The sequence below is a fragment of the Bos indicus x Bos taurus genome, chromosome 9 (genome assembly GCF_003369695.1).
Source record: "Bos indicus x Bos taurus breed Angus x Brahman F1 hybrid chromosome 9, Bos_hybrid_MaternalHap_v2.0, whole genome shotgun sequence".
NCBI classification, from domain to species: domain Eukaryota; kingdom Metazoa; phylum Chordata; class Mammalia; order Artiodactyla; family Bovidae; genus Bos; species Bos indicus x Bos taurus.
This window is the reverse complement of record NC_040084.1, coordinates 31714316-32002673: the sequence shown is the minus strand read 5'-3', so window position 1 is coordinate 32002673 and position 288358 is coordinate 31714316. Positions and strand designations below refer to the sequence as shown.

The 288358-nt window shown below is 39.7% G+C and overlaps 1 protein-coding gene across 1 annotated transcript; it reads right to left on the bottom strand.

The window, feature by feature from the left end:
* Window positions 1-56909: 56909 nt before the first annotated feature.
* On the bottom strand, window positions 56910-230224 carry MAN1A1 (mannosidase alpha class 1A member 1). Its single transcript, XM_027551103.1, has 13 exons — window positions 229956-230224; window positions 228873-229743; window positions 184031-184127; window positions 181006-181121; window positions 166469-166549; window positions 129814-129908; window positions 83623-83746; window positions 81684-81777; window positions 73867-73982; window positions 66927-67146; window positions 65775-65947; window positions 60397-60512; window positions 56910-59588 (listed from the first exon to the last, which is right to left on the bottom strand). The coding sequence occupies exons 2-13, from the start codon at window positions 229494-229496 to the stop codon at window positions 59462-59464; spliced, it is 1983 nt and encodes a 660-aa protein (XP_027406904.1). The 5' UTR covers window positions 229497-229743; window positions 229956-230224; the 3' UTR covers window positions 56910-59461.
* Between the last annotated feature and the right edge of the window lie 58134 nt (window positions 230225-288358).

The following is a 288358-nucleotide window of genomic DNA, read 5'->3' as shown; positions in this document are numbered from 1 at the left end:
TTAGCATCATTCCTTCCAAAGAACACCCAGGGCTGATCTCCTTCAGAATGGACTGGTTGGATCTCCTTGCAGTCCAAGGGACTCTCAAGAGTCTTCTCCAACACCACAGTTCAAAAGCATCAATTCTTCAGTGCTCAGCCTTCTTCACAATCCAACTCTCACATCCATACATGACCACAGGAAAAACCATAGCCTTGACCGGACGGACCTTTGTTAGCAAAGTAATGTCTCTGCTTTTGAATATGCTATCTAGGTTGGTCATAACTTTCCTTCCAAGGAGTAAGCGTCTTTTAATTTCATGGCTGCAGTCACCATCTGCAGTGATTTTGGAGCCAGGAAAAATAAAGTCTGACACTGTTTGCACTGTTTCCCCATCTATTTCCCATGAAGTGATGGGACCAGATGCCATGATCTTCATTTTCTGAATGTTGAGTGTTAAGCCAACTTTTTCACTCTCCACTTTCACTTTCATCAAGAGGCTTTTTAGTTCCTCTTTACTTTCTGCCATAAGGGTGGTGTCAAATGCGTATCTGAGGTTATTGATATTTCTCCTGGCAATCTTAATTCCAGCTTGTGCTTCTTCCAGCCCAGCGTTTCTCATGATGTACTCTGCATATAAGTTAAATAAGCAGGGTGACAATATACAGCCTTGACGAACTCCTTTTCCTATTTGGAACCAGTCTGTTGTTCTATGTCCAGTTTCGACTGTTGCTTCCTGACCTGCATATAGGTTTATCAAGAGGCAGGTCAGGTGGTCTGGTATTCCCACCTCTTTCAGAATTTTCCACAGTTTATTGTGATCCACACAGTCAAAAGCTTTGGCATAGTCAATAAAGCAGAAATACATGTTTTTCTGGAACTCTCTTGCTTTTTCCATGATCCAGCGGATGTTGGCAATTTGATCTCTGGTTCCTCTGCCTTTTCTAAAACCAGCTTGAACATCTGGAAGTTCATGGTTCACGTATTGCTGAAGCCTGGCTCGGAGAATTTTGAGCATTACTTTACTAACATGTGAGATGAGTGCAATTGTGTGGTAGTTTGAGCATTCTTTGGCATTGCCTTTCTTTGGGATTGGAATGAAAACTGACCTTTTCAGTCCTGTGGCCACTGCTAAGTTTTCCAAATTTGCTGGCATATTGAGTGCAGCACTTTCACAGCATCATCTTTCAGGATTTGAAATAGCTCAATTGGAATTGCATCACCTCCACTAGCTTTATTCATAGTGGTGCTTTCTAAGGCCCACTTGACTTCACATTCCAGGATGTCTGGCTCTAGGTCAGTGATCACACCATCGTGATGATCTGGGTCGTGAAGATCTTTTTTGTACAGTTCTTCTGTGTATTCTTGCCACCTCTTCTTAATATCTTCTGCTTCTGTTTGGTCCATACCATTTCTGTCCTTTATCGAGCCCATCTTTGCATGAAATGTTCCCTTGGTATCTCTAATTTTCTTGAAGAGATCTCTAGTCTTTCCCATTCTGTTGTTTTCCTCTATTTCTTTGCATTGATCGCTGAGGAAGGCTTTCTTATCTCTTTTTGCTATTCTTTGTACTCCCCATCAAATTTGGGGGGATTCAAATAAAGTGGTACTTAGGGAAATTTATATTAAGAAGAATCAGGTTTCAAAATTAGTAAGTTAAATATCTATCTTAGGAAGTTTAAAAAAAGAACAAGAGAATAAAGTGAAAGAAAAAAGTAATGCAATTTTAGAAGAAAATGATGAAATAGAAAAATAAACAAACATACAACAGGGAAATCGACATAGTCTCTAAACTGATTTTTTGAAAAAGAATACAAAAACAAACTTCTGTGAAAATTAAGGGAAAAAGGGAGAGTAGTCTCAAAATAAATGGGATGAACAAAAAAAATGCTATGACTAAAAATGTCAAAGTCATGAGAAAAGTAAATTATTTTACAAACTGGATGAAAATATTTCTTATAGAAATACAAATTGTAAAATATATTTCAAGAAGAATTAGAGAACCTGAATAGTCTTATAACCATTAAAGAAACGAAATAGTTAAAAACCTTTGCACAGAGCAATTTTGATCTTCAGATAATTCCAGTCTTCCCCAACCCTTTCAGAGACCAGAAATGGAGGGAAATACTCCCCAACTTATTTTATGAAGCCAAGATTATCTTGATGTCAAATCTAGACAAAAAGATTACAAGCAAAATGGAAACCCAGAAAACCCTGAAATAAGCCAATCTCAATCATGACCACAAATACAAATTCTGAACAAAATTTATATTAGCAAATTGAATCTGAAAATGCACAAAGATAGTACATTACGATCAAAATGTCTTCATCCCATAAATGTAATTATCAGTTTACTTGTAAATTGTCTACGGCCTCATAAACAATAGAGAAAAATCAGATGATTACTCCAATTGATGCAGAAGAAACATTAGAAAAACTTGATATTCACTTAGATTAGAAAAATTGGAAAACTGAAAATAGTCACTGTCATAGCTTGAGTTTCTCAGGAAGAAGTGTCTGAGATAGAGGTTAACATGGAGGAAACTGATTAGGGAGTGTTCCCAAGGTTAGGATCTTTGGAAGAGAAAGTAGGAAGTAAGACTGGGCAGAGAAGGGAGAAGTCAGGCTGCAGTGTAGACTCAGGGAAAGCTTCACCCAACCCTAAAGAGAGTGCTGGAATGAGGGTAGCCCTTTGGAGTCGATTTGACTTGGGGTGATAGGTGGGCCTTTATACCTTGTGTCAACCAGCCACCCAAGGTGAGCTACCCCAGGAAGTGGATGTGATGTGGGCAGTTTACTCTCTTTAGCTGAAGAAGGTTGACGGTCCAGGGCTGTTTGCCAGTAGTACCGCCAGCTGCTGGAAGAATTACTTCAGCTCAGAAAAGAGGGACCTCAGAGGTACATCACAGAGTCTGTTACAGGCATGTACAAAAAGCCTACAGCAGATGCCACAGTTAATGTTAAAATGTGGAAAGCATTGCCTTCAAGATGAGAAACAAGACAAGGAAAACCATTATTACCACTTCTGTTTAGCACTGTGTGATGAGACAGGATAAACAGAAGGTTTAAGGATTAAAACGGAAATAAAATGAATATTGTTGTAGCCACACATTCCGGGAAACAAACTCACTCAGAAGGACCATGCAGATGGAGTGCAGTTTATAACACCGGTGGGCCCAAGGCAGAGTCTCCTCTTAGCCAAGGACCCCGACCGTTTTTGTGAAAACCTTATATACCCTAAGTGTACTTGCCCAAACCCACCTCCCCAAATTTCTTGAAACTAGTCTGGACAAGGTAAAAGAGAGATACGATCAAAGTTAACCCATGATTCATGTGTCACAAGACTAGATAAACAGTGAACGTTTATCAATAGGCCTGTGGTCATATCCCGATAAATATAATGGAATTTACAACTTTGTTCTGTTGCAGAGATAATTAGCGTATTCTTTTAGGCAATGGAGAGTCCAAGTACAAGTCCCGAGGCTCTTTTATCGGGGGGTCTGGTTTTCCATTGGTATGCCACTTCTATAGACACCGGGCACAAAGTTCAGAGTCCATTGGGAGGGTGACCATGCGTGTAGCCTAATGTTCGCAGCCTGGCCTAAGATGGAGTCCAACTCTGTCTGTTTCCTCCTTCAATATGATTTGCAGGTGATATGATTGTCTATGAAGAAAATAACCTACAAATGAATTATAACAATAAAAAGCTTGTCAGCACTCACTCCTGGATGCAAAGCAAATGTATATAAATGTGTATACATACATGTGTTGATGCCATTTTTATAGACAATTATTTAGAAAACCTTATTCATAAATGGTATTTACAATGGCATAGAAATATAATAACTTGAAATAAATCTAACAAAAATGTGTGATACTGAAGAATATGTTAAATAAATATATGATGTTTATGGCTAGTACTCTGTTCTATAAAGATTTCAAATCTTCCCCAATTGATCTATAGATATGAAACTCCAATAAGCAAAAATACTGCTGTGTTGTTTGTGGAATTTGACAAGCTGATTTAAAAATTTACAGGGAAGCATGAAAGACCAAGGAAAATGAAAAGTGGAAAGACTTGCATTACTGGATAAAATGACTTATTATCAGATTATATTATTAAGAATAGGATGTTGATGCAGGATGAGATAAATTGACAAGCAAAACCGAGTGAAACAGAGTCAAGAAGGAAACTCCCATATACGCACATATAGAAACTGGATTTTCACAGATCACTGGGAAAGAGTAGATTATTTTGTTAATGGCCTAAGGACGATTTGGTTCCCATACACTTTTAAAAACCTGAAAATTGAGTCTAATCTTGTATCATAAGGTCAATCTAGGTGTTAAAGACAATGTAAAAGGCACAACCTTACAGTTTTAGAAATAGTGTATAGGGAATACATGAAAAATCTTTAGTAAATAAAGTTTCTTAAAGAAGACACAAAAGTGAAAATTATGCAGGAAAAGATGAATACACTCAAGTACATTAAAAATGAGGGTTCAGATAGTCAAAGACACAATAAACAACCCCAAAATCAGAAAATTAAAAAAACCCAAAACTAGGAGATGATATTTGCAACCTTTATTAACAAAAATTTAGTATCTGAAATATATATAAAAACTTTGAAAAAAATAAGGAAAGGCAAACCAACACAAAAATGGAGAAAACATGTGAGACAGATACTTAAACAGAAAAGGAATACAAGAAGTTCAGAACCATAGGAGAATGTGTTAACCTCATTAGTAACAGCATATTGAAAAGCAGAGACATTAGTTTGTCAACAAAGGTCCATCTAGTCAAGGCTATGGTTTTTCCAGTAGTCATGTATGGATGTGAGAGTTGGACTATAAAGAAAGCTGAGCAATGAAGAATTGATGCTTTTGAACTGTGGTGTTGGAGAAGACTCTTGAGAGTCCCTTGGAGTGCAAGGAGATCCAACCAGTCCATCCTAAAGGAGATCAGTCCTGGGTGTTCATTGATGCTGAAGTTGAAACTCCAGTACTTTGGCCACCTCATGTGAAGAACTGACTCATTGGAAAAGACCCTGATGCTGGGAAAGATTGAAGGTGGGAGGAGAATGGAACGACAGAGGGTGAGATGGTTGGATGGCATCACCGAGTCAATGGACATGAGTTTGGGTGGACTCCGGGAGTTGGTGATGGACAGGGAGGCCTGGCGTGCTGTGGTTCATGGGGTCACAAAGAGTCGGACACAACTGAGCGACTGAACTGAATAGGGAAATACAAACCAAAACCAAAATAAACCATGTGAATTACATTTTCCTTTGCTTCTAGACTTAGTAAACACTTACTATCTCAAAGTTTCTGTGGGTGAGGAATTTGAGAGTGGCTTAGCTAGGTGATTCTTGCTTAGGATGTGTCATGAGGTCTGACTCAAGAAATTAGTGAGACAAGGATATCATACATCCAGGGAATATAGCCAATATTTTATAATAACTATGAATGGAGTACAACCTTAAAAAGTTATGAATCACTATGTTGTACATCTGAGACTTACATAACATTGTAAATCAACCATATGTCAATTAAAAAAAAAGAGATCATTTAAAAAGATTTAAATGATCCTCATAAAATTGCCAAACATGACTGTTGGCCAAAAAAAAAGAGTAACTTTTAGATGTATTGATATCTACCTAGGACTTGTTCATTAAACCCACCTGTCTGAGTACTGTGACTTGATTGGGGTTTTCTTTAAGTCACTCCTGAAGCACTGTGATGGCTTTGTCTAACATTAATAGATTTTTTAAAATGATATGTCTTGGGGTATGGCTATGAATAAAGGGGAGAATCTGTTGCTATTGCAAACCAATTATGGAAGCGACTTAAAAAGAAAATCTGAATTGTAACTCTGTTTCTATTTATGTAAAATACTGTCCTTACCTTTCAGTCTGTAGCTGATGTGCACAGACACAGTGGTGGCTCTCGGGTTGCTGTTCTGCCATCTTCCTGTCTCCTTCAGTCCCTCCACGTGGGTATGAACTTCAATGATACAATGGGGCATTTAACAGAGATTGCTCTGTGCAATGCTGTATTTAGTGTTTCTATTTTAATTTTTCTAGGATGTGAATTTATATGAAAATAAAATGCATAATAAAAGAAAAAAGAAAAGAAAGAAAGTAGCTGAGCTGTAGTCTTCTAAAGGCTCGACTGGGACTAGAAGGTCTGCTTCCAAGGTGGCTCACACACATGGCTAGCAAACTGATGTTGGCTGTTGCCGTGGGGAGAAACTGCTTGAGCATCCTTACAACATGGCAGCTGGCTTCTCTCAGAGAAAATGATCTAAAACAAAGGAAAGTCAAACTGTGATGTCCTTTGTGATCTTTCCTCAGAAATCATAGTTCACCATTTTTGCAATATCGTAGTGTTTACAGAGAAGTCTACTTTTAAGACCAGAGATTTATAAATAACCCATAAAAGGATAAACAAATTATGGTATACTTATCAAGCAGAAAATGATATAGTAATGTAAAATGAATGAACCAAGGTACATGCTTCAGTTTTAAGTAATCTAAAAACAATATTGAACAAAAGATGCAAGTCACAAGGAATACGCGCAATATATTCTTTCGAGACCATACATATGAGATGAAACTATCAAGAAAACAAGAGAATGAATGAACAATATAAAATATAGACTGGTGGCTACTTCTGTGGGAAAGGGATCAGGAATTCAAAAGGGGGTTTTGGTAATGTCCCATTTCTCAAAGGACATGGTTCTTTAAATTCTACTGATACATTTTATACAGTCCTTTTGTAAAAAGGACATGTTTCACAATAAAAATGCAAATTAAAGTGTTCTTAAAAATAATTTTAAATGTCAGGGCTATTTCAGTGAGCAAACAAATTGTTCTTAAATATTCATCATTACACATCAAGCATCTCCCCAGCCTCCATGCCTCTTTATCAAAAGAGAAAAGTATAAATGCATCAAGCCCCTCAAGGAGGACCAAGTTTCCTCAATTCGCAAATGTTACCACAAAAGTCATGGTAATTTGCCCCCAGAGCTCCCTCTGATTCATTGTCTGGCTCCACATCTTTGATGTGGGTTTTCAGGAGAACACTAAAATAGACTGAGAATAATAAGCCCAAATTCAACTTCATGCAAAAGAAAAATTAGAATTTGACTAAAATTGATGTCCTAGGTGGATTCTTTTATTCCTCAGGTCTGTGACATCATGCCATTTTAATTTTAAAATGTATATACATATATGACTTGGACATCCCTGGTTGCTCAGTGGGTAAGAATCTGTCTGCCAAGGCAGGGGATGAGTTCAATCCTTGGTCTGAGAAGATTCCACGTGCCTCAGAGCAACCAAGTCCATGTGCGACAACTCCTGAAACCCAAGTGCCTGGAGCTTGTACTCTGCAACAAGAGAAGCCACCACAGTGAGAAGCCCAGCAGAGCAACGAAGAGCAGCCCCCGCTCACTGGAACTAGAGAAAGCCCACGCACAGCAACGAAGACCCAGCACAGCCAACGATAAAAGGAAAAAAAAAAAAGAAGCAACCCCAAACATATATGATCCTCTTTATTCTCACTGTTTTGTAAATATTTCAGAATAGAAATTTCATCAACTCCAGATGAGTTACCCAGATGGCCCTAAATATTAGGGTTCTCTTGTTGATTAAAAAAAAATCAGAAGACTATTTCCAGAAACATAGTACATTTTCCTATAGTACATTAATCACTAAACTCTTTTTTAAAATGACATTCTTTCCAAACCATGAGTAGCTTTCAAAGTGCATGCATTTTAGTTGTATAATTATACAAAAATAATTCATTGGCATTAAGATAAGATCAACAGCACAGATTTGACAGACCCACGTATCTGTCAGAGTTTCACGGTTGCAAGCAACCAAAACCAATGCTGACTAGTTAAAACTAGAAAGTAATTTATTGTGAGGATATTGGGTGTCACCAAAGTGAAGATATAATTGACCAAGCAGACTTTGGAAATGGCAGGATTTAGTGTAGCTCCAAGAATCTAGACAGTAGAAACTATTAGGCAGTATTTTTCCCCAGGTATTATCATCAAAATAAATTAGCTCCAGGTCTTCTCTGGTGGTTCAGTGGTGAAGAATCCACCTGTCAATGCAGGAGCTGCTGCTGCTGCTGCTAAGTCGCTTCAGTCGTGTCCGACTCTGTGTGACCCCATAGACGGCAGCCCACCAGCCTCCCCCGTCCCTGGGATTCTCCAGGCAAGAACACTAGAGTGGGTTGCCATTTCTTTCTCCAATGCATGAAAGTGAAAAGTGAAAGGGAAGTCACTCAGTCGTGTCTTAGCGACCCCATGGACTGCAGCCTACCAGGCTCCTCCATCTATGGGATTTTCCAGGCAAGAGTACTGGAGTGGGGTGCCATTGCCTTCTCCACAATGCAGGAGACACAGGTTCAATTCCTGATCTGGGAAGATCTCACATGCAGTGGGGCAACTAATCCCGTGCACCACAACTACTGAATCTGTGCTCTAGAGCCCACTTGCCTCAGCTACTGAAGCCCATGCACCCTGCAGCCCGTGCTCTGCAACGAGAAGCCACCACAGTGAGAAACTCGTGCACTGCAACTAGAGAGTGGCCCAGGGAGCAACGAAGACCCAGCACAGCCAAAATAAATAAGATAATAAAATGAAAAAAAAATTTAGCTCCAATATATTCCAGTCCTTATGTCACTGTGCTCAATTTTCACATTTCTGTGATAATCTGGTCTGGGCCACTTCTTGGCAGTAGAAAATATGGCATAATTGACAATTCCACTCAGGCTGCTGCAGTCAAAAGTTTGGGGTGGTAGTGGGAAAAGATTTGGTAGTACCCAAAGTAAAATCAGGTGCTGTTACTAAAAGAACAGGGGGTATTGATGCTGAGCTGGCAAATAGCAGATATCCACTATAACCCTCTTAACAGAAATTAATTTTGCTGTAATCTTCTTATCCAGAACCACTGCACAATTTAAATTAATGCTATAAACATTTGCGCATTGTCTTAGTCTGCTTGGACTGCCACAGAACATAAATAAATAAATGCAATAGATAGGGTGGCTTACACAACAGAAATTAATTTTCTCACAGTTTTGGAGGTTAGAAGTCTGGGTGCCAGTATGGTTGGCTTCTGTGGAGAGATCTCTTCCTGCTTCCTGCTTGCAGATGGTCACCTTTTCCCTGTGTACTCACATGGTCCTTCCTGTCTCTTTATCTTAAGGCCACCAATCCTATCAGATTGGAACCCCATCTTTATGACTCCATGCAATCTTGTCTTTTTTTCCCTTGACCTAGAAAGTTTCAGTTCATTTTAGCAGTTACTATTTAGGAGTGTTAGTGAAATGATTCTGTTATTAAAAAAGTTGTGAACCTACTATATGATGGGTACCATGGGGTTGTGCAAATAAGTAGAAAGTAGATAATTATGTCTTAATAGTCCTATCTCCCGGAGAAGGCAATGGCACCCCACTCCAGTCCTCCTGCCTGGAAAATCCCATGGACGGAGGAGCCTGGTGGGCTGCAGTCAATGCGGTCACTAAGAGTCGGACACGACTGAGCGACTTCCCTTTCACTTTTCACTTTCATGCATTGGAGAAGGAAATGGCAACCCACTCCAGTGTTCTTGCCTGGAGAATCCCAGGGACGGGGGAGCCTGGTGGGCTGCCGTCTATGGGGTCGCACAGAGTCCGACACGACTGAAGCGACTTAGCAGCAGCAGCAGTCCTATCTCCAAATACAGTCATACTGAGGGTTGGGGCTTCAACATATAAATTTTATGGAGACACAATAGTTTTTTGGCAGATACCACTATGGGATTCACGATTTGCTAACTCACTTTGATAGTCTTCTTGTCCTCACGCAAAATTTGATTGTAAATTCTGGTGAACTCGTGCTGTTTTCTAAGTAATCTGTCAGAGGTTTGTGGGAAACCCTGCTTCTGCTCTTTCTGGACCAGGAAGCACTGTGCTCAAAGCCAGAGTCTCGTGTCTACCGTCCATATGCCGGACTGAGTCCATTACTTTTCTGCGCTTCCGCGCTGGAGCACTCTCTGCTCCGGTCTTGGTACTACTTTCTCTCCTGTTTTTCGAGAGGCCATGTGGAGTCGTGGAAAGATGTGGAAATCGGAACACCTGTGTCTATTCCTAGCTCCAGCACTTCAAGCTGTGTGACTTCAGGGAAATCACTTACCTTCAGGAAATTCATCTGTGCCACAAATGTGCCTTGCTTTCCTACTTGCAAATCTGCGGCTAGGTGTTGAGAAGTCAGAGATACATGCTATGAAGGAAAATGTGGGATGCCGTGAGAGCGTGTGGGCGGGGTGAGGAGCGAACAATGAATCTGGTGGTGTATAGGCTGCAGAAGGCTTCCTGGAAATGATAACAAAAATGCAGGATGAGCAGGAGTTACCTAGGAGCAGGCTGGGGGCATTGTGGGAGAGGGAACACTCAAGACACAGGGACCAGCATGAGTGCAGCCCCTGAGGCCGGAGGGACCGGGCACGCTGAACTTCTGACTGGTCAGAGAGAGAGCCGGCAGGAGTGATGTCTGGTGAGCCTGGGCAGGCAGGCAGGGGCAAGAGTAGGGAGCTGCCAGGCTGCTGGAGATTCTGTTCTCTATTCCAGGACCTGGTGGGAAGCGAGGAGAGTAAAGGACACTCCTGTGTGTGTTTTCAAAAGATCCCTTAGTCTAGAATATGGCCGAGTATTGAGAGAGGAGCATGGACGTCCCTGGTGGCTCAGACAATAAAGAATCTGCCTGCAAAGCAAGAGACCAGGTTCTATCCCTGATTTGGGAAGATCCCTTGGAGAAGGGAATGGCAACCCACTCCAGTACTCTTGCCTGGAGAATCCCCTAGACAGAGGAGCCTGGCAGGCTTCAGTCCATGGGTTCGCAAAGAGTTGGATGCGACTGAGAGGCTAACGCTAAGAGGTGGCTGAGGCAAGATTAGTGAAGCAGCTGGGGAGGATGGTGGTTTGGAAAAGAATGGGGAGAGTAGAGATAAGCGTACTAGTCATTTCTTTCCATTTTCAATATATACATGTTTAGCTGCACCGGCTCTTAGTTGCAGCATGTGGGATCTAGTTCCCCGACTAGGGATCGAACCTTGACCCCCTGCATTGGAAGCTTGGAATCTTGACCACCTGGAAGTCTCAACCTGTTAAGTCATTTCTAAACAAGGTTACTATTTAAGTTACCTGTGAATTATATAATACTACCCGATTGGCCCAGAGTGATGTTTACTGAGTAATACATTCAGCATATATTGAACTAAACACTTCTCTAGGTGCTGAGGACATAACAGTGAACAAAACACAGAATTTGACCTCTTACAGCTTTTTGCTAGTAAAATGGCTTGCAGTCTACTGAGGTTGTTATAGAGTCCAAACGAGATATGTAAACTACCCAAATGTGAATGCTTACCTTGGAATCTCCAGTTCACAGCTTCTAGAGAATACTGGTTTTCAGCTTTTTCCCAGTATTAGTTTACTATGGTTGCTGTAACACATTACCACAAATCAGAGGCTTAAAACACCACGCATTCGTTACCCTCAGTTCTGGAGGTCAGAAACCTGAAATGCATCTCAGTGGGCTCAAACCAGGGCAGGGATGAGTCCCTTCTGGAGGCTCCTTGGGAAGAATCTGTTTCCTTGCCTTTCCCAGCTTCCAGAAACTGCCTGCACTCCTGGCTCCGGCCCTCCCATCTACTTGCCTACAATGGCCAGTCTTGTCTTCCTCACACCCCACCACTCTGGCTCTCGCCCGCCTTCCTGTCTTTGACATGTAAGGATTCTTATCAGGATTCTTGTGATTGCATTGGGCCCAGCTGGAGAATCCAGGAAACTGGCTCCATCTGAAGATCCTTCACTTAATTACATTTGAGAAGTCCCTTCCATCACATAAGGTGCTGGGGGTCAGGACGTGGACACCTTTGGCAGTGATTGTTATTCTGCTGACCCCACTCCCAGTGCAGTTACGGTCTGTCCAAGTCATGACATGGAATCACGTTTTCTCATCTCTCTTGTTGGTGACATCCCCAGGGTGTTATGGAACAGTAAAGTGAATCACAGGGACAACCACGTTGGTTCAGTCCCTTTTTCCTGTGTCTGAGAGGTTTAGAGAATCGTGGAGGTTCCCTCTTTACAAGAGAATCTAGTGTCAAAACCCCAGGCCTCGCCCGTGCAGCTGGGGAGGATGGCTGAGCGGGTGGTTCCTAGTTATCTCAGCTGTCTTGCTGCTCTCAGACTATTCCTGACAGTATCCGGAAATCTTTTAACTGTGAGTGGTCTATCGAGCACAATGTCCTTCCTACAGGGTTACTAGTGGGGGAAAAAACAACACTCTCAAGAATGTACCCTGATGGTGGCTCAGGTGGTAAAGAATCTGCATGCAAGGCAGAAGACCCAGGTTCAATCCCTGGGTCGGGAAGATCCCCTGGAGAAGGGAATGGCAATTCTAGTACTCTTGCCTGGAGAATCCCATGGACAGAGAAGCCTGGCTGGCTACAGTCCATAGGGTCACAAAGAGTTGGACCCAACTGAGCGACTAACACACACAAAGAATATGCCCTGACACATTTTACAGCACAGAGGTAGGAAAAGATTTAGTTAATTAAGAAAAGTTCTGGAACTTGTTTCCTTAAGGAGGAAGCGATTCTAACCCAATTCCTTAAAGAATTACACTTTCCCACAATGCTGCTATTAAGGGATGAGGAAAACACCCCAGGAGATTTTTATGACCCATTTAAAACTAAATTTATTGGCATTTCTTCATCAGGGACCAGGCTGTAATTTTATAAATCTTTCCCATGGCTGTTAGAGGAGCAGCTCTGAAAAAGAAATAAAGGGTTAAGTTAAAAAAAGGTTAAGTTCAAATTCTCTCTCTTTTTTTTCCTTCAAGAAAATGACTAGGGTTTCCTGATTCCAAGTAAGAAACTGCCAACTCAGTAACAGCAAGTGAACAGTTACCCGCTTCAAATGCATGTGTTGTCAGAGGTGGGAGTGAGGGCTGGGTCTGCCGCAGTGCCCAGCAGGGTCCTTGGCTGCACTTTGCAGGCAGTTTGATTTGGATCCTCAGCTCCCATGAGTTAGAGGGTATAAGGGCCAGCAGTAGAGAGTGTTTCAAATATGTGGATGAAAAGGGCTTGAGACGGAGGATGGGTACTAGAGTGGTGCCAGAAATCAAGGCCATTATCCAAAGGAAAACAAGTCCATCTGCCCTGTGAGTTGTCCCCGGTGTGACAAGGGATGGGAGCTGACAGTGGAAAGGTGCTGAGATAGAGGGCAGGAAAATGAACTTTCTGGGCCCATGTCTGGTTTTGTTTTTTTGTTTTTGTTTTTTTTTGGCTGTCATGGGTCTTAGTTGTGGCATGTGGGATCTAGTTCCCTGTCCAGGGATTGAACCCAGGTCTCCTGCATCGGGAGGGTGGAGTCTTAGCCACTGGAACAGCAGGGAAGTCCCCCAGCCCCATGTCTTTATTGCTTGCCATACACCACACTCATGGGTCCTCTGGTCAGATTTGCTTCTTCAGTAAACAAGATTCTTCATTTTCCCCGGCCTCTGAGAAGGCCCGTGGGAGAAGCAGACAAATAAATTTCAGGAGGGACGTCTTTGAAGGACAAAACCACGAGAGGCCCGCAATCCCCACTATCCACTTTCCTGGACTCACAGTGCCCGTCTTTCTTCCTTTCTCAGCCCCTGTCTGAACCCCGCTCTCTGCTTTCTTTCGGTCCTTGTAATCGCATCATCTCGTCCGCGCCTTTCAGCGGCTGGCCGGCCTCTGCTCCCCGAGCGGCGATATCGGTTCTCAGGGGCACCAGCCGGAGAACAGACGCTGCCTCTGCTGGGAGCTGAGTCTCCTTTCCCACACTCCAGGCAGGGAAGTGGGTGAAAGGGAGGTGAGGAAGGGCCTCTCTTTCGTTTTCAAAACCCTGGCATCAAACCCTGCTAGGATTTCCATGCGGTACTTCCTCGTGCATTGTGGACTGCAGCCTATGTCCTTTCTATTTAAGCTAGAATTGATTCACTAGGTAATGAATGGAAAACTCCTCCCCAGGCTTCCCAGAGAAATGACATACGCTATTAGTAGCATTCAGCAAGCTTTTACAACTGGAGATAAGCTACCCCGACGTTCTGTCTGTCTCGATGTGTAAAAGCCAGGGCTTCTTCACCTGACCTCAGGTGGGTGACAGGGTCAGAGGAAAATGTGGCCGTTTGTGGCTCTGATTCCCAGCTTGGGTTTGTTCCTGTGGGGTATTGGTCTCGTTCTTTCACTAGAAAGCCAGGGCATGTTAAAACCAACTAGACCCAGAGAGCATGAAAAACACACTTTAAAATTCTGACTTTGCTTCAGGGCTTCCCATGTGGCGTAGGGGAAAGAACCTGTCTGCCAATGCAGGAGATGTAAGAGATGTGGGCTCGATTCCTGGTTTGGGAAGGTCCTCTGGAGGAAGGCATGGCAACCCACTCCAGTATTCTTACCTGAGAATCCCATGGACAGAGAAACTGGCGGGCTACGGTCCATAGGATTGCAGAGTCGGACATGACTGCAGTGACTCAGTATGCTTGTTAGGGTTTAGCAACCTGCCTAGTCAAATCGCCCTGGTGTTGATCTTAAAGCAAAACTGCCTCTGTAAGTAAATTGCCAGGTGGACCTGTCCAGGCAGCTGAGGAGTTTGTGTCACGGTGTCTGTCGAAATTGCTGTCTGCTGCAGTTTCGACAGTCAGGTGTGGGGTGGGCCCACCTGACTGTAGGGCAGCTGAGCTGTTGAATGGGGGAGATCAGCTGAACTCCTTTAGAAGTCTAGCTCAGGACCCCAGACTTGCATATCTGGAAGAGTCTATGTGATAGATTTATCAATAGCCCCTTTTTTCAGTAGATGAGCTCAGAAAAATTTTAAGTGAAATCTTTTATTATTATTGTGGCTGGTTGTTCAGTCACTCAGTCGTGTCTGACTCTTTGCGAGGGCATGGACTGCACAGCATGCCAGGCTCTTTGTCCTTTCCCATCTCCCAGAGTTTGCTCAAACTCATGTCCATTGAGTCGTTGAGGCCATCCAACCATCTCATCCCTCTGTTGCCCTCTTCTCCTGCCCTCAGTCTTTCCCCGCATCAGGGTCCTTTCCAATGAGTTGGCTCTTCACATCAGGTGGCCAAAGTACTGGAGCTTCAGCTTCGGTGTCAGTCCTTCCAGTGAATATTCAGGGTTGATTTCCTTTAGAGTTACCTGGTTTGATCTCTTTGCCATCCAAGGGATTCTCAAGAGTCTTCTCCAGTTCAAAAGCATCAATTCTTTGGTGCTCGGCCGTTATTATGGCTCATATAGTTTCATTTAAGGAGTTATTTTCATAGTCTCATTTAAGGAATCACATAACAAATCCTTTATAAACACAAATAATCATCCCTTAATTGTACTTCTAGAATTGCTGATTTTCATATGTTGGAAAATGGTTATTCCTCTAGAGAACAAGTTTCAGGGGTAAGTAAGCTGTTTAGCAGCAATATAGTTATTTAAAGTACCGAGAGTGAATAATTTCTGTTCCTTCTCTCAGTAAATCTGTTTTGTGTGTCTCAGCTTGAAGAACGTTGCAGAGAACACAGACAAACATCTGAAGATAATATATCAGCTAGGCAGCCTAAGCTCCTCTGGGGTGCAGTATTTAAGGAGGTGGTGACAATTAGATAAGCCAGGGAAGGACATGATGACCTTGCAGTCTCTATAGTCTTGCTTTCCAAGAGTGTCCAGGCACAACATTTTTGCCTGTCCTTTGGGACAAGGGGGGCAATGCAAAGCAGCAGAGAGTGTATTCTTCAGAGATCCAAAGATACAGAAAATACAAAGTGTGAAGACCAGACTTGATCTCCTGTCCACCCTTAATGTTCTTCCTTCTCCTAGGGATGAAAATTACATTGAACATTTAACAACACATAGCAAAGGCAGTTCCAGTTAGAACCAGAGGGGCACTCAATAAGCAAGAATGAACTCAGCAGTCCAGACCAAGAGGCAAAGGGAGAAGGAACTCCTTGCAGTCAGAAGACACACAAGCTAAATCTCAGCTTAGACATGATACTCCCACCCAGTATGATTCTTCAGTATTTACAAAATGCACTGAATGCTCACAGAGATCCTGGAGGCTAGCTGTTGGGGGTTGAATTGTCTTCCTGAAGGTAATGTTGAAGTCCTGGCCCTAGTACCTGTGTACGTGTGTATGTATATATGTATGTGAAAGTCACTCAGTTGTGTTCAGCTCTTTGAAATCCCATGGACTGTACCCTGCCAGGCAACTCCATCCATGGGATTTTCCAGACAAGAATACTTGAGTGGGTTGCCATTTCCTTCTCCAGGGGATCTTCCCACCCAGGGATCAGACCCAGGTCTCCCACAATGCAGGCAGACTCTTTACTGTCTGAGCCACCAGGGAAGTCCTAGTACATGTGAGTGGGACCTTATTTGGAAATAGGGTCTTTGCATGTATAATTAATTTAAGATGATGTCATAGTGGATTAGAATGGGCCCTAATCCAGTGACTGGTATCCTTGTAAAATGGGGAAAATTTAGACACACAGAGAGGAGAGAATGTCATGTAAAGACACAGACACACAAGGCAAGACAGCCATGTGATAAAGGAGTCGGGTGACAATGGATGCCGCTGAAAGTCACGGAGGCCAGGATTGCTAGCGACCACCAGGAGCCAGGGGGCAGACATGGAACACACTCCCCCTCTGAGCTACCGAGAAGGAAGCAGCCTTGCTGACACCTTGATTTTGGACTTTATAGCATCCAGAATGATGAAAGAATACATGCTTGTGGTTTTAGGGCATCCAGTTTACAGTACTTGGTTATGGTATCCCTGAGAAACTAATACTGTGGGTGACGTATTACCAGTTGTATGAAAAAAAAACAAACACATATTTCAGAGATGTTAAGAAACATACCCAACATTATATAGTCAGTAGGAGGTTAGTATGGGCTTTCCTGGTGGCTCAGTTGGTAAAGAATCCACCCACAATGCGGGAGACCTGGGTTCGATCCCTGGGTTGGGAAGATCACCTGGAGGAGGGCGTGGGAACTCACTGCAGTATTCTTGCCTGAAGAATCCCATGGACAAAGGGGCCTAGTGGGCTACAGTCCATGTGGTCCCAAAGAGCCTGACATTACTGAGCGACTAAGCACAGCATAGCACAGGGAGTTAGAATGGAAACTTAAAACCCAGATTTATGACTTTCAGTCCTCGGCCCTTCCCTCAACACAGCCTCTGAAACAACTGACATGAAGGTGCATAAAAAAGAGATGTGTAGATATTTCATTTCTGGCTATATACTCAAAAGTATTGAAAGCAAAGTCACAAAGTGACACTCACACACCTGTACTTATGGCAGCATTACAATGGCTAAAAGGTGAAAGCAGCCATAGTGTTCATTGATGGATGAATAGATGAGCAAAACAACGGACTAAAAGCAGCCATAGTGTTCATTGATGGATGAATAGATGAGCAAAACAACGGACTAAAAGCAGCCATAGTGTTCATTGATGGATGAATAGATGAGCAAAACAACGGACTATTATTCAGCCTTAGAGCACAACAAAATTCTGACTTACAGTACAACATAGATGAGGCATCCCAGGTGGCTCACTGGTAAAGAATCCACCTGCCAGTGCAGGAGATGTAGATGTGGATTTGACCCCTAGGTAGGGAAGATCCCCTGGAGAATGGGTACTCCACTCTAGTATTCTTGCCTGGAAAACCCCATGGGCAGTGGAGCCTAGCAGGCTATAGTCCATGGGGTCTCAAAAGAATCAGACACGATTTAGCATGCAGGCACATACCATAACATGGATGAACCTGGGGACATTTTGCTAACAGAAGTAAGTGGATCACATAAGGACGAACACTGTATGATCCCACTTATATGAGGGATCTACAGCAGTCAGATCCCTCGAGACAGAAGTAGAAGCCCGGCTGCCAGAGGCTGAGGGAAGGGGGCGGAGGGGAGTTGTTTAATAGGTATAGAGTTCAGTTTTACAAGATAGATGGAGTTCTGGAGATTGGTATTACAACAAGTAAATGTACTTAACACTCCTGCACTATACACTTAAAAATGATTATATGGTAAATTTTATGTGTATTTTACCACAATTTAAAAAGAGGGAGGGAGCATATTTTGATAACAGGATTGTTAGATTGGATTTTCTGTGAGCAGGCAGCCAGATTGGAAGGGCTGGTTTCTTCCCTCAAGAAAATATTGCTTCTACCTGGGTAGCTTAGCTGGTAAAGAATCCGCCTGCAATGCAGGAGACTCTGGTTTGATTTCTGGGTTGGGAAGATCCCCTGAAGAAGGGATAGGCTACCCATTCCAATATTCTTGGGCTTCCCTGGTCGCTCAGAGGGTAAAGAATCCACCTGCAATGCAGGAGACCTGGGTTGAGAAGATCCCCTGGAGGAGGGCTTGGCAACCCACTCCAGTATTCTTGCCTGGAGCATCACCATGCACAGAAGAGCCTGGTGGGCTACAGTCCATTGGTAGCAAACTACTGAGTTACTAAGCACGCACTGCCTAGGCCGTCCACCCTAAGGGAGGCTTCAAATAAGGGGGAGTCACCTGCCTTCCTCCAAGAGGCCTGGAAGCCCACCTTCTGAGGGTGCCGGCCTCACCCTGCAGGTCTGTGCAGGTGCTGGTTATCCGCTCCCGAGACTTCCAGGGTTACGTTCTTCTCTCAGAAGACTTGCACATCCTCAATTTGTTAGTAGGATGGGGATTTTCATTGCTCTGCTTCCTGATTTTGCTGGTTTGTGGTGTAGAAGGGAGGTGTGGGGGTTCTTTGCATGGTTTGTTTCCTTTGCGGTCCTTGCTAACAGAGCTGTGGCCCAGGGCTGAGAGATGGCCTCGGTGCCGTTTCCTGGATGGGAGCCGAGGGCTGAGCTGCTCTGAGCGCCTGGGTGGTGGCCCTTGGCCTGTGGGGGGCGCTCTAGATGGGTGGTACATGCCTCTATTTCGCCTGTGCCTTCACTTGTGTTTGTGTCATTGAGATACATATTTACAGTCTGATTCGCTTAGCATTTCTTCTGAGAATTTAAGGGGCAGGATTTAAGGGGCAAAATTTAAGGTCTATCACATGCAGACAGATAAGCATCACAATATTAGTACACGTGTTGGTTCCTCTGCATCCAGTCCTCAGCATTTATTTTCCACACTCCTCTGCTGACCTCTAAGGATGACCTGTCCAGTGCTCCCCTTGCCCTCTGGCTTCCAGTTGGGTTTAGCCCCCAGGAAACACTGGAAGGGGATGACAGGCAGGAAGAGAGTCCATTCACGCTAGGTATTTATTCTGTCTGCGCCCTCACTGCCCGACCATGGCTGAATTCCTCCACTAAGGCCACAGCTCCCACTGGGGGCAGAGTGGGGTGACCTTTCTTGGCTTTGGAGCGCCCAAAGATCCAAGAACAGCCTCCTCCTAATGACAAAACTCGGAGAAGGCAATGGCACCCTTCAGTACTCTTGCCTGGAAAATCCCATGGACGGAGGAGCCTGGTAGGCTACAGTCCATGGGGTAGCAAAGAGTTGGACACGACTGAGTGACTTCACTTTCACTTTTCATTTTCATGCATTGGAGAAGGAAATGGCAACCCGCTCCAGTGTTCTTGCCTGGAGAATCCCAGGGACGGGGGAGCCTGGTGGGCTGCCGTCTACGGGGTCGCACAGAGTCGGACACGACTGAAGCGACTTAGCAGCAGCAGTAGCAGCAGCAATGACAAAACGAAAACATTCTAGTTGTGAGTTTGATGTCCTGTATTCAAGAGAAAGCAGTCTGTGGGCTAGAGGGAATACAACGCCTCCAAAACAGTGGCACACTCTTCTCGAGAGAATTTAAACAAGAGCCAGTTTTACAGAGTGTTAGAAAAAGCAACTTGGAAACAGGGCATGATTGGCTGGGGTTACATATCTGACCTTATTCAGAAAGGTCAGGGGAATAGGACATAAGTGTAGAGTCCAGATTGGCTTGGCGTTTGGGGATTGGATGACGGCTACACTGCATTATGGGTACACGGAAGTCCAGGCACATCTCCATCAACAGCTCTATTACTGGTCTCTTACATGACTCCTTTGGGTACCATCTAATTCCTGCTGAGACTCTGCCTGATACAGTGGTGTCAGGAGAAAACAAGAATATTATCACTGAGAACCAAGGGGCTGGGAAAGAGCAGGTAATATAAAAAGCTCAAATCAAAAGTTGATTGATATACTTTGGTTCTCTGACTCACCCACTGGAATTTTTAACATGAAAGGCCTAGCAGCTGCATTGACGAGGTCAACTGCATTTCTAGGACATCAAATATAGTTTCTCACCAAGATAGAGAAGGACCCCAAACTCTCATAGAGGAACCAAGATAACCCTATGGAACCGTGGCAGGCTCTGTTTCACGTCTCTTGCCTCCCTCAGCTGCCCACAGGATGAGCCGCCCTACCACTATCAGCCCCACTGCCAAAAACACCACTGCCACTTCCTCCTCTTGAAGCTTAAGTTTCTTTCAAGTTCCTCATCTGATCCTGACTAAGACAGCAAGTATTCTGACTCTGGGTACATTTCCTCTCTGCCGCTGCCTGTCTACGTGGCAGTCCAGCAGCCCACCCCTGCTCTGCCTCCAATGGTCTTCTCAGTCCTGACTTCCCTCTCCCCAGCACACACTATTGCTGCATCTATCAGACAGAGGACCAGCCGGCCCTGCTCTCACAAGCCCCCCAACACAACTGTCCATCAGTCAGTCTCCCTGCCAGGCCTGGCTCTAGCTGAATTTTGGAAGACACTGAGAAGGGACCACATGATGGCACTAGAAAGCTGCCAATGCTCTCACAGAGTTGGCAACTGCATAGCTCCAGGGAGTCGGGATCTGGGCTTTTCTGTTTTTGTGAATGTCACAAAACTGAAAACTGGTAATGGTCAACAGCCTCCGGAAAATCTTAATATTGTTTCACCAAGCACTCTTCCTAATCAATGGTTATTGGTGTTTGACACTTGCCAAACGTCAACCCTCCTTCCTCAGCACGCAGCCACACTGCCCAAGGCTCTCTTCTCTTTGCACTCAATGCATTTCCATCCTAAATAGCCAGCCAGTTGCTATGAACCCAAAATTACACACACAGAGATGTAAGAAAGATTAAAATGTCTCACCTAAGCATGACTGAACTGTTCTCTCCTTTTGTTTTGATTCATGATTATGCTACATAGTTAGATGTCTTTTCCCTTTACACAAACAGAGCTGGGCAAACAAGCACAAATGAAAACTGCCCACATTGGGAAAAATCCCTTGGCTGCCCCCGGCTGATTAGTCATTACATATTTACATAACACAGGCAAGGTTACCGGAGTAATCATACAAACATTTGCTAGTTTCCTGTACCTTCCCTGGCTGATTCAGATTCTTAGGAATCGAGATGTGCTCTGTGCATGCTTTTAAAAACAGCAATGGTGAGATTTACTTGGACGTCTTCTGTTTTAACGTGACTGACTGACAGCCTAACGTTCTCTGAGCTCTGTATCAAAGACAGTGAAGCAGGATGGGGGGAGTGGAATATATCTCTAGGATCTAGATGGAGGAAGGGAAAAGACTGAATCCTGGCTCGGTTCTTCCTTTGCAACCTTTGCCAAATGTTCTGTTTCTTTGACCTTTAATTTGCTTATCTGTGAACTGGGGTAAAGAATATTTGACTTCTGGAGTTGTTTGGGGGGATTAAATGAGATGAGGCAAATATGCACAGAAGGTACTCAATCATTTGGAGCTATTAATAGTATTCCTGTGATTCGGCTAGAAGATCACAGATCCTAACCTACGGTCAAGCGGCTGAAAGGTCAGGAGACGGCCTTGTGCTCCTCCCGAAATGCCCCGTGGTGATGAAGAGCATGATCTTTTGAGTCAGAAGGTCTGGATTTAAATTGTGGTTCTGCCATTTGTGCAGCAGATGAATTCGGCAAAGGTAAAATAAGAAGCTTTTCAAGCCTCAGTGTCACAGTTTGTAATTGTAACAATCATAGCACTGAACAAGATAATCCCTGTATTGTGGATTGAGTTGTGTTCCCTGAAAAGATGCTGAAGTCCTAATTCTCAGGACCTGCCACAGTGACCTTATTTAGTGACAGTGTCTTTGCAGATGGTCAACTTAAGATGAGGTCATTCAGTTCATTTCAGTTCAGTTCAGTCGCTCAGTCGTGTCCGACTCTTTGTGACCCCATGGACTGCAGCACACCAGGCCTCCCTGTCCACCACCAACTCCCGGAGTTCACTCAAACTCATGTCCATTGAGTTGGTGATACCATCCAACCATCTCATCCTCTGTTGTCCTCTTCTCCTCCCGCCTTCAATCTTTCCCAGCATCAGGGTCTTTTCCAATGAGTCAGTTCTTCTAATCAGGTGGCCAAAGTATTGGAGTTTCAGCTTCAACATCAGTCCTTCCAATGAATATTCAGGACTGATTTCCTTTAGGATGAACTGGTTGGATCTCCTTGCAGTCCAGGGGATTCTCAAGAGTCTTCTTCAACACCATGGTTCAAAAGCATCAGTTCTTTGGTGCTCAGCTTTCTTTATAACCCAACTCTCACATCCATACATGACTCCTGGAAAAACCATAGTTTTGACTACACATTAGGGTCATTAGGACAGGCCTTAATCCAATACAACTGATGTTCTTACAGAAAGTGGACATTTGAATCCAGAAAGAAGCTCACACACGGAGAACACCATGTGAGGAGGAAGAGATCAGGGGGATGCACCTACGAGTCAAGGAACGCCAAAGGTTGCCAGCAAACCACCAGGAGCTAGGAGAGAGGCATGGACAGATTCTCCTTCACAGCTCTGGGTAGGAACCAACCCTGCTGAAACCTTCATCTCAAGCTTCCAGCCTCCAGGGCTGTGAGATGCTAAATTTCTGTTAAGCCAGCCAGTTTGTGGTACTTCATTGCAGTAGCCCCTGCCCCCCACAAACTAACACAGTGTGTATGCACTAACCCAGTGGTGGGTACCTCACAAGCATTCGATACATCTTAGATATTATTGCTGTGGTTGTTGGCTAAGGACATGTCTTACCTTTTCTAACATTAGTTCCTTTGCACAAAAATATTCCCAGCTGGTCTCCCCTGCTTGGTTTCTAGAACATGCATTTTATTGTGATGTTTAAACACGTACAGAAAGGAATATACAAATGCAGATTTCAATCAAGCTGTTGTTTGGATTTTTAAAACATGTAAGCACCATGAACAGAGCTTCATTAAATAGAAAGCCCAGGGTATAAAGAATGATTTTATACAGGGTGAGGGTGGAACCAGAAAGCATCCCTGATTAAATTGTGAGGCATTTTGGCAGGTGTCAGGCCCGTGGCCAGCAACAGACAGATCAGCGGCTCAGTGAGAATGAGGCATCTCGACTTGCTATTCACACGTTTCCAGGGAGTGGAAATTCACTTCATGAAAAATACAAGATTCCTAGCGGGGCTCCTCAGTGGCTGTTTTATTTTACACTTGTCCTGTGACAGCACGATAGAAGCAGTTTTATTCTCTCATTTCTTGGTATGACCTGTCTTGCTGATGACAACTACTCAGGAGTCTTGACTGATCTGACCTGTGACTTGATTTTGTATCTTGGCATTTAAACTGTATCTAAAACCACGTACATAGCACAGAAGCTCACACAGTTTCTTACTCACTGTTCAACAATATGTATGTGCTGGAAGAATATGAACTGCAAAAATAAATATGTATTTTACCAATACTTGATTCTTGACCTTAAAGATCATTAGGATGGTCTCACTGGAAACACACTATAAAAGTTTCAGGTGGAAAGCATCGATGGTCTGTCTTTCCAGAGACATTAGAATTACAAGCGTTCTCTTCCTCTCATACATGCAATGTACAAACAATCCCTAGAAATGAACTGTCTGGAGTATTTTATTTCTTAATTAATCCAGTTTTGCTATTTGGTATAAATAGGATGATGTTCAGGCTGAATGAAAGAATAGGAAAGTTTAGGGAATACAATCCAAGGAGGAGTTTTAACTCCCTCCACATCTGCTGCTGTATTTTGCTTTAAATTAGATTTTAAAATTAATTTAATTTTTCATTTGAAACAGCTCAGCTTTCCCTCACCCCTTTCTTTTTTCATTCTATAGCTGGTCCTCCTGTCTGTGTCCCCTTGGAGGACAAATACTACTTTCTCCATCACCTGATAGTTCTTTTCCCATCTATTTTTTTTTATCATTTACCTACATTTCAATAAGAAGAGCATGACATTAGAAATAGGCTTATTGGAATATAAAAAAGATAAAATTCTCCCCCACTATGTTAGAAATTCCAGTCCATAACTCACCTGTTTCTGAAAGCACTGCCTGTTTTCCCATGCAAATACTCAAGGTAACACAATATTACACAACTCGACACACCTTCACCTTAGTTTCCTCATGTGGGAAACTGAGACTCACCACGAGGATAACTATGTCCCAGAGCTATTGCTGAAGATCGTATTTTCATGTATTTATTGATAAATACTCAGTTTTCCACCAAGCAAGATTTTTATCTGCTGACCACACATATAATACAAGAAAATAATGGTAAAATAAAATTAAGGAGCCAGAAACAAAGACGAAATAAGGATATTACATATGATAGTAGAAAGTCAAGATTGAGTCAGGAAAAATATGTTGGGGGTGGGCGGGCTGGGCCACCTAGTTTCTGTAATTAAGCTTTATTTATTTTAATTAATTAATTTTATTTTTTGGGCTGCACAGCATGTGAGACCTTAGTTTCCCTACCAAAGATCAAACCCCTGTGCCCTGCAGTGGAAGCACAGTCTAAACTGCTGGACTGCCAGGGAAATCCCTGAAATTAAGCTTTAAATACAACTTAGATTCTTGAGAATTCATGGGTTAAGGATCAGTTATATGCTCTTTATGATCACAGAGACGATAAGGGTTTTAAGAGATGACACGTGGAACTTGAATGTCCTTAGCCCCAATAGCATGTGATGCAATGAGGTCATGTTTTCGTAAATAATTCACATTCCCGTAACTTCTGGTTGTTGATATTAGCCCCTTATCTTCCACTTACTGCTCTACTTCCTGCATCTCTATGCTTCCTCCAGTCACCCTTGCAAACAGTAACAACAACAGCATATAAAATAAGAACCACAAAACACAACTCGTCACATGGTGGAAGGGATGAGGGACCTCTCTGGGGTCTCTTTTATAAAGGATGCTAATCTCATTCTTTTATAAAGGATGCTAATTTCAACTCATTCAGTTGTGAATGTGACTGGTGATGGAGGCAAGGTCCGATGCTGGAAAGAGCAATATTGCATAGGAACCTGGAATGTTAGGTCCATGAATCAATGCAAATTGGAAGTGATCACACAGGAGATGGCAAGAGTGAATGTCGACATTCTAGAAATCAGCGAACTAAAATGGACTGGAATGGGTGAATTTAACTCAGATGACCATTATATCTACTACTGTGGGCAAGAATCCCTTAGAAAAGACGGAGTGGCCATCATAGTCAACAAAAGAGTCCGAAATGCAGTACTTGGATGCAATCTCAAAAACGACAGAATGATCTCTGTTCATCTCCAAGGCAAACCATTCAATATCACGGTAACCCAAGTCTATGCCCCGACCAATAACGCTGAAGAAGCTGAAGTTGAATGGTTCTGTGAAGACCTACAAGACCTTCTAAAATTAACACCTCCAAAAGATGTCCTTTTCATACAGGGGACTGGAATGCAAAAGTAGGAAGTCAAGAAACACCTGAAGTACTAGGCAAATTTGGCCTTGGAGTACAGAATGAAGTAGGGCAAAGGCTAACAGACTTCTGCCAAGAGAATGCACTGGCCACAGCAAACACCCTATTCCGACAGCACAAGAGAAGACTCTACAAGTGGACATCACCAGATGGTCAACACCGAAATCAGATTGATTTCAATTGATTATATTCTTTGCAGGCAAAGATGGAGAAGCTCTATACAGTCAGCAAAAACAAGACTGGGAGCTGACTGTGGCTCAGATCCTTATTGCCAAATTCAGACTTAAATTGAAGAAAGTAAGGAAAACCACTAGACCGTTCAAGTATGACCTAGATCAAATCCCTAATGATAATACAGTAGAAGTGAGAAATAGATTCAAGGGACTAGATCTGATAGACAGAGTATCTGATGAACTATGGATGGAGGTCCGTGCCATTGTGCAGTGCCCAGGTCCAGCCCCGGTGGATCCAGGGAATTCGAAGCAGGGACGGCGTCGGCGAGGATCAGGAAACAATTGCTTAATTACACGTTAATTAAGGATATAAAGGGTAATAGATAAGGATAGCTCAATGGGAAAATTTAGTGGAGAAAAGAGGCTGAATAATTCAGCCAGAAGGTGAGAGAAAGAACGACATGGGGAGACCAAGCTTCTGTGAACAAGGCCCGCACTTATTTTTCAAAGCAGTTTTTATACCTTAAGTTATGCATAGAGGATAATGGGGGAAGGGGTAGAGTCATGCAGTAAGCCAGGCTTTCTTCCTGCAAACTTATCATATGCAAAAGTTTAGGTGATTTGCATCATCTTCTGGCCCAGAGGCCTGTTAACATTTTAAGACCCTTTCTTCAGAAAACTTATTTTTCTCTAAAGGTGATTAGTCAGGGGCCACCCTCCAAAAGCATTAGATACAGTTGCATTCCTATAGGGCAAAGGTGTGGTGGGCTATAACAAGAAAAAGAATTAACTCAAGGGTCCAAGGTTACAAACATTAAAGCTACTACTTACACCAATTATATTAATCAATACACTGCCAGGGACACAGCAGGTAAGGGATATGGAAACTTAGCAGCAAACATTGGCCCAACAAGTGAAAAACCCTTCACCAATATAATTTCTAATCAATCTTTTAACTGCTCAAAGGAATCTGTATTCACACAGTTTAGAACATCTCAAGCCTCTCACGGTTGTGAACTAAAACACTCTTGTCACGCCCAGGAACTTTATTAACTGGAGCTGTAATTTAACTCTTTTTCGGAGAGAGGTGGTGGGGGACAGCCCCCTGTAAAGTCAGAGGTGTAGGTGAGAGCACAAAGCAGCAAAGTAGGCAGACTCTGGTTTTTGGGGGTAGATGCTCAAGAGTTTCCAGGGGGACTCCTGAGGCTCGATCCCGCCTTTGTGTATGCTGAGCCTCCTTCCTCATGACCTTTGCCATGGGCGGAGTTCTCACGCTGGCTCCTTGCAGTACAGGAGACAGGGAGCAAGACCATCCCCAAGAAAAAGAAATTCAAAAAAGCAAAATGGCTGTCTGAGAAGGCTTTAAAAATAGCTGTGAAAAGAAGAGAAGCAAAAAGCAAAGGAGAAAAGGAAAGATATACCCATTTGAATGCAGAGTTCCAAAGAATAGCAAGAAGAGATAAGAAAGCCTTCCTCAGCGATCAATGCAAAGAAATAGAGGAAAACAACAGAATGGAAAAGACTAGAGATCTCTTCAAGAAAATTAGAGATACTAAGGGAACATTTCATGCAAAGATGGGCTCAATAAAGGACAGAAATGGTAGGAACATAACAGAAGCAGAAGATATTAAGAAGAGTTGGCAAGAATACACAGAAAAGATCTTCATGACCCAGATAATTACGATGGTGTGATCACTCACCTAGAGCCAGACATTCTGCAATGTGAAGTCAAATGGGCCTTAGGAAGCATCACTACGAACAAAGCTAGTGGAGGTGATGGAATTCCAGTGGAGCTATTTCAAATCCTGAAAGATGATGCTGTGAAAGTGCTACACTCAATATGCCAGCAAATTTGGACAACTCAGCAGCGGCCACAGGACTGGAAAAGGTCCGTTTTCATTCTAATCCCAAAGAAAGGTAATGCCAAAGAATGCTCAAACTACCACACAATTGTACTCATCTCACATTCTAGTAAAGTAATGCTCAAAATTCTCCAAGCCAGACTTCAACAATACATGAACTGTGAATTTCCAGATGTTCAAACTGGTTTTAGAAAAGGCAGAGGAACCAGAGATCAAATTGCCAACATCTGCTGGATTATCGAAAAAGCAAGAGAGTTCCAGAAAAACATCTATTTCTGCTTTATTGACTATGCCAAAGCCTTTGACTGTGTGGATCACAATAAACTGTGGAAAATTCTGAAAGAGATGGGAATACCAGACCACCTGACCTGCCTCTTGAAAAACCTATATGCAAGTCAGGAAGCAACAGTTAGAAGTGGACATGGAACAACAGACTGGTTCCAAACAGAAAAAGGAGTACATCAAGGCTGTATATTGTCACCCTGCTTATTTAACTTATATGCAGAGTACATCATGAGAAACGCTGGGCTGGAAGAAGCATAAGCTGGAATCAAGATTGCTGGGAGAAATATCAATAACCTCAGATATGCATAAGGACATCACCCTTATGGCAGAAAGTGAAGAGGAACTAAAAAGCCTCTTGATGAAAGTGAAAGTGGAGAGTGAAAAAGTTGGCTTAAAGCTCAACATTCAGAAAATGAAGATCATGGCATCTGGTCCCATTACTTCATGGGAAATAGATGGAGAAACAGTGGAAACAGTGGCAGATTTCATTTTGCGGGGCTGGCTCCCAAATCACTGCAGATGGTGATTGCAGCCATGAAGTAAAAAGACGCTTACTACTTGGAAGAAAAGTTATGACCAACCTAGACAGCATATTAAAAACCAGAGACATTACTTTGTCAACAAAGGTCCGTCTAGTCAAGGCTACGGATTTTCCCAGTGATCATGTATGGATGTGAGAGTTGGACTATAAAGAAAGCTGAGTGCCAAAGAATTGATGCTTTTGAACTGTAGTGTTGGAGAAGACTCTTGTGAGTCCTTTGGACCGCAAGGCAATCCAACCAGTCTATCCTAAAGGAAATCAGTCCTGAATGTTCATTGGAAGGACTGATGTTGAAGCTGGAACTCCAATACTTTGGCTACCTGATGCGAACAGCTGACTCATTTGAAAAGACCTTGACACTGGGAAAGATCGAAGGTGAGAGGAGAAGGGGACGACAGAGGATGGATGGTTGGATGGCATCACCAACTCAATGGACATGGGTCTGAGTAAACTCTGGGAATTAATGATGGACAGGGAAGCCTGGCTTGCTGCAGTCCACGGGGTCACTAAGAGTCAGACACAACTGAGCAACTGAACTGAAACTGAATCTCATTCATGAATGCGCCATCCTCATGATCAAGCACCTCTCAAAGATCCCACATACTAATACCATGACAGGATTTCAACATTTGAATTTTTGGGGAACAAAAACATTCCATCCATGGCAGTGGCAGACTCCTCTGTTGGCAGTGAGTTGGGTACAGACATGGAGAACTCAGATCTCTTTTTTTGTTTTGTTTTCAATTAAAAATGGACTCTAAGTTGCCTTTTGAACACAGTTGAAACCCCTAGCATAGGAGGGATGATAAAACAGTGAGGGAAGTAACATAAGCCAAAGTGGGGTGGGAGAGAGGGGAACCATGAGGAGTTAACCTGAATTTGGGCTGAAGACTGGGTTCCTGACCAAGAGTCAGTTAGGCTTTCTTTCTTTTTTTCTTGGGAGATCTCACACTGCATCCTATGCCTCCTCAGGAGAGTGTTAGTCCTATGCTAGGTATCATCATCTATTAATCTGTCTCTCTCTGGATTCTGGCGTTGCCTGAGAGGAGACTTTTTGTTTTGTCTTTACCTGAGTAACGCTAATTCCTAGTAGCTTCTTAGCTACAAGAGGGCAGGGAATATATTTTGCTATCTTCTCTATCCCCTGCTCAGTCTCCAATAAATATTTGCTGCATGAATAAATAAATTACTCAGCAAATTTTAGGGATTAATAAATATTTATTCAACTAATGAATCATTCGTGGAAATTAAATCATGCTCTGCTGTGCTAAGTTGCTTCAGTCATGTCTGACTTTTTGCAACCCTTTGGACTGCCAGGCTTCTCTGTCCATGGGGTTCTCCAAGCAAGAATACTGGAGTGGGTTGCCATGCCCTCCTCCAGGGGATCTTCCTGGCTCAGGGATAGAACCCACGTCTCCTGCGACTCCTGCATTTACCATTGAGCCACTGGGGAAGCCCAAATTAAATCATATTTTCATGCAATAAGGGAGTTAACTGCTTTGAGACACATTAAATATATCCTGTGTTAATTGATTCTTTTATCCACTTAAAATCTCTAGTCTTGTCTTTAGGTTTTCCTTATTGTACAAGTAATATGTATCCCAGACTGAAAACCTAGGAAACACAGAAAATATAAATGATACAGAATCCTCCCACATAAAATTAAGAACTGTTAATATAGCTTATTCGTACAGCACACTTAGTTTTTTATTCTGCTTTTTACTTAATCATATTTTCCTTCATTGTCAAATCTTTTGGGTTAACATCCTTTTTAATGGCTATGCAATATTCTGACTAATTGATGTGCCTTATTTTATTTAGCTATTTCTCTTATTCTAATGTAGGTCAGTTTTTATTTTTCACTATTATAAATAACATTGCAAAGAAGACCGAATATAAATTCCAGTCTGCATTTCTGATTATGTGCTTAGAAGTAAACACTAGGACTTTCTGCCTTTTATTAGTGACCTTGGGTAAGCGGAAACATTGTTACCAGCTGTTAGTCTGCAGACGGTTCTTTCTTCAGGATAGAGACCCAATGATTCCTATTCCTCTAGCCTGTGACTACCCTACTGAACTGTATCGTTGCCGCAGCCATGTTTACAATGCTCTGCCACCCCACCCCTCCCCTCCAGGGCTGTCTGAATGCTCTGGACATTTCCTTAACATCCACAAAAGGGTTTTGAAAAACCTGAGACTGATGGGGTCATTCAGGAGTATGCTCTTCAGGACAGAAAGGATGAAGGTAAGGACATTTTTGTGACGGCATTCAGTCACCCTGAGCACCTACTGACCTCACCGATCTTCTGCATTTATGCCCCTTGTCACCCTCTGAAGACTACTTTGGACTCTAGCGTGAACTCAAGGACATGGTGATTCTGTCAACAGTGTGTGGCAGCAGCTCTCATTAGAAGACCAGATGGGTGCACCTTAGCCCCAACATTACATAAAGAATGCCAGTCTCCATAGCAGCAGAGGCAGCTTACCTTGACTGTCCCTAGGTAGCCTTGTTGTGGCTAAGACCTGAGTAGCTACAGTAGATTTTTAAACTGGACTGAACAGAAATTGCCACGAGGCTGAAGACACAGAGCTGGTTCTGGTCCCCAGCTCCACACTGGGGCAGCTCCTGTGTCAATCCCTAGGACTGGCCTATGATCTCCAGCTGCATAAGAGGCCACAGCTATTGGCACATGATGGCCCTCAAGACGGTCATGGGTCAGGAGAGGGTCAAGAGGGTTAGAAGGCTAAGTGCCCACCTCTGCTTTTAGACATTTTCTGGGTTACCATTCCCTGGTGGCTCAGTGAGAAAAGACTCTGCCTGCAACGCCGGAGACCTAGGTTTGATCCCTGAGTCAGGAAGATTCCCTTGGAGAAGGAAATGGCAACTCACTCTGGTATTCTTGCCAGAGAACCCCATGGACAGAGGAGTCTGGTGGGCTATGGTCCGTAGAGTCATAGAGAGTCAGATATAAATTAGCGACTAAACCACCATCACCGATACCTGAGCGATTGGCTGGTCCAGAAGAAAGGAAATCCTTAGAAAGTCAGGGGAACTGTGGTCATGTGTTGGAAAGCTGCATATCCCAGGTATGAGAGAGGCAGAGAGGCAAGGACAGCGTGGGAAACATGGTCAAGGGAGGGTGCAGGTAACTGTCAGTATGCCCAAGTCCATAGCCAACTACTTCATTCGTCTACTACTGAAATTTCTGGTTTTAGAACAAAAGAAACATTCGATCTGGAAATAGATGACAGGCAGGATTAAAGCAGACACTTATGAATTAACAGCATGAACTTTTAAACCGGTGATACACACACTTAACTGGTAGCCCAAACACTGTGGTTTAAAAAACATATCACGTGGCCAACAACCCTTGCCAATATATTTTTACAAGGTGGTTAATACTGCCAACACTCTGTGATGTTGAGCCAAATTACTCTGGAGTATTGTGCAGAGCATGATGCTGTGTTTTTGTGACATACTGGATACCCAGGGAGCAATCGCTATAACTCAAGAATATGTCCATGGGGCCAGAAGGCACTGGTAGGATCCAGGCCCTCATGTAGAGCATCTCAGCTCCCTACCTTTGATGGTGGCGGGGGTGGAGAGTTAGGCTGAGTGAGACATCTTCCTCAGAGGCAGGGAAACCAAGACCTGGTGTTGGTTTATTAAAACCCCAAGCATGTATCTCATAACTAGAATTGGGAACTTCTCCCAGCCTAACGTTTGCCTTAGTGTGTGATACCTGTTAAGGAGCCAGTGATATTTTCCAAGAAACAGTATGAGCGCTGGCTGGAGCTCCGCTTGCAGGAGCCTGGAGCAGGTCTCCTTGAGGTCATCGATCTGCACACAGGCCCAGAATCCACCAAATGCTCACCACATCCATGGCCAGGCCAGACCTGCTGCTGCCTTAAAGGGTACCTTCCTCACCAGTGCTGCTTCCCCCACTTCCAACGGGACCGACTTCCTGTCTGACCAGAGCTCCTCTGGATTCCCTGAAGTTCAGTCAAGCTGCCTAATGAGGATGCCATGGTTCAGTCTGTATTTCAGTACAGGAGATGCCAAGGCCTGCGAGTTTGGCTAAGATTCTCCTGGTAACCAAACCAGATAAGAGCTAAGAGGCTGCTGAGTGGGCAGATGGGTTGTTTACACTTGGCTCTTTTCAGAGGTTCTCTGCAGAGCTGGCTCTTGCCTTATTGTGCAGACATGGTCTCCCAGGGCTGGCAGAGATGGGCAGACCAGAGCTGGGTGAAGGCATGGAGAGTTCTCGGGGTTTAGCAACCACACAGACCATTAACATAAGCATCTAGCACTTGCCTTGGAGCATGGAGTATGTGCGCCCTAGCTATTCATTGCAAGAAGACAGCAATGTTCTCAACAGCGGGTAACTTTAAGGGAGAGGGAGAGAGGATGTATTTTTCATACAAACAGTAGTTCTTTTCCCTGCAGCAACCATCCTCCCTACCCCGACCTTCACCCTCTGCAAGAAGGATAATATGGAATATGTAATGGGAAAACACTTCCCTTTCCTTTTCTTCTCCAGTAGTTTTTCTGCCATCAAGACTAAGCTGTGATGGGAACTTTCCTGGTGGTGCAGTGGTTAAGACTCTGCACTCCCAATGCAGGGGGCTGGGGTGTGATCCCTGGTCAGGGAACTAGATCCTACTTGCTGTAACTAAGAGTTGGAGTGCTGTAACTAAAGATGCTGTGTGCAGCAACGAAGACCTGGTGCAGCCAAATGAATGAATGAACAAAAAAATTTTTTTTTGAAAAATAAAGATAGACTAAGCTGGGATGCAAAATGGCTGTCTGGAAGGCCTTACAAATAGCTGTGAAAAGAGAAGCAAAAAGCAAAGGAGAAAAGGAAAGATATAAGCATCTGAATGCAGAATTCCAAAGAATAGCAAGAAGAGAGAAGAAAGCCTTCCTCAGTGATCAATGCAAAGAAATAGAGGAAAACAACAGAATGGGAAAGACTAGAAATCTCTTCAAGAAAATTAGAGATACCAAGGGAACATTTGATGCAAAGATGGTCTTGATAAAGGACAGAAGTGGTATGGACCTAAAAGAAGCAGAAGATACTAAGAAGAGGTGGCAAGAATACACAGAAGAACTGTACAAAAAAGATCTCCACGACCAAGATAATCACGATGGTGTGATCACTCACCTAGAGCCAGACATCCTGGAATGTGAAGTCAAGTGGGCGTTTGGAAGCATCACTACGAACAAAGCTAGTGGAGGTGATGGAATTCCAGTTGAGCTCTTTCAAATCCTGAAAGATGATGCTGTGAAAGTGCTGCACTCAATATGCCAACAAATTTGGAAAACTCAGCAGTGGCCACAGACTGGAAAAGGTCAGTTTTCATCCCAATCCCAAAGAAAGGCAATGCCAAAGAATGCTCAAACTACCGCACAATTGTACTCATCTCACATGCTAGTAAAGTGGTGCTCAAAATTCTCCAAGCCAGGCTTCAGCAATACATGAACCGTGAACTTCCAGATGTTCAAGCTGGTTCTAGAAAAGGCAGATGAAATTGCCAATATCCACTGGATCATGGAAAAAGCAAGAGTTCCAGAAAAACTTCTATTTCTTCTTTATTGATTATGGCCAAAGCCTTTGACTGTGTGGATCACAATAAACTGTGGAAAATTCTGAACGAGATGGAAATACCAGACCACCTGACCTGCCTCTTGAGAAACCTATATGCAGGTCAGGAAGCAACAGTCAGAACTGTACATGGAACAACAGACTGGTTCCAAATAGGAAAAGGAGTATGTTAAGGCTGTATATTGTCACCCTGCTTATTTAACTTCTATGCAGAGTACATCATGAGAAATGCTGGGCTGGAAGAAGCACAAGCTGGAATCAAGATTGCCGGGAGAAATATCAATAACCTCAGATATGCAGATGACACCACCCTTATGGCAGAAAGTGAAGAGGAACTCAAAAGCCTCTTGATGAAAGTGAAAGAGGATAGTGAAAAAGTTGGCTTAAAGCTCAACATTCAGAAAACAAAGATCATGGCATCTGGTCCCATCCCTTCATGGGAAATAGATGGGGAAACAGTGGAAACAGTGTCAGACTTTATTTTTGGGGGCTCCCAAATCACTGCAGATGGTGACTGCAGCCGTGAAATAAAAAGGCACTTACACCTTGGAAGGAAAGTTATGACCGACCTAGATAGCATATTCAAAAGCAGAGACATTACTTTGCCAACAAAGGTCTGTCTAGTCAAGGCTATGGTTTTTCCAGTGGTCATGTATGGATGTGAGAGTTGGACTGTGAAGAAGGCTGAGCACCGAAGAATTGATGCTTTTGAACTGTGGTGTTGGAGAAGACTCTTGAGAGTCCCTTGCACTCCAAGGAGATCCAACCAGTCCATTCTGAAGGAGATCAGCCCTGGGATTTCTTTGGAAGGAATGATGCTAAAGCTGAAACTCCAGTACTTTGGCCACCTCATGCGAAGAGTTGACTCATTGGAAAAGACTCTGATGCTGGGAGGGATTGGGGGCAGGAGGAGAAGGGGAGGACAGAGGATGAAATGGCTGGATGGCATCACCAACTCGATGGACATGAGTTTGGGTGAACTTCGGGAGTTGGTGATGGACAGGGAGGCCTGGTGTGCTGTGATTCATGGGGTCCCAAAGAGTCGGACATGACCGAGCGACTGAACTGAACTGAATTGAAGCTGGGATGACCTAATTGAGGAAGAAGCCCTGACTTGGAGGAAGTCATTGCCAGATGGAAAAAGGAGAGGAGAGAGCTCCTTCCTCCATGGGTGGGTTTGGAAATGACAGAGGACACGATGGGGAGGGCAAAGGTCGGCTGTGACAGTCTGGCCACCATCTGGTGCTGGTAGGTGAGGCTGCAGCGGCATCTCCCAGGTAGTAACAGACCTGGAACCCGCCTCATTGTCTCCCAGCCTAGCCCAGCTCCCTGTGATGAAATGTTCCCCCGGCCACTCTGGTTGGAAGCTGGAAACGCAGAATAAAAGAACAAAAATGGAGGGTGCCAGAACCCCGCAGTCTGTGCTTGCCATCTGTGAGTTTTCTGAGTGATTCTGCTTCCATCCTCCCTCCCCTCCAGGGGCAACTGACATTATTTTCATAGGCAGAGCTTCTCATATCCTGGCAGCCTTCTTTGGCTGCCAAAAATAAGAGTCTCAGGGTCGAGAAGCTTCCCCAGAGATCCGATCCGCTCAAGAAGGACTTTGTCTGCGGCTGACTACTCACGGGTTCTGGGGCAGAAATTGTTCCCGGTGAGGAGCTGAGAGTGTGATGTGCTGTCTGGGGGGTGGGGTGCGGTGGGGCGGGGGCGGGGGCGGCCTTACGCGTGATGTGGAGCTGGGCTTTTTCCTCGGCCACATCAGCCCAACATATGAAACCTTCAATGACCCCGCATTTCTCAGTGGAGAATGTTAAACTCTTTCCCCCACTTTCATCATGCTACTTAGTCTGGCCCCACCCTGCTTACGCAACTTGTTTTGTACTCACCCACCCTTAGCATCTCATCCTCTGTCCGGTCGCCCTGTTGGCCCTGTTCTTAGATAACTCATCTTCTGTAGACTCTCCCAGGTCTCCTCCTTTCTGATTACTGCTTGGCACACATTTCCTATACACTCTTCCAAAGCTCACTCTGGTCTCTGGTGTCAGTTTTGTCTCCCTCAGCTCGTTTAAAAATGCATCGAGGCCAGAGTCCCTGCCTAACTGCTCCGTATTAGTCAAAACAGACAAGGGCGAGATACAAGGTCTTGTATCTCTGAGCTAAGACCCAATTCTTGAGAGTTGTGACCTGCGTGGGGCAGGGAGGCACAGCGCGTTCTCAGAAGAGGAAGAGGAACAAGGCAGTGCTGGCCGCTGAGTGGGATGAACAATTCCTGGAAGTCAGTAACAGGCCCCTGGAACAGGACCTGTGGTGGCCACTCCTGCCCGCTCTGGTCGTTCCTAGTCTCTTCTCCCTCCAGGCGGTAAGGTAGGGCTAGAGAGGAAACCAAGGCCTGCGGTCCTGCTGGGAAGCAATCCACAGCACTTCACTGTGTTGGCTCCTCCCTGGAGGCGGAGGTCCGTGCGAAGGGGGGCACTTACTGCAAGAGATGGTGCTGTGGGAACCTGGCTTCGGTGGACTCCCATCCAAGCACTGCACCTCTGCGGTAGGAAGTGGGCGTTGCTCTCTCTTCATGTCAGCATTTCACCTCCTCTCATTGGCAGAATCCCAGAGGAGCCTGGTGGGCTGACGTCTATGGGGTGGCGCAGAGTTGGACACGACTGATGCGACTTAGCAGCAGCAGCAGCACTGTCAGTGAGCGGTGAGACATCAGCCAGAGGAACGATGACTAGTTCCCCCCTCCCCAGGAAGCGCCAGAGAGCGGCAGCCAAGCATGTCCTTCTGGGGAGGCCCCCACCTCCCTGCTTGTTGCCCCGTCTTCAGTCTGCCCCTCCTTCTCAGGGTGCTGCTGGTCCACACCTGCTTCACTCGTTAGTGTACCCAGTGGCACCCAATCAAGGGTCAGGCCCCCGACCCTGAGCTGCAGGATAGAACCCCACGCCCCAGTTCATGGCTTGGTCAGGCACGGGGGTGGAGGGGGGAGGGGACACCGGCCAGGGAAGGGGACGCCCCCTCCCCTGTGAACAAAAGTGCCTGCATTTCTGACTCTCTCCCTCCACCCTGGGTCTCCAGGCGGCCTGTGGTGAGCAGGAGCTTGGACTGCTAGCTGCAGGGTGGCTATGGAGGGTGGTGGTGGTGAAAATGTTCAAATTTGTTGCAAAAAATACACCTTGTTTTAAGATGTTTGCCCTCTGCTACTCTGCTATAGGGCACAGCTTCTATTTCCCAGCCCTGATTTTGGGCTCATTTGCACTAGCTTTCGGAGAAGGCAATGGCACCCCACTCCAGTACTCTTGCCTGGAGAATCCCATGGGCGGAGGAGCCTGGTGGGCTGCAGTCCATGGGGTTGCTAAGAGTCAGGTACAACTGAGAGACTTCACTTTAACTTTTCACTTTCATGCATTGGAGAAGGAAATGGCAACCCACTCCACTCCAGTGTTCTTGCCTGGAGAATCCCAGGGACGGGGGAGCCTCGTGGGCTGCCGTCTATGGGGTTGCACAGAGTCGGACACGACTGACATGACTTAGCAGCAGCACTAGCTTTGCTCCTGAGGTGAAAGAGGTGGAAGGAAATTCTTCTGATCTTAACGGAGCTCCACTTTGTGCTCTGCGGAGCCCTTCAGCCCTTATCGCGTTCTCACAGCCCTTCACAGAAGGCGTTTCATATCCATCACACTCAGGAGGAGATGAGCGCCGAGAGGAGGGGCTGGCTCTCACAGTGGTCTCCAAGCCCCCGCCTGCAGCCTCTCCTCTCTCTCGTGCCCTCATCCACTCCCCTCCTGGCCTGTCTCCTCACTGTTCCTTGACCTTCATGCCCTGTTGTATCTTTTTTTTTTCATTGTATCTTTTTTTAAAAAATATTTTTTATTGTGGTAAAAGTCACATAAATAAAACATACTATTTTCACCATATTTAACTGTACAGTTCAGGGGCATTAAGTACATTCGCACTGTGTAGCTCTCACCATTGTCCATCTCCTGCATTCTCCATCCTCCTAAACTGAAACTCTGTCCCCTTTAAACACTAATCCCCATTCCCCCATCCTCTGCCCCTCAGCCCCTGGCACTTACCAGTGTACTTCCTGACTATCAATTGGATTATTCTATTCTAGGTACCTCGTGTAATGGAGTCCAGTAGTATTTATCTGCACCTACTGTATGCTGGGATGCATTTTCCTCCTGTGTTATACAGTAGATTCTCATTGGTTATCTATTTTATACATACTAGTGTATATGTGTCATTCCCAGTCTCCCAAGTTATCTCCTCCCTCCTCCATTGTATCTTAAATCCTCTGCTCTAGCCAGTTGCTCTGCCTGGAACACTCTTCTCCTGGGTGACCCAAAAAACTCCCTAATTCTTCGTATCCTTCATGCTTTTCCACCAGTCTCCCGTTCTCCATGGTGGTCCACCCTGACCACTCGATCTTCATACTGCAACATGTACAGAAGGTATCATCCCCGGCTCTTGTGATGTCTTAGTCTTGTCCCATTTTTATATTTTCCTATCCTTCTCATCTTCTTCATGTTTTCCTATCCATCAGTTGCTAAATAGTGTCTGTTCTTTGTGACCCCATGAACTTCAGCATGCTAGGCTTCCCTGTCCTTCACTATCTCCTGGACTTCGCTCAAATTCATGTTCAATGAGTCAATGATGCCAACCAACCACCTCATCCTCTATTGTCTCCTTCTCCTCCTGCCCTCAGTCTTTCCCAGCAGCAGGGTTTTTTTCAGCGAGTCAGCTCTTCGCATCAGGTGGCCAAAGTATTAGAGCTTCAACTTTAGCATCAGTCCTTCCATTGAATATTCACAGCTGATTTCTTTTAGGATAGACTGGTTTGATCTTGCTGTCCAAGGGACTCTCAAGAATCTTCTCCAGCACCACAGTTCAAAAGCGTCAATTCTTCAGCGTTCAGCCTTCTTTATGGTCCAACTCTCACATCTGCACATGACCACTGGAAAAATCATAACTTTGACCAGATGGACCCCTGTCAGCAAAATGATATCTCTGCTTTTTAATATGTGGTCTAGGTTTATCACAGAGAAGGCAATGGCGCCCCACTCCAGTATTCTTGCCTGGAAAATCCCATGGATGGAGGAACCTGGAAGGCTGCAGTCCATGAGGTCGCTGAGGGTTGGGCACAACTGAGCGACTTCACTTTCACTTTTCACTTTCATGCATTGGAAAAGGAAATGGCAACCCACTCCAGTGTTCTTGCCTGGAGAATCCCAGGGATGAGGGAGCCTGGTGGGCTGCCGTCTCTGGGGTCGCACAGAGTCGGACACGACTGAATCAGCTTAGCAGCAGTAGCAGCAGCAGGTTTATCATAATTTCCTTATTTATGAAATTTATCATTTTCTGCTAGTGGCCTGTTTGTCCACTGCTGTCTCTGAAGTGCCTGGCATTGTGACTGGCAGGTGGCAGGCACTCAGTCCATGGCTGAGGAATCAATTTCATGAAAGGTCACCCTCGCCTGGATCTAGACAGAGACAGAGCTGGATTCGAACTCTAAGGGTGTGATCTTGCTCTTCCATCTCAGAACCCAAAGCCTGTCCAGGTGGAGAGCAGGCTATTGGCTGCTCAAGAGATGCCTGTTAACTGGATTTCCCCATCAGACTGCTACAGCAGGGATATCAGAGGCTGTGAACACAGGGCTTGGCCTTGTTTTTCCTGGTTGACAGGTTTGCTGGCATCCGGAGATGGTGGCACACTCCTGGTCACAGGGCACCAAGCTCTGTGGTCCTCAGGAATGTTCTGAATGAGCTCGTCCAAACAACATTAGCCGCTAGGCCCGTGCTGCGTGCTCAAGACACAAGCTCGCAATCTCTTCAAGTCAGACACCTGTCAAATCCAGAATTGCCTCCCAGCCTTGCTCGAAGGATTTGCTCTTTAAGAAATGATGGAGGGAAACAGCTGGGGCTTGCAAGGCATGAGCTGGAGGTATCAGGGCAGACAGAGCTAGAGAGGATGCGAGGAGAAGCCGGTGGAGCAGGGGCAGCAGGTATCTCCCGAGAGGCTGCTCTCTGGGCAGAAAGGCAGCTGAGCCTAGAGGGCTGCGATGCGACAATGGTTTTGTCGTTTTTGTTTTTAATGAGGGTCTGGGGATGGAGACTATGAAGAAACTCTATAACATGAGGGTAGACTTGGGTCGGTTGGGGTCCACCGGCTTAAAGGATGAAGACATCTTCCTGCTCATTTCATAATCAGTTTCCTCAGAACAGATTCTCCCCTGAATTCCATTTACCTGGTCCTTTTACTTGTTATGCTGTGGTTCTGGCTTCTATTTTCTTTTTTCTTGTTTTTGTTCCTGTTATTAGCTGACCTTGTTTATGTTGGCATTAAGGGCAGTTTTCTTCCTAATCTCAGTGGCTTGGTAATAGAAAGTTACACATGGTTTGGATTCTGGGTGAAAGGGAACATTTGTATTTATTCTCATACTTACTGGCTATGTTAGTGTTTCTAGGATAGCCCCAGAATTAATGTTTTAATGAACACTCCAACTGCTAGGAACACCATTCTGGAACATATTAACCCAGTCAGAGAACTGCCAGTTAGGCTGGTATTTGGTCAACAACAAGCATTTTCTTCCCCACAAAAGAGAGTAATGGAATTAATTTACCATTTCCTAGCTTATGGCATCTATCTCAACATAAATCTCTATATAGAGATCGATTGCACATATAACTATAAAACAGAGTATTGGGGGAAATATTATGATGAGGAAAATCAGAACAAAAGCACAAATCAGGCCTGGCTGATGACATACAGGCAACCAATACATGTTCTCAGGCACAGCATTTAGAAAATGGACTTAGGAACTTCCCTGGCGGTCTAGTGGTTAAGACTTTGCCTTCCAATGCAGGGGGTGTAGGTTCAATCCCTGGTCAGGGAGCTAAAATCCCACATGCCTGCAGCCAAAGGGCCAAAACACAGAACAGAAGCAATATTGTAACAAACCAATAGATTTTAAAAATGGCCCACATCAAAAAATCTTAAAAAAAGAAAATGGACTATAATGAAAATAAATCACCTCTCTATGACTTTTCATTGCAGATAATCTCAGTATTTGGAATGAGTGTGTCATTGTTTCAGTGAGTTCTGGGTAATTCTGGGTGATTTAGTCTTGCTCCCAGTGGATATACGTTTTCTGTTCACGAGTTACTTTATAACAGAAGTGCATCTTCGGATTGAGACTGTCACTTTTTGATGACCTAACAAGTAAATAAAATAGTTTTTAAAAATAGCATCCTGGTGACCTGAGAAAATCTGCTTGGCTTCCTAAAGGGTATAGCTTACCTGGATGCAGTTTGCCTCTGGCCCCAGACTGCCTTTCTAGCAGAGCACACAGGGTGTCGACACAGTAGCAACAGCCTTCTTCATATGAGCATCTCTTCCCTGGTATTCTCACTAAAGCTCCCAGATGAATAAAAAAGAGACTCAACTTCTTCACCATATGCTATCTGGGATCACAGAAGAAAACTGAACAATTTTAGCGGAATTCTCCAGATCCAAATAGTGCAGTGAACCGACACTTGAGAGCGCCTAGGTTAACCGAGCGACTTGTTTTTAACTTGTTAACTGTAGCATCTATCTACAACAGTGGTTTCTAGTCTTTTTCCGGTCACAGACTCTCTTTCTCCCACTTTGGGAATCTGGTTAAAGTTTTAGATTCTCATTTCTGAAAACTGCGCATGGAGGTATACCCTCATGTTTGGAAGTTCACGTTAGGCCATTTTAACGAAGACTTACATCAATTCTTTTTTCACTAACCGGAAGAAATCCAAGGAGGATTTCTGATTTTACAAAAAAAGACAGAAAGTGAAAATAGCATTCAGCACGTGTCTTGCAGTGAGCTGTTACAGAGGCAGCTCACACCTTGAGCAGCAACAATGTCACCCCAAGCTCCTTCCCTGGGAACCATGCTCAGCATCTCAGCAACCAGGCACCATAGCTTTGAACTGTGTCTGCGAGCATCTGGGCTTTATCTCAGTTTGTGTATCCATTAGCAAGATGCCTCCTAAGGTAATTGCTTCTTTGCTTACACCATTTTGGCGTACAGAAGGTTTTTCAGATAACAGGGAATCCTATACATTCACAGGCCCCATTCATAGACTCCTAGGCCAACAATTGCTCATCTGACACCATGCCAGAAATCTCTTGTGTTTATGTTCTTTGGTGTGCTCTCTAGAAATGTGCTAAAATTTGCTGTTTATATTGAAACATGTACACATACTAAATATATATATATATGAAGACACACACTTGAGAGTCCCTTGGATAGCAAGGAAATCAAACCAGTCAATCCTAAAGGAAATCAACCCTAAATATTCATTGGAAGCACTGATACTGAAGCTGAAGCTCCAATACTTTGGCCAATACTGATGCAAAGAGCCAACTCATTGGAAAACACCCTGATGCTCAGAAGGAGGGAAGGTACGAAGAGAAGGGGGCAACAGAGGATGAGATGGTTGCATGGCCTCAGCAACTCAATGGACATGAGTTTGAGCAAATTCTGGGAGATGGTAAAGGACAGGGAAGCCTGGTGTGTTGCAGTCCATGAGGTCACAAAGAGTTGGACATGACTTAGTGACTGAACAACAACAACATATATATATATATATATATATATATATATATATATACACACACACACATATATGACATTTTCTCTATTAGAATGAATAAATGAAATAATATATGAAAAGATTGATCATAAAAAGCCAAATTGAGAATGTTGATATTATTGTTATTATTATTTGAATTGGCCATTTAAAATTCAGCACTAAAACTTTAGCTTCATATTGCAGCAGGTGGTATCTTTTATGGAAACTGCTCTATGACCTTTTATATTCTTATAATCCAGACTGCCTCTTTATTTTTATTTCACTCTAATCAATTATTTAAAAAGTCATGACACACCTGCTCACCAGTCTTTGTGGGACAGGTACTTTTGGGGTGTGCACTGTATGTGAAGTATTTTTCATTCTGTGAAAAAAACCACTTCTCCATAGTACTTTGATGGGCCTGCACCTTACTGTAACTCCAATACAGGTCCTGACAAAAGCAATTAAATTCTGACCTGAATTAGAAATCTTATTAATTACACTTAATCGATCAGTTGCTTGTTTGTTTCGCTGATTTCTTGTTATAAACTGATTATAGACCATTAGTGTTCATTAATATACCAAATTAGATTTCACATCTTCTTCATTATACACTGGAAATAACACCAGTTCACACTTTGACAGGGTCTGTTAAAAAGAATGCCTGTTGTAGCCATACTCTCCTATGTGATTCTGGAAGTAGATAAACCACTCAAGAACAATTTATGAGCTGGCTAATTTTTTTTTTTTTTGCTCCTTGCCTTTAGCAGTAATATACAGCTTTGATATGGAGAGCCCTCAGGAGTGCTGTCTCAATGAAATTCTTAGAGTAGGGAGGAAAATAACTTATGAGAAGGATAACTTTATTCCAGCATATGTTTTATGGAGAGTGAGACTTTTACTTAACATTTGGGGAGGAGGGATACTGAATGGGGGGAACTGGGAGTTGGAGAAATACACAGAGAAGAGTAGGAAGAGAAACAATATTTCCTATTTTGAAAAATAGCATCTCAGTTCAGTAGAATCAAATTTGAACTAATGAACTCATGAAAAGCTTTTGTTAAAGAAAGACCTCTCAATATACACATTTGTTGAATACATGAAAGAGTGGGTGCCATCTGTAGATATGGACTGAATTTAGAAGGAAAAAAAACACAAAATTATATTTACAGTTAGTCCATTGGGGCTGCTATAATAGAATACCATGGACATTCGTTTCTCACAGTTCTGGGCTGTTTGAGATTCTGAAGATTCAATGTCTTATGAAGGCCCTCCTCCTGGTTCACAGATGACCTTGCTGCTGTGTCTTCCATTGGTAGGAGAGACGAGAAAGCTCTCTGAGGCTTGGGATCTCTTCTTATAAGGACACTTGCCCTTATAAGAGGTCATGAGGGGCTCCACCCTTATGACCTCATAACTTCTCAAAGCCCCACGTCCAAGTACTATTGTATTGGGAATTAGGTTTCAACATATGATTTGAGGGACACATATTCAGTCTATAGCACAAACTCATTTATTAGGTGCTTACTATATACTATGCGACTGCTAAGTCACTTCAGTTGTGTCCGACTCTGTGCGACCCCATAGACGGCAGCCCACCAGGCTCTCCTGTCCCTGGGATTCTCCAGGCAAGAACACTGGAGTGGGTTGCCATTTCCTTCTCCAATGCATGAAAGTGAAAGTGAAGTCACTCAGTCGTGTCCAACTCTGCGACCCCATGGACTGCAGCCCACCAGGCTCCTCCGTCCATGGGATTTTCCAGGCAAGAGTACTGGAGTGGGGTGCCATTGCCTTCTCCGATTATATACTATAAGCTAGAGTCAAAGATGAATATGCATCATTATAGTATTTTCTATAAAAAGGAAAACAAACCTTAAATATTGTTTTCTAGCAATCAATTTTGGACTTCAAAATTGTTTCAATTTATCACCTAGTACTAGATACTTGTCTTACCCAATGTCCTAAATTGGTATTTTGGTTGTTTCAACTTTTATAAATAATACAGAGTAGCAACTAACAGAGAAAATAATTAGCAAAATGAGAAAAACTCCACTCCCAATTCTGGAAAAAGAAAAAGACCAAAAGAACCTCCCAAAAAACTAAAACACTGTTCTACAACAAAATGATTAAACTTGGCAACAGTGAATGAGGATACTATTTTTTGACCAAATTATAATGCAGACTGGCCTTAATTGTTTTTGATAGATTGTTTTGGTGTAAATCACTAGTAGAGAGAGATGGACTGGCACAAATAACTGCAGTATAATGTAATAAGTACACCCATTTAGGCTTATCCAAGATGCCAATACATCAAAAAGAAAGAAGACAGGGTTAGAAAGGTTCACAGGTAACATTTGAACTGGACGTAGCAAAGGAGGCATTCCCATCTAAACCCAGCCAAGAATGCAGAGAAAAATACTCCAAAATGTCTCCAAATAATTTTTTTTTAAATCACAGGATTCTATGATGCTAAGTATTATTAATTTCTATCCTTTATCTCTAATTTCTTGAAGAGATCTCTAGACTTTCCCATTCTGTTGCTGCTTTTAGAAGAGGCAGAGGAAACAGAGATCAAATTGCCAACATCCGCTGGATCATCGAAAAAGCAAGAGACTTCCAGAAAAACATGTATTTCTGCTTTATTGACTATGCCAAAGCCTTTGACTGTGTGGATCACAATCAACTGTGGAAAATTCTGAAAGAGATGGAAATACCAGACCACCTGACCTGCCTCCTGAGAAACCTATATGCAAGTCAGGAAGCAAGAGTTAGAAGTGGACATGGAACAACAGACTGGTTCCAAATAGGAAAAGGAGTACGTTAAGGTTGTATATTGTCGCCCTTCTTATTTAACTTATATGCAGAGTACATCATGAGAAACGCTGGGCTGGAAGAAGCACAGCTGGAATCAAGATTGCTGGGAGAAATATCAATAACCTCAGATATGCAGATGACATCACCCTTATGGCAGAAAGTGAAGAGGAACTAAAAAGCCTCTTGATGAAAGTGAAAGAGGAGAGTGAAAAAGTTGGCTTAAAGCTCAACATTCAGAAAACGAAGATGATGACATCTGGTCCCATCACTTCATGGGAAATAGATGGGGAAACAGTGGAAACAGTATCAGACTTTATTTTTGGGGGCTCCCAAATCACTGCAGATGGTGACTGCAGCCATGAAATTAAAAGACGCTTACTCCTTGGAAGGAAAGTTATGACCGACCTAGACAGCATATTAAAAAGCAGAGACATTACTTTGCCAACAAAGGTCCATTTAGTCAAGGGTATGGTTTTTCCAGTGATCATGTATGGATGTGAGAGTTAGACTGTGAAGTAGGCTGAGCGCCAAAGAATTGATGCTTTTGAACTGTGGTGTTGGAGAAGACTCTTGAGAGTCCCTTGGACTGCAAGGAGATCCAACCAGTCCATCCTAAAGGAGACCAGTCCTGGGTGTTCATTGGAAGGACTGATGCTGAGGCTGAAACTCCAATACTTTGGCCACCTCATGCAAAGAGCTGACTCACTGGAAAAGACCCTGATGCTGGGAGGGATTGGGGGCAGGAGGAGAAGGGGACGACAGAGGATGAGATGGCTGGATGGCTTCACCAACTCGATGGACATGAGTTTGGGTGAACTCTGGGAGTTGGTGATGGACAGGGAGGCCTGGTGTGCTGTGATTCGTGGGGTCGCAAAGAGTCGGACACGACTGAGCGACTGAACTGAACTGAAGTATTATTAAACTAATAGAGTCAGTGTTTTGAAAAAAATCTAAGTTCTTTCTCTTGGAAGATCATTTAGCTTTCATCATTTTTATGTTCCACTAAGTAGGATATAAAACTAAGCTGATGTATATGGGTTGGCAGATAAAGGCTTAGAAAAGTGTTACTATTAGTCATGAGAAAATCTGGAGTTAAGATCAATTGTGATCCAAAGCAGGGTAGCCAAAGTTTAATCACTGACATCTGAAATGATCATTTTGATGGCCAAGCTTTTTTCAGGTTTTATTTCAGGTTCATCTGTCCCTCTATTCTCTGAGAACAGGTGCTTCATGGACTCACATATTTCCTTCTCTGAAGCCTATTCTTTGACTGAAAGCACATGCTAAACTTCTTGGATCTTTCATGGATAAGTAAATGTGACTTCTCACCAGCAAGTTCATCACTGAGATATGGAGGCTCAAAAATACATTCAATATTTTTGCTCTGCAGCTCAGGGAAGACTCATGGATTGTTGCCATCACGGCTTTCAATTTATTAGTTTCTAGCAGCTGGTAGTCATAAGGCTTATTTTTTTTCAATGAGGATCTCTCAAGCTAAGCGGAGGTTCCAAACGGTGAGTCTAGCTATAGCTAATTTGGTGACATTCACCTGTTTCCTCTCCTATCTATTCCTTGGGCTTCTTAAGGGTAACTCTGCATCTCAGGGAACTACAGTTCTCAGACTCCTTTGTTCTGTTTTCCTGGTAGTCTTGGTCGTCTTGGCCAATGGGAAGCATTGGTAAAAGACTGTGAAGTAGGAGAAAGGAAGAAGCCAGGGTATTTTCCTTTCATTGTGCTTCTAGCGCTGCCTAGCCATTGCTGTATCACCTTCATGATTCCAGCCTCTCCTGGACCATTCCTTCCCGCTGCGGTCTCGGCTTCTGCTGAGTCCTCCATTGCTGATCTAGCTCACGCTCTGGCCTTTTCTGCTCTCTTGCAGCATCACCTCCAGCTTGTGTCTTTCCTCCTCCTGCCCAGAGAGTGGCATATTGCAGTTGCTAATTTCTGAACTGCCATCAGAATTCACCATCCATTGTTTGATGTCTCAGCTCTTGTATCAGCAGTGTAACACGTTCTTCGTGTTAAATTTCTTCATTTTGAGACTGAGTGGTTTCTGGTTCCCTGGCTGACCCCACTTGTAATAATTACAAAGATAATGACCAGAGAAGAAACTGGAGGATTTCTCACTTTAAACAAATCTCTTCACAAGGTGATGCCTGCTTCTGAGAATCTAGGGATCTTGTATTGTAACCATGAGAATCACAGAAGAAAGAAGGTTTTGCCAACTTCCTTTGAGATGTGGGGCATATTAGCAGTTTCACCAAAGGTCTCAGGGAAGCTCCTAAAATGTACTGAGGAGCCACCAAGTAACCTCTGTACAGTGGAGCAGTAATTAACACTTGGTCTTGGATTTTTATCTCACGAGGTAAAATACAATCTCATTGCCAAACGGATTTTTTTTCTTGCTTCCAACTTTTTATAAAAATATCATGGGCAAAAAGGTAATACAGCATATATTTGTAGAGTAAGGGAGGAGTATGTATGTCTCATTTTTCCCTTCACACCTTTTACTCCAAAATAGAATAAAACGTTTATTTTACAGCGTATTCAAGACTCATTTTAAACAGAATAGCTTCTACAGTTAATCAATAGATAAAGACTCTGGAGAAGTCTTTGCTCTTGCTCAGACGCGCTGAATCTCCTATTTAAAGAATAAGCTGTGTACATGAGCCAAGAATGCTTTTTGGTTTGGCAGTCTTTATCTGATCTTTGGGAGAGGTTAAAAGCCCAGATACACAATGTGGAAATTTTGAAACTTCTCCTTAATGCACTCATCATTGTATGAAGACACAGAAAGAAAACTAAATCTATTCTATACCGTTTTTACAACAGAAAAATAAATCCAAGATCTTGTGAAAATTCATTATATTTATTTACCTTTCAATCATGTTTTTGATGTATTATATGCTTTTATCTAGTGTTTAAAAGAAATTGTGTATATTGATTGATAATAACGACAAAAGTCGCTTTCAGATTTTCAGGGACTGATTAATCTCTTTAAGATCTCTTGTTACTCTCCCTCTCGGTTATTTGCCCATTTATATTAGCACTTCCACCAGAAATAAGGAAGACAAGAAGATAAGGTTGATGACAGTGAAAATTCTAGCTAGCCATTCTGTCACCTGTTATTATCGCTGAAGACAGGCCAGCTTGCGAAAAGGAAGATGAACTTACTAGGAAGAATATAACAATGTCATTATTAAGGGATTTGCTTGACTCCTAAAATCCTTGATCCTATTTCTAGAGAGGATTACAAAAAGGCTGCAGTAGCTACAGAGGCGTTCTTCTTCCTTTACATCACTGACAGTGTCTCCCACGTGTTTCACTGACCAAAAGAAGGCAGTCTCAGATGTGTGAGCAGCCTTTAACTATGACGGCTCAAACAACAAAAAAAAACCCCATCCCCTCTAAAACAAAATAAACAAGCAAGCTTAATCCTAATGATGAGAGAGTATCTGGTGTGTCTGCTGATCTTACCAGCAGTGTGTAGTCCAGAATCAATTAAAATGGAGGAATACGGCTTGGGCTCCTGTGGGTTTTCCCTGAGACAACTGATATATTTTGAACATGCTAAGAGATGAGAAAACTGTCCTATCTTTGGTGAGTTTACTGTTGCAAGTACTGTGATGAGAATTTTCTAATGACAGATTATAATTAGGTATCTCAGTTAAGGTAAACATGAGATTACCCACTAAAAATAGAGTCCGCATTCAGTCTTGCAGAAAGAAGTACCACTTGGTGTTAGTAGGGCCTAGCAGAGGCTATGTTCTGTAGCAGGCAAACTTAAGATGAAAATTCTGTTTCTATCTTTTCAACAAAAGTTTGAGACTCTTCCTTCATAATACTTTGTTTGTATGTGCTGAGTTACTTCAGTTGTGTCTGACTCTGCTACCCTTTGGACTGTAGCTCTCCAGGCTCTTCTGGTCCGTGGGATTCTCCAGGCAAGAATATTGGAGTGGGTTGCCATGCCCTCCTCCAGGGGACCTTCCCGGCCCGGGGATCGAACCACTGTCTCTTATGTCTCCTGTACTGGCAGGTGGGTTCTTTACCACTAGTGCCACCAGGGAAGCTCTTAACACTTTGTTCAGTCTTTACTGTATGTTCTCTGAGTGCCTTCCAGTGCAGGATGGAAGGATGTAACCAGATTGAAGACAAATACATGCCAGATGCCACATTAAATCTTGTATTTTTATTCATTAATAAGCCACGGCAACTTCCTTTTAAAATCTTATATATTTTTGCATATTTGCCCCTTTTCTAGCCTCCAGCTCTGTTCAAGCAAGAAGCAAGTCTAACTTGCTCTCTGCAGAATCCCTAGGAACCCGGGATAGTGTCTGAAACACTCTGGGAGCTTAATGAATGTCTGTGGAATGAATGAGTAAAAAATAATGACCCAAGAGTGTGATGAATGTGAACAGGAGTTTGCATAAAGTCCTTTGGAGACTCACAAGAAGCAAGAACAAATTGGGGGAAGAGAGAGGCAGACAGGTTACAAACATGTAAATTGAGACTTAAAGGTGAGTAGACATTTTTCCAAGAAGAGTAGAATACAGACAGGGAGGGCCATTTCAGGTGGAGTCCAGAAAAGTGAAAGTCAGCAGGGGTGTGGCAGGGGAGGAGAGGGGAACTGCATGTACTTTGTTAGGCAGATTCTAGGGCAGAAACGCAAGCCCCTCTTTAGAAGTGCACAGTCTGCTTCACTGGTGGGGAGTACTAGATGAAAAGGCAAGTGTCACTCTGACATAATTCATGTCCTCAATGCTATAGAAACTCTCAGTTTCTTTTATTTTTTTTTATTTTTGAAGGTGGGGGACAGGTAACGGGACTCTCAATCAAAATCACTTTTGCATTTGTCTTTGAAAGGATGTGATTAGTTTTAAATTACTATAAGTACATTTCAAACATTTAAGCTGAGGAGCTTCCAGTTCAAGATGGGAGAGTAGAAGGATACGAGTGTTCATCTCTTCCTGCCAGAGCACCAAAATCACAACTAGCTGTTAAACCACCATTGACAGGAGGGTGCTAGAATCCACGAAAAAAAGATACCCCAGTCCAAAGACAAGAAGATGCAATGAGATGGTAGGAGGGGCACAATCACGAAAAAATCAGATCCCATAGTCACCGAGTGGGTGACCCACAGGCTGGAGAACAATAACACCAAAGAGGTTCTCCCACTGTGAAGGTTCTAGGCCCCAAGTCAGGCTTCCCAGCCTGGGGATCTGGCAAAGGGACTGGGAATCCCCAGGGAATCTGACCTTGAAAGCCAGCAGGGTTTGATGACAGGACTTCCACGGAACTGGGGGAAACAGATGTGACTTTTGGAGGGCACAAACATGTAAGCTGATCTTGGAAGCAATACTGGCTCTTTCAGAAATTATTTCAGCAATCCTTCCGAGTTCATTAAATTGATTTTGTTGGTTTCCAAAGCTACTTTTGGATGAAAACAAAACTATACTTCAATTTAAAAGCAGTTCTTAACTTGCAGTCACTGTTTTATTTTCATGGCATTATTTGAATACATCAATGACACAGCTGATAATAGTGCGCTTACTAGTGCGGCAGTCAAGCAGGTTGATCTCTATTTCTTTTCTTCTACAAATGCTGAAAGAAAACCGCCTGTTCTTTAATAAAAAGTATGTGGAAAAGTCAATTAGTGCAGCACACTGGTGTGAAGAAAGAGCTGGATATTTCTGTTCTCATCTTAGAAAATAAGAGCTAAACTCTGACCTTGGAAGATGAGCAATAACATGTGTTTGAAGCAGTCTGATTGAAGGACGGCATCCAAAGAAGCCTAGGGTAGTTGGAAACCGCAAGCAAAATAATAGCAAACGTGTTGTCATAACAAAACAAGCTGGAGGCTTCCCAAGGCAGAGGAGAGATGATTCTTTTGCAGGAGATGATTCTCTTTAGCTCTTTATAAAGCTAGAAATAGGGACTGGGATTCAGGGATTGAAGCATAATCCTACCAGGTACAGAGATAAGAACACATACATATGTGAGCTGTATTAGTCCTCATGATGTAGGTGTTATTATTCCCATTTTACGGATGAGAAAAGTAAGGTTTTGATGTCTCATAATTTGGGTGCGGTGGTCTCAAGTCCATGCATGGAACATTCCTTGCTTGTGTATTGCGTTTCCTGCTCCACCATCCACAAGAGACATTACTGAAGGTACAGCCTAGCTGCTCCACCTGGGCTGATCACTCCTCTCATTTTACAGATGAGGAAACTGAGATGTAAAGACTTGTTTCAAATCATACAGGAAGTTAATGCTATAGCCAAGTCTGGAACTCAGTTGTCTTGATTCTTAGTGAAATCTGCTTGCCACTGGCCCAACTATACCTATGTTCTTCTTCTCTACTGCATTATATAAAGAAAAGAGACTAGATGGATTTTTAGTGGTGGTATTTAAAATATATAAAATTTTGCAGCTCCTGGCCACAGTTCATTAAGTCACAAAGTTATCCATCTGGAAATAGATGGCAAGGTGACCAGTACTTAAAATGTACTTAGGGTTTATTTAACCAGTGAGGCTAATGTGCGGTATTGACTGGCAGGGTGGTGGTGAGGTTTTGCACAAAGAAGGAAGAGACAGTTTGCTAGTCCTTCTGTCACTTGCTAAATAGATGCCTTGGGTCCCAAGAGTCAAAGCTGCCATGCCCACGATACGGGGCCAACGGCACCGTGCCCGCCTTAAGAAGCTGGTGTGGTGGCTTCTCAGCTTAGTTCTAGGGCCGATTTGATGCTGTGTGTTTCTACTTTCTACCAACAACCACAAAAATTCAAAGTCAGGAACAAAGTTCCTAAAAATTCGGTGAATGAGAATCATCATTTCTCCTTGGAGAGTCAAAAAACAAAACAGAATAGAACAAGCAAAACAAAAAACTCTTAGGTGCCAGTCATTTTTTGGGAAAATGTTACTTGAAAATCTGTACATTTTATGGCCCTTTGTGCAGAATTATGAATTAATGTGTGTTCACAGCCTAAGGCCAAAATAACCCAGGATGTGGAAAAGTTGCTCTGCATCTATCCCTGTTCTTCTCTAGGCTTTCATGGTAATTTGCATTCACTGGGGAATTAAATGAATCTGTAACACAAGTTTACGTTAATTTATTAGTAAGTAATGTTTTAAGGGCATTCAAAGTGATCATAACAATGACAAGTCAAAAAAATCTTCGGTGATTAGCATTACAATGAATGTAAAAATAGGGCGGGTGGGAGGGGCAGAGGTGGGTGTGGATGGAAATGAAGGTGCTTTTCAGAGGTCATTTCCAAGAACATTTTATACATTTACTCGACACATGGCCCACTAGGAATTCTGTGTACTCTGCACAAGTGACAGCCATGTTAAAATTCAAGAAAAACAGAAGAAACAATTTAAGAATTGACTTTAAAAGCAGCTGTTGGGAGAAGAAAGCAAATGGAACAGTCATTGAATTAAAAATTGGGGTGATTGAAGTTAATACTTTTAAGATTCCTTCAATAAGAAAGCATTGTTTAAAAATCCAATATAAATCTGTTTCTCAAAGATTTAGGTGTATGGCTTACTACTTAGAAATGCTTTTGTAAAAGGATGAATCTATGTTTCCAAAGTGATCCAAATTTTGTTTCAGGTTGCTGTTGTGCTTAAACCTTGAAGTAGAAATAAAAATTCAGAAGGTACATAGGCTTGTCATGACTTGCTAATTAATTACTTCTTCTGCTATTTTAGGACTTCCACTTACTTATGACTTAAAATTGTGGCTCTTGACTTTAGAATGGATGGGAATTACAGAAAGAGCTCACTAAACGTGGATATTCCAGGCCACCCCTTAATTTTGATTTGCTTAGTTTAGACTAATGCTCTGGAATCTGCAGTTTAACAAGACTTACAAGAGATTCTGGCACAGGGGAACTGCAGCCGACACCTTGAGAAATACAGCCTTAGACCAGTTTCCAACAGTGAACTGAATTTACACCTTTATTTTGGAGTAGGCTGGTTGGATATAATGTACGCTCTCATATATTGTTCTTTCTTATAAGCATAAATCTTACTAAATCTCTGTGTCTGGTAGCAGAGCCAGGATAGAAAACAGTTCCTGACCTTGGGAGAATTTCCCAGTTTCCTCATATTTAAAATAAAAGAATTGGACTAAATGCTGTCTAGACTCCTATGTAGTTCTAATACTTTATGTGCATATCTTATGCCTGGCAAATATTTTGTAAAGGTTATGACTCATGTATTGGCCAATGTAGATGGAATGAACAAGAAGAAACAGAAATCAGTCTTGGGCCATTAAATCAGTTAAAAAGATTTAAAAAAAATTCTCTTCATCCCATTCTGAGTCCCCCCCAGATGTCAGGCACAACCTAAGGAGCTAGAATGGCAATTAGATATATTAACTCTAGGCTTAAATAAATTCAAAGAAAAAGATCTACATTGTTTTCTTAAAAATTTAAGCAGCAGTCTACATATAACTGGGCTTCCCTGGTGCTTAGTTCGGAGAAGGCAATGGCACCCCACTCCAGTACTCTTGTCTGGAAAATCCCATGGACGGAGGAGCCTGGAAGGCTGCAGTCTATTGGGTCACTGAGGGTCAGACACGACTGAACGACTTCACTTTCACTTTCATGCATTGGAGAGGAAATGGCAACCCACTCCAGTGTTCTTGCCTGGAGAATCCCAGGGGCGGGGGAGCCTGGTGGGCTGCCATCTATGGGGTTGCACAGAGTCGGACACGACGAAGTGACTTAGCAGCAGGTGCTTAGTTGGTAAAGAATCTGCCTGCAATACAGGAGACCTGGTTTTGATCCCTGGGTCAGGAAGATCCCCTGGACAAGGAAATGGCAACCCACTCCAGTATTCTTGCCTGGGAAATCCCTTGGGCAGAGGAGCCTGGAGGGGCTACAGTGAATAGGGTCACAGAGTCAGACACGACTTAGTGACTAAACCACCACCACCACCTACCTACACATAAGTATCAGAAATTAGATGTATTGATTGCCAAGTTGTCATCTCTGTATGGATGGTTGATATTAGTGTAAAAAAATAAATCATGCTTAGAATCTTTTTAAGTAATCCTGTCACCAACAGAGTAAACAAAACCAACATTTGTGTTACAAATAATTGAATTCAGAAGGTTCCCTTTTGATTAACTCTACATCAAGTAAAAAAAAAAAAACAATTTATTTGCTTGGTGCTATTGAAATAGGTTCTTTTTATGATATAGTGACTGGGAGATTAAGTTACAGAAAATAATAGTAGGCTATTCAAATAGAAACACTGAAAAAACTCAATATTGGAGAAATCATGACTTACACTTTTTTTGGTATGTATTTTACACAAGTCTAGATATACACAGTACCTTAATGATATAAATGTTGTAAAAAAACATCTGTTGGTTGAAGGTTATTCCAATCATAAATACTAATTTATTCTGTATTTCCCTAAAACTACTATGTGTGCTAAGTTGCTTCAGTTCTGTCCAACTCTTTGTGACCCCATGGACTGTAGCCTGCCAGGCTCCTCTGTCTATGGGATTCTTCAGTGTTCTCCAGAATACTGGAGTGAGTTGCCATGCCCTCTTCCAGTGGATCTTCCCAACCCACGGATCAAAGCCATGTCTCTCACATCTCCTGCACTGGCAGGCGGATTCATTACCACTAGTGCCACCTGGGATGCCCCAAAATTACTTTAGGGAGCAGTTTTAAAAACTGCCCATTCTTGTGATTAGTTATTTAAAACAATAGCAGGTAATACTGGTACTTAGTATTTTTTTTTTTTTAATGTACTACTTATTAAGACATTTGTAAATAGCTCTAGCAAAGCCTATGAATACAAGGTAGAATTTCATTCATTCATTCACCCGGTAACCAAGCATTCACTGTGTACACCAGGTATGAGGTGCCACTCCAGCACTGAAAACGGCAGGGGGAGAAAGACCCAATAAAGTAACTTTCTGTTCATATGGAGCTTAAATTCTAAGAGGTCAGGCAGACAACAGACACATAAGGAAAACAAATGTGTTACATAACAAATCTAAATAGAAAATAAAACAGAGTAAGGGGCAAAGGGTGACTGGGAATTTTATACTGATTTGTCAAGGAATCCACTCTGATAAGGTGCTAATTAAGCAGAGGCCTGAATGAAGTGAGGATGAGCCAGAAAAACATCTAGGAGAGATCTGGGCAGAGAGAACAGCACCCCAAATGTTTGAAACATTTTAAAAAGTACAACCTGAATCTGAAGAACCTAGCATTTTTTTTTTAATTTTATTTTTAAACTTTACAATATTGTATTGGTTTTGCCAAATATCAAAATGAATCCGCCACAGGTATACATGTGTTCCCCAACCTGAACCCTCCTCCCTCCTCCTTCCCCATACCATCCCTCTGGGTCGTCCCAGTGCACCAGCCCCAAGCATCCAATATCGTGCATCGAACCTGGACTGGCGACTCATTTCATATATGATATTATATGTATTTCAATGCCATTTTGGGGGTTCTCCTGTAGCTTAAGTTGTTCTGTTCTATTAAGCCTCTTTGACCACTCAAATCCTAGTGACCTCCTTCTGCTCTGAACATCTATAGCAGAATTTAACTTGTCATTTAACATGATGAAATGTTTTGTTTCACTGGTGGTGGTGGTGGGGTTTGATCTCAGTTGGATTGTCAACTGAAGAACGAGGACCACTGATGTCTCCCTGGTGGTCTGGTGGTTGACAGTCTGCCTGCTCAGGTGGGGGACACAGGTTTGATCCCTAGTCTGGGAACTGGGATCCTACATGTCTCAGGGCGACTGAGTCCCCATGCAACAACTACTGATCCCATGGGCCACAATTACCGAAACCTGTGCACCTAGAGCCCACGCTCCGCAACAAGAGAAGCCACTGCAATGAGAAGCCAGAGTACTGCACCTAGAGTTTTTTTTGCTTTTGCTCGCTGCAGCTAGAGAAAGCCCATGCGAGCAATGAACACCTAATGCAGCCAAAAATGAATACATAATAATTAAAAAAAAAAAAACCAAGAAACACACTTCATTTCTGATGCCAACTCCCTGTCTCTACTCCATGTGCCCTGGTGTTCAACATATGTCAGATTCTTAACAAAAGTATCTGATTAACCAAAGGTGGTTATGCAACATTATTTGCAATCTAAAATTTTTAATGGGAAAACTGTCCTTGTCACAATTCTCTGGGTATGGTATGGAATCACTGTTAGAATTTAATATGTCCATTTGCCATGGTACACACTCATCCCAAAACATCCAAAAGCTTACTTAAATGGAGAAAAACAGAACAAATGAGGAGATATATCAAAAGACTTTATTTACAATAGAGAAATTTTACAAATATAGTTTTTAAAAATTATGTGCCAATCTATTATGTTTCCCATAACATTAGAGATTTATATAAAGTTGAAAATGACACAGTGGATTTAAGTACAAATAAAAAACAATGGGAAGAACTACTGGTACACATGAAGGTGTCATGACAAACATCACTGAAGTTCTGTAAACTGCCATATAACTTACATGTGTGTCACACAATGTATACCAAACATGTGCAGAAACAAAATTAAGTGCTATTTTAATTATTCACCTTTTGGGATGTGAAAACATATGTAAACATAATTGCACAGTTTTTGCTGAAAATGAACAAAAGACAGCCTCTACCTAAGGACTTCAGTTGTTTAAAATAATTAACACAAAATATAACTTTAATTAAATTATATCACCATAATAGGAATCTCTTATTTTGCTTACATGATTGGTATTTTGGGTCCTAGGCTAAAAATATCCAAGTTCTAGAATTGAAATAACTTTGTTCTTGCTATTGGCTGGGCAGCATGTAGTACAATCTTCTTACCTATTTATATCAGAAAGGAAAAGGTTCATCATAGTACAGTCCTATGTGTTCATACAACCTGACTTTAATATCCTATCTGCTGCAGAAATACCTATCAGCGTGTGCTCTTTCAAATCAGATTGAAAAGCAAAGAAAATAAATTATTTTAAATTGCTAGTTCAAAGACATTCATATGAAAGTTATAATCTAAATACATATGGCCCAATTTTGATGAGAATCTTCTACGTTTGCCTTTAAGTTTTGGAAATAGCAATCATGATGTCCTAAAGGATCTTTTCCACTTACTAACTTTACTGATTTATTTTTTGACATATACCAACGAATAACATTGAAAAAAGGGGCAGGTCATATGCCTTTCAGACAATGGAAATCTTTTGAAAAGCTTTCAAAAGCTGAAATAGCTAAAACAACTCAGTCTATTGAGATCTAAGAAAATAACTGTCTTAAAAACTATTAGGCTGAAGCATATGAAATCACTGATACTGAGCAATTTTTAAACTACAAATGCCTTAATTTCATATGCTTCAACCTAATCTATGGGGTTGCACTGATCTATGTGACCGCTGTAGTTGAAAAGTACAGATGGTCAAAATCTCTGTACCTCAGTACATGCATCATCATATTAGCCCTTTCACAGGAATATATATAAAATATGAACCAATATGATAACCAAATCTATTTCTGGGAAAACGACTCATATCTCAAAAAATGTTTTGAAGAATCATTTAATTATAATTATTTTGATCTGCTACAGGACTGTAGAGGATTGGGAGTGTCCATTCCTATGCATTACTTCTAAGCGGAGATTGCTACATTGAACTTAACCAGACAAAATATACTATATCCTAATTTGGCCTAAAAGTTTAATAGATTTTTCCTCAATTGACCATGAATAGACACATTGCCAAAGATTCTCTGAGTTAAATCCTGCTTTCATAAACTGAAATGAATAATTTACTAAGTTTGAGAAAAGACCCTTTTCAAACCTGAAAAACCTAAACAAATGTAATAGTTTCTTTTTTTCAAGAAAAATACATTACAGATGAAATGCAAACAAAAAAACCATATGAAATACCCTCTTTCCAGAGAGTGAGCCCCGATTTCTTTACATATTCAGATAAAAGCAAAAGCTAACTCACTAAAAGTTATACAGTTTCCCTTTAAAAAATATAATTCGGTAATAGCAGAGCTCTGCAAAACTGAAAAGCTCACTTTGTTGTGTGGTGGAGAATGGAAGAAATTAACCAGTACATGATCCAGAGATGACACAGGGCATTTAAAATAAAATCTGAAAACTATTTCCCAAATTAGGAAACACTAATATAATTAACTGACAAAAATATACCGTGGATCTGATGAAATGAGGTCGACAGGAGATGATCCTTTGGGGATGATATTCTAATTTGAATTACAATGTGAGTAAAGTATTCTAGAAGATATTCTATCAAATAATGATAGACCCGCATAAGGACACTGTCACAGTTATAAGATCTGTCTCTGGTGGATAGACAAACCCGATTAACATGAAATTGAAAAGGAAAAAAGCTTTTTTTATTATTTAATTCATTATTATGGCTTTTTGCAACATGGCAAAACATTACAGCTTAAAGCAGACATCATCTCCTCATAGAGGAGGAAAAAGTTTTGCAGTCAAATCAAAATTGTAATTAAGAGATCATAGGTATACTGTTCTATTCAGTTTATTAAAAATAATACTACATCTTCATAAACTCTGGAGATAACAGATTACTTAAAAACAACAACAAAAAACCCTGTGATTCACTGGCTGAATAATAAAGGATACAGTAAGGAATTTAGGTCCATCTATATGTATGATAATAAACATAGAAGACTGCAAAACAATTTTAAAACTTAGAATAATCACAGATCTATTAATAAAAATTCATCATGTGCCTGATCACCAGAAAAAGAATTATTAAGGTATGCAGTGAAAGGAGTGGAGGAGAGTAAAATATAAAATGTCTTTTTATTTCCCATCGTCTTCAACTTTCTTTAAATTCCTAGAGAGTACAGGGAGAAGATGTGCCTCGGTGTTGAAGATCCAATGTTCCAGAGGAAGTAGATCGTCATCAGAAAATATTAAGTACAAATATCTGGAGAGAGAAACATGGGTATGTGAGGCCTGAGGGACCCGGTTATTCAGTGAAACCACAAAGACACAGAAAAACCACATCAGCGTCTCCCTTCCCCTTGTGGAGAAGTGTGGACAATAGTCAAGTATAGCAAAACCTTAAGAAGTACACTCGTTAATGCTGAGGAAAAGAAGCTGCTGTGTGCTTTGGTCCATGGACAAGAACCATACAAAGCAGTCCCAAGGGGCTCCCCTGGTGGCTCAGTAGTAAAGAATCTACCTGCCAACACAGGAGACACGAGTTCAATCCCTGACCGGGAAGATCCCACACTTGGAACATCTGAGCCTGTGCACCACAACTACTGAGCCTGTGCTCTGGAGCCTGGGAGCTGCAACTCGAGAGCCTGTGCTCTAGAGCCCTGAGCCCATGTGCTGCAAGGACTGAAGCCCAGGTGCCCGAGAGCTTGTGCTCTGCAACAAGAGAGGCCACCGCAATGAGAAGCCTGCTCACTGCAACCAGAGTGTAGCCCCTGCTCACCACAACTAGAGAAAAGCCTGTGCAGCAATGAAGACCCAGGACAGCCAAAAATAAAAAAAAAGGTAGTACATGTAAAAATGTTAACTTTAAAAAAAAAAAAAAGGGTAGTCCCAAGCCGCCGAACTTACACAATGATGAAAACACACCCACAGTTACTGCCATGCACGTAGAATGGATTTCAGAAGCAGTCATGCTTGGTATTATTTGAATGTGCTCATGATAAAGACAACTTTCAGAAAGAAGGTCTGTTCAGGTATCTCGGTCACACGCACTGAGAATAACTTTTACTTACTTCAGTGTCTCTGCCAGGAAGAAGCTCTGCTGCACATCATCGTAGCTCTCCTTGGTGAAGTAAACGTCCCTGAGGCCGGAGTAGCCTCCTTTCACCCTGCAGTGTTTCTCCAGGGCCTAACCCGCAAAGAGGAGGGGAAAAACGGTCACGTTTCAGGAAACTGGCTGTCACAGAGTTTTACTACCAGACTGTCACGTTTAAATAAAATAAGGACTTAAACTGACCGGCTGTGCCACCCCATGGACTGAGGCCCATCAGGCTTCTCTGTCCATGGGAGTCTCCAGGCAAGAATACTGGAGTGGGTTGCCATTCCCTTCTCCACTGGATCTTCCCGACCCAGGGATAGAGCCCAGGTAGGTCTCTTATGTCTACCTGCATTGGCAGGAGGCTTTTTTTTTTTTACCACTAGCGCCACCTGGGAAGCCCATGGACAGTATATCTCATCTAACTGGAAACATTTTTACATTTAATTTCAGAATAATTTTTAAACCATTTCATCTTATGGTCTAGAGCAAGATTCATCAAACTACAGACCACAAAGTACATCCAGCCTGCTTTTTGTTTTTGTAAATACAGTATTATGGAACCACAGACACACTCATTTATATATTGTGTATGGCCATTTTTTCACTACAGTGGCAGAGCTGAGTAAATGCTTATGGGCCCCAAGCCTAATTCTCTTTGGCTCTTACAGAAAGTTTGTTGACACCTGGTCTGGAAAAACTGTTAATGTCAACTGGGACTCTAAACCGCTGGTTGAGCGTGCTGGGCTGCTATGGTCATCAGAACTTCTTATCTTTAAAAAATCGATAGCAGAGCACTAATGAGTGATACTGGTGACTGACAGATATAAAAGGAGAAAATGAAAACCAGTGAAAAAAACACGGCTGGCATCTATTTCTGAAATATATTTTTCTTTTCTTTAGACTGAGATGGAAGAAGATGGGATTAAACCACTGGTAACTAACCAGAGAGAAAGGATCCTACATTCTTATCACTGACTGACTACAAGTTCGTATTATAGTCAGAGATGGGAAAAGATAAGGGATGGGCAGTGTGAGAATGAAAATTTAGGTAACAGAATTTTAAAATGACTTGCCTTCCATTGTGTCAGTTACTGCTAACCTGACTGCTCTTTGTATTGGATATCTGGATATTACACTGGTTTGCCTTACTGGTTACCAGGCACAATCATCTCCAGGAAGTTATTTTCTACTCACTACATCCTATTAATTTTAATAACTATATGGTAAAATAAAGATTCCCACTGTATACAAACTCTTACTGGAAATCTGGTTCTAATTCATAGAATGTTGACAAAAATAATAAAGTGTAAAACTAAGTCCCTTACAATGTTTAATGAGATAAAGGAAACATGAATAAGATCAAGTTATTCTTCAGGTTATTTTTCGGTTTTCTTCTATAGATCACAATCCTGTCCCTTTTTAAAAAAAAATTTGTATAATTATATTGCATTTTCCTCCTATTTAGCTAAACTACCAAGAAGCTACGGCATAGCTCTTGCCATATTAATTGAGAAAAATCTTCATCGGTGAGAAAAGGGTTTCGGAGGAAAGCATGGCTCTAAGAATGCGGAGCCTGGAAAAGGTGAGGTGGAAGGCGAAGGCAGGGAGCAGGAGTGTGGTGCTGAGCGATCCACTTCCATCTGCAGACACTGATAATGAGGATATTGATTCCACACCCTAGGGCTGGAGGGCAGAAGGGAGACAGCATTGGTCGGGAGAAAAAGCATTTAATTACCAGGTGAAAGAAAATCCAAGTGGCAGGCTACTTGAACATGTCTCCTAGTGTAGAACTTTTTAAAAGCCCTAGGGAACATAAGAACAATCAACTTAAAAAAAAAGCAGTTTCGATTATACTCTTAGTTTCAGACAAAGAACTAAATGGAGGGAAAGCCTGAAGAAAGGAACTTTCAGGTTCTATTATATTTTTCCTTCCTTCCTTTTTTGATAACTGTTCTGTCTGATAAAAAGTCAAATGCCAGATACATGGAGTAGGCCAAAAATTATTTGTAAAAAAGGGTAAAAAAATAAAAAGATTCAGAAGAAGTAGGTAAATTTGTTGTTATTGAACGTAATGAAATCCTATTTCCAGACATTTCCTTAAAAAGAAGAATTTATCCGCAAAACTTTTTCTTGATTTTTTCCCTTGAAGTTCTTTGGTACTGTGATAAACTAAAGAGAGGGCCAGGCATGATAAACAGCTAACCCTCCTTTCTACAGAAATTTCTGTATGATAATGCATTAGTTGCTCACTTGTGTCCAACTCTTTGCAACCCCATGGACTGTTCCGTCCGTGGGATTTTCCAGGCAAGAATACTGGAGTGGGTTGCCATTTCCTTCTCCAGGGCATCTTCCCGACCCAGGGATCAGAAATTTCTATAAGCTCCTTCTTCTGTTGTAGAAAAAAAGAGTTGTTTTGGGGGCTGGTGCTGCCCAAACAGTTTTCATCTTTTCAGTTCACTTCCACTCATTCTTTTCTCTCTCCCATGCCTAATGTGGTGAACCAGAGTAGTCAAGAACACAATCTGACATTTTAGAGGTGGAGGCTAAGTCCCAGCTCTAGACTTCCTCACTGTGGCCTCAGTTTTCTGGATCTAGGGAGCATCCTTTTTTTCAACATGAGGTTGTCCTGAGAATAGAACCAGAAGATGACACACTTACTATTATTAGCACAGTGCGGGCCTTTCAGAAGTTTAGAGAGGCCTGCCTGCATGCTAGGTCACTTTAGTCATGTCTGACTCCTTGTGGCCCTATGGACTGTATAGCCCATCAGGCTTCTCTGTCCATGGGGATTCTCCTGGCAAGAATACTGGAGTGGGTTGTCACGTCCTCCCTCCAGGGATCTTTCCAATCTGGGGATCAAACCCCAGGGATCTTTCCAACCCGGGGATCAAACCCATGCCTCTTATGTCTCAGGCATTGGTAGGTGGGTTCTTTACCGCTAGGGCCACCAGGGAAGCTTAGAGAGGCCTAGCTACTTTAATATTTTGACATTTTTGGTAAATTAAAAAGAAAAACAAGGCTGGGAGAAATGCCAAAGAGGCATTTTTAACTTTCAAAAAATAAAAAATCCCTCATGTCAAGTCTAAATTTTAAGACTTCAGAGATGTGAAGCTGGGGACGAGCAGCTCTCCTGGGTCCCCATGACAGTCCCTGGCTTTAGTTTCTTGACAGTGGAAGAGGCCACGTACCCAGGACGCTTAGTCTGATCAGAACACATCATTTCACTACAATCTTTGGGACTCTCAGCCTCTGGACATGGGTTCCTCCAAAAACAGAGCATGAGACATGGGCTGGATGCAGCGAGCTTTGCTTTTTACAGAGGTGACATCAGGAAGTGATTGAGCTGGTGGGAAAAGTGAAGTAAGGAAGGGAGGAGGGCCAGTGAAATACACACGGAGCAGGTCACAGCTGTGTGCATGGGGGCTCATTCCTGCCTGAAACCCTCTAAAGAGCCAAATAGAATGCTTCTCAGAATGATTCTTCGGAATAACTATTCTGGGATAGTGATGTATCAACTCCAAAACCTCAGTGGCCGAGGGCGGCCCTTGGGGCTGCAGCCTCCCACACGTCCCAGACCTCCGCCAGCTGCCTCAGAAGAGGCTCTGAGTCAGAACAGCTGAGAAGCACTGGCGCTGGGCAAGACAGGGCCAGCAGGCCAGGGTGTTGTCCACTGAAGCTGAAGCCAGGACACAGGGAGGGCCGATGGGACGGGACACAGCACAAAAGGAAGAGAAGGTGCTGCCGTACCTTCTGAGTCTATGATCTCCGTGGCTTTTCACAGAAGGCAAGAGGCCCCAGCACTACCACCCCCGACTACATTTCAAGTTCTAACAGAAGTTACCACAGGCAAAAAACGGGGATTCCTGTGTTGCGACACAAGCAAACAATCTGACATCATATGCTACGGTAAAAGGAGTCAACAGATAAAAACCCTAACACATCAAACCAACCTTCATACCCTACAGACAACTCCCTCCGCAAGAACCAAGCAAATCAAAGCTTTCTGCCCACACGACAAACTACCGTCATATGATTTTTTTTCACACTTTAACATGTCTAAAATTGGCATGTCATAATTTAATTGGTATTGTTGTATTTTCTTAATGGTATATAAAATAATGGTGTTTCTTATCAACTATGGTGTTTCATATTTGATGAAATGTTATTACTGAAATTTTTAATTTAAACTGGTACTTGCAAGTGAGTATTAACCTTAATTTCCTTGCTGGCCTACTGAAGACCAAAATAATTCCCAATTACCAAAGCTTAGCTGAATCTCAATTTTAATATACTTTTTATTCAGAGGAAAAAACATAAAGAAACTGGAATTACAACTGACTAACCATAATTAGAAAATTTTTCAAAAAAAAAAAGAGGCATAAAGAATTGCTATTACTTAAAATAACTGACAACTGGTGATAAGATACATACCAAATGAAAAGAGTAATAAGCAAGATTCATCAACAGCTTCCTAAGATATTAGTTAAATTTTACACAAAGGCAATGCTCATTTTAGATTTCCTAAGAGAAGTTATTCCTAATGGTTTTAAAAGCCAGCTAACTTTCTAACAAAGAGTGCTAGACAGTAAGAGAGTGTATGGATAATTAAAGCGTTTGCCAGTTCTTATCCCCTGAATTTCCTCCCACTCCTTCTGAAATAATAGCTCTTAAAATTAGACATTGTTTGATGCATATCTTAAGTGCACCTCCTCTGGCATTCAGCACACAAAGTGTTCAACAGATTAGTTCAGGAAGATTATACATCATATTCAGCAGGAAGAGATCCATGAAATGCCAGGATAATCCAAATAACACACTGGACAGATAGAAAGCTTACAGATATTCTGAGGATTCCGAGACCTGTGTTAGAATATTCATGTACAAAGTAGTTCTTCTATAGGTACTGTCTAAAAGTTAGATCTAAGTAGCTCATTTGCTCTAATTAAAAGCATATATTACCACTATGATGCTCAAAGACTAAAAGAAACAATCATACAGCGGTTTCTTGAAACATACAACAGGTAAGGGTGACTATTCCCAAGTTGCCAGACACCCTTTGTGGGATTAACTGGTCAATGTTTTTATAAACATGAGAACTTAATTTTATAATAGGTCTTTCCAGATTCTCCTTCAATACCAGAGGAGGTATATTTATATACAAAAAACAGAGCTGAAGGCAGGGATGTGGGATGACTTAACTGAAAACACTCAGTCTTGAATGGAAAGATGGCTGGTCAAAGCTTTAAGCTCTAAGAATCATAGGAGAGTTAATATACTAGATTGATAGGGATCACTGAGTATTTTTTCCACACACATATTCCCATAAGAAACACAAGCAAACTAAAACGTCACCTCCACAGCTTCCCAGGCCCATTTCCTGTACTTTGGATCATGAGTCAGTCGCCACATGTACATGTAAGTCTCAACAACTTCTGGCCGTAAGATGTAGTATTTCTCATTTTGCCTCGTAGCAATGGCTTCAACACCACCATCGAATCTGAAAGCTTCTGGTCCCAGTTTCACAACTAAAAGACATGCAGTGGGGGACAAGGGTTATTGTCTCTGACAATGCTTAGTGTCTATAACTTAAATGAAATTAAAAGATACTTTAGAACACTCAAGAGGGGTGCCAAAATGATCATTTTAAGGAATAGCTATAAACACTGTATAATAAGCAATGTTCAATATATATTTTTAATTTATCTACTGAAAATAGTACATTTAAGAAAGTGGTAATAATCCTTTACTTTCTTTCATTTTACCACCATTTACCGAGTCCTCACTGGGTCAGCGCGAAGCACCACCTTATTAGTGAGCTAAAAAATTAGTGTTTGAGAACTCTAAGTCATTATGGCATGAAGGTTATATAGTACTTGTGCATCAAACTTTCATAAGAAGGCAGCTAGACTCATCATATGGGGCTTCCCAGGTCGTGCCAGTGGTAAAGAACCTGCCTGCCAATGTGGGAGACTTAAGAGACATGGGTTTGATCCCTGAGTCTGAAATGTTCCCTGGAGGAGGGCATGGCAACCCCCTCCAGTATTCTTGCCTGGAGAATCTCATGGACAGAGGAGCCTGGGGTGAGTTACAGCCCACAGGGTTGCAGAGTCAGATACAAATGAAGGAACTTAGCATGCATGTAGATTCATTGTATATTTCATGCAGATTCTGGGAAGATTAATAATGGTTTATAACATACCAAATTTCTTCTGTATTAGGACAGGGACTCTAGCCCAATGTTATTTACATAAAGCAGGGTCAGTAAGATAGACTTGACCTTTTATGGCCTGGATTTTTGTTTATTGGTAAACTAAAAGTAAATGTTTTTATGTAGAAAAGCAATGCCTCTTAAAGTAAAAATGTAAATTCCTTTAAGATATTAATCATAATCATCAAATATTCACCAGGCACAGTGGATGTTTTTTTGATGGCAACAAATGGACAAAGTTACTTAATGAAATAAAAAAGCACAAAGACCATATATGAAGAGTAATAGGGACTCACAGGTGCGATTGTAAGATTCGTGACAGGTCCGGGCAATTTCAGCCCCAAGTTGAAGGTAGTGTTGGGTCATTCCTTCAGGAGCGTCGTCTGCCCCGAGTGCAAACATGCCTCCAGCAAAGCAGGTCAGGTGGCCCATCTTGTGTTCCAGGAGGCCCCCTTTCCACTCTGCGATGTAAGTCAGCCCGTTACGGGACTTCCGGATCAAGTGAGTCTCAATAGCCTGAAAATAATACTTATTTTCAACATTTTGTAATCTTTTCTCAGATTTATACTAAAAGAACATTGTGGCTCAGATGGTAAAGAGTCCATCTGCAATGCAGGAGACCAGGGTTCGATTCCTGGGTCAGGAATGTCCCCTGGAGAAGGGAATGGCAACCTACTCCAGTATTCTTGCCTGGAAAATCCCATGGACACAGGAGCCTGATGGGCTACAGTCCATGGGGTCGCAAACAGCTGGACACGACTGAGTAACTAACATATTCACTTTTACCACAACAGTATGTGTGTATATATATATATATATATATATATATAACAGAATAAAACCACTCACAATTTGAATTTGGTTCCATAAATACAACTCAACTTGAAATTTCATTTATTGCTCTTGTACATCTCCTCTAATCTATGCTTTGTTAGTTTGGTTCATTAGAATTAATGCTGTTGGGCCAGCCCCATAGGTTTTGCTTGGTTCCATGATCAAACACTTGTAGTCCTCAGACCAGAAAAGCTGTCTTCTTTTCAAAGACAGGCCACTGGTATAGTGTTGAGAGCTGCTTTAATGCATTTCCATTTTCAAAAATAACACAAAGCACTGGCTCAGCTCTGAATAATGAGGAGAGCATATTTGTATATAAAACCCAGGCTAGTGCTATTACTCTTCCTTTCTCTCCCTTAGGCTTGAAAGGGTGGCAAAACAGAGTGGAGAAAAAGGAGCTGTTCTTCGGTCAGTCAGATTTTGTGTATGTATGTGCTTAGTTGCTCAGTCGTGTCTGACTCTGCGATGCCATGGACACCAGGCTCTTCTATTCATGGAATTTTCCAGGCAAGAATACTATAGTGGGTTGTCATTTCCTATGCCAGGGGATCTTCCTGACCCAGGTATCAAACCAGTGTCTCTAAGATCTCCTGCACTGGCAGATAGATCTTTACCACTGCTTGGTCTGGGAAGCCCCAATTGCTCGGCTTCAAATTTCAGCACTGACACTTACTATCTGCAAACTTTGTGGGTAATTTGCTTACTGTATCTTTAAATCTCAGTATCCTTATCCATGAAATAGGAATAGTAGTATCCATTGAGAAAACTGCAACATTTTGTTTATAAAGCAGTCAATACAGTGATTCAGTTCAGTTCAGTTCAGTTCAGTCGCTCAGTCGTGTCTGACTCTTCACGACCCCATGAATCGCAGCACGCCAGGCCTCCCTGTCCATCACCATCTCCCGGAGTTCACTCAAACTCACGTCATCGAGTCGGTGATGGCATCTAGCCATCTCATCCTCTGTCGTCCCCTTCTCCTCCTGCCCCCAATCCCTCCCAGCATCAGGGTCTTTTCCAATGAGTCAACTCTTCGCATGAGGTGGCCAAAGTACTGGAGTTTCAGCTTTAGCATCATTCCTTCCAATGAACACCCAGGACTGATCTCCTTTAGAATGGACTGGTTGGATCTCCTTGCTCTCCAAGGGACTCTCAAGAGTCTTCTCCAGCACCACAGTTCAAAACCATCAATTCTTCGGCGTTCAGCTTTCTTCACAGTCCAACTCTCACATCCATACATGACCACTGGAAAAACCATAGCCTTGACTAGACAGACCTTTGTTGACAAAGTAATGTCTCTGCTTTTGAATACGCTATCTAGGTCGGTCATAACTTTCCTTCCAAGGAGTAAGCGTCTTTTAATTTCATGGCTGCAATCACCATCTGCAGTGATTTTGGAGCCCCCAAAAATAAAGTCTGACACTGTTTCCACTATTTCCCCATCCATTTCCCATGAAGTGATGGGACCAGATGCCATGATCTTCGTTTTCTGAATGTTGAGCTTTAAGCCAACTTTTTTACTCTCCTCTTTCATGTTCATCAAGAGGCTTTTTAGTTCCTCTTCACTTTCTGCCATAAGGGTGGTGTCATCTGCATATCTGAGGTGATTGATCTTTCTCCTGGCAATCTTGATTCCAGTTTGTGCTTCTTCCAGCCCAGCATTTCTCATGATGTACTCTGCATAGAAGTTAAATAAGCAGGGTGACAATATACAGCCTTGATGTACTCCTTTTCCTATTTGGAACCAGTCTGTTGTTCCATGTCCAGTTCTAACTGTTGTTTCCTGACTTGCATATAGGTTTCTCAAGAGGCAGGTCAGGTGGTCTGGTATTCCCATCTCTTTCAGAATTTTCCACAGTTTATTGTGATCCACACAGTCAATAAAGTTAATACTGAATTTTTTGGCATAGTCAATAAAGCAGAAATAGATGTTTTTCTGGAAGTCTCTTGCTTTTTCGATGATCCAGCAGATGTTGGCAATTTGATCTCTGGTTCCTCTGCCTTTTCTAAAACCAGCTTGAACATCTAGATTAGCACTTGATAAAAGCCATTTATTATCATCACATCACTACTGGTAACACATGAATTAAATTCCTCCCTAATAATTCTATTAAAAAGGATATTAATATATGATGAATAAGTTTTTTTTTAAAAGAAAAAAGGTCTTTAAATTTGGGAGAAATGATTTTACAAAAATGACTAAACATCTTTGGCTATTTCTGCCCCAGAACTGTTGATATTCTTCTGAGTATATAAACAAAATAAGCCTTATTAGAAAAAAACAAAGTTGTAGTATAAGGGCTTGGGATTACTATTTTTATTACTTAAATAGGAAATACCCCCCACACTCTCAATTATTAATACTTCTTGGAAGGAGAAGGGCTATGACTGTGTCTATAACTGTTAGAGTATCATCAAAAAAGAGATTTTAGGAAGCACATTTGAGAATACAGGCATACCTTTTTTTATTGTGCTTTGCTTTATTACACTTTGCAGATACTGTGTTTTCCACAAACTGAAGTTTTGCTGTGACCCTGTATTAAGAAAGTCTTCAGCATTGTTTTTCCAACAGCATTTGTTCTTTTCATGTCTCTGGGTCACATTTTGATAATTAGCAACACTTCAAACTTTTTCAGTATTATTATATTCATTATGGTGATTTGTATCCGTCACCTTTAATGTTACTATTATGATTCACTGAAGACTCAGATGATGGTTAGTATTTTTAACTAGAGTATATACATTGTTTGCTTTATACATACTGTTATTGTACACTTAATAGCCTAGAGTGTAGTGTAAATATAACTTTATATGCATGGGACAACCAAAAATTTCATGTGAGTTGCTTTACTATGTTACTTGCTTTATTGCAGTGGTCTGGAACTGAACCCACAATATCTCTGAGGCATGCCTGTAGTAGATACAGACAAAATTGTGATAGAGAAGAATGAATGAAAATGAATGCATAGGTAGATCAAACCTCTTTTACCTTTATTAGAAATAAACAAATGAAACCAAGATGGTAGGAAATAAATGAACACACTACTGTGCTCATTAACTGTGGTTAAGCTAATTTTATTGATGGTCTAGATATTACATTAATATTTCATTCTTATTTAATGCAACTGAACATCTTAGTTATTTACACTTCTCATAGCACAAATTGCAATAAAGTCCTTCAAGCAGATACTTGTTCATCATCCAAGAAATTATTCTTTCTACATGGCAAGAGTAATAGCTTTGAGCATGCATTAGAGAAACATTATTACCCTGTTATGGATCCTGAATAAAGTACTACATTATTTTTGGTATGATTCTGACCAAGTCACTATCTCTCAAAACAAACTACAGTGAAGTTTCAAGACTTTTGAAACAACGTTTGTGTGGCAATGGGAAAATGTAAATAAATATAAAGGAGGAAAAATTAGTCTTCAGTGGTTTTAAAATATGTTCTGTCAAACCTATAGAGAATTGATTAGGAAAAAATAAACTTGTATCTTTTGTGATTTCATCCTTCTATATTTGAAAAAAATTAGTTGGATGTGCCTCTAGAATCCTAAATGCCTAATATGTCACCTGTCCAGATCACTCCAATGGACTTTCTGGCAGCATGAGAATCTACCACCTTGGATTCTTAGTATGGCTTCCAGATGAGGCCACATTAACAGCCAGGTAAAAACTCAAAAGTATCTGTTATTAACACAATCCAAAGAAAACATGCCACTCTGGGATTAAATGATTTTCAAAAGGCACTAGAAGCTAAAGCTGATGGACTGCATGTCCAGTAAATTACCTGTCCAGAACAACACTGCAAGGGATCCTCTACTTCACAAAAATGATCTTTTAAAGTACAACCAGGCGGTGATAATGCTAAAGAACTTGCTCGCCAGTGCAGGAGATGTGAGACGCAGGTTCGATCCCTGGATCGGGAAGATCCCCTGGAGGAGGGCATGGCAAGCCACTCCAGTATTCTTGCCTGGAGAATCCCATGGACAGAGGAGGCTGGCGGGCTACAGTCCATAGTGGCACAGAGTCAGACACGACTGAAACGACTCGGCACGCATGCAAGCAGCAAAATGTAACCAGCACAAAGAAATTTTACTATGTAAGACGTGACTACTTCTTCAAATCAAAAGTGCAATTGTTCTAACTTTGCTTTCTAAGTTGAAAAACACAATATGGATTGAAAGTGTTTTTACTATTAAGAGAAAGAGGAAACACTTTGACTTCATTTGCTCTTAATGGATTTTCCTGTCAACGGTTTGTCTAAATACAATATGTTAAAAGCTGGGGGCGGGGGGCGGGGTATAGTTTTAGAAACCAAGGGAAAAGTATTTGAAAGAGTATTTTAAAGTTGTCTTTCCTGGAACATCAAGATCTTAGGGGGCCACTTTAAGATTAGAATAATTAAAATGTCTGCCAGGACAGTAATTAAAAATGATATAAGGGAAACCATACTGTATGGAGAACTCCCTGAGTTAAAACCTGAAACCTCACAGGAATGAAGAAAAAATAAATCTGGAAGAGGGCATATGGACCATATCCTAGTCTGCTTTTAATGTTTATCATGTGTCTTAAAGGCTGTGTGAAATGAAGGCCACAGCTCTAACTAAGGTGTCTGGTTCCAATATCTGAAATATTAAAGAGCTGTATCTGCTCTGTGTAGTAAAGTTCACTATTGACCTTGGAGGGAACCAATGTAATATTAAATCTAGAGAGAGGGGATATATGTATGCATATGGCTGATTCACTTCATCGTACAGCAGAAACTGACACAACACAGTAAAACAATTATATTCCAATTAAAAAGTGGTGATGGGAAAACTGGACAGCTACATGCAAGAGACTCAAACTGGACTACTTTTTCACACCATATATAAACATAAATTCAAAATGGATTAAAGACTTAAGAGTAAGATCTGAAACTATAAAGCTCCTAGAAGAAAATATTGGCAGTGCATTCTTTGACATTGGTCCTAGAACTATATATATATTTATATGACTTCCTTGGTGGCTCAAATGGTAAAGAATCTGCCTGCGATGCAGGAGACCTGGGTTCAATCTGTGGGTTGGGAATATCCCCTGAGAAGGGAATGGCTATCCACTCCAGTATTCTTGCCTGGAGAATTCCATATATCGTTTTTTGATCTGTCACCTTAGGGAAGGAAAATAAAAACAAACAAGGGAGACTACATCAAACTAAAGAGCTTTTGCACAGTGAAGGAAACTAACAACAACAGCAGAAAAAGAAAGGCCACCTACTAAATGGGCGAAGATATCTGAAAATGTATCTGATAAAGGATTAAACAAAATCCACAAACTCATACAACTCAACAAACAACCCAATTAAAGTGGACAGAAAACCTGAATAGACATTTTTCTGAAGAAGAGAGAATACAGAGAGATGGCCAACAATCACATGAAAAGATGCTCAACATCACTAATTATCAGGGAAATGCAAGTTAAAACCACAATGAGCTATCACCTCACACCTGTCAGAATGGCAATCATCAAAAAGACAACAAATAACAAATGCTGATGAGGATATGAAGAGAATATGGTTGATAATACTGTAATAACTTTGTATGGGGACAGATGGTTACTAGACTCACTGTGGGTGACAATTTCATAACATACACAAATGTCAAATCACTATATAGTACATTTGAGACTAATATAATATCATACATCAACTACATTTCACTTAAAAAAAAAAACTAAACTAACATAACATTGTTAATCAACTCAGATCAGATCAGATCAGTCACTCAGTCGTGTCCGACTCTTTGCGACCCCATGAATCGCAACTCCAATAGAAAATAAAAACACAAAAACTATTTAAGGAAACAAACATATTATATATTTACCTAACACACTATTTATTACACAGTAAATCAACAAATATTTGTTCCCCCTTATTCCTCTTCTATCACAAGGACCTTTGAAAACTATTAATAATCGTCCCTTACAGATTAGTTTGGTTAGTTCAGGTTTTTATTTCAAAGTACTGTCCATAATTAAATGGAAGTAGCCATTAGGACTGTCTGTAATTGTGGGTAATTTTAACTTACTTAATTTTTAGAATATAAATTCAGGATTTTACAATAATTTTAACTGTGACTTTAACAGGGAAGTCACACTTGTTGAAGAAAAATACCTCATTTTCAGATGTGTGAATCTTAACTGAGGTTTGAACCATGAAAAAACTTTTAACTGCCCTATTAGAACAAAACCATATCAAGTATGATTATTATTGGTATAATTATACTATCACATATTGAATTCTACCTAACTGAAAATATTTTGCAACCCACTCAGGTAGTATTTCATTTTTTCATTAAAGCTTGATTAATATGCAAGTTATAAGTTAGTTGAGTGCCAATAATGATTTAAATTTGTGTTTACCTTAATAGCATCAAAATACATTTTCTTAGCCTGGAGATCTGTCTTGTCAGACATTAACCATGCCTTTAGCAAATATTCATAAAAACTGTCTCCAAGTCCTCCAACTGATACATGATCTGCAAAGGAAATGAATTTTAGACTGATTCAGACTTTAATTCAGATAATGCAGTAAAATCACATCAGTTAAGTAGGATACAAAACCCTAAGTCAACAGCAAGTCAATGTTACATTTAAATTCCAACAAATCTGTTTTCAGAAAGATATTCTGAAATGAGCAGATGTGCTGTTAATTAATGTGATATACTTTAAATAATAACCAGTGTAGTTTTATAAGCATGCAGATAAAAAATAATCAACCCTAATTCTAAAATTCTGTTTCATTAGAAAAAATACTAAATTAAAATGTTTCATTATATATACAGAAATTTTAATTGCTTTATCTCTCAGTAAGATAATAAACCATGTCAAAGCTATGAGTATCATCATATCTTACAAAAAACCCCCAAAAACCTGGCCTGAAATATAACCAGAAACTCCTCAGTTTCTTCTAATTATTATTATTTGATAGCTTTTATAGTATTATCAATCTGAAGGGTCAAAATCCTTCAGGGGAGGCCAGTAAGAAAGAAGACAGGGTAGAAGTTTTTCTTCCTATACAGTCACTCTGTATCTGTGGGCTCCCTGTAAGTAGATCCAATCAACTGTGGATTGAATATACCGAAAAAAAAATTTGAGGAAGTTCCAAAGAGCAAAACTTGAACTTGCCATGCACAGCCAAATATTATTTTAATAGCATTACACATATTTACATAGCATTTCCATTGTATTACGTATTAAAGGTAGCGGGTAGTGCAGTGGTAAAAAATCTGCCTGCCAGCGCAGGAGACATGGATTTGATCCCTGGGTTGGGATGATCTCCTGCAGGAGGAAATGACAAACCACTCCAGTATTCTTGCTGGAAAACTCTTGTGGACAGAGGAGCCTTGTGGGCTACAGTCCATGGGATCACAAAGGCAGACATGACTGAGCAACTAAGCATGCATGTGCACACAGGTATTAAACACACTCTAGAGATGACAGGAGGATATGCAGAGGTTACTTGCATATACTATGCCATTTTATATAAGGGAATGAGATCTGTGAATTTTGGTATTGTGGAGTCCTGGAAGCTACACTCTACAGATAGGAAGGATGGAATGTACTTCATTCCTACAATCCCCCTCCACTGTCATTTATTATGCTAGATCCACTATGTATGTTATAAACAATCTTGTAACTTGCAGGTAGGTAATCCTCTTTAAAAGTGAGATAAGAGGCTTAGAGGAGCTAAATGAGATTTTTAACACTGGTAGGTGCCAGGTGACTCTCCAGCCCGCATAGGGTGTCAAATCTGTAATCACTCGTTCTCCAACATATACACCAATCATACGTATTCTTTTGCTTACTACTTGAATTAATACATTTTCCAAGCACATTTACCTATAAAAACAGAGACACAACTCTCTTTGAAAGGTCATTCCTAGAGTTCACAGACAATTTGAGCATTAATAATACAGTCTTATTTGGGAAATATGCATTTGAAGTTTCAAACCTTAAAACTAATTTTATGTATCTATTAAAAAAATCTTTTATTTGTTGACTTAGTTACAAAAAAGTAAACTGATTTTTATACCACTATCCAAACAATTTTCTCCTGAGTCCCACCCAACAATGAAACTTGGACATTGGGACCTAAAATTGAAGAGGTGATAAGAATGAACATACTATCTTTCCCTCCTCAACCTTATCTTAGCCTTGATCCCTACCTCACTAAGTGGCACCATCACACTTCCAGGTCTGCATAAGTCAGACATCAGATGGTCATTCTTTACTTCTCTCCCTCACTCCATATTCACTGAGTTACTGAACTCTACTAATTTTACCCCAAGGTATCTCTTGAGTCCATCCACTCCTTCCTGTCTTCACTAATACGATTTTGGCCTGAGCTACCACTATGCCTGAGTCTGCAATGGCAAATTATCTTGTCTCCTGCACTGTGACAGCATTTTGCTATTTAAACTAATTAAAAAATCAGTTCCTCAGCCATAGTCGTGCTCAAGAGCTACATGAGGCCTTGGTTACAGCACTGGAAGGAAGATACAGAACATTTCCACCATCACACAAAGTTCCAATGCCAGTGCCATTCCAATCTCTCCTCCACATTAATGCCAGAGCAACCCTTTTAACATGTGAATCGGATCACCCCTTTCTTGATGCCTTTAATGTTAAAGACTCAAATCCTGGGTGTTTGGAGACCAGGGAGGTCCTGCATGATCTCAACCCTCCCTATGTCATCAATCCTGCTCTCTACCCTCTCGATATATGGCCCTTCTTTTGGGTTTTCAAAACAATTAGACTCCTTCCCACCTCAAGGTCTCTCAAGGTATTGTTCTCTCTGCCTGAAGCGTGCTCCCTGACTCCTCTCCCCTTCCTTTAGTAATCCTTACTCACATTTCATGTATCAGACTACCCACTAGGCTCTCCATGCGCTTTCTCACAGCACACGTTTGCCACATCTGCACTTTCATAAAATGGTGAAATTTGTGTGTGTGTGTGTGTGTCTTCTCCATGAGATTATGGTTCAGGAGGGCAGGGACTAGACCTGTTATGCTTTCCAGTCCACGTCAACCCCTAAGAAGTATCTTGCACATAGTAGGTACTCCGTAAATAACGACAAACAAGGCCAAATTCTTTTAAGTTAATTTTATTAAGGACTACACCTATGAAGCCTAGAAGGGATATATTTTTAATGTGTGATTTTCTTTTGCAGAAAGCCCAGAATTACAGTTTAAGTTTTATTGTAAAATTAGTATTTTTATAATTCTAGGGTTGATTCTTAAAATAGCAGTTTGACATGACCTTTACAATTTCTTAAATAAACCGCCACAGAAACCTCTGACATTTACAAACTAAACGGACTAAGTACTATCTCATCAATAAGAAGCCTGTTGTTATAAACATGATCACAGGAGACAAATGCAAGCGATGCGTGGTAAAGCAAATCTCTGTTCAGTTACTTTCAAAATAACAGGGACTAAATGAAGTAATAGGAAATGATGGCCATGATTCAGACATGTCCTTCAGAGTTAAGGCAATAAGAGTTGAAAACTAACAGCCAGAAGCAGCTTCATTTTCTTCCCCCTTGGGTTATGATTCTATAATGGAGGAAGATGCAAGCTTGGGCATTTGGTGATTTTTTAAAAAAGGAAAAGGGTTTACATATTTGCTTTAATGCCAGTTAGTTTTCTATTTTTTTCACCTATAAAATTTTTATATTTAGAAAGAATCAAAATAAAGGAACATAAAGGACTATAGACGAGAAACAAGAAAAATTCTTTTTAAATAAGTTAGTATTTCACTCACTAAGCTCCCCCCCCATGTCTGGATGACTATTTGTGTTGGCAACAAAGTCCTGTGTAAACATCTTAGTGGCTGTAAGAGAGAACATGCCTCATTTTATCAGCAGGAAAGGACTGTCTATTAGAAGGAACATATATGGTATTCTTATTCCCAAATGCTCTAAACATAATGTGTATGACAGCCACTCAAATATTATGCTCTTCTATAAAAGGGGCAATTTATTCTTTTCAATAGGAATAGGTCCCAGAAAAGGATGTCTGCTACTTTAAAAGAGAAAAAAAAAAAATCAAAAGAATCAAGACAAAAAGGATTATATACTCAATATCTTAACCCTTTAATTTTACAGACTTCATCTGAATGTGAACTTCTCTCTTCAAAGCAATCCCCCAATGATGCTCATTACACCAGATTTTATATATAATACTGTGTTACTATATGTATATATAATAGGGTGTTACTAAACACACACAATGTTGTCTCTGTTAATTGAAGAAGGGTGACAGTTGTTCTGTTTATAGACATGGAACCCCATCTTTGGCCTCAACAGTCATGACATATTATTAATGATCAGGACTAGATGCTGCCTCTCAACCACAACTGAGGAGCAGGAGACAAATGGTTTGGAGAGGAAAAACAGAACCATTACTAAAAGCAGAGGCAGAAGGGGTTAGATTGGATACATACTGGATGAGTATTCACAAAATTCAAGTAAACTTCTACTAGCTGTAAGACACTGGGTTAACAAATATGACTAAGCCACTGTCCTCAAAAGTTCTGGATCCCTAGGAAGATGGAAATGTATATGAACCATTAGGAAAAGGACTGTGACAGGAAAGTACCCAGAGTGTTGGGATGGGGGAGGAAGATGGGGGCAAGCAGAGGAGGGGTGGGTGAACAATTCCCAACAGTGTCTTGAGGAAGGCCACGTAGAAAAAAGGGTGATTGAGTTGGCTCTTGGTAGAGTTAGAAAAACAGGAAAAGGGCTTGAGGGAAAAGGCACAAAAGCCAAGACCCAGATATGGCCAAGCAGAACTTGATTAATGAACAAAAAAAAGTGCATCTTCCTTGTGGCTGGAACATTGGATGGGGATGGGGGAAGAAAGGCAGGAGATGCATGAACCCTATTTGTTTTTCCATCAGGAAATTGGCCCATAAGCAATTCAATTACAAAGGGCCCTTTGTGCCAGGAAGCATGGACAAATATATAGTACACTGGTGACCCAAAAGGTGAAACTGAGATGTTCCAGAATAACTGACTCTTTTTGTCCTTCTTCATAGTGACCTCTGAATCCTACAACACAGGAAGGAGAGAGCAACTCACAGAGGCTTTTAACTTTTGAAATCTTTCATGAGGATAACTTTAAAAGTAGTTTTCCTTTCAGAGAATCATATCTAGTTATCTTGAATTGAGAAAGTTACTCAAGTTCTATTTTTCCAAAATATTATGGTGGCCCTCCCATTTTTAACCTCAGTATGCTTTAACACTCTTAAAAATGAATAAGCATGCTGAAGAATTTATTTATGTAATATCTATCAATATTTGGGCTTCCCAGGTGGTGCTAGTGGTAAAGAACCGACCTGCCAATGCAGGAGACACAAGAGGCATAGGTTCGATCCCTGGGTTGGGAAGATCCCCTGGAGGGCAGCCCACTCCAGTATTCTTGCCTGCAGAATCCCATGGACAGAAGAGCATGGCGGGCTACAGTCTATGCAGTAGAGTTGGACATGACTGAAGCAACTTAGCATGCATGCATATCAATATTTACCATATTGGAAATTAAAACAGAACTGAAAATATTTTATTAAAGTAATAACATACCCATTATGTTAATATATAGGCTTTTCAGAAGAATATGCTATATTTTACAAAAAAAAAAAAAAAAACAACTTAGTGGGCAGACACCGTTTTACATTTTTGCAAATCTCTTTTGCTGTACTAGAAGACAATTGGATTTCCATACCTGCTCTACATTCAATCTGTTGCTATGTGTTGTTCTGGCTGAAACATATGAAGAAAATGCAGCCTCACACATTTGTATAGTTGGAAAGCAAAGAGTATTTTGATAGTCTTTTCAGATAATAGCAGATAATTTTTTTGGTACTACAGCAAAACTTGACAAGTGGTTAAAGTTTCTAACAGTTACAATGTGGAGTCAGAAATCACATCAATGAATTTTTGCACTATTACATTAAAATCCACTGGGCCATCTTGCACTTTAAATGCACTTTTCCTCACACATGATTTTGCAACATCATGCATGGTCATTTGGGACATACTGGTTCCCTGAATTATGCACATCTTCCAGATGATGATACATTTGACTATATAGCATCACAAAAACCATAGTTGTTATATCATCACCAATCTTAGCAGAAGAATCTTTCAGTGTTGGTGAAAGGCATTAAGTTTATGGTGACATGTGCAAATGTTTCAAAATTCTAATTATAAGCTCAAGTTTTATCTTTGGTAGAGACACTCTTCATTATCCCTGAAGCAACATGCTCATTTTTGTGACATCTACCAATTACCCAAATAATCAATTTGTCTTCAGCACTTCTTTCAAGTAAAAATGATGACCCATGAAACAGCACGGCAGCTAGTTCAGCTTGCAACTCAAATCACAACACAAGTGCTTTTCTATGAGGTTTCTCATCATGAAACAGAAGCGTTTTGTGTCTTTTTCATTTAATCATACAGAATATTACAAGGATGTGATCTACTCAGTGATCGAGATTTACTAGAATCAGTAAATGTCTTGCTTCATTAACAGCATTCGTGAGTGAAAGTGGTATCTTTTTATTTGTTGTGGTTATCTGTAGTGAAGGACATAACCACAGGCAAATCTCATGTTACTGCTCTGCGTTTTACTGCCCTTTGCAGATACTGAGTTTGTTAGAAGTTGGAAGTTTGTGAAAACCCTGCATTCAGCAAGTCCGGCATCATTATTCCAACACCACTTGCTCACTTCCTGTCTCTGGAACACAGTTTGGTAATTTTCCAATATTTCTAAGTCTTTCACTACTATTATATTTTTTATGATCAACTGTGATCAGTGATCTTTGATGCTACTATGACTTGCTAAAGACTCAGAAAATGGCTAGCACTTTTTAGCAATAAAGCGTTTTTACATTAAGGAATGTATATTGCTTTTTAGATATAATATTGTACTATTGCAGGCTTAATGGACTGCAGTATAAACATGACTTTTATATGTACTGGGAAATAAAAAAATTTGTGTCACTTGCTTTATTGTGATATTTGATTTACTGCAGTGGCCTGAAACTGAGCCTGCAATGTTTCTGAGGTTTGCCTGTTAGGATCTGGTGTCTCTGACATGATTCTCACCATGGCTTCAGCAGTTTTACCCACTACTGCTTTTGCAACATAACTGCAAATGTCAACACAGTGGAAAGTGTTATTATAAAAATAGCTTTGATTGTGGAGATCCCCTGAGAGGTCCAAAGAACATCTAATGACCTAGCAGACCATGCTTAGGTTAAGTGGCAACCTTGATTGTGGAGTTATGATGTCAATGCCAAGCCTTCCACAGACATTACTAATGCAGACATAGATTTTAGCGCATTTTTTCCTACTAAATTATTCTTTAAGAAAAATACTTGTAAAGTAACAGTGAGGCATACTCATCTAATACCCTATTTAAATATAAAGAAAAAACTTGAGTAAAATCTCAAGGCGTCGCTAACATCCTTGGCACTGCCAGACATCTCACTTAGGACTCTTCATTTGCTTTCAGGTGCTGCTTAATCTACCACTGTTTTCCCCAATCAGCCTGAGAACATTTCTTTCAGCTACTCTGAGTCTTTATAGCCTTGGTCAAAGTCCCTAAGGATCTTAAGTGAGGGCTTCTAGCACAATACTTTCTCCTATGGTAAAGGTAGCTCTCCTGGCGAGAAGCCTTTATCTGCCACCTTAAAACTGACTAAAGAAAAGAACCCTGTTTGCTCCTTCAATTTCTCAGCCCTTAAAGATTCAGGCTCCGCTTTCATCCTGTAGCCAAGCAGAAAGAGAAAATGTTATGAAATAGAATGCTCTAACTACTCTGGGCAAATCCTGCTAGTCATTAGCACAAAGGAACACTTTTCTTATCTGCATAATCAGTTTTTTAGAGGCTATCATCCCTGCACTACCCTGACCAGATCTTCCCTTTCTGATTAACACCTTTAAATGTGCTTACAGATGATCAGGCTCACAGTTATGCATGAAAAATAAAACAATCTAGCTCCCCTGGTAACATTTATAGTCTGCCTTATGACAGAAGCTTATTTATGAAGGGAACTTTCCTCTTTTCTAAGGATTCTCCAACAAGATTTGGGCTATTTTGGTGTTCCTTTTCTCTGTTACTAGAACAGTGCTGGGTACTAAAAAGAGCTGAAACAAGGCTTAACTCTTGACTTACATTGAGCCCACTGTCCACTATTGGGATTCAGATAGTTAGGGTAAAGGCCTTCTGGTTTTTCCAGGTTGTTCAGTACTGTTCGAATATTCATTACCTACAACAGAAAATGAAATGTTACTATGAAAAATCTAAAGAAAAAAGTTTAGTGCCATTCTTCTCTTTCTTGATTACATTTTTTCCATGTTAGAATCAAAGTTGATTTAAATGATGCCGTATTAGAACAAAGATAGTTGCCACCAGCTTACAAATAATAACAGTAAGTGAATACAGTCACATTGATTACCATATGCAAGACACCATATAAAGAAGTAGAATGTATCAGTGGATATACTGGATAAACAAAGTCATTACTGTTTTGGAGTTTGCATCCAGTGGAGTGAGACAGCTAAGAAACAAATAAATACGTCAAGTGGTAATAAAAGCTATAAAAAATACAAAAGGGTAATGGGACACAGTGATAGGAGGTGGTGAGGCTGCATTCAGTTAGGGTGCTCTGGGAGGTTACTGGGAGAGTGTTTAAGCACAAATTTAAAAGAGTAAAAGAGGAAGTAGTGCAGAGCAATGGAAGAGTAAGTCCACAAAAGCCCTGAGAAGAGAGTGGGTTTGGCAAGACCACCGAGGCTGGAGGTGAGGAAGCAAAGGTAGCCAGACCCACACTGTGCAGGCTTCTCAAACCATATCTTAATCTGAGTAAGATGCAAAGCCACTGAAAACTTGTATTTTTACAGGATCAGTGTGACTGAGGGGTTAAGAGAGGACGTGGTAGTCAGACAAGCTACTGCACAGTCCAGGTGAGAGATGATGGGTCCCTGAACCAGGGTAAAGCACAGGGGATGGGACACAAAAGATGTCCTGATGGTTTGGACCTGAGGTTTATAAAAGAGAAGAACCATGATAACTTCAAGAGTCCTGGTCTGAGCCCTTGGGTAAACTTAGGTGTCTTTTCCCAGAGAGTAAAGACTAGGGTAGAGGCAGGTGTGAGGCATTTTAAGTGGGACTTGTCTGAGCGACCTCACAGTGAAGATGTTGAATAGGTACTTGGCTACAGAGCTTGGAGTTCAGGGGGCAGCTTGGGACTGGACTTACAAACGTGGAGGCAGTCAGCATACAGATAATACGTAAAGTCATGAGACTGGGGAGAATAACGGAGAGAGTGAGAGTAAGAAGAAGAGCCCCCAGTTTGAGTTCTGGGCTTTTCCAGTGTGTAGAGGTTGGGGTGATAAGGAGGATCCAACAGAAGAGACTGAGAAGAAAGCAACCTAGGGGAATACTGTGTGTCTGCCTCCAGGGCTAGAGAAAGCCTCCTGGAGAAGGAAGTGATCCAGTGCATCAACGCTGAGAGGGCGAGGAAGACGCAGAGGCGAGAAAGGCCACTGGACGTGGCAACAGGGTGGCTGGGACAAAAGCCGGGCAGGAAAGCGCTCCAGGGAGTGGGAGTCAGGCGGAGGAGACAACAGACGCAGACAGTGTGTCCAAGGGACTCTGCTGTAAAGGCGAGCAGACAAAGCGGGGTGAAAGCTAGATAAGGGCAGAGTGCTGGGGTGGTGAGTGTGTTTCTTGAAAATTAAAAATCAATTCAACTGCTACCTTGCATTTGTAAAACCGAGCTTAAAAAAGTCTTTCACGTGTGTGGGTCACGTAGTCCACAAAACACTATGTTTTTGAGAAAAAGGAAAAAATTCAGAGAGGTAAAGTTACTTACTGGAGGTGCAGAGAATCAGACATGTAATTCAGGCCCTCTTGCGCTGAGTTAGACAGTGCCATGAAACAGTGCTTTATAGTTTGGTTACAAGCAATGCTGCATGTAACAACATTTCATGAAGGCTCCATTAGACTTGGTTGTTCTTTCCCACATTCCATATGCCTAAATCTCCCCAGAGAGTATATTTTTTTCCTACAAGTACTCTTTTGCAATGCTGGGTTGACTGGAGAATCTCACCTTATCAGCAAAGATGGGGTTTCCTGATAAGTAGCTCAAGTGCATAAACTCCAAGTGCAGAGTTCCAAATTCTGCCAAAATACTGCTTCCTCCTGAGGCCCAGGGCCAGTTCCTTCCAATCCCACTACAGAAGAGAAGAGAGTGAAGAGTTATGGGTCAGACTAATTCCATGTTTTTGCAGCTCTAAGTAGTAGAAGCTAAAGAGACAGCTTTTGAATAACGGCATCTTAGCTAACAGATCACTTTATATATTTTAAAATATTCACTGCTCTTTTCCTTGGCTACTGGTTTCAAGCTTTGACCTTTATCTCCAAATGGAAAATTACTTTTGATGTAAGTCAGAAAGAAGTTGTTATGTGCTTGCTATTGATGAACAAATATTTTAGAAGGTATAGGTGCCACATAGAGATACACACCCATTCCAGTTAGAATATAAAACAAAATCAGACCAAGATACCCCCACCATGTTCCAGATCCCACATAAAGCCTTTCAACATTTTATTTAATACATAAAAGTCCAGAGGTTTTATAGATTTTACATATAATATTTTCTATAAAACATTATTCTTGGATATAAGACCCAACACTCATTCCAACCCACTTCAAACTTCCTCCCCATTTACTTGATGTCCTTTCTTATGTTTCCCTTCATACAATATTACCTATTCTCTAAGGCACTCATGTATTATTCCATGATCTAGTTAATTTATGCTCAAAAATTTCAACAAAATTATGTAATTCAAATCTGAAAGAGGTCAAATGGATACACTTAAAAAATGATTGCCTTGTGCCTTATCTTAGTGAAATGCTTTTTAGAAAGAGTTAGTCCCAAACATGCACTGACACAAATACGCATAAGTGACTCTTGAGACACGGTCATACCCTTGGGTATGGTTTATTTTTGGAAGGCTATTTAAAATGTCAAACACAGGTGATAATTCAAATAAAAAATAAAGCTAATGATTCTCCTGACCAATAGATTCCCTTCCAGAAACTGAAAATCCATATTTTGGTTTTCATTCAGGCTCACGTTTATTGTATGCCTAATATGCAGATGACACCACCCTTATGGCAGAAAGTGAAGAAGAACTAAAGAGCCTCTTGATGAAGGTGAAAGAGGAGAGTGAAAGAGTTGGCTTAAAGCTCAACATTCAGAAAACAAAGATCATGGCATCTGGTCCCATCACTTCATGGGAAATAGATGGGGAAACAGTGGAAACAGTGGCTGACTTTATTTTTCTGGGCTCCAAAATCACTGCAGATGGTGACTGCAGCCACGAAATTAAAAGACACTTACTCCTTAGAAGGAAAGTTATGACCAACCTAGACAGCATATTGAAAAGCAGAGACATTACTTTGTCAACAAAGGTCGTCTAGTCAAGGCTATGGTTTTTCCAGTAGTCATGTATGGATGTGAGAGTTGGACTATCAGATCAGATCAGATCAGATCAGTCGCTCAGTCGTGTCCGACTGTTTATGACCCCATGAACTGCAGCACGCCAGGCCTCCTTGTCCATCACCAACTCCCGGAGTTCACTCAGACTCACATCCATCGAGTCAGTGATGCCATCCAGCCATCTCATCCTCTGTCGTCCCCTTCTCCTCCTGCCCCCAATCCCTCCCAGCATCAGAGTCTTTTCCAATGAGTCAACTCTTCGCATGAGGTGGCCAAAGTACAGGAGTTTCAGCTTTAGCATCATTCCTTCCAAAGAAATCCCGGGGCTGATCTCCTTCAGAATGGACTGGTTGGATCTCCTTGCAGTCCAAGGGACTCTCAAGAGTCTTCTCCAACACCACAGTTCAAAAGCATCAATTCTTCGGTGCTCAGCCTTCTTCACAGTCCAACTCTCACATCCATACATGACCACAGGAAAAACCATAGCCTTGACTAGACAGACCTCTGTTGGCAAAGTAATGTCTCTGCTTTTGAATATGCTATCTAGGTTGGTCATAACTTTCCTTCCAAGGAGTAAGCGTCTTTTAATTTCATGGCTGCAGTCACCATTTGCAGTGATTTGGGAGCCCAGAAAAATAAAGTCTGACACTGTTTCCACTGTTTCCCCATCTATTTCCCATGAAGTGATGGGACTGGATGCCATGATCTTTGTTTTCTGAATGTTGAGCTTTAAGCCAACTTTTTCACTCTCCACTTTCACTTTCATCAAGAGGCTTTCTAGTTCCTCTTCACTTTCTGCCATAAGGGTGGTGTCATCTGCATATCTGAGGTTATTGATATTTCTCCCGGCAATCTTGATTCTAGCTTGTGTTTCTTCCAGTCCAGCGTTTCTCATGATGTACTCTGCATATAAGTTAAATAAACAGGGTGACAATACACAGCCTTGACGAACTCCTTTTCCTATTTGGAACCAGTCTCTTGTTCCATGTCCAGTTCTAGCTGTTGCTTCCTGACCTGCATACAAATTTCTCAAGAGGCAGATCAGGTGGTCTGGTATTCCCATCTCTTGAAGAATTTTCCACAGATTATTGTGATCCACACAGTCAAAGGCTTTGGCATAGTCAACACAGCAGAAATAGATGTTTTTCTGGAACTTTCTTGCTTTTTCCATGATCCAGTGGATGTTGGCAATTTGATCTCTGGTTCCTCTGCCTTTTCTAAAACCAGCTTGAACATCTGGAAGTTCACGGTTCACATATTGCTGAAGCCTGGCTTGGAGAATTTTGAGCATTAGTTTACTAGCATGTGAGATGAGTGCAATTGTGCAGTAGTTTGAGCATTCTTTGGTATTGCCTTTCTTTGGGATTGGAATGAAAACTGACCTTTTCCAGTCCTGTGGCCACTGCTGAGTTTTCCAAATTTGCTGGCATATTGAGCACAGCACTTTCACAGCATCATCTTTCAGGATTTGGAATAGCTCAACTGGAATTCCATCACCTCCACTAGCTTTGTTCGTAGTGATGCTTTCTAAGGCCCACTTGACTTCACATTCCAGGATGTCTGGCTCTAGGTCAGTGATCATACCATCGTGATTATCTGGGTCATGAAGATGTTTTTTGTACAGTTCTTCTGTGTATTCTTGCCATTTAAAGAAAGCTGAGTACAGAAGAATTGATGCTTTTGAACTGTGGTGTTGGAGAAGACTCTTGAGAGTCCCTTGGATGGCAAGGAAATCCAACCAGTCCATCCTAAAGGAAATCGGTCCTGAATATTCATTGGAAGGACTGATGCTGAGGCTGAAACTCCAATACTTTGGCCACCTGATGCAAAGAGCTGACTCACTGGAAAAGACCCTTATGCTGGGAAAAAGATTGAGGGCAGGAGGAGAAGGGGACGACAGAGGATGAGTTGGTTGGATGGCATCACTGACTCAATGGACATGGGTTTGGGTGAACTCCGGGAGTTGGTGATGGACAAGGAGGCCTGGTGTGCTGCAGTTCATGGGGTCGCAAAGAGTTGGACACGACTGAGCGACTGAACTGAACTCTTTGCCAGGGACTACAGTAGGACATTAGGTTCCAAGGATTTTTATAATGAAGAAATCACTCTTAACTGCCTTCTAGTATAATGGGAGAGAAAGACCTAAGCATAAATAATTCTAATCACATACGATAAGAGCCAAGTTAAATGTGTGGAGTGTTCTGAGAGCCCAGAGCCAGGACATGCAATCCAGCATGGTAGTGATCAAGATAGCTTCTTCAAGAAGAGTCTTGAGTTGATTCTTGAAGGGTAAGTAAGGAATAGTGAGGGAAGAATGGAGAGAGAATCCAGACAGTGAGAGACTCATAGCAGAAGGGCTAGCCAGGAACTGGAGGAAGCTCCAGAGATTGGTAAGTCGGGGGAGGGGAAGGCGGGAAGGAGAGAAGGCTACAAGGTTAAGTGGAAGCTGGCACCCAACTCCAGTACTCTTGCCTGGAAAATCCCATGGACGGAGGAGCCTGGTGGGCTGCGGTCCATGGGGTCGCACAGAGTCGGACAGGACTGAGTGACCTCACTTTCACTTTCATGCATTGGAGAAGGAAATGGCAACCCACTCCAGTGTTCTTGCCTGGAGAATCCCAGGGATTGGGGAGCCTGGTGGGCTGCCGTCTCTGGGGTCGCACAGAGTCGGACACGACTGAAGTGACTTAGCAGCAGCAGCAGCAAATCTTGGAGGCTAGAGAGCCTCTTGATGAGGGTGAAAGAGGACAGTGAAAAAGCTGGCTTAAAACTCAACATTCAAAAAACTAAGATCATGGCATCTGGTCCTACCACCTTATGGCAAATAGATGGGGAAAAAGTGGAAGCAGTGACAGATTTTATTTTCTTGGGCTCCAAAGTCATTGTGGACAGTGACTGCAACTATGAAATTAAAAGAAAGTTACTCCTTGGAAGGAAAGCTATGACAAGCATATTAAAAAGCAAAGAGATCCCTTTCTTGACAAAGGTCCGTCTAGTCAAAGCTGTGGTTTTTCCAGTAATCATGTATGAATGTTAAGAGTTGGACCATAAAGAAGGGTGAGTACTAAATTGATGCTTTCAAATTGTGGCGCTAGAGAAGGCTCTTGAGAGTCTCTTGGACTGCAAGGAAATCAAACCAGTCAATCCTAAAGGAGATCAACCCTGAATACTCATTGGAAGGACTGATGCTGAAGCTGAAGCTCCAATACTTTGGCCACCTGATGCAAAGAGCCGACTCACTGGAAAAAACCCTGATGCTGGGAAAGACTGAAGGCAGGAGAAGCGGGTGACAGAGGATGAGATGGCTTTGAGCAAACTCCAGGAGATAGTGAAGGACAGGGAAGCTTGGCATGCTGCAGTCCACAGGGTCACAAAGAGTCGGACACAACTCAGCAACTGATCAAAAACAGCACCTGGAGGCTTGTGGATTTGTCGCTTTCCTCTTTTTTTAGTTGGCTCCACTGACATACTGCTATTGGTGGGCCCTAGGTTTCCCACCTGCTTTGTTTTTCATCTTGGGCATTCACAACCCTGGGTAAACCCTTCTGTTCCGTCACTGCTTCTGCCGCAGGGCTTCTAAGGACACTCAGGAAAAGGAAAATAATGACGACAAACTGGTATCTGACACGGCATGCCTTCCTCTCATTCCGTTTCTTTTTAGAAAAATCTAGGTTTTGTTTCTAAAACATAGACTTATATAGTAAACCTAATAAAAAGAAATAAAAGACAGAGATCTGAAAATATTTATTTTAGAAAATGCCTTACATTTACTAACTTCTGGGACTAAGAGTCAGTTTTTATTTTCATGGTTGGCTTAGGTAAAAGGAATGGCCAGTCATCCAAATAGGATGAACAGCTACTTTCAAATTTTATTAACATATGGCAAATGCATAGAGTAATTGGTCATTAATTTGCTGTCATGACATATTATTTTTTTATTCTAACCGTTTCATCACTGACCAAAGTCAATAAGCCTATTTAGCAAAATTACAAATTTCCATGTTCCAGAGAATCTATAAAAAACAAAGCTACAAAACCAAGCAAGAGGGAACAATGACTCCATGCTAGAGAAGGAAGAGGACGGCACGTTTCCAGATCTTCAGGGACTGGTTCAAATTCAGGGTATCAGAGGGTGTGGGAGGGCACTCAGATGCAAAACGAGCAGTACAGGTTCTAAATAAAATTCAAATTACTTTTGTATGCAGGTATTTGCTCTCTGCTATTAATGTGGTTAATCAAGAGAATATCAGATACACACTGAAAATTTTTCAATGTGTTAAAAGATAAAGATTTTAAAAAGGGTTATACACACACACACACACACACACATATATGTTCTCTCCTTCTCTGTCTTTGCACTCATTCGTATCAGAAGGAAAACAGCACTGTATCACTAATTATATAGGAAGCAAAACATTAAAAGCACTAGCAAAGGATATGTCATATGAACAGAAAGGAAGCTGGGCTTCAAATGCATGTATTATGCTTATATGAAAGTACAGTTTTGGTTGCCATTCTTTCAACCTACAAAATTAATATATTTCAGTAAAATTATAAGATCAATGGTTACACTGGCTCTTAAATGTAAGTCCTGAAAGGGTTTCAAGAAGTCAGATAAGGCATCATTACATCTTTATATTAAGTAAGGTCAAAATGAATTTCATTTGAGAGCAAGGGATTTTAAATATCTTTAACTTTAGTTCTGTTGTCACAGTAAAGGAAATCATGTTCTTTATTTTTATTTTACAAGCACTAATATTTTAGAAAAGTGTTTTAAAGATAAAATAACAGTTTGTGCTCAGAAACTATAAATTCCATAAGGCAAGCATGAAAGGAAAGAATATTTAAATACTGCCAATCCTGTTATAGTGACTGCATATTAAGCCAAAATGATGACTCAGCATATGGAAATACATACACAGAAAGGCAATTAACATGATGTGAAGAGCTGCCAAGTGTTTGGTTCAAAGAATCCTAGAACAGAACTTCAAACTTTGGTATCATCCTCATTTCATTTATTTCTATTTCCTCCAATCTTCAGTTCTTCCATTTTAAATTGGAGTATTATTTAATACATGTGTCTCAACTTTTAATTTAAAACATCACAATTCTACAAAGGTAATAATTCTTTGAAAATAAAACATCACATCAGAAAATAACTGATTTTGGCAACCGCAATTAGAAACATGTCTTTTAAAAAACTGAGTTGCTATGATTCTTTTGAAAATGTGGATTACTGTTTTGTTGCTTTAGAGACTGTAATTTGAATGTAGTTTATTAGCAGCTGTAATATACTTCCTCATTTGACCGCACTCAAAAGCAAGAAGGTATAATTATTTACTGAACTTATAACTCTGATAAGCAATGGGCGTTATGTGGTTCCCTTCTCTCTCTTGGGAATAGTTAACAGCACCACAGAAAGGAAGTACAGTAGTAATGATGCTATTCTACTCACGTTTGAATCCTGTGAGATTCAACTCAAAAGAGATGTTAACTCTTTCGCCAGAGCTTATAATGAATCAAGTAGCCGGAGGATTGCTCAGGATTGATGGTATACCCCCTCAAATTAATCTTAAATCCAGGTACCTGAAGTTGTATGTTACAGTTACTTCCCAGACACAATTTAGAACATTAACAAATGCACCTGTTTTCTTAATATCATCAAATGTAACAAAGAATTTATAGACCTGAACAATTCTAAAAAACTGCCAGATGAATATACAAGCAAAACATTAAATAGTTATAAAGTCCTGCTACAGACTTTAAATTTACTCTTCCTTGCTGCCTGCTCTTCTTTATAAAATGGGAAATGGGCCAATAAAGAAATTTCTTGAGGATTCTTGCCTGAATAATTTCTGATTAGCTGATTAGTGAACAAACTCTTTCAAGTTCACAGTCCAAAATACAGCTTATTCCTTGGGGCTATAGAGTTAACAAGTTTTGGAAGAAAAAAAATTTCCCATGTTCTATATATCATGGTAAAGCTTTACTTATGTTTGCAAATGAAGGGGGCACACGAGGATATTTAATTCAGAACAGCAGACAATCCAATATTATTCCTTTTGGATTTTAGCACAAATTAGGAAAAAATAATTAGAAAGTTCATGATGATTGTTTCATTTAAATGTATTCCCAAAGCTAACTGATTTCGAGACTAAGCAATTTCAGCTTCACTTATTACAAATGCTTCCTTCCTGCAAAGGTTTGCACAGTGCTGATCTTTCAAGTTTCTAGCCTAAGACCTCATTAAGACTTGAACTACAATTCCAGGGACTAAGACTAGTCATGATTCCACTGTAGCTCATGCACAGAAGTTCTGATTGGGGAGCACTGATCTCCTTAGGGCTATCCTTCCAGGGAAAGCTGTCTTAAAGGGCAGTCACTTGACTGAATTAATTCATAATCCAATACTTAACTGTTTCTGAATAGTAGCATGTGGATTATACGGCTAAAGAATTTTCATACTTGAAATTTTTTAACCAAGGGCCCATCGTAACTTTTTAAAAATTATCCAGATCTTGTTCCACTTTGCAGGTATTTAGTTTAGACAGAATTGGAACTGAATAGCTATTATTTTAGTTTATTCTCACCCTCAATACTGCTATCCTTGTACTTGACTATCTTGGATTGGAGGATAAGCTCAGGGCTACAAAGACTGAGGTGTTAAGTCCTCTCTAATTCCATAACGAATTTGCTCTCGAGATTCAAATATGCTAAAACTCTGTTTTCCAGCTGCTCTTTGGGTAAGGCCCCCCTGCTAACCACTTTCAACAGACTGAAAATAAGCTGAATGTAGTTTCTTCCCCATTATGGGGCACATGGAATATCCTACCATTAGGTCAGGGAACCCCACCAAAAGGCAGTACTAATGAGAAAATATTCCAGTGACTTTAGGATGTGTGAGCATGCTCATATATTTACTTTATCATACTTAAAAAAAAAATCATATTCTACTTGTTTGCTTTAAATATACATTACATTTTTTTTTTCACAGACATTTCCCATGTCAATCAATGTACATCATTGTTGTTGTGGGGTATTGAATGCATAGTATCTGACTGAATGGATATATTCTACTTTACTTAAATATATACCTACTGACTCAATGGACACGAGTTTGAACAAATTCCGGGAGACAGTGAAGGACAGGGAAGGCTGGTGTACTGCAGTCCATGGGGTTGCAAAGAGTTGGACGTGACTGAGCAACTGAACAACAACAACCCCTACTGATGGATGCTGAAGCTAATTTATTTTTTATTTATGATTTTACCACTATAAGTAATTTGCTGGTAAGTGCAGACCTTTGATAAAGCTAACTTACTTTTACATAAAAAATGCTGACATCAATTCCAGCTGGAAGCTGTTAGCTTGTCTAAACTGCTAATGAGGATGGGCTTGGGAATGTATACTGGAGGCATATATGTCCACTGTTCACAGAGATATTTCTCCTTACCAAGTGGGCTCGTTACATACCATCACATTTGGTAGCTTCTAGAACTCTTGGGGTAGCTCAAATCCATTTGTTATAAATCCTCACATTAAGTCCTTTAAAATTGGAGTGGTGGAAGTTACAGACAAGGACTCCACATCCAGACACTTTTCTAATAAACCTCGGGGTGGAACAGAAGCATAGGATGTTCCATCTTCCAAATGGCAATTCACTAATAAAATTAATAGTTTGCCAGACATTCCTTTCCTTTGATTTCAGATATAATTATTCCACTACTGTAAGAGTTTAACATATAACATCATTCCAAGACATTACTTAAGATCCAAGACGACAGTCAGATTTGATTATGTTTGTTATAGTGGCCAAGTTGTGTCTGAGTCTTTGAGACCCTGTGAACTGCAGCACGCCACGCTTCCCTGTCTTTCACTATCTCGTGGAGTTTGCTCAAACTTATGTCTACTGAGTTGGTGATGTCATCCAACCGTCCCATCCTCTGCCACCCACTCCTCCTTCTGCCCTCAATCTTTCCCAGTATCAGGGTCTTTTCTAATAAGACAGCTCTTCACAACAGGTGGTTGGAGCTTCAGCTTAAGCATCAGTCCTTCCAATGAATATTCAGGGTTGATGTCCTTTAGGATTGACTGGTTTGATCTCCTTGCAGTCCAAGGGACTCTCAAGAGTCTTCTCCAGCACCACAATTTGAAAGCATCAATTCTTTGGTGTTCATTCTTCTTTATGGTCCAACTCTCACATCTGGTACATGACTACTGTGAAAAACCATAGCTTTAACTAGACGGACCTTTGTTGGCAAAGTAATGTCTCTGCTTTTTAATATGCTGTCTAGGTTCGTCATAGCTTTTCTTCCGAGGAGCAAGTGCCTTTTAATTTCATGGCTGCAGTCACCATCTGCAGTGATTTTGGAGCCCAAGAAAATAAAGTCCGCCACTGTTTCCACTTTTTCCCCATCTATTTGCCATGAAGAGATGGGACCAGATGCCATGATCTTAATTTTTTGAATGCTGAGTTTTAAGCCAGCTTTTTCACTCTCTTCTTTCCCCCTCATCCAGAAGTTCTTTAGTTCTTCACTTTCTGCCATCAGAGTGGTATCATCTGCGTATCTGAGGTTGTTGATATTTCACCCAGAAGTCTTGATTCCAGCTTGTGAATCATCCAGTCTGGCATTTCACATGATGTACTCTGCACAGAAGTTAAATAAGCAGGGTGACAATATATGGCCTTCACATACTTCTTTTCCAATTTTGAACCAGTCTGTTCTTTCATGGCCGGTTCTGTTGCTTCTTATCCTGTACACAGGTTTCTCAGGAGACAGGTAAGATGGTTTAGTATTCCCATCTCTTTAAGAATTTTCCACAGTTTGTTGTGATCTAGACAAAGGCTTTAGCATAGTCAGTGAAGCAGATGTTGTGTTGTAATTCCCTTGCTTTTCTATGATCCAGTGAATATTGGCAATCTGATCTCTGGTTCCCCTGCATTTTCTAAATCTATCTTGTACTTCCAGAAGTTCCTGGTTCACATACTGTTGAAGCTGAGCTTGAAGGATTTTGAACATTACCTTGAGAGCATGGGAAAAGAGTGCAATTGTATGGTAGTTGGAACATTCTTTGGCACTGCCCTCTCTTCTGCCTTGCATTGTATGGGTCTATGGCTCATCTTGGGGCTTCCCTTGTAGCTCAGCTGGTAAAGAATCTGCTTGCAGTGCAGGAAACCTGGGTTCAATCCCTGGGTTGGGAAGATCTCCTGGAGAAGGAAATGGCAACCCACTCCAGTATTCTTGCCTGGAAAATCTCAAGGACAGAGGAGCCTTGTGGGCTGCAGTCCATGGGGTTGCAGAGTCGGGCACGACTGAGTGACTAACACTTACTTATGGCTCATCTACAGATCAAGACAAATGAAATCAGTACAGACCCCAAGTCTTTGATTCTCTGTATGCTATACAATAGTCTCTTTCCATAACCAGAATGGCCAGGATTTCTCCCTTCTACTTGATTCTAAATCCTCAGGGAGACAGATTTTGCTTTATGCACCTGTGCAACCTCAAAGTCTAAGGCTCTGCCAAGAAAGAGAGGTGCTCAGTTCAAGTTTCATGTAATAAAATTGAAAAAAAAAAAAACAAACATTAGCTAAAGGGTGTTTTTATTGCCTCCTCCCCCTAATTTATATAATCCTACATTAGTGTCACCATACACCTGCCCTCTTAAAGCCAAGTTAAGAAAAAACATATTCGCTGGGTTAATCATATAGTTTTCTACTATATACTTGAGGTAGTCTGAGGTTGTGATTTCTAAGAACTTAGAGGTGAAATGAGGAAAGTATGGACAGTATGGTAAATTTTTATGAAGGCTAAATTTTATTCAATTTAATGACTTTTAAATTCTGAATCTATGACTTTCCTATTTTTGTGATGTTAAGCATGTCTTTTTCTTTCTAAATGGAATAATGATAGGAGGTAATTTTCCTTTTTGTTTTCTTGAGCATCTTTTTTTTTTTTTTAATGGAAAAAAAAAATGCTGGCAATGTAAGGCTGGTCTCTCAATAACTGGGGAAATTTTCCTCGGTCCATGAAAGCTAAAAATTTGGCACCACTAATTCTAAGATACAAAGCTACATAGCAATTACTACTGGAAAGCTATCAGTTACACCAACAAATGGATGACATCAAGGTAATCAGGGCTAATAATAACGCATTCTTTTAAGTAACATTAGGTAAATTTAGATATTTTTCTTACCATCTAATGGAAATCTAACTAGCCCAAAGAAACTAGATGGTTAGTTAAACTACTTTGTCATTTGAAATGGTAGTTTTCTTAGTTTTGAATTTTTACATAAGAAGTATCACACAAACAAAAATGTGTGTATAGCTTGTGGGAAGAACAGACAGACTATGGGATTACTCTGAACAGATGCTGGAGAATAAAGCTACCAGCTATTGCATTCTCATTTTCCTGCCTTCTGCCTACAACGTATGCTTCCAAGACTGTGGAAAACAGTGTTATGAAATAGTGTGGCAACTAGAGGTTTGAAAACACAAAGATAAGGAAAAATTATGACTAAAGAATAAAGAGGACAATAGAAATAAAGAGGAAGCATAAATTGTTGAGGAAAATTCAGCAATAAAGACAGATGTCCTCAACGGAACATTACCTACTACAATGAAATCAACGTCTGTTCTGTTCTGACTCTCACTGACATCCTTATATAAAATTGTGCTAAAGAATCATCTGTGTATAATTAGCTATATGCTGCCTGGTGACACGTTCTCTGTTATTTATTTTTCCGCATGCTGAAATTCATCTCTCTAACCAGAAAACAGAGAATAAGATCTACAGGGGGAAATAAAACTGTCTTTTTTTTTTTTTTTTAAACCACCACCACCCCTTCAAAGAGATACTCACATAGTAGAGGCCATAATTTGATGTTTGATGCATTTATATATTAGGGCAACAAATCCACTTCTAATATTACTGTAATCCAAATTCTGAAAGTATTCTGAGTAAGGTTTATTATAATTAAAATATTTTATATGTATTGACACTTTCAGTTTATGTTTACCTTTAATTTACAAGTGTGAATATTTTCAGTAATTAAGATTCTTTCTATTATAGGAAAAAAATACTAAAAGAAATGTAACTTATCTCCTAAAACCTTTCACAAAGTAAAAATAATCAAAATGGGTAAACTACATGCTCTGAACCGTTGGTAGTCTCCTAATGCTAATACGAACATTCACAAAATATTTCAAAATACTAAGCAAATAGTTGGTGGAACTTTGATAGTAAAACTGTTTCCCAGTAGAATATTCAAAATATGAGCACTGACAAACATAACTAACTTTTAAAATCTATAATGTGTGTTAGTTCTATAAAATGCCACAATGAACACATGAGTATAATATTTTGAGACCATCCAGTCATATTTATTTTACCATTAAGGAAATAATCAGATAAATGAGTGCCATCACAAAAATGTAGCTTTTGATAACTTTAATGTTAGAAAACATTATGAAATGCTAAAATGAAAATATTAAAATAGCATTTCAAAGTTAGAAATAATAGCCACTCTCATTTTATCTATTTCTGTAGTTGCTAAGTCATGTCCAACTCTTTGCAACCCCATCAACTGTAGCCTGCCAGGCTCCCCTGTTCAAGGGATTCTTCAGGCAAGAATACTGGTTGCTATGCCCTCTTCCAGAGGATCTTCCCAACCCAGGGATCAAACCCAGGTCTCCTGTATTTCAGGCAGATTCTTTACCATCTGAGCCACCAGGGAAGCCCAAGAATACTGGAGTGGGTGGCCTATCCCTTCTCCAGGGGATCTTCCCGACCCAGAAATGGTTAGGCTTTATATTTCATATAAGGTTCAGTGCAAACATGATGGCTCAGAGAATTTTACGTAATTAATAGGCCCCAAACACTGCTCTTTGGATCTTCCCTGTAACTCAGTTGGTAAACAATCTGCCTGCAATGCAGAAGACCCAGGTCAGGAAGACCCCCTGGAGAAGGAACTGGCAACCCACTCCAGTATTACTGCCTGGAGAATCCCATGGACAGAGGAGCCTGGCAGGCTATAGTCCATGGGGTTGCAAGAGTTGGACTTTGTGACTAAATCACAACCAAACACTGCTGTTCTTAACCCACTGAGGATAGGGTTTGGTGATGTTATGAAAAGAATATATAAGAAACAGAGGAATCTGGAATGAAAGGGGAGAGGCAAGACTTAGGACAATCTATATTAGACTAAGGTAAGACTAGACTTTTCAGGTAGATCTGGTCTGAAATGAGCTGTTGTGAAACAAAGCAATGAACTAGTAGGGGGGATTCCAGGGTTTTATGGATTGGGGTTACTCTTGGTACAAAATAAGTCTTAGAGTTCTGATGAGTGTCATCTTGTCCCGTGAATGCCAATTTAAAAACAATCACGATGTTTATGGTCTCTTCCCTGCCGCCCTCATTCAAAATGAAAATGCTCTCCTAAGGTCCTTGGGAAAAATGTACTTTCTTGGAATTTAAGATGACCTACTTCAGTTAAGAGTAGGATTCCAATGTGGAAAATGGCACAATTACCATGTAATGTTAAGCACCAAGAAGAGAATAAAACAAGCTGATGTGACAGAGTCTGATGGGGAGCCTTTTTAGATGAGTTTTTTGGGAAGAGCACGTTAAAGAGGAGATTTCCAAGTGCAGATGAGCAAGATAAAAATGAATCTGTCAGTGAGGACCTGGGAATGGTTTCTGCAGGTGCCCTAAACGGGGACATGACTCTGCAAAGTATGAAAACAGAGGTTGGTTGTGTGGCTGTGGTGACATGGACACTGGAGAGCTGACAGAGGGGCAGATCACCCAGGACTGGTAGGACAGAGCAAGCAGTGACTTATTCTAAGTGCAATGGGAACTCATTCTAGGGTTTTAAATAGGAAGTGATTTGCATTATTAAAGTTCACGCTGGACACTGTGGAAGAACGGACTATGGGAAAGCAAGACTGGAAGTAAGCGAGCAAGTGCAGGCATCCAGGCAAGATCAAGACGGTGGCCTGCACGGGTGCTGGCAGTGGCCACGGACAGACGTGGAGGGATTCAGGCTGTGTCTGAGGAAATGGATTTGGGGATGAGGGAAGACCAGAATTAAGGCAGATTTTTAATTTTTTGGCTTTAGCAGCTGAGGGAATATTGATGCCACTTAAGATGCAAAAGACTGATGTAGGAGCAGCCATGATAAAATATGAGCTCTCTTTTTCAGAGTTTGCTATAATAATCATCATTTATAATTAGAAGGACAAAGCCAAATTTGATCATTTTAACTTTCCTTTTTTAGTTTTTTTATAAAGATCAATTTACGCAATTTAAGGAACTTTTACAATGCTTTTTCTGAACTTTAAAAATTATGAAAATAACATGAATATGGCAAAAAATTGAAAACACAGAAAAGAATATGTAATCAAAACAAAATTTGCATCATTTTCTAAGTCATAATTCTAACGGACAGAAGAGCCTGGCAGGCTACAGTCATGTCTGACTCTTAGCGACCTCATGGACTGCAGCCTCCTATCAGGCTCCTCCATCCATGGCATTTTCCAGGCAAGAGTACTGGAGTGGGGTGCCATTGCCTTCTCCGACTGAATCCCTACCCCCTTGTAAATGTTTCCCACCTATCAATCTTAGTTTACCAGTGTCTTCCAACCGCATGCATACAAACATACAGATATATATCTATATAGATATATGTCTCTCAAGGATTTGTTCTTTTCAATAAAAGAGATTACTTTATATACACTATTTTGTGAGGTACCTGTCTTAATTAACAGCTTATCACAGACACTTTCTGGGATAATCATTTTTAACAGCTGCATAATAATATTCCATAAAATGGATAATCACATTTCATTAAGCCAGTCCTCTACTGATAAACAGGTAGAGCTCTTCAAATTTTTAAATACTGCAGTTATGCCATGTTAACCATCCATATTCATACTCATGCTTGTAGGAATAGCTTTTTACACATTAAGAAAACTTGCTTTTTATCTAGCATGTGTTTTGCTAATTTTTCCCCAAGTTGCTGTTTGTCATTTGATTTTGGCCATTTTTTTTGCTTTATTATTTTTATTTAGTAACATTTTCAATTTTCCCCCTATATATTTAATAAGTTCTAGCTTCTGTGCCCTATCTATAAAGTCTTCTCCCTCCAAAATTATGCTTTAAAAATCCTGAAAATCTGGGCAATAAATCCTTTTTTAAAAAAGTTAGATTCAACAGTGAAAACCAAAGTATTATTGTATATAAGTAAGAATAAAATTTACATTTTTTAACTATAAGTATTTTTGTTTCTTAGGTCATGTAATACTTTAAAAAAACTGTATTAGGCTCACCTGTTCAATAGTTTAGCTAATTATAGCTATTGAATATTTAAGTTTCTAAAGTTAATTTTCCTCAGTATTTTTTTGGATCCTACTGCAAATTTAGTGATTTATTTCTTCCTTATAGAGATTTAGTAGTTTCATCAATATTTCCTCATTAATAAAGAGAAAAAAAGCTGCATTTAAATGATAATGGAGAACACTTTATCCAGAACAACAACGGACAGGCTATAGATAAATCAGAAAATGGGCCACAAAATCTTTAAACCTTATGTATTTAGAGAATTTGCAGGTGTAACCATAGCCAAGGCCCTTAAACTCTCCAAGGCAGCCATCTTTTGCTTTTTAAAACAAAGTGACACCTGTGCAACCCACCTCCTATGATTTCAGTGCGATCACATGGGATAACACACATGAAAGTGCACAGAAAACACAGGGTTTAGCCCAGAAAAGTATTTTTATCTTTTGCATTAAGCAACTGACATTTAGCTAACCAAAAGAAATCTGTTTTGGGTTTTTTTCTCTTCAATTTTAGAGATATGTACTCAATAAAAATAAATTAACCAAATGTTCACTTGGAGATAGAAACTATAGCACAAGTAATAAGGAAACAAAATAAGGCATTTCCAAAACTTAAAAATGTAACCAATTACAACCATTAACACCCAACTTTCCTAAAGCAATTTAATTGCTGTAAAGCTACCGAATAAGCAGCACTTTAAGAAAGCTCTTATATGTTGCAAGTCCTCTAGAAAAAGGTAATTCCCAAAATATTTCCAGGAGTAAGAGACAACTGCACAGACCTATGACATATATATAAGAAAACACAACAATCCCTGAGTGATTCCTCCACCCCCACTCCAGCGCCAGCCAAAGGTGAGAAATCTTCATTCGTTCTGGACAGGCACAGTATATCCCTTGTGCAAGCTGGATAAATAATCAATCATGAGTCTTTAAGGAATCATTTTAAAAATTCACATATTTATAAATATCCATATACACAGCAAATTATTAGAATTATTCTCATAAACTATCCCCTGCCAAAATAGAACTTATACAACAACATCCATTTTAGAATGATTTCCAAAGCTTACCAGAAAAATCTTTCTTAGGCCCAAACTTGCTCATTATGCTAACTACTTTACTGTAGTAATGTGTAATGTCTGTGAAGCGTATTATGATTTCCAGAGCTGCCGATCTAATCAACTGTGAATCAGTGGGTTAAACCCACTAGAAAGTTTAAAGTTTAATTTTAAAGGGTAAAGATTTGATAACTCAAAAATTTGTTTTAATTGGCAAGTTTGAAGAGTCATTGGTATAAATAATTTTTTGAAGTTAACCTCAATTTTTAATTTAAAATTAAACTTACTTTCATTAAACTTAACTTTGCAAGCGAAATAGTTTAAATTTCATTCTTATTAGAAATATCTGTAAATAATGAAGCACTGCAACCAATGTCAAAAACAACAGTCTTTCACAGACTTTTATTTTTGACATTGGTTACACTGCTTCACAGACATATTGGTAATTCACACTTAAAAAAAACAAAAACAAAGGTATCAGACTAGAGGTAAATTCAGAGAAGAGAGAATGGCAAAAAGGAAGTGGTAATCAACTTCACCTGTGGAAAGCAGAAGAGACTCTGGTAATGCTACAATAAGATAATTAAATTTTTATTCACAGAAAAATGAAATAATATGAGGCTCCTAACTCATATCCTAAAAAGCTAAATGAGGTGCTGGCTGTAAAAATGACTTGAAAGCTTCATGTTATCAAATTGTAATTGTTCTGTTTATTCTAATTTTTAAAAAGTGGTCCTTACTTGTTTGTTTAAAAAAAAAATAAAAATAGGCAATGGGCGCTACCTTTAAATGAGGGCGGACTGGTAGGAGGTTGTTTATATAATTAAGTTAATCTTTACAACAACCACATAGGTAATATTACCTTACTGTTTACCAAAGGAAACTGGTAAGGTTAAGAGACTTCCCTAAGGCTTTCAGTTAAGTGGCAGGAATGGGTGGATTTCTAAGCCCATTTCTACAGCGTGTGTTCTACTCATTTCACATAATACATCATGTCATTTTTCATGCTGCTAAAGATGGTAGGGCCATGAAAATAAGTAAATAACCTGAGTCTAGGACAGCAAAAGGAATTTATTAAGTGAAAACTGAGGAATGACCAATCAGTATTCATTTATTTGAAACAAGATGGTGTTTTAAAAAAGAAAATACATACAAGACTGACTCATAATATACTTTTTCTTTAAATTAAAACTCCCCAGTACAAATATGCTATAGAGATAAAGAGAAAAATGATGCTGATATCTTGCAACAAAATAAAACAAGTTCAGTTTTTTAACGACTCCAAAATAAACTAAATGTCCAGGTCAATGACAGTTACTAGATCTATAAGCCTAATGCTTTGCCAAAATCTAAAAAGTCTTTTGGGCACGAAAAAATTTTTAATTTTTTTTAGGATCCAATTCTTAATGGCAATTTAGGGCATAATCTCTCTCTTTTAATGCATATTTTTGTTAGACATAAAAGGTTTCAAAATATTGAAAAGCATTAAAAATGAAAAGTTTGACTTTCAATTTGTGTCTCATCTCTTTTCCTATTCTCTTTCCTCCACAGAGAATCACTGTCTGTTGAATCACATTTACAGAAATTTTTTGCATATGCTAACAACTATGAATAAATATTCATTCCTTTTAACAGAAATAGGGCTTCCCCAGTAGCTCCTGGTAAACAATCTGCCTGCAATGCAGGAGACCCTGGTTCGATTCCTGGGTTGGGAAGATTCTCTGGAGAAGGGATAGGCTACCCACTCCAGTATTCTTGGGCTTCCATGGTGGCTCAGCTGGTAATGAATCCGCCTGCAACGTGGGACATCTGGGTTCGATCCCTGGGTTGGAAAGATCCCCTGGAGAAGGGAAGGCTACTCCAGTATTCTGGCCTGGGGGACATGACTGAGTTACTTTCACTTTTACTAAGACCATATTCTTGTTTCATATTTAGAATACTCACTGATCTACTTTTAAAACTTAATTCTTAACAAAAAAATTCCAATACAAAGACAAGGTAAAGCAAAAGTTCAATAAGCACTTAGATTTATCCGTATACCCACCACCTAGATTTAATACTATTAATATTCATATTATTATATTCGCTTTACTTACCTACCTATATGTAAGCATATTAGTATTCTTTTGGGGAATTATTTTAATGAAATTATAGATATCTAGTCACGAAATAGTTCAATATTCATCTCCAAAGAGTAGGGACATTTTTCTTCAAATCATGTAATGCCTAGTCATTATCCAATCTCATCAACAAACTGACCTCAGCAGGTAAAGAACCATTACTTTTTACGGAGCTCTTTTTGCCTGCAGTACTGCTGGCATAAGAGAAATATTACAGTCTTCATCTAATACCAAAAGTTTACAGTGTTTATTTTTCATTTTGGTTGTTGTTGTCACTTTATTTTTATTAGCACTTTTCATCTCTATTAAAAAAGTACTGTCTAAACGTCACTTTGACATTGACATAGGAAACTGTCCTCACCATATTTAGTCTTCTGCAGTTTGACATGCACAAAATTGCCTTAAAAATGTTATTTATATAATCATGGCTAACATCCTGAGCAGTGATACGAAGTGCAAAGGAGAAAGCCCAGTTGCTCTTGTGGCAGAATCTTCCTTCTCTCTGTTCCACAAATTCTCTACTCATTGACCTTGCAGGGACTTTATCTTATATTCTCAATTTATTAATCAATAGGAAGAGTGATTAGTGGTGGTGAAATCTCACAGCTCTGTGTATATATACTAAAAAACTTTGTATACTTTATATGGGTGAATTGTATGGTATGTAAACTGTATGTTCATTAAAGCAGTTTTAAAAAGAGAGGGAATACATATAAAATTCATTCTGAAGTATGTTCTAAACAGAATTAGTTCCCTAAAGTGAAATTTAGGATTTTTCTATGTATATTCTTAGTACTAAAAAAAGCCTAACAATTAAATGAACTAAAGTTCCTATTTATTCTATTATTTTGATTATGTAACCATATTACAACCATGATTCTTACAAATGTAGGCATAGTATGCGGAGACGGTTTATAAAAAAATATTGTTGTTTAGCTGCTAAGTTGTGTCTGACTCTTTGGGACCCTATGGACTGTAGCCCGCCAGGCTCCTCTGTCCATGGGATTTCCCAGGCAAGGATACTGGAGTGGGTTGCCATTTCCTTTTCCAGGGATCTTCCTGACGCAGGGATGTAACCTGAGTCTCCTGCATTGGCAGGCAGACTCTCTACTACTTAGCCACAAGGGGAGTCCATAAAAAAGTACAGTTAGAAACAATCTTTAAAGCTGTGTGACTTGAAGGGAAGTAAGTAATCTTACTTTCACAGGTAACACTGACAATTGGTACAATCATTCTGCATGGGTATTTGTAAAAATATATAAAAAATATTTATCATAGTCATACTCCCTAATAACTCCATTTCCAGAAACTTATCCTGAAGAAATAATTTTATTCTCAAGTATAAACACTTATATTCCCAAGTATAAATAAATGACTTGTATATTCAGGTACTATTTATACTAACGTAAGACTGAAATGTAGAGAAGGCAATGGCACCCCACTCCAGTACTCTTGCCTGGAAAATCCCATGGATGGGGGAGCCTGGTAGGCTGCAGTCCGTGGGGTCATGAAGAGTTGGACACAACTGAGCCACTTCACTCTCACTTTTCACTTTCATGCATTGGAGAAGGAGATGGCAACCCACTCCATTGTTCTTGCCTGGAGAATCCCAGGGACGGGGGAGCCTGGTGAGCTTCTGTCTATGGGGTTGCACAGAGTCGGACACGATTGAAGCGACTTAGTAGTAGTAGTAGTAGTAGTAAGACTGAAATGAGCTTGGCTATCTAACAACAAGAAAAAGTTTAAAAACTATAGAGGATCTTATAGTATGCAGCCACGTTGTTAAGAAAATGTTTAATAACATGGAGGACCCTTTCTAATATTTTTGTTTTAAATGAAAGGACTTTTGACTTCCAGTAATGGTGAAGGGAGTTGGTTGGCAAATCCTCCAGTAGGTAACAATTATAAAATCATGTTACCTATCTATCTATTAAAGGCACCAGAAAGTCACCAAAAGCAGGCTTAACATAAAAGAAAAGCTGACCACTGAAAGACACCACTGCAATGAGCTACGACTCAGGTTAGTGGCTTTTCCCCAGACCTCCTGAGGCCTCCCAGGTGGTGCAGTGGTAACGAATCCACCTGCCGATGCAGGAGATGTAAGAGACATGGGTTTGATTCCTGGGTCAGGAAGATCCTCTGGAGGAGGAAATGGCAACCCACTCCAGTATTCTTGCCTGGAAAATTCCATGGACAGAGGAGCCCGGTGGGCCGAGTTAAAAGTTGACAGAGCAGCTGAAAATGTGTGTGTTTGTGTGTGTCTCTGTGGGTGTGGGGGCACAGTCCACAGATGCCAAAGAGGATGTGGGACTAAAAATCTGAGTATACTGTCTGCCCAAATCCCTGTTGGACCACTAAATAAGATACCACTGGGTCACCAGGAAAACGGCTAACAGAAACCAGAGGAACATTTACCACTGAAAGGCAGAACTGCAATAGGTGAGATCTGTGAGTTTGTGGCTTTGTCTGACTCCTGAATCTATGCCTGACTTGGGAGGCAGAAAGCTAAAGCCTTACTGATTTCAAGTGTCAGAGGACAGAGATTACTGATGGCCTACCACAAACTTTGCCCCAAACCGTGACTGAATGCTAAATTGCACAGGTACAAGAAAGTTCCCCGGGAGGCCAGATTGAAAACAATAACATCTGGAAACTAAAAGAACTGAGCAGAAATCTCAGCTGTTGTACACTGCAGGGGAGACAGAGTTTATGGTTTGAATGCAAAGGAGCTAGCTGCTTACTAAACAACAAACTCATTCTCAGAAGGACATAAAATGTCAAAGGTCACATCCACAATATATAGTTCTTAACCAAAATTCACTAGATATGCAAAGAAATAGGAAAATATGATTCTTACTCAAAAGAAGGATCTAGATGCTGGATTTAGCAATGACTCCAAAGCAACTACTTAAATATATTCAAAGATTTAAAGAGAAACTTGCCAAAGAAATGGTCAGAAGAAACAGAAAACTTGAAATTATTAATAAAAATTCATCTGTCGAACAGAAAGAAGACGTCTAAACATATATTTCAGAGTCCAGAGGAGAACATTTAGAGGTCAAACAGAAGTGTAAAGGAGAGAAGAGTGGAAAAAATATCTGAAGAAATAATGATTGAAAACTTCCCAACTTTTTTGGAAAAGCATGATTTGCTAATCTAAAAAATGCATGGAAGACAAGCAGGATAAATACAAAGAAATCTACACCTAGCTAGGTATGTTAGGGTCAAACTTACACTAGCCAAAGATAAAGAGAAAAACTTAAGAGCAGTCAGAAAATAAACAGCAAATTACATACAGGGCAACAGTGACAAGGTAAGAGCTGACTTATTATCAGAATCAATGGAGGCCCCAAGCTGAAGGAATGATATTTAAAATGTTAGTAAGATTTGAAAAAGTAAAAATTCTATATCTGATGAAGCCTTTCTCCAAAGGTAAAAGAGAAATAGGTATTTTCAGATAAGAAACAGATTGTTTGTGGCCAGTAACAAAAACAAACAAACAAAACCTAATACTAACACTCAGTGATTATGAAGGGCCAACTATACTATGCCATTTTATGTAAAGGACCTGAGCATTTCAGATTTTGGTATCTGAGGAGGATGCCCTTGGATACCAAGAGCTGACTATATACTGTTGGAAAGTTCCTATATTTCACCTGAAATAGAATATTAACTCTAAGTAGACTGTAATCCTTAGAGCAATATACATTATATCTAGATACATAGATTATATACCAATATATAAAAATATATGTTCACATATAATAATACAGGAAAGGAGAAAAAGAGGGGCAGGGGACAGCATGCACTTCATAGGGACATCAGTTCCTCTGTCTTCACGTTCCACAGGGATGACATGCAGAACCCTGAGTGATGCTACACGTGGTTGGCTTGCATTCCTGTCAAGGCGCTTTAACCTGATAGCTTGCCCAACGTTTGCTCAAGAACAAGACATTATCTTTGCTATCTTGAACAGCAAAAACCACAACAAAACCATACAAACAGAACTTCCCACTACCCTAGAAGACATGTTAGATACTTTATCTTCTAAGGTTGTTGAAAACATCTTTGAAAACAGAGTCAGGAACAAAAACTGGTATGATTCAACAATTCCATCCCTAGGTATTTACCCTAAGAAAACTAAATGACATGTTCATGTAACGACTTGAACTTTCATAAACAGCTTTATGCATGATAACCAAACATGGGAAATATCACAAATGTCCATAAACTACAGAATGGATAAACCATAGTATATCCATAAGACACTATTCAGCAATCAAAAGGAACTATTATACACAGAATAATATTAATGAACCTCAAATACTATGCTATATGAAAGAAATGAGAAAAGAGCATTTATTGTATGATTCTCTTTGTATAAAATTCTAGAAAGGGCAAAAGTCATCTATGGTGACAGCAACATATCAGTGGTTGTTGATGATCAGATGAAGGGGAGTGATGACTGCAAAGGTCACAAGGAGAGTTTTATGAGTGATGAAATGCTGTATACCTTGATTGTGGTAGTTACAAAGTATATATATTTGTCCAAATTCATTGAAATTTATACTTAAAATGGGTACATTTTTGCCTATAAATTATATCTCAAAAAAGTACATGAAAAGGAAAAAGAACAAGGGAAAAAACTATATGATTTCAGTGCTGACTCCTTGAAAATGAGAACTGAATGATTTTTAAAGTATTTATTTACACTGGATTGAAGTTGTGAGTGAATATTTTATTTTTTCTGTATTTTCTCCAATTAATATAGTTTTTTTATAATAAGAGATAGGAAAATATATAGTTTATTAAAAAAACAGACTTACCAAAGATTATTTTACTAATTAAAAATGTTTAAAAATATGTTATCTAGAGAGAAAAACACCTATAATATTTCACTGCAGGTGGCACCTGCCAATGCAGAAGACACAAAAGACACAGGTTTGATCCTTGAAGTCAGGAAGATCCCCTGGAGAAGGAAGTGGCACCCCACTACAGGATTCTTGCCTGGAGAATCCCATGTGCAGAGGAGCCTGGTGGCCCATAGTCAGTCCATGGGGTCGCAAAAAGTCAGACACTGCTGAGCAACTGAGCACATGATATGAAACTAATGTTTAGAAAAAAATTTTCTAAATATGCAAAAATACCTATTGGACTAAAAAAGGAGACAAGAAAAACGGCCTGATTTTCTCACTCTTAGGTTAACATACTCAACTGAATGTTAAACAATGATGGAATACTAAACTTACTAGACTTGTGTAAGTGACATGGTCAGAGAGACCCTTGTAATATAGCGCTGGGGTAATTACTTATTGATTGTTTGCCAGCATATTTATCCCTTGATAACTTAATTGAAGAAAGTTTTATCTTTAGTTCAGAAGCAAAGAATCTGATTAACTTCATTCTAACACTACTGGTATTTCATGTGTTTACAATGAATCCAAAGCTTTGGTCAATAAAAATGATTACACTTTGAAAATATCATGATATTGTGGTATTGACTTAGGATTTTCTTTAATATATATTGATAATTCCCAAACAATTTTTAATGACACTTGTCATACCTTTTTTTTTTTTTTGCTGAGAAACTCAAACATCTTGACTGACCATTCAAAAATGCATCATGGAATAAATTATTAGCATACAAAAAGTAACTGTAATTCAGAAAAAGAGTTTCTGGAACAATACACCTTAAATTTTTCTTATAAAATAAGTCAGACTTTTTTGGGAAGCTCAGACTCTTAGAAAACTAATTGTTAAACTAATATCTTAGTTACAGGATTACTGGAAACTCAGAATAAATCTAAAGAGTTTTAAAAAACAAACATGGAGGCAATACTAAATTTTTTTTAAATACAAATACAGATGCTTGACCTACTCATAGATGAAAATGAAATATAGTTTGTATCAATCTTATACCTTTTAACCTCCAGGGTTCAAACCTCTCACTGAGGGCAAACATATGAGTCTGTTCCTTTTTAATTAGAAAGCATCATAAATATAAGCAATAAGGCTAATTTTCTACAGTGGGTACTTTTTGAGATTAAGATTTCATATTGCTAAACACATGTTACTTTCATTAGTAGTGAACATAAATGAATAGTACATGACATTTCAATTCATTTCCAAATATATTCTGGGCAATAAGTTTATTATACTAGAGTAATGATATATTTATCAAGATGACTATGTGAAGAACATGTAGCAACATTCATCTGAATCACTAATTTATGAAAGTGCATTCTGGAGACAGGAAATGTAGATCAGAAATGGCAATAGTTGTTCCGGATAAAAGAGGTTCCCAGTGGAAGAAGTCTGGGAAACAAAGTTATAAAAAAGCTTGAACCCCAGTAACGGCTCTGAGAAGTTTACAGTGAGGAAGGCTGTGTAACAGTGTTTACATTCACCTACAGAGCTGTTTTCTCTCCACAGATCACCTATTAATATCTCATGGGCATTTTATTCTGTGAAACACAGTTTGATATTACTATCAATACAACTTATCAATACATTCTGCTGTGCTGATATAAAAATATAAATTTCACAAATGTGGTTGAATTGCAAGCATTTTTGATTGATAATCAACAGCACACACACATTCTTTGAGGATAAGTGCTTTATCAATACCAGAAAAGAATGCTACATCTTTTATGAACCTTTCACTCCTTTTTATTCAGTCCTACTTCTCTGTCACATCCTCAACTCATGTAATTTCCTCTTCTTTATCTATTTTAAACATATGTAAGATGAACTGAAAAAGATACGCATATATTCCTGCACCTTCTGAGTTTAGGCTTTTGGTAGCAGGACTCATCCTAAGCTATAGCAGTTTTGAATCTGAACCCACTATGGTTGTTTCTTCTACAAATTAAATGAACAGGTTCCTTTTTTCAGTCTTCATTTTTGACTAACCGAAACAAATAAACAGAACTGAAAAATACAAATTCGCTAGTGGTATCAAACACAGGCTTTTTCTCTCACGTCAAGTCATTTTTGGTAGCAGTCCCTTGTAAACAATCTGATTTCACAGATTATTTCAACTGAATGGAAATCTTGGAGACTGCTGCTTGATGGCTAAACTAATGACAAAAGATCAAGTTTAAAATTGTTCCCAGCATTTTGAGGACTGGCAACCTACTCCAGTATCCTTGCCTGGAGAATTCCATGGACAGAGGAGCCTGGCAGGCAACAGTCCACAGGGTTGCAAAGACTTGGCCATGACTGAGTGACTAACACATGACTAACTGTGAACTTCCACATGAAGGCCTTCATAGGTTTGTGTTCTGGGGAAACCTTAAATACGAAAGAAGGAAAATATAGAGATCCCAAACCATCAGCTCCTGAAAGTGGGCATGATTTGGTCCTATGTTTTATGGCTTTCAAGACAAGGAGAGCAGTAAATCTAACTCAGCTAAGCTCAAACCCCATTATGTAGCTCATCCTGCTTAAAATCTTCAATGGCTTCTCACTGACATCAAGAGAAACATGAAACTCCCAAGAGGAGCCTGTTGTTGCTCCTTTCCAGATGCTGCTCTGGGTTCCAGGCAGCCTTGCCTGTGTTCTGCATCTCAGCCTTACCCTGCTCCTTCCTGACATGGAGATTCCCCATCATGGGCCCCACTGCCTGGAACGTCCACTCTTTCCTCTTCACCCACATTTCATCTACACATCCCCTTGTTCTCACCTTGAAAATCACTTCTTCAGGATAACTGTCTCTGATCTCCCTGAAATTTGATTGTGTTTTAGTGATTAATTAATGCTTGTTGGTCCCACAGACTGTAAATTCTGTTAAGCGTCACCAGGAATGTGTTTGTGTTTACCAATTCATCACTGGCACCTAGCCCAGGGTCTATAATGAAGAGGATGGTCACTTGATGATTGCTGAGTACGTGAGCAGGTTCCTTTAACTCACTGCAATGGAAGCACAGGTCCAGTTCCCAGACCACTTTCCTGGAGCAGCTTCTCTGCACCAGTGCTGCCCTGGTTGAATATAACTACAGTGACTATGACAAATATATAACTGGACCTCAGATAACAAGCACAAGAATATTTCTTGGACCACATGGTCCTTCTACTGATTCTACAATGCTATGCTTGCTCTGCACCAGCCTGCTTGCTTTCTTGTCTTGCCAAAGCATTACTGAACTTATTTTACCTGATCATGAACCCTTGAAACAGCCTATCAAAATGCTCATGAAAAGTAGAGTCTTACTGGATAAAGAAATAAGTGGTAGTTTTGAGTCTTAATTTTTCATATGAAAGGAGCCTATCCAGAGTTTAAAAGGCAAAGACAAGAGCAATGTTGTGCTGGATCACAGTCTGGGCACGGGACAGTGATTACCGGCGAGTGTCTGCCACACTGCACTGTGACACTCCACTTTGATCATTTCAGACGCACTGGGCCAGAGATTCATGCATATACATATTCTTAATAGAACTTACCTTCTACCTCATCTTCTAGTTAAAAATGCTTTCCCACTAAACAATTATGAAGAATATTTTTGCAAGGTGGTCTCTCTACTTTTTTCCACAGATTTTATGATTTTCTTAGAAACTGGAATATAATTGCTTCTGCTTTACAATGTTGTGTTAGTTTCTGTTGTGCAACATCATGAATCAGGCATACGTATACACATATCCCCTCTCTTTTGAGCTTTTAAAATCAGTCTAACTGAACCAAACATCTTCCATCCCATTCTTCTTATATCCTTGAAGTACGCAGATATAATTTAAATCCTTCCTAGGAGTCCTGTTTTCTGATCATGCCAGAATAAGAGAATCTAATCATTATATAGATAAATCACTGAACCTGGTATATCAGTTTTTAAGGTTTAGATGATGGGGTGGCCTCAATCTCTTCTCTAGCTATGTAAAACAGGAAAAAAAGCACACAGTGAAACACCATTTTGTAAAAAGCTGCCTACACTATTTTTCACTACATAATTAATGTCATATTTACACAATAGAGATTGACCAAAAAGACACTTTTGGTAATTATACCTCTATGCACCGTTTTTTGTTTTAGGGGAGGAAAATGATCATATTACTTCTTTGTTCACTCAGGAGCCTTCATCTCTATGCATTCAGTACACAAGCAGAACTATGAGAAACCTCACAACTAAGTGGTAAAGCTTGTATTTGAAGAAGGAAACAAAATGTTAGGAGAACAAAGAAAGGAATGTGATTAAACTTGTCCAGGGTGGGGAAGGGACAAGGTAGAAAGGAATAAAAAAAAAAAACTTCCACAGAACAAGTAACGTAACTGGGCCTTTAAAAACTGCAGACAGATGATCCATCAATCCCACTCTTGGGCATATACCTAGGCAAAAGTATAATTCGAAAAGATACATGCACCTCTATGCTTATGACAGCACTGTTTACAATAGCCAAGACTTGGAAACAACCTAAATGTCCATCAACAGATGACTGAACAAAGAAGATGCAGTACAGATATATAATGGGGTATTACTCAGCCATAAAAAGAATGAAAGAATGCCATTTGCAGCAACATGGATGGACCCAGGGATTATACTAAGTGAAGTAAGTCAGAAAGAGGAACATAAATACTGTATGACAGCATTTATATGTGGAATATAAAATACAACACAAATAAACATTATCTATGAAACAGAAACAGACTTACAGACATAGAGAATAGATGTGTGGTTGCCAAGGGGCAGAAAATGTGGGAGGAAGGACGGATTGGGAGTTTTGAGATTAGCAGATGCAAGCTAGTATATATAGAAAGGATAAACAACAAGATCCTACTGTATAACACAAGGAACTATATTCAGTATTCTGTGATGGAAGTCACAATGGAAAAGAATAAGAAAAATACACATATGTATAACTGAGTCACTTTCTTGTACAGCAAAAATTAACACAATATTGCTAATCAACAATATTTCAGTAAAATTTTTTAAATGGCAGAGTTTTGTTGAGGGTAAGAGGGCCCTTTCAGGCAAAGGGGAAATATACATAAACATGGGGGTTTGAAAGCACAATACCTATTTGAAGAAAAGCTCTACAGCTCTTGAAATTAAAAGATGCTTGCTCCTTGGAAGAAAAGCTATGACAAACCTCGACAGCATATTAAAAAGCAGAGATGTTACTTTGCCGACAAAGGTCTGTATAGTCAAAGCTATGGTTTTTCTAGTAGTCGTGTATGGATGTGAGAGTTGAACCATAAAGAAAGCTGAACACCAAAAAATTGATGCTTTTGAACTGTGGTATTGGAGAAGGCTCTTGAGAGTCCCTTGGACAGCAAGAAGATCCAACCAGTCAATCCTAAAGGAAATCAGTCCTGAATATTCATTGGAAAGACTGATGCTGAAGCTGCAGCTCCAATACTTTGGCCACCTGATAAGAAGAGCTGACTTATTGGGAAAGACCCTGATGCTGGGAAAGATTGAAGGAAGGAGGAAAAGGGGATTACAGAGGATGAGATGGTTGCATGGCATCACTAACTTGATGGACATGAGTTTGAGCAAGCTCTTGGAGTTGGTGATGGACAGGGAAGACTGGTGTGCTGCCGTGCATGGGGTCGCAATGAGTCAGACACGACTGAGTGACTGAATTGAACTGAATGGTTCTTGGGAAGCTGTTAAAGATTCTTGAGTAAGGGGAGAAAGTGTGGAGAGCAGATGGATAACAGTTTGAGAAGATTACTCTAGCTATGATACATAGATGCATGTACTCTAATTGGAGGGAAGAGAAACTGGCGGCCAGGAGAGTATTTCCAAACCCATTGCTCCAGACCAGAACTGAACTGACCGGGGGGTTGGTGGGGGTGGGGGTGGGGCAGGGATGAAATGAGAATGGGAAAGGAACCTGGCTGTGAGAGGGGTCAGAAATATTACAGAAATAGAGTACATAGGATCTGATGACAGACTAACTATCAGAATAAGTATTTCAAGATGTCCTCGGGATGAACTGAGGTTACCGGTATAACAAAAGGTCAGTCTGGAAGCGACACTGGTTTAGGGAAATAATGCAGATGACTTTCAACATTTAAGTTTAGGAGCTATCTGGCACTCAGCAGGATATAGGGATTACATTCTATCGGGAGGACTGGGCTAGAGATTTGGATCAAAGGATGGCTACTGCCACAAATTTAGGACTTAACAATAGAGTATCCAGATGTTTCTATCTAGAGAAGGCTCATAGGCAAGTATCATAACATCTCGATGGAGTGGGGAGGATGAGGTGTAAATAAATAGGTGGTGTGAAAGATGAAGAGGAAAAGACTGACGCCTTGAAGAGTCAATATAAGAGAGGATGCAAAGACCTCCCTCACTGCACAGAGGGCCTGGACACTGTACTGAAAGAGGCAGGAAGAGACTGAGCCACAGAAAAATGCTTTCACCCTTTCTACACCCCTAAGACTCTTAATGAACACAGTTCCAAATTCTGATTATTTTGACATTATCACAAAGATGAGGAGAACATACAGGAGAAGAGTAACTAAGATGGTAGAAGAGAAGAAAGTGTATTTGTAACAAAAAGGGTTGAAAAGAATTCAGGTTCTACATGAAAGACTTAAAAATATATTCCTGTAATTTATCAAAGTATGTCTTTCAGTTTTGATCCCACTTGCAAAATAATTTCTTTTTTTTGGGAAAAAAAGAAAAAAGAATACAGATTCTTTAAAAGAGGATAAAGGGAAGATTTACATAATCCTAGCTCTTACATCCAGATAAGAAAGATGCTATGCATATAATTTTTCATTTTAACTCTTTAGAAAGGAGATTATATTTGTTTACCTTTACTTTTATCTTTAAATAGTGAAAGTGAGTTTAACAAGAGATATAGTTCTAATAGTAGGGTACTGGTGAAATTTCATTCTGGGAGGTATGTGGAATTCTATCAGACCCAATGAATACATTTTTAATAGCCAGGAAGTACTCAATGATCAATACAGCACAAATAGACAAACATGGTGATAGCCTATAATGGTGGTAAAATATCAGGACAGTTTTCTATTCCCTGTCTTTCTGAAAGCGTAAAGTTATTTCTTTTTTCCTTAAAAAAAAAAAATTTTCTTTTTATTCCAATTGTTAACTATTTCAAAAAGAAATCTGAATTATAGAATTGGATATTTATGTCTGTGCCAGATTAGATTAAATCACATTAGTGAAAAATTTAAAACATACATCTATTTGGGACTCCTCTGTAGACTACAGAGAACTGCAGAAGCATAAGGCATTACTATTAGCTTGTCTGGTGGCCTATAGCTTATACACTCATAATTCCTCTTGCTTTCCATCTCCTTCCCTTTACATCTTTTCCTTTAGGATTAACATAATAATAAATGAATTTTGTAGCACCTTTAGTTTGAAAAGAGACCCTAGGCTTTACTGTCTTTGGAAAAACTTGAAAAAGCAAATGTATTATTCTTAATCGATCTATAAATTCCAATTTAAAAAATTTCTTTAAAAAACATAAACATGAAATCATTTCTCCTTATAATTCTCAGAAACTCACATGAGTGAATTCTGTAATTTGAAGCCCTTTGACTCTTGTAAAAATTTTGGATACTAGCACTATATCTGTTGCTCCTTTAAAAATACCACTCTTTGAGTACAGACTTACACCTTCAGCCGTTTTGTTGCATAGCTAATCAATATTAAAGATTCATGTCTTGAAGCACTTTCTGACCTATTTCATCTTAAAACCAATAACTCACCTAAAGAAAAGCTCTTGATCTAATTAATAACTTTTTCAGGCACACTTCCATGGTTGGCCCACTTTACAGTGGAGAAAATTAATACCACAAGATTATGCAGTCTTATAATATTTAGATCTAGTTAAAGTAATTTAGAACTTCTCTTGAAGCCAATTTTAAAAATATTCTCAAGAGTAATCTAAACAGGATCAAAGTCCACTTAATATATTAAGACAATATGCCCAATTATAAACTGCCAAATGATAAGACATTGGTCCAGGCTTGATAAAGGCAAATGACATTTAGATATTTATTGTTTATGGCAGCAGCCTTTGAAGCAGAATGCAAAACTCTTAATTAGAGTGCAGGAAGAAACTATCAAAGCTGCTGTTTCTAAATTTTTTATCTAAAAGAAAAAAGCTTTATTAAATTAAATATTCAGGTATCCACTATTCCCCTCCCTTGGTGCTTACGTAAAAGGTTTCATATAAAAGATATTCAGAGGTTTCCATAGAGACTCCAAAATGAGGAGAGGTCGGCAGTGGGTCCTTCGCTTGTTCTACAGCTTTCAGGGACTGTGGATGTAGTGGGATTTATCAGCACAGAATGTCACTGATGCAGTTAATTTTAAAATTCAAGATCTCTACACAGTAGAAAAATTATAATATCGTAACAGTTGGTAAAAGGATGGAAAGCGACCACACAAATATTCTGCACTAAACGAGATTTCTTTGATTGTCTTGAGGCAAAGTATTTAATTAAGAGTCAAAAGAAATGTGTCCCTATTTGCTGATGTTTTCTAGTATAAGTAGCTGTTTGTAGTTGCTACCTACCAGATAATTAAAAAACAGAAACAAAGAAAAATGGAAGAAAAGAAATAGAAAACATGCTTAACCTATCATTTGAAGATAAAAGTAACATTTGACATGAATAAAAAAAATCTGAATTTGAAAGCAAGTTTTTCTAAGAAAAGATCATTTTGAAATTGGATATTTATGAAAATATGCATGACTGTGACTCACCTTTAAAATTCATAAAAAATATATCAAATTTATACAAATTGATCAAAATTTGTGTCAAACTTGAGAATGGAATTTGCTATCCTGCTTTAGAATCTTCCAAAGGAAGAGTTCCAGAGGTTTTTCTTATTTTCTATTAGTTTGCAAGAAGAAATAATAAGAAAGACTGAAATTTTCCAGCAGAGTTACAAGAATATTCTTTGCATAATTAAAGAATAGGATTTAAAACAAGCATCATGTTTTTAGATCAGCCAATACCACACTTCTCTCATCAACACAACTTTAAATCTTTTCCATCTGGACAAAATTAAAACCAAGTTGAAATAAACACAGAACAAGAACTTTGAATCACTTACTGTATCACAAGCATTAAGTTGAATTAAAAAAAAATCATATGACTCACTAAAAACAAATAAAAATTTATTTCCTCATCTGTATTTTTTACAATTTTATTTTTTGGAGTGTTTTAAAGTGATCATGACATTAATATTCTGGTATTTGCATATAAAATTTATAAGTAAAAATACATGCTCTGGGGTAAGTGCTCAGAAATATATTACTGATAAGAGAGCAGAAAAGCTTAAAAACCATGGACTTATGGTACTGACATAATTGTGCAGTACAAAATTACATGTAAATAAATGGCTAAAAGTGATATATTTATATAGCATTCACATTAATTTTTCTCGTTAAGGAACCATAATTTTTATACCTCATGATGAATGAAACTGCCACAATTATAGCCCTTATTTTAGAGTATCTCATAACTTAAAGATAACCTTTCTTCAGCTGGGCAGTTCCACTGTGTACTTCCCTTTGTGATCCCAGATGATGACAATTATTATGAAGCCTTATAGTATTTCCCTTGTTTGAGGAATGGCAGAAAGTGAAGAGGAACTAGAAAGCCTCTTGATGAAAGTGAAAGAGGAGAGTGAAAAAGCTGGCTTAAAGCTCAACATTCAGAAAACGAAGATCATGGCATCTGGTCCCATCACTTCATGGGAAATAGATGGGGAAACAGTGGAAACAGTGTCAGACTTCTTTTTTGGGCTCCCAAATCACTGCAGATGGTGATTGCAGCCATGAAACTAAAAGACGCTTACTCCTTGGAAGGAAAGTTATGACCAATCTAGATAGCATATTCAAAAGCAGAGACGTTATTTTGCCAACAAAGGTCTGTCTAGTCAAGGCTATGGTTTTTCCTGTGGTCATGTATGGATGTGAGAGCCAAAGAATTGATGCTTTTGAACTGTGGTGTTGGAGAAGACTCTTGAGAGTCCCTTGGACTGCAAGGAGATCCAACCAGTCCATTCTAAAGGAGATCAGTCCTGGGTGTTCATTGGAAGCACTGATACTAAAGCTGAAACTCCAATACTTTGGCCATCTCATGTGAAGAGTTGACTCACTGGAGAAGACTCTGATGCTGGGAGGGATTGGGGACAGGAAGAGAAGGGGATGACAGGGATGAGATGGCTGGATGGCATCACCAACTTGATGGAGATGGGTTTGAGTAAACTCCAGGAGTTGGTGATGGACAGGGAGGCCTGGTGTGCCTGTGATTCATGGGGTCGCAAAGAGTCGGACACGACTGAGCGACTGAACTGAAGTGAACTGAACTGATGAGTTTTAAGGGATTCCCAGGGGACACTAGTGGTAAAGAACCTGCTTGCCAATTCAGGAGATATAAGAGACATGGGTTAGATCTCTGGGTCAGGAAGATCCCCCGGAGGAGGGCATGGCAACCCATTCCAGTATTCTTGCCTGGGAAATCCCATGGACAGAGGATTCTGAAAGGCTACAGTCCATGGGGTTACACAGAGTCAGACATGACTGAAGCAACTTAGCACACAGGCATGCATGAGTTCTGTGGGGAGAAGTCTCACCCAGGGAGCGGGTGAGCCGCCTGGGAACCCTCTTCCCAATCAGAACTCCAGATGTGCTGTGACACAGGACTTCCCAGTGCTGATTAAGTCTGGATGTTGGTCAAAACCCAATCTGGTGATGTATCCTCTATCTTCTGTTTGATCCATGGGTTGGGAAGATCCCCTGGAGAAGGGAAAAGGCTGCCCACTCCAGTATTCTGGCCTGGAGAATTCCATGGACTGTATAGTCCGTGGGGTCACAAAGAGTCAGACATGACCTACCAACTACACACACACAGATATACATATTATACTCACACACATAAAGAGACATACACTCGTTTACTTGAAAATCCATTCTTCTCTCCTAACTTAAACACAGGTGATATGGACAGCTACCATAAAGATGTCAGGGTTCTGAAATTCCATAATGATCCCCTCTTTTGTATCTAAAAGACCTCCAACTTCTCAAAAGTCTAAGGGCCTGTCATAAACATCCTTGTAAAATTGATACTATTTATTAATAGCATTTAAGAAATGAGAAAGCCAAGGCTGAGAGAAAGAAGAGATGTGATCCCATTATTTTTAAATAAAAGTTATACTCAGTAAACACAGCATCTTAAACATATAGTTTGATGTATTTTTGAGAAATAAATCACACTGTTAATGTAGCAGAATTGGGACTTATGTTCCTATTCCTTCTGCTGCCATTTTCTTACACACAATCAGCCAAGTTATAGAAACTGGCAGTGTCAGATACTAAAAAATTATGGCACATATGTAATTCATAATTCATTTATTTTCCAAAGTCCATTTGTAGAGTGCTGGCCCCCAAAAATCACTACTCTGACAGCAGTTTGGGACAGAGAGAGTGGGACAGGACATTCCCTAGCTCTCTAAGGAGAGAGGGTACCAACTCCAGGGTCTAGGCACAGAAAATACAAGTGAGAGAACACAAGAATGTATAACAGGTTTGTCCAAAGCATACAGAAGATCATTTATAAAATCATATGCTTTAAGGGTCTGGCAAGTAGATTCACTGACCTTTGAAAGAAATGCAGTCATATTTTAAAAGAAAGAAACACAAAAAATCCAAGCTCTTTGTACAGTGTATTCACACACAGCTATACGAATGATATCCACCTTAAAATAGCTTATGTAACTTTTATTGTACTTCCAGGGGGATAGAATAGATTTATGCTTAAAATTTTGGAAAAACTGCTCACTGATAAAGCCATTATAGTAATTGCACTGGGTCTGTTTATTAATTTGTCACAATTAAGTCAATAAGAGCTTTACTAATGTCCTATTACTTGATTAGTTTTGAAAGTGATTATCTTAAGAACTAGACTTAATTGGAAGCCTCTCAATTTACAAGGTACATTAAACTCTCAGTAGCATCTTAAGATTATTCAACATATGCAGGTCAATTACCAGTAATCACTGTTTTGTACAAATGTTCCATAAAAACTATAGCATGACATGACAAAGAGGGAAAGTGAGATTTAATTAATAATGCCAGACTCCAATTGACATTTCCAGGATAAAAGGGCAACATGAGCATTCATATAAAGTCTTCCTGAAAGTGGGTCTGTTACTAAAAATCAAATAATGGAAAGCTAGCAACTCTACACCTTATGGATGAAGATAATTTGTCATGATTGCTAAATCACCAAATTGCACTGCCTCTACTCATGCCCAGCTGCATATTAATTTCCAGATTAGTAAATTACAATTAATTCTTACTATTGCTCTACCACTTTTCCAGTTAATAAGAGAGACTTCAATTAATCAGTGTTCATCCCCATTTTCAGAACAGATTAACTACAGCTATTACTGCATAAGCAAGAAACCTGGAGTGGTTAATGTATTCACCAAGATTGTGAGGCCTTTAAAAACATTTTATATTGCCCTTCCAATTTTGACTCAAAGATTCAATGTGGTTAGTTGAATATTTACAATGACTACAATTATAAGGTCTAAGAAAGTACCTTGAGACCTAGGCTGATTTGCAAATACCTATTCAAACAATTTCATAACTTTTAAATTAAACTTTATTAGATATTTGAAAGGTCTACCCCACAGTAACAACATGAGCCTGGTCTTGAGATTCATCACAGGAAAACTGCTGCTTCATTAAAAACCTGGGATTGTAGCTCCTTGAGAAAACCATTCCACTGCTGACTTGTAAAGGCACCCTATGAATTATGTGTTCTGACTTGTTCCTAATCTAAGTTCTGTACACAGAATACATTTCAAATTGCCAAAGCTGATTTGCCACCAATTGTGTGAACACAGTGAACAAAGCTGAATCTGCAAAACACTAGTTCTGTGCATTTGAAAATCTTGAGATGAAAGGCGCTTTGAGTTTGTTGCATTCAAATAACTATAATTGCCCTTAAACAAAAATTTCCTGGTGTGTTAACCACTTAAATGGTGGGGATGCTATGGGGAAAGTCATGGTCATATTTAACCATCCAATTCCATGGATTTTGTGCCAAGAATCTATCTGCCTAAAATAGAAGAGTGAGGAAGGTCTCCTAACAGACTTCCTACATACCACAAGTCCTTTTTTAAAGGGTTTTAAGCAATCCTCTTAGGATAGATTGTCTCTAAATTGCCTACACATCACCTCTGATACATTTCTGGACTTTACGCATTTGCTGTAATTGAGCTTTAGAGGCAGGACATTATGAAAATATACAAAAAATATTTTTTCAATATCTAATCCACGCGTGCGTGCATGCTAAGTCACTTCTGCCATGTCTCATTCTCTGTGACCCTGTGGACTCATAGCCTGCCAGCCTCCTCTGTCTATGGGATTCTCAGGCGAGAATATTGGAATGGGTTGCCATGTCCTTCTCCAGGGGATCTTCCCGACCAACCCAGGGGTTGAACCTACATCTCTTACCATGGTGAGTAAGATAGCCAGTTTATTCCATTCACAGCTCATTTTTCTGTCCCTGTCCTACCAGAAGCACACAGAGGGGTCTATGGCAGATGTGGATTCATGGAGAAAGGGTGGGTGATGTGCAGAGGTTAGGAGGACTGTTAGCACCTGTGTTCAGAGGCAGATTACATCTGCTTCTTCCTCCAGTGAACAAAAGACACTGAAAACCCCATTTACCTGGGCATTAAGTTCAATTATGACCAGAGGAATGGGATAAAAGGGAACAGTCTGCCTACCTTTAGGCTCTTCAAATTCCGTCTGCCTCACGATGCATGACTAAGAAACAGCAAAGCATCTTTTGCTCAGGATTGCTCGTTCCTTAAGTCCCAAAAAAGAGGCTATACACAAAGTACATTTAAATTAAGTGCTGCCACCCTTACTGTCCACTTGCAACAAATAAATGCCTTGAGCTTGGTCAAGCCACTGAGTACCTGGCATGGACTTAGTGATCTGAAGCTTGCCAAGAGGATTAAATGATTCAGAAAAAGCCTAGATTCCCTCTTCCTCTGGTGGAAGGATAACCTTAGCCTCTTTTTTGTGGGTGTGGAATGTCCTCAGGTACAAGAACTGGTTGCCAGCTGCTGTTAATAAAGTTGCTTTGCCTTGAAGCAATGAGAAGGTTCTTCTTTTTACAGTTACCCTGAGGTCCTTAATTAAAAATGCCTTTTTTTTCTCCTTCTATGCTAAAATGGCCCAAATCTTGCTTTCTAGTCTTACGGGATTAAAAAATATATATTGCAAGGTGACAAAGGCGATGCAAACTCTTTTTTGGTAATTAATGTTTGGAATTAGCTGTTTTCTAGAAGAAGCAACAAACTGCTTGGGGATAAGTGAAAATACTGGGCAATTATTAACAAGAGTGAATTAATCATAGAACTCTTCCCCCCTCCTGATCCAACCCCTCACTTTCACCCTACGGAACTTTGGAATTGGCTGTCCCTCTGAGCAGCTCTGAGATTTAAGAATCTAAACAGCTTGGGCGTCTCAGTCAATTCTTCTATTACAGTGCTTCTCAAAGTGTGGTCCTAGGACCAGAAGCATCAATCAACCTCTGCATCAGCTGGGACCTGGTTGGTGTTGTTCAGTTGCCAAGTTGTGGTGACCCCATGGATTGCAGCATGCCATGCTTCCCTGTCCCTCACCACCTCCTGGAGTCTGCCCAAGTTCATGTCCACTGCATCAGTGATGACAATGTAAATTATCATACCCGACCAAAAACCTGCCCAATCACAAACTCTGTGGGTGAGGCCCAGCAACAAGAGTTTTAACAAGCCTTCTAAGCAATTCTTGAGGCTTCCCAGGTGGCTCAGTGGTAAAGAATCTGCCTGTGAATGCAGGAGACACAGGAGATGTGGGTTTGTTTCCTGGGTCAGGAAAATCCCCTGGAGGAGGAAATGGCAACCCATCCCAGTACTCTTGCCTGGAGAATCCCATGGATAGAGGAGCCTGGTGGGCTACAGTCTATAGGACTGCAAAGAACTGGATAAGACTGAGCATGTATGTATGCTAAGCAATTCATACAGACTCTAAATGTCGAGAATCATTGCTCTATTAGAGCTGGGTGTTTTCAAATCAATTGTCTATTTATTTCAATAGTTAAATTGGCCATCAATGGGGAAGGAAACGTTTCCAAAGGTAACTGAAAACAGAAATGAATCTATACTTAGGATAAAAATATTAGACTTCCAGCAGTGATTATCAACCCTAGATTAATAATGGAATGGCTGAAGAGCCTTAAAATATGCAAGGATCTTACTCCAAGCCAACTGAAACAGAATGGAGGATAGAGAGGTAGTGATGATATTTAAAAAATGCACAAGTTAGTGGAAAGCACAGGGAAGGCTGAGAATCACTGATAGAATATAACTACAGTAGTCAGACCCTTACTAGAAGTAGGACAGCCTAAGAACTAGAAAATAGGGTGATGTGGATGTTTCTAGCAAAAATATATATACATTTTTATAGACTCATGTCATATTAATTAAACACTAACTGGCATGTGGGACTTGGGAAAATAACATTACATTTTATTGGCTCACATGCTTCTTAAACCTCATAGGTTTAAGTTCCTCTTTCTAGTAGAGAAAATTCACCAATAAATATAATTTGAGAGAAGTATCTGGGTTTTGACCCTACAGGCTGATTCTAAAATAATTTTCAAAATAATATATGTTGGAGCATAAGGCCCCCACAATCCTACATGGACTATGGGGACACATTCTATCCACACTTCTAGCTGGTTCTACTAATACCAATTCCATTTCTGACCTAGAAAAATGGGACTTGAGTTTGAGAATGGATTAGAAGCACTGAATGACTTAAAAAACAGAAGATTACCATAAAAAGGCATCAAAACCAAGTCAGTTTTAGTTATATATTATTTTATTGCTCTATACACACACTATTTTATAATGAACATTTAGAACAAGGCCATAAATTAATAATTTAAATTTATATTTATTTTACAGCACTCTGCAATGACTAATCTTCTTTTACATATTAATTCACTAGATTTTCACAAAAAATGCCTTATGAGGTCATCAGGACAGATACTATTATTGTGGCTATTTTAGTTTTACTTATGAGAAGAGAAACTCAATTAAGTGAATTATCCAAGGCCAACCTGGTGCAAAGAACTGACACATTTGAAAAGACCCTGATGCTGGGAAAGACTGAAGGCAGGAGGAGAAGGGGACGATAGAGGATGAGATGGTTGGATGGCATCACCGACTCGATGGACATGAGTTTGAGTAAGCTCCCGGAGTTGGTGATGGACAGGGAGGCTTGGCGTGCTGCAGTCCATGGGGTTGCAAAGAGTCAGACACGACTGAGCGACTGAATTGAACTGAACTGAACTGAAGAGCTATCCTGACAATCTTAACAAGTAGCAACTTTAACTTTGATATTTTGATGTCTGATATTAGTAACTTTATGCATGTAAGTTTCAAACCTCAAAATATGGTTATTTTTATTTCCAGAAGAGTTCAGTTCAGTCGCTCAGTCGCTCAGTCATGTCTGACTCCTTGTGACCCCATGAACCGCAGCACACCAGGCCTCCCTGTCCATCACCAACTCCCAGAGTTTACCCAAACCCATGTCCACTGAGTCAGTGATGCCATCCAACCATCTCATCTTCTGTCGTCCCCTTCTCCTCCTGCTCTCAATCTTTCCCAGCATCAGGGTCTTTTCAAATGAGTCAGCTCTTTGCATCAGGTGGCCAAAGTATTGGAGTTTCATCTTCAACATCAGTCCTTCCAATGAACACCCAGGACTGATCTCCTTTAGGATGGACTGGTTGGATCTCCTTGCAGCCCAAGGGACTCTCAAGAGTCTTCTTCAATACCACAATTCAAAAGCAGAAGAGTATAAATGGCCAAATGAATTAAAACAGATAAAAGAGGGAAACCCAATAAAATATCCAATCAGAAAAAATAAAAACATAGTTTAGCATAAATACTTGGAAAGACTAACTTCTTTTTTACTTTTCTAGAGTTAGTAAAACTTATTTTCGAATTCTTAACAGATCCATAAAACATATAAAAGATAAACTATAAGACATAGCTCTAATTTTATACTTAGGCTATATAACTGCTACAAAACATGTCTAGGATAACTAAGTACTATTTTGCTTCTTAGAATATTAGCAAATCATTAAATAAGTTTGATCTCCTCGGGGCAGAAAATTTGTTTCTTGATATTTTTTTAATATTTTTATTATGATGTTAAACTATAGAATTGTATTCTGCTTTATTTTAAAACAATATGCCTCTTTCAAATCTAAAACCAGATACTTTAAAAAATGGTTAGCAAATTTAAAAATGTAGATGTTTATATATTAATGTCAGGTAAAAATGCAGGGAGACATATGGAAAATACTTTTTAAAATATTTAACCTGATTAGTCTGTCTTTCATAGTTTGTGTCTATTAAAACTAATTATGATTTAATATTCAAGCATTTTATACCACCGAAGTATTAAGAAACCCCAAATGGGGGTTTATTACAATACACAAACTACCTACTTCACAAAGGATAATGTTTCACTATTAGAAAACATTAAGCTATGTACTATTCTTAATTAAGCCCCCATTTCTGTTAAAGTAAAGTAATTTGCAATTTAATTATTATAATACAAGCTAAAATGTAACTAATGACATAGTATACATTTGTGTTGGATAATTAGAGTAGTCAGTAAATAAAGCTTTACAAAGCAGGAAATAAAAACAGGTGAGGGAGTTATGGTTCCTTCATGGCCTTGCTTGGGCTTCCCTGGTGGCTCAGACAGTGAAGAAGCTGCCTGCGATGCAGGAGACCTGGGTTCAATCCCTGGATTGGGAAGCTCCCCTGGAGAAGGGAATGGCAGTCCATTCCAGTATTCTTGCCTGGAAAATTCCATGGACAGAGGAGCCTGGCAGGCTACAGTCCATGGGGTCACGAAGAGTTGGACACGACTGAGTGACTAACACATGTGGCCTTGCTTACTAATGAGAATTGGAGTAGAGATCAGTCACTTGGCAGCATGTTTCCCTGACGTGTGCAATAAAAGCACATGCTGTAGACAGATCTGCTAACCTAATATAACCACCAGGTGAGTGTCTGTTCAGGGAAATCCACAAAGAGAAACAACTGATGGAACAGTATAAACTAAAACTCACTCACAGGAAAGACAGAATAATCACTAGGAATACCCAGACTATATGCTCTGTGATATAAATGAGTAATGGGAATATTAAACATACTTTTTAAAAGTAAAAACACTCTTTAGAAAACTTCAAATGACTACATTTATTCTATTTAGGCTTAAATTATAACTAGAAATATGGAAATGGTGAAACATTTGATTTTACAAACCACAGAAGTGATTTTTCTTCTTTAGGTTGGGAAAAAAAAAAATGCATAGAGCCTCTTACTAGTAGTACTAACAAGATCAGACATCAGATTTTGACATTTTCACAGTAGCGAAATTGAGTTCTACCAAAATCTAATCTGTGAAAAAGGCAATGTTTTCCTTTTACCAGAGGTGTTACATAACGTACACATTTTCCTTCTACTACTGTACTGGTGAAACAAGCATGTTATTCTAATCAGGTACTGTGTGTAACACCCAGGTGTTTGTACAATCAAATTACCACTTACTATTAATTCATAATTTCAATTCACTTACAACTTCATATAGCAACTCTTGAATTAGGAATTTATTATAGATGTACCAGAAGAGATAATTAAAAACATTTTTTTTGTGTGTGAACAGATTTTTTGGGACAGACTTTCTCATGTAGGATATGCGTAAATTATTTAGATTCTCTGCTATTCTCAGTTTGCACAAATACTGAAATCTAATTTGGTTTATTGGTGTTTTGGCTCCAAATACATAAACCTCCCAAATTCAAAATACTGCTTGCTTTAAGTTCAAACTGATAAAACCTGCACACTAGAGGAATGTGAACAGATAATACCAGTAAATTCACATTTCTGTTAACCTATAGGTGCTGGCAAAGAGTAGCCTCCATAACTATTTTCAAAACTGACATGGAAGAGCAGAATTATGTTACAGACAGCATATTGTGGCTCTCCCATCATAATTATTGCCAAGAGTTTCAAAGCCAGTCAATAGTGAATAAGGAGCTGTTCTAAACAGCATTCTTGAACTCTTTTTTTCCTCTTAGCATCCTTCCATTGATATTTCCTAAGTTTAAGAAGGTAATTAAGAAAATATTATTTTGCCAGATATATTTTTCCCCACCTCTTTCGAAACTTCAGTAGTGACAGGTTTCAAAAAACTAGAAAATAAGCTCCAAACCTGCTGTCCCTCGTCCTCTGGCCCATACTGTGAAAATACAGAGATTCAGAGAAAACAGCAGATATGCACTGGGTGACATCAATAACACGTCCGGAAATGTAATTATTGCAGATTAATATCAAATGCTGGTTTGGTTCCCTAGAGAGAAAATTCTTCAAGACGATAAATCAAGCTGATTGGGCAAAGGGTAGGATGAATTTCAGTGGGTCGGTATTACTATTAATTTTGCCAAGGCTTATTGTGTAAATTGTGTTCTTGCCTGGAGAATCCCAGGGACAGGGGAGCCTGATGGGCTGCCGTCTATGGGGTCGCACAGAGTCGGACACGACTGAAGCGACTTAGCAGCAGCATTGTGTAAATTTGGGTAAGTCACTGCTATTTAGTAAATGAGATTGAGAGTGGATAAAATAATAAAAAATTCATACAGGTTGCCAGGAAGAAGTTAAGAGTGTTCCTGTCAGTTGTAAAATGGTTACCTAATTTCCTCTAGTTCAACATGAAAACATCATAGAATACACAAATGAAATGGCACATTATTTCTGACCCAAAATAATTTTCCTGTAATACTTAAAAATCAAATAAAAGTTCTAAAGTACAGTACTGTAAAATAATGTACAATACTGTAAATTTGAAATAAGGTCTGACAAAAAAAAGGTAAAACCCCAGTTAATGAATTTTCAGGAGATATAAAGATAACAAAGGATTCAGTACTGAATAGTTTTTAGAAATATTTCTTTATGTGTTGAAAAAATATCTCCACTGTACACAAAGGATAGATTTAACTAAGGAAAAAATCCTCTCGGCTGTAAAAATAAACACTATGTTAAATATGTTTTAAAAGAATCTAATTTCTTATGAGTATTTCAAGAGAGGGTAGAACTAATTAAATGATATCAGCACCTTATAATAACTGACTTAACTTTTGCAAAGATGTAGACCCACACCTCAATTAGTTTTAAGAGTCTTTATCTAATTCCATTATCTTCCACAAAGCAATAAGAACTACCTCTATAGCATCCTGGGCTTCCCAACAGCTCAACGGGTAAAGAATCTCCCTGTAACGCGGGAGACACAAGAGATGCAGGTTCAGTCTCTGGGTCAGGAAGAGGTCCTGGAGAAGGAAAGGGCAACCCACTCCAGTATTCTTGCCTAGGAAATCCCATGGACAGAGGAGCCTGGTGGGATACAGTCCATGGAGTCACAAAGAGTCAGACACAACTGGAGCAACTTAGTATGCATGTACACACTTAGAACCAGGTCTCTTGGGAACCAGTTAAGTCAGTGGGTTATTATGCCCATATCATTCCTCTCAGAGGGTGGGGAAAATACGTGTTAAATGTGCACGAGGTTTTCATAACTAGATCTTATTTCAAGCATTAGAGAAGTTTCTAGGTCTGAATACTATCTGTATACTATCTGAATACAAAGTCTGAGGATATGGACAGTATTATAGGTGATCCACATGAGCCAAATAAAAAGTTCACAGATCTCTAATACCATGCTGCTCAAGCCAAGCATATATACCCACTTCCACCTTAAGATACTGGAACATGTGCCATGATCCCCAAGCTAACAGAGAAAGCCGGAGGAACCCAAAGGGAAGAATGAATCCTGAGATATCACGTTATACAACAGAAAGCAACTTCAACTTAACATGGCCCAGGGTGTGAACTCTGCCCGTCTCATCACCTCAACACCTTGGCCTCTGCCCCAAACACACGCACGCACACATACAGAGACATACACACATAAAATTATAGATAGGTACAGGGTGATTTCAAGGTATAGATATAACATATAGACAAAGCGTGACATTTAACTGATACATTAGCCAATTAATTTCATGATTTTCCATGATTAATTGGAAGGAATTAATGTCACTAAAGGAAGGAATGTCACTAGAATAAATAATTAAGGAAAAATGTGCATTAATCTTGCCAAGTCGCCCTGTGCATCCTCTTGGCTTTTCTAACATAAGAAAGCCATTTAACTTTTGCCTATGAATCCATGCATCTGAGTACTCTGGCTCTACCATTTACACACGGCATGATGTTAGGCAAATAACTGTCTCTGTGACTCAAGTTCCTGATTAATGAAATGGATATAACAGTAGTACTGACTTTATTGGGTTGCTGTTAGGATTAAATGTGGTAAAGTGTCTACACAAAACTTCATATTTTATGATGACCAAACAGCTGTCATTATCATCATCACAAAGAGACACGTGCAATTACTTATTTATAGGGAAGAAGGAGTTAGAAGGAAGCTTAAGATAAAACTATTAACAAAATGCTCAGGCTATCATGAAAATTCAAACTATTAATACTTCCTGGGAGAATATGAAAAATTTGGTTAGCCCAAGTTTTTCTTGGGGCCCCATTCCTATGAACTTGGCATGCCAGGGTTCTCCACCCACATGGGATGAGGAGGATGGATTGATCTGGGTCAGTGGAGCAGTTCCCTTCCCTCCTTATAACTGTGGGTGAGCAGCCTCAGATGTACCCAGTCTCAGTTATACTTAGTTCATTGCGTGGTTGTTCCACATGTTGTATCTGCTGATCTACATCTTGTATTATGCTGATTGATCTACATGTTATATCTTGGCAATGTCTCTGACCAGCAGCTTAATTGATGGAAGTGATCTAGGAACTGGCTTCTTTTGAGAGTGAAAAGCTTTGATGATAAAGGGATGTTTTTGTAATTTATGGCGAGACAGTATCATTGACACAATGTCACCATGAAATAGTGAAAACCTTGAATCCTGTCTCATGCGGATGACTCTCTTGAGGTCATTTGATCTCACGATGGGAACCCATGAACACTGAAAAACACTAATAACTTCCAACACAAGGACATATGCCAAGACTCCCAATGGTGTCAGTCATCAATACCATTCAAGTAAATATCCATCTGGTGTCTGTTTGTTAGACCACAATCTTGACTATTTCAACTTAAAACACGTTGAAAATGAAGAGTTTTACCTTTTTATATTCAGCAATGCCCAAGGTATTCCAGAGGGTGTTTGAAATGCAGGTAGCAATTTTACCCCAAGTTCCACTGCTTTCTTTCGAAATATCTGAAAAGTTAAACAGTTAAGTAAGCTACTGTTGTAAGAAAAACAAAATGTGCTACTCTACTATCCCACATTGAGTACATTTCTAACTAACATTTAAAAAAAAAAGTGTTTCTGAAATTAATGGAATTACCCAGGAAAGTAAGAATGGTCCAGGGGCCACTGTGCTGTAGAGTATTTATTACCAATGCTGGTTGCACACTAGACTCATGTGAGGAGACCTGAATAATACTGACGTCTTGGTAGTGCTCCTGATGTTCTAATTTCTATGGCGTGGGGGCTCCCAGATCAGAACTTCTTAAAGCACCACCTGTGATGTCAAGTGATTCCAATGTGCATGCCCAGGGGAGAACTGCTGCTGCCGGTTAAGTCTTGGCCTGAAAATCCCAAGTTCTGGTCCTGTTCTGGTTTCACTTATTTACTAGGGTACAGAGAAGGGGGAAGTTGTAAAAAGATATATTATCTTACAAGTAATCTGTAAGTCCTCTTATCCCTCTGCAGTTTTAACTTCCTCTTATGGTTAAGTGCAGGTGATACGGAAAAGACAAAGTTAAAATAGGTACAAATTCTGCCCAGAATTTAGTAAAGAAGGCAATGTATGAACATAGATATCTGACACACAGATAAAATGAGAGCCTGACATAAAGTCATCTAAGAGTTCCGATGAGTTCAGCAAGGCTGCACGGCATTTAGATGAGGATTGTATGCAGCATGTAATGGGGGGTTCATAATTCCAGAGGCAGGCTGAGAAGGAGAGGGAGCACTGTGAAGGCATCAGTGTTAAGCACTGATGCAGGCAAGTGCGGGGCTGCAGAAGAAATGGACCAGGTCAGCTTCCCTGTCCAAAGCAAGAGGGAATACTGGTAAATGAGGTCTGGTATGCACAGCATGGGCCCAAATCACAAAGGGTCATAAATATAAGGCTAAGAATCTTACTCCATTAAAATGGAAAAATATTGAAAGTTTCGAGCAGCCAGTTCACTTGATCAGAACTGTGCTTTAGGAAGATTAAACGACATCCAGTCACAGTTTTAGATCCAAAGAAAAGCACCAATTTATTCACTGAAGGAAGGACCGCTACAGCGTTCCCTGCTCGAGCTGTGGCCACTAGCGGATGCCTTGTCCCTTCTCCTTGCCACGCTGTATGACTGAGTGTGGTGGGCTGGGAACTTACTATTTCTTCCTGTCTCTTCCTCAAACAAGAGAGATGTGAGAAAAGCTACGGGAACCCTGAAAAGCATGGACAATGAGCAAAGTCCTCTTCCAGCCTGAGAAGGGGTTCATTAAAGCCATGGTCAAAGAAGCCTCTTGTGGCTTCTCCAGAGGCAAGGGTTCCAGTCCTTGGAACTCCTGCTGCAAGACCTAAGCCCCCCACAGAGAAGTCTAGGCACTGGGGCTTCTGGACTGAGAAGAATCCAGTGATACCAATATTGATGCTGCTTCTGAAACCCTACTCTTTTGGAAACTAACTCCTACTCTGTAATGAAAGTTGAGAAAATAATGAGTTTTAATGTAAGAATTTGGCTGACAGTCAATCTAGATAAACTAGCATTCCTGGAATACAAATGAGGACAAAGACATTTGTGGTATATAAGGCACTAAAGAAATAGAGATATCATTTTCCCCATAAAATATTATTATAACTCTTTGAAGTAGACAATTTACTGTTTTAACAGCTGATAGTGAATGGAAGAAGAAGAGAAAGAAAATAAGCCAAAAGGTATATTCTTTCTTTCCAGTCTCTTAGTCTAGAGAATTCCAAGTTCTCTTCTGCTGTAAGGAATTATCCAATCACTGCCCAGCCATCTGCCAACTTTCTAGTTTCCACCCAACTTTTAAAACTGTTAATTAATTAACTCCTTTACAAGAAACTTACATAAGACTGGAAGTCAGACTTGTAATTAAAACACCATCATGGATATTATAGCCATATGGCTCGGGAGTTGAGGGCTCAGGCTTTGAAAACACAATGCCTGCGTTGGAATCTCAGTTCTCCTTCAAATTGGGTAATCTTGGGCAAACTGCTTAATCTACCTATGCCCAAACTTCCTCCTCTACAAAATGGGGGTGGCCATGTCCAAGGCCAACTTCCCTAGTTCCATCACTGACACTACTGTTCAGCCAGTCCCTGGGGCATGAGAGAGCACACATTCTGACTTTCATCATCCTTCGGTTATTAAACATCAACATCGAAGTTCCCAGAAACATCTCATCTATGGCTCATTCCCTTTCCGTGATGTGAACACAGTCCATATCTTCATTACCAGGGGCATGGCAGCAAAGAAGGTCTTCCTACCTAGGCTCCCATTCTCCAGGATTTCCCTTCCTATCAACATTAGCCTCTATCTATTTTACCATGTTTTTCTTTTTATCATGTGATTTTCTTATTCAAGAAACCATCATGATTCCCTCTGTTGTGTAAAACGTCAAGTCAAAAACTAACATACTGGCTAATCTACTGACCTCTATGAATCCGACCATCTATTATCTTCCGTTTTTACAAAGGCCATCCTGGCTCCAGCTTGAGTCTTCAGGGTCTCAAGTACTCATTCAAGTTCAGTCTACCTTAGTATCTTTAAAAAAATTTTTTTTTTCCTTCAGATCTAGTGAGATATAATTGACATACAACGTTGTGTTAAGTTTAAGATGTAACACGATTATTTGATACATGTAGATATTGTGAAACGATTCCATAATGAGGTCAGTTACTCTCATCCTCTTGCGTAACTATCTTCCCTATGCATGTATCATGCCAGTTTAATATATTTATTTACACGGTTTTCTCATCCTAAAACACGCAGTGCTGTCTCCAGTTGGCTAATCCAAACTCACCCATTCTCCAGGCCAAGGTATTTATTAACACCTTCAGTGAACTTCTACTTGACAACTGGCATCACCCAGTGCAGCATTTGATTACAGAAGCCAAGATCCAGATCTCTGTTTTCCTGTGTTACTCTCTTATATCCTCAAGTACTTTTCTTCTTCAAAAGTAGAGAAAAAAAATCTCCGTTTCTCCTTCACTACCTATTATACATATCCAACCCAAATTTGCTCACTTTGTATTAAATTTATTGATATCGCCACAGTATTCCTATGAGTAGTAGGTGGGAAGACATTTATAATCTTAGCTAATATACAGGAAGGAAACAGCAACCTTCCCCATTCCAAGGTTTTTGACTTTGCTGTTTTCCCTGGCAGTGATGCCCGTTTCCTAGCTCTTTGCATACCTGTTTCATCCTTAACTTCAGGAATCTGCTTGAAAGTCCCCTTTTAAGAGAAGTCTTTCTTAAAAACCCCACATAAAGCTGGCCATCCTCATCATTTATCATATCACCTTATTTCCATCCCACTATCACACTCTAATTATCTTATCTGCTTGCTGGTTGGTTGACTGACAACCCCACTAGATGTAAACATCATGAGGGCAGGACTTTTGTCTTGTTCCTCTTTGCTGTACGTATACACCTAGTATCCAGCAAAGTGGCTGGTCCTCAATGAATGTTCATTTAATAAAGGAAAGAATCAATCAAATATTAAATATATCTGGAGCACTCTAATGAGAAACCACTAATATTCTAGTGTCTGCAAAGTGTCTGTCCTATTCCATGAATTTCTATCATCTTCAATGTCTGCAAGTAATTATACCAAGTACTCTGCAGTCTCTATGTTGGGCACAATTACAAAATAGTTTTCGGATGAAAACATTAATTAACCTATTGATACTTTAAATGAAATCATATGTGAGCCTAAATTAATTCCAATTCTTAACGTTTGATTTGTTACCTCCTCTTGAGACATGAAGAGGTTAGTTACTTGGAGGAGGAATCCAGATTCTCAAAGAGAATATCTTTCTACCCAAAATGGTGACTAATAAAATTCCAATTTAGCTTACAAAATTAATACTGTTAAAAGAATGAAGGAGCAATGTCACAAATCATCGTAAACAGCAGTTTTTTTTTTTTTTAATTTTATTTTTAAACTTCACATAATTGTATTAGTTTTGCCAAATATCAAAATGAATCCACCACAGGTATACATGTGTTCCCCATCCTGAACCCTCCTCCCTCCTCCCTCCCCATACCATCCCTCTGGGTCGTCCCAGTGCACCAGCCCCAAGCATCCAGTATCGTGCATCGAACCTGGACTGGCATCTCGTTTCATACATGATATTTTACATGTTTCAATGCCATTCTCCCAAATCTTCCCACCCTCTCCCTCTCCCACAGAGTCCATAAGACTATTCTATACATCAGTGTCTCTTTTGCTGTAAACGGCAGTTTTAACTAGCACATTTTAGTTAATGTGCTCAAGAGTAAAGACCACAGAAAGCACACTAAATGGTACTTCAGTGTCTCTTCCCAGGGGGCAGGCATGATGGAGGGTGTGCTGGACCCAGGCCAGCACTAGGTCCAGGACGGGTTTTACTATGGTTCAGTAGAAGGCCTGGGCCTGCCACTTAACCATTTTCATCTCAGTTTCCCGAAATTGGAGAGCGGGGTTGGTAACTTCTAGTTTTGACTTATTCCTGAAAAAACTAGCATCAGAAGTCACAAAGCTAGTATTAAAATGAGACTGGCAAAAAAGCAAAACTATCATAATTTTTTAATAAAGATAGAAAGTATTAATGTGCCACCCAATTCTTAGTCTGTCTTGGTTTGTTGGTACTTACATTGGGTAGGGTGGATTTTATAAAGTTAAGAGGCAAAGATGAAAAATGACAGGTAATAAAATGTAATCTGTGCTGATAATAAAAGACATACTCTTTTTAAAAAAAAATGACCATTAAAACTAAATATGGCCTTGGGTAACTTTCAGCAATCAGCTTGAAACAGGCAGATATCTAATGACCCAAAAGGAATCTTCAAAAAGATTCTGCATTATAGAAACTCTGGTTACATTCACATCAAAAAAATTCAAAACTAATAAAATTTACTAGAAGGGTGGTAAAATATTATGAAATAGCTTCTGAAATAATCTTTCAAGCATGTAACTAACAAATAGATTTAAATAAAAACATTTATGGTCTAAAGTTAAGAATTTCAAAATAACTACATCCAAATTGTATATTTTCATTATACTTAAATAACATCATCACAGTCTTATTGCTAGAAAACTTCAGATTTCAGAATCTATCAAATAAAAACATTTATCTTTTTACTTTACCCTTACAGATAGGATTAGACAGGCTGTAAACAAGATGTATGGCTTTCTTTGCCTTTCTAGTTTGCAGATCCCTGAAGAACTGCACAAGGATATTTACACACCAGAGCAAATAAGGAAAGAAGAAATGAATAACAACAGACAGCTCTAGAAAGAACCAGTTTCAGTTCAGACATGCTTCGATTTGAAATGTACAATTAATATAAAAGCCTTTCTTTAAACGCTCCTGCTGAAAACTTCACTGTTAAAAGATCAAACACTAATTCCCCATTAGTACAAGCAGAGTTTACCTATTACTCATTTTTGCTACATAAAGCTTTCAGCACAAGATGCCGCTGATCTCATAAATATCTTTGGCTTAAAATAACTGAAATAACCCACATATCATTAGCTGAGTTGATTAACACATATAATATGGGCCAAATTTAATCACTCAACCAATAAGCTACTGTATTGAGCTACTCTGGCTTTTCAATTTAGAGTGGAACATGGAAAGGTTTAAATATTTGAATAAAGGTATAAAAATAGTTAATCCAGGAGAAATTTAGAGCTAAAAGGGACATCAAAGGTCATCTAGTTACATAATCTTGGCTTACAGATGAGGAAACTGAGGTTCAGAGAGGCCCCATTCCCCTAATTAAATGCTCCAAAGTGGGATGGTTTGGTGAGAACTGCAGCCAAGTGAATGCCAGTTTCATGCCATCCCAGATACATGTAATTCTTCTGATCTGGGGGGATCGCCCCTGTGAGTCCCTTATGTGTAAGTGTGTACACATCTTTCATTGCCTCTTTCTAATCTTTGCATTCTCTCTACAATTAAGCAAAACACTAAACTGAAGTTTTTCTAAATTAAACAAATTATTTGTTGTATTTGTCAAACTGTACTTTGAACTTCATTTTTAAAATTTATAAATTTAATTAGATTAAAATTGTTATCAACTGTTCTTTCTTCCCTGTGATTCAGTACAATTCAATTTTTAGCCTGTAGGCCATTAGATGAAGAAAGTATTCTTTACTTCTTCATTCTTCTGAACAATTAAAGCACTAACATCTTCCCAACTTGTTTACTGAAAATAACAAGGATATGCATACTAACCTACCAGTAATCACAGGTTATAATAAAGAAGAACCACAGGTTTTAACAGGTTATAATCACGGGTTAAAACAAAAAAGAATAACTCTATCTTAGACTTGACTTTCTAAAGCACAAAGTTTGAGTGAAAAGAAAAATTTTCTGATAAATTAAAAAAAATCTAGCCATAGAATGCTCTTACTGAACAGGCATTTTAGACTTGCAAGTGAAAGTCGCTTAGTCATGTCCGACTCTCTGCGACTGTACAGTCCATGGAATTCTCCAGGCCAGAATACTGGAGTGGGTAGCCGTTCCCTTCTCCAGGGGATCTTCCCAACCTAGGGATAGAGCGCAGGTCTCCCACATTGCAGGTGGATTCTTTACCAGCTGAGTCAGCTTTTAAAAGATCATTATCCTTATGAAATAATTAACAGCTAGTGAAACTTTTAAGTTTGCTTTTATACTATCCCCTTGTCAAAATGAAATAAATGTTAATAAATGAATTAACAAAATTGCATCCTGATACTGATTTTTTCCTGAAGGTTCAATCTCATTCTTTAGCATGGAAGATTTTACAAAGTTGAGAGAGCAAGATGAAAAATGGGGAGAAATATTGGGAAGAACTTCAGGGTATTGTTCAAGGTAGACATCACTAGCATCCATGTTGGCAGAAACCAATGCCACCTTACTCATAGAAGTAGTCCTGTATTTTTCTTGAGCATAAGCCACAGTCAAGGTGGCCTGGTAGCAGACACACTAAACAGGGCCTGAGTTCTAGCTCAGGGCTTACTACTTACCTGTTCTGTCACAGTAACGATGCGTCATTTCAATTCTCTAGTTTTTTTTTTTTTTTCCTTGTAAAATGCGGGCACTAGATAAGACACTTTCTAAGGTACTTTTCTGCTCCACAGGAAGTGGGTTTAAGACTTAAGAAGAACTTACTACATGCTTCTCAGTGTGGTAAGGGCGATAAAGGAGATACACAAGAAAAAATAAGATCCCTGATTCCAAGAAACTTATATCCAGAAAGGCAAGTCAGTTATATAAAACTAGATAAACATAAAATATACACCAGAAAACAACCGTATGAACCAACATAGAAATAGAGAATAAACTCAGTGATGAGAGACTTCACTTTCACTTTTCACTTTCATGCATTGGAGAAGGAAATGGCAACCCACTCCAGTGTTCTCGCCTGGAGAATCCCGGGGACGGCAGAGCCTGGTGGGCTGCCGTTTATGGGGTCGCACAGAGTCTGACACGACTGAAGCGACTTAGCAGCAGCAGCAGCAGCAGCAGGGGAATAAAAAAGAGAGACTGAGTTAGGTCATGGGGGAGAGTAAGACTGAAGATGGCACTTCTGTGGGTGCAGATGCGTATTCATTTGGGGGTTGGTATGTACATATTTGCGCACACTCTGGGTTAATATCGTGGAGGACGGGAAACACAGCAGAAGGGGAGAGGAAGGAGCCTGACTAGAGACGAAGATTAACAGGGTCTAGAACATGATAAGACAGAAACAGATGAAAGAAGGCAGGCTAATGACCTTAACTGTCAGGGACAGAAGTTAAGGCGCTGGTTAAAAGAGCACATCAGTTGGGTCAAGAAAGTCCCAACACTTCTGGTCTTGGTTCCTCCCATTTACAAGTGGAAGGACTTCTCAGTCATCAGGGTTCTGAGAGACGTGGCAGGGAGAAAGGCGGTGGTTCTCCCTGGGAGCTTTTCTTAGTTGTAAGGGCAAAGATACATTAAGTGACAACATTAAGAAACATTACAATGTCTGTCTGAAGGAAAGACCTTGAGAAGTAATTAGGGTCCTTTTAAAATAATGTTTTCTCAAGAAGAAAGTATACATGTGTTGTAGAGATAAATGTAGCAGGGACTGGGAAAGAGGAAAATAGAGTGATAATCAAAAGGTATATGTTCTAACATACATTCACTATGAAAGTTAAAAATGCACAGTAAAGGAGAAGAAAATCAATGGCTAGATAGTTCTCACACTTAGAATTATTGTGAGGTGTACAACAGATTGTGTTATCTAGATGTTCTAACTCCTAAAGCACTGGCCCAGGAACTGTTATAAATAACAGTATAACAGTCTGAGCCATTACACAGGGCTTAAAGATAGATTTCTGAGCTGATCTTTCCAACTCAATTTAAGTTTAAAATATGGGCAAGTTGCCAACAAAATGTTTTGAAAATACACAGTTTATTGTGTATTTAATATTATTTAATATTAGGTAAGCATGTCAAATAGTTTCTGGACTATTTGCATCAAGAAGGAAATTATGAAAACATGAACCCTATTCTGGTTATTATTTCTAAAAGAATTTGTGTGAACCATCACACAGAGGTTGTTAACATGTGATATCATAGTGTTAAAAGAGGAACTGTTTGGTTTACTATTATGTTTATAGGTAAACCTCACAAATCACTTGAAATATACAGAATCCAGGCTTAGAAACCTTTGCTTCAAAGAAAGAAAAGAGAAAGAAAATGAGAGCCTCACCAAGTAAATACATTGTGATTTCCTGGCATTTTTGAGTTATGAGGCATTCTCTGCTAGTGAGTTTCTCCAGATACTGAATCTTACTTCTAAGAGTATTGAAATAGTCATAGTTTAACCTTTTTGTCTCAGTTTTATAAACATGTTTATCTGCTCTTTTGATTTAGTGCAATTACACAAATCCTGTCTTGATGACTCAGCATCAGCATCACATGAGTTGGGGCTAGAAGATCTAATTCTTGGTCATCAGCTGACTGAGTTGTATGATCTTGAGCAGCAGTCCTTAACCTTTTTGGCACCAGGGACTGGTTTCATGGAAGAAAATTTTTCCACAGACTTGGGGAGGGGAGAGGAGGAGGGTGGTTTCAGCATAATTCAAGCCACATTACGTTTATCATGCACTTTATTTCTATTATTATTACATCAGCTCCACTTCAAATCATCAGGCATTAGATCCCAGAGGTTGGGGACCCCTGATTTCGAGAACTCACTTAACCCCCTCTCTGCCTTAGTTTCTAAGTATGTGAGTAAGGGATCATTCTTGCAAATCACAAGATGATTAAATATGATTAAATGCATAAGTGCTTTTTAAAGGGCATAATAGTTAACCATTATCATTGTTCTTTGCTATAAGACACTGGTTCCTTCAGGAAAATGGAAGCATATTAGACTTTTTGTCCACATACTAAATGGTCCAAAAAACTGCTGAGCTTTTATGTCTGCTTTCTATAACACTACTGTTTCTTTTGTTATTAGATATCCATTAATTACAATGAAGACTTCTCACTACAACAGCCTGCAACAGTAACTGTCTGCTTTCCCCTAAGTTGCAGACTAATTTTTGTAAACAGCTGTCTGTAGTAGGGCTTAAGGATAAGTCAAACATCTCTTCTTATGGTGTGGGGTGTGAATTTCAGGAAACATGCCCTCTTTGTCAGATGACTACATTTGAATTACTAACTCTACTGGTATGAAAAAGAATTAATTAGTATATTATTTAGGAGTAATAGTTTGCAAGTTTACAAAGTAAACTAAACACCCATATCTCCATAGATTTTGTTTTGCTTTTTGTTTAAAAAAAAGTGCAAAATGGAAGCCACTCCTTTTTCATTTTATCTAAGCAAATGTAAACCTATTTGGTTGTGCATCTATTCCCATTAATCGGGCGTTTTTTGATTTCTGCATGACCTGCCTTTATTTATTATACATGGATACCTCCACAGTACCTATGGGCACAGAGTTCATAATTTCATGTCAGTTGATTGATGAACATTTTAAGTTATCAAAAGGTACAAAATTTGGAAGCAGTGCTATTTTTGTCTTATGCTTGTGTCCCTCTAAGCAAGGTGATTAATTTCTTTTAACCTCAGTTTCCTTGTCTACAAAATAGAGACATATACAGTTGCATTCTAGAACTCAAGAGAATTTTTTTCCTATTCTTTTTCCCATGCCAAAACTAAAAATTTTAATTTTCTTATTATGCAATAAAACTATTCTCACTATTGAAAAATCATAAAATTAGACAAACAAAAAATAGAGCCCCATTAATCCTATCTGCAAAGAGTTGGACACGACTTAGTGACTGAATAACCACATTCCTATCCACCCAAACACAATTATTCTTAACATCTTAACTATCTCTCTTCTAAATGGAATTGATTGCATTTCTTTTGAGAAATGGCATCTTTCCATATACACTATTTTGTAATGTTTTAAATTCATCCTCAGCAACTAAATCAACATTAAATACATCATTCAACATCAGAGGTCAGCAAACATTTTCTGTAGAGTGTCAGATAGCATTTCAGGCAGGCACATATCTCATGTCGTGATTTTTAAAAATAATCTTTTAAAATGTAAAACCATTGTTAACTCTGGTAGTACAAATCAAGTCTCAGACTGAATTTGTGCTGTAGGTTGTTGACTTTTGTTTTATATCAGTGGATAGATCTCTGTATACAGGTGTATGGATATGTCAGAACTTAGATACAAGTCCCATATCATCTGACACTTAGGTTTCCACTGTCTAGATGTTGCCAACAGTAGTGAATAAACATCCCTGTACATACGTATCTGTATGCATGATTATTTCCTCAGGTTAAATATTTGAGTGTGGAATTTCTGGTCAGAGGGCATTTGCTCCTTCACTTACTCATTAACTCTAGCTGTAGGGTCAAAGCAGCCATAGACAAAGTGTAAATGAATGAGCATGTCTATAGTTTGCCAATCCCTGGATTATACTAACTTGATTGAAAGCATCAAGCATTAAACATTTTTCATTTAAATGAAGAGATTTAAAAATATATTCATATATCCTACTTCAGGACAACACTACTGTTTTTAATAGATCAGTGTTATATTCTTATAGTACCATAAATAATTCAATGAAATGTCTTGTATTAACAATAATCAGACCAGAATACAAAATGTCACATAACTCAATACTTTTCTTATTAGAAGACTTTTGAAAATATCAACTGAAATAATTCAGGACGCATTTCCTCTTTAAAATATGAGCATAAATAATAACACTACAAAACATAATTCATCTTGTGAACTGTGGTCACTCTTGTACTATGTGAATGTTTTTAAAAATAATTACACACATAGACACACACACACAGATACACACTTCAACACAGCTTAAACTTCCTAAATTATGAGCATTCAAAAAGGAACCTGTACTATAATTTTGACCTTTTAGAGATGTCAAGTCATTTATTCAACAAATATTTATTAAACGCCTATGAACTACATGTCAAGTTTCACAAGGTACTTGGAATACAAAACTAAACTTTGCTGTGGTCAGTGACTCAAACACTCGTTTTTGAAGAGTGATAGTCGAAAAATATTCAGAGGAGTATTTTCTGATATACAGGGAAGGCTAAAGTAATAACTTCTATTTCTTCTTCAAAAAAAATGAAGACATATTTTTAAAGGTATTAATGGCAGAGGCTGTGCTTCAAGAATGTCAAGCAGAGCAGAAGGCTATGGTCCTGCCTTAGCACATCCTCCACCTGTCTTTAGAGGAAAAACATTAGCCGAAGAATAAGCTTTACCAGAGAATTATGAAAATGCAAAAAGAAAGGAAAACAGTCAAAGGAGGCCAAATAAGAATAGTGTAGTCATTAAGCATAGTCAAGGACTTTTAGTATCTTCACAAAGGCTAATAATATTCCAAGCCATATCCTGTGAGTTGTCTTGTAAAGATACTGAAACCCCCAACAGGTGGAGGAGGTTAAGTACACGATGTCCAGACTGTGGCCATGACAGAAGATGCCACCATTACGAGAACTGGCCTCAAAGATAAGGAAACAAACTGACATTGGAACTGAAGATTAACTAAAAACAATCAAGATGACACTGGTCAAACCAGCATCTGCATGACCAATTTTTCAAGATCACTGTTAGAGCTGACTGTACTCTTTCTACATGTAGCCCCTCCCCCCTCCATCTATAAGAGCACTTGCCCATGATTTTTTGTTTTGTTGGTGGTGGGTTGAGGCAAGGCAGTTGGCTTTTGGGTAGGAGTCTGCCCTCCTCCCCAGTTGCTGGCATCCAAAATAAACTTTCCTTTCCAAATAAAAAAGAAAACGAAGACAAGTACAATACTGTTGTATTACTTCACAAAGTAATCAGACAAATCCTTGCCATTAGTCTGACCATGCAAAATTGGCAAAGGTATCAGATATATGGAAAAACTACAAAACTGTAGAGAAAGCTACCATTTAGGTGTTTTTGAAGATCTCAAATGCAGCTTTAGACCAAACTGAACACATACATTTGTGTGTGTGTGTGACTAGTCAACAACTTGAAGGTTATCATTTAGATGGGAATCACCTACAGGAGTTAAGAATTGACCTATTAGATCTGTAAAAAGAACTAGCTCCAATAGAAAACACTGAAATAGTCTTCTGTAGAGACTCATGGCGGAGAAGGCAATGGCACCCCACTCCAGTACTCCTGCCTGGAAAATCCCATGGGTGGAGGAGCCTGGTAGGCTGCAGTCCATGGGGTCGCTGGGAGTCGGACACGACTGAGCAACTTCACTTTCACTTTTCACTTTCATGCATTGGAGAAGGAAATGGCAACCCACTCCAGTGTTCTTGCCTGGAGAATCCCAGGGATGGGGGAGCCTGGTGGGCTGCCATCTATGGGATCACACAGAGTCGGACATGACTGAAGTGACTTAGCAGTAGCACTAGCAGAGACTCATAGACAGGGAAAGACTATATATCATTTATATGTGGAATGTTATAAAGCTGAACTCAGAGCAACAGAGGAAGCGGTCAGGTGGGATGATGGGAAAGTGGAAAAATGTTGATCAAAGGGCATATAAGATGAGTAAGTTCTGGAGGTCTAGCGTATGGTATGGTGATTATGGTTAACAACAGAATATTATTAATATATACTTGAAACAGGCTAAGAGAGTAGATCTTAAATATTCTCACCACAAAAAAGAAATGATAATTATGTGATGGAATGCAGGTGTTAACTAACCCTACTGTAGTAATCATTTTGCAATATATAAATGATCAAATCAACACTTTGTACATCTTAAATTTACACAATGTTATATGTCAGTTATATCTCAAAGAAGGTGGAAAACAAGTGAGACTTAAAGTTCTGAGAAAGCACAGTGGAGAAAACACGGCAGTCAAAAGATAAAAGAGGAATAAAGCAGTGCAGTTGAAGGGCCACGCAGTAGACCCACAGAATCAAGATGCAAAGGAAACGGAGTCAAGTTCATTTAACATTAAACAAAAGCAACCCACAAGAGTCAGACATGACTTAGTGACTAAACAACAACAAACAACAACACAGTGGGTTGAAACTTGACGTGAGAACAGTAGTAGTTCAGTTGCTAAGTCGTGTCCGACTCCTGCAACCCCACGGACCGTAGGCTACCAAGCTCCTCTGTCCATGGTATTCTCCAGGTAAGAATACTGGAGTGGTTTGCCATTTCCTGCTCCAGGGGATCTTCCTAATCCAGGGATCGAACCCAGGTCTTCTGCACTGCAGGCAGATTCTTCACCAACTGAGCTATGAGAGAAACCCAACATGAGAATAGATACATGTGTATGTGTGGCTGAGTTTCTTCACTGTTCACCTCAAGTTATCACAACATTGTTAACTGGCTACACCACAACACAAAATAAAAAGTTCAAAAGAAAAGCCAAAAAAACCAAAAATACTTGACATCTATGTCAAAAATTTCATCTGTAACAAAACAGTAAGAGTGGGACATTCTTGAGTCACTTATAAGGCAGTACTGTTGAAGACAAAAGACTGAGAATCCTAGGAAAAAACAAATGTCTCTTTTCAGTTCAGTTCAGTTGCTCAGTTGTGTCCAACTCTTTGCAACTCCATGAATCGCAGCACGCCAGGCCTCCCTGTCCATCACCAACTCCCAGAGTTCACTCAGACTCCCGTCCATGGAGTCAGTGATGCCATCCAGCCATCTCATCCTCTGTTGTCTCCTTTTCCTCCTGCCCCCATCCCTCCCAGCATCAGAGTCTTTTCCAATGAGTCAATCCTTCGCATGAGGTGGCCAAAGTACTGGAGTTTCAGCTTTAGCATAATTCCTTCCAAAGAAATCCCAGGACTGATATCCTTCAGAATGGACTGGTTGGATCTCCTCACAGTCCAAGGGACTCTCAAGAGTCTTCTCCAACACCACAGTTCAAAAGCATCAATTCTTTGGCGCTCAGCTTTCTTCACAGTCCAACTCTTACATCCATACATGTCCACAGGAAAAACCATAGCCTTGACTAGATGGACCTTTGTTGGCAAAGTAATGTCTCTGCTTTTCAATATGCTATCTAGGTTGGTCATAACTTTCCTTCCAAGGAGCAAGGTCTTTTAATTTCATGGCTAGTGTCACCATCTGCAGTGATTTTGGAGCCCCCCAAAATAAAGTCTGCCACTGTTTTCACTGTTTCCCCATCTATTTCCCATGAAGTGATGGGACCAGATGCCATGATCTTCGTTTTCTGAATGCTGAGCTTTAAGCCAACTTTTTCACTCTCCTCTCTCACTTTCATCAAGAGGCTTTGTAGTTCCTCTTCACTTTCCTGCCATAAGGGTGGTGTATTCTGCATATCTGAGGTGATTGATATTTCTCCCGGCAATCTTGATTCCAGCTTGTGCTTCTTCCAGCCCAGCGTTTCTCATGATGTACTCTGCATATAAGTTAAATAAGCAGGGTGACAATATACAGCCTTGACGTACTCCTTTTCCTGTTTGGAACCAGTCTGTTGTTCCATGTCCAGTTCTAACTGTTGCTTCCTGACTGATCTGCATATAGGTTTCTCAAGAGGCAGGTCAGGTGGTCTGGTATGCCCATCTCTTTCAGAATTTTCCACAGTTTATTGTGATCCACACAGTCAAAGGCTTTGGCATAGTCAATAAAGCAGAAGTAGATGTTTTTCTGGAACTCTCTTGCTTTTTTGATGATCCAGCGGATGTTGGCAATTTGATCTCTGGTTCCTCTGCCTTTTCTAAAACTAGTTTGAACATCTGGAAGTTCACGGTTCACATATTGCTGAAGCCTGGCTTGGAGAATTTTGAGCACCACTTTACTAGCATGTGAGATGAGCGCAATTGTGCGGTAGTTTGAACATTCTTTGGCATTGCCTTTCTTTGGGATTCGAATGAAAACTGACCTTTTCCAGTCCTGTGGTTACTGCTGAGTTTTCCAAATTTGCTGGCATATTGAGTGCAACACTTTCACAGTATCATCATTCAGGATTTGAAATAGCTCAATTGGAATTCCATCACCTCCACTAGCTTTGTTCGTAGTGATGCTTTCTAAGGCCCACTTGACTTCACATTCCAGGATGTCTGACTCTAGGTGACTCTTTTAAAGGGTTAGAAAACAGAAACTATTTCTTTTTTAGAGATAGACGAAGAAAAACAAAAATTCTGGCCAGGTCCAAAGATCTTGGACTTTGAGGAAATAAGCTTTCAAAAGGCTCTTAAAAAATCTTCATTATAAATTAGAGTAATGATAGAAATTAGTGTCACATATTCCACGGGGATTATGACAGGGTTCTTCTGTTTGCTTTATTCAACTAGAGTTGTCCCTAATATAAATGAAAACCCAAATAGCTTATGGTTCCTTTGATACGACGTTTGTCAGATTTCAGGAAAAAAGCTTTATTATAATTCTTTATCTTTACCAATTCTTTATCTACCAAATTAGGACACGGTTTCCTTACCAGTGCTGAAGGCCAAATTTGGATGTCTATTTTCTTAGTTGATTTTTTTTAAAAAGAGGAATCCTGTTAATTGCAAGGGGTCAGAGGTTCTCAAACCAGCAGCATTAGCATCACCTGGGAAAGGCAAATTAGCAGCCCTGCATTGAGATCTACAGAATCAGAAACTCTGATAGTGGGGCCCACAAATCTGCATTTTAATAAGGTTTCCTGGGAAATCTGATACATAGCACAGTTTAAGAAGCACTGACCTAGGTGAACTCAGGTAATTCAATAAGAATGGGAAATAAATTGATTGGAACGAATAATAAAAATATTTATTGCCATGGGTATGATGTACACTGTTTCTGTAGTGAACTAAGCAAAAAAATCTTTAATAATCTTCAAGTTTAGCAAATAGAAGAGGTATTAGGCCATGTGATGCTGAATCTGCAGTTTAACAGCCAACTCTCCATTTGCTGCTTGCCTGATATTTAAGAGCAAATGGGACAGCCAATTCCTAAACGAATAGCAGTCATCGCGGCATAATTTCAGTCTTATGTGCTTGCCACTGTGGTTTAGGAGCTTATTTTACTGTTAAGTCCTGTCTCTAAGTCACTTAATAGCATTAGAATGGAAAGACATGGTCAAATTTATGAGGCCAAGAATGAACCTCCTGTGAGTACTTTACACCACATTGAGAATCTAATTATTGGTTAACAACACAGCATTTATTAGTTTTCTCTCTCTTCATACAGACTCTGAGGCAAATCAGCACACAATAGTATTGTTTTAAAGAGCCATTTATATGTAAAATAGCTCTTGTATCTGTTTTTGGTAGTTCATAGGTTAAAAAAAATCCCCCTTTTAGGGTAAGACTGGTCATACAAGGTCAAACACGTTAGAAAACAATAAAACAACTATTTTCAACCATGAGAGCTATGCCAATACCGTAGATTTGAAATCACATAATTGAAAAGTGTTTGTAAAATAAGGCACAGTATATGAACAATGGGAAGAAGATTTACGTTCAGCTTTCTTAAGATATATTTTGGGCTTTTTTTCATTAAGGTTCTTAATAAGGAAATCAACAAGAAAGAAATGGAAACTAGTGGAACATATGTAAATATTTCTTGATGTCTAGATTCCTTAGAAAACCTGCAAAAGTTAAATATATAAATATTTTTAGGTTTCCTAAGGCCTTTCCAAAGGCTAGGCTTTACTTATCAACGATTGGTTAGAATGTAGAATTGGGGTGGAGGGATCAAACATACTGGGTTTGTGCTGGTTGAATAATTTCTTACATTTAAAACAATCACGATAAACATTTTTCACTAAAAAATACAAATACAGTTAAATAAAATAATCACACAGCTAATTATGATCATGGACCCCATGCATCTCAGTAGATCGCAAATCAGGTGTTTTAAGGCTACTCCTTTTCCTCATGAGTTGTTTTATTTCCTCCCCCCTTTTTTTCTTTTTTGCCTTCTTCCTCCTTTCCTAGATATCTTCCTCTTTTATAGCTCTTGCAATAATATATACTTACACTGTGAATCGATAACATTTCATGATAAAAAGAACATAAAGAGATTTCACCCCAACTACCTCTAACATGCTAACTGTAAGCAAATATGCAGACATAAATTATAAAATCTGAACAATGTGCTTTGTTTATATTTCTGTCCTGTAAGAAGTCATTTAAGTAGGATGAGAACCTCTGAGAAAACACATTTAGTAAGAACTCTCAAGTTCAGGGATGCTAGGATTGAGAAAGTTTAAGTAGGCTTTCAGCCATATGATTTCCCAAAGACTGATCTGCATAAATGACTTTGGCCAAGTAATAAACAGCTGATGCCTATGTAGAATTCACTATATTCCAGGGACTCTTCTGAATGTCTGCATTTACTAAGTTGCTCTATCCTTCCACAAGGCTTCTGAGGTGGGAAAGGTTATCATCCCTGATTATGTTCACACAATGCCAGCAAGAAGCAGAGAAACAGAGATTGGAATGCTACAGTCTGGTCCCAGAGTTTATGGTCTTGACCACTACTCCACACTGCTGAAACTAAATGTTGTTAACAATTCTGAACAAAAAGTAACATTTCTTGTAAAATGAGAAATGAATTAATTAAAAAATTGTTCAGTGTTCTCTATATATGTTATATCATAGTGAAAGTCATCAGTCGTGTCTATTTGCGACCCCATGGACTATATAGTCCATGGAATTCTCCAGGCCAGAATACTGGAGTGGGTAGCCTTTCCCTTTTCCAGAGGATCTTACAAACCCAGAGATCAAACCCAGGTCTCCAGCATTGTAGGTGGATTCTTTACCAGATGAGCCACAAGGGAAGCCCAAGAATACTTGAGTGGATAGCCTATCCCTTCTCTAACGAATCTTCCCAACCTAGGGATCAAACTGGGGTCTCCTGAATTGCAGGTGGATTCTTTACCAACTGAGTTATCAGAGAAGCCCTTATATCATAGTGCATCCTATTAAGTATATAATAAGTTTATGACTAGAAAATTTACTACCAAACCTAAAAGTGATAAATGAAAAACTGTTTTCAAGTTATTTGGACAATCTGTTTCATAAAGTAAAAAGATGAATGCTGTAAGTCAAAGTATCTGTTCAATCAGCACTTTAAGACAAGTATTATAGAATGAATATTTGTTGTTGTTATTTAGGAACCAAGTCATGTCCTACTCTTTGCAACCCCACAGACTGTAGCCCACCAGGCTCCTCTGTCCATGGGATTCTCCAGGCAAGAATACTGGAGTCTGTTGCCATTTCTTTCTCCAGGGGGTCTTCCCAACCCAAGCATTGAACCCGCCTACTGCATTGGCACAGAGAAGGCAATGGCACCCCACTCCAGTACTCTTGCCTGGAGAATCCCAGGGATGGGGGAACCTGGTGGGCTGCCATCTATGGGGTTGCACGGAGTTGGACACGACTGAAGTGACTTAGCAGCAGCAGCACTGCATTGGCAGGAGGGTTCTTTAACACTGAGCCACCAGGGAAGCCCATATAGAACATTGACATGTACTTTACACTTGGATTAGGCTTGTTTTATATGTGAAATATGATCTTTAATGTATACACATCAAGCTAATGCAAATACATTAAATATTCTTTCAAATAAAGAATATTCTTTCAATTAAGAAAGAGATCCAAAATAGATCCCAAGATTCAAAATTGATTCCATCAAGCTTTGACTGTTCTTCTGGGTAATCTCTTTTATTATTGATATGTTTTAAGCATATTTAAATTCCAAAGATACACAGAGGTGTATACACATCTTCCCACCCACAACATACATGCCTACAGAATGCATAACTAAAGACACACATCCTAGTAATTACCATCTAGGTCAAGAAACAGGGCTCTGTCAGCCCCACTAAAGGCCATCTACCTGTGTGCCTCGTCCCACCCATTACTCCTTCCCTCTCTCCAAAAGTAACCACATCCTGGCATTTATTCTTAACATTGATCAACCAAGAGTGCATCCTTAGACCCTATAGTCAGCCTTGCCCACTTAAAAAAAAAACAAACAAACTACTTAAAGGCCTCTTTTAAACCATAGGTTGCCTCTTTTCCCCTTTCATTTCTTTTAATTTATCTGGACAAATTTAAGTCATTGCAAACCTAGGAGCCTCACTCTGCACATCTATAGCGCAGTTCAATACATTCTTCTCACAGTGTTTCTGACAAATTACAAGCTGGATCCAGGGACTTGGTTCCTTTGACAAGGTTCTAGGTGATACGTTCTTTTATCAGGAGGTTTGTATGTGGTTTGCTTTCCTTTTGAGAAGTCAGCAGCTTTGATAATCATGGCCTGGATCCATTAACTCATGAGGAGTTGTAAAAATGGGTGTGCCTTCACCTTTATCATTTCATTTTCATTTATTAACAGAAATAATTTTATTAAGACACTTGGCTTATCTACCACCTGGTTTCCTGTGATACAGTTCACATAGGAAAGGTAAGTCAAAGGCTTGGTTCTTTTTACCAATTTTCATGGTAATAAATTGCTTTCCTTTCATTCTTTGAAGGTGACCAATTGTTTTTGATTTTTAATATCATTAAGAATTTACAAACTTAAACATATTTGGTGGGTATTAATCTGTTACATTTCTTATTTATACTGAAACTCAAAATGTCCATCTTTTGAAGGAGGGAGCCTCTTGTAAGTTGGCCCCTGTGTCCTTTTGACATTACTCTCGTAGTCTTTGTCCGTGTCTTTGTCACCTGGTTCGATGTTTCAGAATGATACTGTACGTTTTTTAGATTTCAGCCATTTCTCAGAAGCCCTGGTTAGTAAGGAATCAGAATTCAACACCCAGTCTGGGCATACTTCACTGTTTCCAGGCCTTTTCAGGGGATACACACACTTATTTATATATTTTAAGATAAAGTATCTCGTAAGTTCTTACCAATATTTTCAATTAAATTTCAGAGCTATGGTGTTTTTCTTTTTAACATTTTCATCATATAATTTACCCATTAAATTACACATTTCAGTGGCTTTAGTATAGTCATACTAAATTGATTCCCACAACAAATTTTAGAACATTTTTTATCACCCATCCTAAAGAAACACCATGTTCATTAGCAGTCACTCCTCATTTCCTCCAACCACTTCAGTCCTATGCAACCTCTAATCTACTTTCTGTCTCTATAGATTTGCCTACTTTTGACATTTCATAAAAATGGACTCATGATACACGCTCTTTGGCTGTCTGAAGCTTGTTGCTTGGTATATCCATCAGGAAGGGCTCTTGGAAGCAATACTTCCCAAGTTCCTGCATGAAGATAATAGTTTGTCAGTGCCCTTCACACCTGAAAAGTCAGTTTTGCTGGGTATAAACCCTTGTTTCTCATTCTTGCTACAGCTGCCAGAATTGCCTTTGAGTTTGTCATTAAAATGGGAGATTTGTTTATAACAAAAAGCAATCTGCATTCAAATTTTGCATAAGAAAGGAGTTAAGACTGTGGGTGTTCATAAGTAAAGAACCAGTGCATATTCCTCATTGTTTCTGTGTCTACAGCAGTTTACTGTTTTCCTTGCAGAGCTTCTCTAATTTTTAGCATCTCCCTTCCACTAACAACCAGCCAATTCATCTTCCATAGGACACAAGGTTTTTCCAGAGCATAAAGAGGCCAACTTTCCTATTTCTATTACACCCCCAGGTATTTACATATCTGGACAACCTAAGAAGCACAAATCTGTATTTCACCAGAAGGAGTTACTGAATTTATACCCCAAAACAAGAAGTTGTGAGTTATGAGGAGGAAACTTCTCCCACACACCCACTCCTCCAATTTACAACACTCTATGAACTTGAAAAATCCATGTTTCATAGTTCCAGAACACTGCATTTAGAGGATACTTAAAAGACATTTATTTCCCATTCCATAACAGCAAATTTAAGAAAAAAAAATCTGAAAGTGATAAAATGGCTTGTTCAAGGTGAGGCAACCACTAAACAGGGTCTGAGAAGCCAGGATTCCAGAGTCTAAGAGGAACGTTGCTTCCACTCCATATGAGCTACTTAAGTTCACTTGGTAGATGCCTCCAAAACAATGAATATTTCAAGTAGCCCCCTGTTTACAGATGGTTTACCTGTAGGCCCCAAATGTGGCAACTTTCCTGAGAAATACAATTTTAACTAATGAGAGCCTCAGATCATTACTCGGAAGTCTACTCCTATTATAGGGTCACAGGGAGTAGCTAATCCTCATAAATGGAAGGAGAGGCAGAGTTTTAGGGTGAGGAGAGAGTGAAGTGAAAGAAGACACTTGGCTTTTCATCACATCTATAAATTCTTCCAAACATTTTTTAAAAGTAAAGTATTTCAAAATATAGAAACTGCCAGTATCTGTGTACCCATAAGTAAGTTCTATCAATTCATATAGTCATATTTGCTTTGGATTTTAAAAAATAAAGGAAAATATTACAAATTTGAAATAGTTTCTAATTACCTTGGGTTTCCGTCATAAAGTGAGTTCTAGTTTTTGATTTGAGAAGTCTCACGAGTGTCTGGTAGTCTATACGCTCCCCTTTTTATAGTCACTTTCTTTATCTCACAGACAAGGTTTTCCTTTTTCCCTGGCTCATTACTGAACAGCTTTTCTCTTACTCTCTTCTTCAAGCAAGCATGCATGTTTTTGAAGTTTCTTAAGGATATTTACGCTGTAACAACAGGAAAAAGGCTCTCTGCTATGTCTTCCCTAATACCTTCTTTCAATTAGATCCTGTAGAGAAAGACAAAGTCACAGATTGAGCCAAATGCCTCAGTAGTTCCAGATTTCCTTCTATGTTAGTAATGAACACAAACTTTATTACTGAATCTATAATAATAATCACAAGTAATTCCACTCTTTTGACTTTTAAATGGTTGAGGATGGAAAATGCAAAGAGATTTTCCATGAATGTATTTTTTTAAGAGTATGAAATACTGTACATACTATTTTGTATCACTTTAGACAGGCGTGTGTAACAAAAAAGTTTGTTACTATAATCAGCTTTTGTCTTTTTAAACTGCTCTTGAAAATATAAAGATTAAGGATTGATGACCAATCTGTTTACTTAAACTTTGTGTCACCTCCATTTCCATGTGAGCTGAGGATGATACTAACATCTAATAGATGTTGCTGTAAATAAACCCACCATCTGAAATGGAAATCTATAAATTGACTATAAAGAAGGAAATTCAATTATCACTGAGTAAAGTCATTTTCTTTATGAAACAGATGTCAGAAAGGGAGAAAGGTGACTTTCAAGACTTCACAGGCTGGATTCTTATAAGAAAAGTTAAAAATATTCAAATTTTAAAAAAGGCTAGAACAACTGAATCCTGAGAAAGTCTAGGGGAAAAAGTTTGGTAAGGATTTTTTTCAAGTTTATTGCAATTTTCTTTTAATATTTTTCTGATCATAAGATTGCTACTAGTTCACTCTGAAAAATCTGATAAGAAAAACAAAAAGACATGGGAAAGATCATATAACAATTATAAGCAAATATTGTTTACATTTAAGAATAATTCCCTATGTAGTTATTCTATCTTTTTGTAGCTGAAAACAAACAAAAACACTACGTTCACAGATATAGAGAACAGAATAGTAGCTGCCAGAAATGGGTGAAGGGAATCAAAAACAATCATATACTTAGTAAATATTGTGTCTTGTTTTATTTATCAATATTTGTCTATGTCATCAAATAAATTAACAAGCATAAATTTTAATGGTTGCGCAACATGACATTATGTGAGCATTCCATGAACTGCTCCACCATTCTTTTACTGCTGGATATTGCAGACGTCTCTTCCTATTTTACTGTTTATATAAAATATATTCATTAACTGCTTTGGCATAATAAGATTACATTTTGGATTACTTCCTTTGGATAGATTCCCCAATGTTGAATAACTGGAATTAAATAAATACCTTTATAGTAAGGATCTTCTTCTATGCATAGTAGTTAATTGCTTTTTGGAGCAACCAAATCTAGTTACATTTCCTTCAGCAATGTTGAGCAAATTTTTATCCTATTCTCACCAAATTGGGTATTAACATGTTTTCAGTCTTTGCTAATTTGATAGGGAAGAAAGAGGGGGAGAAAGAAGTTGGAAGTGTTGCTACTTTATTGTGAGTGTTTATAAGGAGAATCAGTGATTATTCTGTATCTGTCTGGATATGTGGGTGGGGAGAAGGCATTGAACAGGTAAGCAAAACTAGAGGGAAGTGCATGCCAGGCAGTGGTGACATGAGACTGGCAATCTTTGAAAGCAGCAACTACCCATTTATCTGAGTACTAGCTAAACCCCATTATTTGAAGTAGCATCTTGAAATTCCATAATGGAATGAACTCCCAGGAAAAACTGGAGAAATGTCAGGTCCCTGGATCTAATCTTAGTTTAACTCAAGGGCCTGGTTTTGAGTCTTATCTTGTGACAACAGTTAACCTAATGGAAGGAAAACCTACTAGAAAATGGTTCACTGCATATCTTTAATGACTATGAGAAGTAGATATTTTAATCATTTTTTTGAAGTTACTTTTATGATATATGACAATAAATATGAGCTTTCCTTCTTCTCTTTGTCTAATATAAAAAGCAAATAGGCAATATTATTCCAAATTTTTATTCACAGTCAGGAGAAATTTATTAAAGTGCTCTCAACATATGGTAGATTTATGAGCTATTTCTAAGTTCTTTTTGGAATTCTCTAATTATATAAAAGCATTCCAATTGTATTGGTAAACCTTCACAATTTATGTGCTAATAAAGCCAAACTATTTTAATTTCATTTGAAATGACAATGTACTACCTTTTCCCCTCATATTTCTTTATCAAAAAATATGATTCAAAACTTGAAAGTAATTATTCTTTTTTCTAAATTGTATACATGTACATCATTCAGTGCTCTCAATTACTATGATTTTTAAAATATATTTTATTCTGAGGAAGAGGGTGAGAAAATGAAGAATAAAACCACAGAGAAGGAAATGAGAACGATAGCAACTCAAAGAACTATTTGGAAAAATTCAAGGACAAGTTTGTTTTGGAAAAAGACATGAATATGATGAATACATAATTTCAAATATGATTGGAATAATAAAAATCCGTTATAAACTCTTAAGTGTTACCATATCATAGCTTAGTTTTCATACATCAATTATTCCTTGTTGCTCAGAAAAGCAGAAGATTTCATGGGTTTCAGAAGATTGCAGCTGGCTCATTACATGTTGAACTGATAAGCAAGTAAATAAGAAAGGAAGACTGTGGTAACTCTGGATTTGGGAATAATATGTGGATAGGTCATTGTGCAGACAAATCAGGGTCTAATTCCAGTTCTCTCACTCACTATATGACTCAGGAATCAGCCAGTCAGACCTTCAGTGTAGCTACAATATGGAGTTTATGAAATCTCTCCAGTATCGATACTGTGTACCTGGCATACAATAACCCTAAGATAATGGTCTTACTACCACCATTATTATCACTACCACTGTCCTCCTCCTCTTCTCTGTTCCAAAGAAAAGAGAAAAATCTACTATAAACTCTGAATTCTTAGGTTCTTCTGTTTAGAATGTTATTTTCTCCCAATCTTCAATGGTGTCATTCCAATCTGAGCTCCATTTCATGCTAAAGCAGTCCTTCTTGTCCCATCCATCTCTGTCACTCTTTATCCCATGATTGAATTGTATTTTCCTCATAGCACTTACTGTTATCTGACAGTATACTGTGAACTTGTTTCATATTTTATCTCACTAGAATGCACATTTCACGAGAACAGGGATTTCATCTAATTTGTGCATCACTGAATCCTCCAGATATAAGAACACACTTTGGCACATAATAGATGCTCAAAATTATCAGAGCTGGCACGTAGTATTTGCTGAATAAAGATGTGAATCAAAAGCAACTAAACATGTTAATAACTGCAAGCCTGACAAGATGAAAGAGCTTTAAAGTTCACTATATCTAATTCTTCAGAGTTAAACTCCAGGTTAATATTATTCCGGGCTTCCCTGGTAGCTCAGATGGTAACAAAAAGTCTAGTTATAAAACACTATATAGTATTATATAGTTATAAAGACTAGATAGCAGAAACTCAACACACATACTATGGTTGTTATTTGAATTAATAGTTAAATCTAAATTGAATAATATGTGTACTTTCTACCTGACCAGAGGAAGTTCATGAGACACAGTGGTTTAAAAAAAACAATATTTAATAATTTTAATACCAAGTGAGCTGTAAGAATTGAAACACAGAAGTTAGCAGCAATTTGTACATTAGAGTAATTGTGGTTATTATTATATCAAGAACTTAAATATGTTAAAATAATATTAAACAAATAAATGCATTAACCAAACGGAACTTAGAAGAAAAGGTGACAATCTCTTTTGCTTATCTGTTCTAACCCTAACTGTATACCTAATGTCATGAATGAAAAACAAAAGTGTTTATAACAAAGAGCCGTGAGAAAATTCTTGGGTTCTCTGCCCTATCATTAAATATCTTGGATTTCCTCATTTTGCAGGACCCTGGAATTAGTCATTATTTGTACTGCTCCAGAAGAATTGGATAACTCAAATTAAAATAAAGATCAATTATTAAGTTAAAAACAAACATTATCCTCAAGGCTTAGGTTCTCTTTATTAACAATGGAAAAGAATTTTCAGCTAAATTATAAGATGAACTTCCAAATGCAAAATTAATGGTGGTATATCCAGAGAAGGGCTTCTCAAGTGGTACTAGTGGTAAAGAACCCATCTGCCAAAGCAGGAGACATAAGAGATGTGGGTGTGATCCCTGGATTGGGATACATGAGCAGATCTCTCTAGGAGAAACACTTCATGATGTAGCAGAAATGGCTGCAGTTACTAGGATAGTTAACCCTAAAATCTGTCAATGAACTATCTTCTAAAATGTTTTAAAGAAAAAACTTTAAAGAAATACATAAAACTATACATCTGCATCATAAAGTGGTAACACAAGAAAGCTTTTTAAATGAAATCTTCAAAAGACTTACTTCACACTCACTTGCTATACACTGAATGTTTCCTCTCCTCCCAAAATTCAAATGTGCAATCCTAATCCCTAATGCGATGATAATTTGGAGATAGGTGGAGGCTTTTGGAGGTGGTTTATGTCTTGAGAATAGAGCCCCCTTGGATGAGATTAGTGCCTTTATAAAAGATACCCTAAAGAGCTCTCTCAACCTTTCTGCCATGTGAGGATGCATAGAGAAGACGGCCATCTATGAAACAAGAAGCTGGCCATCAGGAGACACCAAAATCTTCTGGCACCTCGATCTTGGATTTCCCAGCCATCATAACTATGAGAAATAAATGTTTCTTGTTTATAAGCCACCTAGTTTATGATAATCTACCATACCATTATAGCAGCATGAATAGACTAAAGGAAATTCAAAATGAATTCACATCATTACAATTAAATTTACTATAGTTATCACAGACAAAATTTCATCTAGTTATAGCTGAAAAGAAATAGCTTAGCATAGGTACATAGTTGCATTAAATCTAACTAGTTAATATGCATTTGTTTACATTTCTACTGCCAACTCCAATCATCTGTACTAACTTAAGGCTCTACAGTCATGAATGTTTATCCAACAACCATATACTTAAATTTCATACTGCATGAATATTCTTCTCCTTTTTGTTTAAGTAGTGACCTTTGTTCAGTACACATTTCCATATGGATTTATAAATATTATGTAAAGTGTTTATATCTTAGGAAATTTAAAAATAGGTTCACTGATGCTTGGAAGGTTTTTTTCTTTTTAAGACCAGTTATGTTTTTCAATTAAAATACATTGCACAGGAAGCCATGCAGATAGTTTCTGGCAAAATCTCCTTAGTCACTCATCCTTGTGATGTCATCCTGGATTATGACATCACTCAAAACTGCCCTATTTTTTACATCTCTTATTTATACATTCTACTGTACAGCCTTAACTTCCAGAATATCTAGTTATTTGCTAAATTACTGCTACTACTGCTATCCTACTTCAACAAAACAGGCAATTTAATCAGTCGATTTTCTATCACTCATCTGATTTTTTTCATACTGTCTTAGATTTGTTCTTGGACTTCATGGTCTATAATTTTAATACTCTTTTTTGGACAATACCATATAAAATCCATGCCCTTTTTGGTGTGTCTGTCTCATCCGTCTAGCAAAACTCAACAAAAACAAACCAGCTACCTTCTCCATGCTTGTATCTGAACTGCTGAGTACTGCTGGAGAAACAAGTATCATACACCTGAGACTGATGCCACCATGAAGTCATGGTCTCCCACCAAGATGCTGTCCAGAAGCTCTACCATGTTTCTCTAGTCAGCCCTCTCTAGGATGACAATTTCAAAGTATACAAAGTCATCTGAAATGTCTATTCTCTCCTCGTGAACCTCAGCAACACTCTGATAATTCTTCATACAGTTAACAGGGACCATTGGATAATAAATATTTCATATGTTTGCCACCAAATCTGCCAAGGCACTCACACATATGCCTATCTTCTCCTCTATTCTCTCATACTGCAATGGAGGTGGAAACACTCTATAAATTTGTCCTCTGAATCCTCCCCTCCCCTACCTTCTTAAAGATCTCTTCAATCAAAATCAATTTGGATTATATGTTATTACTCTACCAAAAGTACTTTCAGTAGAGTTATCCGTGACCTCTATATAGCTATGTCCAAAGCTACTTTTCAGTCCTTAGACATCCTGCCCTAGCAGCAACCTTTGACACAACTGAATATTTACTCATTTTTCAAATATTACTTTCCCTTTGCTTCTGTGATAATCACATTTTATCGGTTTTCCTCTTACTTCTGGGATTACAACTTCCAACTTCTTAGTTCCTTTTCTAGCTCCTTTCTCTCACTAATGCCTACATGTTTAGGCTATCTCTTTTCAATCTATATATATTCTTAGCAGCCCCATTCCCTTCTATCCATTCAATTATCATTTAGCTGTTGATGACTCATAAGTCTGGGCTTCCCAGGGGGTGCAGCGGTAAAGAACCCGCTTGCTGATGCAGGAGATGCAGGAGAAGTGGGTTTGTTCCCTGGGTCAGGAAGATCCCCTGGAGTAGGAAATGGCAACCTACTCCAGTATTCTTACCTGGAAAATTCCATCCATGGTCAGAGGAGCCTGGAGGGTTACAGTCCTAGGGTCGCAGAGTCAGACATGACTGAGCACCCATGCATGACTCATAAGTTCAAGCCTAGAGCCTATTTCTAGCTCCTATGTTTGAGATCCCTAATGTCTGGCTGCTACTTGGTATCCTAAAGCTAGACTGTCCAACTTTGAAAGCCAGCTCTGCTATTTTGTATGCCCTTGGGTAAGTTACTCAACTCTCAGTGCTCTGTTTCTTCCTATATAAAATGAGGATAAAAACAATATCCACTCTTACTTTATAGGGCTCTTATAACATCTGGATTAATATTTGTCAGCAGAGACTACTTCCCTTGTTCACTGTTTCTGCAGCACCAAGTGCAGTGCCTCAAAGTAGGTATTCAATAGCATATGCTGATTCACTCAATACATGAACTCAACAGATGGTAAATTATCCCAATTCTCAGGAATTTTCTACCAGTCCCATTAAATTTAAAATTCTTTGCTATAGCTGCCTCATGATACCTTTCTAAAGGACATCATAGTAATTTCAAAAGAAAAAACATACACAGAAATATTCCTGGAAAAATATAGCATTTGTTTAAATCACACACATATATACACATACAAATTGAGTATTAGAAATCCATGTCAATATAATTCAGGCAATAAAAATGATACGAAGCACTGGTTTTAACAGGTATTGTAAATTATGAAATGATTCAACATAAATCTAAATGTAAACATATTACCTCATTTTTACATTAGGTTTTACAAAACAAGAAGTACCTGGCCTTATGAAACACTTTAACTGAAGAGAATAGTGGCTGGACGAAAAACATCAGGTCCACAAAGAGGGCTCAACACAGCAGGTGATGCCAAAGAGCAACGACCAGCTCACCCACCAGACAACTCAGGGCTGGTGACAGGTGCTTCTGTTCTATAAAGTACTTTACGTCTGTTTCTCAACTTTGCTGTTTGAAATTTGGAAAGTTAGACAAGTCTAGAATGATGTTTCTTAGAGAAACAGAATTTTTGCAGACATGTGCTAGAAGAGTAGCCTTTTACTTGAAAAGTTAGTGAAGATATGTATTCCTATCCCACGATGATTCCTATTCCTATCCCTATCTCTACTTATTACCCTAGGGCCACAGGATAGAAGTCTTTTCCTTGTGGTGCAGGCTAATTCCAGTTTGGGAACCCTTCAAAAAGGTCTCCTCCTCACAAATTCCTGTCTTCTTCTTCTCCTGGCAGTTGGGAAGGCTACACAGTTTAACCCAAGTCAGTGGCCACTGGGGCTGTCATTAACACGATTTACTCCAGGCAGGCAGAGGAACCAGAGATCAAATTGCCAACATTCGCTGCATCATTGAAAAAGCAAGAGAGTTCCAGAAAAACATCTATTTCTGCTTTATTGACTATGCCAAAGCCTTTGACTGTGTGGATCACAATCAACTGTGGAAAATTCTGAAAGAGATGGGCATACCAGACCACCTGACCTGCCTCTTGAGAAACCTATATGCAGGTCAGGAAGCAACAGTTAGAACTAGACATGGAACAACAGACTGGTTCCAAATAGGAAAAGGAGTACGTCAAGGCTGTATATTGTCACCCTGCTTATTTAACTTATATGCAGAGTACATCATGAGAAATGCTGGGCTGGAAGAAGCACAAGCTGGAATCAAGATTGCTGGGAGAAATATCAATAACCTCAGATATGCAGACAACACCACCCTTATGGCAGGAAACTGAAGAGGAACTAAAAAGCCTCTTGATGAAAGTGAGAGAGGAGAGTGAAAAAGTTGGCTTAAAGCTCAACATTCAGAAAACGAAGATGATGGCATCTGGTCCCATCACTTCATGGCAAATAGATGGGGAAACAGTGGAAACAGTGTCAGACTATTTTGGGGGGCTCCAAAATCACTGCAGATGGTGATTGCAGCCATGAAATTAAAAGATGCTTACTCCTTGGAAAGAAAGTTATGACCAACATAGATAGTATATTAAAGCAGATATTACTTTGCCAACAAAGGTCCATCTAGTCAAGGCTATGGTTTTTCCAGTGGTCATGTATGGATATGAGAGTTGGACTGTGAAGAAAGCTGAGTGCCGAAGAATTGATGAACTGTGGTGTTGGAGAAGACTCTTGAGAGTCCCTTGGACTGCAAGGAGATCCAACCAGTCTATCCTAACGAGACCAGTCCTGGGTGTTCACTGGAAGGACTGATGCTGAGGCTGGAACTCCAATACTTTGGCCACCTCATGCGGGGAGCTGACTCACTGGAAAAGACCCTGATGCTGGGAGGGATTGGGGGCAGGAGGAGAAGGGGACAACAGAGGATGAGATGGCTGGATGGCATCACTGACTCGATGGACGTGGGTCTCAGTGAACTCCGGGAGATGGTGATGGACAGGGAGGCCTGGCGTGCTGCGATTCACGGGGTCGCAGATTTGGACACAACTAAGCGACTGAATGACTGAACTGAACTGATGTGGTGGTAACACTGCATTCCCTCCCCCAACCCTTTAAGTTACAGTGACCAAGTGACTTGCTTTGGTCAATGAGAAGAGAGCTGAAGTAACAGGTGTTTTCCCAACAGCTGCATTAAAAGACAGTGTGTGGTTTTCTAGGTTTTCTTTTGCTACCTCCCCACCCTCCAACACCCTGACTCCTGTCTTGGCAAATGCAAATGACTCAGATGGCAGCTGGTCCATCTGTGTCTGGGCTCCAGGGGGAGGTTGACGAGAAGCAGAGTCGTGGGCAGACCATGTGGCATGCACCGGACAGAAAGTGGGTACAGCATATTCTTGTAAACCACTAGGATTTTTGAGGCTGTTATTGTATCATTCTAGTCTCTTCTAACTGATGTGAATTTGCAGCCCTATTTCATAAAGAAACAAGGTAATTTTCTGAGTTTCCCTCTCCTTTAGGTGCCAAGCCCTCTTGTTTGGTCTATCATCTTTATCAATCAGATGCAAATCTATACCAGCTTCGGGCATTTATATATTAGCCATGTATAAGTTTTGGAGCTGAAATTATTGGCACTCTGTGGAACTGCTTTCATGAATTACTGAGATAAAGTTCTCATAGCTAATAAAACTTCTGTGCTTTCAAAAACAATCATAAATACAGGATAGAGCTTTGTACAGAGTGAGACATATAGCAAACCCGAGTTAAGCAGTAGGGATGATTTCTATAACTCAATGCAGTACAAAAAAAGTAGTATTTTCATTTGACTAAAGTGTACATTATTTTAGAATCAATTCCACGTACTCCTAGATCCTTTTTAAAGTATAAAATAAACTTTCAATCTTAATAAAATATTCAACATGAAACGATTTAACTCATTAACCATGGAAACAATGACACATTTAAGCAAAATTACTGTCATCTAATATTATTTTGCTAAGTTAAACATTTTTAAATGAAAATATTACTTATTTAGTTTATCATACTTCTTTATTTTATAAAAGTTTCAATAGTAAATTAATATTTAAAGTATATGTAAGGAACATCACTAAATAAACTCTACAAAATTGATGTCTAGCCCCTGAGGCCACCCCAAATGCCTGAATCCTATTATGAGGAAAAGAAAATAAATTTTTCTACCACTATATTCACATTCTCAATCTTATTTCCCTCCTCCCCACTCCACAATCCTTCCCCCTTCTTTTAGGTTTACCCCCTTGATATTTTTAAAATTAGTGTTATTAGCTACTTCTCTTTTTCAGGAAGTTCTTTAGCAGTCTTTCCTACTGGTATGTCTGGAGCAGTGGATTTCTTTTGGTTAATTTGGTAAAACATTCTTTTGCTGCCTTCAAAATGAAGGCTATCTGAGTAAACCGATCTAATGTAAAAATCCATTATACGTGTTTCCCCAGTCTTGGAGCAGATGCCCTTGTTTCTTTTATTCACTGGAAGCTCATTCAATCTTTTTAGCTTTGATGAGTTGACTTTTTGTTTTTCTACTTCACATACTTAAACCATGTTAACTGAATGTTTCCTCTGAGAACAAAATACCTGGTCAGTACTAAATGTTCTCTCTCAATTTATAGTTTTTCAAATCAGGAAAAGCTTTCCTAAGTATTTTATTAAATTATCAGTTTCCACAGAGCTTGTATGTTTCCTCTGATCCTCTTACCCACCATAGTGAAATTATGTCCTTTTTTTTTTTAAACTCCCATTTTTTCTTCATACCCTTCCAACAGAGCCTGAATTTCCGGTTTAGAAATTATCTATATTTGGTCTTCATGGGATACAGAATTCAAGCCACATGGAAGACTCCTATCATATCCTCCCTTTCATTTCCCAAGAGCCTCACGGGGCCACATTAACTAAAACAGACAACTGACCTTTCTGATAGGGCTTTGCATCTTGACAAGGGTAGAGAAAATCAGTGATATTTATTATTCCTAGGATGTCCCAGAGTGATTGTTCAACTATAAAGATCCTCTCTGGCACCTTGAGAGTGTTAGGTTCAATTTGTTCTTCAGCCTTTTTCTACATGTCTGTGACACGACTGTATCCCATTAAATTAATTTTCTGCTCAACACAACCATCGATTTCTGTGGTAAAAGAAACAATAATATTTGATATAGTCATATGTGTTATTTTCTACATGTATCATTGTCTCTTGAAATGCCTTATTTTGCATTTGCCGATTTTCAGTGTCACTTTTGCTTTGTTACTCTTAATCAACATTTCCCAAAATTTGTTCTGGGAAACAATGTTTGTAACTCAGTGTTAGCAGATGTTACATTAAAAAAAAAAGAGTTTGTAGTTAAGTAAGTATGGGAAACACAAAGATAAATAAAATTAGTTTCTTTTTCTGTGACTTTGAATTTCTAAGAAAAAATATAGGATGTAGTTTTTCCTAATTTATTTTTAGAACGTACACAGATACAGATTTATTCTGCCATATCTAAGGTGATCTGTAGAATGTAATTTGGGGAATGGTATTGCAGAGGTTGCTATTTACTATCTTCAATACAGACTTTAGTTTCCCTCAAACTTGTAATAATACAGCAATGCTATCTCTTTTATTTTTAATACAATTTAGTGTTTGGTATTCATCTTATTCTTATCCCATTGGTTTGTACTTTTTGTGGTTATCTGTATTTCTTACATAGACTCTGGAAATCCTGTGACTTGGTTTTAAAAAAAATATTACAACATATTTTAACTGAGCTAGGGCATTTTAAGTTTTGAAAATGTATTTCATGTGTCTATTGTTCTTTTGGTAGGTTTAGAAATTCATTGACATTCTTCATTATTGCTCAGTGTTTCTAACTATAATTTTCCTGAGGTATGTAACCCAAAGCAGTGGTTCCTCTTCTGTTTTTGCAGCATAAATTTAAAAATCTTGAGCTTATATCAATGTAGGCCTATATACTTCTGAAGGTGATTTATAAGATGCTCTCAGAACACGCCTGAACCTCAGCGATGAAATGAGAATGTTAAATTATGGTGATTTAGCAGTCCCTCTATGAGATAATTTAGGAAGATGAATTTTCCTAGACTATCTTAGTAATACCTTGATCTACATAAAAGTGTGTAGCACAGAACTTTATTAACAATCAAAAACCAACTAATTCATAATGTGGCCATGTTGATGTTCTTTCTATTAAATGAATGCCTAATTTTTCATTTTGATATGGAGACAAATAGATCAAGCTCAGACTTATGGTAAATAATTTTTCCTTGATCCTATTCCTGTTATTGGTCAAATGAAAGGTAACTATCAGTGATGAGGTAACTGGTAGGAAAAAACAGGAGATAATGGTAAAACAGTCTAATACTAATTGTTTCTCATCTGGCAATCTCACTTTAAAGAATAAATATATTTATTGGTGATTATAGCTACATTATTCAAACTATAGGAATACTGAAAACAACCCAACTGTTCAACATTTAGGGAACAGTTAGCAAAAACGGTGGTGAGAAGATGAATCTTTAAGAACTAAAATTAAAAATATATTCTATATAAACACAAAAGTATATAAGAAAGGAAGTTAAGCTAAGTTAATTTTTATCATAAAATTAAAATACAGAAAATATAGATAAAATTAATACAATGTTTGCACATGGATAAGGACAAAGCATATATACTAAAAGAATAATTATTTTCAATGGAAGTGTTCTTTATGGTCTTTTGTTTACTACAGTTAGCTAAGCATAGAATTTTAAAATACTCTTACAAGGTCTTAGACAAATGATTTTATCCAGGCAAACTGTATCTGTGGGTATTATATTTTTATCAGTAAATAAATATGTCTCTAATAAGAATACTCATATATAGAAACAAACACATAAACTTAAGACACTGTTATGGGTGAAAAAGTACCCCAATTTATATGATAAATATTTAGAAGAAATACATAACTGCTTCTCTTTGCATGTTCTATTACCCTATCTGAGTCCAGATACAATGAAGTAGTCCTATTTCCTCCAAATTGTCTCACCCTCACAGAAATGATGACGAGAGTTAAAACCAAGTATGCCACATCAAAAGTAATGAGAATATGCAGACACTGGGTACGCAAAGACACAAATGCTAAAAGCAGAAATTTGTTCAGTAAAAAACCAGTAGCTAATTTTAAGTAGGAGTTTTTAAAATTATGGATTCCCTTGATTAGTGTTTAGAACATCCTAAACCAAAATGAACAACTGAAGTTATTTGGGACTGGAAAAAGGGAAGAAGAGGGATAACGAAGAACAGGATTTAACACAAAGAGGACACATTAAAAGGAATATAGAAGCCATCTATATACTTTGAAAACCTCTATGGTAGAATAAAATCTAAAGTGAAAGACAAGCTGTTTTGCTATTAGTAGGAAAGTACCTGAGAGACAGAAACAAAGGAACGCAGCCTTTCTCATTAAACGTTTATTGCTCTGCTTAAGCTTGTTTGAAGGAGCACAGAAACACATGGACCAGTATGCTAGGTCAGATCCACTCTTGCCCCAGCCAGACTGCTGAGACTAACACAAATCTGATTGATATGCAAATGAAATATGTGACTGTTTTTCCTTGATGTCAGCTTCTAACACTGTTGACATTAAAAGTGAGGTCCACTAATAACTCTTAGTGGACACTTAGGTTGTTATTCATAAAGTTGCCCAAAGCCTTTTGAGGAAATAGCATCTATGCTCTTCATGAGCATGATACAAAAATCTCTTCTTAATCTACTGATAAAAAGCAGCTAAAAATGAAAAATTTCTTCTTTGCCCTGAGCAGCAGATAATTAATGAAGCCTAACTTAGGAAGAGCTGCAAAACACTTTACAAGGACTTACTGGCCTACAGGACTTCTAACTGGGAAGCAGAATATCTCACTCATTTTCTTAAATACTAGTTTTTATATCTCACTTGCCAAGCTTTCTTTATTTCAATTTTTTTTTTTTTTATTAAGCTAACATTATACTAACATGTCTGATGGCTCAGTGGGTAAAGAATCTGCCTGAAATGCAGGAGGCATAGGAGACAGGGGTTCAATCCCTAGGCTGGGAAGATCGAAGGAAACGGCAATCCACTCCAGCATTCTTGCCTGGAGGATCCCATGGACAGAGGAGCCTGGGAGGCTACAGTTCATGGGGTCACAAAGAGTCAGACACGACTCAGTGACAGGGATATATACTAACGTTAAAATAATTTTTAAAGAAAGAAATCCACAAGCTTGCCACTCCACTAAACCTTATGACTTTGTCCATAGGCATATATAATTTGTAGTTTTAATCACACGATACGTAACCTAATAGAGCCAGGCTTTTTTACAGGCACTGTTTAACATTTTTCGACATGCATGTTCTGCTGAACTTTCCCAGTGTGCTCACTTAATTAGTATATGATAAAAGAGTTCAGTATATGCTAGAGGCCAATCAAAATGTGAAAATTTAATGGATACCACAAAAGCCATACAGAAAATATGATATTAAGACACTCATAATTCCCATTTATAAGCCACTTTCCATCTTACCTCTGCTCCAGACAGATAGTAGGCTGAGATTAGTCCACCAACAAAGCGTATATTTACTTCAAAAACAGAAACTTCAGCATTCTGTAGGAAACAGAATAAAGGATGTTCATATGTAAATGGTAGGATATAATCGAGAAAAATATCAGCATGAAAAGTGCATGAAATATTTAAATTTTCTTCAATCTTACATGCTTGCTCAGAGAAATTTATACACAAGAGGAAAAGCTTTGTCTTTTAACTGTGTCAAATATATGTAAATATTATAGATAATTTTGACTCTTAAAATAACAATTATAAAAATATTTATAAAATGAAGTTATTTCCTCTCTCTATTCAGCAGAGGTTCAGTTCAATCGCTCAGTCATGTCCAGCTCTTTGTGACCCCATGGAGTGCAGCACACCAGGCCTCCCTGTCCATCAACAACTCCCGGAGTTTACCCAAACTCATGTCCATTGAGTCAGTGATGCCATCCAACCATCTCATCCTCTGTCGTCCCCTTCTCTTCCTGCCTTCAATCTTTCCCAGCATCAGGGTCTTTTCAAAGGAGTCAGCTCTTTGCATCAGGTGGCAAAGTACTGGAGCTTCAGCTTCAACATCAGTCCTTTCAATGAACATCCAGAACTGATCTCCTTTAGGATGGACTGGTTGGATTCCCTTGTAGTCCAAGGGAGTCTCAAGAATGTTCTCCAACACCACAGTTCAAAAGCATCAATTCTTTGACGCTCAGCTTTCTTTACAGTCCAACTCTCACATCCATACATGACTACTAGAAAAACCATAGTCTTGACTAGACAGACTTTTGTTGGCAAAGTAATGTCTCTGCTGTCTAGGTTGGTCATAACTTTCCTTCCAAGGAGCAAGTGTCTTTTAATTTCATGGCTGCAGCCACCATCTGCAGTGATTTTGGAGCCCTCTAAAATAAAGTCAGCCACTGTTTCCACTGTTTCCCCATCTATTTGCCATAAAGTGATGGGTGCAGATATCATGATCTTAGTTTTCTGAATGCTGGGCTTTAAGCCAACTTTTTCACTCTCCTCTTTTACCTTCATCAAGAGGCTCTTTAGTAGAGGTTATAATACTCAATATTCTCTGTGCAGATGTGACAGGCTCAGGATATTCTATTATTCTGTTCTGTGTTCTTTTATTTTATTCATTTGCCTGTTTGGCCATAAGGGCTCTTTATACATTGGCTGGTAGTTCAACATCATTCTATAACTCTTCCTGCATCAGGATCTGAACTTGGAGCGGCTTGGGTTCTAATGCTGAATCTCAAATATACTGCTTTTGGTCTGGGATGGTCATATTTCTTTGAGAATAAGTTTCATCTCTAAGTAGAGGATTATATGTTGGACTTCCCAGGTGACTCAGTGGTAAAGAATAGTTCTGCCAGTGCAGGAGACGCAGGAGATGTGGGTTCGATCCCTGGATTGGAATGATGCCCTCGAGTAGGAAACGGCAACCCATTCCAGTATTCTTGCATGGAAAATCCCATGGACAGAGGAGCCTGGTGGGCTACAGTCCATAAGGTTGCAAAGAGTCAGACACAACTGAGTGACTGAGCAATAATATATGTTGAACCTTTTTAAATTAGCTCTTATATACACCAATAATAGCTTGCTTCTATTACTATTTACAAAGTACTATATCCTGCATTATAGTCATATAGTCTCTTTATATGACTAAGTCTTTTAATCCTCATACCAACTGTATGAAATAACTGCTATTCTTTTGTCCCTTTTACAAATGGAGAAACAAAATTATAGTGGTTATTGTGACTATTTTAAGGTCAGACAACTAGTATGTGGTTGAATCAGGATTTAAACTTGAGTACTCTGATTTGTGGTCTAGGGCTCTGTTTTCCTCATTCCTGTCACCTCACGTGATAATGCATCAGGTATCTTTGTTAATGGTCATATAATTCTGGCATATAGTTGGTAAATATCGCCAATAATCGTTTCATAATATTTGACTATTACATTCTATTATAGACAATTTAGCACAGCTAACCTACAATAGAAGTTAGATACACTTTGTTATCGAACCAAACTTTGGGTCTGCTTGCCCACACAACAAAGCCAATCTACTGATACTGGATTGCAGGGAAGGAAAGTACAGTGTTTACTGCACAATACTAATGAGAACAAGGGCAGCTCATGCTCAAAAGACCTGAACTCTCGATGGCTCTGAGGGAAGGGGTTTTAAAGGCAGTGTGACGGGGGGGGGGGGGGGGGGGACTGTAGGGTGCATGATCAGCTCATGCACCATTCTCAGGATTGGACGGCATCAAGGTAAAATTTCAAGCATCATCAATATTCTGGTTTCAACTAGACTAGGGTCTATGTGCTTACAGTCAGCAGTTTTCATCTGGGGTGGGTCTGTTTCCTGTAAAAATAACACAGGAATGTGTGCCAGGCCTTTACCTATATCTTTCAGGGAACTGGGAGTTCAGTGATTATGCTATGTGGCAGATTTATAATCTAAATTGCTACCAGGTTCCAGGCCCAATAGCTATTTTTTGTTTCTACATTTTCACATTTCCTAATCATTAACTCTTGAGCCAGCCTTTTGAGACTCAAGAGAGGCCTGGAAGACTAAAGCAAAAGTCTTTTGCTTCAAAGGATAGGGACACAGGGGCTTGTGTATTGTTTAAACTCCAAGCTTTTGTTAGCTTCTTTTCATGGTCATTGGGCCTACGTGATAATTGTTCACTTTTGCCTAACATCAAATCATTCACTGAAATCACAGAGGCTAATAGCAAACTAATATATGGAGTCAATGCCCAGCAGATGAGCTTAGTCACAATTTTTGGAGAAATTATTTCCTTTAACAAACATTTATTAAGCAACTACTATGTGCCAGGCACTGTCCTAGGTTCTAGGGACACAGCAATGAAATCTCAGGTCCTCAACTTATGGAGTCTACATTTTAGTGGGAGTCTACATTTTCAGGAAAAAAAGAATATGTATTTTCATTTAATTTCCACATGTTCTCTCTAAAAAGGTGTAAGGATCTCACAAATTAAAGCTAAGTAATTGCATAAGTTACAACTTTGTTTTTTTCTTGCAAAAGGAAGATCATGAAAATTACTTATAAGAGACAATAACTAGGTTAGAGTTAGGAAAAATCATCATAATATATGACTCTCTGGTGAGTTCATTTAGTTGTATTCCCTAATTTCTAATATGTACCTAATACCTAATTTGATTAGAGAACTTTACATAGTAATAGTTTATCTGTGATGTGTATCACTCTGAATGAGTATCATACAAATATTGGTAGAAGCTTTAATATTCCACAAAATTACTGATAGGGAAAAAGGAAGGAAATTATTAATTTATTTTTGCTCACACAGCCATACTTCTTATGTCTAAAGGTAATGTCTAATAATAAAATCTAATAAATAAAACCCTCAAATCTTATCACTCTCAATTTGTACTTGTGGTTTTAGTTTTTAAACCTAAGAATAGTCCTCCACATTTCTGCCTATTGAAGCATGTTGATTTTATATTCTTATTCTAGCTTTGGGTTCATTTGCTATACATTCTCTTTTCCTCCTTTGAAAACTTTGGATAACTGGGACTTTTCTATAAATATCTGATAAAAATTATTGCAAAGTAGAGGACTGAGCCATGTCAAACATCATCATAAATATATCTTCAGCAAGACATCAGTCACTTACAGGTTACAGCTGTTCAACCAGTTATTGATCCAGCAATGTGTTCTTAGAACCTAAATTCTATTTATCTTCCTCTGTCCGAAGATATTGAGAGATGGTTTTGCAAAGTGCCCTGCTCAAGGTCAGTGCTTTGTCTTTTGAATTTCTCAGATCTAATAGTTTGGTGAGCCCATCCAAGAAGCAAATCTGGCTTGTTAGTGAATCCATGCAGGTTCCTAGTTCCTTGTGTTCCTGTCATTGAAGATCTCATTCAGGAATGTCAAATCACCATTAGTCATACACAATAGTCATCATATTTACCTTCTTTTGAAAGCCAAAACTACATTTGAATTCCCAATATATAATTTTTTATCCTTTTTTCCCCCCAAAGTTAAATCCAACTTATGTGAAGCCTAAGTTTGAGAGCTTTTAACATTTGGGGTTATACTATGTTTTAGGTAAGAAGACTGAAATTTGCATACTTTAGGTCACTCTTTACAGATCTGTAGATGAAAAGGACTAAGAAGATAAAAACATAACATCTTGCTTGGCTATAGTGGGGGCAAAAGACTATAAAAACACTGCTCTAGAGGCAGAAAGACCTGGCATCGAAGGTTGGTTCAGGAGACAGCTAAATGTGAGATCCCAGGCAAACCACATATCCTGAGTCTTGGTTTTCTCATTTGTAAAAAGGGACCATGCACTTCTTACAGGGCACTATGAGTCCGTGCATTGCACACACTGCCTGGCACAGGTGAAAGTACCCAGTAAAGAGTTGCTGCCCTTACACTGCACAAACCTCAGCTGAAGTAAACCAATAAGGCCTAGCTTCCTCAGGGATGAATAGCAAATCAGAAACTGCAGAACCATAATCTTCTAAATACTAGAATGCAAACTGATCCTTTTGGGAGTCATGTCCCATACCCTTATAAGTGAGTTATGTTTCAAATCCTCTTTTTGAATATAGTATCCTGACCAAATTTCCTTTTGTGCTTAAAGTACTTTATACGATATCTGGATTTTCCAAAGTGAACTTCTACAATCTGTGGGTTTGAGGCCAACTTTATAAATGTCTTGATTCTAATTCACATGAAAATAATCTTATTAAATTTGAATGAAGATACGCATCCTATTAATATTAATGCAGCATCTTTTCAGATGCTCTAAAACTTCTCCAGTGATTCACCCTAATGACAGAAGAGGGGTCTGGGCAGGGAGAGAACAGTATGTGAAGGATGGGAGCCCCAAACAGCCTGCAACACTAAAATTTTGTGTGATTTATCTTAACAATGTAGATTTTGTAATCTCCTTCAATCCGTGTTTGGTTTTTTTTACATATGTAATCTTTAAAAAATTTAAAAAATGGGAGTATAAGTGCTTTAAATGTTGTGCTAGTTTCTTCTGTACAACATCATGAATCAGCTACATGTATCCATATATCCCCCTCCCTCTTGAGCCTTCCTCCCATCACCCGACCCCATCCCACCCCTCCACATCATCACAGAGCATCAAGCTGAGCTCCCTGTGCTATACAGAAGCTTGTGTTTATTTTAAATGAGATTAAATTCCTTAAATCTTTAAGTCAGGTCGCATTTCAGGAATACGCCCTACGTATCCTATGGTGTCTAGTACACAGTGAATGTACACGTGTGAGTGCCAGTTTGAGAAGTAGATCCAGTCTTTGTTTAAACTGCATGCACAATGGATGAGCAAGGGGAAGGTGGACATTTTCGGCTTAAAGCCTACCCACAAAACTATGTGGGCTGGAAAAACTGCTCTTTCACTTTGACTTTCCTCTACCAATAGCTGTTGAATCAAAGAACACACGTAACCATAATCACACATAAATTAAATAAGATATGTAGTATAATTAACTTTGCAACTAAAATCAAGAGGTAAAATCATGCAAAAACTAAGCTTCCCTACTAAAGTCTCATATTGCCCAGGATGTCTTAGACTGGTAATTTCCACATTAAGTTAACCCCTTTCCTTAGTATTGCTGTCCTCTGGCATACTAAGTATGTGTATATGTGCTTGCTATATACAAATATATATAGGGAAAGTCACTCAGTCGTGTATGACTCTATGCAACCCCATGGACTATACAGTCCATGTAATTCTCTAGGCCAGAATACTGGAGTGGGTAGCCTTTCCCTTCTCCAGGGGATCTTCCCAACCCAGGGATCAAACCCAGGTCTCCCGCATTGCAGGCGGATTCTTTACCAGCTGAGCTACAACGGAAGCCCTGCAGCTTAAGAGAAAGATAAAAAACGTCTGACACTTGCAGCCTATTTTCTCCGTTTGGGGGCCGCTAGCCTTCCTGCCTGTTATCCTCTCATTCTCCCCGTTTCTTTTACGAGAATTATGTTGCCAAGGGCAAGGGGTTTTGTTCTTGTTCCGTAACTGCTTCTGTGCTGATAAGGGGCGTCGTACCTAAATTGGTGAGGCAACATATTCTCCTAACCCTCATATTCAGGGTCTCTGATCCACATATATATATCAACCTCCTTCTACGAGACAGGATGGTATTTTAAATAACTCAAAGAAATTTATTAGGTGCATTTTTATAAGCAACTTATTCACTTTTATAAGCAAATTATAAGATGATAGATTTTAGTAAGTGAAATAACAGTCTTGACTATTTGAATAACAAATTAAGGTTGTAGAACAGATTCAGCCATGGATTTTGATTGAGGAATTATAGAGGCACACACTTTCCTTGATAGATATATTGCTCCTTTGCACCTTCAGGCTTTAAGATAATTATTTAGAATCAAATCTGCATCAAGTTTAAGGAACTCTCCTTAATTCTTAACTTATGTTCCATACAGCAGAACAGACTGGATTGCTTTAAACTGAAAAACACTTCTTAGGAAATAATTTTTATTTCCAGAAATATCTTAATTTTAAATATCTTAATCCTATTCTCTATTCCAATTATTAGAATTTTTTTTTTCAGACTAATTCTCTGAGCCCTAACATCAAAGAATACTTCTCTGCTAGCTATTCCTCTAAACTTCCTGTCAGTTTTCTATTCAATGAACTATAAGTAACGAACAAGCAAGTATTAATAACAGCTGCCCCAATACAAACCAATGCCATAACTGTTTAATAACAACTGCTCCACTACTAACATGTGCTAACCTAGAGAGCGTATTAAAAAGCAGAGACATCATTTTGCTGACACATTTCCATATAATCAAAACCATGGTTTTTCCAGTAGTCATGTATGGATGTGAGAGCCGAGAAGGCTCTCAGAGCCCAAGAAGGCTGAGTGCCGAGAAATTGATGCTTTCGAACTGTGGTGTTAGAGAAGACTCTTGAGAGTCCACTGGACAGAAAGGAGATTAAACTAGTCAATCCTAAAGGAAATCAACCCTGAATATTCGTTGGAAGCACAGGTGCTGAAGCTCCAGTACTTTGGCCACCTGATGTGAAGAGCTAACTCACTGGAAAAGTCGCTGATGCTGGAAAATACTGAGTAGAGGAGGAGAAGGGGGCAACAAAGGAGAGATGGTTGGATGGCATCATTGATTCAATGGGCATGAGTTTGAACAAACTCACAAAGATAGTGAAGGACAGAGAAGCCTGGCATGCTGCAGTCCACGGGGTCGCAAAGAGTCAGACAGACTGAGAAACTGAACAACTATGCTTCATCTTACTGAGAACCAGTGGAAACAGCATTATCCTTTTCAAGACAGGCAACTACCCATAAGCTTTGTCTATGTTTAGGCTTAGCATACACATTCATTTGTATGTGGTTCTTCAAAGTGTGTGTTGTAGTAACATCTTGAGGATTACATCTCCTCTTAATAGATTAAATTACAATATTAAACAGTATAGCTTAGTATAATATGTGTCTGAGCAGCTTTTAACTTCATGTTTAAGTAACATGATAGACCTCTTAAGATGAATAAAGTACAGTTCTTCGAGCAACAAAGATAGGCAAATCACCTTCTTCTCTCTGTTAATAGGTTAGTTTTACCAAGCAGGTCCAGAAAGGCCCTCAAGCAGCAGTCCACTCTATCACTGATTACTGACAGAGGGATCATAGCTCAGTATCCTCATAGCCAAAACTGAAATCATCTCCTTTGGCAGACAGTGATTAGCATTCAGAGAGAAAACACTGAACAGCTCCATTTGACAGGATAATTAACTCAGTTATCTACACCATCAGGACGTTAAGGCTGCTCGAAAACAGAGCTTTTATAAAAGCAATACTAAGGCAAAGGTCACTTCTCCTATACTCCATGTTATGGAGCTCTGGACCTAAGCCAAGAACTCATTCAGGCACTTGAAGAGATCCCAATTTGCTTCTTGAGGTCAACTTACAACCTTCAGATAGAGAACCCTACAGCTTATTTGCTAAAAGTAGGATGGCATTCCAATTGGGTAAGAGAATAATCTGGATCTTTAAAAATACAGTCACTGTTGCTACCAATACCTCTGTTATCTAAAACATATGGTGTTCATTACAATTAAAAAGCACAATTCAAGTGCTTGCCAAAGATCAGTCTCATTGTGTTGCTAGTTAGAGTCTGGAACAAGCTAATCATTAGCCTTTGTCATTCTCAAAGCTCATCCTCTCATACAGAGATATCACTTTACCTCAATGCAGAAAAAGGCTTTTTAATAATATTTTAGTATAGCTTTGATTTTTACTGAGGGTTTAATATAAGAAATTGTTATCTGGAGTAAATGTCTATGACATAGAATTCATTATGAAAGTCAGTTTTCAATATTCCTCATGGAAGGATCTAGGTGATCAATACTTTTTTAAAGTCACAGTAGAGAGGAGGAAGCAGAAGGCAATGGCAACCCACTCTGGTACTCTTGCCTGGAAAATTCCATGGACGGAGGAGCCTGGTAGGCTGCAGTCCATGGGGTCACTAAGAGTCGGACATGACTGAATGACTTCACTTTCACTTTTCACTTTCATGCATTGCAGAAGGAAATGGCAACCCACTCCAGTGTTCTTGCCTGGAGAATCCCAGGGACGGGGGAGCCTGGTGGGCTGCCATCTATGGGGTCGGACTCTGTCAGACTTAGCAGCAGCAGAAAGGAGGAAGTTCAGAACTGAATTTGCAAAGGCCTAAATATGAAACTCCTGATCATTTGTTCTTAGGTTAATGATCTTCCTGTATCAGGAGCCACCACAAACCTGTTCTGGAAGTAGGTTAGGTAAAAACAAGCATATCAATTGCACCTGAACTGCAGATCATTTCTAACTATTTAAAAATATGACACAGTGCAGCTACCCATGTTCCATGTCAGCTTCTCTCCTAGCTGAGGCTAGCAAAGTTTGTCAGTAAGTAGGACAAGGTAACAACACATCATTTCATTAATCTTTAGTGAATACCTATGGAATGATATATCCTAATGAGTACTGAGATATCAAGATTACATGCCTACTTTTGAGGGACTCAAATTCTTTGGCTGCCTATGTATTTTTCAACTCTTGGCATTTCCTTTCCACTAAAAACAGGGTCACTGGGTTAGGCAGATCTTATTAAAAAGCACAGCTCTTATCTGATGCATGATTTGGGGCAGATTAATTAGTTACCGCTTCATCTATAAAAATAGGGAAAACACCACTTACCCCCTGTAATGTGTCACAAAGACTAAATCAGGTAATCTATGAAAAAAATCACCTAGCATTAACACTCGGAGAAGGCAATGGCACCCCACTCCAGTACTCTTGCCTGGAAAATTCCATGGATGGAGGAGGCTGGTAGGCTGCAGTCCATGGGGTCGCGAAGAGTCAGACATGACTGAGTGACTTCACTTTCACTTTTCACTTTCATGCATTGGAGAAGGAAATGGCAACCCACTCCAGTGTTCTTGCCTGGAGAATCCCAGGGACGGGGAGGCCTCGTGGGCTGCCATCTCTGGGGTTGCACAGAGTCAGACACGACTGAAGCAACTTAGCAGCAGCAGCAGCAGCATTAATACTCTGTATGTCTCAGGACTCTTTAAATAGTAATTTCCTTTGTCCTTTCTTCATTTCCTAAAAAACCTGGCCTGAACTAGGTAATTTGACTATTATTCCTGCTAGACTATAAGCTTCATTAGGGTAAGAACTTGACAATTAAAAGGTAATTACTATAGCTATATTTAAAATGGATAACTAAAAAGAACCTACTGTATAGCACATGGAACTCTGTTCAATGTTACGTGGCAGCGTGGATGGGAGGGGAGTTTTGGGAAGAATGTATACATGTATATGTAAGGCTGAATGCCTTTGGGGGTTCACCTGAAAATATCACAACATTGTTAATGAGCTATTCTCCAATACAAACTAAAAAGTTTTAAAAAAGGTGATTAGTAATAATTAATACATGCATGAATTAATGAATGAGTAATGAATAGCCAAGGATCTGCTTTGGATCCCTTGTCTTAGGATTGCTTTGAACTAAAACCAGAAAACTCAGCCACCAGTCTACCCTTAACGTTTTCTGCCCAGACCTACGTGCCTTTAGAGAATTGGAATAAATACAAAGCTCTACCTGAAGCCCCTGCTCCTACAGATTATCTCAGTGATTTAAGTCAGTTGTTACAGCCATTTGTACTTTGTACTACCAAGTATGCAAATTCAATCAACTTGCTATGCCTTAATTAAAAGAAAATGAGTTTTGGTTAACGACAGTATAAACCAATAAAAGACATGTACTTTATACCTGTAAGTGATGCAAATTGAATATTTCACATATAAACAAATTTATTCTTGACTGTAAGATTTGTTTATACTCAGGAGCACCACAAGATAAAACAACTCTCAACAACAATGATTCTATTTCAGTTTCATTCTTATTTTTACCTTGCAATAAATTTGGATGCATTAACTTTTTTTTTGCATTACCTTTATACTGTCAATTAAAATACCTTATCAGGAAAAAGCATTAATTTGAAAACAAGCAATAATTTATTCAGGCTGGAATGACACTATACGTTATCCATAAAAATAAGTTTTCTGTCTCTGTTTAAGCTTTTCCAATTTCTCCTTCCTTTACATAAATGGAACAATGTTTTCAGCATTTTCAGAAAGAAAACTATAATTGCTGACACAATTGTCAGAATCTCTGGGTAGAATGACTGAATACAGGAAAGATTCTTTTATGGGACATAATAAAACCAACTAGAAGACTGTAAGCTGAAGCACTTTAAATCAATACAATTGTCCTGAATTTATATGTGTTATTAATTGTAATATGGGAAGTATTATCATTTGGATGTTACTGATAAACTTTTATATTTTTAAAGAAAAATATAGCAATACCCAAAGTTGTTGTTCAGTCACTCAGTTGTGTCCGACTCTTTGCAACCCCATGGATTGAATACTCAAAGAGAGAACTGCAAAAAATACATTTCAAGACCTCTCACATTAGGAACGGTAAAATAAACTGAAATTTGAGACCTGTGACTATGTTTTTAAAAGTATATTTTGAAGGGTATAGCCCAAGATTATCAATAACAGTTCTAAAATTATATTTTATATAAAAGTCTGTGAAGTCACTGAAGAAAATCTTACAGAAATACAAAAATACAATTTTAAAGAAACAAAGCACAGTATCTTAGGCATCATTCAACTGATAGTCTAATTCCTTTACCTGACAAGTAAAGAAGTCAAAGAATTTGCTCTTCATAAGTTCTAAATAGCCTGATATCCCCTATTAGATTCCTTTTGCCTCCTCACAGGCTCCTACGGTCCATGGAACACATTCATGTCACCTGGTCGTGGTCTGAGGCCCTCCAACTGCCTTCTGTTACCTTGACTATTACTGTGCGAGGCTTTTGTGCTTCATCCTTTTAAATAAATGATTCCAGAGTTTCTCAGACTGCCACTGGACATGAAAAGCAAGGAACTGCTGCAGTGTTTGGGGAAGCTTTGTGGCAGCAACGGCCTAAGTGCCAAACAAGGGACCTGGACACTCTTTAGGCCTAGGTCACTACAGTCTCCTCTCCTGCCTTCCATCATTAGACTCTGGAAGAATCTAGGTCTCATTCTCCTCCTTTTCTGGAAGAGAGGATGGGGAGGGAATACATTCTCCATTCTCTCCTCCATATATAGCTGAAGACATTCCATAGTTCTTTGCCGGTAGGTAGTTGAGTTTACTCAAAAATAACGTGGCAGGGCAAAAGTACTACTAAGAAAGAACTGCTGTTGTTGTTCAGTCGCTAAGTCGTATCCGACTCTTTCCAACACCATGGACTGAAGCACAACAGGCTTCCCTGTCCTTCACCATCTCCTGGTGTTTGCTCCAACTCATGTCCATGGAGTCAGTGATGCCATAGAACCATCTCATCCTCTGTCACCCACTTCTCCTCCTGCCCTCAATCTTTCCTAGCATCAGGGTCTTTTCCAATGAGTCAGCTCTTAGCATCAGGTGGCCACAGTATTGGAGCTTTAGCATCAGTCCTCCAATGATTATTCAGGGTTGATCTCCTTAAGGATTCATTGATTTGATCTCTTTGCTGTCCAAGGGATTCTCAAGAGTATTCTCCAGCACCACAGTTTGAAAGCATCAATTTTTTGGTGCTCAGCCTTCTTTGTGGTCCAACTTTCACATTCATATAGGACTACTGGAAAAATCCTCAGAAAGAAACCTTTTGGTTCATTGCCTTAATTTTTCACACTCAGGTCTATTGGTTACATCTGAGCTACCACAGGTCATATCCAACCAAAGAGCCATAGAACCTTACAAAATCACTCAATCCTTGAGCCTGTTTTTTCATATTTAAAATAAAAAGACAGAGCACATCAATTTCCAAGGTCCCTTTATGTTGGAATACTGTGTCTTTTATATTCTAAATTCAGTTACAGGCAGACTAAACACAGACTCATCTGATTATTCAACTCAGTGATTTCCAAAGTGGGGTATTTATGGCAATTAATTAGAGGAATAGGAATATGTTTTTAATTCAAAGAGGTAGGAAAAGGACTCAGTGTTATGCTGCCTTTAATACTCTGGATGGTGCTGGTGAGAAGAGCTCCACAATGCAGAGGAGTCAGCAGGGGGATAAAACTTTCTCTGTCCATTCTCAACATACAGCATGGTACTTGTGCCTAGTTATGGGGATTTACAGATATTAGCAAATGCTTAGCAGACAGAAAGAGGCTTACAAGAATTTCTGCAAAGTAATCTCAGATTAAAAATAATACAGTGAAATAAGTCAAATACCACATGATATCATTTATATGTGGAATCTAAAAAAGTGATACAAATGAACTTATGAATCAGAAACAGACTCACAGACATAGAAAACAAACTTCTGGTTATCAAAGGAGCAAGGGGGAGGGATAAACTAGGAATTTGGGATTAAGAGACACATATTACTGTATATAAAATAAACAAGGACCTACTGTATAGCTCAGGGAACTCTATTTAGTATTTTGTAATAAACGATAATGGAAAAGAATCTGGAAAAAAGTATGTGTGTGGGTATGTGTATGTAACTCAACTTAAAAAAATACCAATGATGCAAACATTAAGTGAATGACTAAAAATCACCAGGGCCAACTGTTCCTGTTCTGAAAACAAGTTCTTTGTTAATCTCATTACGAGGGTAAAGCAATGACTGTGGAATTAGATTTGCTCTGACAAGATGTAGTCCCAAACTATCATGAAATGTTCACTACCCATAATTATGAACCTTTTCCTTGATGTACAGTGGGTACTGAGGTTTATTAAAAATGATAGTATGTGGACAAAATTTTAAAACTATTTCATATAGAAATTGATAAAACTTTATATTGGGAATTCCCTGGCTATCCAGTGACTAGGACTCTGTGCAGCCACTGCAGTGGGCACAGGTTCGATCCCTGGTCTGGGTACTAAGATCCTGCAAGCCCCGTGATACAGCCAAAAAAATAGTTTATACTGATAAGGGTCTACAATCAACAAAGTTTAAAACCTTATTTATGGGAAAGTGGATGCAGCTGCTGCTGGATGCATGTGGTGTGATTAGATAAGCTACTTCACGGTGTTACTGACTCAGTATCCATTTTGTTCTGCCAAGTGGCTGGCAGGGGCTTTAAATTGACACTAGCCCCTCAGGCAAGAGTGTGCCCTTGAAAACAGCCCAAGGGTCACAAGCAAATGTCAGTTCCTGGTAGGACTCTGTCTTGTGATCATGTTTCCCCCACCACCAGGCCCGCCCTCTGTGTGCCCTTCAGAAAAGACGTTACTGGAGCCTACAAAGTTGGTTTGAATTGACCAATTCGGCCTTACCTTTGCACCCTGAAGCACTCAATCTACCCTCATAAAGGCATGTGCCCCAGGTCCTGTCTCTCTGTCTATACTCTGCCTTGACCTCCCTGTGTGGCCCCTGGAGGTGAGTCATGTACCTCTCCAGGACCTGTTAAGTAATAAACTTCTCTATTTTAATTTCTCTTATAGTCTTGCATTGAGCCGCAGCTTACCATACAACACCCTGGGTTCTAGCTAACAAAGCTTCCTCTAACAAAGCCGCAGTATTGCACCATGGCGCAGTGCAGAAGCACAAGGCTTTTGTGAGGTCACAGCTCTGAGTACAACTCTCTGTGTGGTCTAGATAAGCCCTGAGTCTCTGATTTCTAATCTGTAAAGGTGTGAAAATAATACTCATTTCTTGGGGGTGCTGTGGGACTTGAACAAGAATACTTGGCACGTGTGGGTCTTAATAAATATTAATTTCTTCATTCTTACTCTTAATTTGCCCCAAAAAACACAAAGACATGTATTTGTGTAGTAAGGGAGGGAAAGTTAAGAATATAGTACGATACTATTTAAAATTGCATTATTTGTTTCTGCTAGGGTACAACACAATAATTTACCCCACAGGAGAATTTGTCCACGTTAACTGAGATTTAAGAACTGAATAGGCAGCTTTTATTGAACTTACCACATTAAAATTTAGATTTTCTTCAACCCATGCTTGAGCCTCTTCAAATTCATCTTTCATATTCATAATAAAAAGTGTATCCAGGGCATCTACTATTGTTGCTCCTTGGATATTACCTGAAAATATCAGAAAAATACTTACTCAATAAACACCTTTGACAGATCCATATATCCACACTGAGCATACCTTGAAGAGGAAGTGAGTAATACTGAATTTATTAGTAAACAAGAATATTGAATACAGTCTAAAGTTCTTTCAGTGAAAGAAAATTTAAATGTTGAATCAAACCAAACTAAAAATTATCATAGACTATTAATTGGTACACTAATCTTTAAAGTCTTTTCTGAGTTGCAGAAAATAAATCTCTTAGAAATTTCATTTGTGATCACATTCTCTAGCAAGAAAAAGAAAAGACCTGAAACCAAGGAGCAATACACATATTAATTTTAATGTAATTACATCAAAGTGCACCTGCACAAAACTGTTTTAATTATAATTAGATCTAAAATTGTTTAGTGATAGCTCTAAGAAACCATTACTCAAAAATGGAATTCAACCCCCTCTCTGCAGCTCTGACTGATCCTAGCCTCTCCTTCCATGCCGTAGCCAGGCCTGACTCTCATTTATTTCCTCTCAACTCCCTCAACAGGAAGACTTTACATTGCTCTTTCACTCATCACTTTCTATCTCCCATTGTAACTACATATATGCATCTCCTTTTAGTCTGTGAAGTTCCTCAAAATAGAGAAGTCATGTCTTATTCACCTCCACATTCCATGCTAAAAGACTCGGTATGTTTTTAAGGCTTAACAATAAATTTAAAAATTGTCACTGTATTAACACAGAACTAAGCAATCTCTTCGATAAAGATTATGGCAATTTTACAACTAAATGATTTCTTAATGGTATGAACAACTTTCATAGAGATAAAAGCAAAACTGGAATTATTTTTTTTTAAAAGTTATAGTAAACAATAAAAAAATTAAGAACTCTGAGTCTGCATAAAGTGTCTGGGTTTCTCTCTTTATTTACCATCACCCATGTTAACTGGTCACCACGTCCTCAAAACATACTTTAGAATTATCTGAAACCACGTGTACTGCTACCACTCCAGGTTTGATTCTCTTCACCTCTAAAATGAGCTGCTGTGATGGACCAACCAGCCTTTTTCCCTACTCATCCAGTGCTCCCTAACTGTTCCTGCAATGTCCTTCTCCCTACCAGAGAGTCTACTGTTTTTCAGAACTTCCAATGATTATCTACTGAATCCACCCAGTCCAGTTCAGTTGCTCAGTTGTGTCTGAATCTTTGTAACCCCATGGACTGCAGCATGCCAGGCCTCCCTGTCCATCACTAAGTCCCGGAGTTTACTCAAACTTGTGTCCATCGAGTCAGTGACGCCATCCAACCATCTCATCCTCTGTCGTCCCCTTCTCCCCTGCCTTCAATCTTTCCCAGCATCACGGTCTTTTCAAAATGAGTCAGTTCTTCACCTCAGGTGGCCAAAGTGTTGGAGTTTCAGCTTCAGCATCAGTCCTTTCAATGAATATTCAGGACTGATTTCCTTTAGGATGGTCTGGTTGGATCTCCTTGCAGTCCAAGGGGCTCTCAAGAGTCTTCTCTAGTTCAAAGAATCCACCCAGTCCTTTGGTAATTCACTATCTGTACATATGTCTTCTGCACTAGGTCATAAACTTTGCAAAGATTTGTGTTTATTAATAACAGTGCTGGAAAGGGAGCCAAACACATGGAAGGTCCTAAACAAATGGAAAAGTATAGTGGGGTGATTAGGAGCAGACTCTGACCTTAGCCAGTCACACGGGTACCAGGTCAGCCAGTTAGTAGGTGGCTAGCACTGGGCAAGCTGTTCTCTGTTTCATATTTCTCATCTCTAAAATGCACGTAGTAACAGGGACTAAATGAGAAGATGCACAAATGGCACCGTGGCACGTAGGGTCAGCTGATACTGTTATTTGTTACAGAATGTGATCTATTTAACAGGGGGCTTCCCGGGTAGCGCTAGTGGTAAAGAACCTGCCTGCCAATGCAGGAGATGTGAGAGATGCAGGTCTGATCCCTGGGTCAAAAGACCCCCTGGAGGAGGGCATGGCAACCCACTCCAGCATTCTTGCCTGGCCAATCCCATAGACAGAGAAGCCTGGTGGGCTACAAGTCCACAGGGTGGCAAAGAGTCAGACTCAACTGAAGTGACTTAGCACGTGCTATATAACAGCTTCAGTTAAAAGACAGAACATCACCTTTTCCATGGTGATTTCAGAAGCATCAGACCAAGATTCACATCCTCCCCCCGCCTTTCATCCTGTTACTTACAGACGAAATTGTGAGAACTGAAGAGGAATGGAGTTCAGGGAGAAGGGCGCTGGGGAGCTCTGTGACCCAAGGAATCCATCTAACGCTTCTGTTACTTAGCTTCTGCACCTCCACAATGTGAATGTTATTAGTACATGGAGAAGGTATTAATCACAGAAGCAGGCTGTGAGAACCCAAAGCAATAAAATGATGCCAAAGTGGATAACTGGAAGTTCATATAACAGACGACTCCATCCTCCCTTTCTCTCACAAACAAGAGAAATTCAGAGCCAAAGCTGAGAGTCACTGAGACACAGTGAAGGTCACCACGGCTGGCTGCCTTGGCCAGCTTATTGATAAAGACACAGCTTTTATCTGACAGGAAGCAGTTAATGCAGCCAACAAATACTGCTCTGCTATGTACCACATGGGAGCTAAAAATCAGGATACTGTGCCCATATCCATTAAATAAGGATCTTTGGAAGTGTGCCCCAGGCATCAGTATTTTTTCAAGGGACGCAGGTGGTTCCAAAGTGCAGTCAGTGCTATGTCTGAAGGACACACTACGCACAACCCCTGCAGACAACTCCATCAGGTGTGCAAGTCTCCTAGCAACACAATCTGGAGGGTCACACAGACTTTCTCCACCACCCACAAGTGCAGTCGATTGGAGAGAAGTTACTGCCAGGAATAAGCCAAAGCACATTCTACTCACCAAACAAACTGCTTGAATGGCCTCCTTTGGATACAGGCTTCAGTTCATTTTTACCCCAGGCATAACGTTTATAATTTTTCCAAGCATGTTTCATCATCTGAGAAAAGAAATAAAAATTGGATTATAATTTGAATTTGAGATGTTTTTGCTTCAAGATAGATCATACATTGAAGATCTAAAGGTTAAAACACTAAAACTCACTGCTTAGTTAAAAGGATGATGATAATTAAAAGGTGGACAATGATATGAATAAGCTGGAACACACACATAACATACAAATACACATCATCCCTTTATGTCTACAAATGGAGACTTTTTTAATCCATTTAATCTTATTTCATGTATTAATACATATCATTTTCAAAAGTCAGTTCCCAGCAACAGACAGTTTATCATAAAAGGGTGAATCATTCTTAATAGATAAGTCTAAGTAGATAAATCATTCATCTATTTCATCCTCATAATGCATAAAATCTATAAGGATTGTATACTTAAAATTCCCCCTTTTCTTGCATAAAGTTCTCTGTACTTAGTATACAGACATCCAAAGTTATTACTTTAAACACTGATGTATCTTGACCAAGACTATATGGAGAAGTATTTTTAAATAAATATAGGAAATGAAAAAAAGAAGCTAATTCTATATATTCCCAACCTAGATGTCTTGTACTAGGAATGTTTTTAAGGTTCAAAACTCTCTGCCATAAATTAGTTGTATACATTTTTCATTTTCAAATTTTATTAATTTTAACAAAACTAGTTTACTTACATATAATGAAAATCAATCAATTTTTCCTGGCTTAGAAACTAAGCTCTGACCTATTATGCTCGATATTAACTCTAGTAGAAAATGAATAATAGTCAAGGCAAGAAATTATTCTCCAAGAGCTTATAAAAACAGTTGTGTAACTATTATGGAATAGTCGTACAGATGTTTTTAATGACTCCAAGAATATACTGCACCTAGTTTTGTATACATTGTTTTAAAAGGGTTGAAGACTCCTCACCTGTCCGAAATTTATTCATGGCATTATCCCCAATCCATTAGCAACAGTAACTAAAATATGAACATAATGGGGAAATATTCTAATCTGGCTCCGTATTTTAAAATATCTTTAAAAGCATCACTGAAGTCATACGTACTATATATAGGCTGTTTGTTACTAAAAATCTTCAGTGAGATCGGTACGATTTTATTAATAAGAAAGTCTTCCTATGTCCCCCCAAATAACAATGCACATCTGTCTTCAATCACTCTGTATCAGTATAGTATCTCCCTAACTCACCACTACTGTTAGTAATAACAGCTACCAAAAAAATCTGTACTATCTGCTGGGTACTCCACTAAATGCTCTATGTTCAGTATTGTATTCAATTCTCGTTCCCACTCTATGAATGATGTCGTACTGTCACTGTTTGGTAGATGAAAAAATTGAGACTTTGAGAAGTTACAACACAAACATGTTTACTCAAAGTCATGACATTTCTCCACAGCTGTGGAGCCTGGGTTCACCCATGTCTTGGCCTGACTTCAAAGCCAATGGCATTAATCATACACTGCATAAACTTCCTTTGATGAGTCAGCAACAGACCCTTCCTATGATGAATCAGATTGTTGATCTTCTAACCATCAACAGAATGCGTATACAGTAGTGTTGTAGAGATTTTCCTCCTTATAAATTAATTTTGTTGAAAAGTATACTAGGTTTGAAGGGGAAATAACTTGATTTATAATGAGCACTGATTAGTCACACAATCATGGATGAGTCAGGCTTTCTTTATGTGAAAATTTGGGATAATTCCTCACAGGATGCATGTAAGGATTACATGAGCATGACCTGTGTGGTGGCACCCTGCACACATGGTGAATAATCACACACCTACTGAATTTAAGCCTATATTGAGACCAATTAAACTCACATCACACAAATAGAAACCAACGAGCCTCTGAAAAGACGGGGTACATGAACACTAGGTACAAAAACACCTTGAGATTACATCTCAGTTTGATTTGGTTTTCCCATTAAATGGACTGTATTTGGTAAACTCTTTATTCCTGTTTCAAAGATACTTTATAAATCCAAAAGCTTTTGGAATACACCTAATACAAGAACAGAAAAAAAAAAAAAAACGTTATGATGATTTGTTTCCACTCCAGGTCTGAATGGAAATCTGTGCCATGTACTACTAATGACTCAAAGACAGCATAAAGCTTTCCTATAGAAGACTATTGTTTAGTCAAACATGATCATTTATACAATGCACCACTGGCATAGAACCTCACTGAGTTACTACTGTAGTATATATTAACTTTCCTTATCTTTTTTTCCCCAAGGGAAAATCAGACACTAATTGCTTATCTGCCTGTATTTCAAAAGCTGCTGTGACCTGTTTCTCAAAATGGGTTCCTCATCCCATGGGATTTTCTACGCGTTAAAGTTAGAAAAGAAAAAGAAAACAGTGTGGTCAAAGTGCCCTGTATGGAGCTCTAATATTGATTTCTCCAGGAATTTGTGAAATAAAGAGGAAGAGCCATCCTGTTAAAGTATTCCAGTGGTTGGTCACCTGGGGTGAAACCATGAGGGGATGTGGAAGGCAAGGAGAGAGAGACTGGGAAGCAGACAGGGGTGGTCAGTTATTTGCATGGTGCCCAGGGGAATTAGGTCAGGTTTGTAGAGCTGCTCAGTTCAGTTCAGTTCAGTCGCTGTCATGTCCGACTCTTTGCGACCCCACGAATTGCAGCACGCCAGGCCTCCCTGTCCATCACCAACTCCTGGAGTTCACTCAGACTCACGTCCATCGAGTCAGTGCTGCCATCCAAATACAGAACGGCAAACAAAGCTGCTGAATGCTCAATGTTGATGAATTATCTCCCTCTCCTCCATGAGGCACAGCTCTTTTCCTGCTGAGACTGTTTACTTACTGCCCAGTGGTTTATTGTTTATTTACTGTCCTCTTGTTTATTGAGGAGGAATGTATAAGAGCAGGTCACAGGGACAAGCATCTTAAAAAATGGGTTCATATCTGAGCTCTGCCATCATTGGTGTGACTCCAAGTGAGGCAATTAATCTGAGTCCACTTTCCACACCCATTAAGTGTAAACAAATAAACATACCAGTCCAGTAGACAGCAAGGAGATCAAACCAGTCAACCTTAAAGGAAATCAACCCTGAGTACTCTTTGGAAGGACTAATGCTGAAGCTGAAGCTCCAGGATTTTGGTCACCTGATATGAACAGCTGACTTATTGGAAAAGTCCCTGATGCTGGGAACGATTGAGGGCAGGAGAAGAGGGTGTCAGAGGATGAGATGGCTGGATAGCGTCACTGATGCAATGGACATGAACTTGGGCAACTTCCGGGAGATGGTGAAGGACAGGGAGGCCTGACATGCTGCAGTCCATGGGGTTGCAAAGAGTCGGATACGACTGAGCGACTGAACAACAACAACCAGTTCAGAGACACTCACATTCCAGCTGTTCCAAAGGACATGGAGGGCTACTTTTGGTTCAGCTGAGGACTAGCAGAGAAAGGGGGAGGGTGTTGAATCTACCGCCCTGATAAGCCTTCGCTCTTAAATTTATATTTACAATCGATGCTTTGAACAAACTGATTTTAAAAGCCTGTCAGTAATTTCCACCAAACTTTGACATTACTTGTCACATGAAAGTAACTTCTGAAACATCCAGATAAAAATCTCAACTGAAAAGATTTTAAGGATCACTCTATCAGTCTTTTCTGTAATCTTTGGTGGAACAGGGACATGGCAGAAGGGAAACAAGATAAAAAGTAAACTTCAGGAAATCAAGTCACAGCTTGGCCAAACCCTGCTCATCCACTGAAAAACAACGTCTAGATTCGTGAACGTGAGAATCTAGCCGCCCCTGCCTCTCACCTGGTGCAGCCCCGCTCCCTACATTCCCCTGTGGGAAGAAGGCTGAGGACCAGAAGGAGCGCCGAGCCCCCGGGAGACCCTGTGCTGTGGATGCTGTCACAGGGAGCGAGGCAGGAGGGCTTCAGCTGGGGGAGCTGGAGCCCTGCTGTCTAAGGGTCGGATCTCTCAGACCCTCGGTTTCTCATCTTTAAAAACAACAACCGAAGGAGACAAACGTCCCACCGCAGTGCAGGATGTTAACTGTGTGGGAGGACTGGGTTGTGCTAGGGCAGGGATCTATGGGAATACGCCATACTTTCCACTCAATTTTGCTGTGAACCTAAAGCTGCTCTAAAAATTACAGCCTACATGAAAAAATAAATGAATAGCATTATCTTCCTCACATCATGGTCAGGAGATGAGATCTGATAACATCTGGCTACAGGGAGACATCTGAAGAGTGTTCCTGGCTTTCATGCCCACCTCCACCTCACTGCCCCACCTGGTGCAGGAGTTTAAACAGAGATAAGAACAGCGCAAAGGAAAGCGGACACGGAGCTATGCACACAGTGGACAGGGCAATTCAGCAGGAGGGAAATTCACAGGGGAGGGAGGAGGTCAATGTCACTGAGAGGTGACAGACGCAGAGCACGGTATGACTCGGCACTCACAGACACTGCAGGCCTGGAGTCTACCACAAGTACTGCGTTTGGCACCCTGTTACCCTAAATGGAATCAGGATCCTGCCTAAGGCAGTCCTGGGAAGATTCTCCCCTTAAGACGGCATACTGGGCAAGGTCCGAGTCCACCCACCTTCTATCTGTCCTCGCCCTGCACAGAGAAGAACCCTCCCAGACATGAGAGCTTCCAACTTTACCCCATATCAAATTAAAACATTCATTCAGCACCTTGCTCAATTTATCTCTTTCCAAAACTGAAATACATCAGTTCTCTCTCCCTTTCCATCGGACAGTAAAGAACCCACCTGCAATGCAGGAGACCTGGGTTCGATCCCTGGGTCAGGAAGATCCCCTGGAGAAGGAAATGGCAACCCACTCCAGGATTCTTGCTTCAAGAATCCCCATGGACAGAGGAGCCTGGCAGGCTCCAGTCCATGGGGTAGCAAAGAGCTGGACATGACTGAGCGACTAACACTTGCTTTCTGCCTTTCCACAAGGCTGTTTGTGTGCCTGTGCTCAGCTGTATCCATCCAACTCTTTGTGACCCCGTGGACTGTAGCCCACTCCAAATTCAACACAGTCCTGTACTTCACCCAGCAGCCCCTGGACAGAGGGACAGAACACATTCAGTTGGTTCTGGGTCCAGGGCCAGCTCCCTGGCTTGTGCCCTGCTCTGCTTTGGGCTCAGAAGAGGGATTGAAAATTCAAGGGCCAGACAGAAATAGAATGGCCAGGTTTAGGGCAACTGGAAATGATGGGGGAATTTAGCCAAACAAGAGTGAAGGCCCTGGCTAAAGCCATTTAAAGAAATACTCTTAAAAAAAAATACTAAGCTTGCTTTCAAGGTTTGAGCTAGGTTTTCCAGGGGTCCAGAATAAGAACAGTATACAAGTGAAAGGGAAAAAATATCTGTGAGCCACAGATGGCCCACAGACCAGCGGTCTGCACTGCAACCTCTGGTTTAAGGGCACATGTCTAGACCTGACTGCTCTGTTCTCAGGCCTGTGGGCATGACACTTCCCTCCAGGCTGCCCCCCAAGCTCAGTGAGCAGTGCCTGGCCCACTTCCAGCCCAAGTTGCCTCAGTGCCTGCTCTTGACCGTTCAGGGCCTGTCAGGACATCGGTGTTGACTCTGCCTAGAATTAGTGAGTCCTCGAGACCTGAGATGTATAAAGCATTATGCACATGCCTCTCAGTAATCCTCTTCTTGCTGAATGAGTGGTAAGCTCCCATTTCAGAAAGCATTTGTAATTCTAAATCCTACACGGTTCTACACATACAAGTGCAGAAGCTGTAAAGAAGAAAGTGACTTAACTTTGTCCCACACCTACAAGGCACTGGGAGAGAAACCTGGTAATGCTTGGCCACACACTTAATCCTCCTTAATACCTCTGGGATCAGAGAAGGTAATGGCACTCCACTCCAGTACTCTTGCCTGGAAAATCCCATGGACGGAGGAGCCTGGTAGGCTGCAGTCCATGGGGTCGCTAAGAGTCAGACATGACTGAGAGACTTCACTTTCACTTTTCACTTTCATGCACTGGAGAAGGAAATGGCAATCCACTCCAGTGTTCTCGCCTGGAGAATCCCAGGGACAGCAGAACCTGGTGGGCTGTCGTCTATGGGGTCGCACAGAGTTGGACACGACTGAAGCGACTTAGCAGCAGCAGTGGCAGCAATGCCTCTGGGGGTACTATTAACCCCATTTTACAGAGTAGGAAGCAGAGACCCAGCATAGCACAGAGAAAGAACAAGGTTGTGAACTCTCCCATTCTGATTCTTTCCTCTGCATCACTTAGAATGCCGTGACTTTTTGTTGCTTGCAAACCTTAAGACTGAGCTCCCCTGCTTCTCCAGGCACAGGGGACCTGGGGCCCAAGGGACACGGCCGGGTGTCCCAGGCCAGGTGTCCCCCTTACCGGGGGTCCAAAGGGACACGGCTGGGTCTCGCAGCAGAAGGACACACACCAAACTGGACTTGTAAGCTGGCTCCAGGACGGGTCCTAGCAGCATCTGTTTTTCTCATCTGCATTGTATCCTTCAACCCTCAGGACCTTCGTTCCCTCTGCTTCAGCTCTCTCTCCAGCTCTGCAGCCCAACTCTTCTCCTCCCACTGTGTAGGCTACTAAGGCGGACAAGATGGCTCTGCCTTCCTCTGACCCTGCCTGTCCCTGGATTTATGGAGAACCGTGAACTCGTCTTCATCACACTGAGCTGCCAACAGTGCTGACACCTGATCTCTTCAGCTGAAGTATTTCGTGAGCTTTATCACCACCTCCAGGGCTAAAGGTGGCCACTCTCCTTTCCTCTTCTCCACTAGCCGACTACTTCTTCCTTGTCCCAGTGTGTGCAATTAGTCCCCAGGCACCCCAGGCTGCCTTATAACCAAGGAGTGGAAGATGTGTGATCATATTTTCTTCAGATTCAGAAAGATTCCTGAATTCTCCCACAGCCGATTTAGTATTTTTTTTTTTTAAGAAAGCAGGAGATACATAAAGGAGGAGTAATTATTAATGCTATTATTGTATGAACCCTAATGGGCTACTAAACATTAATTCCTCGAATTGAAACAGCAGTTAGAGCAGTAATCTCTTCTGAAAAAGACTCAGAATGCCTGATAAAGTCAGTTTTAAAAAATGAGAAGTCCAGTTAATCACCACTTATAGAGGACAGATTGTCCTGTTTCTAAGAAGTATCTCATACCCTAAGAAAAACCCAGTTTTTCTATGTCTGGCCCAGAGAATTGGGTTATAAACTATTTAATGGTTCTTTCTCTGTGACCAAATTCTGACACTTTTTTATAAAATGTCTGTGCTATTACCAAATGGAAGACGGTAGAAGACACCCCTCAAGCCCCCCAAACGTGACTACAATATAAATATATAACTCTAAAATATTCGAAGAAATAGTAATTTCACATCTGAAAAGTTAGCTGTTAGAAAAAGATTTGTTCATATATGACTATCTAGTACATTCCTTTTTTTGCAAAGTATTTATTAGTGAGAGCGTTTTCTTTACGCAGACAAGCTCTGGATCAGCTGAGGGTCTATGACTTGCAGTTATTCCCTTCTCAAAAATATCTGTCTTGTGGTCAGTGACTGTGGTCTCTTCCCATAGAGTTCAAACATTCAGCATCAGAGTTCTTGGTTTTTCTTTGGTTGATTTTAAATTGATCTAAATCTGCCTTCATTAGATTATCCTTGCTAAGTAAGACCTCTGTGGTCAATGGGAGGCTAGCAAGTGGTCCTTTGCAGGCCAGGTGCCAACTGATCTTCCCCGTGCAGTTCCCAGGCAAAGGCCTAGAAGTGCTTTTCCAAACCTGGGAACCATCCGTGCCTACAGAGCTTTTAGCAGGCAAGAGAAAACGATACCCGCTGCTGGGATACCACGGACCTTCCTTTTATTCTAAGAAGGTCTCAAAAACGTATCTCCATAGGAAACAAATCCTATTCTCAGTGAATCTCTTCTCTCAAAAGACATTGTTTTTTTTTTTTTTTTTTAGTTTTAATATTTGTAATAAAATAAGCTTCCCTGGTGGCTCAGTAGTAAAGAACCCACCTGCCAATGCAGGAAATGTGGGTTCAATCCCTGGATTGGGAAGATCCCCTGGAGGAGGAAATGGCAACCGACTCTAGTACTCTTGCCTGGGAAATCCCATGGACAGAGGAGCCTGGAGAGCTGCAGTCCACGGTGCTGCAAGAGTCGGACACGACTCAGCAAGCGACTACACAACAACGGCAGAGCAAGGCCAAACATCCTTTTAGCTCATGTGTGTCACTCTATAGCTTCAAATTTTCACTCCATTTATCTTTCTGCAGGAGTGACACAGTGTTTTAGAGCAAATATGCTCTTTAAAGGATCTGTTCATAAGGTTTGTCAAGTTCAGGAAGACTAATAAACTTTTTATTGGTTCTTTTAATATCCCTTTTTTAAATGTTACAAATACTATGAAGTTAGAATATAATTAATGAGAAAGAATATATAAATAATGAAAAAAATAAGCAAAATTTTTCTAAAAATGAGCAAAAGTTAGAGATATCTGCCTTTTAAAATTTACATTCTTTTCTTCTTATTTTCTTAAGCAAGCAGAGTAGCCCAAGAGAGTCCTGTTTTGCTTCAGTTATCAAGAGGAGAGTTTCAGGACACAGCATTTCTTTTTTTTCTTTTATATGTATGTGTTTTTAATAGACAATTTTTTTAGAGCAGTTTTCAATTCACAGCAAAATTAAAAGGACAGTATAGATTTTCCATATACTCCCTACACACACACTGTAGTAATACTAATAATATTATGTTTCTGAATGATACATTTGTTACATTAGTGAGCCTACACTGACAAGTCACCATCACCAGAAGTCCACAGTTTACATTAAGGTTCACTCTGGTTATCGTACATTCTGAGTTTTGGCAAATGTATAGTGACTTTTTATCCATCATTATATTATCATACAGAATAGTTTCATTGACCCAAAAATCCTCTGGGCTCCACTGTTTTCCCCTCTCCTCCACCCTACCCTACAACCACTGATCTTTTTACTATCTCCATAGTTTTTCACTGTCCAGACTATTATACAGTTGAAATCATACAGTACAATCTTTCAGACTGACTTCTTTCACTTGGTAAATATATACTTACGGTTCCTCTATGCCTGAATTTTTATGACTTAGTACCTCATGTCTTTTTTTTTTTTAATTTAAATATACTTTAAAATTTTTACAATGTTGTGTTATTTCAGCCATACAACACAAATCAGCCTTAATTATTCATACATCCCTTCCCACTCCAGCCTCCCTCCCCTCCCTGCCACCCCATCCCTCCCAGTGAATAGTACTCCAGTGTCTGCATGTATCAGTTTATCTATTCACCTTCTGAAGGACATCTTGGTGGCTTCCAAGTTTTGGCAATTATGAATAAAGCTGTTATCAGTAGGAGAATTGCAGGGCACAACTGTTCCCTTTTCAAATTAAAACTAGAAATCACTATCTTAACTAAAGGATTATAAATTATTGATATAATTTTGTAAGTTATTACTTCTTGAAGGTAGAATTCACACTATATTGCTTATAAAATGTCACATATTATAGGGAAATATTTTTTTTTAATTTCTGAAATAATTACCCTTAAGACCGTCCATTGTTAATAAATAGTTTGGATACTCCTTGTCATTTGAGATTCTATAATATTATGAAAGTAATTTTTGTATACTGCAGATAACCATTTTAAATATTAGTATCTAGTATACCAATAAAAATGTTCTAGAAAAGGAACTATTTAAAAAACTACCTATGAAATGTCAGCTATATATATTCAATATAAAAAATGCTCGTTCTTAAGTATAATCTTGGAGTAGCAGCTAGTGCTTCTGTAAGACGTAAAATTCATAATTGATGTGTCACAAAAAGGTATTTTCTTATCATCCTTAAAAATAGAAAGGGCCAGCATTCATTGAACACTTATATGTCAGGAAATATGTGAAACATTTACACATTCTCTCAGTCCTTCACAACAATCCTACAAGGAAAGTAGTCTCTCCACTGAGAGTCCCATCAACACAGATTAAGAAATCAAGAGGTTAAGTAATTTTTCCAAGGTCAGCCCTCCATCAGGGTGGAGGCTCTGAATTCAGGCTGACTCTGAAGCCTGTACAGTGTCCTGAGTTAAACATGTGACCCATGAAATCTGGGGAATATGCCTTACAAATAAGTTTCCAAACAAACTGTTAACGCATGTGTTATTGGTACATATAATGCATGCTTTCTATTATTTATTTAATTATCCTGGATAAATTCAACTTCCAGTAGTGAGACTTCATTAACAGGCTATGCAAAACCATCTTCCAATTTTTCCATTTTTAAAACCTTGCTGATACAGGACAGCAACATTAAATATATTGGCAGATTGAGAAACTAGAATAAAAATGAGAATATCTCTTGCTTCTGATGCCCTGTGGGAAAAGATATCTTACGTACACTGAAAAACACTTTTGCTTTACATATTATTTTAATATCTAAAATTTCCTTCCAGTGAAAGGTATTAGTTTATTTCCTTCTGCACATCCTACAGTGTTAGAACATAATCTTTATTCTTGGTTTCATAGTATACAACATTTTGTCACCAAAAAAACCCTAGTAATTTTGTTTATTGAGAACTGAAAAAACATATTTTGCTCAGAATGAATTTAAATGTCAATATCATTCTATAAATTTCCCCTAAATTGGAAACATCAGGTTTTTTCCCAAACACCTACCGAAAAAGTATAGCAATACTGATTATCTTCCAATGCTCTATTACAGGTTTATTTAGACTTCTGCTATGTTTCTAATACTGAATATGGCAAACAATGATTTTGGACTATATGTGGTACCACTGCTAAGGCAAGCATTAACATATAATACGGTCACATCCTTACCATCCGATAAGCCATCTTTTCTATGGGTTGAAGATCATCTGTGATGTTTTGCAAGTGATAGCAGTATTTCCCTCGGCTTGAAAATGCATTACTCTAACCATTCTGTTAGAACTCTAAATTCTGATAATGCTAGAATTTTTTTTTCTTTTCGAAGAAGGAGATAATCATCATTCATTCTACAGTTGCTGGATGGCAAGTGCCCAGAATTAAATGTACACCAGATTTTAAATGTACACCAGATTCAGTGACCTGTTAAAGTAGATGGCATTACTTAGTATTAGCTTTGGGTACAATGACTTTCAATTTTGTTCAGCTATTTCATGGCTTAAAAAATTGGGCAAAGACCTTCATAGATTTAAGAAGGAAAAAACAAACAGTGCCAAGTTTTATCAGCAGAGGTCAACTTATTTCACTGTTCATAAAACTACAAAACAATAATAAAACAGGAAAATGATGAATATATATTCTATCTATTGCAGACTGACTCACCCCACACCCCAGTCTCCTTCTCCCTGCTTGTCCAGAAGCTATAGAAGCTGAATGTGTTTTCCTAATCTCTCTACAGCTAGAGATGGCTATATGACGAAGCTCAGGCCAATGAGACATGAGTCGAGGCTGACCAACAGCCCTGCTGTTCCCCTTCTTTCTGTCTTGAATGGAGGTGTGATGCAGGTAGACATGCTGTCACTGTGGCTGTTCTGCTACCATAAATGAGTGTAAATCCGGTACTACATGGCATCGTCCTGAAGAGGAGATGGCGATAGCCTGCCTCATTATGTTTTATTTTTAAAATTAATTAATTTTATTTTTGGCTGTGCTGGGTCTTCATGGCTGCACACAGACTCTCTCTCTAGTTGTGGCAAGGGGGGCGGGACTAGTTGGGGTGGGTGGGTTTCTCATTGTGATAGGTTCTCGTATTGTGGAGCACAGACTCTAGGGTGCATAGGATCAGAAGCTGCAGCTCGGGGGCTCTACAGTACAGGCTCAGAAGTTGTGATACACAGGCTGAAATGCTTTGTGGTATATGGGATCCTCCCGGACCAGGGATCGAACCTGTGTCCCATGAATTGGCAGGTGGATTCTTCACCAGTGGACCACTAGGGAAGTCCCCCATTATGTTTCAAATTCAAACTAAGGTTATTTTGTCACTTAACTCACTGATTACCAATCACTGATGAATTTAACGTGTAACTACCACTTTAAAAACCTGAGTGATCAGATCAAAATTGGACTTATACCATACCCCCAATCTGGGGAAATCGGAAGTTTTTCTCTGCATTATTTCTTTTCATCATATTGTTTCGTAGCTGAAATGATTCTGAAGGTTTGTTCAGAAAAGTTGTATAATAATAAATAGTATGATTTGTCAAAGAAATTATGGGAGCTTGAGTCCTTTGTCAAGGTTTAAAAGACGGGGGACATGCATAAATAATTTAAAAAAGAAAAATTATGTAGTCAGGATTCCGGGATTTACTCAGAAGACAAAAACTTCAAGGCGCAATCTGAGTTGTTTTCATCCACCTTCCTTGAAAAAATAATTTGTTCAAAATGGGATAAACTGTTCAAGTAACTTATCAAAGAATAAGATTATATTTTTGGATGAAAATCCCAAATATTAGTTCAGGCATCTTCTGTAACAGAATTTATCCACAGTATGGTAAAAACTGAATTACCCTAATAGCTGCATCACATTCCTGTTATCTTAAAAAGGGCTCTGGTTAACACATAATATAGTATTTTCACTAAATATTGTGCTTCTGTGAGTAAAACTAACACTAGTTGAAATGTTTAATTTTTATCTACTTTTATGAAGCATCATAGCTGAGTTACAATTTCTTTCTCTCAAATGTAAAATTTATCTCATCGCCCTCAAATATATGTGTGTATGTGAAAGAACACAGCCTTTTCCTATTTATTATAACTACACCAAATCTTGTTTAAGATAGGTCAGTGTATTTGTGATCTTCAACTATCAATTTCCATATAAACCAACTGTTTTATACCATGTATTTTCTTCTCATTGTTTGAACAATATTAGAATTCCATATCCTTCATTTCTGGAAACAAGACTGTTGTTCCAAATAGAGAAGTATGACCTTCTACTGTCGACAGAAAATACCTTCCTAGCCCTGAATATAAAACACTGTCCTTGGCTTAGGACTCTCTACCATGATTTAGAATATCCTTGTTTAAAATGCATCTCAGAAGCAGGAGAATATTCTACCTTCCCCCAGGATGCTCTGTCAGGACTTGTGAGGGATGTGTCCCTCCTGCCTGTTTCCTCAGCCCTGTCTTAGAAGGATACCTTCCTAGGAACTAACTACTCACTTTAAAATTTTACTGGCAAAGATCTGAGGTCTTGAAACGCAGTAAGAGGTCAAACACATAACTGGTGAACAGGTACCCTGGGCAATAGTGAGGGCGATGCAGCAGTCTTAGCCTTGGCATGCTAGCCGCTAGCCAGCTCCTGTAGGACATGCTCACACAGAAAGCAGCAGACCAAACCCCTGTCAGCCAGGCAGAGAGCAAACTCCAGAACAGATACAGTGGGGCAGCGGGGTGCAACCGCTCCCATACAAGACTCTCTGGACGCCAAGTCCCAACTTCATTTCCACCTGTTTCCTTCATTCCTTTCACGAGCATCTGTGTGTCTATCTGCGTTCACTTCCCGTCCACAAGGGGCTAACCAGTACACAGCTGTCTGTCGTAAGTCTCATCAGTGTTAGTAAGTGCTGGAATTCTGGTCCTACTGTTTTCTCCTTTGACTTGGACTTCTGGGTCCCGGGCTCTGCTCAGCTTAGACCCAGGACTACTACCATATGCCTTGCTGCTGGCACTCTTCTTGAAACCCAGATTCACAGCTTAGCTCCACCCTTGGGACCATTGGTAGCCAGTTCTTGAACTGCCTTCCTGGCATGATCCCTATCTTCAGCCCAGATAGAGATCTTTATCTCTGTCTCTACCCCTCAAGCCACTGGCCTGGTCCATCACAATAAAATGCCATTCTCCACACTACACGAGCAAGAGGCATGGTCCTGTGATGTCTGCTGCAGAGCCAAGCCTGTTTCCTTTCCATAGAAGAACACGTGTAAATGCCGATTCATTGTAATCCAAGGTCTCCCTCCCCCAGATCAACTAATTCTCCAGGGAGAAACTTAAGCAATTCCCTATTACCAGTTTCACTGGTAAAGCTGTTAAAGAGTTTTTCCACAATGTCTTCATCACAAGGCTCTAAATTATGAAGGGCCAAATAAGATTCAGGTAACAGTCATTTCAAAACTGAAGGAAGGCCTTAATTCATTTTCACCTGTTGTGTATTTTGATCTTTTAAGATTCAAAGATGCAGCTAAGTCCATAGGGAGGTGGTCACCGATGGATAAAGTTCTCCGTTCTAACAGTCTGAGATCACAGAAATGATCCAAAGCCTTGAAGGATGCCAGTTACTCCTAAAACTAATCCCTCTTCATCATGAAGTCTGTGAAGAATTAGTTATCACAGTTCTACCACTTCTAAAGAGTGTCATAAAAACAAAGTTTTGAAGTTTAACAAAAGACCACATTAAAAAGTGTAATCGTGCTGTAAACTGCTTTCCCCAGTTTCTAGCCCTGAAGACAAAATATGGCTGATATGGTGTGTATTCAAAAACATTTTGTTTGTTCCTTTTTTTGTTTGATCTGATATTTGAGTTTATTGCAAAATAATCACTACAATAATCATAGCTAACATAGGACACCATGTAATTACAAAAATTTCCCCCCCTAATAAGAACTTTAAGATCTACTCTCTTAACAACTTTCAAATATGCAATACGGTATAATATAATTAACTATATTCAATGTTAACCATGCTGTACCTTACATCCCAAGACAGATTTATTTTATAGTTGAAAGACTGTATGTTTTGACCCTCTTCATCCATTTTTCCAGCCCTTCAACTTTCACTTCTGGCAACCACCAATCTATACACTGTATCTATGAATTTGATTTTGCTCTTTTTTAGATTCCATATGTAAATGAGATAATAAAGTATTTGTCATTCACTGTCTGACTCATTTCATTTATCATAATGTCCTCAAGGTCCATCCATGTTCTCATACATGACAAGATTTTCTCTTTTTTTATAGCAGAATAACATTCAGTTGTGTGTGTGTGTATGTGTGTGTGTATGTGTGTGTACACATTTCACATTTTCTTTATCCATTCATCCAATAATGAGCTATTAGGTTGTTTTCACATCTTGGCCATTACAAGTAATGTTGAAATGAACAGGGGGGTTAGATATCTTTTTGAGTTAGTGTTTTCATTTTCTTTGGATAAATACCTAAATGTAGAATTGCTGGATCATAAAGTGGCTCTACTTTAAATTTTTTGAGGAACCTCCATACTGTTTTTCATAGTGGCTACATCAATTTACATTTCCACTAACAGTGCACAACTGTTTCCTTTTCTCTACATCCTTGCCAACACTTCTTTTTCCTTTTTTAACAGCCATATCGACAGGTGTGAATTGATTTTGATTTGCATTTCCCTGATGATTAGTGATATTAAGAATCTTTTCATGTGCTGGTTGCCATCTCTGTATGAAGTGTCTGGGTGTTTCTCTTTAAACCTCTACAGGTACATAATACATAATATGTGAAAGCGTTAGTCACACAGTGGTGTCCAATTCTTTGCGACCCCATGGACTGTAGCCTGCCATGGAATTCTCCAGCCAAGAGTACTGACTGGAGTGGGTAACCATTCCCTCTCCAGGGGAATCTTCTCGACCCAGGGACTGAACCGAGGTCTCCTGCACTGCAAGCAGATTCTTTACTGTTTGAGCCACCAGGGAAGCCTAATACATAACATAATGGCCCAAAAAGGACAGAGTGGATGTCATCCTCACTGCAAGAAACACTCCTTTTGCTGATATTTATGAGCCAAGAATTTGTTAATTACAACAAGAAAAATCTATTTCTATTACATACAATCACAAGTTTTACCAATACTTAGCATGTGCATCATGTAATCAAGTATTTCTGAGCACCTACTAGCACCTACTTGGTGCCCAGCATGACCATAATGATTTACAGCTGCAGGTTGCTGTGTTTCTGTCCTCTGGTTCTCCATTTCTTCAGGTGGACAACAGAGAGGAAGCTAAGGGAATGCACCCAGATTCTTTGCTTTCCCTCCTGGAGGTCAGTTTCCATACTTCCCTGCACCCTAGTTGCAGCGCAGGTGTTGAAGACTAACTGACCAGTCATCAAAAGGACAAATTCTGTGAAAATGGAGAATGGATAAATATAGTCTTGGATAGTGAGAAAGATGGCCTAAGTAGCTAAACTTGAGGTAGAGGTAACAAGGTTGGGGGGTAATGGAGAGAAAGGACTAGTTGAAGCATATTCTAAGTCATCCGATGCATGTTAGAGGGAGGTAGGGAGTGAAGATAACACACAAGCTTTATGTAACAGTCAGAAATAAAAATGACACTGGTGCAAATGTTTCTGGCCCTTCTAGACCATGCACTACAATGCAGGTAAACTCTAAATTGCTAACTATAATGGGTATTTATCTGGTCTGTACTCTGTTTCAACATACATGCTGCTAATGCTAAGTTGCTTCAGTCGTGTCCAACTCTGTGCGACCCCATAGACAGCAGCCCACCAGGCTTCCCCGTCCCTGGGATTCTCCAGGCAAGAACACTGGAGTGGGTTGCCATTTCCTTCTCCAATGCATGAAAGTGACAAGTGAAAGTGAAGTCGCTCAGTCGTGTCCGACTGCTAGTGACCCCATGGACTACAGCCCACCAGGCTCCTCTGTCCATGGGATTTTCCAGGCAAGAGTACTGGAGTGGGGTGCCACTGCCTTCTCCGTTCAACATACATAGTAACAGCAAATATCCAAATTCAAGTCAAATTCAAGTAATTTCTTTCCTATGATCCAGAAAAAAGCTCACTGGAAAATTTGTAAATTAGGCAAATTAGAAATTCTGTCAATTTCTTCACAAGAACAAAGTATATCTAACACCTACTTGTGTCTTCAGAGGTTAAGCACGTTCTTGTAAACTGTGTGCTACATATAAAAATGAGAAGTAGATAAAGTAAGATCTTTTTTAAACACTGGAAAAATATTATTACTACTATTATTATTATTTTATTGTAGAACTCAGAGCTCCATGGCTGTCAAGGATGAACATATTTAGTGTTAAAAGTCACTAATGAAACATGACTATCTCATTTGCAAATGAAGGTGTTACTAAAACCATATAAGGTCACTGGTTTAAAACAGGGTTTCAGCCTCTGTTTTACTGACATTTTGGGTAGACAGAGTTCTATGTTGCACGGGGCTTTTATGTGCATTGCAGGATGTTTCTAGCAGGATCCCTGGCCTCTATTCACTAGATGCCTGGAGCACATAATCCCACTGTGACAGCCACTGTCTGGGGGGAGAGGACAGGATATCCCTGGTTGAGAAGCAATGATTAAAACAAACTGATTAGAACAATAATCCTAATACTTACACAGCACATGCACTAGGTACAAATCCATCTGACCATCAATGACAACTCTATAAAGTAGGGCTTATTTTACAGATGAGAAAACCAAGAGGTTAAGTTAGTTTCAGAGTTAAGTTAGTTTCAGAGTTAGTACACAGAGGTTAAGTTAGTTTCCCAAGGTCACTGGACACATAAGGGGCAAACAAGGAAGTCAAGCCCAAGGAGTCCGGCTCCAGAGTTTGTGCTCCTAACTTATATACTACACTTGCTATGACATATGGAGAACAGACACAAATCAGGAATATTTTTCACTCAAGATTTTTAAGTCTATAACTTTGGGTACTACACATATCCGAGTTCAGAATACTCATTTGTAAAATAAAAATGATAATGAAATTAAAATAAGGTACTTTATCAAAGCCTTCAAGAAAAGCTCTAAGAATAAAGAGTAGAATATTTTTCTTATTTACCAATACTCTTTTACATGTGGATACATTTCTGGTTTCTTTTTCCTGCTTACCTGCATACAGCAATTAGAGTTGGGTATACCTTGTGGCCAGAGAAGGCAATGGCACCCCACTCCAGTACTCTTGCCTGGAAAAATCCCATGGACAGAGGGCCTGGTGGGCTGTAGTCCATGGGGTCGCTAAGAGTCGGACAGGACTGAGCGATTTCACTTTCACTTTCACTTTCACGAATTGGAGAAGGAAATGGCAACCCACTCCAGTGTTCTTGCCTGGAGAATCCCAGGGACGGGGTAGCCTCGTGGGCTGTTATCTATGGGGTCGCACAGAGTCAGACACGACTGAAGCGCCTTAGCAGCAGCATACCTGGTGGCTCAGCAGTAAAGAATCTGCCTGCAATGCAGGAGACGCGGGCAGCAGATGTGGATTTGACTCCTGGGTCAGGAAGATCCGTTGGAGAAGGAAATGGCAACCCACTCCAGTATTCTAGCCTGGAGAATCCCATGGACAGAGGAGCCTGGCAGGCTTTACAGTCCATGGGGTTGCAAAGAATTGGATATGACTTAGTGACTAAATAACAGCAACATACACAAAACGACTATAAAACCTGATTTCTTTTGGTTTGCTTTCCTCTACCCGTAACCTGAGGCACAAAATACCTCTGAGGTAACACCTTGGTTGATCACAAACCACAGCAACAGGCCACAATGGCTGTTGAGTAACTTTTGTACGTAAGGGGCTGCACTGCAGTTAGTGCCACATACAGGATCACACGTAATACCCACGGGTGGTTAGAAGAAATCCCCCAAGGAGGCTCATTCCCTTGACCTGTAAATATGTTGTTTCACATAGCAAAAAGAAAGTCTGCAGATGTAATGATAATTTCTCAAAGATAATTAAGACAACTTTAAAATACAGAGATAAGCAATCTTAAAATACACAGTATTTGGGCACACCTCATCTAGTCACCTGAGCCCTTAGAAGCCGAAAACATTTTCCAGCTGGAGACTGAGGAGATACAGCAAAGGGACAAGTCAGAGGTTCAGTGAGAGATTCGTCACACTCAATGTGATATCGCCAGTTTGAAGATGGAGGGGTTATCTCAATGTGAAGGCAGGCAGCCTCTAGGAGCTGGGAGGCTCCTGGCTGACAGCCAAGCAAGAAAGTGGGGACCTCAGCTCTACAATTACAAGGAACTGAATTTTGCAACAAATTTGAATGAAACTCTGAGAGGATCCTCTTCCAAAGTCTGCAGATAAGACCCTGGCGCCTTGATTTTGGCCTTATGAGACCCAGTACAGGGAAACCCAAAAACAAGCCCACTCAGGCTCTGTGAGATATTGATTTGTATTGTTTTAAGTTGCTATGTTTGTGATAATTTGTTACAGAGCTACAAGAAACCTAACAGCACAGGATACGCCTGAGACAAGAAAGAACAGTAATTCACCCACTGCTATGCCACAAATTACCAAGTGGTAGATAGGGGTTTTAGAAACCTGGTTCTTCAACCTCCAAACTATTTCCTTAAATAATCAAGATTTACATCACAGTGGAGGCAAATAGTTTTGCATCCACTCATCACTGGGTCCTAACAGCCAAGGAAGGCAGGCATTATCCTCCCTTTTACAGATGAGAAAGGTTCAAAGAGTTGTGTACTTAACATAGGGTAAGGCTGTCCGTAAGTGACATAGGCATGAGCTCCTTCATCTCACTCTCTTGCATGTGCTGCCTTTAACAGTAAAAACTGTAATAAACATAGTATAGAGAATTAAACAAAGCAGGCCATCAGAGCACAGCAACACAAATGATTTTCTGCTGAAGGGGGATAGGAACAGGTTAAAATTTGTGGAACTGATAACATTTAAGTTGTCTTTTGATGGCTAGGTAGGATTTCAAAAGAAGATGATTGTTAGGACTTTGTGTTGTTACTGTAAACTTGGAATCAAGGCAGCAGTACAGTAGGCTATTAGATAATGAACATCTCAAGGAAGGTTTGGCTCATGCACTGGTATTTTTCAGGCAGGTTTATCTCACAGTTACTGGAACAACATGAAGATACTAATACTTGTGTGTGCGCTCAGTTTCTAAGTCCTGTCTGACTCTTTGCGACCCTATCAACTGTAGGCTGGCCAGGCTCCTCTGTCCATGGTATTTCCTGGGCAAGAATCCTGGGAGTGGGTTGCCATTTGCTCCTCCAGGGTATCTTCCTGATCCAGGGATTGAACCCATGTCTCTTGCGTCTCCAGCGCTGCTGGTGGATTCTTTACTGCTGAACCACTGGGGAAGCTGGGGAAGCCCCCAGTGATACTAATACTGGTGAACTGCAATTTCATGACAGTAGAACTGTCCATAGTGAATATACAGCAGAAACCCAATCTGCCTCTAACAAGCAGTCCCACAACAGAGAAACTTCCAATAAGAAAAATGCAGCTGGGTGCAGCAGAGATGATGGAGACCTCCGTGCAGCCAGGCAACCCTCTCCTCCCCAGTGCTCAAGAGGCTCTGCACCCTGGCTGTGCTGGGGCTAAAAACCAATTCTCCACCCCTTGGCCACAGCTGATTATAGACACCTAAACTACAGCTAGATCTGATTCTCTGTTCTGGAAATTTGGAACTGAATCTCTGAGATGCTTTTTAGAACCTCTATCAGTCCTTAAACCCACTAGCCATGTAAATTTGTTTGCAGAGGAAACAATAAAGCAGGTATGTCTGCAAACGATCAAGCAGCCCAGGAGGAATAACAGACTTGGTTTCAAGTGTTCTGCAGATTCATAACTCCAGGCCCTCTGAGGTTCTGGTGCACCACCTGACCTGGATCCATGAGATTAATTCCTCTTATCTTTATAATATATATCTCTCCTTATTTTCTCTAACCTAAGTTGAGTGAATTTATATCTTATAAACATGAGACTCTAACAGATTCTCCAAAAAAGCACTTGGGACCATGTATCTTCTGTTTCAAACACTTAGGGAAACCCCAAGACTAGGTCAATCTGTTTTGTCCACCTTCTCCAAATATGGCAGAATGGCTAAATCCTGCTAAAGGAAAAAAAACAAAAACTCAAACAAGTGAGCAGATGGGGCCATAACAAATCCATGGCCGCTAGCCCCACATGTGTGCTCAGCAGGGCCCAGCAGGCTACTTTGTTTCTCTCCTCAGCCTTCCCATTGTCCCTTGTCATCTTGCAGCTGCCATCCCATCTCTACGGTTCTGCTCACGGCAGCCTTCCTGTCTCTGTCCTTCTTTACCTCCATTACAACAAGGCTCCTACCCCAAAGAGTCCACTGCAGATGCTCCAGCCTTCTACCTGCTTGTTACCAAACCCAAATTCTCAGCCCTCTTGCCTTTCAGCAACATTTGACACTGCTGAGACTCACCACTTAAAACAGAAAATATCCAAAAATGCTCTAGGGTGTCATACTCTAGTTTATGGCTAAGGTTTTCTGTTGCCTCTTTCTCTCTGCATCCCGTAAATATTGGTGTTCTTCAGACTTTAGGCCCTGAACTCTTAACAGGACTCTCTACCCTCAACGGAACTTATTTACTTCCGCAGATTGATGATCTTAAGATTGATAACTCCAGTTTACCCCTCTCTTTGCAGGGCTTACTGTGTGCTTCCAACTGCCCATGAGACCTTCTCCACGTGGATGTCTTTCCCACTTAATGCAGAACACCAGAAATCAAATCCACCACACTTCCCCACTTCTCTGCTTCACTTGGGTCCCCATTGTCACCAAAACTCTTGTGCAAGCCAGGAACCTGAGAACCATTTTTGACTCCGTTCCCCAGCCCACTCAATAGAAATACAATGTTCTGTAAATATTAAAAAAAAAAAAATCTCAAGGACCTGTTCACTCTATCCTCACTACTTTTACGCATTTAGGCCATTATTACCTCTCACCCAGATTACCACAGAGTCTCTTAACACGCCCCTGACTCCAGTCTTATCCAAAAATGCAAATTTGATATTATTTCCCCAACTTAAAACTTCCCATGGCTCCTAGTGATCTCAGGATGAAGTCTGAACACCTTTCAAGATCCATTCTCTGTTTTACTTCTCTGGACCACTTCTTAGCATTCTCTTCTCAACTGCCATGTCCCAGATTCAGCTCCTTGGCCGGACCTAATAGCTATTTTCTACAAGGAAACGGCCCTTCAGTGGGCTAGGTCCTACTCATGTTCAGGTTTCTCTAATCCTTTACTGCTTTTAGAAAGTATTCCTGAACCCCCCAAACCTGAGCTTACTGTCCCGAGCAGATGCCCCCACCACACTCTGCAATTCCCCCACCAAAGCATTTATCCTTGCTCTTTATCCCTCTGGATTCCAGACACACAGTGGTTCCATCTGTCCTGCTTACTGCTGTTTCTCCAATGCCTTGCACAGCATGGTACTCCTAAATAGTTCTATGAGGACATTGTTGGCTAACATTTCTTAGTTTATTAAAGGAAAATGATATTAAGGTTATTTAAAAAAAAAATTCACATGTGTATGATTACTGCATTGACCCACTTGCATATACTTTTAGAAAGAGTTCTAGGATCTGGTGCATCATCACAGGACCAATTAAACAAGTCTTTGTGATCATTACTATATAAAACCTGAGTGTCAAGTCAGTAATGATGTGTTGTGTTACTCTGACTCACAGATCTGTTTTGGCAATAAACCTCATCATGAATTTAAAATTCACATCTCATTTAATATGGTCACACTTAATGGAAAGTCTCACTTGAAAAGTAAGTTACTGCAAGATTATTCACTCTAAAATTTAAGATCTGTCTGGTGGTCCAGCGGTTAAGAATATGCCTTGCAATGCAGGGGACACAGGTTTGACCCCTGGTCTGGGAAGATTCCACATGCCGTGGTGCAACTAAACCTGTGTGCCACAACTCCCAAGCCTGAGCTCCAAAGCCCACGAGCCCCAACTACCCAGCCCACAGAGCAACTAAGTCCCAGAGCTGCAACTACTAAGTCCAGGCACCACAACTGCTGAAGCCCATGAGCCTACAGGCCATGCCTTGCAACAAGAGAAGCCACTGCAATGAGAAACCCTCCCACCCCAACTGGAGAGTAGCCCACTCACTGCCACTAGAGAAAGCCTGCGTGCTATAGTGAAGATCCAGGGCAGCCAAAATAAATATAAAGAAATGACCCCATCATCATCACATCAAAAAAAAACTTAAACTATAGGAGTCATAGTTGTCCCAAGATGAGGGTGAGGAAGGAAGCAAGTTCACACTTTCTTTCAGGGACCACTTTTCCTCTCCACTTTGATTTAAACAAGTTTCCAGAACTCCCAATTTCTTCCATTAGTGCATCAAGTATTATTCAGATAATTATATACATACACATACATAATCATGTGTTTATATATATTATCACATACATATTATTAACATCTACACACATACATTAATACTCACTAATAAACTTATGCTTAATGTTGGACATAATATTACTCTTAAGAAAAGCATTTCCAAATGAACTGATCATGGGTTTTGCTTTGAGAATTAAGTATAAAAAACCCAAACCAAAAAAAAAATCCCCCGAACCCCAGCATGCTTTTCGCCACAAGCTGAGATGGAAACAGTGTCAAGCTTCACGCTCCTGCTCCCCCCGCCATACTTCTCAGGCAGAGGAGTGACTCTGTCACAGGTGTTCCAGGGCTTCAGTCCAGGTGGGTAAGATCCTCAAGGGTCTCAAGGTATAGGGGTCGGGCTGGGGAGGCTGAGGGGCACTGACTGTGGCGAGCACAGTGAGAGTGGGACGTGTGCCAGGATGGCCAGATGAGCCACGTCCAATGCCAGGTAAGGACCCAAGAGCTCTGTAACCCTGGGCAACCTGCTTGACCTTGTCTCCCTCAACTTCCTGTAACTAAAACTGGGAAAATAATACTGAACTCACAGGGCTGTTCTGAGAATTAAATGAGTTTATGCATGGAAAGTGGTTAGCACTGTGCCTAACAAGAAGTAAATACTCCACAAATGGTATCATGTAATTTACTTTCATCTCACCACTCTAGAATTAAAATTGCAGATAAAGGAGAGACAATCTACACAAAGATGAAAACTGTAAAAATCTAGTTACTGGTTGTTTTAATTATATATAGATCAAGCTACACAGAAAATCACTTAAGGAGAGACTGTTCTCAGAACAAGGAAAGTTAACACATGCATTCTATTGGGAGAAAGAAGGGAGCATCTTTTAGAGTATAACTGAGAAGCTGTATTTTTTATTAAATATTTAGTCTTGACTGCCATTACAATTTTAGAGAAAAAGTGAAAATTATCAGGTGTGTTACAGTTGTTGTTGCTATTCATAAGGAAAACATTCCTTTTCACACTGTTCAGTTTTATACATCAGGGTCTTTCCTAAGTAAGAAAGATTGCTGGGCAAGATTGAGGCAGGAGGAGAAGGGGATGACAGAGGACGAGATGGTTGGATGGCATCACTGACTCAATGGACATGAGTTTGAGCAAGCTCCAGGAGATGGTGAAGGACAGGGAAGCCTGGCACACTGCAGTCCATGGGGTCACAAAGAGTCGGACACGACTGAGTGACCCAACAACAACAACAACATACCTGCAAACTAATAGTTAAGGTTTGAGTCAACTAAGCAATTAAAAAAAAAAAATTCTCATTTTAAATATTAAGGCAGAGTGTTAGTCGTGTCCGACTCTTTTGTGGCCCCATGGACTTTTTATAGCCTTCCAGGCTCCTCTGTCCATGGAATTTTCCAGGCAAGAATACTGGAGTGGGTTGCCATTTCCTCCTCCAGGATTAAGGCAAAATTTGGTTTAATAAAGAAATAGCTAACTTGGGGTCTTGTTATTTGAGGACAGAAAACCAGAGTGCATTATATACAGACACTCTCTTTTAGGATCACTAATGTGTGGTGTGCCCCTGGGGTTTGTGAAGACAGGATACTCCAGGTGAGGTACAGGTGCTGGAATCTACCTGGAAGTAGAGGAAGAACCTTCCCTCCATGCCAGTTTAGTTTATCACTTTCCCATTAGCTCCTGAAAGTGCTGTCTGCAAAAATCCTCCAGTGTTTTAGAAAATTTGAGCAACACTATGATGTGGAGAAGGCAATGGCAACCCACTCCAGAACTCTTGCCTGGAAAATCCCATGGACGGAGGAGCCTGGTAGGCTGCAGTCCATGGGGTCACGAAGAGTCAGCCACGACTGAGCGACTTCACTTTCACTTTTCCCTTTCATGCATTGGAGAAGGAAATGGCAACCCACTCCAGTGTTCTTGCCTGGAGAATCCCAGGGACGGTAGAGCCTGGTGGGCTGCCGTCTATGGGGTCGCAGAGTCGGACACGACTGAAGTGACTTAGCAGTAGCAGTAGCATGATGTGGCATCATCAAAGGCATTCCTTCCTGAGATAGCTTCCAAGCAATTCCATTGAGAGCCAAAGACCCACAAATATGTTAACCAATCATGTAACTGGACAGCTTTCTCCCTCAGGAATTCTAAAACCTAGCAGCGAATGCCGGCAGGTCAGGGAAAAGGTGATCTGTCTGCGTGCAGTGCTAACGTCTGGAATTCACTTTTTAAGGTTCCAGGAAGGCAGAGTGCTCCTTGGACCTGGCTGATAAGTACAGTCACTTCCGGATTATTAAGGACACTAGTAATGTGACATGCAATATGTGTAATACTGTTTGTGCTACCCTCTGCTTCTGCGTCATCAGCACCACTTCTCCAAGAGAAAACAAAAAAGGATGGCTGACGATTAACAGCGCGGGTAAAAAGAATGACAGGAAAACACAGCAATGTTAAGCTCAATTTAGACAGCTAAAACTAATACCTGAGTACTTGTATGGTGTATTTAGCCCTAAAATCCTAAAAGTCTATTCCCACATCGAAGTCAAAGTAGGGGATTTAGGTCAAAACCTTCACTTATCAAAAACACATACATGCAGACAGTAGTTTTCCTGATAAGGAATCTGCAACTAATTAACTCATCCTGGTATTACAGTTTATCAAACTTCTTCCTAGTCCCCACAGAAGTCCCTTCTAAATGCCCAAATTCTAGTGCCTGTACCTTACAAAAACCTAGAGTGTAATTCTCCAGATCACAGGTGGGTGGAGAACTACAACCACAGAAACACATACACAGAAACCCAGATTTACAGGCATATTCTAGTGAAACTGTATTTAAAAAGCATTAAGAAAGAAAGATATGAATAGCGTCTCTCTTCCCTACTCCACTAAGGGCAGTTGTTCTTAAACTTCTGTATTTAAGCTTATCATACCATGTTATATCTTGGAATAGGACTCTTTCCTATTTATAAAATTAGGATTATCTATTGGTTTTCAATTTTAGAAGCATTTGACAAGGCATGGGCAATGCAAATGCCTCTTGATTTTAACTTTTCCTATTTTCCTTTCTACCAATGGCAAACAGGTTTAAATTCTAAGATAGGGAAAAACAGATGGCCTAGGGGGTGGGGGTGGCATGAAAAAAGGAAAGCTAGAAAAAAAAGTAGAGTAAATAAACTCATGGCAAACAAGCATACCTTTACTTCTTAATTGTTTTTATTAAACAAATTCTGCTTTGAAAATCTAACATTAAAAAAAAACTTATAGATATCATGGATCAAAAGTTTTCTATTGTTTTAGGTTGAATCATTAGAATTTAGATATCACCGCTTACGTTAAAACTAAATTCAGCCAAAACATTCTTCGGAAAGTCTTTAATATAATGTTCCAATAAAAAAAAGTAAACTTTAAGAACACTAGTTGGTGTTCTGTTTCCAAATCTAATCCTCCAGGCATAAACTACAAAGTTAATAAAGAGCAGATTAAAACTAACCAGGAACAAGTTATTAATTCCGTTTTCCATTTCACTCTTCAATTCTTGTTTTAAATGCTCTAGGAATCTCTGCTGCTGATGTAGTTAAAGCTGCAGCAGCTCTAATAATCAACGAATCTTATCACACAGGGTGTAGATACTTTCTAAATGAAAGCACCATATGCCTAATTATTCAGCTAAATTTATACCCGTAGCTATCTCTGAATGAAACATTTTCAGCTTCTTCGGCTCACAAAACATTTCCTTCTATGCCCTTAAGGCATTTTAGATTTCATTCTTCTCCTCTGCCTTTTTTCCTCCCTGCAAATCTGAGTGTTTGTGCGACACCAGACCAGGAACCAGAGGTAACTGGCCACTGATGAATGGACGCCCTCTCCCTGGTTTTCCTAAGCATGAGTATCAGTTCTGTGAGATAACAACTGAACAGAGGAAAAGAATGCTTTCTTTCCCACCACAGGAAGCAAGGATTTTGGCAATACCATCTAAAAAGGGAGGTAATAACAGAAAATACAAGCTATGGATTAACAGGGCAATACTGCAGTTCAAGCTTCCTTTACTTTTCTGGAAGGGACTTCTCAAAACCAATTCTCACCAACAACCTCTTTTCTCAACCCATTCCTTGAATCAATCCCTACTTGCCAGTAAATACTATTATTGACTAACGCTATGTACCAGGAATCATGTAGAGATTCATCTTCTACTTTAATTCTTAGAAGAAATCTGCAAAAGGGAACGACCAGCCATTTCCATTTCACACGTGGAAAGGGAAGCTCAGAAGGGTTTCTACTCTGCCATCATGCCTCACCATCTGAGTAGATTGTAAAGAATTTTGCTGATATACTTGTTTCTCATTTTGGTTATATTTAAGACACACTGTCTTCCACTGTTAAATTCTGGGCCATGAACCTCATAGGTGTCTAAAAAGAGGTGTCTCCATACAGAGGAGGAGTTTAGACTCTAGTTGGAAGATAACCAAGCCCATGAAATTAGCAACACCCAGGTCAATGACAGAAACAATCAAAGCCACGTGATTCTGGAGATAGCGGAGACCAGTAAAAGTTGGGAATGTGAGAGAGCTCCATGGTGGCACAGAATCTGAGGAAATGAAAAGACACTCCATTTGAGAAGGATAAAACAGGGTGTGGTTTGGAGACAGTAACTATGCAAGTTTTGCTTTTCAGCAAACACAGGATCCTTCCTAATTTAAGGGATGTGACTCCAGCAAACGGAGCTAGATTTGTAGAAGATAATGAATGCCAGCTAGAACAATGTTTTTTAAACTTTAGTCAAGGAACCAGAAGTATCAGCATCACCCACAGGAATATGTTAAAAATGCAAATTCTGTGTGGCCCAACCAGATCTAGTGAATTTTGGAAGCAGCAAGTTGCAATCTGAGTGCTAATGTGCTTTCCAGGTGACTCTAAGCTGTCTAAAGTTTGAATCAGTGCTTCATAGGAAATGAAGCCCACTAAAACCTCTGAGTTGGGCAACATGACGGAAGGGTTTATTTTTGAAGGATGAATCTAATATGCAGAATGAATTGGAAAACCGACCATGTACAAATTCATGAAACTCACAAAGCCTCTACCATGCAATTATTTATATGAGATAACACTTTTCAGGAGATATAACATTAAACTGAGAAAAGAGTAAGGTTCTTTCTCAAAATACTACACCTCTTACAGAGAAAGTTTTATTAAATTCTAACTTCTCTAGAGGAAATGATATCTAACCCGTGACTTTTCATTTCAATGTGATATTGTAGGCACTATTTATAAAAACACCATTGTCTCTCAAAATTTTTTGCAGAGATAGGGGGAAAAAATCCACAACAACTTTATTAGGGTGTAACATGTATAAAATTGAAATGTAAGAAAAATGACAACTCTTATTAAATGTAGTTCACAACTTTAGATAATAAAGAACACAAATGAACAAGGATTACCTAATTTAAAAATCACAGACCTGAAAAACAAAATGCTGGGCTGTAAATATAAAGTAGATTAACTTTTAAGCAAAAGAGAACTTTTTATATTCAAGTGTTGACCTTCAAAAGAATCTTATGAATATCTACATGTATTTCAGTGATGTTATATCTGATTAAAAGATTTTTTTTGAACCTCCTTCACAGCCAGTTACAAGTCATATAAGAAAATGAATACAGCGTTTCATTTTATAAATCATTCTAAAAACTTTAAAACTAGAGAAGGTGTTTCCCATATTTCCACCTGCTTCTGTATGACTTTTGACTGTTATAAAATATCACATCTCCCCTCCAGACAATGGCCTGTGGCCCCTGAGAACAGGTAGCAAAGGTCCCAAAGAGGCAAGGACGCGACTCTTGGAATACATGCTTCAACAGGGGCGGGTGTCACACGTAACACACGGAACCCCTCTTGGTTGCTGCTGTTTAGTCACTAAGTCGTATCCGACTCTCTGGGACCCTGTGGGCTCTAGCCCACCAGGCTCCTCTGTCCATGCAATTCCCCAGGCAAGAATACTGGAGTGAGTTGCCATTTCCTACTCCAGGGGATCCTTCTGACCCAGGGATCAAACCTGCATCTCCTTCACTGGCAGATGGATTCTTTACCAGCAAGCCACTAGGGAAGCAACGCCTCCTGGTACGCTTGTTTAAAAAGGTGTATTCATTCAACACATATTTACTGGTTCTATTATGGGTGAGGCCCAGGGCTAGCTGCTCAGGTGGATGAATTCAGGGAAGCACTTTGTCCTGCTCTCAACACGACAGTCCTGCTGCAGATTCATGACTATGAACAGCCAACATCACAGACTCTGCACTCTCAGAGTAAGTGAAAACAGGAGTATTTCCAACCTCTGTGGTATCTTATTACTAATAGAACACTTAATAAATCATAATTTTTATTCACCCTAACTGCTACAGCAGCTTTTCAACAGTAGTTAATAAATCATCTTCATTTCTTTATGCTCTTCCAATTGCACCCCTCCCACCCCACCTGCTTTTTTTTCTCTTCATCACACATTTTAAGTTAAGCGAGCCCTGCCTGTGTGCCTGCTCAGTTGCTCAGTCATATCCAACTCTTTGTGACCCTGTGGGCTGTAGCCCGCCAGGCTCCTCTGTCCATGGCATTTTTCATGCAAGAATACTGGAGTAGGTTACAATTTCCTACTGCGTAGGAACTTTCCGACCCAGGGATAGAACCTGTGTTTCCTGCATTGGCAGGCAGCGTCTTTACCATTGTGCCACCTTGGAAGCCTAACTAAGCCCCTGCTGCTGCTGCTGCTGCTGCTGCTGCGTCGCTTCAGTCGTGTCCGACTCTGTGCGACCCCATAGACGGCAGCCCACCAGGCCCTAGGAGGATTAAATATGAAGAATAACGGAGTACTTAATATGAGTGAATATATACTATGTATTAAATGCACATCAATTATAAAATACATTTTTTACTACATAAACTTACTAAGAATGCCTTACAGAATTGCTGACTCAGGCTAACTCTTAAAATCACAACATGGACTGCTGAAGCACTTCTAATCATGAGATGAAAACTTGCAGTTCTAATCATGAGATGAAAACCCGTAGTTCTAATCATGGGATGAAAACTTGCAGTTGACTAGATACATTATAACACTCCACATTGCTAGTTGACTACAAAAATAACACGTTTCAGAGAATAGCATCCAAAACAGTCTAAAATTACTATCATCTCAAACCACAATTTATAAAAATAATACAGTATGTTTATATCCATCATTATTCACCATGTTAACGCAAAGTGAAATTTAAACAGTTCTGGCATTTGGAAGACTTTTATGAACTAATCAAGGTTAGAGTACAAATACATTTTGAGATGTGCAGCTCCTCACTATATCAAAAAAGCATGGCTAAAAACACATTTATTTAAAGAAATTTGCCAAAAATAAGAAAGAAAAAAATCCAAAGCCTGAACTTCATCATCATGCTTTGCTTTTATTCTAAAACAAAATACCTTAGACAAAATGTGGATTTATTCCTACTTAAGTCACCAAAGGCCTCTAATATACAAAAGATCAGCCTGCTCCTTCAAACATAAAAATGTGTGTTGCTTTGAAATTTTATCAACAATTTCCCTTTGGTTAATTTTTCTTCTGTAAGAATTCAGCTTTGTAAGACTTGCCATCTTCTGGAACCACTGGGGGGAAAAAGTCACTTCTGAAGTTCTATCTGGATTATTTTTGAGCTTCAATTATGGTCTTAAAATATTAGGAAGCCATCCTCATGAATTCTAAAATAGAAGATTCACTCTCTCTTTCCCCAGCATCTTCCTCAAATATCTGATGCAAAAACCCAATGATAACAGTGAAGATGAGCCAATGGGAGTTGGCTGGCTGGGTCTTGGCTGACCGAAAGTGGGCTGTTCTAGTGTGCTTGGCAGATACTCATATCAGTAAAGAGTACTTTTAATTCTAGGGATCCAGCCCAGGAAAGAAGCAAATTTTGTTGTTGTTTTTTTAAATAAAATGCTGTCTACTGCCTTTCAAGACACTGCCTCCTTCTGGAAGCCATATGTCTCTAGCTGGCTTGTTAGATCCATCTTCTCTGATGTCCCACTTCTTAGGTCTCCAAGCTGTCTTCATTCCCAACCCTGCTCCTTTAAAAACTTCCTTGTCCTGTACATTTCACAATAAGGAAATCCAACTAGTCAACCAACACAGGGGAAAGTGCTGCTGAAAGAAGGGTAAATTAAATACACGCGAGACTGTTTCATCACCCACGAAAATCAAAGAGTCAAGACCAGGTTCATTACATAGAAGTATAAGAAAAATCACCCCTCAAAATGTACTACGATTCTTTGACCTATTCATTTCCCCTATTAGAAATTTAAGATTAAAAATCCTACTTATGGGGTGAGGGCAATGAAAAATCAGCTGGAATCTTAACAGACAAAGATGTTTATCTCAGCCTAAGATAAAAACAAAAAACTGGAAATAATCTAAATGTTCAGGTCCCAGGGGAGGGTTAAATAAACTATGATGCTTCTATTTCATATATTATGCTATCATAAAATGATACTTTAAAAGAAAAATTAAAAAAATATGTATCCATAGTGTGGTTTTAATTGTGAGAAAAAATAACTGATATGCTGGGGTGAAAAGTGTTGACATTGCTTGGGACTGAATGATTGAACTATGAAGAATTCCGCCCCGCCCACCTTTTTTCTACTCCTATGTACTTTCAAAATGTTCTTTCCTAAGCTAGTATTACTTTACAATGAAATAACACAATGGAAGATACTTGCTTGTTTTACAAACCCATTCTCACTCTTGCTAAGATAAACCTCAAAGAATAATAATTTCTGCTGGGCAAATTTAGTGATATCGTTTTAACAGGAGCCTTTAAGAAATAATACATGATTGAAAGGGAGGCAGTGATGGTGAAATTTCAGGCAGCTGGGAATGAGATTTTTGAGACCAGGTATATACACTATGCTGCCTTCATCATTCCACAGATCTGTCCTTTTGTCTTGTGGCCTAACAGACAGACAGACAGTGAGGAAATGCAATCTTTTAGCAGTTGCAGCACATATTCTTGTGAAAGAGGAACTAGAGTTAATCTTGCCCCGAACATCAGCTCAGAGAAGGTGGACGTGGCCATCCCGAGTGTGAGCCACGAGTCCTGGCCTCCTATGTCTGAATCCTCTCATCCTTTAAAAGAAACAAGTGCTCTTCATAGGACTTTACAAAGACCTTTCCATGAAGAAGGATTGGACAGGTACGAAGATCCCAGCAATAGCTCACGGTCTCTGGATGGCCCAAGTTCATGTCTCAACCAGTTATTCACAGGTCCATCATTATTCTCTGCACCTTCTCTCATAAACTCCTGGCCTAGGCAAACAGGTATCCCCACCAGCGCTGCAACAAAGGTTGTTTTAGGGTATAGTGTGCTGTATTATTGAGCTTCCTTGGTGGCTCAGATGGTAAAGAATCTGCCTGCAATGCAGGAGATCAGGTTTGATACCTGGGTTGGGAAGATCCCCTGGAGAAGGGAATGGCAACCCACTCCAGTATTCTTGCCTGAAGAATTTCATGGACAGAGGACCCCTGCAGAGCTTGGCGCCCTTGACCACATTTTTAATCCCCTCCCTTTACAGGCCCCCTCTCATACTAAGCACCTTCATACTAGAGACTGGAGACAGGACAGTCAAATGGGAGACCGACTAATTACATGAAAAAATGCAAATAAACGTTAATACAGTATGCCTGAGTATCATCGTATGGAAGGATGCAGAACAAGGGGAACTGGAGTGTATCGGAGCAAATAAGGGACCAGGTTGCTGCTAAGCTTAAGAGGGAGGGAGATTAAGACACTAACAGTTTTTAAAAAGGAAGTGAGGGTGGCATTTTACTGATAGTTACAAAAGTCAAGCAAATACAAAGGCTACATGGGCTCTTTAATTTCATTATCTCTAGTCTGGATTATCTGCAGGTCTGCTGGGCTCTAATGTGCCTAAAGCAACTGCCAGAGTATTCATGACAGAAATGAGGGCTGTGACTTCTAAATGCTCTTAAGCCTTAATCTCATTTGGTTTTCTTTCAAGTACCTAATGATCACAGAAGTCTTTATCAGGACTCAGTGCAGGTGGGGCAGTGCCTCTGCATTCTGCAGAGCAAAGGAACTAGCCAGGATTGCTTTCTCAGGGAATGCCTCACCAAGCAAAGATCTTCCATCTCCTTCTAGGATACTCTCAGTGGGGTTTCTAGCTGCCAGCCTGCTATTTAGGGCTGAAGAGGAGGGAGGGCCAGGCCAGCCAGCCTCCAGAGCATATGTTCTCATTAGAGTCAAGTATCGCGGGCGGAGCCGGCCTGAGAACTTAAGAGGCAGTTCCCAGCTCTATATAGTAAACACACTTGGGGAATCTCAAGAGCTCAGGGCTCACAGAACCCTATTTTTCATATGTAAAATGAGTATGGGCTTCAGGATCTCCGAGGTCCTTCTGGGCTGGATACCTTAATAAATCTAAATTCAAAGCTCTCAAAAAGGCCACGATCTGTTGAGTTACAAACTAGACCTGATTTATGCGAATTTAGACTACCAGGTAACAACACATTGAGCTCTGATTATAGAACTGATCATAATTACATACATTTTTGCTAAATCTAAAATAATTTTCTTTGTACTTCTTAAAAATATTCCTCCAAAGACAAAACAGGTTAAAATGCATTTTACTTAATCCCTCTTCTTCTCTATCTTGGAGAACAATTTCAAGGCTTAAGGAGGCAACTCAAGAACTGTGCTCATTCTGAGAAGACGGTACTTCAGGAACAAGCACATGAGACTGTGAGAAAGAGACAAATGAATTCTTTCACACATATTCTGAAGTACAGAAGCTGAAAAAGTATGCAATTTTTAAGGATACCGAAAGTTTTTTGGATTTGGCGAGAAGGTGAGAAAATCAGAGTTGACAGTAGCACAGTAAAATCATAGCTGTCTGAAAGATCATCCTGAATTGGAAGTGTACCCTTTAAGCAAACCTATTTTGAACTTTGTTTTTGATAACTTTTGGAAACATCATTACCCACTTTCCTGATGCATTAAACCGTATCTCAAACAATGTAATCTTGGCTTGATGGCTTCAGGTAGTGACTACTAACAGTAATAACAGCAAGCAACATTTATTATACACTCCCTATGTTTTATAATAATGTGTGCTAAGTCACTTCAGTCATGTCTGACTCTTTGTAACCCCATGGACCGTAGCTTTCCAGGGTCCTCTGTCCATGGGACTTCCCAGTCAAGAATAGTAGAGTGGGTTGCCATTTCCTATTCCAGGGGATTTTCCTGACCCAGGGATCGAACCCGAGTCTCTAATGTCTCCTGCACTGGCAGGCGAGCTCTTTACCACTGGTGCCACCTGGGAAACCCATGTATAATAGTAATACCATTTTAAGTGCTTTGTGTGGATGCTCACATTTAAGCTTTCTGATCCAAGAAAGTGCGTACTTAATTATTACTGCCATTTTACAAATGAGAAAACTGAAGCTCTGACAGATTAAGCAACTAGCTTAAGGTCACAACAACTAATACATGGTAAAAGCCAGATTCAGGCCCAACTTGTCTGACTCCAAAACTAGCCCTTCTCACCATACCATGTTGCTACAAATGAATGTAGCAGGGGCAGGTAAAAGCACCTGGAGAATCTCCAGGACCTTCTTGGGTGAAGAGAACTGTGTGCTCCTATAACGAAGAGACCCCAGATTGGTGCTTTTTAAATGTATGTCTACTTGCTGTTTTTTAAAGGTAAGTATAGTTAATGTGCAAAATTATATAACTTACAAGTGAACAATATAGTGATTCATAATTCTTAAAGGTTATACTCCATGTGTTGTTATTATAAAATATTGGTTATATTCCTCATGTTGCACAGTATCTCCTTGCAGCTTATTTCATACCTAATAACTTGCATCTCTTCATTCCCTATCCCTAGATTTCCCCCTCCCCCTTCCCTCTCATCACTGGTAACCACTACTTTGTTCTCTATACCTGCGAGTCTGCGAGTTTCTTCTCTATACCTGCGAGTCATTTTTGTCATACTTCATGAATCCCACAGACAAGTGCTACTATTAAATATATGTCTACTTTAAAAAATATATACTCTGTCAGGGAATGGCATGATATATTGAAAGTGATGAAAGGGAAGAACCTACAACCAAGAATACTCTACCCAGCAAGACTCTGATTCAGATCTGATGGAGAAATCAAAAGCTTTACACACAAGTGAAAGCTAAGAGAATTAAGCACCACCAAACCAGCTTTACAATGAATGCTAAAGGAACTTCTCTAGGCAGGAAACACAGAGAAGGAAAAGACATACAAAAAATAAACCCCAAACAATTAATAAAATGCTAACAGGATCATATATATCGATAATTACTTTAAATGTAAATGGATTCAATGTACCAACCAAAAGACATAGACTGGCTGGGTAGATGAACCCCACAAATTGTATGTAATTATTTTATATTGTTAGGTTAATCGTGTTTCCACTATGGCTTGCAACTGTAATTATCTTTTTTTTTTTTTTTTGGTCTGGCTATTGATTGTGAAAACTGGTAAACGTCTTTTACTACTGTGATTCAGTTTAGTTCAGTTCACTCGCTCAGTTGTGTCCAACTCTTTGCGACCCCATGAACTGCAGCACGTGAGGCCTCCCTGTCCGTCACTAACTCCAGAGTTCACCCAAACTCACATCCATCGAGTCGGTGATGCCATCCAGCCGTCTCATCCTCTGTCGTCCCCTTCTCCTCCTGCCCCCAATCCCTCCCAGCATCAGAGTCTTTTCCAATGAGTCAACTCTTCGCATGAGGTGGCCAAAGTATTGGAGTTTCAGCTTTAGCATCAGTCCTTCCAAAGAATACCCAGGACTGATCTCCTTTAGAATGGACTGCAAAGATGGGCTTGACACAGGACAGAAATGGTATGGACCTAACAGAAGCAGAAGATATTAAGAAGAGGTGGCAAGAATACACAGAAGAACTGTACAAAAAAGATCTTACGACCCAGATAATCACGATGGTGTGATCCCTCACCTAGAGCTAGACATCCTGGAATGTGAAGTCAAGTGGGCCTTAGAAAGCATCACTACAAACAAAGCTAGTGGAGATGATGGAATTCCAGTTGAGCTCTTTCAAATCCTGAAAGATGATGCTGTGAAAATGTTGCACTCAATATGCCAGCAAATTTGGAAAACTCAGCAGTGGTCACAGGACTGGAAAAGGTCAGTTTTCATTCCAATCCCAAAGAAAGGCAATGCCAAAGAATGCTCAAACTACCGCACAATTGCACTCATCTCACATGCTAGTAAAGTAATGCTCAAAATTCTCCAAGCCAGGCTTCAGCAATACATGAACTGTGAACTTCCAGATGTTCAAGCTGGACGTAGAAAAGGCAGAGGAACCAGAGACCAAATTGCCAACATCCGCTGGATCATGGAAAAAGCAAGAGAGTTCCAAAAAAACATCTATTTCTGCTTTATTGACTACGCCAAAGCCTTTGACTGTGTGGATCACAATAAAGTGTGGAAAATTCTTTAAGAGATGGGAATACCAGACTACCTGACCTGCTTCTTGAGAAACCTATATGCAGGTCAGGAAACAACAGTTAGAACTGGACATGGAACAACAGACTGTTTCCAAATAGGAAAAGGAGTACATCAGGTTGCATACTGTATATTGCTTATTCAACTTATATGCAGAGTACATCATGAGAAATGCTGGGCTGGAAGAAGCACAAGCTGGAATCAAGATTGCCAGGAGAAATATCAATAACCTCAGATATGCAGATGGCAACACCCTTATGGCAGAAAGTGAAGAGGAACTAAAAAAGCCTCTTGATGAAAGTGAAAGAGGAGAGTGAAAAAGTTGGCTTAAAGCTCAACATTCAGAAAACTAAGATCATGGCATCTGGTCCCATCACACTATTGTGATTACGTAATTATTATTCATTTAATACCACTGTCTCATGACTGTGTGCTCAGTTGCTCACTCATGCCCCACTTTTTGTGACTCTATAAACTGTAGCCTGCCAACCTCCTCTGTCCATGGAATTTTCCAGGCAAGAATACTGGAGCAGGTTGCCATTTTCTCCTCCAGGAGATCTTCCTGAATCAGGGATCGAATCCATGTCTCTTGCATCTCCTGCACTGGCAGGCAGATTCTTTATCACCAGCGCCACCCAGGAAGACCATATCAACAGAAATCAGTAAAATTCTATTATCCCCAAAACTACCATTTAAGAGAAAAACCTGTAATTGCTTTTTTAAATCCAGATGCACATTAGAATTATCTTGGAATATTTTGAAAAATACAAATGTACAGGTATTGTTTTTTTCTTCAAAACTCCAGACCTGATTCTAATGAGCAGCCATGTTTAAAACTACTGGACTATATGATTATCTTTTAGTACTATCTAGTTTGTTTCATTTTTTTCTATTTCACATTCAGTGCTCCTATTTTGTTTATGTTTTCCAATTTCTCCATCTCTCTTTTTTGTTGTTCTTTCTCAAGCCTTCATCAAGTGTAACAGAAATCTTTTGTATACATATATGTACATAAATAGCATGCACAATATATTTTAGAAAATTACGAATGTTTGCCTTGCTAAAAAGTTTACATTTTGATTCTACTTGTTTGACTATGAACAGAGTGCTAGATTTCTAATTTATATTCACTCAAAACTTTGATATAGTTCCATTTATTCTGGCATGTAGTATCACTGCTAATAGTCTAGAAAGCTTATTATCTTGGTGATTTAAAAAAAATTTTTTTTTGAATGAGGCTTGAAACTTCTAATCCAATTCTGAGAATATAAAGAAATACTATGTTGCAAAAAGAAAAAACCAGGAAAGTAACATGTGATACAGTATTATTGTATCACATTGTATTATAAAGTGAAGATTTTGTTCAAATATCAAAAAACTTTATGTTAGTGTCCATTATTTGTTTTCATACCTTATACAAGATTCCATATTGCATTTAGTTGTATTGAGCAGCTTCAGCCTCATGCAACAAATTCTGATAACTTCTCTTTTCATTTTTATTCTGTCACAAATATTTTCTTAATTTCCCTTGTTATGGTTTCTTTGATACACTTATTTAAAAATAAACATTTAATTTCCAAACACATGGGGTTAAGTATTTTTTATGTTAATTTCTCATTTTGATCCTTTGATCCTCTCATTTAAATCCTTTTTTCTCTGCAATCACCCTTTTCGTTTTTTCAGTCTTATAACTTTATTGAAGCTTTCAATGGCTAAGTAAAGATCGTTCTTGGTAACTGTCACATTGCACATGAAAATATGTGGGTTATTTTCAAATATCTTTCAATACTGATTTCTAACATAATTCCATAGTGATAAGAGAACAGACTCTATGATTTCAATATCTTTAGACCATGAAAATTTTGCATCTTGTTTTATGTCCCTGGATATGTCCCAGTGTCTCCAGGTTTATAGTCTATGGGAACTAGAATAGACTTTGCACTCTGTTGTGTGAAAATTATATAAATCTTAATTACATTGAATTGATTCATAGTGCTTTTTCAGATCTACTATATCCTTCTAATTTTCTGTCTATCCATTCTATTAATTTTTGAGAGTTTGAAACTGAAACTCCAACTAAAAATCTTAATTTATCTACTTTTAGAAATAATTATAATACATAGTGGAACTACATATAATTGCTCTTTATTTTCCAAGTCTCCTGCAAATGTGTTATCATACTTTCACAGTTTAGAAAAGAAAAAATATATACTTCTTCAGGTTAACTTTCAATTCTTCTGTTATGCATTGTGCATTGTCAAAACAGCACCTACATTTATGGTTTGAAAGAACTCTCCCACACTGGTACACCCTTTTCCTCTTTTTTTTTTTTTTTAATTTCTCCCCCAGCTCTCTTTGTAAAGAATGCCCAATTGAGTAATTACTAATGCCTCTGTTTCCCTGCAGGTATTTTCATAAGGAGAAAAAGATGTCATCAAAATTCCCAGGATGGCTTTAAAACGAAGAGGTCTTCTTAACCAAGCCCCTAGTAAGATCTTTTTTTAAATTATAATAGTTAACATAATTCATATGAGACCAAAGTTTTAGTACTACAGGATTGTACATGTTTTGCAGTTACTTGACATTAGTGTCTGCAAATAATGAATATGAGAGTCAATTTATACACCTCCTTGACATTTTACTTAGGAGGCAAGTCATGTCTGGATAACGAACAACGTTCACCCAGGACTGGACTTCCATGCTCAACTCTACCACTAACTAACTAGCAAAATGATTTTCAGGGCAATTTTTGTGTCTCAGCTGCCTTTATTGTAGCTATCTCTAAAGTCTCATTCAGATACAATATTTTATGGCTTAGAGCACATGGGAAAGATTGAAGGCAGGAGGAGAAGGGGATGAAAGAAGATGAGATGGTTGGATGGCATCACTGACTCGATGGACATGAGTTTGAGCAAGTCTGTGGGAGTTGGTGATGGACAGGGAAGCCTGGCGTCCATGGGGTCACAAAGAGTCTGACACAACTGAGTGACTGAACTGAACTCCATGTTTACTTTCAAAAATCAGAGTTATTTTTATAGCATTTTTTGGTAATAGGAAAAAATTTGGCAGACTTGTTTGAAGGACCTTTAAACATATTTAGTAGTAAAGGGTGGGGGACTAGAGGTAGCTCAATTATTTAATACTACACAAGACAAAGAATATTGAGGGAAAAGTCAAGACTTAGTTTCCCCAAAGAAAGAATCTCTTTCTTAAAATACCAAACACTGGCTTCTCCTTTATCATTCTGTCTCCTTAGGGGAAAGGCATGTCATGGTATCCACGGAGCCCAGCAGGGGAGCTACTCCTATTGTGACCAACCAAAACTCACCTTTGACAAACATATTTTTGTGGTTTTGTAGGTTATAAAGGACTTAAAAGGCCACAGGTCCTCTACTGGGTTATAAGATATAAGGGTCCTATGCAGTGCTGATCTACCCATGTATATATAGCCCTCATCACTCATACTGACCTGATGGGTTTCCTCCTGTCTGACCTTTAGACCCATGCTTTAAACTCGCTCTGATAATGAATTTGTATTACCATAGCTTATTATATAATTTAATACAAATAAGTTAACTAAGCTGCTGAAGTCCAACAAAGTTACTCATCCAAAGACACTTTTTACAAACGTGAATCATCAACACAAATTTCTCAAAGTGGTTTATTAGCTCACTTAAGAAATAAAGATGCATTTACTTGAAAATGCATTTTTTTAACCTCTTTTCCACTGAATTAACTAGGTTCTAGATCTTATATAGAGCTCCTTTATATGAATGTTAAGTTACCCAGTAAGAGAAAAATACTCCTCCCAAACAAATTATCAGTAGCTTACAGAAAATTAAGCTGAGCATAACTGATTATCCATTAACAATCTTTTCCTGCTTTTGTACATATATTAATGTTCAACACTCAGCATCTACTCTAATACTTACACTGCTGAAATATTGAATTTATTCATTTACTTGTTAAAGAGAGAAATTTTTACAAATGCTCCATGACCTACCTGCTCTGCTGCTGCTGCTGCTAAGTCGCTTCGGTTGTGTTCGACTCTGTGCAACCGCATAGATGGCAACCCCATAGATGGCAACCCCATAGACCAGGCTCCCCTGTCCCTGGGATTCTCCAGGCAAGAACACTGGAGTGGGTTGCCATTTCCTTCTCCAATGCATGAAAGTGAAAAGTGAAAGTGAAGTCACTCAGTCGTGTCCGACTCTTCAAAACCCCATGGACTGCAGCCCACCAGGCTCCTCCATCCATGGGATTTTCCAGGCAAGAGTACTGGAGTGGGGTGCCGTTGTCTTCTCCGCTACCTGCTCTGAGGAAGGTCCTAAGAGTGGGAAAATCTTGCATTTGCTCCTGTTCAATGTCTGGTGTGTTTCAGAACTTGGTGAGCTGAACAGGCAAGGTAACCCAAGGGCATCCAAGCTCCTTCAGAGTCAGGTCTTCAAATTGTGGCCTTTATTATTTTGCAAATATTATTTTCCACACTACTACTCATACAAATAAGTTTCAAAATAAAAATGTCTTGTTTTAATATGTCAAGGTAGATTATTCCTATGTCTGATTTTTAATAAAAGTTAATTGTCAGTAGTTAACATAAATTACAGACTCATGCACAACCTAAGGCTAGTGTGTCAGGCATAAAAATATATCCTCACCATTAGCTATCAATACGAAAATTTGCTTTCAACTTTTAATTATGTAACAGTTCTGGAATTAAAAACTAAGGCCTGTTTTGAGAAACCTAGAAAGAAAACTGTGACCCAACAGTTACCTGGTCCTAAAACCGTGCTTGATAGACCCAAACCTGGCTGTCAGCCTCCCCACTACCATCCCATTTAGACTGGAGGGGGTTCCAGTCTAAGAAGGGAGGGATCACATTGATGGTTTGACTGTCTTCAGGCCCTATTACTCAGAAACCCTCCCCATAATTACACAAAAATGGGGGGAAAGTTCATCCTCTAAATTAGGATTAAGGTTCTAATTCTAAAGGATAGTGTAGATGCTTTGGGTAAACTCCCCCTAAAAGCTTCCTGACTTTAAAAAATGTTGGGGTAGAAAAAGAAATTACTATTTTTCTAAAAATTCCATGGTGTTCTTTCACTTCTGTGCTTCATTTGCTTTTTAAAGTTAAGGGCAACTTGAGCACAATTTTAAAAAGATCAGCCTCGTGGGAATACGTACTATGTATATATTATAAATTTCATGGAAGTCCCAGAGTTGATTTATTTACGAAGTTTTCATGGGGTGGGGGGATGTCTTAATTTCAGTTTTAAGTTTTATGACAAATATTTATCATCCATCCAGTTAGTACTAGAAAGCATGTAGCTAGCACTTTTTGTGAAGGGTGCTAGGCAATAAACATCCTGAAATTAAAGACTGTTTCCCCTTAACACAAATTTTTAAAAAATTTACCACAATACCAGTAACACAACTGCGTTGGCAAAAAAAAGCACTGGCTGTTTTTAAACTAAATTTACAATATGAAAGTTTGGCTCAGAAATTATAGTCCAAGCTCCCAATATGTTAGAAGACTTGCTTATATCAATACTTTCTAAATTTTACCTATAACACTGTTAGTACCTCCAGGTATGATAGAGAACCTAAGTAAATAAAAATCACTAGAAAAAACAGGAACAATAAAAATCAAGATCAAGGCAAAGATCCATTGGTTCATGACAAGGCATACATGGTACCTGAAACTGAATCTAAATGTATCAAGTTGAAGTCCATTCATAATGGGCAACCACTCTTCCCTCTCTAAAACTGAATGTTTACAGCATAGTTTTATAATAGTATCAGTTAACCTTTTTTTGGTTTACAAACAAACACATCTGCCTGAACTAATCTGATGAAAAACCATAATCCATTTCTTCCCATTAGTCTTTGACTAAATACTGAAGCTAATCATGCTGGCTTTCTACCCCCACCTCCCTACCCCGCTTGGTTCTCAGGGCAACATGAAATTTTAAAGAATCCATTTAGTTCCACCACTTTATGCAAGACTGGGCAGTTTCAAAACATCCAGGTACAAAGATGTTAGCATCACACTGATATAGAAGGCTACACAAATTTCCTTTACATGGTTAATTAAGACCTTTTGATCTACAGACAAATTTAACGGTGGATCTAATAGCAACAGATTCGTGAGGAACACATACTGTTAATATTCTGTCCTGAATCTGACTGCTACTGTCCCAGTGCTTCTGGTCTAAATGCACTTTTACTTAGTACTAATCGGTACCAAAAGCTTTTTCACATCCATGGATCTATAATATTTAAAATAATATCCTGGGACAATTGTGATCTACACTGTCAGTTCATAGGAATTCAGAGGCATGAAATGTGAATTACACCACTTCAAACTTAAGGAAAACATAAGCAGATACAGATTTGGGGCTAATTTATCTATGGGTTTTGGTGGGATATTTTCAAGGAGGCTGAGAGATGAAAAGGAGAGGGAGATGACTGGTGAAAGCAGAGCTTTTTTCCATCTTCCTGGAGAGTCGGAGAAGAGTTTCATGGAGAAGGAAAACTGCTAGATAGAAGTTGTCACAGGGAGTACAACCCACTTCCCCAAGTCTGGGAAGGTTCTATGCCTGAGGAAAGGTGTCATAGTTCAAAGGCTGATGGGCTATATGGTACAGGAGGGATGACTGCAGGCAGCTTGCCTAGGGTAAACTGAAAGGGACCCAAATCCACCTTAACTTGCTCAATTACAGCTTAACCAAATTCATTGGGTCATCATATTAAAATCACAAATTCTACAATGATCAAGCTACCTCCAATTTGCAGCCACTTCAGCTAAGTACCTCTTCACAACCTCAAAACTCTTTTTATGCTCTTTAAATGGGGGGCGGGGGCGGGGGGTGGAATCAGGAAGCTTCCTTTCCTGAGTACCTGGTCCAATGTCAAAACACAGCATTTATTTTCAAACCCTGTGAAACTTAAAAAAATGAAAATTCATAGTGTATTTCAGAAATTGGAATCAAAATTTGGGGTAACATGCTTTTAACATGGTTCCTACAGTCGATGGATTGTGCAAAAATCCAGAATGGTATAGTTTCACAAGGAAGAGCAGCTGAGAAAAGAGGCTTGTCCACAGACAGCCTGGTGACAAGAAGTCTGGGCTTCAAGTCCTGACTCAGTCACTAACTGGTTCTGGGGCTCTGGGCCCTTCAACGTTCATTTTTAAAATGATAGTCTGAAACGATTTTTAAGGTCCTCTTCAGCTTCAAGCTAAGCACAAACTGACCATGTTTCAAGTTCCAACCGAAAATTACAGGAAAGAAATTAGGAAAGACTTAACAAAGTCCATGTTTGCCCGAGATTAAGTCTGTCATCATTGTGCTGCTGTGGAGGAAAACCTGTTGCATCACATGGAATACTCTTTTTCTAGCTACACTAGAAATGCAAGAAGCAGTAGGCTGGCTTTTTACATTTTTTTTTTTTTTTTTCATTTTGTGAAAAGTAAACAACAGTGTGCCCCCTATGATAACAAGTTCTCAAGTTTCACCTTTATAGTCTGTAAGTACACCTGGCGGAATGGGGCCACGTGACTGAACGCGGGCTGGGCTGGCTTGCTGTTGGAACATTTCTGTGATGCGTGATCGATGCTTTGCGTTTACATTCAAGCTTCATTCCAAACCCACGTCCAAGCTTTATTAGAAGGCTGTTTGGGACCTTCACTGTTGCTGTTTTCAGGGACGATTAACTACGTATTGGCCAGTGGAAGAGGAAGTTTGCACAGGATCTGCCCATGTATTAAATACCTACTTCGTGTGGTTTATGCTCACTCGAGCATGCAAGTTAAAAACAACGGGATTCAACCTCAGATCCTAATTGGTCACATCTACTTTGACAATAAAAGGGAAGTGAAAGAGCCTTTGACACTGCATCTGGTGTAAGTGGAAAACCTCCCTGTCTCCCCACACTAATGTTACAGATATGCCCTCCGCCCCCCACCCCCAACACTGTAATATCACACAGTTAAAGAGTTTCAAAGGTCTGTCATTTCTCCCAGAAAAACACCGCGGGTCTGGAGGGATTTCTAGCTGGGTGCACTCACCTCTTTGATCTTTTCCCTTTTCTCGCGGATGGCGGCGTCGGCGGGTTCCCGGTCAATCGCCCCGATTGTATTCACGGGCGCTAAGTACACTGGGGGCAGCCTTCTGAACCCCGCCCTGTTACTCAGCTGGTCCTGGGCCACCTTCTCCTTCTCCATCAGGATGTCTCTCTGGATCTCCTCGGGCAGCTTCTGCAGGGTCTCCTTGGCTTCCCTCAGAGCCCGCTCGTGGTTTTCGCGGATCCTGGCCAAGTTGTCCTCTAGGGAGGCCGCGGGGTCCCCCGGAGCGTCCTCCTCGCCGCGCCGGGCGCGCCCCTCCGCCGCGTCCTCGGCGCGCGCCCCGGGTCCGGGCTTGTGGTCGGCGGCCGGCTGCAGGGCGGGGCTGGAGTGGAACAGGACCCCGCTGAGCAGCTTGGAAGAGTCGGGCAGGAAGAAGATCGCCCCGAAGCAGAGCGTGATGAAGGCGCTGAACACCAACAGCAGCACGAACTTCTCCGTCAGGCGGAAGGCGGCGGGGCCCGACCCCTTCCTGCCGCTGCTGCTGCCGCCGCCGCCGCCGCCGAGCCCCCCGCCCAGGCCGCCGCCCGCCGGACTACTGAAGAGCGGCAACAGGCCCCCCACGGGCATCGCGCCCGCCGCCCCGGCCGCCGGGTTGCCCGCTGTCCAGTGGCCTCGCGCCGCGCCGCTCAGCAGCCAAACTTCGCCGCCGCCGGGCGTCAGCGGCCGCGGGGCTGCGTCCTGGGCATCCAGGCCGCCCAAATCCCCCGCCCGGGCTGCAGGTATCCCCCGGGGAGACAACTCCCCTCTGGGTCTTCTCCCTGAGGCGGCTCCTTTGGCAAACAACGCGCGCGCGACAGACCTCTCGCTGCAGCCCCTGCGGGGAGAGAAACAGTAAAAACACAGTAATTAAGAAGGATGGTGATAAAGTTTCCACCGGTCTCCACCCTCCGACGGCCGCGAGAGCCTCCAGGACAGCTCCCCCGGCACGGAGTCCGGAGTCCGGCTGCCGGCACCGCCCTCAGAGCCCACTCTTTGGACTTAGGGGTGAAGTTGGCGGGTCTCGGGGGCGGGGTGTCCCGCGCACACCTGGAGCAGGGCCGCGCGCGGTCACCTCCTTGCAGAGGGCAGCGCGGAAGAGGCGCAGCAGGGGTAGCGGTGGGGGACTCGTCAACTTCGCCTGCTCCTCATCCCGAAGCTGGGACCAGCTGTCTCTCCGCTTCCCAGGTGGCGTCTGAGCGTGCCTCCCCGCAGCCCCGAGCACCGCGCGGCTGGGCTAGCGCGCCGACCCGCGGGCGAGTCGGAGCGAGCAGGGCAGCGCGACACCCTCCACCGCGGCCCCGCGAGCACTAACACCACTGCCGGTCTCGGGGCGGTCGGAAACGAGGGCGGTGACGCGGCCGGAGAGTGACGGCGCGACCAGGCCAATCACGCGCCGCTCAGGGCCCCCCGGGGGAGGAGCCGAGGCGGGGAGGGGGGCCGTGCCGGGAGGGGAATTTACGGGAAGCGCAGCCTCGCGGGGGCCCGGCCGGGGGCTGGGAGGTAGCCGGGGCCCCTGAGGCACGAGGCGGGCGGGAGAGGCGGCAAGAAGCAAGGCAGTCTGACCCTCCGCGGAGGCCATGGGCCGGAGGCGGCGGGCGGGACCCGGGGTCCGGGAGTTTATCCCGCTCTGGCCTCGGGCCCGGGTCCCAGAGGGTGGCTGGTCTCGAGTTGCGGGGGAGGCGCCCTGGCTGCTGCGGGACTTCCCCGCTGCCCCCTCGGACCTGCTCCTGGCAGTGCGGGGCCCGCTCCAGAGGGCTTGAAGGACAGAGTCTTGCCAAGAATTGCCAGATCTCTATGAAGCGTGGTTTCTCTTCTTTACCCAAAGCAGGGATTCCGCCAGTGCTCGGTAGCAGTTAAGCCAAAAGTCCCTTGATGAGAGGCTGTGATTTGGAGAGCTCTTGAGCTCAGCTTTTGAGCTCTTTGGTCGAACATCCTTTCACCTAAGAGGCTTAATGGTTTTGTGGTTGCTCCGAAATCTTCGACTGAATCCTCTCCCCCTTAAAAAAAAAAAAAAAAAGTGGTGTAGCTCCCCCACCCACTCCCACTTTCAAAATTCACCTACCTCATACAAGTTGGTCATATTTTCCACTTAAAGAAGACGTTTTATGCTGCCATAGCTTCAAGTAATAAATTTCAACATTGGATTTGACTACTTCCAGGGAAATAAGGACTTGGTCCAACAGAGATTGTCTTCTAGACAGCATTATTTTGCAAAACGTGTTTGTAATTCCCCTGTTGCTCTGCAAATAAAGGGTTATCAGAGAGGAGAAAGTTGACTAACTTCCCATTTCCCACTTCTGAAAGCTAGTTGATAGCAGGCTTATCTTCTATCCAGCATGCTTCTCTAGAAAGGTGATTTTAGATGGTTCTGCTTGTTGTCTTTAGAAGAAAGGAAACAGCTGACACCTTTCAGGAAGGTGCCCACAGCATAATTGTTCTCAGGATTTAGACTGTGTGAGAAAATCTAAATTAAATTTAAAAATCCTTATTACGGACTTCATTTTAGTATTCATTTTAACCATCATTACAGTATTTGTTTTGTGTAAAATGAATCATACACCTAAAGTTTTTGTTAATGGGAAATTATTGTTCGATAAAGCCTACTGTATGGCTTTTTTGGGGATAACTGCTGTGAAATTCTATGCCCAGAAGAGTGCAGCATATCCAAGCAGGGTAACAAAGTTTAGAAGGACTGAAAAAGAAAACAATAATTTTCATTTTTAATAATGGAAGGGTAATTTTTGTTTCAAACTACAACTTGTAGATAGGTTGGAAAGTTAAATCATTGGGAATTAAGGTCTGTCTCTTTATCATCATCTTTTATGGAATGCTTTGTTATTTCAACTATTGAATTATTTCTTGTAACCACAAAATATTTAGTAACATTAAGATTAATGTTACTAAGTATTCCAGAGAAGCAATAAAATCTACTTTTAAGTGCATGTTAAAGTGATGAAGAAAGGAAGTTACAAATCTGATGCCATTTCTTTAATTTTGATATCAAACCAATTTGAGTTTAACCCATATCCTGTAGTGGAAACATTTAAAATTTAGTGTATGGACTTAAAGATGATTTTTTTTCCCCTAAACACCTTAAATTTTATTTATCTGTATTGTGTTTAGGGCTTCCCCAGTGGCTCAGTGGTAAAGAATTTGCCTGCAATGCAGGAGATGTAGGAGAGGTGGGTTCAATCCTTGGGTGGGGAAGATTCCCCTGGAGGAGAAAATGACAACCCACTCCAGTATTCTTGCCTGGAGAATCCCATGAACAGAGAAGCTTGGTGGATTACAGTCCATAGGGTCACAAAAGGTCAGACATGACTGAGCAATATTGTGTTTAAATCTTTTACAGTGACTATTATATTTATTTGTGTTTACCTTTATGTAGCTTATTTTAAGACTGCTTTCTTACTATATGTTTTTCTTATGAAACAGGTTTATTAAGAGTGAAGCCTGCTTTTAATGACTGGTTAAACCAAGAAATTAGCATGGGTGGTTGATTATGGGATACATATTAAAGGGCGCCAGTCCGTGTTAGGTAGGATAAAAAACATGTGGGAATGCTCACATTTGGGCTAAAGCAAGTTTAAAAAAAATTCACAGAGAAGGTATTTGAAGAGACATACCAACTAAATCAACCACATTAAAACCCTGAAAACCAACTATGTGTATTCATGGTAAGGAAGGAGGACAGAATGTTCAATAAGTAAAAATGTACATTTTGTAGAAGTGAAATATAAGACTTTGCCCTGATTTCAAAACCATACATACTCTACAGTTGGAATCACAATACTTTGTATCCTCATATATAGCAAAAATAAAGGAGACTGTTCTGGTCTCCAAATAATAAAACTTCCTATAAATCCAGACTCCCTGCCTTGCCTACCTGAAGATGTATGATCTTTGTGAATGCAATGATTGTGATAAAGTTGCTGTTTTCTCTTTATGAATAGTCTAATGTAAACTTAGCAACCTTTGTAATTTGGTGCAGTTTTCCTGTTCAGATATTTGCCATGTTTTCTTATGTGGCCAGCTAGTCCTGAAGCAACTCCCTTTTAACTTCTTGCAAGTTTGCTTGCAAACTTAATTCTTAATTTTTCCTTTTCTAGAGCTTATATCTCTATATCTTTGAAAATTTGTAAAATGTTTCAAGATAAAATCTTTAGCATCAAGTAATTTTTTAAAACTTGATTTTGGTTGGAGACATCCCCCAAAGTACAAAAAACCTCCAATTTATTTGACTGCTTGAATTTCTCTGTTTCTAAAATAACATTTTTAGCAAAGGGTAGATTTAACTTTTACATACTGCTAAGTCGCTTCAGTAGTGTCCGACTCTGTGCAACCCCATAGATGGCAGCCCACCAGGCTCCCCTGTCCCTGGAATTCTCCGGGCAAGAATACTGGAGTGGGTTGCCATTTCCTTCTCCAATGCATGAAAGAGAAAAGTGAAAGTGAAGTCACCCAGTCACTTCCGGCTCTTAGCGACCCCATGGACTTCAGCCTACCAGGCTCCTCCGTCCATGGGATTTGCCAGGCAAGAGTACTGGAGTGGGGTGCCAGTGCCTTGTGCTAAAATTAAATATAATGATAATTATAAACAGGATTACAAAGGAAAAGGGACAATATTTTTATGAAAACTGTGGTGAATAAATGTTTTTGTAAAACTATAAGTTCTTAAAAATTAAATTGCAAAAATCTTTTCTGAATAGGAAGTTTCTAGAAGGTGCTTCTTGTTTTATGGAAAAATCTTTTTGACATTCTTTGTTCTTTAATTTAAAAATATAATGTAATCTAATGAAAGAATTTAACATATATGTATAATAATTAATACTAAGATGTTCCAACAAGTTAGATTTTTGATAAAAACAAATCTTCCTATAGCTGATTTTCTAATTGTCTTCAAATTCCAGTTCAGAATAAGTTTTTACTTTTATTTTAAAAAAACCAAAACATAAATATGAAAAAAATTGTTCATTGTGAACATTAATCTTGAAATTTCAAGAATTCAATGAGTAATGCTGAATTTTAGATGAAATGTTTTATAATGAGAATAAACCAAAGTCTAAAATAAGCTATCAATAATATTCTTAGTTATTTGAGGAGTTACAGTCATATATCTGGTCCTTTTTTTTCTCCTCAGATTACTTTGGAACAGCTTGAGTAGTAGATTATTTTTACAGAACTTCAATCATCTTTGTGTGTGTTTGGGGCCAAGGCTGGGTGAGGGGTGGGCAGGAATAAGAGGCTGAATCAAGGAGCCCCCTCTGTCCCTGTGTGCTCCTGTTGAAAGATGTTTTTGTTTTGAAAACTCATTTCATCAATATTAGCAGTTTCCAACTTTAAAACATTGTGTTCCACAAAGTATTTGGGCATAGCTCTTGGAAATTTTAGAGCATTTCTCTCCATAGAAATAAAGTTGTAAATGGTGCTTTGGTGCTAGTCTGCTCTATAAAGATCTAAAACCCTAGGGAAGAATAAAACATTGGAAAAAAATAATGTTGCAATGCTAGTAATCAAAGTAGCATTAAATTAGAAAGTGTTATATTTATCATGATTGTTGGAGCCTCAGGACAGATTTATCTGGAAGAAGCAGCAATATAATGATTGTTTCAGGAAGATTCTGAACTAACTTGCACGGTTGTAAGGTTTGTGGAAGTTCTTAGGTATAGTTTTCCTCCAAGTAGATTTCTTTCCATGTCAAGTGTATCACTAGTGCTACCCTTAGGGTGTTTTGTTTCTGTTTTCTTTTGATTTGATTAACAAAGGAACTGAAAGAGATAAATAAGTTCCTGGAGAGGTTTTCCTGAAGTAATTGAGCAAGGGTTTGAATGAGAGAGTGATTTATTATAGAAGACATGCATGTCCTTGGCTGTGTGACCATGGGTGATAAGTCACCCATCTTCTGTACTTTTCATTCTTCATCTATAACATTGTGGTGGCTCTTAGATTAAGTGATATAACTAACGTGTCTGGCCCAACAGCATTCAAGAAATTTAATTCAGTTTCTCACCTCTCCTCAAAGGGAACTAATGAGTTTGGGTAAACTTTGGGAGTTGGTGATGAACAGGGAAGCCTGGCGTGTTGCGGTTCATGGGGTCACAAAGAGTCAGACTGAACTGAACTGAGCGACTGAACTGAACTGAATGTCACTAGTGGCAAAAGAACAGTGTATATGGGATTCTCCTAAGCAAGAACCAGAAAAAGTGGTGGGAAGAAATTTTGGATTATGTGGTTCTTCACATGGTTGTCACTTTCAAACCTTTATTTTCTATTTAAATAGTATCCACTGGACTTGTGGACATGGTAGGGGAAGGAGAGGGTGGGATGAATTGAGAGAGTATCATTGGCATATACACACTACCAAAGGAAAAAAGGAAAGATACACCCATTTGAATGCATAGTTCCAAAGAATAGCAAGGAGAGATAAGAAAGCCTTCCTCAGCGATCAATGCAAAGAAATAGAGGAAAACAACAGAATGGGAAAGATTAGAGATCTCTTCCAGAAAGCTAGATATACCAAGGGAACATTTCATGCAAAGATGGGCACAATAAAGGACAGACATGGTATGAACCTAACAGAAGCAAAAGATATTAAGAAAAGGTGGTAAGAATACACAGAAGAGCTATTCAAAAAAGATCTTCACGACCCAGATAATCATGATGGTGTGATCACTGACCTAGAGCCAGACATCCTGGAATGCAAAGTCAAGTGGGCCTTAGGAGGCTTCAGTACAAAGCCAGTGGAGGTGATGAAATTCCAGTTGCACTATTTGAAATATTAAAAGATGATGCTGTGAAAGTGCTACATTCAATATGCCAGCAAATTTGGAAAACTCAGCAGTGGTCACAGGACTGGAAAAGGTCAGTTTTCATTCCAATCCCAAAGAAAGGCAATGCTAAAGAATGCTCAAACTATTGCACAATTGCACTCATCTCACACACTAGTAAAGTAATGCTCAAAATTCTCCAAGCCAGACTTCAAGAGTACGTGAACCGTGAACTTCCAGATGTTCAAACTGGATTTAGAAAAGGCAGAGGAACCAGAGATCAAATTGCCAACATCCTCTGGATCATTGAAAAGCAAGAGAGTTCCAGAAAAACATCTATTTCTGCTTTATTGACTATGCCAAAGCCTTTGACTGTGTGGACTGCAACAAACTGTGGAAAATTCTGAAAGAGATGGGAATACCAGACCACCTGACCTGCCTCTTGAGAAATCTATATGCAGGTCAGGAAACAACAGTTAGAACTGGACATAGAATAACAGACTGGTTCCAAATAGGAAAAGGAGTACGTCAAGGCTGTATATTGTCACCCTGCTTATTTAACTTCTATGCAGAGTACATCATGAGAAACACTGGACTGGATGAAGCACAAACTAGAATCAAGATTGCTGGGAGAAATATCAATAACTTCAGATATGCAGATGACACCACACTTGTGGCAGAAAGCGAAGAACTAAAGAGCATCTTGATGAAAGTCAAAGAGGAGAGTGAAAAAGTTGGCATAAAACTCAACATTGAGAAAACTAAGATCATGACATCTGGTCCCATCACTTCATGGCAAATAGATGGGGAAACAGTGGCTGACTTTATTTTGGGGGGCTCCAAAATCACTGCAAATGGTGATGGCAGCCATGAAATTAAAAGATGCTTGCTCCTTAGAAGAAAAGCTATAACAAACCTAGACAGCATATTAAAAAGCAAAGACATTACTTTGCAAACAAAGGTCCGTCTCATCAAGGCTATGGTTTTTCCAGTAGTCATGTATAGATGTGACAGTTCGGCTATAAAGAAATCTGAGTGCTGAAGAATTGATGCTTTTGAACTGTGGTGTTGGAGAAGACTCTTGAGAGTCCCTTGGAGTGCAAGGAGATCCAACCAGTCCCTTCTGAAGGAGATCAGCCCTGGGATTTCTTTGGAAGGAATGATGCTGAAGCTGAAACTCTAATACTGTGGCCACCTGATGCGAAGAACTGACTCATTGGAAAAGACCCTGATGTTGGGAAAGATTGAAGATTGGAGGAGAAGGGGATGACAGAGGATGAGATGGCTGGATGGCATCACTGACTCAATGGACATGAGTTTGAGTAAACTCCGGGAGTTGGTAATGGACAGGGAAGCCTGGCATGCTGCAGTCCATGGGGTTGCAAAGAGTCAGACGTGACTGAGCGACTGAACTGAACTGACACTACCATGTGTAAAATAGAAAACTAGTGGGAATCTTCCGCACAGCACAGGGAGCTCAACTCGGTGCTCTGTGATGACGTGTAGGGGTGAAACGGGAGAGTGGGGGAGGGAGAGGGCTTAAGCAGGGAGGACTATATGTATACATACAGCTGATTCACATTGTTGTGCAGCAGAAACACAGTGTTGTAGATCAACTATATTCCAATTAAAAAAATAAAATGGGAAAAAACTTTCATTTCTACCAATAATAATAATATCCACCAGAGGAAAAGTGGGGGAAAGAGCCCCAGGTTTTGTAGGGAGAGAGTCCTACAGTGTTTCCCCACTCTATAAAAATAGGACCAAAAGGGTTATGAAAGAATCAACTTTATATTTCTTAAACTTGAGAAAATATGACGGATGGCAGAGTCTGAATGTGAGGATAATGTTATTACTGCTCAGTGCTTGAAGAATCAGGAAAAGAACAATTCAGGCAGAAAGCCTGGCTAGAGAAGGCCAATAATGATCTTTCAGAACTCTGGTATATATATGTTTGAATTTTATGACTTAAAGAGATAACTCTTTTATTTATTTATTTTTTTTTTAGAAGAGATACTGTTGACTGAGTGAAACTGAAGGAAAAAAGTTTTCTTCCTTTGGCTAGAGAAAGAGTTTTTCTTAGTTTTAAATTCATTCAGTTCAGTTCAGTCGCTCAGTCGTGTCCGACTCTTTGCGACCCCATGAATCGCAGCACGCCAGGCCTCCCTGTCCATCACCAACTCCCGGAGTTCACTGAGACTCACGTCTATCGAGTCAGTGATGCCATCCAGCCATCTCATCCTCTGTCGTCCCCTTCTTCTCCTGCCCCCAATCCCTCCCAGCATCAGGGTCTTTTATAATGAGTCAACTCTTCGCATGAGGTGGCCAAAGTATTGGAGCTTCAGCCTCAGCATCAGTCCCTCCAATGAACGCCCAGGACTGATCTCCTTTAGAATGGACCAGTTGGATCTCCTTGCAGTCCAAGGGACACTCAAGAGTCTTCTCCAACACCACAGTTCAAAAGCATCAATTCTTCGGCGCTCAGATTTCTTCACAGTCCAGCTCTCACATCCATACATGACCACAGGAAAAACCATAGCCTTGACTAGACGGACCTTTGTTGGCAAAGTAATATCTCTGCTTTACAATATGTTATCCAGGTTGATCATAACTTTCTTTCCAAGGAGTAAGCATCTTTTAATTTCATGGCTGAAATCACCATCTGCAGTGATTATGGAGCTCCCAAAAATAAAGTCTGACACTGTTTCCACTGTTTTCCCATAGATTTGCCATGAAGTGATGGGACCAGATGCCATGATCTTCGTTTTCTGAATGTTGAGCTTTAAGCCAACTTTTTCACTCTCCTCAATCAAGAGGCTTTTGAGTTCCTCTTCACTTTCTGCCCTAAGGGTGGTGTCATCTGCATATCTGAGGTTGTTGATATTTCTCCCAGCAATCTTGATTCCAGCCTGTGCTTCTTCCAGCCCAGCGTTTCTCATGATGTACTCTTCATAGAAGTTAAATAAGCAGGGTGACAATATACAGTCTTGATGTACTCCTTTTCCTATTTGGAACCAGCCTGTTCCATGTCCAGTTCTAACTGTTGCTTCCTGACCTGCATACAGGTTTCTGAAGGGGCAGGTCAGGTGGTCTGGTGCGCCCATCTCTTTCAGAATTTTCCACAGTTTGTTGCAGTCCACACAGTCAAAGGCTTTGGCATAGTCAATAAAGCAGAAATAGATGTTTTTCTGGAACTCTCTTGCTTTTTCAATGATCCAGAGGATGTTGGCAATTTGATCTCTGGTTCCTCTGCCTTTTCTAAAACCAGCTTGAACACCTGAAAGTTCACGGTTCATGTAGTACTGAAGCGTGGCTTGGAGAATTTTGAGCATTACTTTACTAGCGTGTGAGATGAGTGCAATTGTGCGGTAGTTTGAGCATTCTTTGGGATTGCCTTTTTTGGGGATTGGAATGAAAACTGACCTTTTCAGTCCTGTGGCCACTGCTGAGTTTTCCAAATTTGCTGGCATATTGAGTGCAGCACTTTCACAGCATCATCTTTCAGGAAATTTATTTTTTAAAAAATAGCTTTTTATTAAAAAAAAAAAAAAAAAGTTTTTTTTCCCTCTCCATTCTATGTTCTGTAAAGATCACACTCTTTTCCAGACAAATCAAACTCAGAAAATGAGAAAAATTATGATACGTTATTCTGCCCAAGTGAAAATTTTTTCATGAAATAAAGTGAAATGAAACCACATGTGCTTGTTCCTATTCCTATTTTGGAGAAACTGTCTACAGCTATGACACGACAGCACTTGCCTTCCCAATTGTATTGCAAAATAAATGTGCTCTTTGTACTATATATTTGGTCTTTCATATCGCCCTTCAGGGCAGAACTTTTTCTTAGCTCTTGGTCTCTATAAATGAATAGGAATTCTCTTGTGGTTCTTTGTCCATGGAACAAAGTTCACTTGAAGCACTCTCCTGCAACATATAGTTTCATTTGGGGGCAACAGTTAAAGCAGATTTGTTGCAGAGAGAACCTGAACAAATTATATCTATTGAGTGTGTGACTGGTAGTCTGATTGTTTGGTATAATTAATAGTGGTCTAGACTGTGGGAATGGGACGGACATACTGAAATTAACATAGGAAAAGAGAAAGGAAGATTTCCAAACCACTGACCCATATATCGATTAGACTTAATGGTCTGAAACTGACTGGGTCTCACATAGGGTTTCCACAAATTATTGGGCTTAAAATGTGTTGAGCTTGAGATATGCAATCTGGCTGTTAGATTATAAACAGCTTTTGAGCATCCACTGAGATCATTTGATTCTCCAGTTTCTCCCAAATATTAAATGGGTATAATGTATTTGACTATTATGATATATTATATCCTGAACAGTAACCAACAAACAATGAAAATATCAAGTTCCTAAACATGACATTCCTTTAAAAAAATTCTTAGTATTAAAGCCCATCTCTCTCTCTCTCTCTCTATCTATATATATACCAAGAAATTAATTTCAGTGTTTTTAAAAGTAAGAATTAAGTTTACTTACGAAGTAATTGATTGCTTAGTCTGGGGTCCTGAGAGAATGAAAGGTCACTGCTGAAGGATATGAGGTTTCTTTTGGGGGTATGATTGTGCTGATAGTTGCCTGACTCTGAATATACTACAGTTGTATGCACTAAATAGGTGGCTTTTATGGTATGTGAACTATATTTGAATAAATTTATTATAAAAAAGTTGTCTTTTCAGAACTCATTTATAAGAATCTTGAGAACAATGGAATACCTTAAGCAAAAAAAAAAAAAAAGGTAAAAATAAAAGGATGAAGTTGACATCGTACAAAATGGTATTAAATATTTGAAAAGTAGTAAGTGGAGAGTATAAAGTCAAAAAAGATTTTCAAGTACATAGAGGAAAATGCTATAAATTCTCAGCTTGAGAAGTATATATTTTTACTGAGTAGTCAAACCAAAATAATATTTTAAAATTCTGAATCACTTCTACACTCTACACTCTTTCCTATTAAGTAAAACATGGACAAGTAATATCATTCATATTTTTTGTATACATGGAAAATTGCTATTAAATTAACTGTACTTCACAGCACTGTAGTGACCAAAATGTTTCCAGAAGTTAACTGCTTAGAGGAGCACTTTATACTAAACAAAATGATGCATGGGCAAGAGAGCTGGATTAGGAATCAGAAGACCTGTCTTTAAAACTAGCTCTGATTTCTGTACATTTTTAAACACTCAGCTTCCTTTTTTTTTTTTTCCTGTAAAATAATGGGGACTCCTAGTTGAAAGAGTTGTTATGATGATTAAATTAGATAGTGTTTGTCTATCAGAGAATGTTCTATGACTATAAGGTATTATAACAGTTACTAATAATATTAGTTATTAACACAATAACATATAATTATATTAATTATTAACACAATAACATACAATTATATTAATTATTAACACAATAGCATACATTAATGCTGCTGCTAAGTCGCTTCAGTTGTGTCTGACTCTGTGTGACACCATAGACGGCAGCCCACCAGGCTCCCTTGTCCCTGGGATTCTGTGACACCATAGACGGCAGCCCACCAGGCTCCCTTGTCCCTGGGATTCTCCAGGCAAGAACACTGGAGTGGGTTGCCATTTCCTTCTCCAATACGTGAAAGTGAAAAATGAAAGTGAAGTCGCTCAGTCGTGTCTGACTCTTCGAGACCCCATGGACTGCAGCCTGTTAGGGCTGTCCATGGGATTTTCCAGGCAAGAGTACTGGAGTGGGGTGCCATCGCCTTCTCTGAACATACATTAATATTAGATAATTATTATTATTAATCACTTGGAGAATCATCTAGCATCAGAATTCTAACACAATGTCATTGAGAAGACTAAAAGGGTAAAATTTGTATCTATTATAGAATTTTTTTCTTTCTCCCTTTCTTTCTTTCTCCTATCATCTATCTTCAAGATCTTTAACTCAAAAAGCTGAAATATTTTAAAGAATTGACTACTATTATAATTTTTTAAAGAACTCACAACTATTTAATAGGATGTATTGTAAAATTTGTAGCAGAATCTGTATCTGACTCTTCTATGTTCCATTAATTCTGCCAAAATAGAAAACAGTATTTCTTAAAAAAAAATAATAAAGCCCAGACATTCTGAGAAATTTTCTATTTTTATGCTTTCATATACTATTCATACACCCATTAACTGTATATTTTCTACTCAAATTGTTTTTACCTTTTACATTTCTATAGTTTTATAAGCTTATCACAAGTATAATACATGTGTTATAGAAAATTTAGGATATATGGTCAACAAAAAGAAAAAAAAAATTAAAATTTTTACCACAATGACACTTTTGTACATATCTTATGTAGAGAAGGAAAACTTTTCCCTTTTCCTTTCTAGGTTCTTTGGCAGGTTTAATAATTAAATTGACGTGAGATAGATTAACAGGAGAAAAGCAAATTTAATTTCATATTTATAGGACCTCATAAAAATATGAGACTTAAAGAAGTAACCAGTGCAAGCAACTTTTATACTTTTTAGATAAACTATTATTTGTGAAGATTTGACAGAATGAAGGGGTTTAGGCTTGGGGTAGCAATTTAATAAAGAAGTAATAAGCTTTCCTTATACAGCCTTCTCAGCCTTGAATTTCCTATCTCTGGTGATAAAAATGCCTTCTACCTTTCTGGTATAGGGAGGACACTTTCACATGGGACATTTATTTCTGGCATTCAGGGAGACAAAGAGAGAGTGTAATTCTTGCACTGGCTATTTCTTGAATAATTTTAATTAAAAATAATTAACATGCCAAAGTGGCATATTTTTGACGTAGCCTATTTTGTTCACCTTCAATCCTGCCTTTGAAACTTTCCCAAGAAGTTTCACTCTCACAAGTTGAGTTGGTAGATTGTTGCATCTCATTGAACCAGTCTTCTATTCCTAACAATAGGTTGGTTCAGATAAATTCATTTCAGGAACTGGTGATGCAACACGTGTATGCATGTTCAGTAGTGTCTGACTGTGATCCCATGGACTGTAGCTCACCAGGCTCCACCGTCCATGGAATTTTCTAGGCAAGGATACTGGAGTGGGTTGCCATTTCCTACTCCAGGGAATTTTCCCAACCCAGGACTCGAACCTGCTTCTCTTTCATCTCCTGCAATGGGAGCCCCAAATTAGACCTATATTGTGCTAGCTTTCAGGTATTTAAATGGCACCCCACTCCAGTACTCTTGCCTGGAAAATCCATGGACAGGGGAGCCTGGTAGGCTGCAGTCCATGGGGTCGCTAAGAGTCGGACACTACTGAACGACTTTACTTTCACTTTTTACTTTCATGCGTTGGAGAAGGAAATGGCAACCCACTCCAGTGTTCTTGCCTGGAGAATCCCAGGGACGGGAAAGCCTGGTGGGCTGCCGTCTTATGGGGTCACACAGAGTCAGACACGACTGAAGCGACTTAGCAGTGACTTAGCATGTCTATGGAAACAAAAGAAAAACAATGATTAATGACTGAAGTAGATCATACGTCTAGTTTCTGAGTTCTGCAGAAAACCAATAAAGAAGATTTCTAGATATCAAACTCGAAGCATTTTCAGATAGATGAGGATAAGTAGCGGCAATTTGCGGAGAAGGCAATGGGACCCACTCCAGTACTCTTGCCTGGAAAATCCCATGGATGGAGGAGCCTGGTAGGCTGCAGTCCATGGGGTCGCTAAGAGTCGGACATGACTGAACGACTTCCCTTTCACTTTTCACTTTCATGCATTGGAGAAGGAAATGGCAACCCACTCCAGTGTTCTTGCCTGGAGAACCCCAGGGATGGGGGAGCCTGGTGGGCTGCCGTCTATGGGGTCACACAGAGTCAGACACGACTGAAGTGACTTAGCATGTCTATGGAAACAAAAGAAAAACAATGATTAATGACTGAAGTAGATCATACGTCTAGTTTCTGAGTTCTGCAGAAAACCAATAAAGAACATTTCTAGATATCAAACTCGAAGCATTTTCAGATAGATGAGGGCAAGTAGCGGCAATTTGATAAATTTTCCTGGTTTGTGGATAGAATATCTGTGATGATCTGAATGGTTCACAAAGCAGTAGGTGCAAAGACTGTGCATATACGAGCTGTTGTTGTGGTGATTTCTCTGAAGTTTATATCAAGTTGTCCTATTTTAGCTTGCATGGCTTCAGGAAAAAGGGCAGTTTTAGTTTTCAGTGATTTCAAGTCAGGAAGGTGGGGGGAAAATTTGGAAATAATAGTTTGGAGAGTTGTAGTCAGATATTGAAGAAAACTAAAATTCAGGATTCAGTCCAGTTTACAGGTAGAAAACAAAACCTCAAAGACAATTAATAGCACTGATCTTTGATAACCACAAATCTGTAGTACTGAAACGTAATTTTTCTCCCTATCATCACTCCATTTCTATCAAAGAGAACCACAGTAAGACTAATTTGCTTGCAAATAATTCTAGTTTAATAAACTTGACCTGCTTGTTTACATATGTGTAGCAAGAATGGTGAATGACTATATAGGGTCTTTGAAATATGCTGGAACTTTTCATAAAAAGACTCATATTGAACTCTAAAAAGCCTCCTGAGGCTAAGAGCCAAACCAAGAACTTGCCACTGGACTTTGCCTGCAGTCCCTATAGGTATGGGTACATTCCTCTCAAGTTCCCCCAAATCCTGAGCTTCCTGAAACTGTCAGGAAGTGACCTTCCTTCCTCACCTGATAAGGCTCTAGGAACCCTGTAGGCAAGATATCAGGTTGTTTTTCCAAGTGACTTTATTGACTTCATTAATTCAATCTTAGTTTCTTAAAGCTGTCTGGTCAAATTTTAAGTCTATGCACATCTCTCTTAAATGTGACATTCTGGTCAAAGCCTTGATAATATGACTAATGTTTTCAATTGTGTCCTGTTACAAAGAGAAGAGATTCTTAATTGAGCTTATGCAAATAACTATATTGCCATGAAAATAAGAATGCTCACTGAGAGTTTTCAAATTCTAGAGTGATCAGGTAGAGAGAAAAAGAAATTGTTTTATCTTTGTTCAGAAGGGTATACTTTACCAAGCTGCTTTAAGTTAGGCATAGCTTGAAAGAAAACAGAAATGTTTTCTTAAATCTGAAAAAAAAAATAAAATAAAAAGGAACCAACAACTTTTCAAACAAAAATTCATGAAAATTATAATCATCCTCATCATTTCATTCAGTCCTGTATAATTATTTCTTGTTGCTCTTGATCTTCTGTTAGCAGTTTTATGAAGCCATTAGTTTCTCCATTAGAGTTTTGTAAATTCTTGCCCGATTCAGTGGTATGATCTGTAAGTTATCAGTATTCTACAGTACTTGTCAGAGTCCTTTCCGTGAATCTCTCTGAAGATGAAACACTTTTGCAAAATCATCAGAGTAAAACAGTAAATGCAGAAGACTTTAAAATGCCCACGATTAAAGATCTGATGAAAGTTCATTACAAGGTTCTTGTCAAGGAAATTTTAGTTATTTCTGTGACATACATTTTAAGATAGTAATTAAGAGTTATAAGTGACAACATCATGCTAAGACATATTGGATTTGGAAGTATTTTGTACTATTTCTGGAGCACTTATGACATATGCCTATACAAATACAACATAAAGAAAGCCTAGTACTATTGACAAAATAAAAATTGTATGTCTGCATTATGCTTAATAACTCTGAAGACACATCTGTTTTAATCAAATCAACTTAAATTAGTTTCTATTTATGAAAGATTATCCCAGATCATATAAACTTGAAACATTTTATTTTCTCTATTTCTGAATTTTAGGTATGTTTAGTTTCAGTTCAGTTCAGTTGCTTAGTCGTGTCCGACTCTCTGCAACCCCATGAACCACAGCACACCAGGCCTCCCTGTCCATCACCAACTCCCAGAGTCTACCCAAACCCATGTCCATTGACTTGGTGATGCCATCCAACCATCTTATCCTCTGTCATCCCCTTCTCCTCTTGCCCTCAATCTTTCCCAGCATCAGGGTCTTTTCAAATGAGTCAGCTCTTCGCATCAGGTGGCCAAAGTATTGGAGTTTCAGCTTCAACATCAGTCCTTCCAATGAACACCCAGGACTGGTCTCCTTTAGGATGTACTGGTTGGATCGCCTTGCTGTCCAAGGACTCTACGGTCTTCTCCAACACCACAGTTCAAAAGCATCAATTCTTCGGCGCTCAGCTTTCTTTATAGTCCCTCTCACATCCATACATGACCACTGGAAAAACCATAGCCTTGACCAGACAGACCTTTGTTGGCAAAATAATGTCTCTTCTTTTTAATATTCTGTCTAGGTTGGTCATAACTTTTCTTCCAAGGAGTAAGCGTTTTTTAATTTCATGGCTGCAATCACCATTTGCAGTGATTTTGGAGCCCAAAAAAATAAAGTCTGATACTGTTTCCACTGTTTCCCCGTCTATTTGCCATGAAGTGATGGGACCAGATGTCATGATCTTAGTTTTCTGAATGTTGAGCTTTAAGCCAACTTTTTCACTCTCCTCTTTCACTTTCATCAAGAGGCTCTTTAGTTCTTCTTCACTTTCTGCCATAAGGGTGGTGTCATCTGCATATCTGAGGTTATTGATATTTCTCCTGGCAATCTTGATTCCAGTTTGTGCTTCTTCTAGCCCAGCGTTTCTCATGATGTACTCTGCATAGAAGTTAAATAAGCAGGGTGACAATATACAGTCTTGATGTACTCCTTTTCCTATTTGGACCCAGTCTGCTGTTCCATGTTCAATTCTAACTGTTGCTTCCTGACCTGCATACAGGTTTCTCAAGAGGCAGGTCAGGTGGTCTGGTATGCCCATCTCTTTCAGAATTTTCCACAGTTTATTGTGATCCACACAGTAAGGCTTTGGCATAGTCAATAAAGCAGAAGTAGATGTTTTTCTGGAACTCTCTAGCTTTTTTGATGATCCAGAGGATGTTGGCAATTCGATCTCTGGTTCCTCTGCCTTTTCTAAAACCAGCTTGAACATCTGAAAGTTCATGGTTCACGTATTGCTGAAGCCTGGCTTGGAGAATTTTAAGCATTTGTTTAAGCATGTTTAGTTTATAAACACTTAATTTAAGCCAATAAGATACAGTTCTTTTACAAATTAATTGGCAATATCATCTGGAACATAAAGAAAAACGCCATATCTGTAATGTACATACATAAACATATGGGCACAGAGATCTGAACTTTTATTCTAGGGGTTCCCTGGTGGTCCAGTGGTTAAGAATCCATCTGCTAATGCAGGGGACAAGTGTTCGATCCCTGGCCTGGGAAGATTCCACAGAACACAGGGCAAGTAAGCCTGCATGCCACAGCTGTTGAACCTGTGCTCTACAGCCCATCAGCCACAATTCTCGAACCCACCAGCCACAATTCCTGAGATCTCCTACCACAATCCTCAGCCCTTGGTGCCCAACAGCCCATGCTTGGCAACAAGAAAAGTCACTAGGATGAGAAGCCCATGCACTGCAACGAGGGAGAAAGGCTACTCACAGCAATGAAGACCCGACACAGCCAAACAAATAAATAATAAATAAACGTTATAAAAAGAAAGAAAATGTTTTAAAAAATAACTTTTATTCTAAAATTTTAGTCATGAATCAAATATAACAATATAAAACTTGCTAGTTTATAAATAACAGTTGAATTCAAGTTATATCTCTGCTGGACAGAATAAGTTAAGGTTACCTTGCTGAGATGGCTAAAGCTTTTTATTAACATTTATGGAGGAGGTTTTTAAGATTTATATTTGCCCTTGACAAGTGATCTTATGGAGGCTCTGTGGACTAGATTTTGGGCAAGGGAGTTTCTATAGCAGTCTGTATTTTAAAAAGCCTCCCCTCTTTGTTTTCAGTCCCTGGTAAGTGGGGGCTGTGTTGTATTTATTTCCTGAGGTGTTACTATTTCAAAGACTTGGTAAGATTTATAACTTCATAGGACAGGGAAAGAATGTAAGCTTTTTCTCAGGAGTGAAGGAGTCTTTTGGGCCTAGAAAAGAAAACAACAGTTTCAAAGGCCCTTGCTGAATCATCTGACTTCAGAGAAAACAGAGCTTTAGGTCCCACCCTGATGCTCCAGGCCGGTTACATCTATCTGGGACTTATCACCCCCTGTCCAGAAACCTTCCATCCCCTGCACCTGCCCAGAGGACTTATCACCCCCTGCCCAACTACAAATGCCATCTCAACTAAAGAATACCCAAAACATCCCACCTGATTAACGTTTCCCTTATTGCTTCCACAAACCTCCCTATAAATATGGAGTCTCCCTGATCCCTCTCCGCGCTCAGCCTGGTCTTTAGGCCGACTGTCGCCCCTCCTTGCCTGAATAAAGGTAACCTACTTCTGTTGAGGTGTCTTTTCTCTTTCTGCCTCGGCTGAACTGTACCTTACAAGGAATTTTGGAGTCTATTCATCTATTATCAAAAGTTTAGGACAATTGCTATTTACATTTTTTTTTCTCTGTGCAGGACAATTGCACAGTCATTGTCTGGATTTTTTACACCTGCAAATGTCTGAAGGCAAGTAGGAAGGGGTGTGAGTGGATTTTGAGTTGCTCTCAGAGTTGTACTTTTGTTTCTCTAAAGATTCAAGTTGCAAATCAAGAATTACTGACTTTAACTCTTCTTTTTTCTATAATCTATCTTCAAGGAACTGGGGAGCTGCTTTTATCATAATGCTCAGAGATGGGTTAACCCACCTAACCACACTATTTGAATTTGTCATTTTATATCAGGGAGAAAATTTTCTACCAAGGTGGAAATTAGAGGATTTTTATGTTCTAGAGCTTTAGGGTTTTGTGCAGTGTGGCTTTGAAAAGTTTGTACAAAGCATTCAACAGAGGTGTTTGTATGTGCTTCTGTTTGAGTGCACAGTTTAGCCTCAAACCAATTCACCTTCGAGGACAAAACCTCTTCTTGCGTTTCTATTTGTCCCTGAATATCAGCTTCCAGTTAAGTCATTTCCTGATCATTTGCAGAAGGGCCTGGGAGAATTTTTGGCCATCTGTTTCCTCTGAGAGGAGGGTTTTTTCCAGGGGGCCATCTGGCTTGTCTGATAACTACAGTATAATCATGGGTGGGAAGAACACCCCTTAGCAGCCAAACAAGGTTCTTGTGAGTAGGGTTGTAAATGGCCATTAATCTTTTTAATTCCTCTTTAAATTTGGTAGGATCTTCTGAAAGTGGAAGTAAAAGGGTCATATAATTCAAAAGACTTGTTGTGGTTTAGGCAACATGAACTCTTTGGTGCTGGTGCTGGTCTAGGTCATATCTGCAAAGGACATTGCTTAAGAAGACCTGAAGCTGGCAGAGCCTAAAAGCAGGAGGAGCCCTGGAAAGCAGGAGGAGTTTTTAAGGGACAGCAAAGCAAGTTTTACTGTCTGTCTTGGGTGCTAAGTAACTTGTATACCCTGGGCTTTGAGACTAGAGGCACTAGAGTGACTCCAGTGCTCCCTGTAAATCTTGTAGGAGAAGGAAAGTTAAAATAAGTAGCTGGGTGTTTAAGGCATTTTTTAAGGAAGCTGGAGGATTTGAGCAGTTAAGGGATTCATTGAGGAAATGGGGGAATTTACATTGTATATGGACTTTAATTTTGTTTTAATTTCTATTATTTCATCTTGTTAGGGGAATCCCTCAGGCTAGTGTTATATTCCTTGGTATTCACTTTTCAACTTGGTCTTTCTACAGGTATCTTCAAGACAATTGTTTAGGACAGAGAGCCCAAAAATGTTTTTTTTTTTTCTCCTTTAAGTATAATCAATTAAAAGAATCCATCATTTGGCCACTGAAAATAGGATCTTAGGTTAATCTTAATGCTATGCTGTGCTTAGTTGCTCAGTTATGTGGACTCTTTGTGACCCCATGGACCATTGCCCGCCAGGTTCCTCTGTCCATGGAATTCTCCAGGCCAGAATACTGGAGTGAGTAGCCGTTCCCTTCTCCAAGGGATCTTCCCACCCCAGGAATTGAACCCAGGTCTCCTGCATTGCAGGCAGATTCCTTACCATCTGAGAATGAGGGAACTCCCAATCTCAATAGCAACTCAAACTAATAAGCCTATTTATAGCTTTACCAAGGATGCAAGAGGTGCCCCCAAAGAGGGTGCAAAACACCCGTATAACATCCAGAAAATTCACTCTTAGAGTTAGCCTGAGAAAGCAAAGACCTTTGCTGTCATAAGCAGTAGGACTTGGGCAGTGAAAACAGTGACTCCAGTCTATCTGCCATGGGATGGGAGACACCTCTAGTTACACACTGGTTAGTCTTTGAGACTGGACAGGTGCTAGCAAGATGAGACTTTCCCAGTACTAACAAAGTCACAGAGGTTGAGATGACAAAGGCCTCTGATGGACAAGGATCCCTTATGACTAACTCCCCTGAGAGCTAGTACAACCAAAGAGAATGCTGCTTGTGACTTTGAGTCTATTCAACCGGCCACCAGAGACACACTGGTAAAAGACCTTCTGAATGCTGGCGACCAGAGAAAATATTCTCACTGGTCACAGAGCCACACTCTCAGCACTTAGAGTAAGATGAAAGGAGAACCTCCACTGGTTTTTATATAGGGGACCCATAGCAAAGTCCACACTAGTCTGCTGAGAATCATGAACTCTCAAATCTTTGAGCCCTGCTCAAACAATTTATAGACCTATTGCCTTAGATGGCAATACTGGTATTCTGCAGCTGTGGTTTTTATGTTCTGGCCAGATCATTCCTTCCGTTTATGGTCCTTTGTGGTTCTAAGAGCTCAAGGGTGGCCTCAGTTCTTATCTGTTTTCCAATTTGGAAAGTCGGAGAAGTAAGGATTGCTTCTGAGGACAAAGGTGTGTTTAGGGGAGGTTCCCCAACAGGATCCAGATTCTTTTGGTACCAATTGCAAACAATCAGCTCTGATTTTCATGTGAGAACTGGATAGATGGACATAGAAAAGTAGCAACCCCCAAAGAATTCATGTTGGGAATGGTAAAACCTAAGTTTGGGCTTAGGTTTGCCAGAGATGAGAGATTCTGTTAGTCAGACTGGAATAGTCACTTCTGGAATAGTCACTGGAATTTCCTAGGTTTTAACTCATACTGTGACCAAAGCTTTAGGTATTTGTATTTAATCATCTGTTTCTTTAAGATTTCGAATGCTGTCAAAAGCCCTAATTTCCACTCGCATTCACTGAATTTGTTGAATAATTCATTGGTACTGGCAACATTGTCCCCCAGATCTTTATCCCTATTGGATATACTTGATGCAGGTGACCAAAGATGATAGTTTATTACTTTTTGGTCACTGTATACCAGATTTCTGGGTTATCTTCCTATAACATGATAAAGGCATTCATGGGTTTTCTGTTTTCTAATTCCTGGTTCCAAATTTTGACTGCAGATAACAGAAAGCAATACTGGTTTCCTTCAGCCAACAATAAATTAAAGTGAAGGGATTTATCAGAGGATGCAGAGGATTCATGGAATCAACACGTGATTGTTGTTGCTTAGTCACTAAGTTGTGTCTGAATCTTTGTGACCCCATGGACTGTAGCCCGCCTGGCTCCTCTGTCCATGGGATTTCCCAGGCAAGAATACTGGAGTGGGTTGCCATTTCCTTCTCCACTTCTCCAGGGAATCTTCTGGACCCAGGGATCGAACCTGGGATCGAACTCCTGCATTGCAGGCAGATTCTTTACCATTAAGCCACCAGGGAAACCCCAATGTGTGACTACTAGGCCCTTAAATGAGGCAGTTACGCTGCTAGTGGGAACTAGAATTATTTGCAGACTTGTATCCAGAGTTAAAACCCAGAAAGCCCCAAGGCACCAGTTATAAAAGTGAAATCTGGGAGGAGAAGGTTTAGCTATCAAAAGATGGTGGGACTTGATCAATTTACTTCAGCAGTCATTTGCAAAACATATGGAAGAATAGAAATTTAAGGTATAGAACCAAAGATGGAGAACCATAATTTTATATTAGACTGAATTTATTGATATGAGTTCACTTGTCAGAGATTCCTGATGGCATGTGAAGGTAAAGAACTGGGCTGGTGAGCACTACCCTAGACTTACAAATGAACGGAGGTGTCAGACATGTCTTAGAATAAGGTAAAGAAAATAATTCAAAGAATTGGGAGATTGGAATACTGGATTTGATTTATTATAGATGTCTCGTCCACTCATCCAATAAATATGTTCCTCCAGCAGGCCCTGAAGACATTCTATTCACTAGGACTTTGAGACATACGTTGTGATTGGATCTCTGGCTTATTATAAAAGTGGTGTAGTAGTTGTTCTCTGGACTGTGTGGGAGAAGCTGAAATAGAAATGAATTTCCTGATTTCAGTAGGAACAGTGAGTCCTTAAGGCAGCAGGACCCATATAGGTCACTTACCACTGGAGGACTGGTGGGCCTGGTTAATGTAATGGCAGCAGGGAACGAAATGGGCTGACTGCAATGAGATTATTGCCAGTGGTCATGGAATCCTTGGGGTTGAAATAGAAAAACAATCCTTTAAGGTCACATTTTATTTCTCTAGCCCTAAACTGCAGGTCTGGTGGAATTCTTTGCTCTATGCTTTATTCTAGAGTATACTATGTATGGCTTATTATAAAATAGTAGCCATTTCCTTACCCAGGGGATCTTCCCGACCCAGGGATCAAACCCAGGTCTCCTACATTGTAGGCAGATTCTTTACCATCTGAGCTACTAGGGAAGCTCCATTATAAAATAATAGTGGTTAACTCTAAAATTTACTTTTGAGGCTAAGGAGATCAAACCAGTCAATCCTAGAGAAATTCAAGCCTGAATATTCGTTGGAGGGACTGATGCTAAAGCTGAAACTCCAATACTTTGGCCACCTGATGCAAAGAGTGGAAAAGACCCTGATGCTGGGAAAGATCAAGGGCAGGAGGAGAAGGGGATGACAGAGGATGAGATGGTTGGATGGCATCACTGACTCAATGGACATGAGTTTGAGCAAATTCTGGGAGACAGTGAAGGACAGGGAAGCCTTGGTGTGCTGCAGTCCAGGGTCTCAAAGAGTCGGACACAACTGAGCGACTGAAAAACAACAACAGAATACGTATCACAATAAAACTAGAGGAGGAGGGGACATTACCCAGAGTTTGTAGACTTGTGATTTTATAGAGTAACTGATGAGATTTGGGACTGTCTTCATTTGGAAAAGGAGTGTGTTTTTGTGGTACAAGTAATGAATTGTATTAGGAAGAACAATTCTGGGGGAAGTGTGATTTGGGGAAGAAGGATATGAATACATGTTTGTCTGCCAAAGGTGTGGACTGTACATTTTTCATTTTATTTCTGACTGTCTAGTATCTAACCATATTTCTATTTGGGGAATTCCTCAGTGAATATTCTCTTGGAAAGGATAAGTGTTTCACCTCCCACTACTGACATTAAAGATACCAGCTCCTCTTTTTGTTTGCCCTTGGAAGACAGGCTTGATCCTATAACTAGCCAATTAGACACTGATACCTTGGACTGTAAGTTTTAATATGGAGTACATACATAAAGATAGGATGAGGTTTGAACTTTGGTGGTATAATGGAATAATTCTTGCAGTGTCAGGGTGTTCTGCTCAGATGATTCTTGTTAAAAGATACTTCTTATGACTCCTGGTTCTTCAACTTCTGGACCTGCTTTGATGCCTGCCTGGTTACAAGGGCTTGTGGTTCAGAATTTTTTGACTTGGTGAGCTCTTGATAGCATTTATTCTCCATTTTTTTGCACTTAAATAGTCAGAATTCATTTGCATTCCTTGTGTATGATGCTGTGCTGTGCTCAATCACTTGAGTTGTGTCCAACTTATTGCACCAGGCTCCTCAGTCCATGGGATCCTGCAGGCAAGAATACTGGAGTGAGTTGCCATGGCCTCCTTCAGGGGATCTTCCTGACCCAGGGATCAAACCCAAATCTTTTGTGTCTCCCACATTGCAGGTGGATTCTTTACCACTGAGCTACCAGGAAAGCCCCACTTGTGTATGGTATTTGCATCCTAATAAACACAGAATTTAAAGGGAGTGTTCTTTCCACCATAATCCTGGTCCTCTTCTATTATCTCATCTCAGTAAATGACACCATTATTTATCCAGTTGAACAAGCCAATAGCCAGCCTTGACAATCCTCACCTAATCCATCATTAAGTTTTATTGATTTTTCCTCCTAAATATCCATTGAGTCTATCCGCCTCTCCACAGCTCTAACCCCAATCAATATCAACACCCTAGTCTAAGCCACCATCATATTTCACCTGGACTACAACAATCTCTTTGGTCTACTTGCTTTTTGTTCTCCTCCTCTAATCCATTCTAAATGTAAAATCTGATCATGTTACACAGTGTTTCTGGTGAGGGCCTGCTTCCTAGCTTTCAGACAGCTGACTTTTCATTGTGTTCTTACATGGCCGTTCCCGAGTGCATAGGCCTCAAGTTATGTGAGGTCAAAGGATCTCTTCCTTTTCTTATAAAACCATCCATCAGATTAGGGCCCCACTTGTACAACCTTGGTTAGCCTTAATTACCTCTTTACCTTATCCTCAAACACAGTCACATTGACTGACATCAACAGATGAATTTTGGGGGACACAATTCAGTCCATACCATTCTGCCCCTGGTATCCCCAAATTAATGTCCTTATTGCATGAAACGCACATTTATTTTATCCCAACAGCTGCCAAAATCTTAACAGATTCCAGCATCAACTCTATAAAGTCTGAAGTTTCATCTAAATATCATCTAAATCAGATATGAGTGAAACTAGAGGTATGACTCATCCTAAGGCAAAATTCCTCTCTAGCTGTGAACCTGTGAAATCAGACAAGCTAGGTGTTTCCAAAATACAGTGATGGGACAGGCGTAAGATAGACATTGCTGTACCAAAAGGGAGAGATAGGAAAGGAAAAAGGGATGATGGATCCCAAGCAAGTTCAAAACCTAACAAGGCAAATACCGTTAGAGCTGAAAGCTTGCGAATAATCCTTTTTGGTTTGATGCCCTGCCTTCTGGACCTACTAGGGTGGTGGCCCTGTCTTGAGGGCCCTTAAGCAGGGTCACAACCTCATGTTCAGCAGGCCATCAGGCCTGTTGAAACTGAGTTGATAGCCCTGATGATCTCTGAATGAACTTTGGGGTCATTCTTCCCTTTTCTTGAAGGGTAAAGCATGTGCACAGCCAAAAAATTCTATGGTTCCGTCCAGTAAAATTCTAGGTGACAGCTTCCTTCATTCTGTCCCACTTTCTCAGCCCCTCTTTCGGTCCAAACTGGTAGTGTCACCACTGATATAATTGCATCTCTATTCCAAGCCTCTGCTGAGATGGTTGATTGCAATCCATGAGTCACATCCTCTACCAGAAACTGTTCAGTCATACCTCTAGTGTTGTCTTTAGGACAAGCCTCCCCCTTCCCTCCCCCCCTTTTTTTTTTGGCAGTATGGTTAGGCTTAGCATGTTTCAAATCTTCAAATTCCAGTTCCTTTATGCTTACTAATTGCTTTCTTAATTCAACTTTTTCCTCTCACATTTTACTAAAGCAGTAAGGAGGACCCAAGCTGCCCCTTTAATACTTTGCTTGAAAATCTCCTCTGCTAAGATCCAAATTCATTGCTTGAAAGTTCTACCTTCCACAAAACACTGGAGCATAATTCAGCAAGTTCTCTGCCACTTTATAAGAAGGACCTTTCTTTCAGTTTTTAAAACCCTCTTCCTCATTTTTGTCTGAGACCTCAGCAGTTTGGGTGGAGTAGGGTTTGAGAATTTGCATTTTTACCTTTGAATGTCATTTCTATAAGCTAGCAAAGGGCCTCTCAAACTTTAAAATGCATACTAATTCCTGGTCATTTTCTTAAATGTAGATTCTGATTCTGTAGGTCTAGGGATTTGCAGTTCTAACAAATTAATAGGTAAGTAGCAAGCTGCCTCCAGGTGAGTTGTACTTGTTAGAAATATAAAATGTCCATCTGATCCCCAGGGGTCCAAGTTGGAATCTGCGATTAACAATGCAATTTAACACAATCCATGTCAATCAGTATTGGAGAAACACTATTCTAGGTACTTTGAATCATCAGAAAATTAGGAGGGAAACTTCCATTGAGGCCTACAACAGACTCACAGAAAACTTGTGGATAGATGCTTTGTTCACGGTGGATGATATTTAGTTAGACAGTCTGCTCATTTTGAATACTTTTACAGCTTATAACCACATCAAGTATTTCTGGTTCCATTTTATAGTTGAGGAACTGAAAATTAGTATAGATAAATCACTTATTTAAGGGCACACAACTAATGCATGTCAGGTCTTTAGTTTGAACCAAGTACTCTGCCTCAAGTCAAGTTTTTTTTCACTAAATTATACTTTCAGATCCTTCTTTCTATTAAAAACAACGAAGGTGGGAACAAGAAGATCAAAAACGCTAAAGCTTATGTAGTTTGCTCGCAGGTGAACAGTTTCTTTTGTAGAAAAGCTCCTAGAGCCGAAGTACTCTGGTACTTTCCTAGAAGTATGGAAATTTCTGTCATTCTCCCTCCTGTCCCCAACCCAAAGCTAAAGCACATAACAAGAAGCATTTGGAAGGAGAAGAGTTCCTGTCACAGGCAGATACAGTGACAGAGGGGAAAAAATACTGGATTTTTTTTTTAACTGTAGAAAGTATACAGTTACTATAAAAAGTGAAGGAGAAAGAAAAGAAGAAGGAGGAGGGGAGGGGAAGGAAGATGAAAAGGAAGAAGAGAACTCAGAAAGCTCAGCCTTACATAGTCTTATGCACCACAGTAGGTCATGCATTCATCACTGCAATACACTAGAGTGGAATTTTATTTTAAAATAACAGTGATTGTACATCATCCAAGAAAAGGTTAAGTTATATTTAGAGTACCTTTTGAAGAAAGCAGTAAAATATGCAATGCAATTCAGAAAGACTTCTACAAAGAGATTTAAGTGAGCAAATCTCCAACATTTCAGAGTGACACATCCTCTAAGGATTCCTGATAGATGAGATTTTATTGTATTTTCTTTCTTTTGTCTCCCTTTCTATTATAGTGTTTTAGAGTACCGAGAAGACATATCACACTTGAATCTCACACCTGACTTTATATATATATGTATATATCCAGAACAAAAAAAAAAAAAAGGAAAAAAGGAAAGAAAAGGAAGAAAAAAAATCACGGTGGCATTTCCACCAGCCATTCCATCAGTGAGCACATATTTTCTGGAGCTTGGGATGGAGGACAGGCCTTTGCTCTTATTTCAGTCTTGGTTACTCTTGGGGCTCTCCTGATGCCTGCATCTTCCTTGCGATTATAGTGTTTGAAAGCATGTATTTTTTGTGCTCTATTACCAAATACATGTTTTATCTGTTGAACAATGGAGAAAAAACATTAAACTCTTCAAATGCTAGTAAAACGTGATTTGTGTTGTTCAGTCGCTCAGTCGTATCCAACTCTCTACGCTCCCATGGACTGCAGCACGTCAGGCTTCCCTGTCCTTCACTATCTCCTGGAGCTTGCTCAAACTCGTGTCCATTGGATTGTACTTATTGAGAGGTACTGAGTTGGTTTCCAGTGTTTCGTGTTAAATAAAAAACAAATCCAGACTTAGTAAGGAGAAACTTTATTCGAAAGGTTTAAGATGAGGGAAGGGCAAGCATCTCAAGAGTGAAGGAAAAGGAATTGATTTTATTTTTATGGAGAGGTGTAAACAAGGCTAGAAGGAACCAGGTTGGGAGAAGCGAAACGAGATAACAGTATGATCAGATAGTAGTTCAGAGGATGTTTTATTCTGAGACCTATCTGTTTAGGTGGGTTGTGTGTTGGCTCTGGCTGAGGGTGAGCCAAAGTTCAGGAACTTTGGGGGAAAGAAAAAAATTACAAAAGTTTGGTTAAGAAGCGTTTTGTTCATGTTGATCAGTGGGGATGAGCCTTTTGTCTAATCATTTATGAAAGCTGATTCACTTTGCTGTGCAGTAGAAACTAACACAACATTGTAAAGCAACTAAATGCCAATAAAAAATCATTTATGAAGCAAAGAATGGGAATTTGGAGGGTCTATGTTTGGTCTCATCATAGGTAACTAGGGGATGTGAAAGGATTTCAATCTAAAATGAAACTGGAGAGGGAATTTCCTGGCCAAGCAGTGGTTAGGACTCAGGGCTTTTAATGTCATTCTCGGTTCAATGCTTTTACATTCTACTGATTCTACTGGATTCAATCCCTGGGGGGAATTAAGATGCTGCAAGCTGAATGCACAGCCAAAAAAAAAAAAAATCAAAAAACAAACATTAAAAAGAAAAATAAAGTAAAATGGAATTGGAGACTATGAAATGCAGAATCTCACACATGTGACCTTGAGAAAATGGAACTTAAGAACTGAGAGGCCGATTTTCACTAAAGGCCTGATTTACAGAAGGAGACCTATCTCCTGACCAATGACTATTTGCATAGAATCCGGCCCCATTGGCAAGCCAAAGAACTTACTGCTGGGACCCTGGCTTGACTTCCCCCTCATTGTACTCCTTGCCTCCAAGCCCTCAACAGACTTGCCTATAACTTTGCTACAGCATGTGTTTCCTGAGTTGCAATTCCTCTGCTATTCCTGAACAAGCTCAATTTCTGGTAATTTGAGCTTGTCTCAGTTTACTTCTTTATTTAGGTTGACAGAGGGTCTCATTCTTATCTAAGGGTGATTTTTTTTAATAATGATTTACAAAAAGGTGTGTGTGGGGGGGAATTTCTTAACCTTTGCTATTTTCCAATAGCACAGGATTCAGTTAAAATTCAACATTGACAATAGTATATAAATATTCGCACATATACTGAATTTGGGGGGTAGTTTAATGAATTTCCAAAAGTAATTTTAACTACGTACAATAATCAGGTGGTAACTGCAGAATCTAACTCCTGCTTAAAATGACTTTACTGCAATTATCATAATCACATATGAAAGTTTGAAATTTCATTTCTCAGGATTTCAAAATCTCTAATGAATGAGATCATATATATATATATATATATATATATATATATATAAATAAAATGAAAAGTCATCTCACTTCCTCAAAAAGTCTTTCTTGACTAAAATCACCTTTAGTTTAGGGGTTTGTTATTTACTTGCATTTTTAATAGTCTTCATATCTGTAAGTCATGTACTTAATCCTTTTCTTTCATGACAGTTTGTAAGCTCAACGGGATCAGGGAGCCTACTGTGCTTTGCTGCTATCTTCCAGCACCTGACTCGTAATGGAGGCCCAAATCACATTTGGTGGTTGAATAAAAGCTGTTTCTATCCTTCTGCCATTGTAAAAGAGGTTGAGGAAATCATCAAATTATTGCTGTTTCTAAAAAAATATTACATCACCCTATGTCCTCCAGCGCATGTAGTTTTGGCTAGAGATTTCTTGTAATTCAGGTTTGTGAAAACCAGAAGGAGTGTCTTGAGAATCATTTTACAGCTTTTGGATAAGTCTATGTAAATGTAATACCATCACTTATTAATCAATACAAACTAATATTTATTAATGTTGAGTATATGTCAAATGCTACATATAAATTATTTTTTAATCTTTGAAATAATCTTATGAGAAAAATGTGGACTGTGGATTATATAGAAATGGTTTTAGACATTTTATATATAAGTAAAAGACCAGGGTAGTCAAAATATCTAACCCTTATTGTAGTCGTGGATTACTGGGGCATAGAAAAGAATGGATCCCAGGTGAAGTGGTATTTTTATTTCCTGCATTTATTTTGCATAATACTTCTAAAATATATAAATTATGATAACATGGTGTAATAAAAGGAGTTTGGGAGATAATTCTTACTTATGGGACTCCATCCAAAATTTACTACCATAACAGTTTATAATTGTTTCTTCTCAAATTATAAGTATGGATATTTTTGTGGATGAAAAACATAAAATATGCAGTTATTTGCATTCAACAGAATTTATGTAGCATAAATTCACCTCCATAAGTCACAGGAAATGATGACTAAGTATGGTGTAAACCAAAATTAATTAGGGTATAAATTAGGGACCAATATTAATAATATAATTCCAAGAGGTTCCCTTATGACTCCATGGATAAAGAATTCACCTGAAATGCAGGAGACACAGAAGATACAGGTTCAATCTCTGGGTCAGGAAGATCCCCTGGAGCAAGAAGTGGCAACCCACTCCAGTGTTCTTGCCTGAAAAGGCCCATGGACAAAGGAGTCTGGTGGGCTACAGTCCACAGGGTTGCAAAGAGTCCGACACGACTGAGCAACTAAGCACTCATGCAGTGTAATTCCAAGTGAGATCCTTTAGTCCTAGCAAGGTGCAGAAAAGATGAGTGGAGAGGCCATGGACAGAGGACCTTGATTCTGGGTCCCTTGGTTGCATCCAACAGTACAGGCTTCTGACCATCACTCAATTTCAAGTCAATTGAGTGATGTCAATTGAACAAGCCACTCAAGGTGGAACAGCTTCACAGATTTATCTACTTCCAAAGTCTTGGACTCTAAAACCTGATTGAACCTGTTAGGTTACGATGGTGGGAGGAGGGGTGGGCAGCTCCTTCCATCTCCCAAGGAAGTTTAGTACTTCATCCTCTCCCTTTCCTCCCTCCTCATGCCTCTGTGTACTCAGTAAACCTGGGGGTTTGGGGAGGATGAAGGATAATTAAGAAGAAAAAAAGCTTCTCTTGTCCTTTGTTCTTTACTCTCTATTGCCTTGAGGCAGAATCCTAATTATAGCTTTGAAATCAAAAGCTAGCTAATTTAGATTAATAGAAAAGAAACTCCAAATTCAAGATTGCCAAACTTGTGGATTATTTTTGAATTCTTTCTAGAATCCAGCCTTCCTGTTTTTCAGAATTTGTTTCATACATAACAATAGTGATTATCAAAATTAACTCAGGTAGGTATTGGAAAGCAATTTTCTTTCCAGGCCAGTTCTATAAGCCCGATGTCACTGTCAAGGCGCTGGAGACACATGGGTGAATAAAACAAAGAGCTTGCCTTCATAAAGCTTCATTCTAATGATGGAGACAAGTGATAATTGACAAAAACAACATGATTTCAAGTAACAGTAAGAACTCTGAAAAGAAAGTAAGATAAAGCATAGGAAATGAATATATGTGTGTCCTTTCTGATGAGGTGATGTTGGAGGAAAGATTTTCATAACATGAGGGGGACAAGTGATAACTTGGGCAAAGAGTTGTGTGAGTAAAGGGTAGAACAACTACAAGCGCTTTAAGGGGAGCATGTGTTTGGTCGGAGGCCAGTGTGGCTGGGGAAGAATTAAGATATGAGTGGGAGGAGACATTAAATCAGAAAGGTAACTTAGGATCAGATCATATAGAATGTAACAGATCATGGGTTAAGATTTTGGATTTTGTATTAAGTGTGATTGGAATTCATTAGAGAGTTTTTGTGGAGGAGTGACATTATCAGATTTACATTTGTAAAAGATCTTCTGGCAAAAGAAAAATTACAGCAGATGGAAATTTGAATCTATACAGAAAAATACAGAGCATTGGAAATGGTAACTATGTGCTACATATAAAATACTTTATTTTCCTTGCATTTAAATGTCTCAAAAAGACAATTGACTCTTTAAAAAAAATAGAGAGTTTATAACACATAGAGGCAAATCATATGTCAACAAAGACACAAAGATAGGGAGAAGAAAAATAAAAGTATACTGTTATAAAATTATTATATTACATGTGAAGTGCTAAAATATTAGTTGAAGGTAAACTGATAATTAAAGATGTATAATATAAACTAAAAATCACTAAAATAACAAAACAAAAATGTATAGCTAATAAGTCAGCAAAGGAGAAACAATGGAACCATAACACAATTAATTCAAAAAAAGACCGAGAGAAGGGAACAAACAACAGATGTGAAAAATAGAAAACAAATAGCAATATGGTAGATTTAAACCCACTCATATCAATGTGAATTTGGAATGTGAAGTCAAGTGGGTCTTAGAAAGCATCACTACGAACAAAGCTAGTGGAGGTGATGGAATTCCAGTTGAGCTATTTCAAATCCTGAACGATGATGCTGTGAAAGTGCTACACTCAGTATGCCAGCAAATTTGGAAAACTCAGCAGTGGCCACAGGACTGGAAAAGGTCAGTTTTCATTCCAATCCCAAAGAAAGGCAATGCCAAAGAATGCTCAAACTACCACACAATTGCACTCATCTCACACGCTAGTAAAGTAATGCTCAAAATTCTCCAAGCCAGGCTTCAGCAATACGTGAACCATGAACTTCCAGATGTTCAAGCTGGTTTTAGAAAAGGCAGAGGAACCAGAGATCAAATTGCCAACATCTGCTGGATCATGGAAAAAGCAAGAGAGTTCCAAAAAAACATTTATTTCTGCTTTATTGACTATGCCAAAGCTTTTGACTGTGTGGATCACAATCAACTGTGGAAAATCCTGAAAGAGATAGGAATACCAGACCACGTGACCTGCCTCTTGAGAAACCTATATGCAGGTCAGGAAGCAACAGTTAGAAGTGGACATGGAACAACAGACTGGTTCCAAATAGGAAAAGGAGTACGTCAAGGCTGTATACTGTCACCCTGTTTATTTAACTTCTATGTAGAGTACATCATGAGAAATGCTGAGCTGGAAGAAGCACAGGCTGGAATCGAGATTGCCAGGAGAATAATCAATAACCTCAGATATGCAGATGACACCACCCTTATGGCAGAAAGTGAAGAGGAACTCAAAAGCCTCTTGATGAAAGTGAAAGTGGAGAGTGAAAAAGTTGGCTTAAAGCTCAACATTCAGAAAACGAAGATGATGGCATCTGGTCCCATCACTTCATGGGAAATAGAAGGGGAAATAGTGTCAGACTTTATGTTTTTGGGCTCCAAAATCATTGCAGATGGTGATTGCAGCCATGAAATTAAAAGATGCTTACTCCTTGGAAGGAAAGTTATGACCAACCTAGATAGCATATTCAAAAGCAGAGACATTACTTTGCCAACAAAGGTCCGTCTAGTCAAGGCTATGGTTTTTCCAGTGGTCATGTATAGATGTGAGAGTTGGGCTGTGAAGAAAGCTGAGCGCTGAAGAATTGATGCTTTTGAACTGTGGTGTTGGAGAAGACTCTTGAGAGTCCCTTGGACTGCAAGGAGATTCAACCAGACCATTCTAAAGGAGATCAGTCCTGGGTGTTCTTTGGAAGGAATGATGCTGAAGCTGAAACTCCAGTACTTTGGCTACCTCATGCGAGAGTGTGCTCATTGGAAAAGACCCTGATGCTGGGAGGGTTTGGGGGCAGGAGGAGAAGGGTTGACAGAGGATGAGATGGCTTGATGGCATCACCAACTCGATGGACATGAGTTTGAGTGAACTCAGGGAGTTGGTGATGGACAGGGAGGCCTGGCATGCTGCAATTCATGGGGTCGCAAAGAGTCGAACACTACTGGGCAACTGAACTGAACTGAACTGAACTGATATCAATAATCATTAAATGTAAATGATCTAAATATCCAATTAAAGGCAGATGATCAGATAAAAAAGACCCAATTATATGTGGCTTACAAAAACACATTTTGCTTTATTTTTATTTATTTGGCCATGCTGCATGGGTTTCAGCATCCCCAACCAGAGATTGAACCCTGGCCCCTGACAATGAACACATTGAGCCCTAATCAATGGACCACCAGGGAATTTCCACAAAACCCATTTTAAACATAAAGACAGGAATGGGTTGAATAGAGAAGGATGGAAAGATAATACATGAAAATTACAAATCCAGAGAAATCTGAAGTAGCTATATTATTTCAGATAAAGTAGATTCAGAGCAAGAAATATTATGAAGGATAGAGTAGATCATTTCACAAAGATAAAGTGTCAATTTACCAAGAGTATACAAGAAACTCAAATGCTTGTGTATATGATTCAGTTCAGTTCAGTTCAGTTCAGTCACTCAGTCATGTCTGACTCTTTGCAACCCCATGAATTGCAGCACGCCAGGCCTTCCAGTCCATCACCAACTCCCGGACTTTACTCAAACTCATGGTTTGCCTTGGAAACAGAGATCATTCTGTCGTTTTTGAGATTGCATCCAAGTACTGCATTTCGGTCTCTTTTGTTAACCATGATGGCTACTCCATTTCTCTAAGGGATTCCTGCCCACAGTAGTAGATATAATAGTCATCTGAGTTAAATTCACCCATTCCAGTCCATTTTAGTTCACTGATTCCTAGAATGTCGACATTCACTCTTGCCATCTCTTGTTTGACCACTTCCAATTTGCCTTGATTCATGGACCTGACATTCCAGGTTCCTATGCAATATTGCTCTTTACAGCATCTGACCTTGCTTCTATCACCAGTCACATCCACAACTGGGTATTGTTTTTGCTTTGGCAAAACAATTCTTTCTTCATTCTTTCTGGAGTTATTTCTCCACTGATCTCCAGTAGCATATTGGGTACCTACCGACCTGGGGAGTTCCTCTTTCTGTATCCTATCATTTTGCCTTTCCATACTGTTCATGGGGTTCTCAAGGCAAGAATACTGAAGTGGTTTGCCATTCCCTTCTCCAGTGGACCACATTCTGTCAGACCTCTCCACCATGACCTGCCCGTCTTAGGTGGCCCTGCGGGCATGTTTTAGTTTCATTGAGTTAGACAGGGCTGTGGTCCAGATGATCATATTGGCTAGTTTTCTGTGATTATGGTTTCAGTGTATCTGCCCTCTGATGCCCTCTCGCAACACCTACCATCTTACTTGGGTTTCTCTTACCTTGGACGTGGGGTATCTCTTCACGGCTGCCCCAGCAAAGTGCAGTTTCTGCTCCTTACCTTGGACGAGGGGTATCTCCTCACGGCTGCCCCTCCTGACAAAATCTCAAAATAAATTAAAAAGAAAAACACTGATAGTACTACAAAAAATAGACAAATCTACAATTATAGACATATCTTAACTCCTCTGTCAATAATTGATAGAACAAAATAGAGAATTAGAAAATACATAGACAGCTAGAGCAACACTGTTAATCAATTTGATCTACTTCTTACATAACACTTCAATCCACAACAGAACACACATTCTTTTCAAGTGCATATAGAATACTTACCAAGATTGACCATGTTCTGAGCCATAAAACAACTCTCCATAAATTTAAAAGCATTAGAGTCATACAGAGCTTGTTTTATGGCCACAATAAAGTTAAATTAGAAACAGAAAGATACTCGTGGAAATCTCTAAATATTTGGAAAGTAAATAACACCCTTCTATATCACCTTGGACCAAAGGAGAAATCAAAAAAGGAAACAGAAAGTATCTTGAACTGAATAAAATAAAAATGTCAAATAAAAAGTTGTGGGATACAGCTAATATATATGGAGGGAAATTTCTAATACAAAATATTTATACTAGATAAAAAATAAGGTCTCAAATCAATGACCTCAGCTAAGAGTAAATGAAACACTATATAATGGGAGAAAGAAAATAAAAAGATTAGAGATTAGAAAGAGTAGAAATCAATGAATTAGAAAATAGATAAAAGAGAAAAAATCAATGGTATCTTAAGTTAGACTGATCAAAATTATTAAGAGAAGATATAAACTCTAGAAGAGTAAGAATTAATATCGGTATAGATTCCACTGGTAGAAGTTTGTGGCAATACAATTGACCATCTAGATGAACTGTTCAAATCCCTTTAAAGACACAACTACCAAAATTCACTCAAGAAGAATAGAAAACCTGAAAAACTCCTAAATCCATTTTAAAAATGAATTTGTAGTTTAAAACTTTCCAAAAGGAAAATTCTTGCCTGGCACAGACATCATCACAGATGCATTCCACCATACATTTAGAGAAGGAATAATACAAACTCCATTATAAATTTTTCCAGAAAATTGGAGGGGAATTCCCAACTCATCCCGAGGATAATACTATTTTGAAACCCAAAGCAGGCAAATCTATAACAAGAGAAGAAACTGTAATATTCATCATGAACACAGATGAAAATATTCTTTGCAAAATTTCAGCCAATTAAATCAAACAATATATAAAAACGATAACACATCATGCCCAACTGGTATTTATCCCAGGAGTGCAAGAGTTAAATAACCTTAATTTTAAAAAATGAATGAACTCGTGACTTCCTTGGTGGTCCAGTGGTTAAGGGCTCCACATTTCCAGTGCAGGGAGTGTGGGTTTGATCCCTGGTTGGGGAACTAATATCCCACATGTTGAATGGCGTGACCAACAAAAACAAACAGCTTTTTAAAAAATCCAATTAAAAACATCTAAAAAAAATTAATGAAGTCAATTCAGCATGTTAACAGACTGTTATTAGTCAGCTTGTGTCGCCCTAACAGAGTATCTTAGACTGGGTGGCTTAAATAACAGAATTTTATTTCTCACGGTTCTGGAGTCTGGGAATGCAAGATCGAGGTGCCAGCTCATTAGGTTTCTGATGAGGACCTTTTTCCTGGCTTGCAGATGATTTCCATTTCTATGTGTTCTCAGGTAGCAGAGACAGGTCTGGGTCCCTTTCTCTTCTTATAAAGGCACTAATCCCATCAGATTAGGTGCTTATCCTTATGATCTCATTTTAAGCTTTCTCACCTCCTTAGAGGCTTTGTCTCCAAATACAGTCACATGGGGGTTTAGGGCTTCAACGTATACATTTTGGGGACACATTCAGTCCATAATACAGACTAAAAAGAAAAAAACCCACCTGAACGAGAGCAGTTACAGGATATTTTCATGTACATGCACAAATGGAAAAATCTTAAAAACAATATTAGCAAACAAAATCAGCTATATATATATATATATATATATGGCTAAATATTATATATCTATATATAAAAATATGTATGTGTGTGTGTGGTGGGGGAGGGGCTTCCCAGGTAGCTCTAGTGATAGGCAGGTTAGACCTAAGAGACATAGGTTCGATTCCTGGGTTAGGAAGATCCCCTGGAGGAGGGCATGGCAACCCACTCCAGTATTCTTGCCTGAAGAAAATGGACAAAGGAGCCTGGTAGGCTGCAGTCCATAGGGTTGCACAGAGTCGGGCATGACTGAAATGACTTAGCATAAACACGTATAAATATGTATAAAAGAGAGAGCATGCTTTGACCCCTTTCTATTGGCTAGGTCTGGAGAGCGCTTTCCCTGCATTGGAATAAGTCTGCAGTCTCCAGTCTCTAAGGTTTTCATAAACATTGGTGAAGAAGGCAGCCCAGACCCCTCTACTTTGCTCTATGCTCTCCTAAACTCAGCCTCATCTCTCTACCTAGAGCTCGTCAGAGTCAATTTTATTATGTCCAATCTCCCTCGCTATTCTCTTTTCACAAGAAACCCCCTATTCCCAGATCTACTTCATCTCCAACCCTCTTTCCCCATATATCTGAGCATTCACCTCTTCTTCCTAACATCTGAAAACTTTGCACTGCACCTTCTAGAACTGACATTCAATCACTTGCAAAACTCCTTTTATTCTCACTCTTTTTGAACACTTTTCTTCATTTTCTCACTTCAGTGGAAAACTGGCTTTCTCCAGAGGACGTTGCTCCCCATCCAGCCTTCTTCAGTGGTGGCTGTTTTTCCTTCCACACTTTTCCCTATCCTCCAGAAATGGACCTTGAGACTCACTGCTGTTCCAGGTCAATCTTTCTTCTCTAACTGTCTACCTAAGCTTTTCATTTCAAATTATGGGTCTGCATAATCCCTTCTTTCTGCAGTCATTTATGGGACCTGGATCATTTACCCTCAGTCCCTAAAATTTTGGCTCCTGGCTTACACTCACTCTCTCCAACTTTATTTTTATCATAACGTTTGAAGATTTTAATGCTCACACAGGTCCTCGCTTTGAGACCTTGCCCTCTCAGTTCCTTGACCTCCTCTTTTTTAATGATCATGTTCCTTACCTAACCTCAGTAACTTAATTATGATAGCATCAGATCAGATCAGTCGCTCAGTCGTGTCCGACTCTTTGCGACCCCATGAATCGCAGCACGCCAGGCCTCCCTGTCCATCACCAACTCCCAGAGTTCACTCAAACTCACGTCCATTGAGTCAGTGATGCCATCCAGCCATCTCATCCTCTGTCGTCCCCTTCTCCTCTTGCTCCCAATCCCTCCCAGCATCAGGGTCTTTTCCAATGAGTCAACTCTTCCCATGAGGTGGCCAAAGTACTGGAGTTTCAGCTTTAGCATCATTCCTTCCAAAGAAATCCCAGGGCTGATCTCCTTCAGAATGGACTGGTTGGATCTCCTTGCAGTCCAAGGGACTCTCAAGAGTCTTCTCCAACACCACACTTCAAAAGCATCAATTCTTCGGCGCTCAGCCTTCTTCACAGTCCAAACCTCACATCCATACATGACCACAGGAAAAACTGACTAGACGAACCTTTGTTGGCAAAGTAATGTCTCTGCTTTTGAATATGCTATCTAGGTTGGTCATAACTTTCCTTCCAAGGAGTAAGCGTCTTTTAATTTCATGGCTGCAGTCACCATCTGAAGTGATTTTGGAGCCCAGCAAAATAAAGTCTGACACTGTTTCCACTGTTTCCCCATCTATTTCCCATGAAGTGATGGGACCAGATGCCATGATCTTCGTTTTCTGAATGTTGAGCTTTAAGCCTACTTTTTCATTCTCCACTTTCACTTTCATCAAGAGGCTTTTGAGTTCCTCTTCACTTTCTGCCATAAGGGTGGTGTCATCTGCATATCTGAGGTTATTGATATTTCTCTCGGCAATCTTGATTCCAGTTTGTGTTTCTTCCAGTCCAGCGTTTCTCATGATGTACTCTGCATATAAGTTAAATAAACAGGGTGACAATATACAGCCTTGACGAACTCCTTTTCCTATTTGGAACCAGTCTGTTGTTCCATGTCCAGTTCTAACTGTTGCTTCCTGACCTGCATATAAATTTCTCAAGAGGCAGATCAGGTGGTCTGGTATTCCCATCTCTTTCAGAATTTTCCACAGTTTATTGTGATCCACACAGTCAAAGGCTTTGGCATAGTCAATAAAGCAGAAATAGATGCTTTTTTTGGAACTCTCTTGCTTTTTCCATGATCCAGTGGATGTTGGCAATTTGATTTCTGGTTCCTCTGCCTTTTCTAAAACCAGCTTGAACATCTGGAATTTCACGGTTCATGTATTGCTGAAGCCTGGCTTGGAGAATTTTGAGCATTACTTTACTAGCATGTGAGATGAGTGCAACTGTGCGGTAGTTTGAGCATTCTTTGGCATTGCCTTTCTTTGGGATTGGAATGAAAAGTGACCTTTTGCAGTCCTGTGGCCACTGCTGAGTTTTCCAAATTTGCTGGCATATTGATTGCAGCGCTTTCACAACATCATCGTTCAGGATTTGGAATAGCTCAACTGGAATTCCATCACCTCCACTAGCTTTGTTCGTAGTGATGCTTTCTAAGACCCACTTGACTTCACATTCCAGGATGTCTGGCTCTAGGTCAGTGATCACACCCTCGAGATTATCTGGGTCATGAAGATCTTTTTTGTACAGTTCTTCTGTGTATTCTTTCCACCTCTTCTTAATACCTTATGCTTCTGTTAGGTCCATACCAATTCTGTCCTTTATCGAGCCCATCTTTGCATGAAATGTTCCTTTGGTATCTCTGATTTTCTTGAAGAGATCCCTAGTCTTTTCCATTCTGTTGTTTTCCTCTATTTCTTTGCATTGATCGCTGAAGAAGGCTTTCTTATCTCTTCTTGCTATTCTTTGGAACTCTGCATTCAGATGCTTATATCTTTCCCTTTCTCCTTTGCTTTTCACTTCTCTTCTTTGCACAGCTATTTGTAAGGCCTCCCCAGATGGCCATTTTTCTTTTTTGCATTTCTTTTCCATGGGGATGGTCTTGATTCCTGTCTCCTGTACAGTGTCACGAACCTCATTCCATAGTTCATCAGGCACTCTATCTACCAGATCTAGGCCCTTAAATCTATTTCTCACTCCCACTGTATAATCATAAGGGATTTGATTTAGGTCATACCTGAATGGTCTAGTGGTTTTCCCTACTTTCTTCAATTTAAGTCATGAAATAAGGAGTTCATGGTCTGAGCCACAGTCAGCTCCTGGTCTTGTTTTTACTGACTGTATAGAGCTTCTCCGTCTTTGGCTGCAAAGGATATAATCAATCTGATTTCGGTGTTGACCATCTGGTGATGTCCATGTATATGATAGCATACCTCAGTCCTTTTCAGAATCTCTGTTAATACTTACAGAATTCTCAGTTTCAAGCATCCCAGTTTCTCACTGATGTTTTCTCTTTTCACAGTTTTCTCTCTATGGTACTCTTACAAGGTTATTTATATAATGTCTTGAATAGCCCCTGGCAAATTGGGAGTAAAGTGTGTACTTGTGGAATGAATGAATAATCAACTTGGATTTATCCCAGGAATGACAAGTTTGTGTAAAAATAGAAAGTCAGTTAATGTAATTTATCACATTCATAGATTAGAGGAGGGAACCATGTGATGACTTCAATAGGTACAGAAACAGGATGTGATAAAATCAACTCCCATTCATAACTTAAATAAAATCAAAATCTTCTCTACTAGCAACAGAATGGACTTCCTTAACATGATAAGAGATATCTGTTTCAAAAAACCAAACTGCAGAAATAATTTTTTAATGTTTTTAATCTTAAAAGATTTTTAATAGAATCTTAAAAGTTTTCCCTTTGAGATTGGGAATAAAGATGCCCCCTGTTTTCACTTCTACTCAGTATGATTATGAAGAGCCTAACCAGTACAAATGGAAAGGGAATGGCAATCCATTCCAGTGTTCTTGCCTAGAAAATCTCATGGACAGAGGAGTCTGGCTGACTACAGTTTATAGGGTCACCAAGATTTAGACGTGACTGAGTGACTAACAGGGAAACAGTACAAAAACTCAAGGGAAAAAAGGCATGCATATTACAAAGTGAAAAATAAGTTGTCACTTTCAGAAAATTAATTGCGAAGAAAATTGCAAATAATACACTAAAAATTTATTGGAGTTAATATACTCATTTAGCAAGATTTCTAGATCTAAAAATCAATATAAAATATTATATGAAGTTTGGCACAACAAGGAAAAAGTTTAGAAAATGAACTTTTACAAATGACACTATCAATAACATCATTAAAACATACGCTGCTGCCGCTGCCGCTGTTGCTGCTAAGTTGCTTCAGTCGTGTCCGACTCTGTGTGACCCCATAGATGGCAGCCCACCAGGCTCCCCCATCCCTGGGAGTCTCCAGGCAAGAATACTGGAGTGGGTTGCCATTGCCTTCTCCAAAAACATACACTAAAAGGAATAAATATAATTGTGTATGGGTATCACCTTCACAAAGACTAATAAAAAAGTTTAATTTGTTATTAAAGAAGAGCTAAATAAAGAAGAGATATACCATATTAATTATTTGGAAGACAATATTTTTAAAGGTGTCAGTTCTTCCGCTATTGATCTGTGACTTAAATGAAAGTCCAATATATTTCTGAGTAAGGTTTCTGTTTGGAGATGGGGGAGGTTGTTATAAATGTAACAAGTTGATTCTAAATTTTATGTAGAAATGCCAAAAGCTGAGAATGATTAACATACTGTAAATAAGAAGGACATCAAGGGTATTTGTTCTATATAACATCCAGATTTCATTATAAAGCTATAGTTATTAATACAGTGAACTACAGGTTCAGCATCAAATGGGTAAATGGTACAGAATAGGGGACCTAAAAACAGACCACACAAATAAGGATGTTTGGTATGTTATAGAGGCTTTATTCACGATAAGTGGGAAAAATGATTTTTTTCAATTAATTATTTGGGAGCAATTGATGTCAATATGGAAAAAAATTGAGATCTTAGTTTTTACCTAGCCCCAAATTCAATTTCAGTTGCAGTACAGATCTAAATGTGAAATGCAATATTTTCAACTTTTGGAAGAGTACTTTTGAAAATGTCTTTATGAACCAGGGTTGGGAAGAATTTCTAAACAAAAAAAACAAAACAAATGGAAAACGCTGATAAATGTGCCTACCTTAAAATTAAGCAGTTCTTTTGCACTGAAGAAAAATAGTGAAAGACAGGTAATAAAGGAGGAGAAGATTTTGCAATATATCTAACTGACAAAGGACTAGTAATTAGAATATATAAGGAACTCCTTGTTAATAAGGGAAAGAAATAATCTAACTAAAAAAAAATCAGGTAAACAAGCTCTTTCTAGAAAAGGAAAATAGCCAATTAGTATTAAAAGGTGAAATAAGCTATTGAAAAGGCTTTTAAGATGTCCTGATACATCATAACAAGGCAGAAAAGGTACTCTCTATGTAAGCATGTAGCAATACCTTCCTTCAAATCCCATAGCATAGCCGGCAGAGCGAATGGGGAACATGCCTGGGTCAGAGACCAACATCAGAGCAAGGGCTTTGGTGCTGCTGCCAAGTTGCTTCAGTCGTGTCCGACTCTGTGCGACCCCATAGATGGCCTCCCACCAGGCTCCTCCGTCCCTGGGATTCTCCAGGCAAGAACACTGGAGTGGGGTGCCATTGCCTTCTCCGATAGATTAGGTTAGTACTTCTAATTCCCATGGAGTTATGAAATGGTCAAAGAGACCGAAAAGTTTGACCGAGAAAGGAGAGTTCGGTCCACACGCTTTGCCCATTTCTGGTTGGTTCCCGAAGGAGACATTGGGTGCCTCTTGGCATTGGCAGGTTGGTATAATGGCCCGACAGGTTTCTGCCATAAGCCCTATGAGATCATCATGGAACCACAGAGCAGGGCTCCTTAGTTGCTTCACGCAGGGCATGTCATTCATTCACATAAGCACACCGTAGAGTTAGTAAAGCACAGCAGAAAACGTGTTCGTTAAGAGAACAAAGAACTAAAGCTCCAAGCATCCTTACCTTGTCCTGAAGGATCCCAGAAGAGCCCCCAAGATGAAAGGTTGTTGTTGAATCACGCGAAGACACCGGGATTCTTGGCCCCTGGAGAAGAATTCAGTCCGGGGCCAGAGACGAGGCTTGATCGCTCAGAGCTTTTGTGTAATAAAGTTTTATTAAAGTATAAAGGAGATAGAAAAATCTTCTGACATAGGCATCAGAAGGGGGCAGAAAGAGTCTCAGCTAAAGACCATGCTCGTTCTCACTGAGCTCAGAGCTTACCTGAGATTTGAATGCTCTAAGTGCCTGCTTAGCTATTGCTCCTTTTGAGGATCATTATTGCAGGTGATTCCTCATGATTTGTCCAACAGTTAGTTGGACAAAGGATTGACTTGAAGGCACCGTCCATAGGCAAGTCAGTGACCCTGTGTGGGCCTGGCATGAGAACTCTGTCTTGTAGCAATGCACTTTCTGGATTGTGTCTGCCTAACCATTCACTTTCATGCATTGGAGAAGGAAATGACAACCCACTCCAGTGTTCTTGCCTGGAGAATCCCAGGGAGGGGGGAGCCTGGTGGGCTGCCGTCTATGGGGTCACACAGAGTTGGACATGACTGAAGCGACTTAGCAGCAGCAGCAGCAACCCATGCAGTCGCTCTGTTTCTCAATAGTCTGAATGTAGAATGCCAGTGTAGGTACACACAGTTTGGAACACATGTGCACCCAGAAAAGAGGAAGCAGAAGCCATGAAGCACTAAAGGCTAACAAAAAAAGGAAAGTCACAGATCACAGAGAACAAAGCTATAGAAGCAGAGACACAGAGAGAGGCCGGTAGAAGAACTAGAATTGCTGGACTAGAGGGAGCAGAGTGCTCACTTTTGAGGGGGTTGGGTGTTCTCTATTCAGGAGGCCTGGTGCTGTGGCTTTTGAGACAGAAGCAACAAGAATGTGCATCCTTTCCCCTTGCAAATGGAAAGAACTGAATGCATATATTATTTAATTAATCCTAATGATCCCAAAAGGTGATTCCCATTTTATTGATGAGATAGAAGTTCAGAAAAATTACTTGGCTTGATCATAGTTTTGTGGAAACCCCAAATACTTACTTCTAATGAATGGTAGAAAGGTAGAGTTTTTGAAACCTATATTTAAGTAGAATAACATGAGATTTTTTTTATTGCTGTTGTTCTACTGTAATTCCCGTTTCTGTCCACATTCCAGTGGAACTCTGATGCTTTATTCTCTACTTCCTTCCATTTGCCACTCCCTCTTTTGGTCTCATTAACTTGAATCACCTATAGGATCTTTCAACCATGTACTATTTGATACCATGTTTTGAGGACTTGTCTTGATAAACCCAAGTTGGGATGTTTTCTTTTGACACAATTTATAAAATGAAATAATCTGGAAATGCTCAACCTGGACCAACTTGATTTAACTAACAGTGTAGCAGAGATTATGTGTAATTGGTGACTTGGGAAACATAATTCCCTAATTAGGAACTGAGAGCATGTTACAGTCTGTGGGGTCCTTTTTGGTTTAATATGTTTATTTATAATTCTTGAGGGTTGTTTCCTTTTAACTCAGAGTATTAGAATACAAAGTATTTGAGAATTCATTGCAATATGTATAACTGAGAAGGTCCTATTTAATTACCATTTCCTCTTTAAGATAACGCAGATTTTTAAATCCACCTTCCTATTTACCTACCAACCTAGCTGTCTTCCTCATCCTAGGACTGATGACCAATTCTGAGTCCTGGCCAGAGTCCTCTTTTCCTCTGATCCTTATCTACTCTTCTATTGGCATGGAATTTCACTTTTTTCTAAGGGTTTATCCTTAATGATTGGGTTCATGTGATAATTTACCACCTTGCCTCAATAAATTCACTACTGCTGGTGCTACTACATTCTGTTCAGAGCTCTTGGACTCTGTTGCAATCCTTGTGCTAGACTTGGTTTCCCTCATGCTCATTTTGTGCTGAGCTGCATGACCCATGTACACAAATTCTCTGTGGCCTCCTGACCTTTGTAAGCAAATTTGCGGTCTCCTTGGTTCGGTGGCCAGGCACTGTCATTTTCACGCCACTGTGACCTTTTGGTCCAGTGATTCACCTAGGTTTTCCTCTTACCATGAAGGGAGGAGTCATTATCCTGTGCCTGGGTTTTGCTGGGGAGAAAATGCCTCCAGGCAGAAAGGCCCTGGACACAGTCCTTGAGGACAATGGACGTCCTGGCCCACAGCAGTTTTCTGGCGGAGAGGATTTACAGGCACGCTGGGGCTCATGGCCCAGCCTGTGTACAACTGGAGGAAAGCCTCCTGCCATACTGTTCTTTACATTCTCTGTGTCTCTTTACACTCCATAGTGATGTCACCAAAAAGACAGAACTATAGACGAGCCATCAGAGAGAAAATGAAAATAAACAGAGTCAGCCCCCAACTGGGCTATTGACATTTGGCTCTTTCTTGAATTTCCCAAAAACTGGATTTAAAAGGAATTGTTCTGTTCCAGAAGAAGGTCCTAAAACATCATTCCTCAAGGACTTCTGAGAAAGAGAAGTCATTTTTGGTTGGCCCTTCTGGGCCTGGTTTTTGGTGGAATGGGTAGGTTCTATTTCAGTCCCTAGGGACTCTGGCGAAGAAGGCAATGGCACCCCACTCCAGTACTTTTGCCTGGAAAATCCCATGGATGGAGGAACCTGGTGGGCTGCAGTACACGGGATCGCTAAGAGTCGGACACGACTGAGCGACTTCCCTTTCCCTTTTCACTTTCATGCATTGGAGAAGGAAATGGCAACCCACTCCAGTGTTCTTGCCTGGAGAATCCCAGGAATGGGGGAGCCTGGTGGGCTGCCATCTATGGGGTCACACAGAATCAGACACGACTGAAGCGACTTAGCAGCAGCAGCAGCATAGTTCTGTAGTCTACCTTTTTTTTTTTTTTTGGAGTATAGTGGATTTACAATGTTGTATTAGCTTCAGGTGCACAGCAAAGTGATTTGATTACTCATATACACATATTCATTTTTTTTCCAGATTCTTTACCCATATAGATCATTACAGAATATTGAGTAGAGTTCCCTGTGCTATACAATAGGTCCTTGCTGGTCATCTATTTTATATATAGTAGTGTGTGTATGTTAATCCCAAACTCCTAATTTATCCCTCTCCTCACCCAAGATTTCCCTTTTGGTAGCCATAAATTTGTTTACAAAACCTGTGAGTTCGTTTAAGTTTTTAAATAAGTACATTTGTATCATGTTTTAAAATTAGATTCCACGCATGAGTGATATTTGTCTTTGTCTGATTTACTTCACTTAGTATGATAATCCGGAGAAGGCAATGGCACCCCACTCCAGCGCTCTTGCCTGGAGGATCCCATGGACAGAGGAACCTGGTGGGCTGCAGTCCATGGGGTCACTAGGAGTCGGACACGACTGAAGCAACTCAGCAGCAGCAGCAGCAGCATGATAATCTCTAGGTCCATTTATGTCGCCACAAATGGCATTATTGCATTCTTTCTTATGGTTAGTAATATTCCATTGTATATATGGACCACATCTTCTTTATCTATTCCTCTGTCCCTGGACATTTAGGCTGTTTCCATGTCTTGCTATTGTAAATAGCACTGCAATGAACATTGGGGTACATTTATCTTTTTGAACCATGTTTTTCTCTGGATATATGCCTAGCAGTGAGATTTCTGGATCAGATGATAGCTCTGTTTTTAGTATTTTAATGAACCTCAACACTGTTCTTCATAGTCGTTGTACCAATTTACATTCCCACTAACAGTGTAGGAGGGTTCCCTTTTCTCCATACCCTTTCCAGTATATATTGTTTGTAGATTTTTTGACGATGGCCGTTGTGACCTGTGTAGGTAATGCCTCATTGTAGTTTTGATTTGCATTTCTCTGATAATTAGGGATGCTGACTATCTGTTCATCACCTTTGAGGTAAAGTAATCCTGCTGCTGCTGCTGCTAAGTCGCTTCAGTCGTGTCTGATTCTGTGCGACCCCATAGACGGCAGCCCATCAGGCTCCCCGTCCTTGGGATTCTCCAAGCAAGAACACTGGAGTGGGTTGCCATTTCCTTCTCCAATACATGAAAGTGAAAAGTGAAAGTGAAGTCGCTCAGTTGTATCCAACTCCTAGCGACCCCATGGACTGCAGCCTACCAGGCTCCCCTGTCCATGGGATTTGCCAGGCAAGAGTACTGGAGTGGGTTGCCATAAAACCTTGGGCCAAAAGTTGTTTTCAACAATAAGATTAGCTGCAACTCTTCCTTACAGTGGGATGAGAAAAAGAGCAGATGGAGAAAAAACAAGTGTCCGCACAAATCTGTCCCTAAAGAATAGGGAAATAAAATTCCCCTCCTCATGGTAGTGTATGGATAGAAAAGGAGAGTGTCTCCCCCAACAAAGGACAGCACATTATGAGCAGATTGAGTGGGAAATAAAGAATCTAAAGTTGTGTCAGCTGAGAATGTTTGGAGCAAGGGAAATGTACCTTAAGTGAGTCAAAAAGGATCTATTTAAAAGAAATAATGACACTTCTTTGCATAGCCCAAGATGGAGACTAGGGCCAGCAGATGACCACTAAAGTCAGAGTGACCATCTGTCCTGGTGTGCCCAGGACTGGGGGGGGGTAGGTATCCCAAGGTACAGAACTCGCCATTAAAACCAGGGCATTGCCAAGCAAACAAATATATGGGTCATCCATGATGACAGATTTCCCTTCAGTTAAAGAAGACTCCTTTCAACCGTCAGAACTTCCCAGTGGGAGATGACAAGCTTGCTGTCACTGGAGACATCCAGACTCAACCCACTGTGAGGTGGTCAATACCAAGGAGGTGGGAGTTGACGACTTTCCAAGGAGAGCTCAGCTGTAGACCTAAGGATTTCATGCACATACAAGGTGGGTGTGAAATGAGGAGAAGCACTCCTGAGTCACCAAGGAAAGGAGTCTCTTTACTTCCAAACATGCCTCCTAGTCTCGGTATTCACTTTTTTCTCAAGGTTGACTGCTGGAGGCGAGTACAGAGAACAGAGTTGGTGCCCTTCCCCAGGGCCAGCCTTAAGGCCTTAATTAAAGGAAAATAACCAGTATCAGCTCAGAGAAGCCACCCTGAAGCAGGGACATCATTCTTGTGCCCTGACCTTTAAAAAATATTGGAATATGAGCATATAAGTGTTATCACATTATTGGCTTGCTTTCAGAATATGTATAATAACATTCCTCTAAGAAACTTTTTTGTTCTTGTGTTATACACACACACACATATTCAAGGGGAGAAAAGGCAAATTTAGCTCTAACTAACTTATTTTCTATTCTGTTTTGCCACCCACCCCATTATCTCTAACCCACACATACACATGTGAACACATATACAGTTTTATTCTGCTGGAAATGATAAGTGCACTGCAAGTCAGATGCTCTCTAAAAAGGACTGGATTTTACTTACCACTGAAGCCTCATATTGAATTACACAGTGGTTGGACTTGGGGAAGGGACATTAGCTCATGTAAGCCTCTCTCTGAAAGAGAAAAAAAATCTCCTTCTATTTTTTTTTTTTTTTCTCACAAAGAGAGAAATGTCCTTCTTTCTCAAAGACATTTATTGAGGACCTGCTTTATTTTGTAAGAGGTGGGCCGGAAAACACTGGAAAGGATATGGTCTGTAGAGTACAAAAATGCACTTGTAACAGATAAGTCCCTAGGTCACAATTAACAGTACCTTTGTTATATCTTTAAGCGTGTGGACCAAGGGCAGCAGTGAGTCACAGCTGAAGGAGTCAGAGCCTGTGTTCTACTTGCAAGAGGCTGAACTGGCCCAGAGTCCTCATAGGAACTTACGGTTGGAACGACTCCACGTTCCCATTTCCTCAAGACAGCCCTGGTGTGCTCATGTTTTTCCAGCCTAATTTTTAATAGCATCCCAGTTTGGATGGTAAATTGAAGGATCATTTGATATGGCACTTTCACTGGGTGTGGTCAAAGAAAGGGCTGAAATTAAATAACCAGCGGCACTTGATTGTTCCTCCGGGCCATCTCTAGTGTTAGGTTTCTAGCATACACCCATACTGAGTCTAGGTCTCAAGCAGATTTTTTTGTCTGTGTGCATATGGCAGTATTTTTATTATCATTAAATCAGGAGTTAAAGGGATTTGTGTGCGTCTTAAGTCACTTTGATTGTGTCCGACTCTTTGCAACACTGTGGACTATATAGCCTACCAGGCTCTTCTGTGCATGGGATTCTCCAGGCGAGAACACTGGAGTGGGTTGCCATGCCCTTCTCCAGGGGATCTTCCCCACCCAGGGATAGAACCCATATCTCTTACAATTCCTGCATTGGCAGGCGGGTTCTTTATCACTAGCACCACCTGGGAAGCCCTAAAAGGATTTATGAGCACTCATAACATAGTAGGAGAAGGAAATGGCAACCCACTCCAGTGTTCTTGCCTGGAGAATCCCAGGGATGGCGGAGCCTGGTAGGCTGCCGTCTATGGGGTCGCACAGAGTCGGACACGACTGAAGCGACTTAGCAGCAGCAGCAGCAGCATAACATGGTAAATTAGAATTCATATTTTTCAGTAATGCCTTTGTGGGCTTTTGTTTTCTTGTGGGCTTTTGTTTTGTTTTCATATCTGTTTAACAATAGGAGAACAGAGAATAACATTGTTGGGCTAACAGTTGGTGATTTTTTTTTAATTGCATATTCTTTTTGGCACTGTTGCTGCTTTTGCCCTGTCAGCTTGGCCAAATCCATCCTAGAAAAACATGTAGGTTGGACTTCTCGCAGGGACATTTCTTCTCATTTTCACTATTAGTATGCTTCGCTGGATGACCACAATATTTTAATGGCTAGGTGACAAAAGTCAAGCCTGCAAATAACATTGACCCAGATACTGAAGATTTCAGAAGACTAGAGCAAGATCTGGAACTCAGCCAGCTGGCCCCAGCCAGGGAAGTTTTACAGACTTAAAGAGCAAGTGTAGGACTGTGACATTCCCAAACTGGACCAGAGATGTCCACTAGTCACCAGGAACTCAGCAACCTATAATTAGTATTTAGAAAAAAGAAGGCTTTAAAACTAAGGATCATATTGAAGAAGGAAAAGACTAGAAAAGTGTCTCCAGAATGACACAGACAGGTGCGGAGAAAAAGAGGAGAGAGAGGGGACACACAGAATCAGACTGAAGCTGGTCCTTTAGGGGACTCGGACCTGTCCACAAATGAGGGCCACCCGCCAGGAAGTCTCCGTGATTAAGGGTCTAGAAAGCTATACTAATATTAGAGAGTCAGGCAGACAAGCCTCATCCAGTTAACAAAAGCTTAGTTGTCGGAGGGGAGAGAAGATGCTAAATAAAGCATTGTGCTGTCACCCGACAAATCCTTACTGGGCATCTGTGACCTGCCAGGCCCTGTTCTAGGTGGGGGCCTGAGACACCCAGTCAACAAATGAACAAAGAAATTAACAAGATAAATTCAGATAATAAGTACCATGAAGAAAATAAAGCAGAGTGATGTAATGGCACCATTATGGGAGAAGGGAGGGGCTGTTTCAGCTTCAGTCATCAGAGAAGTTCTCTCTAAAGAGAGGCAATCTGAATGGATAAAAGGAGTGAAACAGCTAAAGGCAAGAAAGCAACCATTGGGTTTGCCAGCATAGAACTCGCTGATGATCTTAGAAAAAGCAGTTTCAGTGGAGACGTGGTGCCTGCCAATGGGAGTGGGCTGATGAGGTGGGGACATAGTGAATGCGGACAAGCAAGCAGAGACAGACAGTGATCCCCCTTCAGACCCAAGCTTTGTTCAAAGGGTGTGTGCAACTGCAAGAGGATTTTTAGGACAAACCAGCCTGGAGCATTGCTAGAGGAAGAGTTCGACATGCAGAAAAGAGAAGGAAGAAGGTCCTTGCAAAAACAGGGGAGAATCAGATCCAGAGCACATGTAGAGGCTGGTCTTTGACAAGAGGGTACTTCCTCTGTGTTAAGAAAAAGGGAAGAAGGGAAGGGACTCATGCAGGAGTGGTTATAAGTGGGTCTGAAAATGGGAACTTGAAGAAGTTTTCGTCTCATTACTTCTATTTTCTTAATGAAGTAAAACAAATGAAATCATCAGGGAGAGCGAGTGTAAAGAGAAGGCGTGAGATGTGAAATGAGGGGAGAAAATGTAAAATAATTATCTTGAGAACGGTTGAGTTTACTAGGGAAACACTATAATGTCACGCAGTGCCAAGTGCCTATTTAAGAGATTTAATATGATGATGGATTTGTTTAATGTAAAATTCCAGTCTGCCTGGTCATTGATTTTTCTCCAGCCATACACAATTGTTCAGATGTAGGTGCAAAGAAGGTAAGGCTAACATCAGGTGAGTGTGAGGGGCAGAGAGGTGGATAAGGAAGTTGGGAGTCTCTACAAGGATATGATTATGATTTGAGCCATAAAAATCTAAGCTGCGCCAAAAAAAAGAGGAGGGATGAATAATGAAATTGGATGACATTAACGGAATGGGCGTGTCAGTGAGCATGTACCAGAGAACAAACACTAGGCTGTGATGAGATAGTGAAATATGTGAGGTAGAGATTTCAGAGGTTATGAAGGATGCAGGCTGTTGTTGTGGCAGCGAAGTAATGTGAAAAAGGGAGGAGTTGCAGCACAGGAGACAAAGGAAAAAGAACAAGGATGGGGTTGAACCACATCACACACTACGAAGAAACCTCGGAGAACTGAAGCACTGCCGCTGCTGCTGCTAAGTCGCTTCAGTCGTGTCCGACTCTGTGCGACCCCATAGACGGCAGCCCACCAGGCTCTGCCGTCCCTGGGATTCTCCAGGCAATAACACTGGAATGGGTTGCCATTGCCTTCTCCATTGTGTGAAAGTGAAGTCGCTCAGTCGTGTCCGACTTGTAGCGACCCCATGGACTGCAGCTTACCAGGCTCCTCCATCCATGGGATTTTCTAGGCAAGAGTACTAGAGTGGCTTGCCATTGCCTTCTCCGGAACTGAAGCACAGCCTTCAAAGGCTGTTAGAATGTCACCTAGAGGTACAGAAAGATTAAGGATATGAGTTCTAGAGTAGGACTGCCAGAGTTTGAATGCTAGCTCCCCCATTTCTCATAGAGTCTCCTTCAGCAGGAAAATAACAGCAAATACTTACATGGTATCTACTGAGCTCTTTATGTACAGTATAACTCACAGTAAACCGAATGAGTTAGGCACTCTTTTATCCTCATTATTCAGATAAGGACAAGTTGCTTGACCTCTGTAAAGCTCATAATGATATGATAATGATATTTTTCTACTTTATGAAGTTATTGTAAGTTTTCAATGAAATATTCTGTGCATCACATGGCCTGGCTCAGTAGAAGTGTTCTGTAAATGTTAACGATTTAATATTGTTAGATGAGAGCAAAAAGGTTAGCCTCAAAGAGCAGGGTTTAAATGATAAAGAATAAAGATATGAGAGCAACACTGGGAAGCAAGGAGGGCAATGACCCCACTTCTGGGTAGGAAGATGGGGCATGAAGCAAATAAAACACTACATCAAATTTTTAAAAATCCTAGTTAAGAGTGTCCAAGTGGGTCTCAGGAAAAGAACTGAAGAAAAGAGAGAAAAGCCTGCAGATAATTGAAGAGTTTGTTACTCAAGAAAGGAGTTTTAGAACATGGAGAAAGTGACAGTAATGGAGAGTGCTGAGTTGGAAAAGAAATGTACAAAAGGGTGTGGGAGGAGCTGCCAGTCCAGTGGGAACGCATCACAGGCACCAGCTGACAGGAGCTCCCAGTGCTTGAGAAAGCTCTGACTCCACGCAGAGGTCATGAAACCAATGCTCATGAAATGACATCTGTTCAGAAAGGAAAAGCAACTTGGAAAACAGGAAACAGGTGGCTCATTTTCAAAGAACAGTGTATATGTTCATCTGACTGGGCAAAATTTATCCTCAAATCCAGAAAACATCATTTTTTTTTTTTTTTTTTTTATCATTAACTAGATGCCAAAGTCTGAGCTGGGTACATTCATGTATATTATCTCATTTAATACTCTCAACCACAAATCAAAATTGCAAAGGTTTAGTATTAAAACAGAGCGGATTGGTCAGCAGGTAAGCTGGAATGAGTCCACCCAGTTAACCATCAGGGATGTAACAAATACTTTGAAGGAAACAAGTTAGACACACCGACCTGTATTCTTTCCCTTCATTCCTTCCCTTCATCTACCTCAGTGGTTCTCAAAGAATTTCTGTATAAAACCACTTCCACTATCCTGTATGGATAATTTAAAGGATTTTCAAGAGTAATTCTGATTTTGCCTTAAACACTGTCCATATAGTCTGAAGGAAGATGTGGGTCCTCTATTCAAAAATTTATTAATACATGGAAAAGCTTGCATTTTGGAGTGATAACCCACATGACAGGGGCACGGGGTGGATGGAATTGTTTCTAACCCCACTTCAAACAGCTTAAGAGCTCGTTGCCCTAAAATCTCATTATACGCTGGGACATAAGGCAGTGGTACTTTGGCGACTTTGTAATAGAGAATTACATCAAAATAAAATGAAGATATGTCCTAAAACATAGCTTAGAGAAGACAAATCTTAGAAACACAACTGAGGTAGGAGGAAAAACAGGAGTCAGTAGGCATGGGAGAGTGAACACAAGACCACTCAGTAATTCATGAGACTTGTGTCCGTGTGTATGTTTGTGAGTGGGTGTGTGCGAGGACTTCCAGAAATTCCTGGGGAGAGGGAATTTATAAGAGGCTACAATCCTGCATAAGCAGGTAGAACAAGGTGGAAATCCTCAAAAGCAAGAGAAATATTTGGGTAGTAGATTTTAGAATGATTTCTGTGTTTTTTTAAAATATTTTTGTTACTTGTTTATTTCTGATTAAGCATATCAATTTATTCAACTGGTTTTCAAATTTACTTTGAATTAGAAAAAAAATTTTTTTTACCATTCCACAGAGGGCTGATAATATCTAAAGAACAAATATGAATACATACAACTACAGCACCAAATAGTGTGTTTTTAGCCTCTCATAATTGCAGGATACCAAAATTACTGGCTGATTTATTCATGCCTCCAGGTATTAGAGGAAAGCTAAACCCCTTGTCCTAGGTTAAGTGAACAAAACATTTTGGTGACTGAATTGGTTTACATTTTGACCATTAACATTTGACAGGGTAGACACAATATTAAAATGGCAATGGAAATGTGTTTGTTTGTGGTTGATAAACTTATTAAAGTATTTCAGAAAACAGAAAACAAAAAGAGTAATTTCTTCCCTCAGATTTTGAAACTATAATTGCATAGATTCTTACTTTGCACTTTGTTAGTTGAGAATGTATACAGTCATAACATTTGAAAAACAGCAAAGGTTACAATTTAGCTAGGGAAATGCTAATTTCTCTAGAAAAATATCTTAGGAGAGGGTGCATTACAATGGATCAACTTTTATATACAGTACCACTGAAAATAGTAAGCAAGATTGTTTTAAGAGTAATTATCAGAGAATTTTGCATCTTATCTTTTAATAACATCCATATGTCTACTTGACATTGTAATATAAAAATATGTGTGGCTAATAAACTGAAAGCAAAAGGAGAAGGGGCGGCAGAGGATAAGATGGTTAAATAACATCACCTACTCAATGGACTTGAGTCTGAGCAAACTCTGGGAGAGAGTGAAGACTAGGAAGCCTGGCATGCTGCAGTGCATGGGGTCACAAAGAGTCAGACACAACTCAGCAACAACAGCTTTAATTTCTAAAGTATATTCTATTCCTAAAATTCTGTTCTTAGGAAACTCTATCGTCAATAGCTTTCAGAATGAAAACTAGAAATCATCATCACAACTGATTCTATCTTCTAGTTAATGAAATTGAGTTTCTCTCTCAAATCTCAATATAAACTAGAACAGGATCTCAGAGTTCTTTATTTGGCTCTAACAAAATACCTAATTTTCTTTCCACCTTCATTCATTCTTTTTCCATTTATTGTACACAAACTCTTATCAGTTACTGTGTTTGCAGTCACTGAGAAATCAGAGATAAAGGTCCCTGACCTCCGGGAGTCTGAAGAGGAAAATAATTTCAATATAAATGAAAAGGTACTATGATCTAAGCATAGGACTTAAAGTGAGCTCACAAGACAGACAACTAAACCAGAGGGAAGTTTCTCTGAGGAGCTGATGTCCAGGCTGTTTTGAAGGATGCATGCATGCGTAGTAAGTCACTTTAGTCATGTCCGACTCTATGCTACCCTATGGACTGTTGCCTACCAGCCTCCTTATCCATGGAATTTTTAAGGCGAGAATAATGGAATGGGATGCCATTTCCTTTTCCAGGCAGAGGGGCCAAATGATCTTCTTTGCTATGCTAATGAGTGGGATTATTTTTTTTTAAGACATTAAAGAACTATTAAAGATGTTAAATAGTATTATGATAATATGACTTGAATGTTAGAAAATTTTCTATTTTTGAAGATAAAGAGTGGGTTTTATGAGATCAGGACTGAATTTGGAAAAAGTAGTAAGGTGATTGTTTCCATCAATAGATGATAATGCTCAAAATTCAACCAGTGACAGGAGAAGGAAATGAATTTGGAAGATATTAAAGATGTAAAATTGACAAGACTCTGACACTAGTTAGACATGATGTGAAGAGTAAAGTTGAAACCCAGACTGTGTCCCAGTTTCTCTTGGATGACTGGATATCTGCTGGTCCATTGAACAGGACACTACATAGAAGAAAACCACATTCAGTAGAGACTCCAATTTTCTGACCAAGTTAGGTTTGAGGTGCCTTGACACAGTCAGGGCAAAAGTCCAGGAGAGATATCTGCATGTAATGTGGATTTGAGATTCACCATCAGGCAGGTCATAGTTGAAGCCGGCAAAATAGAGAAGGCCTTTCATAGAAGGTGTGTATATTAAAAAGAAAAGAGGTCTGAGCATGTAGGCAACTACTAGTAAGTACCAATGTTTAAAGGAAAAGTAAAGGAGTAAGGATGCCAAAAAGATGCCCTAAAAAACGTGAAAGATTAAACTGAAAAGTTTTCATAGACAAAATGAACAAGAACACTGATCTTCGAGGAGAGATGTAGGAAGAAAAAAACTGAGAAGTATCAAATTTAGCAGTGAGAACCCTAATGATTTGGACAGAGAAATTTTAGTTAATAGACAGGAGTAGACTGCAGTGACGGAGAAGGCAATGGCACCCCACTCCAGTACTCTTGCCTTGAAAATCCCATGGATGGAGGAGCCTGGTAGGCTGCAGTCCATGGGGTCGCTAGGAGTCGGACATGACTGAGCGACTTCACTTTTACTTTTCACTTTCATGTATTGGAGAAGGAAATGGCAACCCACTCCAGTGTTCTTGCCTGGAGAATCCCAGGACGGGAAGCCTGGTGGGCTGCCATCTCGGGTTGCACAGAGTCGGACACGACTGAAGCGACTTAGCAGCATTTAGCAGCAGACTGCAGTGAACTCAAGTACAAAAGAAAAAAGAGATGAAGAGGTAAAGACAGTGTTGTCTTCTTCGGATAATTTCAGCTATATATGAGTTAGAAGAATAAGCTAGTAGATGAGCATGCTGTAGGGTTTGGGGTGGGTATAGATTTGTGGTTGTGTTTGTTTCCTTTGATATGGAGATTTCAGTGTGTTCACATTACCAAGGAGGAGAAAATCCTAACAGGACAAAAATACAAGAAAATCAGTGGTACCAAATAAGGACAAAAGAGGAGTGGAGTTGATGGAACAATGGAGATTAAATTCCTGACAGTAGGAAAAATAATTCCTCTAAATTGTAGAGAGTAAGTTATGTCCAGGCCTAGATAGAGCTATCTAAGCAGAAGGGGGTGGAGAAAGAAATAGGAAAATAAGGAAGAGGTTGCCTCCTGACAGGTTCTCTCTGCTAAGAGAGGTGGGAAAGTCAGTAGAATCTGGCCTAGGGAAGAATATTTAAGGTCTGAAATAACTTAATAAATTATGGATGTGCATGTCTGCTTACTGGTTAAGTTTATTGAGAAAAAATGTAATAATATCACAAATGAAATCATTTGTCAATAAGAGTTAAAAACTATATTTGTGAATATTCTTACTCCCTGACTTTTGTTTCTTAATTTCTTTTGTATCCTTGTACCCTGCCAATAAGTGGCACCAGTTCTATACGGATATTCTACATGTAGATAATATGCTTTCTGTTAGGCAAATTGCAACAGTATTTAATAAGCATAAAAAATCATTGGCCCTACATATGTACTTTATGTTTACATTTATTATTTGTTGTTGTTCACTCAGTCATGGCCTACTCTTTGTGACCCCATGGACTGCAACATGCCAAGCTTTCCTGTCCCTCATCATCTCCTGGAGCTTGCTCAAACTCATGTCCATTGACTTTGTGATGCCATCCAACCATCTCATCCTCTGTCGTCCCCTTCTCCTCCTGCCTTCAATCTTTCCCAGCCTCAGGGTCTTTTCCAATGAGTTAGTTCTTTGCATCAGGTGGCCAAAGTATTGGAGCTTCAGCTTCAGCATCAATCCTTCCAATGAATATTCAGGGTTGATTTACATTTATCACAAATTCCACTATTTTCCAAGATGGTGGATTAATACTAGTGGTGGGAAATAGGCTTAAGACTATTTTAATAGAAAAACTGTATAAATTTACTTTTACATGAAGGGAATACAATGTAATCACAGAATATAAATCTTTAATAAAGAGCTATATTATATTTTCACTTGTAATTTTTTCTCCTACCCTGTCATCTTATTTTAATTCCATTTTAATTGCACTTTGATTTTCTGAAAGGGAAGAGTAAAATAAAATAAATGACACAATGATTTAGACACAGCAGTAGTTTAGCTCAGATTACAGATTGATGATATATAACTGTGTTAAATGAATTATATAACATGAGTAAGATTTCAAGGAAAAAAAATCCATTTTTCATATGTGGTTAATAGTTGAATTCCTATGGAGTCACATTCCTAAGCCAAAAGTAATGATCTAAATCTGAGCAAAAACTTCTGGTGGAAGTCTCCTAATAATTCATTGAGAATGTAAATGCAATGAACTGTAAATTAATATCTCCTACAAAGATTGAGCTGGATACTTCTCAAAGTAATAAATTTGCTCAATACTTTTTTAAAAATTTGTTTCATCCCTACAAAGGACAAATGGCTACTGTGAATGACAAAAGAGCAGTCAATTAAAGTGGTACTGGTATAAAATAATATCAAGTTTGCTGTTAGATATATCATCTTGAATTTGGTGCTGCTCTTCTAAAGCACTTCTGCAACTATACTGTGTCAAACTTGAGTTCAAACTGCTTTCATATACAAAGTCAACCACTAGTCATTAACAAAAATTGGTAAATATTTAACCCAATGCCTTTTTCTAGTGTTTACAAGAATTGTACTAGATTGGTGAACAGAAAGCCTAACATATAATCTACTAATTATAGTGCAGTATCTGATAATAGAAAATGAATTTGTAATTGTAAAATGGGCAGCCTGTTGAACTTTCCTATGAAATTCGAATGCACAGTGTAAGCAAAATGGTTAACTTCAACTCAAATTCTCTTTAAATCTATAAATGGAAGATGGTTTTTTTAATGTCAAAAAAGTAATTTTAAAAATTTAAAAGCAAAAATGAAAAGTGAGTGGGAATGTGTGTGTTTTCTTCACCTTTAAACTCAAAAAGGCTAAATAGCGTGCTTTTGGAATCTTTAGAGTGCTGATTGTGAGTTACTTAGCAAATGTGCCTTCCCTTATATTTATAAGCTGTCCTGAAGGCCTACCATTTAAATTTACAGTCCAGTAGCAATGCCATGAAACAC

What these genes read in the sequence shown, in the direction of transcription:
- MAN1A1 (XM_027551103.1), bottom strand. Translation starts at nt 229,496, where the DNA reads ATGCCCGTGGGGGGCCTGTTGCCGCTCTTCAGTAGTCCGGCGGGCGGC. An exon ending in ACTATCTGTCTGGAGCAGAG is followed by an intron (nt 129,909 to 166,468) that starts GTAAGATGGAAA and finishes TTAACTTTTCAG; the next exon opens with ATATTTCGAAAGAAAGCAGT. An exon ending in TAGTGGACAGTGGGCTCAAT is followed by an intron (nt 73,983 to 81,683) that starts GTAAGTCAAGAG and finishes TTTCCTTTGCAG; the next exon opens with ATCATGTATCAGTTGGAGGA.